We start from the raw sequence: 278,626 nt of genomic DNA on the forward strand, positions 1-278,626 counted from the left end.
AGCAGTGAGGCTTAGTGAATAGGGCACAGGCCTGAGAATCATAAGGACCTGGTTTCTAATCCCAGCTCTGCCACTGGCCTGCTGTGTGACCTTGGGCAAGTCACTTCACTTCTCTGTGCCTCAGTTACTTCATCTGTAAAATGGGGATTAAGAATGCAAGCCCCACGTGTCCAACCTGTTTAGCTTCTATCTACCCCAGTGCTTAATACAGTTCCTGGCACATAGTACCATAAAAAAATCTGCACAGATTTTTCCATTACATGTGGAACACCAAGCAGATATAAAAAGATTTTAGACACCATCATTATCCACCTTTAAAAAACCCATTACCCACCATCATTACCCACCTTTATTAGACTGTGAGTCCCACGTGGGGCAGGGACTGTGTCCAACCTGATTAACTTGTTTCTACCCCAGTGCTTAAAACAGCCAGTCAGGAGCCAGTCAGTCAATCATATTTATTGAGTTTTTACTGTGAGCAAAGCACTGTACTAAGCTCTGGAGAAAGTACAGTATAACAACAATATAACAGACACATTCCCTCCCCAAAGTGAACTTACAGTCTAGGGCAGTGCTTTAACACATAGTAAGTGCTTAACAAATACCATAATAATAAAATAAAGAAAGGCCAACAATCTGACTGCAGAAACTCCTCTTCCTTGCTGTTAAGATCTCAAACAAACCCTTCCTGACTGGTTCCTTTAGAATATTGTTAACCATACATTCCCAGAATTGTAGAATGACTTCAGACCACAACACGGCACAGCTGCCTCTAATATCAACCTACTTACTGTGCCCTCCCTTGTCTCTCTCACCATCAGCATCTTGCTCATGCTTCCCTGCCTGAAACTTCCTCACATCTGATAGGCCTCTCTTCGGCCCATCTTCAAAGCCTTACTAAAATTTCATCTCCTCCAGGAAGCCTTCCCTGACTAACACATCATCTCCTCATCCCATTTTCCCTCCCTGCTGCATCACCTATGCACTTGAATATGTATCCCCTATGCACTTAGGAAGTCACTCCTTTCAACTCCCCAGCATTTGTGGCATATTAGCTTTATGCTTAATTATGCCTCCATCCTGTAATTTTTCCTAATGTCTGTCTCCCCTGCTAGACTGTAAATTCCTTGAGGGCAGGGATCATGTCTGCTAATTCTATTGTACTTTTCCAAGCCATAATAATAATCATAATAATAACTGTGGTATTCATTAAGCATTTACTATGTGCCATGCGCTGTACTAAGCGCTGGGGTGGATACAAGCAAATCGGGTTGGACACAGTCCCTGTCCCACATAAAGCTCACAGTCTCACTCCCCATTTTACAGATGAGGTAACCGGGGCACAGAGAAGTGAAGAGACTTACCCAAGGTCACACAGCAGATAAGTGAGAAGCAGCATGGCTCAGTGGAAAGAGCCCGGGCTTTGGAGTCAGAGGTCATGGGTTCAAATGCCGGCTCCGCCAATTGCCAGCTGTGTGACTTTGGGCAAGTCACTTCACTTCTCTGTGCCTGAGCTACCTCATCTGGAAAATGAGGATTAAGACTGTGAGCCCCCCCGTGGGACAACCTGATCACCTTGTAACCTCCCCAGCGCTTAGAACAGTGCTCTGCACATAATAAGTGCTTAAGAAATGCCATCATAAAAAGTGGTAGAACTGGGATTAGAACCCATGACCTACTGATTCCCAGGCCCGTGGTCTATGGTGCCCTGTGCAGAATAAGTGCTCAGTAAATACCATTGATTGACTGAGCGCAAGGAATGATATAAAGCCCTCTTTCGTTCTATACAATATTCCTAGATCAGGCAAAAATGTTTAGTACACTATTTTAGGTCTGGCAACTTTAAAACGAGTTTGACTGCTTTGAGAGGTTTATCAAGATCCCGAGACCGGTTAAGGCTAGATGATAAACTAGTTGTTTCAGAATTGTAGTTGTTGTAGCTGACCTTTTCTCCATCACCACTGGCGCAAAGCCGAGTTAAAACCAATAATTTCCAACCTATTCTGTCCATTTGTGCTTGAGGATTCATCAAGGGAAATACAGTACTTAGCAATTCTCTTCTCGTTGGTTGATGTGTATAGACGTCTACTACAGGTGGCCACCCAGTTTAGTTCACCGACCACCAACCACAGCAAATCTAATTTTGCACCCAATAAATTGCATTTAATCCCTCCCTTCAAATCCCTATTGAAGGCCCATCTTCTCCATGGGTTCTTCCTTAACTAAGCTCCACCTTTCCTCTTCTCCCACTCCCTTCTGCATCTCCTTCACTTGCTCCCTTGGTTCTTCCCCCTTCCCAGCCCCACAGCACCTATGTACCTATCTGTAATTTATTTATTTGTATTGGTGTCTGGTTCCCCCCATCTAAACTGCAAGCTCCTTATGGGCAGGAAATGTGTCTGTTTATTGCTGCATTGTACTCTCCCAAGCACTTAGTACAGTGCTCTGCATAATAAGCACTCAATAAATCTGATTGAATGAATACCACAGTGCTCTGCATACAGTAAGCGCTCAATAAATACGAATGAATGAATGAAAGAATGAATGAGCACATACTGTGTGCAAAGCTCTGTACTGAGAGCATGGGAGAATACAATATAACAGAGATGGTAGACATGTTCTCTGCCCACAAGGAGCTTATACTCACCCTTGCAAAATGTATGAGCTCCCCAACTCCCAGAATCCAAATTCTTCCTGGTAGGATGCTAAACACTTGGGAAAGAGTGTTAACTCTTAGGATCAGAAGGGGCCTGAAAAAAAATCACTTGATAATTAGAGGCACCAAAGGAAATCACAGCTGGTTGTTGATTAAGTTTTTGATCCAGTGGTATGAACTGTTGGTAAATAGATTCTTGCACTTAATTTAGTGATGGGGGTATTGAAAGTTATTTGGAAATATTTGGTTTCCTGTGACTTATATGGGCAAGCAGAAAAAATTCAGTCCAGGATATTAAGTAGTGTGATGGATCTTACATTCACCTTTCACCTGTTATGCTAATGAGAGCTGAGGGTAAAAATGGGCTCAATGCCCTCTGGACTGTAAGCTCCTTGTGGGGCAGGGAACATGTCTGCCAACTGTGTTATTTTGTGCTCTCCTGAGTGCTTAATATAGTGCTCTCCACACAGGAAGCTCTTGATAAGTATGATTGATTGATTGATTGAATGGGGAGTGGGGTGCAGGCTCAAGCGCTTAGTACAGTGCTCTGCACATAGTAAGTGCTCAATAAATACGATTGATGATCTCAAGGTGGCAGGCCTTGAAAAATGAGGTATTAAACAACCCAGGGAGTGCAGCAAAGCAAGGGATTGAGACTGCAGCGAGCCCCCAAGCTAGAGAGGAACCTCAAAGGCTGGCCCAGGAGGGCCTAACCAGCCGAAAGAGTGGCAGGAGCATGAATTTCCCTCCAGAACCCACGTGTGGAGCAGAAAATGGCCTTAGTGACCACCTGGCTACTACAACTCAGGCCCCAGGCCACGTGGGGCTAAACCCTCTTTTCGGGGCACATGACAGTGAGTGCAGCTCAGCCGTCGTGGAGCCGAAAGAGGAAAAAAAAAGGTTTTGTTTTTTGAAATTATTCAAGCCAGAACGTCTATCCAGCACTTATTCTGTTCTACGCTGTTTCACCTTAGTCCATGCCTGATAACTGTTTAAATCTGGGAGGAACAACAAAGAGAAAGAGAAAATAAATTAGGTTGAGATACAAATATGGATATAACATTTGGGTAATTCAATTACCAAACATTTATTCCTCTCTCTAGCTCCATATCTGTACAGGTTTTATGGGCAGCCATAGTTATAACTTGTAAGGAATGTAAAAAATAACCTAATAAAAGTGAGTCTATATTATTTGATCCAGTTAATACTCTACCAAAAATGTACCTGAATTCCTCTTCCCTGGGCCACGTGAGGGTCACTAGCTTTCATACTGTGTGTTCGGATGACTTTTTTCAAAGTTCTAGAACACGTTTTTCTCCTACTGATTTAATTATTTATTTTTATTTATTATGGTATTTGTTAAGTGCTTACTACGTGTCAGGCACTATTCTAAGTACTGGGGTAGATACAAGTTAATCTGGTTGGACACAGTCCCTGTTCCATGTGGGCTACACAGTCCAAGAAGTGAAAGCAGGTATTTAATCTTCATTTTACAGTTGAGGAAACTGAGGCACAGAGAAGTTAAGTGACTTACCCAAGGTCACACAGAAAATAATGGTCAGAGCTGGGATAAGAACCCAGGTCTTGTGATTACCGGGCCTATATCTTTCCATTAGGCTATGCTGTTTCTCTTCAGGAACCAGCAAATTAGGTCCATTAAACAAGATTGTGCATTCTGCTTCTCATTCATGTGATAAGAAAATGAGGCCAATCAATCACCAACATTTACCAAATGCCTATTATTTGTATAGGACTTGACCGAGTGCTTGGGAGAATGTAATAAAATATGAAGCAGTGTGAACTAGTGGATAGAGACTCAGAAGGACCTAGGTTCTAGTCCAGGCTCTGCCATTTGTTTGCTATGTGTCCTTGGGCAAGTCACTTAACTTATTCTGTACCTCAGTTACCTCATTTGTAAAATGGGACTTAAGACTGTAAGCCCTATATAGGATGGGGACTGTGTCCAACCCAATTACCTTGTATTTACCCCAGAGTTTAGTACAGTGCCTGCTACATAGTAAGCACTTAACAAATACCACAACTGTTATTATCATTATTATAAATGAACCCAGGCCCTGCCTTCAAGGATTTAACGATCTATCTCGGGAGGCAGACACAAAAACAAATTACAGATAAGAAAAAATAATAGACATTAGGATTATGGAGAATCAAATATGGATTTGTTACTCTATTTATTTATTTATTTATTTTACTTGTACATATCTATTCTATTTATTTTATTTTGTTAGTATGTTTGGTTTTGTTCTCTGTCTCCCCCTTTTAGACTGTGAGACCACTGTTGGGTAGGGACTGTCTCTACATGCTGCCAACTTGTACTTCCCAAGCGCTTAGTACAGTGCTCTGCACACAATAAGTGCTTAATAAATACGATTGATGATGATGATAAGTAGATATGAATCAGGGAAGGCCTACTGGAGGAGGTGTTATTTCAGAAAATCCTTGAAGATGGAGAGGGCAATCCAGCCAGAAGGGAGGGTATAATAAGATTGAAACGTTCTGGGCGTATTACCTCCCTACTCAAAAATCTCCAGTGGTTGCCTGTCAACCTCCGTACCAAGCAAAAACTCCTCACTATTGGCTTCAAAGCTCTCCATCACCTTGTCCCCTCCTACCTCACCTCCTTTCTCTCCTTCTACATTAATTCATTCAATCGTATTTATTGAGCACTTACTGTGTGCAGAGCACTGTACTAAGCACTTGGGAAGTACAAGTTGGCAACATATACATGCCAGTCCACACACTCTGCTCCTCTGGTGCTAACCTTCTCACTGTCCTGCCATCAACCCCTGGCCCACATCCTACCTCTGGCCTGGAATGCCCTCCCTCCTCAAATCCACCAAACAATCACACTTCCCCCCTTCAAAGCCCTACTGAAGGCTAGCTTCCTCCAGGAGGCCTTCCCAAACTTTTCCCTTTCCCTCTGCTTCCCCTCCTCTCCACATCTCCCCGACTCACTCCCTTTGCTCTCCCCACCCAGCACTTGTGTATATATGTAAATATTTATAATTCTATTTATTTATATTAATGATGTGTATATAGCTATAATTCTATTTACTTATATTGATGCTGTTGATGCCTGCTTACTTCTTTTGACGCCCGTGATCCTCCTTCTAGACTGTGAGCCCACTGTGGGCAAGGATTGTCTCTTTTTGTTGCTGAACTGTACAGTGCTCTGCACACAGTAAGTGCTCAATAAATATGATTGAATGAGTCAATGAGGTGACAACAAAGCACGGTGAGTAGAAGGGTTTGAGAGGGATGAAGCACAAGTGCTGGGGAATAGTGGGAGAAGAGAGTAGATAAGAAAGAGGAGGAGAGCTAGTTGAGAACTGAGTCTTGATGGACTCCCACAGTTAGGGAGTCAGAGGAGGAGCCTGAGAAAGGGATTGAGAATGAGTGGCCAGAGAGATAGGAGGAGAACCAGGAGAGGACAATGTCAGTGAAGCCAAGGTTGAATGAAATTTCTAGAAGAAAGTGGTGGTCCACTGTGTATGGAAGGCAGTTGAGAGGTCAGTGAAGATTAGGTTGGAATAGAGGCCGTTGGATTAGGCAAGAAGGGGATGATTGGCGACCTTTGAAAGGGCAGTTTTGGTGGTGGGAAGTGGGTAGAAGTCAGATTGGAGGGAATCAAGAGGACTGAAAGCTTGTTATGGGCAGGGAAAGTGTCTGCTAGTTCTGTTGTGCTCTATTCTCCCAAGCACTTAGAACAGTGTTCTGCACAAAGTAAGCACTCAGTAAATACAATTCCTTGCTTGATTGATTACAAAATGAGGGGGAGGAAGTAGAGGCAGCAGGGGAGGAGGAAATCAATCAATCAATCAATCAATTGTATTTATTGAGCGCTTACTGTGTGCAGAGCACTGTACTAAGCGCTTGGGAAGTACAAGTTGGCAACACATAGAGACAGTCCCTACTCAACAGTGGGCTCACAGTCTAAAAGGGGGAGACAAAGAACAAAACCAAACATACTAACAAAATAAAATAAATAGAACAGATATGTACAAGTAAAATAAATAAAGAGTAATAAATATGTACAAACATATATACATCAATCAATCAATCAATCAATCAATCGTATTTACAAGCTGGCAACACAGAGACAGTCCCTACCCAACAGTGGGCTCACAGTCTAGAAGGGGGAGACAGAGAACAAACCCAAACATACTAACAAAATAAAATAAATAGAACAGATATGTACAAGTAAAATAAATAAAGAGTAATAAATATGTACAAACATATATACATCAATCAATCGTGATTATTGAGCGCTTACTGTGTTACGTCAAACAATCAATCAATTGTATTTACAAGTTGTCAACACAGAGACAGTCCCTACCCAACAGTGGGCTCATAGTCTAGAAGGGGGAGACAGAGAACAAACCCAAACATACTAACAAAATAAAATAAATAGAATAGATATGTACAAGTAAAATAAATAAATAAGGAGTAATAAATATGTACAAACATATATACATCAATCAATCAATCAATCAATCAATCGTATTTACAAGTTGGCAACACAGAGACAGTCCCTACCCAACAGTGGGCTCACAGTCTAGAAGGGGGAGACAGAGAACAAAACCAAACATACTAACAAAATAAAATAAATAGAACAGATATGTACAAGTAAAATAAATAAAGAGTAATAAATATGTACAAACATATATACATCAATCAATCAATCAATCGTATCTTAGGGAATGCATCTGGCTCAAGATATGACTTTAATAAGATTTTAAAGTTGGGGCGAGTGGCGAGGAATGGTAGAAGGAAGATGAAGTGATAACTAGTGGGAGGAGTTCTTTTAGGCTAGGGGAGACATGAGCATGTTTGAAAGCAGAGGGGAAGAAGCCATCTCTGCTTCCTCCATTGCTGTGGCCCTGTTCAGAGGGTGGTGGTAGGGCTGAGGTTGCTGCTCCAGGGTTTGGATTGCACTTCGTACAGTGCTTTGCACACAGCTAGCGCTCAATAAACGCAACTGAATTGAATTGGTTACGCGAGACGGCTCAGCCCTCTGGAGAGCAATGGATAGTCCAGCGAGGGGCTGGACTCAGTGCGATGTTCATCATCTTTTGGACGTCCTCGAGGTGCAATCTGGAATGATGTTGAAACTTTCCCTCTCAGTGTCTGCAGAAATGACAGGAAAGAGTACTCTCCCAGGTGCTTAGTAATAATAATAATAATGATGGCATTTGTTAAGCGCTCACTATGCGCAAAACACTGTTCTAAGTGCTGGGGGGGATCAGGTGATCAGGTTGTCCCACGTGGGGCTCACAGTCTTCATCCCCATTTTACAGATGAGGTAGCTCAGAGAAGTTAAGTGAGTTGCCCGAAGTCACACAGCAGACATGTGGCGGAGCTGGGACAGTACTCTGCACATTAGTAACCACTAATAAATACCGTTAATGATGCATCCATTCATTCATTCATTCAATTGCATTTATTAAGTGCTTACTGTGTACAGAGCACTGTACTAAGCGCTTGGGAAGTACAACTTGGCAACATATAGAGATGGTCCCTACCCAACAACGGGCTCCCACTCTAGAAGGGGGAGACAGACAACAAAACAAAACATGTGGACAGGTGTCAAGTCATCAGAATAAATAGAAATAAAGCTGGATGCACATCATTAACAAAATAAATAGAATAGTAAATATGTACAACTAATATAGAGTAATAAATCTGTACAAACATATATACAGGTGCTGTGGGGAGGAGAAGGAGGTAGGGTGGGGGGATGGGGAGGAGGAGAGGGAAAAGGGGGCTCAGTCTGGGAAGGCCTCCTGGAGGAGTTGAGCTCTCAGTAGGGCTTTGAAGGGAGGAAGAGAGCTAGCTTGGCGGATGTGAGGAGAGAGGGCATTCCAGGCCAGGGGGAGGACGTGGGCCAGGGGTCGACGGAGGGACAGGAGAGAACGAGGTACAGTGAGGAGATTAGTGGCAGAGGAGCGGAGGGTGCGGGTTGGGCTGTAGAAGGAGAGAAGGGAGGTGAGGTAGGAGGGGGAGAGAGGATGGACAGCCTTGAAGCCCAGGGTGAGGAGTTTTTGCTTGATGCGTAGGTTGACTAATAGTCACTGGAGATTTTTGAGGAGGGGAGTAACATGCCCAGAGCGTTTCGGCACAAAGATGATCCGGGCGGCAGCGTGAAGTATAGACTGAAGTGGGGAGAGACAGGAGGATGGGAAATCTGAAAGGAGGCTGATGCAGTAATCCAGTCGGGATAGGATGAGAGATTGAACCAGCAAGGTAGCGGTTTGGATGGACTGGGGAAGAGTCTCTCTCCGTCACCTTTCCTTGATATCTGAACTTTGCGGCTGTGATGTAAATGGAAAATAGGTTCACTTTGACACCCTTACCTTTAACTGTGTGCATGATATTCCTTCCCCTAAACCAAAGAAAACTTTTCCAAGAAAAATGAACTCATATCCCTTTCCATGGTTCCCTCTCCCTCCCTTCCTGTCATCCCTGCTCCCCTTTACCATTTTTAATTGTAGGATTTATCCTTGTGATTTAGTCATTTTCTGGGACTTTGGATAATCTGGGTTTGTTCTAAGAATCTTGCAGTGTTGCCAGATTATTTTCTGAAATGAATTTAATCCAGAACCGCTGATTTGTCTTGAACAGCTTTTAGTAGACAGGATTAAAGTGACTTCAGTATCATTCCTGGCTTTGCTTTGTGACCTTCCCCTTCTCATTCTCGACTATTACATTTCTTCTTATGGTATTTGTTAAGCGTTTACTATAGTCAAACACTGTTCTAAGCTCCGAGGTAGATACAAGTTAGTTAATTGGACCCAGTTCCTGTCCTGCATGGGGCTCACAGTCTAAGTAAGAGGGAGAACAGGAGAAGTGAGGCACAGAGAAGTTAAGTGATTTGTTCAAGGTCACACAGCAAGCATTTGGCAGAGCCAGGATTAGAACCCAGGTCCCTGGACTCCTATGCTCTTTCCACTAGGCCATGATGCTTCTCATTACATTGAGTAGTCCTTATTTTGGGGAGCAGTGTGGTGTAGTGAATAGAGCACAGACCTGGGAATCAGAAAATCATGTCCAATCCCGGCTCCGCCACATGTCTGCTGTGTGATCTTGGGCAAGTTGCTTCACTTTCTGTGCCTCAGTTACCTCACCTGTAAAATGGGCATTGAGACTGTGAGCCCCACATGGGACAGGGACGGTGTCAAACCTGATTTGCTTGTATCCACCCCAAAGCTGAGTACAGTGCTTGGCACATAGTAAGTGCTTAATAAATACCACAGTTATTATTATTATTATCGTGCTTTAGTGTAAGTCAGCATTCCAGTCTTTTCCAGTCTTTTGCAGTTTACTCTGTCTTTCTCTTATTAAGGAACTCCTGTATGTTTTCTTTTTCCAATTGTGTGGCACTTGTTCATTTTTTCTTCTCAATTTTGCCTTAGCACTGTGTATATACTTTCACTGTTGTGCTTCTTCCTCTCCTGATATTTAGGAATTCCCATCTGTCTCCCAGTGGAAGTATAGTTAACTATTATAAGCCTTCTACTTTTTTAACATCTGCTTTATACTGTTTCTTCAATCTTATCCCATGATTTAACTCTGACCACAAACTTTGAGAGTCAGCTCTGTTGTTCTTGCATGCCACATGTACTTACAAAGAGATCAGTAACTCTTTGACCCTGTGGTAACTTAGGCCAGGTCTGTAAAGCATGAACCATCTGGCTTGGCAGTTTTACGTGATCTCAAACCAATTGATAGCTTCCAATCCACCATTTCACTTTGTACTGTGTAAGTAAAGCCTAACAGCATTCTATATTTAGGATCTTATACATTAACCCTCAAAGTTTTCATAAAGGCATTTGATTTAATAACCCCATGCACTAAAATTCAGAGTTGGTCCAAGGCCAGATGGACCTTGGTCAAGAGGCATGGAGTGTATCAATCAATCATTCAATCAATCAATCCATAGTATTGAGTGCTTACTATGTGCAGAGCACTGTACTTAGAAGAGTACAATACAACAGAATTTCAGACGTGTTCCCTGCCCAGAAGGAGTTTACAGTCTAGAGGGGGAGACAGACATTAATAGGAATAAATAATTTATAATATATAATTTAAAGATATGTACATAAATGCTATGGGGTGGGGGTGTGGGGGGGAGGATGGACGAATATCAAATATCCAAAGGTCACAGATCCAAGTACATAGACGTCACGGAAGAGAGAGCATTCTGGGGGAAGGCCGGCTTAATCACGGAAGGCCTCTTGGAGAAGTTGTGACCTTACTAATGATTAGAAGGTGGAGAGAATAGTGGCCTGGTTTACATGGAAGAGGAGGGAGTTCCAGGCTAGGGGGAGGATGTGGGAAAGCGTTGGAGGTGAGATAGATGAGATTGGGGCACAGTGAATAAACTGGAGGTAGAGGAGGGGGTGAGTGGGCTGGGCTGTAATAGGAGATCAGTGGGGTAAGGTAGGAGGGGGCAAGCTGATTGACTGATTTAATGCCAATGGTCAGGAGTTTTTGTTTGATGCAGAGGTGGATGGGCAGCCTGAGCCTTTGGTGGTGCAGTATGTTGTCATTTACAATAGGGTATGTAAAAAATCTTTTTCAGGAGCTTGGATGAAGTGTGGAAACCAAATAGGTAATTTAAGCGGGCAGTAGCTAAAATTTTCAGGCTGTCAGTCTTCATGGGGAACCTTACTAAAAACAATCAGAAACAGTCAAGCTGATACGGTATTCAAAACTAGTTCAGGAAAAAAAAAACCCAACCCAAAGCACTCCAGGAATAGCCTCTATTGTACCAAATTTGAGAAGTGTCTTGGGTTAGTTCTCAATTTCTCATGAGTATTTGTGAATAGTCACCACCACTATATGTAAGTCAATCATCCAGCCGGGCAGATGGTAGGAGTTATAACTAAGGAAATAGTCCAAAGCACAGCACAAAAGACAGATGAAGAATGCAACAAATGAATAATATATTTGCAGTTCATATGATTCATGCATAAAATAAGGTATGTTTGTGTAAGGCGGGGGGTGTAGAATACGAGAGTCCCATGACAAACTGTCACCCATGGAATGACAACTTTCCAAATGTCATCCCTGGACTTGACAGAGTGGAAAGGTGAGGTGGGCAACCCAATCTCCTTAGATCTGAACAAAGGGGAGAAGCGGTAGAAAGCCCCTTCCTCTATGGTACGAACCTTGTTCCCTGTAGACACTTAATAAATGCTGTTGATGATGAAGTGGGTAAGAAGGTGTTTTTTTTTCCCAAGGTCCACTGCTCTTCTTCCCACCTTCAGCCACTCCCTGCTTCCTTCCTGAGAAAATCCAATTTTGGGCAGTTGGGTTGTCATCTGGCATCACCACGCACTCCCCCTGCAGTTATGGAAGACATATAATAATAATAATAATATAATGAAAGCATTTGTTAAGGGCTTACTATGTGCCAGGCACTGTTGTAAGCACTGGGGTAGATACAAGATAATTGGGCTGGACACAGTCCCTGTCCCACTCGGGGCTCACAGTCTTTATTCTCATTTTACAGATGAGGGAACTGAGGCACAGAGAAGTTAAGCAACTTGCCCAAGGTCACACAGCATTCATTCATTCATTCACTCAATCGTATTTATAGAGCACTTACTATGTGCAGAGCACTGTACTAAGCACTTGGGAAGTACAAGTTGGAAACATATAGAGACTGTCCCTACCCAACAACGGGCTTACAGTCAAGAAGGGGGAGACAGACAACAAAACAAAACATGTGGACAGGTGTCAAGTCATCAGAATAAATAGAAGTAAAGCTAGATGCACATCATTAACAAAATAAATAGAATAGTAAATATGTACAAGTAAAATAAATAGAGTAATAAATCTGTACAAACATATATACAGGTGCTGTGGGGAGGGGAAGGAAGTAGGGCGGGGGGATGGGGAGGGGGAGAGGAAAGAGGGGGCTCAGTCTGGGAAGGCCTTCTGGAGGAGGTGAGCTCTCAGTAGGGCTTTGAAGGGAGGAAGAGAGCTAGCTTGGCGGATGTGCGGAGGGAGGGCATTCCAGGCCAGGGGGAGGACGTGGGCTGGGGGTCGATGGTGGGACAGGTGAGAATGAGGTACAGTGAGGAGGTTAGGGGCAGAGGAGCAGAGGGTGTGGGCTGGGCTGGAGAAGGAGAGAAGGGAGGTGAGGTAGGAGGGGGTGAGGTGATGGACAGCCTTGAAGCCCAGGGTGAGGAGTTTTTGCTTGATGCGTAGGTTGACTGGTAGCCACTGGAGATTTTTGAGGAGGGGAGTAACATGCCCAGAGCGTTTCTGCACAAAGATGTTCCGGGCAGCAGCGCGAAGTATAGACTGAAGTGGGGAGAGACAGGAGGATGGGAGGTCGGAGAGGAGGCTGATGCAGTAATCCAGTCGGGATAGGATGAGAGATTGAACCCGCAGGGTAGCGGTTTGGAGAGGAAAGGACGGATCTTGGCGATGTTGCAGAGGTGAGACTGGCAGGTTTTGGTGATGGATTGCATGCGAGGGGTGAATTAGAGAGCAGAGTCGAGGATGACACCAAAGTTGCGGGCTTGTGAGACGGGAAGGATGGTAGTGCTGTCTACAGTGATGGAAAAGTCAGGGAGAAGGCAGGGTTTGGGAGGGAAGATAAGGAGTTCAGTCTTGGACATATTGAGTTTTAGATTGCGGGCAGACATCCAGATGGAGATGTCCTGAAGGCAGGAGGAGACCCGAGCCTCAAGGGAGGCAGAGAGAGCAGGGGCGGAGATGTAGATTTGGGTGTCATCAGCGTAGAGATGATAGTTGAAGCCGTGGAAGTGAACGAATTCACCAAGGGAGTGAGTGTAGATAGAGAACAGAAGGGGACCAAGAACTGACCCTTGAGGAACCCCTGCAGTAAGGGGATGGGCGGGGGACGAGGAGTCCACAAAGGAGACTGAGAATGAACGGCCGGAGAGATAAGAGGAGAACCAGGAGAGGATGGAGTCCGTGAAGCCAAGGTTGAATAGTGTATTGAGGAGAAGGGGGAAGCAGACAAGCAGTGGAGCCAACATTAGAACCCATGACCTTTCGACTCCGAGGCCTGTGCTCTATTTAGAGTGTCAACAGTCTGCGGGGAACCAAGCTTTTCTATATCAGAAAGCGAGCATAAACCTTTTTCCTGACTCCAACCACATCAAAGACTGTGAACTTGTCGTGGGCAGGGACTGTATCTACGAACTCTTTTATAGGTACTCTCCCAAGCGCTTAGTGCAGTGCTTTGCACCCAGTAAGCACTCCATAAATGCAATCAATTGATCAAAGTACCACAAATGATGCCTTTTTCCCAATGTAGTGTCGGATTAGATGCTCTAGGAGTGACCATATTTTCCAGGATGATTGATGTGAAGGAATATTTTTGGTGACAGCAACCCAACTGGGTGGAGACATTTAGGAGCCAGCCACCTCACAAGACAACGTAGGAGCATGGCCTACTACGTAAAACATGGGGCCTGGGAATCAGAAGGACCAGTAAAAAGATGCCCTTTCATCGAAACAGATGGGAATAAGTCTTTAATTTCTAGACTGTAAACTCATTATGGGCAGGGAATGAAATCTGCTAATTATGTCATACTCTCCCAAGTGCTTAGTACAGTGTACATGGTAAGTGCTCAATAAATACAATTGATTGATTGGGTTCTAATCCTGGCTCTGCCACTTCATAATAATAATAATGATGGCATTTATTAAGAGCTTACTACATGCAAAGCACTGTTCTAAGCACTGGGGAGGTTACAAGGTGATCAGGTTGTCCCACGGGGGGCCCACAGTCTTCATCCCCATTTTACAGATGAGGTCTCTGAGGCCCAGAGAAGTGAAGTGACTTGCCCAAAGTCACACAGCTGACAAGTGGCGGAGCCGGGATTTGAACCCATGACCTCTGACTCCAAAGCCCGGGCTCTTTTCCACTGAGCCACGCTGCTTCTCTTGGCAGCTGTGTGACCTTGGACAAGTCATTTAACTTCTCTGTCCCTCAGTCACCTCATCGGTAAAATGGGGATTAAGACTCTGAGCCCCGTGTAGGACACAGACGGTGTCCAACCTGATCAACTTGTATCTACCCCAGCGTAAGGGGTAGATACTAAGGTACACGCCTGGCACATAGTAAAGCACTTATCAAAAACCATGAGAACACACACACACCAACACACACACCAACTTTCCTCCCCCCCAAAAAAACAAACAAATATTGAAATAAAAAACTTTTCTGCCTGGAACGTATTCTGAATAGAACTGGGCCAATGTGGCACGTAGTTGCTATCAAAGTCCAAAACAAGATAAGGCAGAGACAGAGAAGAGGCTGTACTTCTGTCCAGACTCAGGTTCAAGGGGTACGGAAGAATTGATGATACCTAACTCTCAGCCCTACAGCATCTATACACCTTATACTCGGCCATGTCTCCTGTCTTGTAATTTCATGTAACAGCTGTCTCTTCCACTAAATTTCTTGTGGGCAGGGATCATGTCTACCATCTTTATTGTACAATGCAGTCCCAAGCACTTAATACAGTGGCCTGCTCATGGTAAGCGCTGAATATAATAGCATTGATTGATTGATGCAACTGGCTCGGCCACACAATCACGAGGGAGACCGTGGCAGGAAATTTGAAAGTGTTCTGTCCCCCTCTACCTTGGCTCCACTCTGAAGTGGCAACTTTGTTAACAACGACTTGGGAGAGAAACACAATGACCCTGGAGCACACTGGCGGGGTCCAAAGTCTTCCCAGAAAAATGCCCCAAATCAATCACTCGGAGAGGCAGCATTAGCGAACAGAGCATTAGCGTGGGCGTCAGAAGGACCTGGGTTCCGAATCCGGCTTCCCCGCTTAGCTGCTGTGTGACTTTGGGCAAGTCACTTAACTTCTCTGTGCCTCAGGTCCTTCGTCTGTAAAATGGAGATTAAGACCGGGAGCCCCATATGGATCAGGGACTGTGTCCAACCTTGTTTCTACCCTAGCGCTTAGTTCACTGCTTAACAAATGCCATAAAAAAATCAATCATATTGATCCAGTGCTTACTGTGGGCGGAGCACTTTACTAAGCGCTTGGGAGAGTACCATGCAACATAGCTGGTGGACGCATTTCCTGCCCACAATGACTGTACAGTCTAGAGATGAACTTGCAAGTCTAAATTTGAGCGAACTTTTGCATGACATTATTGGTTACCCTGTGTGCCTGGCATAATGCATGTAAGCACCATGTGGGGATGGATTTTAGTTATTTGCAACCTAGAAAGATGCCACCTTAGAGAGAGGGCGGCAATTTTTTCCGACCTTCAGGCCGCCAAATGTCTGAAGCCAGCTCTGCTCTCGGGTTGCCCTCACCGGTCTCCAAAAGATGGGACCGTAGACGAGTCATTAACTTTACTCTCAAAAGCCCATTTCTGGGAGCCGTTAACTAAGGTAAGCAGGGGCCTGGTCATCATAGTTACAGTGGGAGCAGAGCCAGAAAAGAGGGCAAGACCAGAGAGGTGGAAGAACGGAAAAGGAGGAGGAAAGGGAGAGAGAAAAAAATGGGAAAGAAAAAGAAGTACGGGGAAAAGAAAAAGAGGAAGAACAACAAGGGGAAGATGAGAAACATACCGTAAAAGTCAAGGACAAAGTTCCTGGGCTCGAGGATCTTACAGTTCAATCCAAATGCTCAATAGAGTGCTCTGTACAAAGTAAGCGCTCCTTAAGAATTCATTCAATCATATTTATTGAGCGCTTATTGTGTGCAGAGCACTGTACTAAGTGCTTGGAAAGTACAATTCAGCAACAGAGACGATCCCTGTCTACAACGGGCTTACAGTCTAGAAGGAGGGAGACAGACATTCAAACAACTAAACAGGCATCAATACTTCCTCCAAGAGGCCTTCCGAGACTGAGCCGCCTTTTCCCTCTCCTCCTCCCCATCCCCCCGACCCTACCTCCTTCCCCTCCCCACAGCACTTGTATATATATTTGTACAGAAGAAGAAGCAGCGTGTACGGAGAAGCAGCGTGGCTCAGTGGAAAGAGCTTGGGCTTTGGAGTCAGAGGTCATGGGTTCAAATCCCGGCTCCGCCAACTGTCAGCTGTGTGACTTGGGGCAAGTCACTTCACTTCTCTGTGCCTCAGTTACCTCATCTGTAAAATGGGGATTAAGACCGTGAGCGCCCCCATGGGACAACCTGATCACCTTGTAACCTCCCCAGTGCTTAGAACAATGCTTTGTTCCCCCCTTTCTCCATCCCCCCGGCTCTCAACACTCTCTGCTACTCTCCCATCCTTCCCAGCTGTCTCCTCAGAGGAGCTCTCCTCCCTCCTCTCAAGTGCTACTCCGGCCACCTGTGCTTCTGACCCCATTCCCTCTCAGCTTATGAAATCTCTCGCTCCATCCCTTCTCCCCTCCTTAACTTCCATCTTCAACCGCTCACTCTCCACTGGTTCCTTCCCCTCTGCCTTCAAACATGCCCATGTCTCTCCCATCCTAAAAAAACCCTCTCTTGACCCCACCTCACCTTCTAGTTATCGTCCCATATCCCTCCTACCATTCCTTTCCAAACTCCTTGAACGAGTTGTCTACACGCGCTGCCTAGAATTCCTCAACAACAACTCTCTCCTCGACCCCCTCCAGTCTGGCTTCCGTCCCCTTCATTCCACGGAAACTGCGCTCTCAAAGGTCACCAATGACCTCCTGCTTGCCAAATCCAACGGCTCATACTCTGTCCTAATCCTCCTCGACCTCTCAGCTGCCTTTGACACTGTGGACCACCCCCTTCTCCTCAACACGTTATCTGACCTTGGCTTCACAGACTCCGTCCTCTCCTGGTTCTCCTCTTATCTCTCCGGTCGTTCTTTCTCAGTCTCTTTTGCAGGCTCCTCCTCCCCCTCCCATCCTCTTACTGTGGGAGTTCCCCAAGGTTCAGTGCTTGGTCCCCTTCTGTTCTCAATCTACACTCACTCCCTTGGTGACCTCATTCGCTCCCACGGCTTCAACTATCACCTCTACGCTGATGACACCCAGATCTACATCTCTGCCCCTGCTCTCTCCCCCCTCCCTCCAGGCTCGCATCTCCTCCTGCCTTCAGGACATCTCCATCTGGATGTCCGCCCGCCACCTGAAGCTCAATATGTCGAAAACTGAGCTCCTTGTCTTCCCTCCCAAACCTTGTCCTCTCCCTGACTTTCCCATCTCTGTTGACGGCACTACCATCCTTCCCGTCTCACAAGCCCGCAACCTTGGTGTCATCCTCGACTCCGCTCTCTCATTCACCCCTCACATCCAAGCCGTCACCAAAACCTGCCGGTCTCAGCTCCGCAACATTGCCAAGATCCGCCCTTTCCTCTCCATCCAAACCGCTACCCTGCTAATTCAAGCTCTCATCCTATCCCGTCTGGACTACTGCACTAGCCTTCTCTCTGATCTCCCATCCTCGTGTCTCTCTCCACTTCAATCCATACTTCATGCTGCTGCCCGGATTATCTTTGTCCAGAAACGCTCTGGACATATCACTCCCCTCCTCAAAAACCTCCAATGGCTACCGATCAATCTGCGCATCAGGCAGAAACTCCTCACCCTGGGCTTCAAGGCTGTCCATCACCTTGCCCCCTCCTACCTCACCTCCCTTCTCTCCTTCTACTGCCCAGCCCGCACCCTCCGCTCCTCCACCACTAATCTCCTCACTGTACCTCGCTCTCGCCTGTCCCGCCATCGACCCCCGGCCCACGTCATCCCCCGGGCCTGGAATGCCCTCCCTCTGCCCATCCGCCAAGCTAGCTCTCTTCCTCCCTTCAAGGCCCTGCTGAGAGCTCACCTCCTCCAGGAGGCTTTCCCAGACTGAGCCCCTCCTTCCTCTCCCTCTCCCCCCTCCATCCCCCCGCCTTACCGCCTTCCCCTCCCCACAGCACCTGTATATATGTATATATGGTTGTACATATTTATTACTCTGTTTATTTATTTATTTATTTATTTTACTTGTACATTTCTATCCTACTTATTTTATTTTGTTGGTATGTTTGGTTCTGTTCTCTGTCTCCCCCTTTTAGACTGTGAGCCCACTATCGGGTAGGGACTGTCTCTATGTGATGCCAATTTGTACTTCCCAAGCGCTTAGTACAGTGCTCTGCACATAGTAAGCGCTCAATAAATACGATTGATTGATAGTAAGAGCTTAATAAATGCCATCATTATTACAGATTTATTACTCTATTTTACTGGCACATATTTACTACTCTATTTTGTTAATGATGTGCATGTAGGGGATGAAGACTGTGAGCCCCATGTGGGACAACCTGATCACCTTGTATCTCCCCCAGCGCTTAGAACAGTGCGTGGCACATAGTAAGCGCTTAACAAATACCAAAATTATTATTAATAAATACCACTGATGATGACGATGATTGGTGATGACGAAGAGAGAGAGTCCCACGCATGGGTGGGTCGGCGTGGGGAGGGGAGGAGGAGGAGGAGGGCCACATGCGCAAAGGTAGAGGGGCAAGTCGCCGGCCAAGTTGTGTTGGGGGACGAGCGGGGAAAAAAGAAATGCCGGCAAGCCCACAGTCAAGGGAGCCTTCAAATCCAAGGGTCGGGAGTTCATTCATTCATTCAATTGTATTTATTGAGCGCTTACTTCGGCAGAGCACTGTACTAAGCGCTTGGGAGTCCAAGTTGGCAACATACAGAGACGGTCCCTACCCAACAGCAGGCTCACGGTCTAGAAGGGGGAGACGGACAACAAAACAAAACATGGGGACAGGTGTCAAGTCATCACAATAAATAGAAATAAAGCTAGATATACATCATGAACAAAATAAATAGAATAGTAAATATGTACAAGTAAAATAAGTACAGTAATAAATCTGCACAAACATATATACAGGTGCTGTGGGGAGGGGAAGGAGGTAGGGTGAGGGGGATGGGGAGGAGGAGGGGAAAAAGGGGGCTCAGTCTGGGAAGGCCTCCTGGAGGAAGGGAGCTTTCAGTTTTCATTCATTCATTCAATTGTATTTATTGAGCGCTTACTGTGTGCAGAGCACTGTACTAAGCGCTTGGGAAGTACAAGTTGGCAACATAGAGAGACGGTCCCTACCCAACAGTGGCCTCACAGTCGAGAAGGGGGAGACAGAGAACAAAACAAAACATATTAACAGAATAAAATAAATAGAATAAATGTGCACAAATAAAATAAATGGAGTAAATAGAATAAATGTGCACAAATAAAATAAATGGAGTAATAAATAGGTACACAGCCCGCTGTTGGGTAGGGACCGTCTCTATATGTTACCAACTTGTACATCCCAAGTGCTTAGTACAGTGCTCTGCACATAGCCCTTTGTTGGGTAGGGACTGTCTCTATATGTTGCCAACTTGTACTTCCCAAGCGCTTAGTACAGTGCTCTGCACGCAGTAAGCGCTCAATAAATACGACTGAATGATTGATTGACTGACTGTTGGGTAGGGACCGTCTCTAAATGTTACCAACTTGTACATCCCAAGCGCTTAGTACAGTGCTCTGCACACAGTAAGCGCTCAATAAATACGACTGAATGATTGATTGATCGTTGGGTAGGGACCGTCTCTAAATGTTACCAACTTGTACATCCCAAGCGCTTAGTACAGTGCTCTGCACACGGTAAGCGCTCAATATATATGATTGAATGATTGATTGATTGTTGGGTAGGGACTGTCTCTAAATGTTACCAACTTGTACTTCCCAAGCGCTTAGTACAGTACTCTGCAAGCAGTAAGCGCTCAATAAATACGATTGATTGATTGATTGATTGTTGGCTAGGCACCGTCTCTAAATGTTACCAACTTGTACTTACCAAGCGCTTAGTGCAGTGCTCTGCACACAGCCCTTTGTTGGATAGGGACCATCTCTAAATGTTACCAACTTGTACATCCCAAGCGCTTAGTACCGTGCTCTGCACACAGTAAGCGCTCAATAAATACGATTGATTGATTGATTGATTGTTGGGTAGGGACCGTCTCTGAATGTTACCAACTTGGACTTCCCAAGTGCTTAGTACAGTGCTCTGCACACAGTAAGCGCTCAATAAATACAATTGATTGATTGATTGATTGTTGGGTAGGGACCGTCTCTGAATGTTACCAACTTGGACTTCCCAAGTGCTTAGTACAGTGCTCTGCACACAGTAAGCGCTCAATAAATACAATTGATTGATTGATTGATTGTTGGGTAGGGACCGTCTCTGAATGTTACCAACTTGGACTTCCCAAGCGCTTAGTACAGTGCTCTGCACACAGTAAGCGCTCAATAAATACGATTGAATGATTGATTGATTGTTGGGTAGGGACCATCTCTAAATGTTACCAACTTGTACTTCCAGGTGCTTAGTACAGTGCTCTGCACACAGTAAGTGCTCAATAAATACGATTGATTGATTGATTGATTGATTGTTGGGTAGGGACCGTCTCTGAATGTTACCAACTTGTACATCCCAAGTGCTTAGTACAGTGCTCTTCACGCAGTAAGCGCTCAATAAATACGATTGATTGATTGATTGTTGGGTAGGGACCGGCTCTGAATGTTACCAACTTGGACTTCCCAAGCGCTTAGTACAGTGCTCTGCACACAGTAAGCGCTCAATAAATACGATTGATTGATTGATTGATTGTTGGGTAGGGACCGTCTCTAAATGTTACCAACTTGGACTTCCCAAGCGCTTAGTACAGTGCTCTGCACACAGTAAGCGCTCAATAAATACGATTGATTGATTGATTGATTGTTGGGTAGGGACCATCTCTAAATGTTACCAACTTGGACTTCCCAAGCGCTTAGTACAGTGCTCTGCACACAGTAAGCGCTCAATAAATACGATTGATTGATCGATTGATTGGGTAGGGACCGTCTCTAAATGTCACCAACTTGGACTTCCCAAGCGCTTAGTACAGTGCTCTGCACGCAGTAAGCGCTCAATAAATACAATTGATCGATTGATTGTTGGGTAGGGACCGTCTCTAAATGTTACCAACTTGTACTTCCAGGCGCTTAGTACAGTGCTCTGCACACAGTAAGCGCTCAATAAATACGATTGATTGATTGTTGGGTAGGGACCGTCTCTAAATGTCACCAACTTGTCCTTCCCAAGCGCTTAGTACAGTGCTCTGCACGCAGTGAGCGCTCAATAAACACGAATGAATGAATAAACAGTGAGCGCTCAATAAAGCAGCGTGGCTCCGTGGAAAAAGCCCGGGCTTTGGAGTCAGAGGTCCTGGGTTCAAATCCCGGCTCCACCACTTGTCAGCTGTGTGACTCTGGGCAAGTCACTTCACGTCTCCGGGCCTCAGTTCCCTCATCTGTAAAATGGGGATGAGGACTGTGAGCCCCACGTGGGACAACCTGATCGCCTTGTATCTCCCCCAGCGCTTAGAATAGTGCTTGGCACATAGTAAGCGCTTAATAAATGCCATTATTACTATTATTATTATTAATAAAGACGATTGAATGAATGAATGAATAACTCCTGAGGTAGGCCTCGTGGGGGGGGGGAGCGCGCGCCTTTGCGCCTGCGCGTTGCGTCCTTTCCCCCCGCGCTGAGGGAGACGAAGGCAGACGATCGCGCGAGCGAGGCGGAGCCGGCGCATGCGCGCGGAGCCGCGCGGGCCTGGGGGCGTGGCCGGCCGGGAGGCTGCGCGCGCACCCCCCCCAAGCTTCTTTTGTGGTCCGGCCCATTGCGAGGGTGACAGGAAACCCTGTGCAGGCGGTGGCGCCGCCATCTTGGACGATCCTGAGGAGAACCGTGAGGGAGCCGCCTCGCCGCGGGGCCGAGCCCGCCGACCGTCCCCGGCCCGTCCCGGTGCCCGCCATCTTCCCCTTGCCGCCTCACGCCCCCTTCGGAAAGCTGCCCAGCCCCCAGCAACCCCTCAGGTAACCCCGGCCTCGGCCTTCTTCTTCCCCTCCCACCCCTCGTGGCTTCCTTCCCTTCCCGGGCAGCGAGGCCATGGCGCAGTCCCCCGGGGCCCGGGCCTGCAGCGAGCATCGGGGCCATTCATTCATCCATTCGGTCCTATGTAGTGAGCGCTTACTGTGTGCAGACCACTGTACTAAGCGCTTGGCAACATGCCCTCCCTCTGCCCATCCTCCAAGCTGGCTCTCTTCCTCCCTTCAAGGCCCTACTGAGACACCACCTCCAGCAGGCCTTCCTCTCCCCCTCATCTTACCTCCTTCCCTTCCCCACAGCACCTGTATATGTGTTTGCACGTATTTATTACTCTATTTTACTCGTACATATCTATTCTATTTATTTTATTTTGTTAGTATGTTTGGTTTTGTTCTCTGTCTCCCCCTTTTAGACTGTGAGCCCACTGTTGGGTAGGGACTGTCCCTATGTGTTGCCAACTTGGACTTCCCAAGCGCTTAGTCCGGTGCTCTGCACACAGTAAGCGCTCAATAAATACAATTGATTGATTGATGTATATATGTTTGTACATATTTATTACTCTATTTATTTTACTTGTACATATCTATTCTATTTTATTTTGTTAGCATGTTTGGTTTTGTTCTCTGTTTCCCCCTTCTAGACTGTGAGCCCACTGTTAGGTAGGGACTGTCTCTGTGTTGCCAATTTGTAAATACCATTGATTGATTGATTGATGTATATATGTTTGTACATGTTTATTACTCTTTATTCATTTATTTTGCTTGTACATATCTATTCTATTTTTTATTTTGTTAGTATGTTTGGTTCTGTTCTCTGTCTCCCCCTTTTAGATTGTGAGCCCACTGTTAGGTAGGGACTGTGTCTGTGTTGCCAATTTGTAAATACCATTGATTGATTGATGTATATATGTTTGTACATGTTTATTACTCTTTATTCATTTATTTTGCTTGTACATATCTGTTCTATTTTTTATTTTGTTAGTATGTTTGGTTCTGTTCTCTGTCTCCCCCTTTTAGATTGTGAGTCCACTGTTAGGTAGGGACTGTCTCTGTGTTGCCAATTTGTAAATACCATTGATTGATTGATTGATGTATATATGTTTGTACATATTTATTACTCTTTATTTATTTATTTTGCTTGTACATATCTATTCTATTTTATTTTGTTAGTATGTTTAGTTTTGTTCTCTGTCTCCCCCTTTTAGACTGTGAGCCCACTGTTGGGTACGGACTGTCTCTATGTGTGGCCAACTTGTACTTCCCAAGCGCTTAGTCCAGTGCTCTGCACACAGTAAGCGCTCAATAAATACGATTGATTGATGTATATATGTTTGTACATATTTATTACTCTTTATTCATTTATTTTACTTGTACATATCTATTCTATTTATTTTATTTTGTTAGTATGTTTGGTTTTGTTCTCTGTCTCCCCCATCTAGACTGTGAGCCCACTGTTGGGTAGGGACCGTCTCTGTGTGTTGCCAACTTGTAAATACGATTGATTGATTGATGTGTATATGTTTGTACATATTTATTACTCTTTATTTATTTATTTTACTTGTACATATCTGTTCTATTTATTTTATTTTGTTAGTATGTTTGGTTCTGTTTTCTGTCTCCCCCTTTTAGACTGTGAGCCCACTGTTGGGTAGGGACCGTCTCTACATGTTGCCAACTTGTACTTCCCAAGCGCTTAGTACAATGCTCTGCACACAGTAAGCGCTCAATAAATACGATTGATTGATTGATTGATGTATATATGTTCGTACATATTTATTGCTCTATTTATTTATTTTACTTGTACATATCTATTCTATTTATTTTATTTTGTTGGTATGTTTGGTTTTGTTCTCTGTCTCCCCCTTCTAGACTGCGAGCCCACTGTTGGGTAGGGACTGTCCCTGTGTTGCCAACTTGTAAGTACGATTGATTGATTGATTGATGTATATATGTTTGTACATATTTATTACTCTTTATTTATTTATTTTACTTGTACCTATCTATTCTATTTATTTTATTTTGTTAGTATGTTTGGTTCTGTTCTCTGTCTCCCCCTTTTAGACTGTGAGCCCACTGTTGGGTAGGGACCGTCTCTATGTGTTGCCAACTTGGACTTCCCAAGCGCTTAGTACAGTGCTCTGCACACAGTAAGCGCTCAATGAATACGATTGATTGATTGATGTATATATGTTTGTACATATTTATTACTCTTTATTTATTTATTTTACTTGTACATGTCTATTCTATTTATTTTATTTTGTTAGTATGTTTGGTTTTGTTCTCTGTCTCCCCCTTCTAGACTGTGAGGCCACTGTTATGTAGGGACTGTCTCTGTGTTGCCAATTTGTAAATACCATTGATTGATTGATTGATGTATATATGTTTGTACATATTTATTACTCTTTATTTATTTTACTTGTACATATCTATTCTATTTATTTTATTTTGTTAGGATGTTTGGTTCTGTTCTCTGTCTCCCCCTTCTAGACTGTGAGCCCACTGTTGGGTAGGGACTGTCCCTGTGTTGCCAACTTGTAAGTACGATTGATTGATTGATTGATGTATATATGTTTCTACATATTTATTACTCTTTATTTATTTATTTTACTTGTACCTATCTATTCTATTTATTTTATTTTGTTAGTATGTTTGGTTTTGTTCTCTGTCTCCCCCTTCTAGACTGTGAGCCCACTGTTGGGTAGGGACTGTCTCTGTGTTGCCAACTTGTAAATACGATTGATTGATTGATTGATGTATATATGTTTGTACATATTTATTACTCTTTATTTATTTATTTTACTTGTACCTATCTATTCTATTTATTTTATTTTGTTAGTATGTTTGGTTTTGTTCTCTGTCTCCCCCTTCTAGACTGTGAGCCCACTGTTGGGTAGGGACTGTCTCTGTGTTGCCAACTTGTAAATACGATTGATTGATTGATTGATGTATATATGTTTGTACATAGTTATTACTCTTTATTTATTTATTTATTTTACTTGTACATATCTGTTCTATTTATTTTATTTTGTTAGTATGTTTGGTTCTGTTCTCTGTCTCCCCCTTTTAGACTGTGAGCCCACTGTTGGGTAGGGACTGTCTCTGTGTTGCCAACTTGTAAATACGATTGATTGATTGATTGATGTATATATGTTTGTACATAGTTATTACTCTTTATTTATTTATTTATTTTACTTGTACATATCTGTTCTATTTATTTTATTTTGTTAGTATGTTTGGTTCTGTTCTCTGTCTCCCCCTTTTAGACTGTGAGCCCACTGTTGGGTAGTGACTGTCTCTATGTGTTGCCAACTTTTACTTCCCAAGCGCTTAGTACAGTGCTCTGCACACAGTAAGCGCTCAATAAATACGATTGATTGATGTATATGTTTGTACGTATTTATTACTCTTTATTTATTTATTTTACTTGTACATGTCTGTTCTATTTATTTTATTTTGTTCGTATGTTTGGTTTTGTTCTCTGTCTCCCCCTTCTAGACTGTGAGCCCACTGTTGGGTAGGGACTGTCTCTATGTGTTGCCAACTTGTACTTCCCAAGCGGTTAGTCCAGTGCTCTGCACACAGTAAGCACTCAATAAATACGATTGATTGATTGATGTATATATGTTTGTACATATTTATTACTCTTTATTTTACTTGTACATATCTGTTCTATTTATTTTATTTTGTTACTATGTTTGGTTTTGTTCTCTGTCTCCCCCTTCTAGACTGTGAGCCCACTGTTGGGTAGGGACTGTCTCTATAGGTTGCCAATTTGTACTTCCCAAGTGCTTAGTCCAGTGCTCTGCACACTGTAAGCGCTCAATAAATACGATTGATTGATTGATTGATGTATATATGTTTGTACATATTTATTACTCTTTATTCATTTTACTTGTACATATCTATTCTATTTATTTTATTTTGTTAGTATGTTTGGTTTTGTTCTCTGTCTCCCCCTTCTAGACTGTGAGCCCACTGTTGGGTAGGGACTGTCCCTGTGTTGCCAACTTGTAAATACGATTGATTGATTGATGTATATATGTTTGTACATATTTATTACTCTTATTTATTTTACTTGTACATATCTATTCTATTTATTTTATTTTGTTAGTATGTTTGGTTTTGTTCTCTGTCTCCCCCTTCTAGACTGTGAGCCCACTGTTGGGTAGGGACTGTCTCTGTGTTGCCAACTTGTAAATATGATTGATTGACGTAACAGTAAGCGCTCAATAAATACGATTGATTGTTTATGTTTGTACATATTTATTACTCTGTATTTATTTATTTTACTTCTACATATCTGTTCTATTTTATTTTGTTAGTATGTTTGGTTTTGTTCTCTGTCTCCCCCTTCTAGACTGTGAGCCCACTGTTGGGTAGTGTTGCCAACTTGTACTTCCCAAGCGTTTAGTCCAGTGCTTTGCACACAGTAAGCGCTCAATAAATACGATTGATTGATTGATTGATTGATGTATATATGTTTGTACATACTTATTACTCTTTATTTATTTATTTATTTTACTTGTACATATCTGTTCTATTTATTTTATTTTGTTAGTATGTTTGGTTTTGTTCTCTGTCTCTGCCTTCTAGACTGTGAGCCCACTGTTGGGTAGGGACTGTCTCTGTGTTGCCAACTTGTACTTCCCAAGCGTTTAGTCCAGTGCTCTGCACACAGTAAGCGCTCAATAAATACGATTGATTGATTGATGTATATATGTTTGTACATATTTGTTACTCTTTATTTTACTTGTACATATCTATTCTATTTATTTTATTTTGTTAGTATGTTTTGTTTTGTTCTCTGTCTCCCCCTTTTAGACTGTGAGCCCACTGTTGGGTAGACACTGTCTCTATGTGTTGCCAGCTTGTACTTTCCAAGTGCTTAGTACAGTACTCTGCACACAGTAAGCGCTCAATAAATACGATTGATTGCAGAGCACTGTACTAAGCGCTTGGCAAGTCCAAGTTGGCTACATCTAGAGACGGTCCCTGCCCCACAGTGTAAGAAGGGGGAGACAGAGAACAGAACAAAACGCATTAACAAACTAAAATAAATACGTTTTTACCCACCCAACCACTTAGTACAGTGCTCGGCACACATCAATCAATCAATCAATCGTATTTATTGAGCGCTTACTGTGTGCAGAGCACTGTACTAAGCGCTTGGCAAGTCCAAGTTGGCAACATCTAGAGACGGTCCCTGCCCCACAGCGGGCTCATAGTCTAAAAGACTGGGATCAGTACAGGTGATTGCTTAATCCCTAATTGAGATATTTTTAAATACCTTTCCTCAGTTTCCAGCTGAGAGCCTGGGAAAAGGCGAAACCTGAATCCAGGGGTGACTCTTCCATCAGGGTGATAAACGGTAAAAATCTCTGCCCAAATTCGGACCAAATGCCCTGAATCTACTGCCCTAGTCCCCGTTCACTTCTTTGTGCCTCAGTTCCCTCATCTGTAAAATGGGGATTAAAACTGTGAGCCCCCCCCGTGGGACAACCTGATCACCTTGTAACCTCCCCGGCGCTTAGAACAGTGCTTTGCACATACTAAGCGCTTAACAAATCCCATCATTATTATTTACCGCCACTTGTCAGCTTCTAGACTGTGAGCCCACTGTTGGGTAGGGACTGTCTCTATATGTTGCCACCTTGGACTTCCCCAGCGCTTAGTCCAGTGCTCTGCACACGGTAAGCGCTCAGTAAATATGATTGAATGAATGAATGAATGACCGCCCTGCCTCCAGTCGGGAGGGATGTTTTTTCGGCCTCTCCTTCCCTTGCCATTGCCCATGGAGATGGGGGAGTGCCAGGCTCTACCCACCCCACTACCTTGTATTCAGTCGTATTTATTGAGCACCTTCTGTGTGCAGAGCACTGGACTGAGCTCTTGGGAAGTCCAAGTTAGTATTTATTTTATTTTGTTAGTATGTTTGGTTTTGTTCTCTGTCTCCCCCTTTTAGACTGTGAGCCCAATGTTGGGTAGGGACTGTCTCTATATGTTGCCAATTTGTACTTCCCAAGCGCTTAGTACAGTGCTCTGCACATAGTAAGCGCTCAATAAATACGATTGATGATGAAGTCGGCAACATGTCTCTCCCTTCTAGTCCGTGAGCCCGTTGTTGGGTAGGGACCGTCTCTATATGTTGCCGACTTGTACTTCCCAAGCGCTTAGTCCATTCATTCATTCAGTCGTATTTATTGAGCGCTGACTGTGTGCAGAGCACTGTACTAAGCGCTTGGGAAGTACAAGTTGGCAACGTATGGAGACGGTCCCTACCCAACAGCGGTGTCACAGTCCAGTGCTCAGCACACAGTAAGCCTCCTTCCTCTCCCCCTCCTCCCCATCCCCCCCTGCCTTACCTCCTTCCCCTCCCCACAGCACCTGTATATATGTTTGTACATATTTATTACTCTATTTTACTTGTACATATTTACTATTCTGTTCATTTTATTTTGTTAATATGTTTTGTTGTCCGTCTCCCCCTTCTAGACTGTGAGCCTGCTTTTGGGTAGGGACCGTCTCTATATGTTGCCAACTTGTCCTTCCCAAGCGCTTAGTACAGTGCTCTGCACACAGTAAGCGCTCAATAAATACGATTGAATGAATGAATGTAGAGACGGTCCCTACCCAACAACGGGCTCATGGTCTAGAAGGGAGAGACAGACAACAAAACAAAATCCATCCCAGTGCTTAGAACAGTGCTTGGCACAAAGCAAGCGCTCGCACCTGTCCACATGTTTTGTTGTCTGTCGTCCCCCCCCCCCCTTTTAGACTGTGAGCCCGTTGTTGGGTAGGGACCGTCTCTACATGTTGTCAACTTGTCCTTCCCAAGCGCTTAGTACAGTGCTCTGCACACAGTAAGCGCTCAAATATGATTGAATGAATGACCATCGTTTCTGTTGTTATTATAGTCCCGCCATCGACCCCTGGCCCACGTCCTAATAATCATGATGGCGATGGCATTTGTTAAGCGCTTACTATGTGCCAAGCACCACTCTAAGCTTAAGGGTGATCAGGTTGTCCCACGTAGAGCTCACAGTTTTAGTCCTCATTTTACAGATGAGGTAACTGAGGCCTAGAGAAGTCGAGTCACTTGCCCGAAGTCACACAGCTGACCAGTGGCAGCGCTGGGATTAGAACCCATGACCTCTGACTCTCAAGCCCAGGCTCTTTCCAGTGAGCCACGGTGAATGCCCTCCCTCCACACATCCACCAAACCAGCTCTCTTCCTCCCTTCAAAGCCCTACTGAGAGCTCACCTCCTCCAGGAGGCCTTCCCAGGCTGAGCCCCCCCGCCCTTTTCCTCAGCTCCTCCTCCCCTCCCCATCGCCGCCCTCCCCCCTCCCCACAGCACTTGGGTATATCTATATATACATATTTCTAATTCTATTAATGATGTGTCTATATCTATAATTCCATTTATTTTGATGGTACTGACGCCTGTCTGCTTGTTCTGTTCCGTTGCCTGTCTCCCTCTTCTAGATTGTGAGCCCGTTGTTGGGTAAGGATTGTCTCTGTTGCCGAATTGTACTTTCCAAGAGCTTAGTACAGTGCTCTGCACATAGTAAACGCTCAGTAACTACGACTGAATGAATGAATATCATTATTATTATTAAGGGTGGCTTCCTCTCTTGCTTCCCTCTCCCCCCACCCACCCACACCAGCACCCACTGGAGAGTTTCAGAGTCAGAGATGGCTCATCTCCCCGGAGCCATCCCTTCCTCCCTCCCTCCCTCCACGCCCTGCTCCAAGCCTTCATTCCAGACGCGAAACCGGGAACACGGGCTTTTTCTTTCCAAACAGAAAAGGCAACATCCTTACCCCATTACAGACAGCATCCCTTAGAGCGCCCGGCCTGTTGGATTGTACGCCCTCGTGGATTCGGGTAGTGCACCCTTTTTTTCTTATGCCAGGGAGGGCTGTGATGTTGGATTTCTTTGTTGTTGTTCGGTGACTTCTCCCACGAGGCTCCGTTTGGCACCGTAGAATCGTATGGAGCGCTTACTGTGTGCTGAGCACTGTACTAAGTGCTTGGGAGAGTACGGTACAATGGCATACTCAAGATGGCACGTGGTGATTTTAAAAAAGGAAAATTCTCTGGTTTCTGTCAGCCGGAAGGGTTAAGTTGGTTTCTTGTGGCTATTTTGACAGTTTCACCTCATGTTTAGATGCTCCGCTTTGATAAGATTTTGGCAAGCAAGAGGAAATCAAGAATCATAATTTAGTGTGTAAATCACCACGGGTAATTTGAACCGCATGGGGTTCTAATTTAATTTCAACATTTCCAAGAAACTTTGTAAATGAGGAAAAATGCGTAAAATATTGTTGGATGAGTAGCAGCTTTAAGACAGATTCTGACATTCATCAAACATTTCACACTATATCCAGTGCATAGTACAGCACTCAGCACAATCAAACCCTCAATAAATAAAAAATTCCATTGCCATTACTATATCTAGAAGGCTCTGATTAGTACAGTTAAGAGCAAAGCCCCTAATATTTTTTCTTCCTATTTGTCGCCTTTCCAACCTGACAGATAAGGGAAAAAGACCTTAGAAAAAGTGTTACCTACTTTGTAAATACCATTGTCAGACATTGCCAGTAACTGCCTTGAAGTAGGGGGAGTGAAATATATTGCTAAACCTTTAATACCAAGGAGGATCAACACTTTGTAATCACTTTGATTTAATTTAGCAGGAAAGACTCATTTTAAACGTCATTTATACTATACATTAGGACTAGTTCCTTGTGTTGAATGAACTTTGGATTAGAACATTTATCACATTTCACAATGTTTCATACCCAACAGGTATTGCAATTTGTTGATCAGAAATTACTGTATGTGAAGGAAAACTGTTGTTTTAGGTGGTTAGAGTATTTTAAACTCCATCTGAGGAGGTATTTATTTTATGTTGACTTTTAGTCTCTTGTATTCTTAGTTTCCTCTACTAGTAAACATAAGTAATGCACTTTTTCTCTCCTACCCTTTTCAGTTCATTTATTGAATGATAATAGTTAACTGCAAACATTTGGCATCTTTAATGACCCAATCCAAGAGCAAAGGAGTTGGTAAAATATGTTTTTTATCCGTGAGACTCACCTCAGACAAACTCTAAACATACATACATCTTAGTAATGAGACCTATTTACAAATGTGGTTTTCCTGAATGCAAAGTTGACTGTTACATACTGGAGCTTTATCATGTATCTTCCTGACAGATTTCATTCATTTAAGTCATTTAAAATTTCACCTGTGACTAATATGATGCTGTTTTACGCGGTGGTACCCAGAAGAGCATCTGATCTTGCCTCAGATTTATTTTTGGTTCAGTGTCCTTTGGGAAGAAACATTTAGTGTTCAGTTGCAAAAATATGAAGAACAATTATTTGAAGAGGAAGCTTGGTAGATTTAATCGTTTAATATTAGACTAGCTCTGGTGATGTATTTCAGAAGAGTTGCAGAAAATTAAAACTCCCATTACTTATTTAGTGGTTTCTCTATTTTTGTTGTTCCTGCAATCCAATCTTTAAAAGTTCTACAGTAACACTCCTATGTTCCAGGACAAAGCCATAAATACTGTAGCAGTTCTTGGTAGGCCCAAGATCCTAAACAGAATCCTACTGAAAGCAAGTGATAATATCATTAAAAATAGAAATAAAATCAGATGGTCTCATGATAGCAGCATGGCATAGTGAACAGAGCACAGGCCTGGGAGACAGAAGGTCTTGGGTTCTAATCTCAGCTCCGCCCATTGGGGAAGTCACTTCTCTGTGCCTCAGTTACCTCATCTGTAAAGTGGGAGTTGAAACTGTGAGCCTCACGTGGAACAGGGTGGATACAACCCGACTGCTTGTAACCACCCCAGCGCTTAGGACAGTGCCTGGCACGTAGTAAGTGCTTAACAGATACCTCGATAATAATCATGATGATGAGCAGGTTTAGCATCATAGAGGTGAAATTTTTGTAAGCTGACCGCAGTAAATTCATTCTGCAGGTTGTTTTAAAGGGGTGCAACCAAGCTCTGCATCTTCACACCCTGATTTTGCCACTGAAGCAAGCATATGCTTACTTCAAAGGGAGGATTTGGTGGGCCAGCAGGACCACTCAACTCCACGTCTGCTTTAATAGAGACAATTGGAAGCTGAGTGTTCCTACCAGCCCAGCTGGAGCTCCCAGGTCCCCTGTTTGTTATCACAGGATGCCTTGGGACTTGTCTTGAAGGATGGCTTACTTGGATCAAGCTGGGCACTTGGGATTGCTGGAAAGACTCCCTGGAGTCCCTTATCCCCTCCTTTAACACCCTCCAAACCAGCCACCCACTGGAATCCTTTAAGGAAGGGGAGTGGGGAGGAAATGCTTCCCTCTCGATTCTGTCTCCAGAGCCCGGACTCCCTTGTTGCTCAGATTCATCAGGTCCTGTTTGCTCCTGCCCTCAACGGTCAGTTTATCAGTCAATCAGTGGCATTTGAGTGCTTCCTGTGCACAGAACACTGTTCTAAGCACTCGGGAAAGTACAGTATAACAGAATTGGTAGACATGTCCGCTAGATGCTTACAGTCTAGAGTGGGAGACAGACAATAAGAAAAACTGTTATAGATATGTACATAAATGTTGTGGGGTGAATATCAAGGTGTTAAAGGGTACAGTCCATAGGTGTAGGTGATAGACGGAAGAGGGAGAAGGGGAAATCAACAGAGTGGGTGACCAAAGAGCAATCTAGGGTCCCGCTGGGCTGGGGGCAAAGCTGTTAAAACTCAGCTCTCCTGACCCTGTCCCCAGATCAGTCCATCAGTGATATTTATTGGGCCTTTACTTTGTGCAGGGCTTGGGAGAGTAAGTATTGGTAGACACAGTCCCTGCCCATGAGGATCTTACAACCTAGTGGGGGAGACAGACAGTAAAATACATTACAAGGAGGGGAAGCCTCAGAGAAGAAGGATATGCATTTCCTTCTGTGGGGGGTGGGGTGAGTATCTGTGCTAGGGGTTATGAATGCAAGTTCCTAGGTAAAGCAGAAGGGAGAAGTGATACTGTGTTGATGGTCAACAGATGCAGAGAGGGTATAATTCCCTGTTCAGAATGCAAGGGGGGCAGGCAGCAAGCCACTCTATCCAGCCTTTTCTCCCAGCATAAGCATATGAAGACTACTCTGAAGATTTATGCTGCTCTGATTTTGTCCTTTTGCAGAAGCACAAAAGGGCCCATTATTTTCAATAGTAACAATTATTAGTGGAGACCCATAGAGAACATTATAATAATGGAAATTTTTTGTTAGCCTGTTTTCTTTCTTGCTCCTTTTTCCATTTCCCTTCCCATATACCCATTTGTCTCTTCCCTTACTCCTTCATCATCTGGTCTCTCTTCCTCTTATCTGTATCTCCAGCGCCTGACCCCGGTACTGCCCTTTCTCCCTTCCATTTCCCCATTCTTTTTCCTCTCCCTTGGCTCTTTACCTCTTCCTAACAGGTCCCCTATACCTTTCCTTCCTGCTGGGATTCATCCAACTTCTCTCCCCTGATGCTCCCCAGACATATTTTGCTTTCTCACTTCATGTCTCACTTCATGTCTCCTAATCAGTCCTCCAGCTCTTAAGTACTCCCCAGATCCCCCCCCCCCTTTACATCCCTTCCCCCTTTCTCTCCTTGGATTTTCACACAGCTGTCATTTCTGCTGCCACCATCATCACCATTTTTGATGCCAGGAAGCCTGGGGGACGCTGATGTAAAATAAAACTGTGGGAAGGTAAATTCTATCTACCAGGCTGCTTGCAATCAAAAGTGGTGGCGGCTACAGCGGATGAGATAAATATCTGTGCTGTTACCTTGGCTGCTGTCTTAGTAGGGGCGAGACCTGGAAGCTGGTATTGGTTGCCTCTCCTTTTGCCATCATCACTGTCACATTTCCTAGCTGCTCTCAGCAAATGCGGTAAGCTTGGCAAGCCTCAGAAGTACACTCCCAGATCTGCAGACATAGGTTGCTGCTAGTACAAGTAATTAGTCAGTGGTATTTATTGAGGGCTTACTCTGTGTAGAGCATGGTCCTAAGCACTTGGTAGAATGCACTAGAGCATAGGTGTGATTCCTGCCCTCAAGGAGCCGGAGAGACAGACACAAAAATAGATTACTGGTGGGGGCAGCAATAGAGTGTAATCAATCATTGGCATTTATTGAGTAATAGTAATGATGGCATTTGTTAAGTGCTTACTATGTGTGAAGCAGTATTCTAAGCACTGGGTGCTGTTACTGTGTGTAGAGTAAGCGCTTGGGAGAGTACTGCAGAGTTGGTAGACATTTTCCCTGCCCACACTAGCTTATGGTCTAGAAATATATGAATTGGCATGAAGATATAGAGAGAAAGGATGTAGTATAAAAGCATACCAAGTCATTAACTACCTAAGTGCTTAGGTGAGAAAGTGCTGAAATCACAGTAGGAGAGGAAATAGGATCCGGAAATGAGAGATTAATCCTGCAGATGTGATTTCAGAAGGGCTTTGGAGATGGGGAAAACTGTGGTCTGTCAGATGTGAAGGGGGGGGGGGGGAATTCTAGGTAAAAGGAAGGTGTGGCAAGAGGTCAAAGGTAAGATATGAGAACAAGGCACAGTGAAGAGTTTGCCTGGAGAGGAATGAAACTTGCAAGCTGGAGTGTGGGAGAGAGAGGATAAGTAGATGTGAGAGAACTGATTGAGTGTCTGAAAGTCAAGGGTCAGGAGTTCCTCCTTGTTATAGAGAGGAATGGGGAACCATTCGAGGTTTCTGAGGAGTGGGGAGACATGTGCAAGACAGTGTTTGGAAAAGCAATCTGGGCAACAGTGAAGTGACTGGAGTGGGGAGGCAGAGGTGTCAGCAAAGAGGCTGATGAGAGTCCAGCCAGAATATGACAAGTGTTTGGACGAGCATAATGTTCGTTTGGATGGAGAGGAAGGAATGGATCCTGGAAATGTTGTGGAACGTGCATGGATAGGATTTGGCAGCAGACCGAATGTGGTGACTGAAAGAGGAGAAGGAAGAGTCAGTGAAAGGGCCAAAGTTGTGGTGTTGTAAACAGTGTTGGGAAAGTTTGCTGGAGGAGGGGATTTGTGAGGAAAGATGAGGAATTCATTTTAGGACACGTTGAGTTTGAGGTGCTGATAAGTAGACTATGATGTAGACTATGATGGCCGAGTTAGGGAACATTCTTTTGACGGTGCAAGCATGTCAGGTTAGAGTATAATGTGTAAACAGTTGTGCACATGTACAGTAGCAGACATGGTGAGCACCACATTGTGAGTTTTCCTGTTTTCTTTAATTTGGGGTGCTATGTTCCAGTGTTGTAGAACTGGATGTGTTAATTTTTTCCAAGGCAAATAGAATCGTAAGGGAATTAAAAGGGAAAGACAGAAGTACCATTGTTTTTTTTTTTAAAATGGCATTTGCAAAGCATTTACTATACGCCAAGCACAGTTTTAAGTGCTGTGGTAGATACAGAGTGGGCCCATTCCCACTTTGGGGTGCCCAATTTAAGTAGGATGGAGAACAGGTATTGAACCCCTCGTCTAACAGTTGAGGAAACTGAGGCACAGAGAAGTTAAGTGACTTTACCAAGGTATCACAGCAGGCAAATGGCAGAACCAGGATTAGAACCCAGGTCCTCTGAGTTCCAGGCCCATTTTCTTTCCACTAGGCCACGCAGCTTTCCTAAAGTTAATGCCCTTTACCTGAGCAAAGTACTGTTATCCTAAAGTGGAACTTAAATTTCCCCTTTGAAAAGACATCTCATCTAAGGAAATAAAACAGTGACCTTTCCTGTGTGAGAGCAGATATTCTAAGTGTTCAACTGAACTCTTAAATGTATTTCTGCTAACTTTGCAAATAGAGAGGATTTTTCATGAGGCCATCTAATATTGCTAAATTTTGTAGTGTCTAACACTGGTAGTGTTGCAGAGTGTATGCATTGTATGTTTGAACCAGCATGAGGTATTTTTAGAGCACCTGTATGGTCTGGGGCTGGCATTACTGAGAGCAATGTGAAAAGCATAAATTATATGGGAAGAATCTATGGAATTCTTACTCAAGCCAATTGACAGTCCGGGTTTACTGCTAGAAGGCCTTAAAAGCCAACTATACACTTCTACAGTGGGGTGTTATTGGGTTCGGGTGATAAGGATTGCCGATCCAGTGCTTTAAGACCATTCTAAACAAGGATAATGTTTCAAATAGGATTTCTTGACTACTGATGAACAATAAATATAATTTTTGTGGCTATTTCAGGAAAGACTCAGTACTTTTGAACTTAATTTCCTGTAAGATATTGCTGATTATATTGCTTAAACCTGCATTTCAGTTTAACATATTCAGTTACTCCACGTTACTGATTTCAACCTGCGTTTAGTCATTTTAAATTTGAAGCTTTAAACCATTTTTCCAAAACTTTTTCAAATATTAGGCATATTAAAAAAAATTAGAAAATCATAAAATATAGAGAACTGAGAAAGGTAAGGGGAAATAAGGCAGTAGTTATTCCATGTGAAATTATTTTAATGATCACGTGTTCATTCCTGTATAATAATAATAATAACAATAATGATTATGGCATTTATTAAGCACTTACTATGTGCAAAACAGTGTTCTAAGTGCTGGGGGGATACAAGGTGATCAGGTTGTCCCACGGGGGGCTCACAGTCAATCCCCATTTTACAGATGAGGAAACTGAGGCACAGAAAAGTAAAGTGAGTTACCCAAAGTCACTCAGCTGACAGTTGGCAGAGCCAGGATTTGAACCCATGACCTCTGACTCCAAAGCCTGGGCTCTTTTCCACTGAGCCACGCTATATCTGGAAGTAGCGCTGCGTAATGGAAAGAGTGTTGTTCAAGAAGTCAGAGGTCCGTGTTTTTAATCCTGGCTCTGCCACCTGCCTACTGTGTGACTTTGGGCAAGGCACTTGGCTTTTCTGTGCCTCAGTTTCCTCATCTATTGGAGATTCAAAACCTATTCTCTTTCCTGCTTAGACTGAGAGCTTCATGTGGACAGACTGTTGTTGTTATTATTATTATTACTACTACTGAATCATTCTTCCCACCAGTCTTAAAGCTTCTCCTCCTTTCAGGCTGTATTCCATGCTATTGCCCAGATCACGTCTCAAGAATCTCCATGGCTGCTGTTCTCCATTCATATCAAACAAAAACTCCTTACTGTTGACTTCAAGGCTCTCCACCAGTTTTCTCCATCCTACTTATCAGCTACCTTTACAATACCCAGTTCACACTCTTGCTCATTCCATACTTGTTTCGAACTTTACCCTTCTTTCCCATCTCCAGCCTCTTGCTCACACTAGTCCCCTGTCCTAGGATTCCTTCCCTTCCAACATCCAACACACCGCAGCTCTCTCCACCTTCAAAACTCGTCTGAACTCTCATCTTTCATTGGGAACCACTTCTCAATTCCCAACATACCAAAACTATCAAATAATAATAATAATAGTATTTGTTAAGCGTTTACAGTGCCAAGCACTGTCCTAAGCACTGGGGTAGATACATGGTAATCAGGTTGTCCCACGTTGGGGCCCACAGTTTTAATCCCTATTTTACAGATGAGGTAACTGAGGCCCAGAGAAGTTGTCACATAGCTGGAGTGGCGGAGTAGGCATTAGAACCCACAACCTCTGACTCCCTAAGCCCATGCTCTTTCCACTAAACCATTAATTGATATGCAGGTCCATACTCCTGGGAGTCAGAGGGTGTGGATTCCAATTCCGGCTCTTCCACTTGTTTGCTGTGTCACTTTGGCCAGTTCAGTTCTCTGTTTCTCAGTTACCTCATCTGTAAAATGGGGACTAAGACACTGAGACCTGTGTGGGGACTGGGACTGTGTCTAACCCAGTTAACTATTATTTACCCCAGCCCATAGTAGAGTGCCTGGCACATAGTAAACGCTTTACAAATATTTTAAAAAAACCCCACAAGCCAAGCAGCCGCCTTTAGCTGTTATGCATTTATACCTATTCTTAGCATTTATGTATGTATATTCAATCAATCAAATTTATTGAGTGCTTACTGTGCTTAGGAGAGTACAATACAAGAGTTGGTAGACATGTTCCCTGCTCACAAGGAGTTTACAGCCTCAAAGGGGTGACAGATTGAAATAAATTATGGATATGTACACAAATGCTTTGGGCCTTAGGGTGCTTAAAGGGTACAAATCCAAGTACATAGGCAACCCAGAAGGGAGAGGAAGTAAGGGAAATGAAAGACAGCTTAGTTGGAGACGGCACGATTTTTTTTTTTTTAAATAGGGCTTTGAAGTTGAGTTGGTGGTGTTCCTATGAAGGGGGATGGAGATACAGACCAGAGGGAGGACATGGGCAAGGGAGTTGGTGGTGAGATAGACAAGATTGAGATACAATGAAGATTGGTATTGGAGGAGTAAATTGGGTTGTAGTAGGAAATTAACGAGGTGAAGGGAGTGAACTGTTTGCTTTAAAACTGATGGTAAGGAGTTTCTGTTAGGTACAGAGATGGATGAGCAACCACTGGAGGTTCTTAAGTGGGGAGATGTGGACTGAATGGTTTCTTAGAAAAGTGATCAGTGCAGCAGGGTGAAGTAAAGACTGGAGTGGGAAGAGACAGCAGGCAGGGAGGCCAGAAAGGAGGCTAATGCAGTAGTCAGGGCGGGATGTTTTAAGTGCTTGGATCATGTGGTGGTAGTTTGGATCGAGAGAAAATGGCAGATTTTAGCAGTGTTGTGAAGGTGGAAAACTGACAGGATTTGGTGACAGACTGGCTTGAAAGAGAGAGATGAGTTGAGGATAATGCAAGGTTATGGGCTTGTGAGGCAGGGAGGATAGTGGTATCTACAGTGATGAAAAAGATGGGGGTGCAAGTTTTGGGTGGGAAGATGACTTCTGTTTTAGACATGCTGAATTTGAGGTGCTAGTGGGACATCCAAGTTGTATATTCATTTACTCTGATAGTTCATTACGATATATTTCCTCAACTACCAGTTTTGCACTTGTTCTTTCTCCTACTGCCACTCCCTGTAAATTGTGTATCTCCCCCATTAGACATCCTAGTTGTACATTCATTTATTCTGACAGTTCATTACAATATGTTTGCTCAACTACCTGTTTTACACTTGTTCTTCCCTTCTACTGCCACTCTGGGTAAATTATGTATCTCCCCCATTAGACTTTATGCTCTTGTAGGCAGGGATCATTTGTTTCGTTCCTGTTATAGTTTCTGAGGTGCTCAGTATAGTGCTTTGCATTCAGTAGGTGCTCAATGAATACCCTTGATTGCGTCTAAGAATCTATTCAGCATCTTGAATGTTTTGCAAAAGTACCCTAAGCTCAGTAATCTCAGTTTTCATGAATAACGTTTTGAAGAGGAATGCAGTTTTTCTCCGCAAAGTACAAATTTATGAATTAGCAAAATGAATATTAGTGGGAATGTTCTGTAATATGATTGTTGTTTGCAAGCTATTTCAACTTCAGGCTGATTAAGTTAGTAACCACAATCTTTCTTGAGTATAGAAAAATTATCTTTTAAAATGAATTAGTGTATTTAACTGCAGCAGAAGAGTAAAAAAGCAGGAAAGGGAGGGGAGAATACAAGGGGATGAAATTAAGAGGGTGAGCACTACGGGCTGAAGAAAGACCTACAGAATAACCTTTCCTTATGCATAAGAAGGAAAAGAAAAATGAAGAAAGAGGAGTGAATAAATACAATTAAATCAAGGCGTCGTGGGGGACGAGTAATAGTTATTTGGGAAAGAGAATGAGTGTATGAATTAAATTTATATAAAACTTTTATTTCAGAAATGACTTGATGGATGTGCCTCTGATGGGGAGAAATTTCTCAGCTGCACAGGAAATTGAGCCAGAAGGATGAATGATTAGTCCAGGCTCCCAAGTTGTTATTGGGAAGAATAAAACTTCCCCAAAATTCCCATTATTGTAAAAAGGAAATTCAGTAATGTGATCTGCATGGTCAGAGTGAAAGCAAATGCTTCTTGGTTATCTAATTAGGAAAGCTTCCTTCAGAGCACTGTTGAAAGGAATTTTCAGCGATGCAGAGGAAAATTCATCCATGAATGCGACATGTTACACTAACAAGAAAGGCACAGAAGAACTTTATTTTCAGTTTAATATGTGGAAGGAGAATGACATTTTTTAAAGTATACCATGAAATGGATGTAAGGATAGTTATTTTTAATGGATAATTTACAGTAATACCCTTAACTGTAAAAGAATTTAATCATTTTAATCAAATACCCATTTTTAAAACTGAATTTTGTAGCCATACACCAATACTTGTTGAAATTTTTGAGCCGGAATTCTCAATATTTTAGAAATTGGAAAATAAGATCTTTTTTTAAATCAGGTTCAGAAATGCTCAAATTATTAAGGGTTGTATAACTTGATTGAGATAATAATAATATAATTGTGGAATTTAAGCACTTATTCTGCCAAGCACTACAGTAAGCACTGGGATATAGATAAAAGATAATCAGTTTCCATATGGGGCTCATGGTCTAAGTAGGAGGGAGAGCAGGTATTAAACCCCCATTTTGCAGATGAGGGAACTGAGGCACAGAGAAGTTGTGACTTGCCCAAGGTCACACAGCAGGCAAGTGACAGTCAAAAAATGTGAGGTCAACTTTTTAAACCTTATTTTAATTTTCTGGTATTTTTCAATAAATTTAATTATTTCTCAAGCAGCTATAGCTTGACCCAGTTGTAGCTATTGAATAAGTGAATTGTTGGTTTTGGAGGTACTATTTAAATTCCATTGTGTACAGAAAGCACTTTGGTTATTTAGCTTAATATGAGACCCCTATATAAACATTACCAACTACTTATGAACCAATTGAATTTTTTTTACCAGACTTCCTTTCTCTGAAAGGACTTTAGTAATTCTTTTTTTAGAAATCTGCATTATTACTATTTGGCACAAATTCTTACTTTTCCTGGGTGAATGATACTTAAGGCTCCTTGTTGTTAATTGTTGATGTACACTAACTGCTTACATTTTCTTCAAAAATTTCAGGATTTAAAAATTGAGACAAGTACAGTATTTAGATTTTCAAGACTGTAGAGGCACATCTGTTTTCCATTAACATAGAAGCATCAAGGCCTAGTGGAAAGAGCTTTGGCCACTTGCCTGCTGTGTGACCCTGGATTTGTCACTTTTCTGTGCCTCAATTTCCACAACTGTAAAATGGGAATTCAATACCTGCTCTCCCTCCTACTTAGACTGTGAGCCAACCTAATTATCTTCTGTCTCCCCCAGGGCTTAATGCAGTGCCTGGCAAATAGTAAGCATTTAATAAATATTATTATTGTTAGTATTATCATCATTGCTGGAACAAGTAGAAGTTTTTAGGAAGAGAAAGAGGACTGCTGGACACTGGAGTAGATTACTAACATTGTGGAATCAACTTCTCTGGAGGTTGTAAGAAAAAATGGTTTTGCAAGACAGCAGGACTAGATGGCCTCCCTATCTATGTGTTTCAGCCCTATGACTAAGATTTCACAACCACACAAAGTTATTCTTATGCCACCAGTTTTCACTCACTCTAACTCATATTTAAATAATGCCCATTTCATTCTTATAGCTGACTGTTGATGCATGTCAATACAAGAGGAAAAGAACTATTATTTACCAAACTTCATAAACTGAGGTTCTAGTTCTGTGCCTGAAAATAAAAGCTATTTGGAAAACTTCCAGTAAATATAGACTAACTGAAATAGGACCTATGGAGATGGTTCAGCCTCCTGCCTCCAGGCAAGTGAATGATTAAACTGTTTAGTGCAGTTGATTGTCTGTTATTTCCTTAAAGATCCCCAGAGATAGAAACTCCCTTATCTCTTTGTAAGCCATTACAATATCATCTTGAGGCAAGGGTTTTGCCTGGTTTGAAATCTCTTCTCCATGTCCAGGGAGGCCTGATGAGGAAGAAACTTAAATGAAAGCAAAAGAAAGAATTGATTAGAATTCACACCATAAAAGCCTTGTAGAGTTGATAATCCTACTCCCTTTAACAGGTGGCCTTCTCCAAGCCATATAGTCCCAATTCCTATTCCACTGCATTTTAAAATCATTTTGTTGCTCCAAAATGAATTATATGCACAATCCCAGGAATAGTTTCCTGGTTTGAAATTTGCTTGGTTACAAAGCACTGTGAGAGATTGTTTTCTCCTGCTTCCTTCCCCCACAATGATGTAGATATTGTAACTGCCTTTTGGGGGTGACCTTTGATTCATCTAGTAGTTCGGTCAAGACCATACTTTCACATTTTTGTAGGAGGGTAACATGTAGTAAGGAATCAAGCCTTGTTTGAAGCCTAGAGAGATTACAGCTGTTGCTTTCTTTGGACTATGAGGGTTGATACCACTGTCACAAAAGGAAATTACCTTTGGCACAATTTGTAGTTCAAAATTTTGAATGAGTGCTGAGGAAGATATAATGTGTTTTTGACAAAAGAAGGTATTTTAACATTTTCTTGGTCTTAGTACTCAATGTGAAATGGGAAGCTTGAATCAGTGCCTAATAAGTAGAATTTAAATTTACCTTACCATAAAATTGTATGACTTTCTTGATGTGAAGCATTTTGCCCTGCTACGTGAAAATGATATGAATTTAAACGTGGTGTTCCTAAGAACGGAAGAACTTTCAGGTGTACAAGACTTCACAAGTATCTTTGTCTCACAATAGCCTTATAAATTAGGGTTGAATAAGGTATTGTTTGTCTCATTTTACTTAAGGGAAAATTAAGGAATCAATTGTATTGAGTGCTTGCTTACTATGTAGAGTTCTGTACTAAGCACTTGGGAGAGTGCAGTATAACAGAGTTGGTAGACATGTTCCCTGCCCACAACAAGCATACCATCTAGTTAATTGATTTATGCAAGTGGCAGAAATTGTTTCCAGTTCTTCATATTCCCAACCCAGGGTTATTATGCTGTCATAAACATAAATATAGATTCTCCAGTGCCCAAATCTTATTAATTGCAATTGTTGAAACCATTATTTTACACATATTTACCCATAGAAGGTTATAAATGCATTGACCTCCATTGGTTATACCTTTTTATTTATTCAAGAAATGCTAGAATTGGGGCTGTTCTTGTTTAAAACATTGACAGTAAGCAACTATTGGTTTAAATATCAACACATGCCATGTATACCAAACCAATTATCCATCTCAAACTTAAACATTAGCAATTTCCCAATTTCACCAAAATCTTTAATAGGTGATTAGCAGAGTGTGGAGTGTAACACTAGTAAGGGCAGAGAATGTGTCTATTATATTGAACTCTCCCAATCGTTTAGTACAGTGCTGTGCATACAGTAAGTGCTCAGTAAATACAATTGACTGAATGAATGAGGCATGGGACCTAGAAATTTATTTAGGGTTGTTTTTTTTTTAAATTTCTCTCTTTGGGGGGTTCAGAATCCTGTCCTGGCAGGAGGAAAAAAGTCCCTATTGAGTAGGTGTGAAGCCTAGTAGATTCATAGCTGTGCAATGTTACAGTCCTAAGGTTTAACCCATCATGATATTTTGTGAATTCTGTTGAAGATTCAGCCTTGACATCTGACATCGCTGATGAATTGTTTATGCATGTTAAATTTTGATTTTTCAGTAATTTCTCATCTCACAATTGGGGTTACTATTCTTCTGTAGAAACCTGAGTAACAATTTTTTAAGAAGAGATTGGAATTAATCTAAATCCATCAAATCGGATAAATTGGATCCATTTTGCTCCTTAAATAACAAAATTTTCTTTACTTTTAGTGCCACAATGGCAACTGCACCGTACAACTACTCTTACATCTTCAAGTACATTATTATTGGTAAGTTAATTGTCATCTTTGAAGCCAAAAGTATAAATGAAGCCTTGTTTCTTAATATTTGCTTTTAGGACATATCAAAATAAGGTGTTTAGCATTCATTTGTTATTGCAAGATTCTCTTCTACAAGGTTAAGTTTTGTAATAAGGTAATGCATCTTTTAAATTCTGTAAGCTTATATAAAACTAGATACTATGTTTCATAGGCTTTATTTTAAATGGTAATGGAAACCCTGTAATGACATTTCTTAATCTAAACATTGAATAATATTGGAATGACAGAATAATTTCTTAGCTGCTCTTGGCTATTTGAACCCTAAAATTGAAACTGTAGATTGTGTGCTCTCCTGCACTTGAAAAATTAATATAGACTACTTGATTCAGATTTATTAGTGCAGTTTCATATAGCGTAGTGTCATTTTGGTTACGGACTTAAAACTGAAATGTTACTGCATTTTCCCAAGTTCTTAGTACACTGTTGTGCATACAGTACCTAGAAGCAGTGTTTCCCAGTGGATAGAGCATGGACCTAGATGTCCGTAGGACCAGACACTGCCACTTGTTTTCTGTGTGACCTTGGGCAAGTCACTTCATTGTGCCTCAATTCCCTCATCTGTAAAATGGGATTAAGACTGTGAGCCCCCTGTGGGACAGGGGATTTGTCTAGCCCGATTATATTGTATCTACCCCAGTGTTGAGAACAGTGCTTGGCACATACTGAGTGCCTAACAAATGCCACTTTTATTATTATTGTCATAAGTAAAAATGAAAGTGCTAATGGATCAGTTAATTTTTTTACGGCATTTAAGTGCTTGCTATATGCCAGGAACTCTACTAAGCACTGGGGTAGATATAAGATAATCGGGCTGGACACAGTCCATGTCCCACATAGATTTACAATCTTAATCCCCATTTTACAGATGAGGTAATTGAGGCACAGAGAAGTGAAGTGGCTTGCCCTAGGTCACATAGCAGACAAGTGGTGGAGCTTTATCCAGTAGGCCATGCTGATTCTCAAATTCTCATCTTGGAGACTAATTCAAAGACTAACTGTTAATGTTTATATTAATTTTATCCCTTACCAAGAAAAGGTGCATGTGAAATCAGAGATGCCGTTTTCCGTGAATAAAGTTGTGCTTTTGTTAAATGAAGGCTTTTTGTTCTTTGTAATGTGTGCTAAATTGGGTAGCACCAATTTGGGGCGAGGGAATAATTGAAAGCAAGATACCTAAAGTACCAACCAATATTTTCCCTTGCATTGTCTATATGACACATCTGCTGAATCTGTCTCCCTCATACCAACCACAGAAGGATAAAGTAAGCACTTTCTTACACATTCTGTCATTTCATTTGATAGTGTGGTACATAAAATGAAATTAGGTCTGAATAATGAAAGCGTGGTTTTGCTATCAGACTCCTAACTTTTTCTTTTCTTTTCTTTTTTTTTGGACAGGGGACATGGGAGTTGGGAAGTCCTGCTTACTTCATCAATTTACAGAAAAAAAATGTAAGTCTTATACTTGGAATATGGCATTAATAAATACCTCAAGCGAACTGTGTGTTTATACTCTGGAAACCAAGCCTGTAGTTAAGCCTTTGTGTTGAATTTGAGATATTTAGTTAGCCATGCTATTTAGTTGTGTTCATGTTATTCAAATGATTGGGCTGAGAATTCAGATTTTGTCAGTCAAGAAAGCACATCATTTTAATTCTGTAACTGAAAATATATTTTCTTGTTTATCTTATTTCAAAAGGAGAGTTGTAACAAACTAACTACTCCGTTGTACTCTTTTGCTGTGATGATTAGAGTTTAGAATCATATACCATTGAAAACAAAAAATCAGTCAGAAGGGATGGTCAGAAATCAGGTGTCTTGAGCCATGTGAATGATTTTTAAATCATTCAGGTCAGATGGTTGTCTATTCAAGGTCTCCAGGAATGGAGACACCTCAGTCTCCCTTGGGAGTCTTTATCACTCATGTATCATTCTGACAATTGAGAAGTTCTTCCTTATGTCTAGCTGGAATCTTTCATGTTTAACTTAATTTCCTGTTGTATCCTCTCTGCACATGGACAACAACTAATTAGCACTCTCTCCATTTACACCTTATTAGGCTCGAAGAGTTGATCCTTTAGACTTCTCAGCTCCAGGTTAAAGAGTCCCGTTTTCCTCAAACTATTTTACTTATTCCTCTAATTTTTTTTGGTTTTTTGTTTTGCTCTGCTCAGAGCCTCCCCAGTTTCTTTATATCACTCTTAAAATGTTCTGGACAAAATGATATACATCGCCATAAGGGTCTGACCAGTGTAGAATGTAGCAGGGTGACTGTTTCCTGATTATAGCATAGCCTACTTCTGTTAATGCCCAGTATTATTTTGTCAGTCAATCTATTTGTCAGCAGTGATTATAGTGATATGTCATGGATATGTAAATAAGTGTTATGTACTTATAAATAAGTGTCAAATCAGTATAGTCAACTCTGACTCCCCTTTTCTCTTTGCCCTCCCAGTTTTGTTAATATAGAACTTCAGTGTTTTGAATATGAGCCATCTTCGAAAATTAAATACTCTAGGTGCAGTTCTCCGTTAATGCAGGGGTTGCATTAGGGAAGCATGCACACAAATCTCCTCCAAATAGGCTTGTGTTGACAGAGGACTATAGCTTAACATTTCCTAACATTGTTCTAACCAAAACACTAATTATGACAGCTTCCAGCTGGGGTAATTGTTTATCCAGGAATTGTAGAGATTGTTTTACAAGGGAGAGGAGAATTTACATCATACTCTGTGTATATTAGCTTTCTAGGTAGTTAAGCAGTTATTTGGGCCCAGTATTCTTTGAGCCATTTCTCACTTAATGATCTTACATTGATGATGTATCTGATGAATTAATAACTTAGAAGTAATACAGTATTGGGGCTGTGGACATTTTCATTTTCTTTACTCAGAATTTTTATTGGCCAGGCTGATTTTTCAGACCCTAAATATTTAGGTCTCTGTCAGCCATGCAAATTACTAGTGATTTGAATTCATTGGCCCCAGTGTTCAGGTACTCTGTTAGATAAGAGCCACCTTACTAAAATGCCTAGTCACATGAATAATCACCCTTCTTCAGATCAGGCAATTCAGAAAGAGTAAATGAGAGGTGGATTGTGGCTGGAATATGAAAGGGGAACTGTATTTGAGCACTTTGAAGAACTGTATAAAACTCTGGTTACCTAGGTCTGCTAAATTATATTTTAATCTTTGGTACATTTGGAAAGAATGCTCAGTACAAAGTAAACTCAATAGACATTTCAAACCACAAACCAAGATTTACAGTAGAAAAAACTCTTAACATAGACCAAACCCCTCCACTTCCCTGACCTGCCTTCCAGTCAGCTTTATTAGGAGGTAAGGGTTTACCCATGTGGAGCCAGCCAGAGGTAAAGACTCCTTCCTCCCAGCAATTGATCAATCTGGGAAGAAAAAGAGACCAGAGCTCTTTCTCCCACTTTATCAAGAGAAGTGACTCTGCCCAGGACTGTCACTTACTGTGGGACAAGAAGGTCATAAGTCCATTCCTTTGCTCCCTGGGATATGTTTTTTCTCATTTCCTTCCTTGCAATTCCCTCACTATCTTTCTACACCCTCCTACCCACTTCCAATCCTTCAGTTCTCCCCTTGACACCCTCCACAATCTGCTCTGTGACCTGCACTCCATGGGAACTGCCCTCTCCAAGTTTACCTATTCCTTCTTTTTTGTCCTCCTATCCCTGCTTCCCCTCCCTTCTGCATCACTTGTGCACTTGGATCTGTACCCTTTAAGCACTTGATGTTCACCACATCCTTAGCCCCATAACACTTATTTACATATCCATGACTTATTTTACTATCTAAACTGCAGGCTCATTGTGGGTAGGAAATGTCTACCATCTCTTTTGTATTGTACTCTTCAGTGCACCCAGTACAGTGTTGTGCATGCAATAAGCACACAGTATCATTCATTGATTGACTTTTTGGAGCCTTTATTTCCCCCCATCTGTAATCTGTTTTATTGCTGGCCCCGGCTCCCACCCTATAAACAGTAACCTCCCTTTGGGCAGGGATTGCCTCTACCAACTCTGCTGTATTGTACTTTCCCATGAGCTGAGTACAGTGCACAGTGAATAAATACCAGTGAGTGATTGATTTCAAATACACACAGCTCTTACCAAAGACTATCCAAACTACTGCACTGCCAACATGCTCTGCCTTGATAATTTGGGCATTATGCGAGTCTCCCGTTTAGTTTTAGAAGGTATATTTTTCTCAGTTCAGTTCCAGTTTTCTAAACTTGGGGGATCCTGCATTTGTTCTTACAGACAGAAAGATAAACGTGTTGACAGAAAGATAAATGACTTTTAATTCAAGTACTGTGTTTAGTCATCTTTTCCTTTTTTATGACAGTTATGGCTGATTGCCCTCACACAATTGGTGTCGAATTTGGTACAAGAATAATTGAAGTTAGTGGACAGAAAATCAAGCTGCAGATTTGGGATACAGCAGGACAGGAGCGATTTAGGGCTGTTACGCGAAGCTACTACAGAGGAGCAGCAGGAGCACTCATGGTCTACGATATTACTAGGTAAGATGTCACTGCCTCTGTCCCACTTGAAGTTGTTACATTTGGGTTTTGTGATTTTTATGATTTTTCTCCTTGGTTTCCATTATAAATTAATAAAAAAATTTGTACCATCATCTTTAACTATATAGTATGTAGTCCTTCTCCAAAGAAGAAAAAAGAGACCTAAAGCTAGGTTTGGTACAAAGAGAAGCTGTATTAAGGTAGCATTTGAGTAAGATTTCGAAGGGGTTTTTTGGGTTTTTTTTTTTGGTTTTTTTTTTTAATTCAAACTGCCACCTGAAGATCTGCACTAGAGCTTTCAGGTTGAATGGAAAGAATACACACCTTGCCTTCAGGGTTTTAGAGTAGAACATGTATGGTGCAAAGGATCAGTAAATTCTAGAATCGAGAGTTCTCTTAAGGATAGACAGTGAAACACCTAGAGTGATTGAGGTTAAGCAGGTGCAGTAAATGGAGGAGGCAGTTATTGCTTTATTTGGTAAAAAAAAATACTGAGCCCTAAAAAAGCACTTGTTTTTTTTTTTTAATATGATGTAACTTGAATCTTCTGGTAAATGATTTTCTTTTGCTGTTTGAAGTGTGCCCTATAGTGAATTAACTCTGAAAGTGTCTTGTATTTGCATAAAAATCTAAGAATAATACAGAAGGTTCTAAATTGATTGGTAGTATTCCCTAAGAGCAGGAGGAAGTGAGTAATAAGGGTTGGGTTGTTTTTTTAAATAAGACCTAGCTTGAGTTTAACTATGACTGATTTTAAAAATTCGTTTTAATCCCAGCCATTATCAGCTTAGATTGGCTTCCATCAGAAATTATGATTAGAATTGTTAATTTTTACAACTTGGGTTCAATAAAATTCAATGAACCAGAATTCCTGTTGAAGGAAGAAAAGTGTTTCGGAACAATTTTGGCTGAGTCCTTGCTCTGTTTTATTTTGAAGTACTTTTTGTAGGTGTGACTGAACCAAGAATACACTCAAACCTGAAACTGGATTTTTAAAGCATTTCAGAATAAACACTGAGATGTATTGATAATTGTAGTAAAGTCATTGTTGTTTTGAACCTTTTCAAACCATTTTCATTTGTTTTGCGCTTGGAGGTCTTTTTTAAATAACACTCAGGGTAGAGAAGAGTTGATACTTAGGAGATTTATTACATGCTAAGTGCTGTCTTAGATATCAGTTTTGCCGTTGGACAAAGCCCCCATCCTACATGAAGCACACAGTTTTATCCCCAGTTTATTTATAAGGAAACTCAGGCCCAGTGAGGTTGTGACTTGCTCAAGGTCACACAGGAGGACAGTACTGGAGCTAGTTTTCAAACCCAAGTTTCCCAACTCCCAGTCCCAGAATCTTTCCACTCAGTCAGACTTTATCTCTTTTAAAAAAAAAAGGAAAAATGTGAAAGGCAGTGTTTTGTCTTCATACCAGACTTATTCAGTCACTTCATAAGCAAGTTAGAAGTCGAAGAGAATGCCTCAACTTCTTCATGTGGGTAAATTAATCCATTAAAAATTAAGAATCTAGGAATGGTTTGCAAGGCCTAGGTCAGCCAGTCCTATATTATTGTGAATGGGTTTTAAGGGGCCTAAAATATTTTCCTGAACAACGATTGTTCATATACTTCAAAATAAGGTATGTAGGTATTTCGTCTTTTTGCTTTAACAACTGTGTACGAAGACAATGACTGCTTTTTTGTCCTTCCTCTTTAATGTAGGGTAGGTGTGTGTGTATATGTATATAGATATATCTAGATATAACTATAGGTTTATATATTCACTTGAAGGTCTCAGTTCATTCCATAATTCAGCATCCCCCAGAGTGAGGGTCAGCATGCTCCAGTTAGACTTAATGAAAGCAGAGAGTTAATGATACTCAGACTTCTTTTTATTCAAACTTTTATATCCAGTGGCTCACTTGCCATTCTGGCCTATATAAGGATATGCTTTGAATTGTCTCCAAGTCACCCTAAAAACATAAGTAATTACCAATAGTTGCAGGGTAGTCTCAAATCACCTTAATGTATCAGATTGGGATCTTGGGATTCAACAAGTAAATATTTGAAAACGGTTTTGATAGCCATCCTTGAAAATGCTAATTATTAATGTCCAAAGAATAATACCTATGGTCTTGAAGAAGTGGAGTAAAACGTGTAATGCAAATATTTTTGCAATATCCTATTTCTCTCCATTCTTAATTACCAAAAAAGCACGTGTGATATGGCAAACCGTATGTAAAAATTACAGCTTTTTACTCTCTTGTTTTCAGAAGAAGCACATATAACCATTTAAGCAGTTGGCTGACAGATGCAAGGAACCTCACCAATCCAAATACTGTAAGTTCCGTGGTATTTTGTTTAAATTAACTTTAAGTCTATTTAGTGCAGGAAAGGGACTGAAATTAATGGTCTTTTGGTCCCAAGAAAAATAAAAATAAAATGTTCAGATGATTCTTAATGTATTTAGGATAATTTATATTTCTGTTAGCTGTACTAGTTTTTATTTAGCTTTGGAATTTTGTTGAAAGCTAATATGAAAATGGAAGACATTATATAAATGAAATGATCATTTGTTGTTCCCTTCCCCCATCAGATAGTAAACTCCATGAGATCAGTGTCTGTCTTGTTCCTTTTTTTAACACTTTTCAGCCATGTACAGTTCTCTGTACAGTGGTCCCTAAATTATTTCTTTACTGATGTTCATTCATTCATTCAATCGTATTTATTGAGCACTTACTGTGTGCAGAGCACTACTAAGCGCTTGGGATGAACAAGTTGGCAACATATAGAGGCGGTCCCTACCCAACAACAGGCTCACAGTCTGGGGGGGGAGACAGACAAAACAAAATATGTGGACAGGTGTCAAGTCATCAGAATAAATAGAAGTAAAGCTAGATGCACATCATTAACAAAATAAACAGAATAGTAAATATGTACAAGTAAAATAAATAAAGTAATAAATCTGTACAACCATATATAGAGGTGCTGTGGGGAGGGGAAGGAGGTAGGGTCGGGGGGATGGGGAGGGGGAGAGGAAAGAGGGGGCTCAGTCTGGGAAGGCCTCCTGGAGGAGGTGAGCTCTCAGTAGGGCTTTGAAGGGAGGAAGAGAGCTAGCTTGGCGGATGTGCGGAGGGAGGACATTCCAGGCCAGGGGCAGGACATGGTTCGGGGGTCGACGGCAGGACAGGTGAGAACGAGGCACAGTGAGGAGATTAGTGGCAGAGGAGCAGAGGGTGTGGGCTGGGCTGTAGAAGGAAAGAAGGGAGGTGAGGTAGGAGGGGGCGAGGTGATGGACAGCCTTGAAGCCGAGAGTGAGGAGTTTTTGCCTGATGCATAGGTTGACTGGTAGCCACTGGAGACTTTTGAGGAGGGGAGTAACATGCCCAGAGCGTTTCTGCACAAAGATGATCTGGGAAGCAGCGTGAAGTATAGACTGAAGTGGGGAGAGATCAGAGAGGAGGCTGATGCAGTAATCCAGTCGGGATAGGATGAGAGATTGAACCCACAAGGTAGTGGTTTGGATGGAGAAGAAAGGACGGATCTTGGCGATGTTGCGCAGGTGAGACCGGCAGGTTTTGGTGACGGATTGGATGTGAGGGGTGAACGAGAGAGCAAAGTCAAGGATGACACCAAGATTGTGGGCTTGTGAGATGGGAAGGATGGAAGTGCTGTCTACAGTGATGGGAAAGTCAGGGAGAGGGCAGGGTTTGGGAGGGAAGATAAGGAGTTCAGTCTTGGACATATTGAGTTTTAGATGGCGGGCAGACATCCAGATGGAGATGTCCTGTAGGCAGGAGGAGACCCAAGCCTGAAGGGAGGGAGAGAGAGCAGGGGCAGAGTGTCATCAGCGTAGAGATGACAGTTGAAGCCGTGGGAGCGAATGAGTTCACCAAGGGAGTGAGTGTAGATAGAGAACGGAAGGGGACCAAGAACTGACCCTTGAGGAACCCCTACAGTAAGGGGATGGGAGGGGGGGAGGAGGAGCCCGCAAAGGAGACTGAGAATGAACGGCCGGAGAGATGAGGAGAACCAGGAGAGGACGGAGTCTGTGAAGCCAAGGTCGGATAGCGTGTTGAGGAGAAGGGGGTGGTCCACAGTGTCGAAGGCAGCTGAGAGGTCGAAGAGGATTAGGATAGAGTAGGAGCCATTGGATTTGGCAAGCAGGAGGTCATTGGTGACCTTTGAGAGGCCAGTTTCGGTGGAATGTAGGGGACGGAAGCCAGATTGGAGGGGGTGGAGGAGAGAGTTGGCATTGAGGAATTTGAAGCAGCGGGTATAGACGACTCGTTCAAGGAGTTTGGAAAGGAATGGTAGGAGGGAGATAGGGTGATAACTAGAAGGGGAGGTGGGGTCAAGAGGGTTTTTTTAGGATGGGGGAGACGTGGGCATGTTGGAAGTCAGGGGAATGAACCAGTGGAGAGTGAGCGGTTGAAGATGGAAGTTAAGGAGGGAAAGAGGGATGGGGCGAGAGATTTCATAAGATGAGAGGGGGGGACGGGGCGAGAGGTTTCATATGGTGAGAGGGAATGGGGTCAGAAGTACAGGGGGGCAGAGTAGCACTTGAAGGAGGTGATCTCATCTGAGGATACTGCTGGGAAGGATGGGAGAATACCGGAGAGGGTTGAGAGCAGGGGGGTTGGAGAAGGGGGAGGAGTGATTTTGGGGAGCTCAGACTTGATGGAGTTAATTTTACTAATGAAGTAGGAGGCCAGATCATTGGGGTTGAGGGATGGAGGAGGGGGATGAAAAGGGGGCCTAAGAAGGGAGTTAAATGTATGGAAGAGCTGATGGGGATGATGGGCATGGGTGTGAATAAGGGAGGAGAAATAGTTTTGTCTGGCAGAGGAGAGGGCAGAGTCAAGGCAGGAAAGGATAAACTTGAAGTGAACGAGGTTGGCTTGATGTTTAGACTTTCGCCAGCAGTGTTCCGCAGGTCTAGCATAAGAGCGAAGGAGGCGGACAGTGGCAGTGATCCAGGGCTGTGGGTTAGTGGTATGAGAGCGGCGAAGGGAAAGGGGAGCGAGTGAGTCGAGCTGAGTAGAGAGGGTAGAGTTGAGGGCAGTAATCTGATCATCAAGACTGGGTGGAGAGGAAAGAGAGGCGAGGTGGGGTGTGAGGCGCTCAGACAGATGGATGGGGTCAAGAGAGCGGAGGTCTCTGTGAGGTAGTAATATAGATTTACGGGGGAGAGGAGTGTGAGTGAGGAGGCAGGTGAGAAGGTTATGATCAGAGAGAGGGATATGAGAGAGAGGCTAATGATGATAAAGCCACAGTGCATTGGAGATTGTTCAAACTTTTCAAATAGCAGAATTTAACTTGTTTCCTTTCCCCTTTCTAAAAATAAAATTTAACCCATATTTAGTGGGAAGTAGCATCTTGTATAGGCTGACAGTCTTCTTCCCAGCTTGAATCATATATCGGTTATAACGCTGTTTGGTTCTGAGCAGGAATTCAAGTGGATCCCCAAGTGTTTAGGTATGGGGGAGGGCTCATGGGTGGTGCACTTGATGTGCAATTGTTGACACTTTGTCGCATTGCTGCCTAATTAGCTGGAGATGGGGTTCTTGGGGAATCAATCAATCGTATTTATTGAGCGCTTACTGTGTGCAGAGCACTGTACTAAGCATGCAGACTCCATGGAGGACATAGTCTTTGTTCGACCAGTTTGGCGTGGCCCATCGCTTAGAAATCTGCAGGTGGCCGTGATCTTGGGCAGCCCTCTAGAAGGAGGACCTCTGGTTGAGGAGGCTTTTTGCAAAAAGTATTAATTTCAAGTATTAAGTATAAAAGTATTAACTTGGTCCATGTAATATTGCCAAATGGAACATGGAGCCAAGCCGTCCCTGTCTCAAAAGTGGAAGTGTCGTGGGTAGAGAGAAAACCTTTCAAGGCAGTCATTTGACTTTTAGTTTAACTATGAAGATAGTTATAAAAATCAACCTATAAAAATTATTATACTGCTCAAAACTTGACGCAGTCTTCCCCACACTACGTATCCTTTCCACCCTGCATATGAGGGAGTTGAGGGTTAGTAATGAGAACAAAATTACCAGTTGTGGACTGTAAGGTGGCTTTTTTGTTTGTTTTTTTTAGATTTCATACTTGCCTGCAGGTATTTTCAGGGGGGCATTTCATCTTCTTATGCTAAGCCTGGCCCATTTTTCAAATCCTGGGCTTTTGCGTGTAACAGTTTATTTGGTTGTAGTTTTTGACTACTTCAGTGTTGTTTTTTGGTCTTGCAACAGGTGATAATTCTCATAGGAAATAAAGCAGATTTGGAAGCACAGAGGGACGTAACATATGAAGAAGCCAAACAGTTTGCTGAAGAAAATGGTGGGTTTCTTTTGGAAGTGTTGTCTAAAATGGCTTTCACATCACAACTACAATGAAAAAGATAAAACTTGCTGACTGAAAATTACTGGGCACTTTAATTGTAAATCTTCAGTCAATCTTCAAATAATCTCGAGGATGAGGTAAAAGTTTTTCTTTAAGGTTCCTCTTTAAGGTTAAAGCTACAAATGTGTCCACCATTAATATAGGACAACTTGTCTTGGTGGCCCTGTCCAATGAAAGGGTGTAGGATGAAAACCTTTTCTGTTCCCTCCCACCTCTGAATGTTGTTTTTTCCAGTGATAGGAATCAAAATTCCTTGGGGAGGTACATTCAAACTGTAGCTAGAATTCCTGCCAAGTTGTTTTTTTTTTCTTAAGGTATTTTACAAAAGTATCTTAATGGCTTACATTTTCTCTTTAGGTTTATTGTTCCTTGAAGCAAGTGCAAAAACGTAAGTATAACCATAGCCTGATCATAAAGTCAAATAGATTTTAATTACACATCAAGAAAAATGTTTCAGTGAATAAAGATTTCACTAAATAATGTTTGGAATGAAATATTTTATCACACTAGTTTTTTTACACAGTTTAGGCTTGACTTTGGAAGTTGATTGTAGAAAAGGTGTACGGAAGGGATTTAATAACTTGCGGTAATCTTTAAACTAGGTCCTTTTCCAAGACCTTTGGTCTTCAGTCAGGAGATGTGGAAATAGATGCTATCAAGTCTATACTCAGAGGTTGGCAACCTTTTTGTGCCTGAGTCAAACAAAATGAAACCTTTGAGCAGGTGGTATACGCAGAGCCAATCGTATAATTTAAATACACATTAACATATCTTGGTTCTCTGTAAATCTAAAGGTTTATAATGACAACGCCTGCACCCCAGTACAATGCTTGCTTGACGGTGCCTGGGTTGGATTAACCGTCCTTAGGGACCCAGGAATACTTGGTTTTTATGGGGGCCCTTTCTGGCAACATCGTACGGTGGGAAAATGTCCCTGAGCTGCATGGCTGGTTTGTGGCAACAGCTGTTGCTGCAGCAGGGAAAGGGGCAGAAAAAAGCATGGCCTAGTGGAGAGAGCACAGGCCTGGGGGGTCAGAGGGCCCTGCGTTCCAATTTCGGCCCTGCCACTTGTCTGCTGTGTGACCTTGGGCAAGTCACTTAACTTCTCTTTGCCCCAGTTACCTCATCTGTAGAACGGGCATTAAAACTATGAGTCCTGTGTGGGACAGGGACTGTGTCCAACCTGATTACCTTGTATCTGCCCCAGCTCTTAGTACAGTGCCTGGCACATAGTAAGCACTAAATAAATAGCACGGTTATTATTACTGTTAGAGGGAAGGAAGGAGGGACTGGTTTGATTGGCCTTGTTGAGGTTCCACTCTTCTCCACTTCCCTTTCGTTTCCCCAGGGATGTGAGGGAGCAGTGCCCACGTGGCTAAGCAAGGGCAGCAGTGGTGTGGCCCCCTCCCTCCCCATCTGGACCCACCAGTGGAGGACAAGGGCGCAATGAGGCCTCTGGGGCAGCTGGATCCTCCTCTCCCCGCTCAGAACAGAAAACGGTTCCTTTTTGTCCCAATCCCAGCCACAGGCTCCGGCCGGGCCGCTCAGGCATCGGGGAGAGCTTTCCTAGGCTTCATGGTGCAGCTGTTAAGACCACCTCTTGCTGATATCCCTCCACCTCCTTTCTCCCGTAGCTCCGAGGAGCTGCAGAGCCTGAGGGGTATCCCCGGGATGGGAGGGGATTCAGCAGAGGAACTCCCTCTCCGGGTGGAATGGAGCGAGGAATCCCCAGTCCGAAGGGTGCAGACTGGGCCTGGTCCCAATATGGTCCTGGATGACCTCAAAGCAGGGGACAGGGGCCATGGCCTTCAGAGGGTTGGCGCTCACCTGGGTCCCAGGCTGGTTGAATGTTGCTGATTCAATCAATCAATCGTATTATTGAGCGCAGAGCACTGTACTAAGCGCTCGGGAAGTACAAGTTGGTTGATTCCCCCGGCTTCCTACTCCAGCCCATGGCAGCAATGGGCTGGGGAGAGCCTAGGGGGACACGTGTTGTCTGCCAGAGCTTTTTGGTGGTTGCGTGGGGCTGTCAAGCTCGTTATGGGGAGGGAACGTATCGGCTAATTCTGTTGTACCTCTCCCAAGCACTTAGTACAGTGCTCTGCACATAGGGCTCAGTAAATAGGATTGATTTTAGGGTGGTCGGGTGGAGCCCCTTTCTTTGAAGCTCAGAATGTTGGAGCCGTTTTGAATCAGCTTTTCAAGCTTGGAAAGAATATATAGCGTGGCCTTCAAGTTCATATCTGCAATCAATCAATCAATCGTATGTATTGAGCGCTTACTGTGCGCAGAGCACTGTACTAAGCGCTTGGGAAGTACAAGCTGGCAACATAGACTGTGAGCCCACTGTTGGGTAGGGACTGTCTCTATATGTTGCCAATTTGTACTTCCCAAGCGCTTAGTACAGTGCTCTGCACATAGTAAGCACTCAATAAATACGATTGATGATGATGATATAGAGATAGTCCCTACCCAACAGTGGGCTCACAGTCTAAAAGCCTACATGCATTGTCTTCATGACTTCAATTTTAAGATAAAACCCTAAAATTTTTTTTTAGATTTAAGGAAATTTTCTGCCAGCCTGGTTAAAACCAGAAGCTTTTCACCGTGTTTGCTACCTATCCTATGCTACCTATATTCAGTCGTATTTATTGAGCGCTCACTGTGTGCAGAGCACTGTACTAAGCGCTGAAATATATAGAAGCAGCACGGCTCGGTGGACAGAGCCCGGGCTTGGGAGTCAGAAGTCATGGGTTCTAATCCCGGCCCCGCCGCTTGTCAACTTTGTGACTTTGGGCAAGTCACTTAGCTTCTCTGTGCCTAAGTTACCTCATCTGGAGAATGGGGATTAGGACTCGTGAGCCCCATGTGGGACCACCTGATTACCTTTTATCTCCCCCAGTGCTTAGAACAGTGCTTGGCACAGAGTCAGCGCTTAACAACTACCAAAATTATTATTATTCTACATTGGGGTGAGGCACACTTTTGTAGAGGCAGGAATGCACTAACACAGGCCCTGTCTCCCCTCGTTCCAGTGTATCCTCCTCCAGGAGGCCTTCCCAGACTGAGCCCCTTCCTTCCTCTCCCCCTCGTCCCCCTCTCCATCCCCCCCTCTTACCTCCTTCCCTTCCCCACAGCACCTGTATATATGTATATATGGTTGTACATATTTATTACTCTATTTTACTTGTACATATATCTATCCTATTTATTTTATTTTGTTGTTATGTTTGGTTTTGTTCTCTGTCTCCCCCTTTTAGACCGTGAGCCCACTGTTGGGTAGGGACTGTCTCTATGTGTTGCCAGTTTGTACTTCCCAAGCGCCTAGTACAGTGCTCTGCCCATAGTAAGCGCTCAATAAATGCGATTGATGATGATGATGATGATGATGATGATGATCCTCCTACATTGGTGTGAGGTTTATAATGCACACTTTTGTAGAGGCAGGAACGCACTAACACAGGCCCCGTCTCCCCTCGTTCAGTGCACGGTGTTTTCCAGTTACAGATTGTTGAGTTTAAAGATCACGGTGGGTGACTATCCAGTCCCTGGAAAGAGGTTTTTAAAGAAAGGGTGAATAGGCTCGTGAATTTTAAAAAAAAATGTATTTGTGGAGTATAGCCCTGTCCCCTCAACATGTTGATTGTTCCTTAGGGGAGAGAATGTGGAGGATGCGAATAGGCTCGTGAATTTAAAAAAAAAAAAAATGTATTTGGGGAGTATAGCCCTGTCCCCTCAACATGTTAATTGTTCCTTAGGGGAGAGAATGTGGAGGATGCCTTCCTGGAGGCCGCCAAGAAGATCTACCAGAATATCCAAGACGGGAGTCTGGATCTGAATGCCGCAGAGTCTGGGGTGCAACACAAACCTTCAGCTCCGCAGGGAGGACGCCTGACGAGCGAACCCCAACCGCAGAGAGAAGGCTGCGGCTGCTAGTGACCCCTCTGCCGTAGCCCCGATTCTGACCTTTCACCTGTCGGAAGCAGTATTTTTTTGCTGCCCCATTGTCTTCTGTACACCTTACTGGGTTTCATTAAAAAAAAAAAAAAAAAAAAAACTCCGCTGAGAAAACAGTTTAACACAAATACTAAACTGCTAAACAACTTTAGACGGAATCAGGTTATCAGAGGCAAGTAGAGTAATCTCTCCTGCATGGTAAATCTCTAGAAGTTTTTTTTTTTTCCTTCCTTGATTGTCCTTGTGATAGATGTCACCAATACATGATTTAAACTGAGCACTGATGCCGGACTCATGATTTTTACACTTTTTTTTGGCAGGGCTTCGTCTCCCTTGTACGGTTTAATTTGATGGGCTCTTTAAGCCTTTGTCCCCATCTATAACCTCTAAGTATGTTCATTGTAACGGATCAATTTATTTGCTGTGAAATAACTTCTGACGGTAGAAAGGGGGTTCTGTAACTGTATTTTTTATTTTTTTGTTGAAGTTCCCTGGCGTGTGGGGTTTTCTTGCTGCAGGGGTATTCATCTACTTCTGTCTTAGCCTGTCACAGGGAGAAAAAAAAAATCTGTTTCCCTTTTTTTTTTTTTCCTTGTGCTCAAGAACTTTACCTTTTTGGGCCATTTTATCTTTTACATTTGTTAATGGAACGTAAATATGTATAAAATTGAAGGAATCGAACTAACATACTTTCTGTGTATATGATTTTAATGAAGAAAATAAATCGATTACTGGCATTAGAGCAGTATATAAGGAAATATCAGTTTGTACAGGATGACGTATCTGTGACCATGTTAGGCCCATTTAACACAAGGAAATGGAAAATAACTGCAGTTCACTCAGTTATATTGGCTTTACTCCTTAGAGCTTCTGTCTTGGGAGCATCCATTTGCTGGCAGGGGACATTATTCTGGGGAAGAACATCCCGATGTAAAAAGATTAACACTAGCAGCATTTAATGATAATATCCTTGTTCCATCTTTGCACTGTGGTATATCTGCTGTCCTATTAACCCTGTACTTGTGCAATCAACTGTGCTAACCTGCTTTTCTCTTTCGTAGACACTTTTGCATTACCGGGCTGCATTTCCTGCCTTACTGTATAGAAGAAAAAAGGCTGGGTTTATTGCACATTTTAAGCTTTTATACCTTTATCTTTTGGAACGGTGGTCAGCTTCTGAATTGGACAGCCGGATTAGACGGTCTGTCGTGAAAGGATTTTTAACTAGTGTTTGTGCATTTTTAACGCTACAGTGAAATTAAAAGCCATTCTCCTCCTTCAGTTAGCACTTTCTGGGGCTAATATGTCATGTTGGCATAAGTCGTTTTGTAAAAGGGGAAAGCATTTCAATAGTGTTCAAATGCACATGCAGACGTGATAAAGTGAACTTGTTTACTGTATACTAGCTGGTTTGACCGTTCAGAGCAGACTGTGCATTTCAGAAGATAAGGGGATTATTACCATGCCAGTCTTGACTTGGAATACTCTCACCTATTTCATTTCTGTGGATGAATAGCATTTATTCATGGCCAGAAGGGTGAGGAGCAAGGTGTTGCTTTCAGGATGATCAAATAACCCGAAGCATAGAAGAATAACGCACGTAGTCCGGCTGCAGTGTTGAAAATTCAGAACGGTTTTTTAAACTTCTGTTTACGGGCGCTAAATGAAATCCTCTATCTTTCAGAGTTGTAAGCAGAGAGCGGTACCAGAGTATAGTCGATGTTAAATTAAAAGCCAAAACTGGAATGTGCAGACACCAGGATCTGGGTAACTCGTGCACTGTCCCTCGTTTTTTGCCTGGTTAATTTTTATTTTAAACAAGATTCCTGAAGGAGATTGGTATATACTGTTAAAGGATTATAGTTGATCCTGCATTTTGCTGAAACTTGCACCCCAAGGAGCTTTGCCCAGGGACCATGTTCTGCTGGTATATATATATGTATAAAAAAAAAACCCCATTGAGATACACGGTAGAAATCACGATGCAGAGATTACAGCTGGTTGAAGGTGCAATACCCTAATTCCCCAAGTTACAGTGGGCCTTCCGGTTTCTGTGACAGAAGGATTTGTTTGGACTGCTGTACTCTCCATTTGATGTAACTAAATGCTATTACTCTAAATATTTGTAAATAAAGTACCTGTATCTAGATTAAATTATAATCAGTCGCATTATTTTCTGAGCTGACAGGATTTAGATCCCAGAGTCAACGTGTTTGCTTGCCGTAGACGTTTTCAGTAGCATAAAAAAAGGATAGGACACTTATTTATTGTGTAAAGCAACTGTAATGTGGCGTCTACCGGGATCACTCCAAGCGGTCCCCTGGTTTTACCCTTTGAATAGATCATACAGTCCTTTTTCAGTGGCAGTTTTGACTTTCTCATCTCACTTCGGTGTAACATGAGCACACCGGGCCGGTGGAATTCTTGGGCTGTTTTTTAACAGAAGGGGCCAAATTCTGCTTTTGCCTGCATGTTTGGTTTCCCTAGGATGAGTTGGAATATTCAGAGGCGGATGGAGTGGATTTAGTAATTTCCCTTGCTAGTTTGATTTCCTGGCACCAACCAGTAAAAACTCAGTTGCAGAGGGAGGTAAATATTGCGATCGCAACTTGCGGGTTCACACTTCATTAACCTGCCTTTTACTAGGTTGCAGGCTGTTTACTACAGAGGAGGCCCCCGGTCTGTAACTGGTGCTCAGAATTTATTTATGCTGTTAGATTACATTCCGGTACAATGTTCAAGTAATTTTCATTGTACAATAAAGTAAGTACGTGTTCAATGCTGTAACTGATTTTTTGTTGTTGTTGTTAACCTGCAATACTAAGATTATTCCTCTTAGTTGAAGTTGGGGAATAGCAAATTTCTGTCATTAGCGGTCCTGTAGAAAATTCTAAGTCTTGTTAATACAAAAGCATATTCTGGAGAGGCAGATGAGAGTTTGGTTTTTTAGGAGAGGGGTTCACTAAGATTAAGTAGTGAAATTTCAATTAAAATGAGTTAGAAAATTCCAAGGAAAAGCTGGTTTGGAGTTCCTGTAGCCAAAGGTAGCCATGTGGTCCTGTATTACAGTTGTGCCTTAGTTCTTCTGTTTAAGTGGTCTTATTATAGGTCACACTCTTCTAAATCTGGCTTTAATGATGGCATTTATTAAGCGCTTACTATGTGCAAAGCACTGTTCTAAGCGCTGAATTCAGAGGTGGAGGCCAACCATCTCCATCTCAGCCTTAGTATGGATCACTCCCAGCCATTTCCTAGCTGGAGCAAAGGAGACAGGATTTTTTTTTTCCTGTCTCTAAGTGGCCTCCTCCCTCCGGCTCTAGTGAGGTGACCCCACTTCTGTTGTGTGATCTCGGGCGAGTCACTTCTCTGAGCCTCAGTTCCCTCATCTGTAAAATGGGGGTGAAGACTGTGAGCCCCACGTGGGGCAACCTGATCACCCTGTATCCTCCCCAGCGCTTTGCACATAGTAAGTGCTTAACAAATGCCAATTATTATTATTATTATTATTATCTGCAAATCTCTCCTGCTGACCCTCCTGAAGCAAGGCAGGGATTATAGCTCCGTGGAACCTTTCCACTTGAAATTCCTGCCAGAGAGAGGAGGAGGCCGCAGTGCACCTGTCCTCTCTCCCCCCTCCTTTCTTGACACACAGGATTTAGCGCTGAGCACTTAATAACAGTGCTCTGCACATAGTAAGCGCTCAATAAATACGATTGATGATGATTTAGTGCTTGTTGTATGTACTGCACTGTACTAAGTACCAGGAGAGAATATGGGTGGGAATTGTCCCTTGGGGGCCTAACTCTGTGGGTATTCTGCATTTTACAGATGAGGACACAAGTCCAGAGAAGTCAAGTGATTGCCCAACATAACACAGCAAGCAAGTGGCAGATCTGGTACGGCGTCTGGCACATAGTAAGTGCTTAACAAATACCATATTATTAGAACCCAGGGCACCCGACTTCTAGGGCCCTTTCCACACTAGGCCACACCGAGGTTCTCCCTCGGGCGAATTTCTTCCTTACCGAGCACTCAGGTTAGAGCGGACCCTCCCCGTCCCCTGGAGGTCTGGGACACTGTTTTGACCCCAAAGCAGCGGCGATAAAGGGAACTCTGGAAAAGGACTTGGGATTGCAGACGTCAGGAACGGCGAGATTCCCTTTGGGGCTTGGATGGGTTTTCCTCCTCTAGCAGCAGGGGTAAAGTGCATCAATCTTCCCTTGACTCAGGAGAGCTAAAAATCAATCTTACCTTGACTCAGGAGAACTAAAAAAACCAGCAGAAACAGATCTGGCAGGGCTGAAATCATCTGGGACGCGGGACTGGGGAGTTGCTCATCCTTGCAGGGAATTTTCAGAGGAAAAACTACTACAGGCGAGTAACCAGTGTTTCTACTACTAGTTTCACGCTTTAACAGGGACCAGAGCACTACCTTGATGTCCAGTGTGTGAAATTCACCGGGAGCCACAGACAATAATGGTATTTGTATACTAAATGGTATTTATTGAACACTTACTGAGTGCAGAGCGATGTGCTAAGCATGTGGGAGAGTGCTTCGATAAGAGGTAAAGTGAATCTGACCACCCCTACTGCATAAAGTCAAGTTTAGCTTTCATGGGACCGGTTTGGGGGCAACCTAGCTGTTAAATAGAAAGAGAAAATGTTGAGTGGGAATGTTCCGCCTTGGTTTAAATGGGACAGTTCCGTACCAGCACCGTACCATTTCAGAATGGTGCAGGGAAAATGATGAAGTGCGTGTTTAGGAATTATAATAATGTTATTTGTTAAGCGCTTAACTGTGTCAAGCACTGTTCTAAGCACTGAGGGAGATGCATGGTAATCAGGTTGTCCCATGTGGGGCTCACAGTCTTTCATCCCCATTTTACAGATGAGGCAGCTGAGGCTTAGAGAAGAGAAGTGACTTGTCCAAAGTCACACAGCTGACAAGTGGCAGGGCTGGGTTTAAAACCCACGACCTCCGACTCCCAAGCCCGGGCTCTTTCCACTGAGCCACACTGCTTTTCTAATTATGCCTGTGCTTTATTGCATCTGAGGAGAATCTAGAGCATAACCTTCCCAAATGACTATGTTGTCTTCTGCTTGATCCATTAGTATGGGTAAATAATAATAATAATAATGGCATTTGTTAAGCGCTTACTATGTGCAAAGCACTGTTCTAAGTGCTGGGGGGATACAAGGTGATCAGGCTGTCCCGTGTGGGGCTCACAGTCGCCATCCCCATTTTACAGATGTAACTGAGGCTCCGAGAAGTTAAGTGACTTACCCAAGGTCACACAGCAGACACGTGACAGAGCAGGGATTCGAACCCATGACCTCTGACTCCAAAGCCCGGGCTCTTTCCACTGAGCCACGCTGCTTCTCATCCATTTGTATGGGTAGAATTCCAGGGTAAATGCTACATTATGTACAATTTCTATCTCCATAGCTAGAGTGATATGTCCGAAAATCAGACACACGAGGAATACCAACCATTTAAAATAAAGGAACAATGAAAAATTCGCTCGAGGCAAAAGAGTACTGTGTCATGCAAGGGGATAGTCTACATTCTAAAGCGGTTTTTGAAAAATGGATCTTCACTCCAGCATTTGTTCATCATCGTCATCAATCGTATTTATTGAGCGCTTACTATGTGCAGAGCGCTGTGCTAAGCGCTTGGGAAGGACAAATTGGCAACATATAGAGGCGGTCCCTACCCAACAGTGGGCTCACAGTCTAAAAGGTTGAGCACTTACGGTGTGCAGAGCACTGTATTAAAGCGCTTGGGAGAGTACAATGCAACAATAAACACCCATTCCCTGCCCACAGTGAGCCTAAATCTAGATGGGGGGAGACAGACAGCAATGCAAATAAATATAATTACAGATATGTACGTAAGTGGGAGGTGGGAAGAGCAAAGGGAACGAGTCAGTGACACAGAAGGGAGTGGGAGATGAAAGGTGGGGCTTAATCTGGAAAGATGTGCCTTTAATAAGATTTTGAAGTTGGAGGGGGTGGTAATTGTCAAATTTGAGGAAGGAGGGGGTTCCAGGAGTGGGTTAGGGGTGAGATAAGCGAGATCAAAGCACAGCAAGAAGGTTAGTACTAGAGGAGGGAAGTTGTGTGGGCTGGGTTGTAGGAGAGAAGTGAGGTGGTAGAGGGGAAGGTGGTGGAGTGCTTTAAAGCCAAGGGTGAGTTTTTGTTTGATACAGAGGTGGATGTGCAACTACTGGAGTCTTTTGAGGAGCGGGGGCGATGCGTCCTGAATGTTCTTGTAGAAAAATGATCCGGGCAGCAGAGTGAAGTATGGGCTGGAGCGGGAAGAGGCAGGAGGCTGGGAGGTCAGCAAGGAGGCTGATGCAGTAATACAGGTGGGATAGGATGAGTGATTGGATTAATGTGGTTGTTCGGATGGAGACGAAAGGGATTTTAGCTCGATTGTGAAGGTGGGACTGACAGGATTTAGTGATGGGTTGAATATGTGGGTTTTTTTTTTTTTTGGCATTTATTAAGCGCTTACTACGTGCAAAGCACTGTTCTAAGTACTGGGGAGTTTACAAGGTGATCAGGTGGTCCCACGGGGGGCTCACAGTCTTAATCCCCATTTGACAGATGAGGGAACATGAGGCCCAGAGAAGTGGCTTGCCCAAAGTCGCCCAGCTGACAATCAATCAATCAATCATATTTATCGAGCGCTTACTATGTGCAGAGCACTGTACTAAGCGCTTGGGAAGTACAAATTGGCAACACGTAGAGACAGTCCCTACCCAACAGTGGGCTCACAGTCTAAAAAGGGGGAGACAGAGAACAGAACCAAACATACCGACAAAATAAAAGTTGGTGGGGCCGGGATTTGAACCCATGAACTCTGACTCCAAAGCCCCGGCTCTTCCCAGTGAGCCACGCTGCTGCTGCTTCTCTGTGGGTTGAATGGCAGAAAGGAATTAAGGATAATGCCGTGGTTATGGGCTTGTGAGACGGGAAGGATGGTGGTGCCATGGACAGTGATGCTCTGTTGTGGACGTGTTGTGTTTATGGTGATGGGAGGACACCCAAGTAGATATGTTATGAAGGCAGGAGGCGATGCAAGACTGGAGAGAGGGAGAGAGAGATCGGGCTTGGAGATGCCGATTTGGATATCATCCGCATAGAGGGGGTGGTTGTAGCCATGGGGGCGAATGAGGTCTCCAATCAATCATCAATCAATCGTATTTATTGAGCGCTTACTGTGTGCACAGCACTGGACTAAGCGCTTGGGAAGTACAAGTTGGCAACACATGGAGACAGTCCCTACCCAACAGCGGGCTCACAGTCTAGAAGGGGGAGACAGAGAACAAAACCAAACATACTAACAAAATAAAATAGATATGTACAAGTAAAGTAAATAAATAAAGAGTAATAAATATGTACAAACATATATACATCAATCAATCATATTTATTGAGCGCTTACTGTGTGCAGAGCACTGTACTAAGCGCTTGGGAAGTACAAGTTGGCAACACATAGAGACAGTCCCTACCCAACAGTGGGCTCACAGTCTAGAAGGGGGAGACAGAGAACAAAACCAAACATACTAAGAAAATAAATAGAACAGATATGTACAAGTAAAATAGAGTAATAAATATGTACAAAAATATATACATCAATCATATTTATTGAGCACTTACTGTGTGCAGAGCACTGTACTAAGTGCTTGGGAAGTACAAGTTGGCAACACATGGAGACAGTCCCTACCCAACAGTGGGCTCACAGTCTAGAAGGGGGAGACAGAGAACAAAACCAAACATACTAAGAAAATAAATAGAACAGATATGTACAAGTAAAATAAAGAGTAATAAATATGTACAAACATATATACATCAATCAATCAATCATTGAGCACTTACTGTGTGCAGAGCACTGTACTAAGCACTTGGGAAGTACAAGTTGGCAACACATAGAGACGGTCCCTACCCAACAGTGGGCTCACAGTCTAAAAGGGGGAGACAGAGAACAAAACCAAACATACTAACAAAATAAAATAAATAGAACAGACATGTACAAGTAAAATAAAGAGTAATAAATATGTACAAACATATATACATCAATCAATCGTATTTATTGAGCGCTCCACGAGAGTGAGTGTAGATAGGGAATAGAAGGGGACCCCCACAGTTGAGGGAAGGGAGACTGAGAATGAACAGCCAGAGAGATAACAGGAGAAACATGAAAAGATAATCGCTGAAGCCAAGGTTGGGTAAGGGGGTGGTCCCCAGTGTCAAAGGCAGCCGAGAGGTCAAGGAGGATGTTGAGAATCATCATCATCATCAATCGTATTTATTGAGCGCTTACTGTGTGCAGAGCACTGGACTAAGCGCTTGGGAAGTACAAATTGGCAACATCTAGAGACAGTCCCTACTCAACAGTGGGCTCACAGTCTAAAAGGGGGAGACAGGGAACATAACCAAACATACTAACAAAATAAAATAAATAGAATAGATATGTACAAGTAAAATAAATAGAGTAATAAATATGTACAAACATATATACATATATATATATATATATGTGTGTATATATATACAGTGTAGAGCACTGTACTAAGTGCTTGGGAATTCCAAGTTGGCAACATATCATCATCATCAATCGTATTTATTGAGCGCTTACTGTGCGCAGAGCACTGTACTAAGCGCTTGGGAAGTACAAGTAGGCAACATATAGAGACAGTCCCTACTCAACAGTGGGCTCACAGTCTAAAAGGGGGAGACAGAGAACAAAACCAAACGTCCTAACAAAATAAAATAAATAGAATAGATAGGTACAAGTAAAATAGAGTAATAAATATGTACAAACATATGTATATATATGTGTGTATATATATGTATATATGTATATATATGTATATATATATGTATATATATATATGTGTGTATATATATGTATATATATACGTATATATATACGTGTGTGTATATGTGTGTGTGTATATATATATATATATATATCAGTGCAGAGCACTGTACTAAGCACTTGGGAAGTCCAAGTTGGCAACATATCATCATCATCAATCGTATTTATTGAGCGCTTACTGTGCGCAGAGCACTGTACTAAGCGCTTGGGAAGTCCAAGTTGGCAACATATAGAGACGGTCCCTACCCAACAGCGGGCTCAACGGGGGTCATCTGTCCCCAAATAAAGCAGCATGGCGTATTGGACAGAGCACCGGCCTGGGAATCAGGTCATGAGTTATAATCCCGACTGTCACTTTGGCTTACTGTGTAACCCCGGGCAAGTCACTTCCCTTCTCTGTGCCTCATCTGTAAAATGGGGATCGGGACTGTGAACTCCACATGGGACAGGTTTTTGCGGGGGGGCTGAAGAGATATCATCATCATCAATCGTATTTATTGAGCGCTTACTGTGTGCAGAGCACTGTACCTAGCGCTTGGGAAGTACAAGATATATAACTTGTACTTCCCAAGCACTTAGTACAGTGCTCTGCACACAGTAAGCGCTCAATAAATACGATTAATTGATTGATTGATTGATTGACAGGGACGGTGTCCAAACTGATTTGCTTGTATCCAACCCGGCACTTAGTACAGTGCCTGGCATATACCCAACCCGATTATCTTGTATCTACCCCTGTGTTTAGAACAGTGCTTGGCACATAGTAAGTGCTTAATAAATACCATAATTATTATTATATTAAGGACCTGCGCTCTAAACCTGGCTCTGCCACCTGTGAGACATGTGACCTTGGACAAGGCTCTCGGCTTCTCTGTGCCTGTCACCTCATCTGTAAAATGGGGATTCAGATTGTGAGCCCCATGTGGGATCAATCAATCAATTGTATTTATTGAGCGCTTACTATGTGCAGAGCACTGTACTAAGCGCTTGGGAAGTACAAACTGGCAACATATACAGACAGTCCCTACCCAACAGTGGGCTCACAGTCTAAAAGGGGGAGACAGAGAACAAAACCAAACATACTAACAAAGTAAAATAAATAGAATTGATATGTACAAGTAAAATAAATAGAGTAATAAATATGTACAAACATATATACATGTGGATGTGGACAGTGTCCAACCTGATTAGCTTGTATCTACCCCCGTGCTTAATGTAGTGCCTAGCATTTAACAGATACCATTTTAAAAAATTACACTTTGTGAAAGAACTGCGGAAAATAGTGGATCCCCCCAAAAAATGAGAGATAGCCTGGTCCAGCCAGCCGGGTGTGAAGTTAAATTACACTTTTGAATGTACAGCAGTGGCATAAGTACACTAACCCTTCATGGAATAAGACAAACCAGGTAAGGACTAAGCATTAGACCACTTTTAGAAATCTAGCAGAAGTTAAACTTTGCTAACTACACCTGGAATGCTGACTAGCCACTTGCTATGTAACTGTATTGGAGCGCTTACGGTGTGCAAAGCACTGTACTAAGCACTTGGGAGAACACATATGCGCACACACGCACGTATACATATAGATAATATATATGCACATATATTATCTATAATAAAGATCATTTCCTATTTTCTCCCCAAAAACAGAACAACCTGTCAAGGGAAAGCGGCATGGCATAGTGGATAGACTGTGACCCACTGTTGGGTAGGGACTGTCTCTATATGTTGCCAACTTGTACTTCCCAAGCGCTTAGTACAGTGCTCTGCACACAGTAAGCACTCAATAAATACGATTGATTAATAGAGCACAGGCCTGGGAGCTAGAAGTATCTAGTATTGTCTGCTGTTGGGCATGTCACTTCACTTCTCTGTGCCTGTTACCTCGTCTGTAAAATGGGGATTAATACTGTGAGTCCCACGTGGGACAGGGACTGTGTCCAACCTGATTAGCTTGTTATCTATCCCAGTGCTTAGAACAGTGCCTGGCACATAGTAAGCGCTTAATACCATAAAAAAAAAACGCCTGCATGTGTTCCAGGTGTAGAAAGGAGCTGTCTTGGCTGAAGCCACGGGTTCCAGGAATCAGTGGATCCACTACACAATGAAACTCATTCTAAGTAGTTCGCTTCGTGTTACATCGCAGGATCTCAACAACACACTTTTTAATTGCCTAGCTGGCAAATAGATTCCTGTCTACAGGAAGGCGGTGTCATATACTTGGAATTCAGGTGAATGTGAAACAATCTTTCCCTGCTGAGAGTTTTACATAACAACTCTGCATAACAAGTCCGTGCGTAAGTCATCCGTTTACTGCAAGCCAGAAAAAAAAAAAGGAGTAAGAGAGATGTTTGTTAAATCTTTTATTTTTTTATGAAAATATTTTGTTTCAAACTCAACATGTAAAAACTTTAGTAACTTGGAGGAATTTAAGCCCCATTCTTTGCCTCTAAAATAGAGACGTCACCGTGTGCTTAACTATAGAAAAACTTATTTCAAATGTGCAAAACAGTAGCCACTCAAACCTGTACTGCAAACTGTGGCGCTCCATTGAACTTTTTAGAACGAGTCTCATAATACAATCATGTTTTCTGCACAATACAAATTAGTTACCCTGTTGGTGTAAACGTTAAACCGTGTTAGAGCCCAGTACCGGGCCGGACGACCCAAAGTAGGTACCTGGACTAGGTTGAGAACAGAATCTGGTAAATCCACTCGGATTTGTGAGCTGTTGAGGTAGTAGAAACTTCAGGTACCTTCTTGGGCGTATTTCCCCCCGTAGACTGGGGTATTAAACACCAAGAAGTCTGTGGTGCCCCATAGTACGTTGCTTTTCTCCTACAATAAAACAGAAAGCTAATTGTGAATTGATCAAGAAGATCAAGTGCTTGATGAACTTGAAATGGTCCTAAATGATCCTGACGACTACACTATAAAAGTCTTGTTGCCAAAAAGCCCTGCTGGCCCTTTTTAAGAAGAGAAAAGATCTGATCCAGCTTCAGTTTCCCAATATTTTCTACGAGACTGAGTCACTGCAACAGGAATTTGAATTCAAAACACAATTAAAGGTGTGAAAGTCGAACTGAATGCTTACCTGGCTGAACTATTACAATTTGTTGATGGATTCGGTTACACTGACCCTCCTCCTGGTCTCTTGAGAACTTTCTGGAAGACGGTCTAAAACACAGGAGACGGTGAATTCGCAAGTAACTCCGTAGGCTTCCCCTGTGGACTGCAAGCTCCTCGTGGGCACGGATCTCATTTACCAGTGCTGTTGTACTTTCTCAGGCATTTAGTATGGCGCTCTGCACACAGTAAGCACTCAAATTCCACTGATGGATTGACACAAAATCGGGGCATTTTGCGGGGGGTGAAAATCCGATGCCATTCCAGTGCTTAGAACAGTGCTTTGCACATAGTAAGCGCTCAACAAATACCATTATTATTATTATTATTATTAGGTGATATTTAAACATCTAGCAGCCATGAAAACCCCTTTCCAACTCGTATGAGTCTAATGCTGGAGCATCTAAAATCTTAATTGACGGTTAATATGTCTGTCTCTTGTACTGTGCTCTTCTGAGCGCTTAGAACAGTGCTTTGCACATAGTAAGCGCTCAACAAATACCATTATTATTATTATTATTATTATTATTATCTGGTGATATTTAAACATCTAGCAGCCATGGGTAGAAATGCCCTGAAAACCCCTTCCCAACTCGTATGAGTCTAATGCTGGAGCATCGAAAATCTTAATTGACGGTTAATATGTCTGTCTCTTGTACTGTGCTCTTCCGAGCGCTTAGTATGGTGCTCTGCGCACAGTAAGCCCTCGATAAATCCCACTGATTGCTTGACTGATAATATAGACACAGAATGGCCTACTGGAAGAGCACGGCACCTGGGTTCTAATCCCTTTTCTGCTGTGTGACCTCGGGCAACCCTTTTAGCTTCTCTGTGCCTCAGTCCCCTCCTCTGCACAATGGAGATTGAATACCTGTTCTCCCTCCTACTTACTGTGCGCCTCAGGCGGGACCTTATCATACTAATTATGATGGTGTTTATGTGCTATGTGCCACGCGCTGCACTAAGCGCTGTGGTGATACAAGCAAATCAAGCTGGACACGGCCCCTGTCCCGCATAGGGTTCACGGTCTCAATCCCCATTTGACAGATGAGGTAACTGAGGCACAGACAAGTGAAGGTGCCTTGCCCAAGGTCGCACAGCAGAGCGGGGGATTAGAATCCACGACCTGACTCCCAGGGCCATGCTCTATCCCTTCTACCACGCTGCTCTCTCCGGTCTTGTATCTACCCCGGCGCTGCTGCTTTTGTTATATCAAGCGCTTAGTACAGTGCTCTGCACACAGTAAGCGCTCAATAAATACGATTGATGATGATGATTAATGCAAAAAAAAAAACTGCTCCTAAGAAGCTTTTACCTGGCGGTCCGTACGACGGGGCTCTTCACTGAGCAAAGACTCCAGTTGGGTCGAATTTGGGGACGGAAATGAACCTGTGGCGGTACTGCAGACCAGTTCGTCTAACGCATCCACTTGTCTCCTCAGGCTGTGCAGCGTGCCCTCCGTCCGCTGCTTGCCTCTGAGCAACACTTCCGCTTGCTTGGACATGCAGCATCGGAGTTGAGCCTTAAATGAGGTAGTTTTGTTAAAAAGGTGTGAAAGCTGGCGTAGGAACAGCTGATTTCCAGCGGAGCTACCACTTTCGACTCCTAAATACTACAGATCCGGGTCGGTTAAGAGTGGACGAATTTCTTTTCGCCTTCTCTGACTCTGCACTGAGCTTTCAAGTAATTTAAGGGCTTGGCATTTTTCCGGTATTGTGATGGGTTTCCTGATGGGAGGTTTCTGTTTAGCCCGGCTGCGATGAGGATATCATCATCATCATCATCAATCGCATTTATTGAGCGCTTACTATGGGCAGAGCACTGTACTAAGCGCTTGGGAAGTACAAATTGGCAACATATAGAGACGGTCCCTACCCAACAGTGGGCTCACAGTCTAAAAGGGGGAGACAGAGAACAAAACCAAACATACTAACAAAATAAAATAGAATAAAATAGAATAGATACCTACATCAGGCATCCACGGAAAAGGGTGGCGAAAAGTGGGATACCGGGCTAGCTCACCTACGACCCTAGACTCTGCCCTATTTTTCTTTTTCTCCCGGCTCTTCTAGGAGCAAAGAAGGGACCCACGGAAGCCGAGCTTTGCCACATTTTCCTGCACAATCATAATCCAGACCGATAGTCTAATCTATATATGAGCCCCAGCTAAAAAAGGGGCTGTTTACTTGACGCATCAACTTCCTCTCAAGTGATGTTCCTCACCGGGTACACGATGGCAAGCCAGAGACCAGGAGAAGCCTCATGAAATTTTGGGGCTGCCCTCTTTAATTTCACCGCGCTGGTTTGAAACCGCTCCTTCGTGAACATCGCTACACATATGCAGAGAAGGCGAACGTGGCAGATGTCAGGCCCAGTGTGCTCCCCACCACAACGGGAACTTTCACGTTTCCAGAAAAATTCTGTTTGAGAACCTTGCCTAATGTCCGACTGATCTAACACGGTATTCAGACAAGTACAACCTTGAGTCGATCTTCACGGTGACGCCATTTCTCTCTCAGTGCTTCTCCACGCCAGTGTTCATCCTTGGTCAGGGAAGAAAAAAGTATCCAAAAATGAAGATGCGAAACCCTACCGCAGGTACGGCTCCTGGCGACACAGAAGGGATCTTCTCCCATCTTGTGTCCAATTCTGTTGTATCATACTCCCCCAAGCACTTGGTACAGTGCTCCGCACACAGTAAGCGCTCGATAAATACCACTGATTATCCAAATTCTGCTCACTCAGGAAGTCTAATATATTTTACCTACTGGTATATTCACTATTGCTAAAAATTGTACGGAAGTCAAAACAGGATTGGGGGAAAAACTGGAGTCTGATTACGAAAATGAAGTTGACCGTTGGGGCCATGGCTGGTAGGAGTGACCCATGCTTACCATTATGTGGACTTGGGATAGGTTTAGCTTTTCTTCAAAAGGCAGTTCTTCATTTGCTGAAACTGGGAAGTTCTCTTTCCAACTTTCCAATTCAGATGGGGAGCTTTTATTTCCCTGAAAAACAGCCTCCCCATCTTCTAACGGTTTGGGGAGAGATTGGTTGAAGTCCTTAAGGCTAGTTCTGATTTCATCGTTCACTTCCCATTTTAGCATTTTCATTGTATCTTTAATTTCCTTTTGTCTTCTCTCCAAATCCTCTTGATTTTTTATCTAGGGAGGAAAAAGTCTGATCATTCTAAGAAAGAAGGTCCCACGCTGGCAGGTTTGGCTTCGATCATGCGGTTTCACTGGTGAACGTTGCTTCTCGGTCTCCAAGGGTCTGTGCACAGTTCCCTCAAGACTGTATGCTCTTTGCGGACGATCAATCAATCGATCAGTCGTATTGATTGAGCGCTTACTGTGTGCAGAGCACTGGACTAAGCGCTTGGGAAGGACAAGTTGGCAACGTATAGAGACAGTCCCTCCCCAACAGTGGGCTCACAGTCTAGAAGGGGGAGACAGAGAACAAAACCAAACGTACTAACAAAATAAAATAGAATAGATAGGAGTGTGTCTCCTAACTCTGTTATCCTGTAGTCTCCCAAGTGCTTAGCACGGTGTTCTGCACACAGTAAGCGCTCATTAAAATCGACTGATTGATTGATCAGTGGTCCAGAAGATGTGGGGTGATGGAAATGGCGAGTCAGGATGCATCCAGCTGCTCTCCTGAGGTGGGATTCAAGCAACCTCAACGGTGTCCCCGACGCGGTCAGACTTGCTCTGGCCTCCAGATGCTTCCCTCGGGGGGAATCCAGCTTGGCTGGGGTGGGACTGACTCATTTGGAAGCCTCCACTAAGGAGTAAGGTAGTTCTGCCACTTCTCGAGGTTTTGACTCACCTCAGAGGAATCGGTGGCTTTCTGACGATCCAGCTCTGGGTGTGGTGGGAGATAGGTGTGTGGGATGTCTGGGTGTGGGGCTAGGTTTCCCCTAACCCTCAAGCGCTCAGTACAGTGCTCTGCACATAGTAAGCGCTCAATAAATACGATTGATGATGATATGGGTGAGGGCCCACCAATCTGGAAGCTACTGCAGCCTGTGGAGCCCGAGGTCTCCTGAAAATCAAATCCCCTGAGGTCCTGGGAAACTACCATGCCACCTCGGGGTCTGGGGATTCCCGAGGGTCAGCAAACTTGGCAGAGTTTGCCAGCCATGCCAGGCTCATGACTACGAGTCCCTCGAAACTGTACGTTCATTGTGAGCAGGGATTGTGTCTGTTTGTTGTTGAACTCTCCCAAGCGCTTAGTACAGTGCTCTGCAATCAATCGTATTTATTGAGCGCTTGCTGTGTGCAGAGCACTGGACTAAGCCCTTGGGAAGTACAAGTTGGCAACATATAGAGACAGTCCCTACCCAACAGTGGGCTCACAGTCTAAAAGGGGGAGACAGAGAACAAAACCAAAACATGCTAATAAAATAAATATAGATATGTACAAGTAAAATAAATTAATGGAGTAATAAATATGTACAAACATATATACAGGTGCTGTGGAGAAGGGAAGGAGGTAAGATGAGGGGGATGGAGAGGGGGACGAGGGGGAGAGGAAGGAAGGGGCTCAGTCTGGGAAGGCCTCCTGGAGGAGGTGAGCTCTCAGTAGGGCCTTGAAGGGAGGAAGAGAGCTAGCTTGGCGGATGGGCAGAGGGAGGGCATTCCAGGCCCGCGGGACGACGTGAGCCGGGGGTCGATGGCGGGACAGGCGAGAACGAGGCACGGTGAGGAGATTAGCGGCACAGGAGCAGAGGGTGCGGGGTAAGCACTCAATAAATACGATCGTATGAATTGAATGCATCTGAAAAGTTGGAAGGATTCCATCCTGATCACTAGTATTTGCTTGAAATCCCTAATAATAATAACGGTAGTTAAGTACGTACTATGTGACAAGCACAACAAGAGGCACAAGATAATCAGGTCAGACAGAGTTCCGCAGGAGGGAGAACAGGTACTGAAACCCCATTTTGCAGAGGAGGAAACTGAGGCACAAGGAAGTGACTTGCCCAAGGTCACACAGAAGGTAAGGAGATGGAATCATGATCAGAACCCAGGCCCCTGAGTCCCTTGCCCCTGTTCTTTCCCCTAACCCTGTTGCTTTTCATGAATGCACATGACATACCTACTCCCATATTAAAGAATAAACCACCACTGATGCTCTCGCACTCCCTAAAAAGGCAATGTTTACTACTTCATGCTAATAGCTTTATCAATCAATCAATTGTATCTATTGAGTGATTACTGTGTGCAGGCCACTCTATGAAGTGCTTGGGAGAATACATCTCCGCAAGGACACTACTTTTCATTTCCCCGCATCGTCACAAGCATACCTTCTGCCTTATCGGGCTCATAGACTGTACTTGACATTAAGCCTCAAAAGAACAAATCACTTCCCACGAAATTCCTTTTACATTTCCACAGTCAGGCTGAAAAGCTGAAGCTGATGAAGATTTAGTTCCCTGTGGCCCCTGGCAGCGGTGGGTCTCTAGGCGTCCCTCTGCTCCAACTGAATTAAATTTATTTAAAGAAAAATCCTGACCCTGGCAGTCTTGGTTATGATCACACTAGAAAAAAGCCCCAACTCCAGTGGAGGTAGAACCCACCTGCTTTCTGAAATCTAGGTAATCTTGCTGTATCTGGCTGAGCTCCATTATCCGGCGTCTGGTTTGCTCGTGGTTATCCGGGGAAGTTCGCTCTATTGTGGCCACTTCCTTCTGCAGGCAGCTGTTTGCCCGCTTTTGTTCCTACAATGGAAGGGGGAGGATGAACTGGATCTCTTTAGACGATTCATCATCATCATCAATCGTATTTATTGAGCGCCTACTGTGTGCAGAGCACTGTACTAAGCGCTTGGGAAGTACAAGTTGGCAACCTATAGAGACGGTCCCTACCCAACAGTGGGCTCACAGTCTAAAAGCGGGGAGGGATTCAGTGCGGGACAGACAAATTCTCGGTGGCATCTGGTGGGTAAAGCTCTAGGTCTGGCTCAGTCTCTCAACACCCGGCAGTTTGGAGGAATCTGGGCCAGCCCTGCCCCTCTCTGGGCCTCAGCTTCCCCATTTGTAAAAGGGTGATCGTTATATTTTCACCCTTCCCTCGTAAAAAGGGCTCGGATGAAATAGTCCGACCCCTGGCCTAACTAGTCCAGCACGTTGCTTTGCACTCCTCGGTGAGAAGAGGGGAGCGGAGGGGACAAGACTAGCCCCCTGCTTCTGGCTCTTTCCCCGAGGTAGGGTGGGGGGCAAACAGCACAGAAGCCCGACTCTGTAGGGGGCATTTGCTCCAAGAAGGCAGAGACTCCCCATCCCAGAGGCAAAAGTTTCAGAAGCAGGGGCCCAGGAGTGGTCTGGGGAACACCCTTGGCTTGATCAAAGGCGGCAGCAGTCTTATTTAAGGACAGCAAAATGAACCAAACGGACTGACTTTTAAATATCACTTCCCAGGCATTAAAGTCTCTGGCACACTGGGAGAGGAGGAGTGTGGTCTGGTGGATAGAGACGGGCCTGGACGTCAGAAGGATTTAGGTTCTGCCACTTGTCTGCTCTGACATTGGGCAAGTCACTTAACTTCCCTCTGCCTCAGTTACCAGGGGATTGACTGTAAACTCCATGTGGGACACGGACTGCATCAAACCTGATGAACTTGTATCTAACCCAGTGCTTGCCACAGTGCCTGGCACAGACTAAGCACTTACCGTATGCCATTAAAACAAATCACATAACGTTCTACTCAAAGGACAGCTGTGGGGTGGTTTGTGGTTAATTTACCGCCGCCTCACTCACCTTCTTCCCCAGGCTTAGAGGCTAGCCTGGAAGGAAGGGGCAAAAAAGAAAAAAAAAGCATTGGTGTGGTTCACTCTGATCAATCATCAATTGTACTTGAGCGTTTACTCAATGAAGAGCACTATACGGAGCACGTGGGAGAGCACAATATAACAAAAGTTGGTAGATACATTTCCTGACCACGGTGAGCTTACAGTCTACATTCTACAACTAAGAAGAAATTTAGAGACACGGTACCCTGGGGCTGTGAGGCCAAAAAGGACAGACAAGAGGCTATCTGATGAAAAGCTCTGAGCTCAGGGTAAGAGGCTTCAACCAAGTCCTATTCTCCTTGGGAAGCCCAAAGGTGAAAAATGCAGCAAAGGATGCCAGGGCTGGGATCTACGGCATATCCTGCTGTCCGGGCGCCTGCCTCACCAAACCCAACCATTGTTTTGTTGCTTCCAGGACTCTGATCAGCCAGCTTCCCAGAATTTGAAGGAGGAAAAGTGGCCACGTTAACCACACAGCCAGGAATGAGGAATTCAGCTTGCGCTCCACTGGAGTGCCAAGGTCTGCTCTTGGCGGGACTGGTGACCAACACAATAGGAGACAAGCCTTCCCAAGCGGAATCTACCATCCCAAAAGTGAGAACTTCAGGAAGACTGGGGCCCTTTCTTACTCCAGGCTATTCACAAAGACTAACCCTTCCAAGGAATTACTTAACTTGTGCATTTTCCTGTTATTTTTGAATTGGTCAATTTTACCCAGTTTAGCTGATTTGTGAAATTCGCTTGGCACTTTGCACACTGTAGACACTAAACAAGTGATAGTGATAATTATAATGTACTTACAAGAAGTGTTTTCTCTAGTTGGTTTCTCTGCCTTTGAATTGCTTCTTTCAGGCCTGCAATTTGTTTTTCTGCTTTCCTTCTTTCTGATAGGATCTGGTCTTGAAGTCGATTTATATCTACCTTTGAGCAGTCCATTTCTTTCTGAAGAGCTATCAGCTCACTTGTTTTTTCTTGTAATTGTTGTTCGCTTTCTGAAAGTTGACGTCCTGGAATATTTTTTTTTTTTTGCAGATGCATGAGCTATTAGTATAGATATTTGCTCCATAAATATCCATATATAAATATATATATATATATATCCATATATAAATAAATATCCACATATAACCAAACAGGCACGATACTGATTTCAGCTACTTCATAGAGAGCCCAATAGCTGAAGAACATCATCTATGTGCACCAGAGAAAATGAGAAAGGTGGTAGTAGGGATGGCAAGTGTGGCTTGGGAAAATTGGCTCTTCACTCTCTTTTTGAGATTCTTTTGCTTATTTAGAGTAGCAAGAGCAAATTAGATTCCTTGCATCTTTCTTCTGCCACCACCTGATGGATTAATTTCAATCAATTAACTGTATTTGAGTGCTTACTGTGAGCAGAGCATTGTACTAAGCACTTAGGAGAGTACAATACAATAGAGTTCCTTGACATCCCTGCCCAGACAGAACTTACAGTCTCTAATTATTTCTGTCACTTTGTCCCCAGTTATGGGTGACTCAGTCTGTTGAGAAATCACTTTTGGTCCTGGGTTGTTCAGAGGAAAGGTCATGGTCCTAAGTTTAAAGGAAAGAAGGGAGGAACTGGTTTCCTCTGGAAACAGGAGGATCCCTAAGAGCACTCAGAGTTCTTAAGAAGAAAGAGTTCTTATTGAATGTGAGTGACACTGGAAGCAGGAGGCAGCAGTTAGGTTTTTCCTCTCCAGTGAGCTAAGATGCAGAATTATTCATTCATTCATTCTACCGTATTTATTGAGCGCTTACTGTGTGCAGAGCACAGTACTAAGCGCTTGGGAAGTACAAGTTGGCAACATATAGAGATGATCCCTACCCAACAACGGGCTCACAGTCTAGAAGGGGGAGACAGACAACAGAACAAAACATGTGGTCAGGTGTCAAGTCATCAGAATAAATAGAAGTAAAGCTAGATGCACATCATTGACGAAATAGAACAGTAAATATGTACAAGTAAAATAAATAGAGCAATAAATCTGTACAAACATATATACAGGTGCTGTGGGGAGGGGGAGGTAGGGTGGGGGGGATGGGGAGGGGAGAGGAAAAAGGGGGCTCAGTCTGGGAAGGCCTCCTGGAGAACGCGAGCTCTCAGTAGGGCTTCAGAATTGCTATTCAGTAGGGTTTCAGAATCATTATTGTGAAACGTGGCTATATCATCGTGCATCCGCTGCCCCGCGTTCCCATTATTTAAGTGATATCATTGGGTTCTAATCAGCACTGCCCCCATTAAACTTGGGAAAACTGATTTCCAACCACAACCCGGCCCACACACTTCGCTCCTCTAATGCCAACCTACTTACTGAACCAACCAACCTCTTACCCACGTTCTGCTACTGGCCCAAAATACCCTCCCTCACCCTATCCCCACCTTCAAAGTCTTATTGAAGCGCATCACCTCCAAGAGGCCTTCCTCGGCAAAGCCCTCATTTCCTCTTCTCCCACTCACTTCTCTGTCTACCTTGCACTTGGATTTGCACCCTTTATTCACCCTTACCTCGGCTCCCCAGAGCACTTCTGCACAAACCTGTAATTTACTCATTTATATTAAATGTCTGTAACCCCTCTAAACAGTAAGCTCGTTGTGGGCAAGGATCACTGAAGCAAGCGTGGCCTGATGGATAGAGCATGGGCCTGGGAATCAGACGGGCCTGGGTTCTCATCCCAGCTCCGCCACTTGTCTGCCGTGTGCTTTGGGCAAGTCACTTCTTTGCATTTCAGTGACCTCAACGTAAAATGGGGATTAAGACTGTGAGCCCTGCCGTGGGTAGGGACTGTGCCTGACCTGATCATCTCAGCACTTTAGAACAGTGCTTGGCATCCAGTAAGTGCTTAAAAACATAAAAAAAAGGGAAACTCTTATTATACTTTCCCAAGCACTTAGTACAGTGCTCTGCCCACAGTAAGCCCCCAATAAATACCAATTATTGATTGAAAAGCCTTGGGCAGTTCAGAACCCAGCCAAAAGAGCCTAATCTGGGGCTTCTGCTCCCTGACTCAACAGTAACAACCCCCATGACCACTCACTGGTTCTGGTCAGGTTTTCCTCCAGGGCTGCACACCATTTTTCTTCCTCCTGTAAGGTCTTGACCCTCTCTTCTGCCAGTGCTACCTTGGCAACCACCTGCTCCAGTTTATTTTTCTGGTCCATCAGCTCCCAATCCAGTAAGTGTTTCTGCTCCTTCAGCTTTGTTTTACAAGCTTCTAATTTTCCTTCTTCATCTTCTCTGGCTTTCTGGATTTGCTGAAGCATCTTAACAAAGAACACAAGTTTCAGCAGCCTGCCCTCAAAATATAAGAAATGATAACATCTTACCAATTCCCCTAGACAAATGATCTCCCTCGGGTATTTGTTCGACACGAGGGATTTAGAGTCAACGTAGTTGGGCAAAATCTATCCCTCGAGATAATTTTTTAATAGTATTTGTTAAGCCAGGCACTGTTCTAAACACTGGGGTAGGTACAAGCTACTCAGGTTGGACACAGTCCATATCCCCACATGGGGCTCACAGTATTAATCCCCATTTTACAGATGAGGTAACGACGCACAGAAACGTTAAGTGACTTGTCCAAGGTCAAACAGCAGACAAGTGGAGAGCCGGGTTTAGAGCCTAGGTCCATCTGACTCCTAGGGCTGTATCCACTAGGCCATGTTGCTTCTCTAATAGTGGCCAAACACCTCACTATCCATAGTGGTTACAAAATAGTGAATAGAAAGATGACAGTGTTTAAACACAGGATAAGACGCTCTAAGACACAGCAAACCACCAAGATTGTTAATATTTTCATGTTGAATTAGCTCCCTAGCGATCCAGCCCCAGAACTAATTGGGAGGGGGGGAAGATTGGCTCTCTCAGATTTGTTACCGTCTTCTGGTGAGCCAATTCTACTTTCCGCTCTTCAATCTCCGTCTGAAGGACTTGCAGTTGATGCATCTTCTTTTCCCCTTTCTCCTGGCAATCTTGAAACTTCTTCAAATGTTGGCTGATCCCATCTTTCAGGCTTTCTTGTTCATCAAGCAATTCGTTGTGCCGGTGCGAGGAGTGTTTCAGATCCTGTAAGAGAGGAAGGAAACTGAAGCCGCTTACAGAAACGTACACAGCTCTTTTTATTACGATGGTTTATTTTTAATAAAGTTTTGTTAGAACGGAAATGAAAACTATACTGTCTGCAACCCTATTGTAATGGTGCATTTAACTTTAATGGTTTGTAATCCTTTCAATACCTAAATATTAAGCTTTGTTTACATATCTAGTGTAAGACTTTTTAGACTGTGAGCCCACTGTTGGGTAGGGACTGCCTCTATATGTTGCCAACTTGTACTTCCCAAGCGCTTAGTACAGTGCTCTGCACACAGTAAGCGCTCAATAAATACGATTGATTGATTGATTGATATATAGCTGAAGTTAAAATGGAGGATGAAATACTCCAAAAATGGAAAAAAAAGTCAAGACTTTGCATATTGGGTTTTAAAGTCTTTATTCATTTCATTCAATCGCATGTATTGAGCTCTTACTGTGTGCAAAGCACTATAATAAGCACTTGGGAGAGTACAATAGAGCAACAACAGACACACTCGCTACGCACAAAAAGCTCACAGTCTAGAGGGAGAGACAGATATTAATATACATAAACAAATAAAAGATATGTGCATATGTGCTGTAGGAATGGGAGGGAGGATGAATGAAGGGAGTAAATCAGGGCGATGCGGAAGGGAGTGGGAGAAGAGGAGGGGAGGACTTAGTCTGGGAAGGCCTTGAGGAGGAGATGTGCCTTCAATAATAATAATAATGATGGTATTTGTTAAGCGCAAAGCACTGTTATAAAGTGCTGGGGGTATACAAGGTGATCAGGTTGTCCCACAGGGGGCTCACAGTCTTAATCCCCATTTTACAGATGAGGTCACTGAGGCCTAGAGAAGTTAAGTGATGACTTGCCTAAGGTCACACAGCAGACATGTGGCGGGGCTGGGATTAGAACCCATGACCTCTGACTCCCAAGCCCAAGCTTTTTCCACTGAACCTTGAAGTGGGGGACAGAAGTTATCTGTCTGATGACAGGAGAGAAGGCATTCCAGATCAGATAGGTCTGAGGATATGGGTGACAGGTTGGCGGTGAGATGGCCGAGATCGAGGTACAGTGAGAAGGTTAGCATTAGAGCCCAGCGCTTAGAACAGTGCTTTGCACATAGTAAGTGCTTAATAAATGCCATTATTATTACTATTATTATTAGAGGAATGAAATGTGCAGGCTGCGTTGTAGTAGGAGAGTAGCGAGGTGAGGTAGGAGGGGGCAAGGTGATTGTTTGAGTGCTTTAAAGCCAATGGTGAGGAGTTTTTGTTTGACGTGGAGGTGGATGGGAAACCACTGGAGTTTCTTGAGGAGTGAGGAAATATGGTCTGAATGTTTCCGAAGGAAAATGATCCAGGCAGCAGAGTGGATTATGTACTGGAGTGGAGAGAGACAGGAAGCAGGAAGGTCAGAAAGGAGGCTGCTACAATAATCAAGGTGGAATAGGATAAGAGCTTGCATTTGTATGGTAGCAGTTTGGATGGAGATGAAGGAATGGATTTTACCCATGTTTGAAGGTAAAACTGACGGGATTTAACGATGGCTTGAATATGTGGATTGAATGAGAGAGGAGTCAAGGATAACTCCAAGGTTGTGGGCTTGTGACACAGGAAGGATGGTGGTGCTGTCTACAGTGATAGGAAAGTGAGTGGGAGGATAGGGTTTTGGTGGGAAGCTAAGGAGTTCAGTTTTAGCCACGTAAAGTTTGAGGTAATGGAAGGACATCCAAGTAACGATGTCTTCAAGGCAGGAGGAAATGCGAGATTGCAGAGGGAGAGAGATCAGGGCTGGAGATGTAGATCTGGGCGTCATCAGTACAGAGGTGGTAGCTGAAGCTGTGTGACAATGAGTTTTCCAAGGGAATGGGTGTAGATGGAGAATAGAAGGGAACCCAGAACTGAACCTTGAGGGACACCCACAGTTAGGGAGTGGGAGGCGGAGGAAGGGTCCACGAAACAGACTGAAAATGAGTGGCCAGAGAGATAAGAGTACAGTGCTCTGCACATAGAAAGTGCTCAATAAATACGATTGATGAAGAGGAGAACCAAGAGAGGATAATGTCGGTGAAGCCCAAGGTTGGACAATGTTTCCTGGAGAAGGGGGTGGTTGACACTGGCAAAGACAGTTGAGAGGTTGAGGAGCATTAGGATGGAATAGAGGCTGTTGGATTTGAAATGTCTGAACACCACATTTAAAAAACAAAAAAAACTTCAGTGCCCAGGGGCACGATGGACATACTTGTGAGGAGAATGTGTTTGGGGAATCTCTGTCTTACCCATGATCGAGTCACATGGACAAAATCACAAGGGGAAGCAGCATGCCCTAGTGGATAGAGCACAGACCTAGGGGTCAGAAGACCTGGGTCCTAATCTCAACCCCGCTATTTGCCTGCTGTGTGGCCTTGGGCAAGTCACTTAACTTCTCTGGGCCCCAGTTTCCTCATCTGTAGAATGGGGATTACTTCCTATTCCTTCCTACTTCAACTGCGAGCGCCAGTGTGGGACAGGGAATGTGCCCTACTTGCCTATCTTGTGTCTACCCCAGTTACTAGTACCGTGCTCGGCACATGGCGAGCGCTTACATAAATACCATAATTATTATTAGCAGGGTCACGTCCACCAAATCCTGCCTGGGGCCCACTCCAGGAACTCTGACAACTGCCTGGTTGTGAGAGCACTTTTAAGATTTTTAAAGATTTTTAAAGAGCACTTTTAAGATTTGTCATTCTAGCTGGCCTCAAGGCAGCCCACAGGGTCCAGCCAGGCTGGCAGCGGTTTGGGGAAAGGAATTGGCTCTGGGTCCCGTTATCCCGGGGCAGCGGCTCGTAGGCGCACAGCAAGATGCAACTTCACCGCAAAAATACCCTGCCTGCTGTAGTCTGGACTTTATTTATCTGCCTTGAGAGACCATAAGCAATCTGTGGGCAGGGTATGTGTGCCTACCAACTCTGTTGTACTGTACTCTCCCCAGCACTGACTACAGTGCTCTGCACACAGTAAGCTCTCAATAAATACCGTTGATGATGATGTGCTGAACTGTGACAGATACCAGCAGAAAAATCCCCAGATCATAAGCTAACAAATCAGATATTGTTAGCACTTTTAGGACCCAGATAGAATCTACAAGTTTTAAATTAAACTGTCTCACCCAGCCTGGCTACTGAACAGTTACCTATTCCCCACGTGGCTTTGACAGAAGTGAGAGGGGTGCCTGCCTAATTGTTTGTTCTCTGGGTTATCTATTCTACCATGATCATTAATCAATCAATGGTATTTATTTTGTGCAGGCACTTGGGAGAGTACAATACAATAAACTACTTTATTCAGAATTTATACCATTATTGGAATTTACTGAGTGCTTACTGTGTGCAGAGCACTGAACTAAGTGCTTAGGAGAGTACAACAGTGTCAACTTCTGTATTTAGAATTTATACCATTAATGGAATTTATTGAGCGCTTACAGTGTGCAGAGCACTGTACTATGCGCTTGGGAGAGAACAAAACAGCAGAGTTGGAAGACACGTTCCCTGCCCACAACAAGCTTACAGTCTAGCGGGGGAGATAGGTATTAATCTAAAATGAATAATTTATAATATATAACAGTGCATTTCTTCTTAGGAATGCTTGTCACCTGATGGGGAAGAAGGGGCCCAGATGGCAAGGTTTTTGGGTCAACTTCAACAAAGCTTTCAGAGTTTAGAAACAAACCTACACTCATTCATATCATGGTGCTTACCTCTTCTACCAGCTTCAGCTGATCTTGGACACTGGTGAGTTCATCTTTTAGGGTGAAGAGTTCTTCCTTTTTTTCTAGAGAAAGATATCCAAAGTTCAAAACGAATATTTTGTGGTGGGAAATAGATGTGTATTTTTTGTTCCTTATTACATAACTTTATTTTCAAACCATATTGCCACTGATTATTTGCAATGTGCTAAGCCCATACCATTCAGTCTGTTCTGAGAGTTTACTGAAGGACTAAGTTTTAAAGAGGGCAAGCCACAGACACGATGAAGACACACATACCTTGCAGATGTTGCTGCATTGCTTTAATGTCCTTATGCAAAGATAGTTTGTCTTGGTTCAGCTGGTCTACTTCTCGCTGCAGTTTGCTAATAGCCATTTCCATCTTTTCTACATTGGACTGGGCTGTTTTGCTACTACCTTCAGTATCTGTTAAAATCCTACAAAACATCACAGAAAGCTCAGAAACTCAACCTAAAAGTTTCAAAATTTGCTAAGGCGGCGGCTTCACTACAGTGATATCTGAACAACAGAAAATGAGGACTGGTTTCAAACTAGACCCTAAGCTTCTCAAATTGACACTTTTAATACTTAGCATCTTATCTTCACTACAGTGTAAAATCCTTGTGGACAGGGTTCATGTCTACCAACTGCGCTTAACAGATACCACTGATTATTTTCAAACAGCAGTGTGGGCTAGTGGACAGAGCATGGGCCTCAGAGTCAGAAGGACCTAGGTTCTAATCCTGGCTCCACCATTTGTCTGCTATGTGACCTTCGGCATGTCACTTAACTTCTCTGTGCCTCAGTTCCCTCATCTATGAACTATGACATGAACTATGTCCAGCTGAATTAGCTTGTATCTACCCCAGTGTTTATACAGTGCCTGGAACATAGTAAACACTTCCAAGTTGTTGTCTTATGTTGTCGAGTTGTGTCTCAACCTTAGTGACGCCATGGACATTTAAATACCACATTAAAAAACAGTCAGTTATGTAGAAACTACATAAAAGTGGCTCATTCAACTGATGCTCCAGCCCATCCTACTGCCAAAACATCCTTCAAGGCCCAGGATTTAAAAACTACAGAGGTCAGAGCTGCACTTATTAAAGTTTTAGGTAACAGGGAAGAGCATAGGCCTGGGAATAACAAAATCAAGATTCTAACTCCATCTCTGCCACTCGCCTGCTGTGTGACTTTGGGCAAGTCTCAACTTTGTGCTTTAGTTTCCTCAGCTGTAAAACGGGGATTCAATAGTTGTTCTCTCTCCAACTTAAACTGTGAACCCATGTGGGACAGGGACTGTGACTAACCTAATTAACTTATATCTACCCCACAGCTCTGACCAGCACTTTCCAAAAAATAAGCATTTAAATACCATTAAAAACAAAAATCACATTTTAAAATAGTTATTGTGATATTTTTTCCCAAGTTTTCCTAATGATAGACAAAAAGCTTATCTGTGCCCTTTCTAACCTTTTAGTCTCTACCAATTTATTCTCCAGACTGTCACAATTTTCCTGAAGATGTTGATTTTCCTTGTTCAAACTTTCAATACTGTCTTGTAGGGTATGAATCTGTGTTGACAGACGTTCTATTTCTTGTTGATCCTTTTCCAGAAGTCTTTTCTGCCACTCCATTTCTCCCCGCTGTTGTTGTGTTGCCCGCTGAAGATTTTCTAACTGGAGTTTCTCCTAAATAACAAAGCATGGGGAATTCTTGCATATTAATATACAACAAGAACCCACTTTTCACAGTTTACTAGACTGGGTTTTGTTTTTTTTGGGGGGGAGCGGGGGGAGATTGGGTTTGTGGGTTTGCTTGTTTTTTTTACCTCCAGCGCTTCAACTTGAATCTTCTCGAGTTCATTAACCTTCTGGTCATGCTGGAGCTTCAGACTTTGCAGCTCATTGCTTTCAAGTTGCAACATTTCCAGAACATGCTTCAGTTCTAACAGACAGACACGAAACTGAGTTAAATATTAAAACACACTTCAAATACTACATTAGGCAAGGATTTACGAGATACTCAGATAAAGGGGAAAAAGATCAAATACTAAAGCAGGGAGCTCTTTATGGCTCAGGAACATTAGGCCCAGTAAAGTCTAACCTTCTCTTATTTAAAGGGAAAAGAGTCATCATTCCAATGCGGAGGGAATCTTGGGGGCGGGAGAGAATATGTCTGCTGCCGTTCAGGGTGTCATTGTTGAAGCATAAAATGAGATATAGCACCAGTTAAGGGGAGAGAGGAGGCCAGGTGGGTCAAAAGACAAAAGAAGCCATTTGGCCTCATGGAACGAGCCTGGCCCTGGAATTCAGGGGACCTGGGTTCTAATCCTGGCTCTGCCACTTGTCTACTGTGTGACCTTGGGCAAGTCGCTTCACTTCTCTGTGCCTCAATTACCTCACCTGTAAAATGGGGAATAAGACTGTGAGCCCTATGTGAACAGGGACTGAGTCCAATCTGATTATCCTGTATCTACCCCAGTGCTAGTACAGTGCTTGGCACATGGTAAGTGGTTATCAAATACCATTTAAAAGAAAAAAAAAGTCTGTCTTCCCATCTATTCTGTAAGCTCCTTGAGGGCAGTGACTGTCTATACCTATTTGTTAGTGTACTCTCCCGAATACTCGGCTCGATACTCTGCACGCAGAAAGCAGTCAATAAATACCACTGACTGACTGAGTTGGGACATCCACATCCTAGTCCTGGCTCTGTCACCTGCTGTGTTACCTCAAGCAATCCACTTAATTTTTCTGTGCCTCTATTTCCTCATCTGTAAAATGGGGGATAAAATACCTGCTCTCCCGCCTTTTCACACTGTGAGCCCGATATGGGACAAAGACTCTGTCTGATCTGATTAGCACCAGGCTTGGCTGCTAGTAAATGCTTAATAAATACCATCATTATTAGTTGGTGCCTGAAGAATGATTCGCCACTGGAAGCAGGCACACATTGTGCCAGTGGAAAATACGGGAGGGGATGGATGCTTTGGAAACATAAGTGATGCAAAGTACTTCCCTGAAGAACTCCGATATATCCAATGTCATTCACAGATTCAATTAAAATCCATTCCCAACCAAAGGAAAAAAAAAGTGAACTGTGCTGTTCAGAAAAAAATTATACAATGGCTACCCTCTAATAAAATATACATGTTCCTTTTTTAAAAGACGTAATTTCTTAAATGTATATTTGAAAAAGCTAAGACACTTGGCCAACAATAAGGCTAAATGTTAAACAGTGCAAAAATCAACTAGACTTATAATGGAGCAGCAGAATTTTCAAGTCTGTTGGAATGTGGGTGTTGTGAAACTTAAAATAAGTGATCAGTCTGGTCAACTTACCTGTTTTATGCTTAGTTATTTGCTGTATTACAACCTGAAGATTTACCTCCTCTTTTCCAACTTCCTGTTTTAAGAGCGAAAACTGTCTTTTCTTTTCACTCATCTGCACATTCAGTTCTCCTTTCTGAGCACACAGTTCTTCCAGCAGTGATTTCACTTCCTAAACGAAACAGCCAATTTAAAAAAAAAAAAAAAGTGGTCATAAAGGAAAACACAAAGTACAGGCTTTGAATTTCACTGATCCAAAAAAACATTTGGAAATCTCATCTGCTTTTCTCATTTACCTCAGAGGCCCACACCAAAACACTTCACTATGAGGGAAATGAGCAGAGAGAAGAAAGGCTTTTGACCCAACTGCATTAGGGATTCACAAATCTAGCTGGAACCAAGTCGAAGCAATTCAGATTAGTCAAATCATCAGGTCTCCATATCATGCTGGTTTTGGACCTCTTTAAAATGTTTTAGAGTATATAGAGGTAAATAAGCATAAGAATGTAAGCCCTGGCCTTACTGGCCAACCCAAAGGCCTCGGCTGCTTCCCAAGTTGGGGTAGGCAGCAGCTCCTGTTTCAAAGGAAAACTTCGGGATTTGAAGAATACCCCAAATATTCTCTAGAACACATATCTGTAATTTATTTATATTATGTCAATGTCTGTCTCCCCCTCTAGACTGTAAGCTTGTTGTGGGCAGGGAATGTGTTTTATTTTTATAGAGTACTTTCTCAAGTGCTTAGTACAGTGCTTTGCACACCGCAACCGCTCAATAAATACGACTGAATGAACGAATCAACGCATACTCTGATATGTTTTCTCTTTTCAGCCACTTCAGTTTCTCCCAGTTGGAGGGCTTCCTGGAGGTTTGTTTTTGTCTGCATCAGGCTCTCCTGGAGCAGACGCAGTTCCTCCTTTTTCTCTCCCAGTTGCCTGCCCAAGGTCCTGTCCTGCTGCTGCAGAGCTGCTTTCTACATTGAAGAAAAGGGAAAAAAACTGGAGTTTAAAGGTTTGACATCTAAGCCAAGAGAACACAAACTTCAAGATGAGTGTCTTTAAGTCAGTCCCCGTCTGAACTGAGAAGTGAACATATTTTCCACAACTAAAAACGTCAGCAATCACTTGTGGGAAATACTTTTTCTACTTCCACTTTATCTGTTTTATTCCTATTTTCTGGAAACTGCGTGATCCTGCCCCTATAATTAGGTATGGTTGGGTTTTTTTTAACTTTGTGCCATGACGGTAGTCCTTTCTGGATTCCTTTACAACAACATTGTTCAACACAACTTTGCTTCTTTAAAGCTATGCTCATTTCTTTTTTACCTGGCTATGATACATAGACATGAATGGAAGAACCCCCAACATCTCAAATTAAATCTTGCCAGTTTTGGTAATCATCATCATTATCATCTTCATCATCAGTGGTATTTATGGAGTGCTTACTGTGGGCAGAGCACTGTACCAAGCACTGGGGAGAGTCCTTCGGAGACGGCAGACATGTTCCCTGCCCACAATGAGCTCACAGTCTTGAAGGGGAGAGAGACACTAATACAAATAATTTGTAAGCAGTTTCATTAAAAATGCTTTACAGTAAAATTTTTTTTTATAATAGAAGCTATTTCTTCTGTGCCCAACTGAATGGTAGGTAAAGTTGAAATAATTTCCATTTTGGGATTCAGATTGCTGAATGGGGTGAGGAATCATTTTGCTTCTTTCCAGGTGACTACGCAACTCACCTGATGAGCCAGGATTTCATTTTGATTGGTTTTCCACAAGCCTCCCTGAATTTCACCCAATCAATCAGTGGTATTTATGGAGTCCTTATTATGTGCAGAGCACTGTACAAAGCACTTGGGCACAATATAACAGAGTTGGTAGACATGTTCTGTATTAACAATCAGCTTACAGTCTAGAGGGGAAAAAGACCCTTCACCCTTTTATTTCATCTGCCTTTTTGGGAACCCAAACCCTGTGGTTGCCAAGGGAAATCAGTCCATTTTATCTTGGGGAGACTATACAACTCCAAAAGAATGCGAAGTCTACTTTCTAATTTCTTTTTAATGAACAGACCTTATTTTTCAACCTTTCCAGCTCCACTTTTTTGTCTTGGAGGAGATGGTCAGATTCTTTAAGGATCTGGAGATGATGCTCCTCACTCCCTTCAGCAATTTCTATGTCACTGTGCAATTTCTGAAGCCTGTAAGAGTACAATTAGGATTAAAATCTGTGCCCCAAAAGATCATCCTTCTCTATATAACAACAGGGATACCTTTCCATTCACAATCAGAATACTAACCCGTCTGTTAGTTTTCCTATCTTCTGGCCCAAAGATTGGAATTCTGAATCTCTTGCAGACACTAGTTTGTTGATTTCCTTCAAGATTCCTTCTTGTTCAAGCTTGTGCTGTTCTAAATCGCTCGCATCTGCCTGGAGCAATCTGAAACACATTCCATTACTCATCATATAGCAGTACGCTTCTGTCATGCACAGAAGCTTCTCTTCATTTCCCTCTTTAAGTCTGGGGCTGACATATTCCAGGTACCTTAACTGCTGATCTGCTTTCACCAGCTGAACAGCAGTCTCCTGAGCTCTTCTCTCTAATTCCTCAGCATCTGTTTCAGTTCGTGACAAACGCCTCTTGGCTTCACTGTACTTCTGAATCGTTTCTTTGGTCTAAAAATAAAGAACCGTTGACAACAATTCCCATCAACCTGAAGTGGAAAGGAGGAGCCTTTGGCTGGCTGTCAGCTCCGCTCTTCCAAACAGTCCTTCATTGTTCTGGTTCCCTCCCTGCCCCTAGCATTACTGACTGGGAGAAGTGGGAAGGGGGAAGAAAGGAATGGGGATACGGAGGAGACAGAAAGGAGGGCTTTGCCCTGCCACTGCCAACATCTATGGTCGTCTGCCCTGCACCTGCTGGCCCTTGCAGCAGCTCCTGATACCTCTGAGCTCGCTTCTGGCCACTCTGATGCAACCTTATCCAAGTTAAAAAGTGTCCCAGTCAGGACATCCCACCGCCCAAAAGGGTCCCTCAGGGCCTGTAGCCCTGGGGCGGCAACTCTGCCTACTCCAGTTCTGCCATGACATTAAAACACGTGAGAAACACTGAATTCCTCTGCAAGCTTCCTTTATACGCTTTCCTGGACTCTGGACGTGATCCTGTCCACCTTCAGTTGAAATCCACTATTTCTAAAGAATAGTTTCATTACAATATTTTTCTTTTGTAGCAATTAGTTTAAAACTAAATGTTAGACTAGGTTGACTGAAAAACTGTAATTCTTGCTCTGACCCTGAAGGTCAATGCATTTATATTCAGTTTGGCCAAGGGCTTCCTTCCAAAGATGTCCCACAGAAAGAAAATGTGATGAAATCCCCCAACTTCATGACTATTAGTAAAATGAACTGGTAAAGTTCACTAACCTCAGAGATGCAAAGGAGGCCTTTTCTTAGATAAGCAGAATGAAAGCAAGGCAGGGATTTCCTTCCCAACAAAGTTAACAGCTTGGTTTATGACAGGGAAGAAATTTTTGTTCAGTCTAGACCAGCCAAATGGCTTCATATAGCTCAAAATTTTTTCTGTTTGTACTTGTATAAACTGTCTGGGTAACTCTCTCGGATCACAGCCTAGTAGTTCAAATTTCTTAACAGTTTAATACTTTTTCCAGAAACTTTCCTCTCCCATATGCACGGCAATATTGGGTGAAATTGTCTAATTTCACTGCTAGACATATGAACATTCAATGAAAGCTGCGAAACAGAAATGGCTGCAACTGACAAACTTCTTTTGTATCTTCATAATCAGAACTATGGGAAAAGAGCAACTCCCTTAACGAACTGGTCCCCGGAACAAACAGATTTACTTTCTCTCGTGAGCGGGCAAGTTCATTTTCAGCCTCAGCCAGAAGTCGATCTGCTTCCCTGAGTTCAGCTCGGCGCTTCAGGAGAGTCTTTTCAATGCATTCAATTTCATCTACAATGTCTTCGTGATGTTGCAGGGAATTTTCTATTTTTAGTTCTTTAACAAGACCGTCCATGTGTCCTTCAATAAAATCCCTGAAAAATTTCACAAAAATCGAACATTGAACTCCTGCCCATTTGTTTTACATAAATGTTACTTAGTTTAATACAGTGGGACCGTGGATGAATTCTTAATGAATTCACCTTTTTATTCTTCAAAACGTTTAGTGAACGGCTACACCCCTGTTGATCAGTATCAGTTGTAATAAAATAACAATACCACCATTTTTCTTGAACCAACTGCACATTCTGGGCTAACAGTCTTACTTGCGCTTGTTCTGTTTTTGGATTCTCTTATGCAAGTTTGCTACTTCGTACTCTAACTCTTCTCTTTCATGCAAGAGATCTTCAATGTGTTGATGGAGCTCTTCCATTCCTTTAATCGACTGCTCCTCCTTCTTAGACACTCTTGCCCATTTATCTGTCTTTCTCTGAGACTTTAAATGATGCACAAGGTCTTCCAGTCTAGAAATCTCATTCTCCTAAACATAAATGAAAGCACAAGTTATTGCAAAGAAACAGAAGAGAACACCAGAACTGCAGCAAGAGATTTCTCAGGGATACTATAAATATTCTATTAAATAATAATAATGATGGCATTTGTTAAGCGCTTACTATGTGCGAAGCACTGTTCTAAGTGTTGGGGGTGGATACAAAGGTGATCAGGTTGTCAAACGTGGGGCTCACAGTCTTAATCCCCATTTTACAGATGAGGTACAGACGAGAAGAGACTTGCCCAAAGTTACACAGCTGACAAGTGGCGGAGTCGGGATTAGAACCCATAACCCCTGGCTCCCAAGCCCGTGCTCTTTCCACTGAGTCACGCCGCTTCTCTAAATGAGTAAATGTAGAATTCAATATACATAAATTCTTATTCATACTCATCCTCAGTAGAGAGGATGACTCAGGATCAGTAGTGAGGATGAGTAGGAATTCGCATTTATATGCTAGAGATAGATGATTTATGGGTTTATATGACTTGAGATGCTGGAAATTAATCAGGGAAGGTGACCTTTCAGAAGTACTACGGTCTGATGGATTTGGAGGGGGGATGGATTTCCACGTCAGGGTAACAGCACAAGAAAGGAGATGGAGGCGGGAAAGTCGAGAGCGAAGAACAGTTACAAGATTAGCTTGGGAGGAATGAAGAGAGTGGACTAGGAGTACCAGGTGAGGAAAGAATACATCTACATAAATAATGTAATCTTAGAAAACTTGATAAAATACTTGTCAGGTCTGACAACATTAAATTTTAAACTGATAGAGTTTCAAATGGGGTCATGAAACTATGAATATGATTTAACTGATTGTACTGTATCCCTAAATTGGCACTTTTTAAAAGCTCCTTCAAATTACCTAAACTGAACCTCTCAAAAGCCAGCTGCCTGTCTTGATTGGTCACTGGCTGACCCTCCAAGCTCTCCAACGATCTGAGGGGAAATATGGTATACAGATCGTAATGAGGAAGATTTGTAATTGGGTTGTCAGCAAGGAATAAGGAAGTCAAATCTTTCAGTGCTTTCAATCTGGCAACATTCTGGAGTGATGATGGTGGTAAAACCTATCAAATTCATATTTTGTAGCAGTTTTGCTTCAACTAAAATTACCCAATAAAATGTCTTCTATCTTTAAAATCAATTGATCAGTAGTATTTATTGAGCACTAACCGTGTGCAGAGCACTTTACTAAGTGCTTGGGAGAGTACACCAAAGTTGGTAGACACATTCCCCTGCCCACAATAGTTGGAAAGCTCGTTTCTTACCTGTCTCTTACAAGTACAGATCTAGAGCAAGAAATGCACATATTCTATTGGATCCTAGCCCTCAGAAATGTCTCAGCATTTTATTTTTACAGCTTGGCTTAGAGGAAAGAGCATGGGCTTGGAAGTCAGAGGACATAGGTTCTAATTTCAGCTCCGCCACTTGTCTGCTGTTTGACTTTGGGCAAGTCACTTAACTTCTCTGTGCCTCAGTTATCTCATCTGTAAAATTGGGATTAAAAGTGTGAGCCCCACATGCGACAACCAGATTACCTGGTACCTGGTATTACCTGGGGGATGTAGCTCAGTGGTAGAGCGCATGCTTTGCAGGTATGAGGCCCCGGGTTCGATCCCCGGCATCTCCATTGATTTTTAACATTAGCCAAAGTTTTAGAATTAAAGAGTTACCTTCCTTCAAAGTAACTGTGTTCTCACAAAATATTACTGTAGTAATTCTTCGGGCAATCGGAATTAATGAAATAATCATGACTTTTCTTTTAGACTGTGAGCCCGCTGCTGGGTAGGGACTGTCTCTATATGTTGCCAACTTGTACTTCCCAAGCGCTTAGTACAGTGCTCCGCACACAGTAAGCACTCAATAAATAGGATTGATTGATTGGTAGCTACCCAGCGTTTAGAACATTGCTTGGCACATAGTAAGTGCTAGCCCCACTAGATAAATTTAGTCTTGGTACTACGGAACACCTTGAAGAACTAAGAAAGGCATTAAAATATGATGCAGACCCCCATGACCGTCCTTCTGAAGGGAGAGAATGGACTGTTGCTTTGATCAGGATTATTGAGAGGCCCCAGGACTCCCCCTTCCAAATATGCTGCTTAGCTACTTACTTTTGCCTAGTTGTTTTGGATTGTTGACCCTGTTACCTACTTTTTAAATTTACTGTCCTTTTCTGTATCTGTTTATCCCCACTCAGGCGGTAAGCTCCTGTTTGAGGTTTCTGACTTAATTATCCTGTATCCACCCTGGAACTTAGCACATAGTAAGTGCTTAATACACTTGGTATTAATACACTTAATACTTAAGCTTAATACACTTAGTACAGTGCTCTGCACACAGTAAGCGCTCAATAAATACGATTGATTGATTGATTAATACATGACTGAAAATCTTTTGTGTTCCAGGGATACAAGCACGATCAGGATTGAAAGGAGAGAGAAGAACATGTCTCCAGAGTTCGAGGATGATTCCCTATAATTTTATGCTGGGACCCAACAGAAAGCCCTCTAGACTCTACACTTGTTGTTATTCTGTACTCTCCCAAGTGCTTAGCCCAGTGCTCTGCACACAGTAAACACTCAGTACATTACTGACTGACAATTGGCATTTTGAAATGAGTTCTCGGAAGAAGTTGGGCGCTTGCTGCTGCTCTACCCCACACCTGATCTCTCCATGCACCCAAAAGGATCAATCAATCGGTGGTATTTACTGAGCGTTTACTACATGCAGTACTCTGCACTAAGCACTAATAAAACAGAGTTGGTAGACTCGATCCCTGACCTCAAAGAGCTTACAATCTAATGGAGGGTACAGATGTTAAAATGTGTTACAGGAAGGGGAAGCAGCAGATTAGAGGGATATCATCAATCATATTTATTGAGCGCTTAATGTGTGCAGAGCACTGTACTAAGCGCTTGGGAAGTACAAGTTGGCAACATATACAGACAGTCCCTACCCAACAGTGGGCTCACAGTCTAAAAGGGATATGTACATAAGTACTGAGAGAAGCAGCGTGGCTCAGTAGAAAGAGCACGGGTTTTGGAGTCAGAGGTCATGGGTTCAAATCCCAGCTCCGCCAACTGTCAGCTGTGTGACTTTGGGCAAGGCACTTAACTTCTCTGTGCCTCAGTTACCTCATCTGTAAAATGGGGATTAAGACTGTGAGCCCCCCATGGGACACCCTGATCACCTTGTAACCTCCCCAGCACTCAGAACAGTGCTTTGCACATAGTAAGCGCTTAATAATGCCATCATTATTTACTGTTATTACTGTGGGGGTGGGATCATCATCATCAATCGTATTTATTGAGCGCTTACTATGTGCAGAGCACTGTACTAAGCGCTTGGGAAGTACAAATTGGCAACATCTAGAGACAGTCCCTACCCAACAGTGGGCTCACAGTCTAAAAGGGGGAGACAGAGAACAAAACCAAACATACTAACAAAATAAAATAAATAGAATAGATATGTACAAATAAATTAAATAAATAAATAATAAATTAAATAAATTTAATTTATTTAAATTATTTATCTTTAATAAATAAATTATTTATTAAAATTTATTTACCTAAAAGGGGGAGACAGAGAACAAAACCAAACATACTAACAAAATAAAATAAATAGAATAGATATGTACAAATACATTAAATAAATAAATAATAAATTTAATAAATTTAAATTATTTAAATTATTTATCTTTAATAAATAAATTATTTATTAAAATTTATTTACCTAAAAGGGGGAGACAGAGAACAAAACCAAACATACTAACAAAATAAAATAAATAGAATAGATATGTACAAATACATTAAATAAATAAATAATAAATTTAATAAATTTAAATTATTTAAATTATTTATCTTTAATAAATAAATTATTTATTAAAATTTATTTATCTAAAAGGGGGAGACAGAGAACAAAACCAAACATACTAACAAAATAAAATAAATAGAATAGATATGTACAAATAAATTAAATAAATAATTAATTAATTAATTAATTAATTAATTAATTAAATATTTAATTAATTAATTAATTAATTAATTAAATATTTATTAGATGTGTATCAAAGTGCTTAAGTTCAGACTCAACACACGGGGATGCCAAATAGGGTGGGGAAATGAGGGATGGCAAGGGAGCAGGTAGCCGTCCCCATGGGTCTATGATGATGCTCAGGCATAGCCCTTGAAATCTCACACGAGGAAAACAGAAGGTTACTTTGATAAGACCCGAAAACAAATCAAACTGCAGGAACCAGAAGACAAAGGAGTTCAAGCACCCTGCCATTTTCCAATTATAAGTCAATAAGACTTTGACGCAACGCCTCTTTCTTACCAAGTTATGATGTTCAGGAACATTGCAGTGAAGCACTCCCACCGGGATGAGAGGGACGGAAAAGTTGGGTGGGGGAGGGCCGTAAACGAGGTGGGCCCCAGCGGGAGGAGGTCCATAAATAACAGTTCCTGGGGCATGTGGTCTGCCGCTGGCTGGCACAGGAGGAGGAGGAGGACCGTAGATTACAGTTCCCTGGGGGACAGGGGCCCCATCTGGAAGGACGGTATAAATAACGGAACCAGGAGGAGGCATAAAGAGAGGCTCGGCCGGAACGTCCAATTCGCTCTCTGCCCCGCTATCTTCTCCGCTGCCTCCATCTTGAAAAAATGAAATGGAGAAAAGGGTATAATAATAATAATGACGGCATTTATTAAGCGCAAAGCACTGTTCTAAGCACTGGGGAGGTTACAAGGTGATCAGATTGTCCCACGGGGGGGGGGGGCTCACAGTTTTAATCCCCATTTTACAGATGAGGTAACTGAGGCCCAGAGAAGTTAAGTGACTTGCCCAAAGTCACACAGCCGACAGTTGGCAGAGCCGGGATTTGAACCCACGACCCCTGACTCCAAAGCCCGGGCTCTTTCCACTGAGCCACGCTGCTTCTCTAGTCAAAACCATTTCTGCTGAACAGGTGAGCTGTGCTGTTTCAGCACACAGGCCGCGTGGAAAGTACTTATTGAGTAAAGATTTTTCAAAGCCAAATGCAGTTTTTTTAAAAATTCTTCATTTCGGTGCAGAGTTTTTCAATCGTAAGTGCTTATGTGACAATGCACTTACCTCTATTAAAATGAGATCTCTGTAGTCCTTTTCTGACTGGCGAATAAATCCAACATCCTTCTGCAGGAAGGGGCCTTGTGGTTTTCTTTTGCCTGCCCCGAGCAGGCTCTTCTCTAGCAGGGTTGGAGGCTGTGCACTTCAACCCAACTCCAGAATCTTTGGTACTGTGTGAACTGGGACTGGAAACCTAAATAAGATGAAATATCAACACCGCGGCATTCACTGAAAATGCAAACTAAGATTTAGCTCTTCACTTGTGAACCTGGTGAAATAATTATAGTTTCTGGGGTTGGGACACCTGCAAAGCTGTTGCTTTCCTATGACTACAATTCAGACTGTTGAGCTGCTGGTGTTGTCACCAATGAGAAGAAATTATCATTAGGACACAGAATATAGTAGGTTCCTCATGATGTTTCCAATCCCATTAACTCAAAACCCATCATATTTGCTAAATCAACATCACTGTCGCCCTTCTGGTCTTCAGTGACTTTGAAATGCATGTAAGGAATAATGTTTCATGAAAATGAAGCATTAGGGAAATTCCACATTAACCGACCAAAAAAAAAAGTGAGGGAACACATCTCATTTGGCACAAATAATAATAATAATGGTATTGGTTAAGTGCTTACTATGTGCCAAGCACTGTTCTAAGCACTGGGGGAGATACAAGGTAGTCAGGTTGTCCCACATGGGGCTTACAGTTTCAATCCCCATTTTACAGATGAGATAACAGGCACAGAGAAGTTAAGTGGCTTGCCCAAAGTTACACAGCAGACAAGTGGTGGAGCCAGGATTAGAACCCACTTCCTCTGACTCCCAAGCCTGTGCTCTTGTCACTAAGCCACGCTTTTTCAAACAAAAAGCAGATGAGCAATTTATCAGACGAAACTGGGTTCAACGCACTTGAACAATAAAAATCTACATTAATAATAAAAGCTCAACGGTACAAAAAAAAAAATTGACCCTGTGACTCTCGGAACAAAAAAAGTCACCCTATACTTTGTGAGAGAATGGGACCCTGCCTTAGTAAAGCCACTCTGGAAACTAAAGAGAAACCTGGAGACTGCCCAGAAAAGGGCCCGTACTGGAATGAGCATCTTATCATCATCAATCATATTTATTGAGCGCTTACTGTGTGCAGAGCACTGTACTAAGCGCTTATCACTAAGCATCTTATCACTGAGTCTGCTCAGAATAATCTAGAATAAGGATTTAAAGGTGCAGATAGCCTTGTGCATCCCACACAAAGTCCTCATTTTCCCCTTTAATTACAGAAAGCTGCCCATTTGTGAGAAAGTTAATTTATCTAGAGCATTAAAAATAAACTTGGTTACAATGGTTCCCACTGGTTAGAAGCCCTATAAGAATTTAAGAGGGGCCGTAATTACTTTTCTCAAATACAAAAAAATTCAGGATTACCACTCTACCCTCCCCAAGTCAATGCTAAATTTTCCCTACTTTAGATGATGACGATGGTGGCATAAAGTACCAATATCCTCTTCTTCTGAAAGGATCTGCTATGCTGGTGATATAATCACTCTGGTGAGAAAGGACACTTCGGAGGGTTGCAATTTCATCCAATAAATTCTCTATTCCTCCTTTGGTATCTACGAAGAAACGACATCTTCCAAACTTAGTGTGCAAATCATATCGGCTTGCTCTCTATGAAAACTTTTATGAGCTCAGTATACTGCTTGCTTTTAGTCTTACGTTTTTGAAGGTGCTATACGTGTTACTGAAATTCAGGGATATATTTACAAGAAAATCATCTCTTTCTGGTTTCATTGAAATATTTTAAACAATTACCTGGAATGTCAGGAAGAAAAGCGGTAGGATAGGTCTGATCTAAGAACTTAGGAACCAGTGACAAATCTTTACAATGATCTCAAAATAGTTTTTCAATATTTCCCTATTTTCACAGACAAATTTGGATAACTATATGCTAAAATGGGAGTTGCTGGCTCCCTGGAGTTCAGGCTCAGTAACGTTAGTTTACTGAAGAAATGTAGTACACTCCCAGGAGGCACAAGGGCAGGTCAAAATCTTATTGAAGCTACATCTACTCTAAAAAGCCTTCCTAGACTAAGCCCCATTTTTCCTCCTCTCCCACTCACTTCTGCGTCACTCTGACTTGCTCCCTTTGCTCTTCCCCAGTCCCAGCCCCACAGCACTTATGAACATATCGGTAATTTTATTTATTTGTATTGATGTCTGTCTCCCCCCACTATCAATCGTATTTATTGAGCGCTTACTGTGTGCAGAGCACTGTACTAAGCACTTGGGAAGTACAAGTTGGCAACATATAGAGACAGTCCCTACCCAACAGTGGGCTCACAGTCTAAAAACTAGACTGTAAGCTCGTTGTGAGCAGGGAATGTCACTGTTTATTGTTATACTGTACTTTCCCAAGCACTCAGTGCTCTGCAAACAGTAAGCGCTCAATAAATAGGACTGAATGACTAAATGAATGATAGGGAGCTGTTGTTCCTTTTTCCCTATATTTTTCCTCTAGACTGTAAACCTGTGCGCAGGAATCATGTATACTGTATTCAATAAAGTGCTCAAAAAAATACAATTGAGACCCCAAAGCTCTGGGGTAATGTGTTCTGACAGTTCACAGGTAGTGCTAATGTGGAGGGCACTGACACAGATTTGGGGTAGGAAAGATTAGGGTATGGAGGAGGGGAACAGGGAAAAAGAGAAGAAGTTTACAAAGAGGAAAGAAGTGAGCAAGGAGGGGTTGTGGAAAGGAGAGAGACGGAGAGACAGAGAGAGATGGAGAGAGAGAGAGAGAGAGAGAGAGAGAGAGAGAGAGCGAAAAGGAGAGGAATTAGGAAATAGGGAGATTGAGAGGTATTGAGAGAAGTGGAGAGACCAGAAGGAGGAAGAGCAGGAGAGCCAGGATAAAGGGGAAATGAAGATCAGGAAACAGAGGGCAATGTAGTAAGGCACCTGAAGGAAGACAAGAATGACCAAGGGTTATAGAGAAAGAAAACCACAAAAAAGGGAGATGGATGACAGAAAATGGGCAGTGAGGACTGGGAATGAAGAGAGGCACCTTAAGGGGATGAGAAGGACACAGAAGACACCCCACTCTCAGCCCCACAGCACTTATGTATACACCTGTAACAGACATTATTTAATGTCTGTCCCCCTCTCTAGATTCTAAGCTCCTTGTGGGCAGGAAACAACATGCTTACGAAAGCTATTATTTTGTACTCTCCCTAGAGCTTAATACAATACTATACACAGAGTAAGTGCTCAATAAATTTAACTGATGTCATAGTGCATATTGCTCAGTTGGAAAGACCAGTTTTTATCAAAAACCCCAGTAACAGTAAGGCCTAAAATTATAGTTTAAACTTACCTGTTTCCTTTTTCTGAGAATTTGTCGATATGGAAAGAACAGTAGCATAGTTTATTCCTACTCCTAATGTAAGGACCTTTTTTGATACATCTACTGTATTTTTCTAAACAAGCAATAATATCCTTTCTTTGCCCAGGTTAGATGATGGACTTTCTCCTTTGTCCTTTTGCCATCTAATCTCTGTCCTCCTGTACTAATACCTTGGGAGAGTACAACTGTTGGTAGACATGTTCCCTGCCCAGGCTAATGTTCTTTCCACATACAAAAATTCTCAGAAAAAAACGAAAACAGAGGTAGATATAATCTATACATAATTTTAGTCCTTACTGTCACTGGGGAATTGATAAAAATAAGTCTTCCCAATTGAACAATACGCACTGCTAAGACATTCCCTTGCTCCCTTTTTTCCTCTTTGTAATCCTCTTCTCTTTTCCCTTCCTATTCCCTTAACATTTTCCCTATCCCTGTTCCCCTCCTCACTCTCCTCCATAGCACCATTCTTTCCTACCCCAAATCTGTGCCAGTGCCTTCCACATTTGCACTGCCTCTAAGCTGTAACCAGAACACACTACCCCAGTGCCTTTGGGTCCAATATCAATCAGTTGTATTTATTGAACTTAACAGTCTAGAGGGGGAGAGAGACTTTAAAATAAATTATGGGTACTGGACTTAAGTGCTGTGGGGCTGAGAGCGGTTTGTTGTCTTCTGTGTCCTTCTCATCCCCTTAAGGGGAGTGGAGGGGAGATGGAGAATAGAAGGGAACCCACCTTAAGTGAACACTTACTACGTGCAGAGCACTGTACTAAGCACTTGGGAGAGTATTATACAACAGAAATAGTAGACATGTACCCTGGCCATAAGCAGCTTAAAGTCTAGAGACATGTGGAAAATTCAGAACAGTGACTACAGAGGTGATGATACGATTCTATACAGAATTTATTTATAAGCAAAGTTCCCTTTGTGACACTAGCCCAGAACGGGATGAGCAAACTGAAGACTTTTGCAAAGAGATCATCTCATTGACAGGAGGTGGCAAGAAAGAGAAGGCAGTGGTCAAAGGGAACCCTGGAATGGTCAATAAAAAAATTAAAATGGATACTTTACCTGACCTTGTGTGGTCCAGTACATCCCTTAGTCTTTCAATCTCTGCCCTTTGTCTTTTCATGGTCTGATTTAACTGATCAATATCCAGCATGTGGGAGTTGGACACAATTGTACAAGCATCTTTCTCCAGCTCAACTTGAAACTATTGAAACAATGAAAAAGGCCCAATTAAATCCCCACAAATAGCACCTGACCTTGCAAATAAGTAATATTCAGAACTAGCTGAACCTCAGGAAACATTCTGGGAACTTCAACAATGGTCTGGCTCCTCCCATGTTTCCGCTTTCTGTTAGCTGAACATGCTTATCTGCTCTGTTCATTCTAATCTTATCAACTCTCTTCTTAGATCCTCTGTGCCCCCCTTCTCTTCCTGTACCACTTGTCTCTTCTGATTGTGATACTTCTGTCCCTCTCCTGGTTCCTCATCTCCACTCTCCACCCTTGTAATATTCTCCCTTTTACTATTCCTTCCCCCCATCCCCTTCCCCCATCCCCTCTTTTTAGGCCCTTTTCCCCTCTTCTCTCCTAAAGACTTTTTTTTTAGTCTTTTCCTCTACATTTTGTCTCTCCTTTAAGATCTCTTACCTCCCACCCTTCCAATCCCACTCTTCTTTTATCCATTCATTTCCCATTAACCACCATCTCCTGGTCTCCTCCTCCCCCACGTCTTCTTGGGTTTCTTCCAGGATTGAAATAGGACTATGCTTCCCCTCCCCAGAGCTTTTAAAGCAGGATGGACATCCAGGGCCAATTTGTTCTGCCTCCTGGAGAGGGAAAGGGGCCAGAGGTAGAGCCAAGATGGGGGTTACACCTTTCGCCCTTGCTGGGAGGATGAGGAAGATGACATCACGGCCATGTTTCCTGTCCTCACAGGGCAGCAGAAGCTGAGGATGAGTGAAGGCTGTTGGATCAAGATCTGCAACCATGGCCCCAGTTTGGGGTAATGGCGGCAGAGAGAGCAGCTATGGCTGAGATCGGTAGATCCTTGCTGAGAGTAGTGTGGAGATGTCCTTTGGGGACGCGCCCTGCTATGGGGACATGGAAGCTGAATGCAGTCTGCTTCTAGGGGATTCTCTGATTGTCTGGGCAGAATGGACCAGGATGAGCAAGCAGGTGGACAGTTCCTCTTCCCGAGGGTTAGGGGAAGGGACGAGAGGACCCTGGTTTTTGGAGGGCACCAGCGGTGGACAAGGAGAAGGCGTTCCTCCTTTTGTACCTTTTGCTTCCTTATCTTCCCTTTGTATTCCCTCTTCTCTTCCCCCAAGCCTCTTCCACTCCTGCCCATAAGCTCAAATGAAAAATTGGCAGCACTGGGCGTCAAACCTTAAGGAAGACGTTAGAATTTTAAGTGAAAGGCTTCCTTCCAGTTCTTCAACATCATCATCGTCATTGTCACAATGGCATTTATTAAGTTCATGCATGAGACAGCTGTTCTGCTCTCTTACCTATCCTTCATACCATTCAAATCAGACTAAATTAAAAGCCCTGAGAAATTTGGAAATGAATTCCTCAAAAGCTAAATGTTTGTTTTTTTCCTGCAGAGAAAGAATGAACACCTCATCGATTTACCTGCTCTTCTTTTTCCTTTAGCAGACTTTGCAGCAGGTCTATCTCTGCTTCTGCTCTGGTAAGATCTTGGGCTGCCCGGGCTGCCTGCCTACTGAACTTTTCAGTCTCCTGCAATTGCTACAGGGAAAAGGCAAAGCTTTAGAAACAGTTTGTGCTATTATGCATCACAAAGTTCAAATTTACTACTGATATTTAGAAACTAGGCAAAAAGTTTAGTTTGTTATGAGGCTCTACTGGCTCACAGCTTTCACATATCTTTCCAGGTGGACACAACATAAAAATGTGTCAATACACTTGTTCATATACAAAATACCTGCCCAGAAGATTAGGGTTATGGTGCTAATGCATATTTTAAATACAACATTTCAATGAGAAGCAGCATGGCCTAGTGGATACAGCACAGGCCTGTGAGTCAGAAAGACCTGGGTTCTAATCCCATCTCTCCCACTTCTCTGCTGAGTGACCTTAGGCAAGTCACTTAACTTCCTGTGCCTCAGTTACCTCATTTGGAAAATGGGGAATAAGACTGTGAGCCCCATGTGGGACAGGGACTGTGCCCAACCTGATAAGTTAGTATATGCGCCAGCACTTAGTAAAGCGCCTGGCACGTAAGTGCTTAACAAATACCACTAAAAAAAATTAATGGTATTTATTGAGTGCTTACTGTGTTCAGAGCACTTTGTTAAGTGCTTGGGAGAATATAATATGATAGAGATGGCAGGCACAATCACTGCCCACAGTGAACTTACACACTAGAGGGGGAGACAGACATTAAAATAAATTAGAGAACGGAAATGACAGAGTATAAAGATATGAACATTAGGGCTGTGGGGCTGGGGTGAGTAACAAAGTGCTCAGGTTATACAAACCCAAGGGCATAAGAGATGCTGAAAAGAGGGTGAATAGGGAAAGTGACAGGAGGAAATGTGGAGGAGAGAAGGGAAGGGGCTGGAGAGGTAGATCTGGGAATCATCCACTTAAGAGATGGTAGTTGAAGCCATGGGAGTGATTGAGTTCTCCAAGGGAGTGGATGAAAATGGAGAACAGTAGGGGACCCAGAACTGGGCTTTGGAGGACTCCCATAGTTATGAGGTGTGAGGCAGAGGAGGAGCTGGCAAAAGAGACTGAGAAGGAGCAGCCAGAGAGGTGAGGAAAACATGGAAAGGACATGGTCAGTGAAGCCAAGCTAGAGAGGTTTTCCTGGAGAAAGGGGTTGTCCAGTGTCAAAGGCAGCTGAAAGGTCAAGGGGGATTCAGATGGAGTAGAGGTCACTGGATTTGGCAAGGAGATCACTGGTGACCTTAGAGGGGGCAGTTTCCGTGGAGAGGAGGAGCAGAAGCCAGTGTGATACAGATACAAGTACAAATATGGAGGAGAGGGATTGGAGGCCACAGGGGTAAACAACTCATTCAGGGAATTTGGTTCTATAGATAATAAATTTCAGCCCAAAATTGACACCTGTGTTCCACAGGTTTATACACATGAGCATATTCTCCTTATAAATGTGTGTACTGCAAGTGCTAACAAATCTTTACTGTGAACATCAGCCAAGCCAGGACTCACCTCGGCTCGCTCCTGGTTCATCTTGAGAACTGTTCCGTGAAGTGACTTGAGCTGATCTTTGGCAACAGTGAGCTCAGCAGTTGCTAGTTTATCAGAAGCAGCCATTGCTTTCTTTAAGTCCTTCAGCTCTTTATCCAGACCAAGAAACTGCTTTTGGGCCTTGGCATCTTCTAGCTTTTTCTAAAGTAAAAGGAAGACTGATTTAAAAAGGTGAGTCACCCGTTAGAAACTGATGGAAGGTCAAACCCATCGGTGGTGATAATGTCAACGCAGCCGCAAACCCCACCCCTCCCCAGAACAGTGAGGGGATTCAGAAGCTGCTTGACCTGTGCCATTCATCCATCAATCCCCTGGGCTCCTGAGACCCACTCTTAAATGCCAATGACCACATGCCCATCCCCAGGAAAGACTAAGGCTGCAAGACCCATGGAAAGCAGTGTGGCCTAGTGGCAAGAGCCCATGTCTGGGAGTGAGAGGACCTGGGTCCTAATCCCAGCTCTACCACTTACCTTCTGCATGACCTTGGGCAAGTCACCTAACTTCTCTGTGCCTCAGTTACCTCGTATGTAAAATGGGGATTAAATCCTCCTCCCTCCAATTAAGACTGCGAGCCCCACGTGGGACCAGGGCTGTTTCCAACCTGATAAACCTGTACCAACTCCAGTGCTTAGAACAGTGTGCGGTGCACAGGAAGCATTTAAGAAATACCATTAAAAAACAAATAAAAATACTCTCTCCACTCCACCAGAAACGAACAGGGGATTTAAGAGAGGCAGATACTATGCCAGAAGACTACCATTCGGCTGTCTTCCAAGTAACCCACCCTGGGCAACTGAGTCCCCTCTAAGTTGCACAGAGACCACAGCCACATACCATTCTCCAAAATGGAATAAAGCAGGGGTTCAGAAGCTGCCTTCTCAATTTATCACTTAATTTGGGCCTGCCTCCACACTGTTCCTTCCGATTCTTCACACCCCGTCTCTATCCCTGTTACTCTCTCCCCTACCCCACCAAGGCCCCACCGCTTCTCTCACAATGCCCTCTGGCACCTCACTTCTGTCTCGAATTCCCACCTACCATACTCTGCCCTCCCTTTCCCAATCTCCAATCTCCATTCAGCGTGACGGCATAGTGGATAGAACATGGGCCTGGGAGTAAGAAGGTCATGAGTTCTAATCCCAGCTCTGCCGCCTGTCTGCTGAGTGACCTTGGGCAAGTCACTTCACTTCTCTGGGCCTCAGTTACCTCATCTGTAAAATGGGGATTAAGACTGTGAGTTCCATGTGGGACAGGGACTGTGTCCAACTTGATTACCTTGTATCTGCTCCAGTGTTTAGAACAGTGCCTGGCACATAGTAAGTGCTTAACAAACACCATAATGTGGTATACGGGACCACAACTCCATCATGGGCAAACATCTCCTCATACCTGACCTGTTCCTGGCCTACTCACTGTTTCACCTAGCCTTCACCGAGACTTGGCTCTCACCTGATATCTCTCTCTCTCTCTCTCTTCCTTCCCTCACCACCACCCCCACAACATTTTCTCTCACTGTCCCCATCTCACAGGGAAAGGGAAATTCAAGTCTGTCACTTTTGATCTATTTTGCCCCCTTCTTCTCTTCCTTCGAATCCCACATTCCTCTCCTCTCTCACCCTTTACAGCTACTATTTGCAGTTATTTACCACCCTCTTAGTTCCACCTCTGCATTTCTTGCTGCTTTGGATGCCTTTCTCACTTCCTACTCTCACTCCCTTCTCCTACTCTGATCCTTGGGGACTTTAACTCCCATGTTGACGATACATCTGTATCCTTTTCAACTCTGCTGACCACTAGTTTCAGCCCACCTCAGCCACTCACCAACACGGACAAACACCTCTAAGCAATGCCTAATTTCTAGCCTCACAAACTCTGATTTGCCAATCCCCAACAACGACTTTCTACTTTCTATCTGCCACTTCACCCACATTTTCTGACCCTCAGAATTTGGTCTCTTACCATGACCTCCACAGGATAGACCCATTCCACCTGGCCCAAGCTATTTCATCCCTCCCGAACTCCATACCATCCTTAGAGATGAAAATAGCATCCTCAATTCTAGCTTCTCTATCAATCTCAAATCCCTTACCCTAACATCCCTTTGTCACTCTTGCACTTCCAACCCTCTTGCCCTCAATCACTGCTGCAGTCCAATTCCTCTGCTCACACCTGTGCGGGGGCAATCCAGGCTCTGAGACAACTTCTGCCACTACAAATTCACTGCTGTGCTAAAACGCAATCATTTCCTGTTCAACTATTCTACTATTCCTCCTTAACTGAGCCCCATACATGCAAACCCCACCAACTTCTTCAAACCTTCAATCTCCCTCCTGAAATCTCCACTCTCCCACCACTGCCCTGTCTAATCCTGATGACTTCACCAACTATTTGTTTGCAAAAATCAAAGCCATCAGGTGTTAACTTTCCTAAAATCCATTACCCCCCCCCACTCCCCGAACACTCCAGTGCAGCTTGTCTTCCTCCTGCTTCCCAGCTGCTTAATGGGAGTTCTCCTGCCTTCTCCTTAAATCCATCCCCTCTCCTTGAGCCTCAAACCCAATCCTGCCTCATCTCCAAAAAATCACTTGCTCCTGCTCTCTTTTCTGTCCTGACAGATGTTTTCAACTTCTCATTCTGCAGGAGCTCCTTCTATTCTGCTTTTAAATGTGTTCATTCTAAAAAAGTCTTCCTTCAACCTCACGGCCCCCTCCAACTCTCTCTCCATCTCTCTGCTCCCATTCCTACCCAAATTCCTAGAAAGCATAGGATATCTTCATTTCTTCTCCATGACCAACTAAATAGGCTTGCACTCTCAAAGTTTGTCACCAATGACCTCCTTCTAGCCAAGTCAAAAGGGCTTGACTCTATCCTGATTCTCCTTGACCACTCAGCCGCCTTTAAACTGTGGACCATTCCTTCCTCCTTGAAACACCATCTGGCCTCAGTTTTGCAGAACACAGTACTAACATGGTTTCTCCTCCTATTTCTCTGGGCTCTTTTTCTCATTTTCTTTCATGGGGTCCCCCTCCGTCTCAAGAACTCATTGAGGGCATCCCACAAAGCCGTGTTCAGAGACCCCTCCCCCTAATAACTGTGCTATTTGTTAAGCACTTACTATGTACAAATCACTGTTCTAAGCGCTGGGGTAAATACAAGACAATCGGGTCCTACGAGAGGCTTACAATCTAAGTAGGAAGGAGAACAGATACTGAACCCCCATTCTGCAGATGAGGGGACTGAGGCACAGAGAAGTGAAAGTGATCTGCCCAAGGTCACAGAGCAGGTGAGTGGTGGAGCCGGGAGTAGAACCCAGGTTCTCTGATTCCCAGGCCGGTCCATTAGGCCATGCTGCTTCTCATTCTTTCTTTATTCTAAATAAAGAAATTCTAGATATTTTAAATAAAGAAATTCTAGATATTCTCAAATATTAAAATTATATTAAAGGTAGAACAAGGAAATTTAAAGTCTAAAAAAATTCTTCCTTTGTCTTTTTCCACCTTATTTTCTAAATCTTCCAGCTGCATAAGAATCCGCTCTTTCTCCTCATCAGCTTCCTGAAGCTGCTGATCTGTGAGACCCTGGATTTCTTCCATACTCTTTAGGTTTTCCTGCAAGTGTTGGATTTCATTCTCTAGTTGCCGAACTCTAGCATCATGCTGCCTTTTATCTGATTGAATCTGCAAAAAAAAAAAAAAAATTTGGTTTCAATACAGATTTTCAATGTTTTAGTGAGCTACATGTATGCAACCTCCTTTTATTATTCAAGGGGTGTACTGAAATTATATACGAAGAATAGAGTACATGCCCACTTGAAGAAAAAAGGTGGTTTAATTTAATGTTTGACTGTCTGCATCAACATTACATCACTTTAAGAAAAAAAGAAAAGAAAAGAAAGAAAATCTTGGCACCCAGTCCTCCGGAGAATCCCCATCACGTTTTAGAACACCTCTGGTTCCCAGAGCTGCAAGAACACAGCTTGCATTTAAGCCTGTTTTATTGGCTTTTTGTTTCTTTTTTTCCTCCCCAGTGGAGGAGGCACATCCTGTATCAAATTTCAGCCATCCAAGCTTGGGTTCATCTCATGGAAACAACAAATACATTGTAGTTCATAAGAAAGGAAGACTAGAAACATTGTATACCATGGGGAAACAGAACTGGTTTCTAGTGCAGTTGGACCATTTTAAAGCCTCAGTTTTGCTCGCTCACCCTGGCTTCCGCAGCTCTGTTGCAGGCCTTCCTATATGCCTCTTGCCCATCCGCCAGTTGCTCTTGCTGCAACGCCATCTCCTCTTGGAGTTTTCTCTGTCTATCTTGGGCTTCTTCTTTTTCCCACTGAGATCGAGTCAGGATTTCATTGAACTGCTTCTGTAAATCTGCAAGGCTCTTTCCCAAAATGTCAGAAGGATTTCGGGTTCTGAAAGGAAAATACAAAATTCAAGATTAAAGAGAGAGATTTTTTTCCGTGGCACTGAATACCGGAAGAGCCAATGAAAGACTGCTTAAAGACTTGCACGTAGTACGGAAATGTGTCCGTTCCACAAAATATCTAACTTCCGTTGTACTTCCCAAGCGCTTAGTACAGTGCTCTGCACACAGTAAGCGCTCAATAAATACGATTGAATGAATGACTGAATGAATGAATCAACAAGATTTGTTTCATAAAACACAGAAAATCTGCTTTTTCCTTAATAATATTTGCATTCCATTTAAATTTGACTATTGGGTCTGCTGGAGCAAATGTAGGATTGGAATGAAATATTTAATAGCATTCATATGTCTCTTAACTGGCCTTTGGACAACAGTATTTCATTAGCCAGCTAGCTAATAAGGAGATTTGCTACTAGCACTTCTGCCACAATTCAGCACAAAATGAGAGAATCAACCAATAACACTTACTGAGCAACTGCGGTGTGCAAAGCACAGTATTAAGTGTTTGAGGTAGTACAATAGAATTAGTATACACGATCCCTGACCTCAAGAACCTTACAATCTAGCAAGAGAGGCAAACACTTGATAAAGTACAGATAGGAAAGTATTAGTCTTCTTTGCCCTGTGATTATGAAAATCAGCATGGCCTAGTGGGTAGATCACAGGCTTAGGAGTCAGAAGACCCGAGTCCTAATCCCAGCTCTGCTGTCTGCTGTGTGACCTTGGGTAAGTCTCTTAACTTCACTGTGCCCGAGTTTCCCCAACTGTAAAATGGGGGTGAAATATCTGTTCTTCTATTTAGAATGTGAGCTCTGTGTTGGATAGGGACTGTGTCCGACCCGATTAACTTGTATCTACCCCAGAGTTTAGAACAATGCATGGCACAGAGTAAGCGTTTAACCACAGTGATCCTCTAGACTGTAAGCTTGTTGTGTCTACCAACTCTATTGTACTGTACTCTCTAAATCACTCTGTACAGTGCTCTGCACATAGTAAGCACTAAATAAATACCACTGATTAAGAGCATGGGCGTCAAAGGACCTGGGTTCTAATTCCAACTTCACCATCTGCCTGCTGAGTAATTTTGGGCAAGTCACTTAGCTTCTCTGTGTCTTAGTTTCCTCACCTATAAAATGGGGACTTAATGTCAGTTTTTCCCCTTACAGCTTGTGAGCCCATGTGGAACACCGAATGTGCCTGAACTGACTATCTTGTATATACTCCCGTGCTAAGTATAGCTCTTGGCGCATAACGAGGACTTCACAAATACCACTAGTACCAATATTATTATTATTATTATTATTATTATTATTATTATTACCCATTTGCTAGCTTGTTGCCCAGGGTTCCTGAAAAATCCATGCTGCCTACTCCCCTTGTTGCCTGACAGCTAGGACTTTGGGGAATGTTCGAGCCTCCTCTATAGGAATGGGAATGCAGAGGAGAGGAACAAGGGCTAATGGATGGAAAACCCTGAAGTTTGAGTATCGATAAATTAGGTGTCAATCGCATTGAAAAAAAAAAAAAAACAACTACTAGTCATTGTCTTTAAAGCTCTCCCTCCCCGGTCCCCTACTTAAACATAAGCTTTGTTCTTCCCTCTACAGCTCAGTTCTCACTCTTCATTCCTCCCAGGCTAACCTTCCACTAATTTCTTACTCTGGACCACGGCAGCATTAATTGACATTTATAATCAGGGCTGGACGCTCTAGTAAGGTCATGCCCACCCCCCATCACATGATCCTCAAAAACATCACTCCACCACCATCCGTTCCAGGGTCAGTCCAGATGTAAGGGGAGCCATGAGTAGCTTCTACAGTTGGGGCCAGGAGGCAGCAGGAGTTGCCGTAACCAAAATGTCTCTCCTTCCTCAATTCTTCTCCCTGTGTTTTGGTCTTCTGAAACATAAAACGGCTGCAGAAAACATGGGTGGAAGTCCACCTCTTCCTTCCAGTCGTGGTGACATCCTATGGGGGGGCAGCACTCCATAAATGTGTAAAACACACACACACCTGAGTCAATAAGAATTAAGCTCCTCCTGGAAGCACTGAGATGAAGAGCTATGGGGCATAAACTCTGGTGCATGCATGCTCCTCTCTCCTGTTGCCCAATCCCTGTGATTTCAAGAGCCAGACAAGTTGGCACAGGCAGCCTTTCAGCAGCTAATTTGAGAATACCAACTTCATAATGGTCCAAACAGCAGCTATCTTCGTAATAGCTATAGGGGTGACACATTTTTGAGGATCAACCAAGAACCAGTGCAGACTAGTGGATGAAGCACGGGCTCGGGAGTCAGGAGATTCTTGCTTCTGATCCCGGCTCTGCCACTCATCTGCTGTGGGACCTTGGGCACAAGTCATTTAACTTCTCTATGCCTCATTTACCTTAAAATGGGGATTAAATCATCCACACATGAGCACTAGAGTTGCAGAAGCAATCTTAGAGGGGAGATTAGACCCCCGCAAAATGTCAACTTGGTCCACATGGCTCAATTCCTGCTAAAATTTGTTTTTTTAAAACTGGTATTTATTAAATGCGTACTATAAGCCAGGCACTGTACTAAACACTGAGGTAGACACAAGCTAACCAGGTTGGACACAGTCCGTGTCCCATGTGGGATTCATAGCCTTAATATCCATTTTACAGATGGGGAAGCTGAGACACAGAGAAGTTGCGTGACTTACCCAAGGTCACATGGCTGACAAGTGGCAGAGCTGGGATTACAACTCAGGTCCTTTGACTCCCGGGTCTGTGCTCTTTGACACCCAATACTAGTTTGGCCATGAGAGCAACAAAATTAGAAAACAGGTAGTGTGGTCTTCTTGTAAGAATATGGGTCTGAAAATCCTGGATTCTAAACCCAGCCTTGCCACTAGCCTGTGGGGCCTTGGATGAGTAACGTAATCTCTCTGGGCCTCAGTTTCCTCTTTGGAAGGATGGAGATAAAATTCCTGGTCTCCCTTCTTCTTAGATTGTGGGACAGAGACTGTGTCTCATCTGATTTTATTCTACCTACCCAAAGTGCCAGGCACCTAGTAAGCATTTACTAAATGCCAAAATGTATATTGGCATTTTAATAATATCCTTGTATTTTAGCGGATTAACTGCTGCACCAGAAAAATCCTATAGAGAGGAGCCTCTGAATAACAATATTCACAGAGATAGATCTAGCTTTCTAATCTCAAATACTTAACCATACCTGTGCACTCTCCAGTTATAAACATTTTATTGATTTTACTCACCTAATCTCACCAACTCCAGCCTTCAATTTTCTCCTCAATTCACCCACTCGAGCTGCAGCTTCTTCTGGGTGAATCAAGCCATCGGCTACATGACTGAGCTGATTTTGGAAGTCTTTAAGCTGTTGTTTCAAGAAGTTATTGTCACCCTACAGAAAGAAAAAGAAACAGTTCTGACTACTGAAAGATAGAGCTCGCAAAGAAGCATTTCCATATTTTCATAGATGATTACTGTTAAACAGGACAGTCTCCACAACCTCCAGTCCTGGACACGTGGGACAGGGATTCCCAATGTGGGACATAGACTGTGTGTAAACTGATTAACTTGTATCTATCCAGCGCTTAGAGCAGTGCTTGACACATAGTAAGTGCTTAAATACCATCATCACCACCAGTTACTTGCACCAAATAGGGGTAATATTGGTGTAAAGCAGTGATGCTAGTTAATTCCTCCAAAGGAATTGCACCACTGACTGGATGAGAAGCATTGTGTGCCAACATATTCTATCACTAGAGCACCAACTGATACTTGTTCTCCATGAATTACCAGAGAACTTCCAACTTTTGTGTGGACAACTTCCCATAACTTTGTTTCATGGTACTTATGACAATGGGGAAACTGCCAAGTTAAGGCAATCAATATTGGAGTTTATATAAGAAACAAGATCCTTTCCCCTTCGCAGATGCCTGTAACTATTTCTAAAAGCTAATCAGTATTTGGAAAAAGGGAGACCTCAATTTAACTAATCAATCGTATTTATTGAGCGCTTACTATGTGCAGAGCACTGTACTAAGCGCTTGGGAAGCACAAATTGGCAACATATAGAGACAGTCCCTACCCAACAGTGGGCTCACAGTCTAAAAGGGGGAGACAGAGAACAAAACCAAACATACTAACAAAATAAAATAAATAGAATAGATATGTACAAATAAAATAAATAAATAAATAAATAGAGTAATAAATATGTACAAACATATATACAGGTGCTGTGGGGAAGGGAAGGAGGTAAGAAGGAGGGGATGGAGAGGGGGACGAGGGGGAGAGGAAGGAAGGGGCTAGGTCTGGGAAGGCCTCTTGGAGGAGGTGAGCTCTCAGCAGGGCTAAGTATATGTATATACTTATATACATATATATGTATATACATATATATACTTAGTATATATACTAAGTATATGGAGCAGTAGGGCTAACAAACTACAAATGAAAACCATCTTTTATTTTTTAAATCACTGATATTAATAATGGTGATATTCATTAGTACCCGCTACGTGCCAAGAACTCTACTAAGTGCTGGAGTAGATACAAGACAATTAGGTTGGACACAGTCATGGGTTCATAGTCTAAAATAGAAGGGAGAGAGGGTATTTAATCCTCATGTTACAGATGAAGAAAATGAGGCACAGAGAAGCTAAGAGACTTGTCCACGGTCACAGAGCAGACAAGTGGTGGAACCAGGATTAGAATCCAGGTCCTCTGATTCCCAGGTCTGTGCTCTTTCCACTGGCCATGCTGCTTTCCTCTAGTTTCCTAAATACAACAATCAATAATTAGGCTCGAAATTATTGATATTTTTATGGCTTTCAAAACCTGAAATTGCTTTAATAGGAATTTGATGAGGAAAATTTCTCTCTTGTGGAGAATAAAAAGTAATAGGGTGATGATTTTGTTTAAGACAATGTATCGGCGTCTCAAACATCATACCTAAACATTTGGTAGATTTCCTTCATTCTATCTACATTCTTTGGCCTGATAATCAGTATCATTGTCTCTGGCCAGATTACCAGAATCAACACGACAAGTCTTAGGCTTGGGAATCGGGAAGACATGGATTTTAATGTCGACTCTGCCATTTGTCTGCTTTTGACCTTGGGCAAGTCTCTTCACTTCTCAGTGCCTCAGTTACCTCATCAGTAAAATGGGAATTAAGACTGTGAGCCCAACATGGGACATGGACCGTGTCCAACCCGACTAGCTTGTATCTACCCCAGTGCTTAGAACGGTGGTTGGCACTTAGCAAGTACTTAACAGATACCATAAAAAAAGTATTTTAGAGCTGGCATTTTGGGGGATAGTGTGGCCTAGTAAAAAGAGCAGGGGATTGGGAGTCATAAAACCCAATTCTAGTCCTGGCTTCTCCACTGGCTTGTGATGTGACCTTGGTTGTCATTTAACTTTTTTATGCCTCAGTTTTATCATCAGTAAAATGAAAATAAAATACAAGCTGTCCCTTCCTATAGACTGTTATGGGTAGGGATTATATTCAATCTGATTTCTATACCAGTGCTTTTCTGAATTTAGCACGTGTTCCCTCTATAGCTGGGTGGGACTAGAGAAGCAGCATGGCTTAGGGGAAAGAGGATGTGGGTCCTAACCCCATCTCCGCCACTTGTCTGCTATGTGACCTTGGGCAAGCCACTTAACTTCCCTGTGCCTGTTACCACATCTGTAAAATGGGGATTAAGACTGAGCCCCACGAGGGACAAACGGCTTACCGTGTATCTACTCCAGAGTTTAGAACAGTGCTTGGCACATAGTAGGTACAAATACCATAAATATTATTACAGTCTCCCACTTGGACACAAAGTCTGCTTTTGGGCAACTGAAGTGGGGAATGCCAAGTGCCAGCCTAGTGGGTCTTGGAGCCATTCCCTCTTCCTCCGCATGTTTGTCACCAAGTCACAGGAAGTGAAGAGAGAATGGGAAGGAGGGACAGAGGAAGCTGCAATCATCTCCTTTGCCCTGGAAATAGCACATTCACTGGGCTGGGATGGGATGAGGTTTGGGAGCAGCAAAAGGCTCAGTACCTGAGCAGCTGCGGGGAGGGATGAGGGGACGGGCTGGAGAGATGCCACCACACAGTGCCACCTTGGGCTCCTTAAACAGTAAACTCTCTACAAGTCTCTCAGCAGTGCAGAACCATCTTCGGAGAGACGCCGGGAGCCATGTCAGGCTTGCTGTGGGCATACTAGACGGCCTGTTGCCACCCACCATTTCCCTCTCCACCCATGAGATGTTTGACACACGAACAGCCAAGCGAGGCTTGACACTTCCAAATAATTGGTACCAGGATTGCTGTTCTGGCTCTTTTTTCTTTCACTTAAACCATATCCCACTGAGTTTTGCTTTCACCATTGGTTATATCCTTGTTCTTCCTCCTGTTCTATTTACATGTAATTTTTGTCAACCAGCCCCTCCCATTAGATTGAAAACTCCTTGGAGGTAGGGACCCTGTGTCTTGCTTCTGTTATGCTCTCCCAGTTGTCCAATGATTTGCATTTTGTGCTGGTGGCTCGAACCCTTGCAATCCTATTACCATATAATTCATTTGTTTAGGGGTGTTGGAAGATTATAACCAGTTGGGGAGGGAAATAGGAATTCCAGGAAGGGGCCCCTATCCCTTTCCACATTCCCCTATCCACCAACATCTGAGAAGGCTCTCTCTCCATAGCCCAGTGAGAGTACATAATTCTAATTAGTTTACCAGTTGATTTCCCAAAGTACATCGCAGATGAGTTCTTTAGGATGACTGAGTAGGAATGAGTTTCTAGGGTATTGCTTTTGGAGGGACAACAATCCAGTTAACTTCACTCATTTCCCCTCTGCCTTTTTACCATCCTAGCAACAGAGATTAGTCAATGCACTCATGGTAGTAACCTCATGATTGGTCTTTCCGGGCAACGGAGGCAGCTGTTTTCAATCGAAGACCTGGGGCTTCAGAATTTCCCTTCCTCGAGGGGGCTGAAAACAGCTCTTCGTATCAGGAAACCTGAGTTCCGTCACTGGCTGCTTTGTGGACCTTAGTAAATCGGTCTCTTCACTTCACTTTTCTGTGCTTCAGCTTCCTCTCCTAAAATAGGGGTAATACCAACTGCCTTTTCCTTCTCACACTGATGCTGGGAGGACAAAATGAGATGACTGTTGTGAAATTGCTACAGGAAAAAAAAAATGCTGAAAAATCTTTAAGAATCATTTTTATGAGTCAATACTGTACCTGCAATTGTTGTAGTTGCGAGGACAACTTATTATTTTCCTCTTCCTTCTCTTCTGATAACTGAGCTCGGGCCAGAGCAATCTCCAGGGCTTGCCTTTCTTTTTCTAGTTCAGCTTGAAGAGCTGAGCTCTCCAGCTATCTCCAAAGAACACATTCCACATAATTATACTTTGTAAAAACATTATCACACTACAAATTCAATCACAACTACTGAAACAGGCTACGGATATGTTCTGTTGCTTGTTATGATTGTGTACGTTGCTTTCCAATGACATAACTGGGGATCAAAATGTCTACTTTATTTTACTACAGACCATGTATTCTCTGTTGATACTCTAGAAAATATTGTTCAATTTAATTTTTATAAGTTACATATCGGTTACCATCACTCTTATCTCATTTCTGGTACTGGAAACAAATGTATTTTCAAACAAGGTTTGGATACATCATTTCTGGTACTGGAAACAAATGTATTTTCAAACAAGGTTTGGACACATCATTTCTGGTACTGGAAACAAATGTATTTTCAAAAAAGGTTTGGACACATTCTTCAGAAAGGCAGAGGGGTTTTTTTGTTTGTTCTTTGCTAAACGTTTTCTATGTGTCAAGTACTGTTCTCTAAGCGCTGGTGTAGATATAAGTTAATCAGGCCAGACATAGCCCCTGTCCCACATGGGACTAACCGTCTAAGTAGGAGGGAGAACAGGTAATGAGGAAACTTGCACTTGAGGAAACTGAGGCGCAAGAAGTTAAATGACTTGCCCAAGGTCTCGCAGCAGGAAAGTGGCAGAGCAGGGATTAGAACCCAGGTCCTCTGGCTTCCAGGCTTCGCTCTACCCACTAGGCTATGCTGCTTACCATTCTAAAGACTGCACCCAAACCTACTGAAAGCAAAAGTATGCTCTAGAATTGATTTGCACAGCCTCTTCAGGTAGGCAACGAAAACATATGGACAAATCTGGAAATGTAGGCTTCTGACTTTATTCAGTTACACGATCATTTCATAAAGAACTAGTGTAAATAACTGGCCTTGGGGAATCCATGCCCTTACCTGACTCTGTCTTTTGAGCTTGTCCAACTCTTCTTTGTGCTGGTTGGCTTCGGAGTTCATTGTTTTGAGATGAGCCTCCAACTCAGCCTCATAAGCCCTACGATCTCCTTGGGCCTGCCTCAGGGATAGATTTACTTCTTGCTGCTCTTGAAGTGCACATTCCAGCTCAGTGAGTTCCTGCAATTACACAATGCGTTGTGTCTTAGTACACAGTTTCCCAGTGTTGCTGATTTACATTAGTAATTATCTTTTCGTGGTGCAAGAAACTATAGCACATTGTACACCTTATACTGTACCACTTGAAAAGCCCAAGTCCAGGAATCCATAGTGAACATTTCATGGCAGCTCAGTCTACCAAAATGGTATTGGGACCTCAGATATTAAGTGGCACAAAATTTATGCAAAAAGGACTGTATTAACACTTGTATGACTATTAATAATTAATGTTTCCCCTCTTCAACTTTCTCCAGTTGTTGCTCATCCATCTCTTTCTCAAGCATAAACTCTTTGCCGTTGGCTTTAAATCAATCACCTTGCCCCCTCCTTCCTTTCCTTGCTTCCTTCCTTTCCTTCCTTCCTTCCTTTCCTTTCCTTCCTTCCTTTCCTTGCTTCTTTTAGACTGTGAGCCCACTGTTGGGTAGGGACTGTCTCTATGTGTTGCCAATTTGTACTTCCCAAGCGCTTAGTACAGTGCTCTGCACATAGTAAGCGCTCAATAAATACGATTGATTGATTGATTGATTGCTGCTTTCCTACTACAACTCAGCCCGCAAACTTCGCTCCTCTAATGCCAATGTACTCATGTACCTCGATCTCATCTATCTCGCTGCTGACCTATTGCCCACAACCTGCTTGGGTCACACAGCAGGCAACTAACAGTGTCAGGGATTGAAACCCAGGCTCACAGGCCCTAGTTCTTGACACCAGGCCATGCTGCTTCTCAATATTAGTCAAAATAATAACTCCACATGGAAAGTTTTAATGTATTTTAATCTATTCTTTAATTTTTGCTGTTTAGTATTTTTGCAAGGCTGGTTTCCCGACTGCCTGACCAATTGTTAGTTATAATTTAGGCAAAATATCACTGGTAGAAGACCTATGTCGACTGATGATCTGGAACCAGTTACTGTCTGGGCTGCTGGAGCTCAGTCACACTTGATATTTTGTATTTTAGCAAAATCAGAAAACATTTATATCTGTAATTTATTTTATTTATATTAATGTCTGTCCTCTCTAGACTGTAAGCTCATTGTGGGCATGAAATGTGTCCGTTTGTTATATTGTACTCTCAAGCGCTTAGTACAGTTCTCTCCACACAGTAAGAGCTCAATAAATATGACTGAATGAATTAATGAATTGGAAGAAAGACATCCTTACTGACTTAACTGTTCAACAGTGCCTTGCCCATGGTAAGCATGTAATAATTACCACTGACTGAACAGGTATGACTCTGCCTTAGAAGTTACCAGGGGCTCATCTCAAATAACCTTGAAACTTTCTGATTTTGTAAAATTATTTTCCTTCATCAGAGAAGGAAAAACACGTCTGAGTGCCATAATGGCCACATAAAAATGCATTTTTTTATTCCTCAGAAAGTTTCAAAAATTTTCTAAGGCTTTTCAATTCAATCCATGGGCAGTTAATTCTGTATTTGTTGAGGGAAAAATAAACCGGCAAATTTGTTTGTCTCACTTTTCTCACGTTTTCTGCATCCATTGCAACTATTTCCAGTTGGTTTTTCTCATCCTCAAGTTCAGTCAACCTTTGAAGCAAAGTCTCTTTATCAGTCCGTAGTTTTTCACATTCATCCTGAGCGTGTTTGGCCTGATTTTTCATGCTCTCCAGGTATTCCTGCAAACCAGTGATAATACCTTCCAAATCCTTCTTCAATGCTTCATTTGCTGCTATCTGACCTAGATAGCCGGAATAAAGACAAAATGCACAAGAAAATCTTTTAGAATTTTTTAAAATGCCCTCGTCTCCCCATTCTTAGTAACATTTTTTGTGATGCAGTCCAGTAGTAAGCTTTCAAACCAAACTCTAAAACTGACATCATTTCTTTTAAGAATGATAGTTGCCTTTTAATTCTACTAAAGGCCATGAGTAATAAACAGATATTCAATAAAAAATCTTCACACTGCTTAATGGAATACAGGAACACACATTAAATGGTAGCATTACAATAGGGAAATAGTTAAAGAAACAGATTGAGCTCAACTTGCTCCTCTTTTGAAGGATATTAAAATTGATGTACACAGGTTGTGTGGAACAAAGTGCTTGTAAAACTAGAGCACAGCTGTCATTTGTTCATGCTCAGAATACTTTTGCGTCATGCAGTTCTGGAGAGTTTTCTTCTCCAAACGGGATGATTAAGATCAGTGATCATTTCTAAAACAGACAATAGAATCTGATCACCCGAGAAATAGAAAAGGTGCGTATTATGTCGAAAAATCTAGCAGCTCCAGCAACTCTTGAAACTATATCCAAATGAACACAATTTTTTAATGGTATTTGTCAAGCACTTTATTTGTGCCAGGCACTCTATGTACAGACAAGCGTGAGAAGAAGCATGGCCTAGTTGATAGAGCACAAGCTTGGGAGTCAGAAGGACCTGGCGTCTAATCCTGACTTCACCATTCATCTGTGTGACCTCGGTCTAGTCACTTTACTTTTCTGTGCCTCAGTTCCCTCACCTGCAAAATCAGGATTAAGACTGTGGGTGCCAAGTGGGATGTGGACTATGTCCAACTTGAATAGCTTGAGGGTTTAGTCAGGGAAGGGCTCTTGGAGGAGATGTGGCTTCAATATGGCTTTCGAGGTGGGGAGAGTAATTGTCGGATATGAAAAGGGAGGTTGTTCCAGGCCAGAGGCATGATATTCACAAGAGGTCGGTGGCAAGATAGATAGATGCTCTATCCACCAGGCAACATTATTCAATCTACCTCACACGCTTATTTAAAGGGAAATCATTTCATACTGATCCTACTGAAATCAGTATCAGTAGGAAAAATAACAGCAACTTATTTTACATTTCCATTCTCTTTCGCTCCAATCTGGTTCACCTTTGACAGGGATCAATTACTGATATTGTTACTACCTTAGACCAAGTTTGTGTTTGCTCTATAATAAAAGGATTTCCAACCTGCCCCATCTTTTCAACCTCCAGACCTCTAAGGGTGTCAAAAGGCACAGCTCTTATGAAAACAGGCAAATTAAGGAACAGGTCTAGTGAATAGAGCACAGGCTTGGGAGTCAGAAGGACCTGGATTATAATCCCAGCTCTGCCACTTGTCTACTGTGTGACCTTGGGCAAGTCACTTAACTTTTTTGTGCCTCAGTCACCGCATCTGTAAAATGGGGATTAAGACTGTAAACCTAAGTGGAATAGACACTGTGTCCAACCTGGCACATATCAAATATGACCGAATGAATGAATAAAATACCATTAAAAAAAGAATCATCTAATGCAATTTCAAAGTATTTGTTCTTGATCGCCAATCATCATTTGTAATGATTTGCAAGAAACAGTGCCATTACTGAAAAAGTCATTTAATGGTTTTTCCTTTATTAAGCAGATTCATCATAAGAGGTTATATTACCTTTCCAATATAAAATATCAGTGTTTCCAGCTTTCCCATTTAGCCGATGAGTGGATTGATATCAGTCTCAGAGTTAGTCAGTAAATACTACATTTTCCTCACCATTACTAAAGCTAATTTTTAAATAATTTTCATAATATATAAAATACAGTCTGCACCTTCAGTAAGCTGTTGCTCCAGGTCCTTAATTTCCTCAGTTTCTTTAGCAATCCTTGAAAGAATTTCATCCAGGCGACTTTCAAGCTGTTTGTAGTGCTTGTCCATCAAGTTAAGATGCTGTTCTTTGCTTGTTTTCTGAGCTTTCATGTGAATCTATGAATTGAGATTATAGGCAGCTCTTTAAATGTTCTATGACAATATTAGCCATCAATTTTAAAAGGCGGTAAGGTAGGTTTTTTTGAGAGAAAACATTTAGAATTCGGACCAATTCAATTTTATTCTTTTGCTACCACAATTTATTCATGTCCTTTTTATTGAAGGGAATGCACCTTTTTAATGGTATCTCTCTCTTGTGTCTTTGCTTGTTTCCTGAGCTTTCAAGTGAGTCTATGAATTGAGATTACAGGCAGCTTTTTAAATGTTCTGTGACAATATTAGCCAACAATTTTAAAAGATGTTGAGGAAGTTTTCTAAGAGAAAATATTTAGACGAATTCAATTTTATTCTTTTTCTACCACAATTTATACATGTCCTTTTTACTGATATATCTCTCTCTCTTTCTATATATAAACATGGGTATATGTGTATGTTTATATATTTATAGATATATACATATCTATATACATACACACCATTATAGTTGCCTGTTTATTTAAAGATGACCCTGCTAACGCATCTAACAATGCGAACTGGTAACCTCGAAAAGCCTTTTGCACAACGAACCATCTGTTCTCCACTGTTCATGATAAACACTTTTCCCTTGTCACCCTGATGTTTTGGCCCCTTACAGCACCTGCCGTTTTCAGAGGCAGAGTAACCTCTCTCCTGACATATGCTATATACTCACCAGCGAAGTGGTACATTTCACAATGCCTCTATGGGCACAAGTTCACTGTTATGCAAAGAAAAAAAATGATAATAGGAGTAGGCTGCTCTTGGTCAAGATGGGATTTCTCATTCTTCTTTCTGGGGGAAACATATCATTCAGAAAGATCCCATTTCTACTCCATTATCTCTCCAGGTTTTCACACCACAAGCCTTCTAACTCTAGAGGGAATAAACCAGATTCCCTCTGGTGACTGTTCATATGGTGACTAAATCCCCTTAGAAGGTTTGCTGTTGAGCTCATCCCAGCCTCATGTATAAATATATATGCATTATATTGAGAGAGCTGTCTGAGTTAAAAGACATAGCTGCTGATGGTGAACGTGTACAATGTGTGTGAAAGAGACTACTTTTACGACAATAATAATATATTTGTTAAGTGCTTACTAAGTACTAGTTTCGAGCAGATACAAGATAATCAGGTCTGACACAGTCCTTGTCCTACATAGGGCTCGGTCTAAAAAAGAGGGAAAGCAGATATTTAATTCCCATTTTACAGATGGGGAAATTGAGGCCCAGAGAAGTTAAGTGACTTGCTTAAGGTCACAGAACAGAGAAGGGGCAGAGCCTGTAGTGGAACCCCAGCCTTCTGGTTCCCAGGCACGTGCTCTTTCCACTTGGCCACGCTGCTTCTCCCCTACTAGAAAATGCACAGCTCAGAATCAGGAGATCTGGACTTTAGTTTTGACTCCATTGCCTGTCTGCTCGTGGCCTTGGGGAAGCCACTTAACGTCTCTACTTACCTTTAAAAACAGGATAAAATACCTGTTTCCCCTCTCAGACTGTGAGCCCTCTGATCTGATTATCTACTATCTACCCTTGCTCTTAACCTATTTTGTAGCCTACAGTAATCACTTAGGTAAAACACATCATCACATTATTGGGAATGATGCTAAATTACATAGAGCAGTAACAAATTCCCCAAATTTAAGTGCTTTCTTCTTACAAATGTTAAAAAATATAGCCAATTCATCATTGCTTCCTCAAGCTCATTAGAACGTTTTCGTTTATTAGTAATGCTGAAAATATGTGCATTTTAAAGTTGTGGTCACCCATTACTCCCTGTGAACTTTAAGTATTAGCTAGCTGATGGTAACCCGTCTTTAAAACATCACCCAAATACTTGTTAAATATTTCAAAAAAGATATTTGCAGATGCAAGTCCTATTCCTACCTAAACTGATAAATGCACAGTTCAATTAGATTTAACAATACTGACAAAAGAAAATGAGTATATTAATTTATACCAATATTAAGGCATTCCTTTAAATATCCCTTAATATGTAGTTCAAATGACACAAACTGACCATTTAATTTTCAAATAGTAGACTACAGCACAAAGGGGTTCAAACCAAAATGAGCCAGGGCTGTAGTTTAAAAAACAAAGTCACAAAAGGACCACACTTCCATTTCTGCCTTCTCCTTCGAAATCCCGTGCAAACAATAACCTCACCTTCAGTTCTGAACTCGATCCCTTAAAACGGTGATGCTGAAAATGGATAAGAGCGCTGGAAAGAGACGGTCCCTTTGGTCGCCTTTCTCATCTAAACTTCCCTCCCTGACCAGCACATTTCTGGGAGAAACTTTTGTTAGCCTGCCACTTCCTATGGCCTCAAACCCCATTCTTTGTTGGACTGCAGATGCAGGGGGCTATCCAATCCTGAACCGCTTTCTCGGAGCTTGGCTCCACCCTGTCTTCTTTAAATCACAACACAGGAAGCTCTGCACTAGCCAATCAAGCCCGGCAGTTTCCAACAGCCCCACGCTTGCCAAGGGGAAGGGCTTCTTCTCTAGAGAATACAGTTTCGTTTCGCTTGCTCGGAAAATCTTCCTGACACAGAATGCGCCCAACCACCTTTTTATTAGTTGTTTCCCTGAAATCTGTAAATAGAGCCAGAAGTCTTTGGGCACTTGTGTTACAACGACAGATCCTATTTTGTGCAAGTGTTAACCTCTGCAGAAAGCCTGATTTGAAAAATAATTAGTCTCTTTGGACTTCACCTATTCACAGAAGCATAACTGTAGGAAATTCACAGGATGTGCACATTTCAAAAGCTCTTATTTATAAAAGCTACTGTTTCAGCCTTCATTACGATGTAATTTCACATTTCCCAGTGCCCAAAACTCAGTGTGGTCAGATAACAGGAAGTGTGTAAAAGGTCACCTATAAATACTACTGGAGAGTTGAGATAGAGAGAAGTAGCCTGACCTCCTCCAACCTCCAAGGTAAAGAACAACATTCCGGGGAAGCTTACTCAAATACTGTGAATCCAGGGATATCCCGTCAAAAACTAGAGGTTGAAGTTCTGCTGCTCCTTAACCTTCAACCCACCTTCTCCCCATTCACCCTGCTCACAACTGTCAGCACTGTAAAAATTCATATTAATTCAGATACAACACTAGATCAATCAATCGTATTTATTGAGCGCTTACTGTGTGTAGAGCACTGATCTTCTAGACTGTGAGCCCGCTGTTGGGTAGGGACCCTCTCTATATGTTGCCAACTTGTACTTCCCAAGCATTTAGTACAGTGCTCTGCACACAGTAAGCACTCAATAAATACGATTGAATGAATGAATTTATTCCCTAAATGGCCATAAAATGGTATTTTCCCTCAATATTCCTTTTTTTAAATTAATGACAATCATTTTAAAATGTCTGTTGAAACTAATGAACAAAAAGGGCATGGATGTGTGAAAAAGAGTCTGGCCTGGAATGAAGTGCTGGACTGAGGTAGGAGGAACTGGGGGTAGGGGAGGGCCAGAGGCTCTAACTAGCCCAGAGAGCTGGGAGAGACAAAAATAGCATAGAGATGGAAAGGAAACTTAGACCTTAAATTCTTGTTATTATTATATGTGCATAGATATTATATGCAAATATATAAAATAAGTTATATAAAATATATATTTATATATTTTAGATATATCTGTATTCCCTACAATGAGCTTACAGTCTCTCTCTCTCTCTCTACACACACACACACACACTATAAACTCACACAAGATTATTTTGGGTATAATATTTGTCCACATTAGAAAAAGTCCACTGACAATGAAATTCACCTATGAGTGCTTGTGTGGCTGAAAAGCATACTATGGGAGCCATAGTCCCATCTCCACTGGGCACACAAAAGCCCTGTTGGGCTGAAGAATTCTGCTACCAATAGTATACCAAAAAACACTGTAATATGTTGAATTTATACAACTGTTCTGATTGCTCATTATAATCCAAGACAGTTCCACAGCTACATTACAACAGCACCTTTGTTTCTTCAGGCCATCTGAATCCTCGGTTTTGGCATGTGTGCTTTCAGTACACTTTCTGGTTACAATACTGTGATAGTATTAGGAAACATTTTTCTAAAGATAGCACATTTGCATACTGCATGGCCCAGTTTCAGAAGAAATGGTCTATTCGCAGGCACGTTGCATCAGAAGCGGGGAGTACTACAACATGAGTTTTGCTCCACATGGGGTTTTGCAAGAATGCAACTCTCACATTAGAGGAGAACTGGGTGGATGATAACATTTTCAAACATCAGTCTTCATCCAAAGATGTCAGGGCATTTTACTATCCTGTGATTCTAAGGAATACTCATCTGAGGAAGCTGGTAAATATTTCCACTACTGCAGATGGGAAAATTTAGGTATAAGAAATTGAGGGATCCTCTCCAGATGAAGAACCAAGCCGGAGGTGGAACCAGGTCTAAAAACATCTCTGGCTCAATTCCACCATCTAAATACTTGACCACACTCACTGCACCAAATAAGTCTTCCCCAGACGAAGATTCAGAGATGCACCTAAGGTGAGTGAGATAATGCTGACAAACAAAACTAAGTGAACAATATACTTGCTTTTCTCGCATACAGTCCCCAAACGCAGAGGAAGATAGTTCAATGCAATACATTTTGAGACAAGAAAACTGGTAAATAACTGGAAAGCTCACTGTGGGCAGGGAATGTGTGTTATATTGTTGTATTGTAGTCTCCCAAGTGCTTAGTACAGTTATCTACACACAGTAAGTGCTCAATAAATATGACTGACTGACTGGAAAGAGCCCTTAGCTCTAACTCTTACATAGTAAATTTACTTACATGTCTTGGATCTTTGGGATCTATAGCATCAATGACTCTTTGTAGGTCTGCAACTTCCTTCTGCTTTTTTGCCATCTCTCTTCTTTGCTTTTCCATCTGGTTTTCAAGATCCTGAGCTTCCTGACGTAACTGATTCAGGAGTGATATCCTGCCATTTAAATGCTGGCAAAGCCTTTCTTTCTCTGCTTCTGTAATCTTAAAGAAAAAAATACTTTCAACTCTATTAGTCAGGAATGATATCCATAATATCTAAGAAATGAAATTCACAAGCTAAGGAAAATACTGAGAAAACATACTTCTGACCGTCCAATTTGAGCAATTAGAGAGCAGGAGGGGTACTCCTTCTTGAGAGACAGTTGGGAAAAAGGAGAAAGAAGAGGAGGGAGTAGTAGAGTAGTAGTAATAATGCAATTAGCTCTTCAGTTCCAGCAGCCTTGATGCTTCTACATACTAATCTATTATTTTAATAGAGATTATTGTAATATTTTAATAATTTATGTATATTATTTTAATTTAGGTAGTGAAATATCTGTCTCGATGTAGGCACGTTAGGAAATGCCAACAGGGAAAAGAGTGAATCTATTACAGTCATATTTATACAAAGCACAGGGCCAAATAAAAAGTAGACACAAACACACACACAACTGAAGTGACAGGAACATGGACACTGAGAGATCAAAACAGAGACAAATGCAAGAAAAAGACAAAGTTATGTAGTCAAACAGAGTGGGGTACATTTTCAGGAAACACCTATACTGATAAAATATATAGAGCTGTTCTTCATATGAGAAGAATAGGCTGTCAGTGAACTTCACCTATGAACATGACCGGCAATCTAAACCATATCCTTCTGATTCTAAGAAGATACTGCAGACAATGATATTCAACTAGGAAAGTGTAGGATTTGTGAATGTGTGACTGGAAAAACTCAATGCAGGGCCCACACACCTGATAAATTATGCACACAAAAAGGCTATGCATTGCTATGTTATGTTGGATACCTACAACATCTGATACCACTTTAGTTTTTATCTTCTTGTCTCTGGACTCTTATAAAGCTTCTTCCTGCTCAATATGTTACTCTAATGTTTGCATATGCCACACTGGCCCAACTGTGGCAACTGGCTACCAGTTTTCAGATGGTTTGAAGCACTTCCTGAGATTTTGTTTCACTACGTCTTTAAAACATTTCCTCTGTCCTCCTTACTTTTGTTTTTCTAATTTCAACTCCCATATAGCAGTTCCAATACCCTTTGATGCCAAGGTAATGGATTTTCATCTCTTTTTTTGCTAAGATCTTATGAAGAAAGCCAATATTTTCTCATCCTTTAAATTTCTCAAAGTTTACTAATTTTTGAATAGCTATTCAAAATACTGAAGTAGAACTATACATGCTACTCTAAATTTAAAAAAATACATGAACACTAACTGTAAGCATTGCTCTTAATCAATTAGCAATTAGTCTAAATCGTCTCACTGTGCAATTTAAAAAGTAATCAAATATATGGAGTCGGTTTTAACATACTCTTCTTTGGGTTACAGCATCTTCCAGTTGCTTAAACTCTTCTGTTGCTTTTAGGATGCGTTGCTCTGCCTTTTCCATGTCATTATGCAACTCTGTTAATTCGCCTTGGGCTACAATTGAAGTGAAAAAAACACTTGAATCTTAGGAATGTCTCCTTAGCACTGAAATACACCCCCCCCACACACACACACACAGTTTCTTTGCAACTACAATCTTTTTTATTTCAACAATATTTAAGACAATAGGCATTACCAAAACACTCACATATTCAAATGTTGGCTATCCAAGATGTTTTCCCTATGGTTCAAGGGCTAGGTTACTTGAATTCCAGGTTGCACTGGAGCCCAGAGTTGCAAGGGAATGTGGAGTCCCATTTCTGAACCTGGCTCTTAACCTGGGTCATAAGTGGGCTCACACCTCTCAGTTACCCCCAAAATGTTGGTAATCTCAGTAGGAGCAATTCTTAACATTTCAGATCAAGAGAGTTGTCTGTAAACAAAGTGACTTCTTTTGTTCTCATACTGAAGTTCATCACTGGGGTGATTACTTTTATCCTATGTAACTAGTGAATCTATTGGAGGATGCATTTGTCACATAAAACCTCCTGAGACGGACACATTTATTGGTGATAATTGTGCTCATAGAGTTTGTTCTTTTGGCTTTGAAAACATCTTATGTTACTCATTTTTTCATATGTGCCGAGAGCCTTCTTTACGCACACAGCTCAATTAGGTGCTAGGGAATATGCATTACATGTATAAACTGAATACAGTCTCTGCTTACAAGGGAAGTTAGCAATTCAGAATGGGGGAAGACAAATTTGGAGGGGAAAAGAAAAACAAACAACAAAACTCGAAAAAATTTAAAAATTCAAACCCACCCTTAATAAAGTACGCACAAAAACAATCGTTCTGCTGACCACCTCATGTGGCAGGATGGGACGAGGGGCAGAACTCCTGGGAGAGCAGCATGACCCTGATGGCTGGGGGGGATCAAGCTGTGCTACCTGCTTCAGAGAGGCAGGGTTTGAACACTGCAGAAGCAGACGGCTTTTCTGGGGGGGCTTGGGCTCATGAGCCATTTGAGAAAAAGTCCTCTGATGCTCTGGGGTTACTTATTTACCATTTAGAAATCCACTGAAGGACAACGTTAGGCTTTATGAAATACATTACAAGCATAATCTGTAATTTATTTATATTAATATCTGTCTCCTCTTCTAAATTGTCAGCTCATTGTGGGCAGGGAATATGTCTATTGTTATTTTGTACTCTACCAAGCACTTAGTACAGTGCCTGCACAAGTTAAGCAGTCAACAGATACAACTGAATGAATGAATGAAAGGTCATTACGCAATGATGTTGTCAAGTACGCTGAATCTGTTTTCTGAATTGTAAAGAACATACACGGTTATTTTTAATAACAATTTTACCTGCTTGAATGCCTTTTTCTTTGTCCTCCAGTTGGATATCGAGAGCTTCCTTAACTTCCCTTGTAATCTGCTGTTTCCTCTGGTGCTCATTTCCCCCCATGTTCTTAATTTGAACTGCTTGGGCATGATGGGCAATATAACTTTCTTTTGTAAACATATTCCTCTTGTACCTGGATTTACCAATGTAGGGGCTCTCACCTGGGACGTCGTCAAGTTCAATACTCTGCAACAATATTATTTAGGTTTATGGAAAACTAAACGTAGCTTAAATCAATAAAGATTAATATTTTATCTTTGGTTTCATAGTGCAATATTCCTGGAATCATACAGCTCCTGTAATCTGAGAGAACCCACTAGTCCTTCCAGTATTCCTGGAAGGAGAGAAGCTATTTTTTTCCTCCTTCTGCAGAAAGGGAGAGGCACTAAGGATAAAAATGTGTCCCAGGTTTTAAGGAATTTTCCCCTTCCCAGGTTTACCACTTATTCTACTATGACTAAAATGCCTATTAGGAAAGGCACCAAATTTTGAAAACTTAGAAGTCATGTTTCACAGACTATAAATATGCTATGAACTATACAGCGGCATGGTCTACTGGACAGAGCACAGGACTAGGACTCAAAGGACACGGGTTCTAATCTCAGCTCTGCCAGTTGCCTGCTGTGTGAACATGGGCAACTCCCTTAACTTCTCTGGCCCATAATTTCCTCATCTGTAAAATGGGGATTCAATACCTATTATCCTCGTACATATACTGTGAGCCCCAAATGGGACTGAGTCAAACCTGATTAACTTTTACCTACCCCAGTGCTTAGAACAGTGCTCAACACATAGTAAACACACAGCAGATATCATAATTATTATTATCTGATTAATGACTGAAATGCTCAAAATAAATTCTATCTTTCTGGAGCTAATCAGGTAGGAAATCACAAAATGGGTGAACCACCCACAAGGTTTAGGATTTGGGAAGTCAGAGTTTGGTTTGATTAATGTACTGTATTAAGCAAGCCCTTTCACAAGATGGTCACTAAGATTCAAACTTTTAATGGTTTCAGTTTATTACTAATTCTCACATGAGGAACTTTCTACTCCTCTCCTGAAGCTTTGAACATGGAAGAGGAATAATTGATAATAAAAATAAATGTTCCCTCATTCTTTACTGCTCATCAAAAAAGATGATTTAAACCTCTCACCTCTGATGGACAATAGTTCAGTGGTTCAAATTTGGCATCGATTTTATAAAAAGCCAATTCTTGCTCCAGTTCGTATTGCTTCTGACAGGCTCGTGTTAGTTCCATTGTCTTCTGTTTTAGCTAAGGCACCAGTTTGAAATTAAATAAAATGAGTTTTCAGGAAATTTGCAATAATTAATTTACAATAACTCTATAATATGATGCATATGCATATTTTAGATTACATATTTTATTATATAAAATAAACATATTTCAAAATATTTAATCTTGATTTTAAGTGACCCCAAAATGACAAAATGACAGTAAAAGAGATCACATAAAAGTTCTTTGAAGGTACATTTTTCTTCTTTAAATAAGTATATGGGGCTGATTTCAACCTAGACTAATATCTATTTACATTTGGCTTAGCCAAACCACAAGAGATCTTTTCAGAAATCTCATAATTCAGCATTTTGGTAGCAGTTACCTCCTAAGTAATATACATTCATTTCTTCCTACTGACATAAGCAACTTTTTATTTGTTTTTCTTTATATTTCTAAAGGACATTTGATCTCAGCAAGTTAGTCATTATTAAAAAAAATTAGTCAATTAGAGCGAAAAAATTTATTCTCATATTTTTGTTGCGCTGTTTCTGTGGCTAATGACATCTCATACTGTGAACATTTTGACTTAAGCAAGTAGCAAGAACACTGATCCAAATGATAAAATGCTAATTTACTCCTTTAGGAAGCCCAATTAATTGCAACCAATTGTTTCCACTAATTTCAAAGGTCTAATATGTGATATTTTCCCCCAGCTTTTGAAGCTGGATACCTGAAAGAGAGCATGCAGGCAGATTCCAACAGATGCCAAAATGCAGCACTAATGAAGAAAAACTAAACACAAAAGTATTGTCGGTAGGAACATAAAAACTAAAGGTGGATCCAGAGCCAAATATAAAATGGAAAATGTTATGGTTTTATAAGTTTGCAATACAGCCAACTCTGGATTACTCATAATCATCATTAATATTTTTATTGAGTATCTACTTCGAATTGTGTAATTAACTAGGTGATATGGGCATCAAATCCCCACTCCGGAAGAATGTCTAATCAAATGGAGGGGTTTACTATCAAATGTCAACAGGGCCAGGGATAACAGGGATAACCAATACTAGAACCCCTCAAATGATGCCCAAACCTCATTTTACAACCCACCAAACTTTTTACCATAGCTTTTAATCAGTAATAAAATAGTTTGAACTCTTCCTTTCATTTTGTCGTATTCATTCCTTGTGGGAGTGAAATGGTCAAAAGTTTGGCAGGCCGTCTGAAAAGAAGAACCAAATCCACTGACTGGATAATCAAGAGATGGCTATATTTAGTGTGCACCTATGTGTGCGTGCATATACACAACACTCACACCCTGCCCACCCCTCGAAACCAGACAGAAATATACACACTCACAAAGAATGCAAACAAGCCTTCAAAAAATGTGGTGTGTGTTTTGACATCAGTCACCATGCAGGCAAACTCTATGACATACTGAAGGATGTATTTTAGCCACACGGGGACTACCTTTAATGAGGAATAAAGCCTCAGCAGAAAAGGACCTGTGACAAACAGAATACCAGCTAAAGGGAGAAAGAAGCAAGGAAAGTTTGTCACCTGAACAATATCACTGGGTTGTTAAAAATGATATATGCTGCTACAAGTTCTTTATGCTGTTTAACAACAGTATGTACCTTAGCATTAGGTCTGAAATGCATTATTCTTACATAAGCAGCTTTAATCTAATCATCTACTCTGAAACAGAAGTTGTCCACCAATGCACAATATGCAGTTCAATATGCTTGTTGATAGATTTCAAGTAAATAAGTTCTGCAATGAAATGATGGCTTAGAAAGTCTTCCTGTTGTATGAATCATACACTGAAAGATATTTCATAACTATGTATTCTCATCCGGTAAAGAAAAACAGAAATTCCCTTGAACAATTACTGTTCTCTTGCCTCATTTCTTATTTGACATTTTTAAGGACTTCCCTCAAAAACCAGGGCCTTTAAATAACTAAAATTCAAGAGACAGATCCAGAGAGAAAAAGAGATGGGGGGAGGGAGGCTAGAGAGAAGGAGGGAATAAGAGAAGAGAGGGGAAGTACATCACCCGCCAGAACAAACATGGACAGTAACATTCCTCTGCTACTGAACAAGGGGAAGTGAAGAGTGCCCTTGAGGGGACAGGACTGAAAATGAGACAGAGGTAGGACAATCTTCCAAAAATCCTGCTGCTACTCTGCCTCAGGATGATGTCCCCTATATATGGTATTTTTTCTGTGCCTATGTGCACTTGGGAGAACACAAAAGAGTCGGTAGATACGACTCCTGCCCACATCCAAAATGCATCAGAAAGGTGAGATGTGGGAGGTCAGCTGTGAACAGGGATAATGACAATAATAATATAAAGAAGAACTGTTGTATTTGTTAAGCACTTACTTTGTGCCAAGCACTGCACTAAGCGCTGGGGTGGATACAATATGCTGCTACAAGTTCTTCATGCTGTTTAACAACAGTATGTACCTTAGCATTAGGTCTGAAATGCATTATTCTAATATAAGCAGCTTTAATCTAATCATCTACTCTGAAACAGAAGTTGTCCATCAATGCACAATATGGCATTTTCAGGATGGGGAATACGTTGGTGGTGGAGATTTTAGGGGAGAGACACGGGAGAAAGGGAGGAAGGAATCAAGAAACAGAAGGAAATGGAGGAAGAAGAGAAAAGGAGGAAGGAAAGGGAAATAAATGGTACTCAATTGGGCTGCTCCTTTTCCAGCACTAGCTGTCATCTCCATAGGGCTCCAGGGCTGAGTGTGAGTAGGGGCTGTGCAATGCTGGTCACTGCCGAGGGTCCACTCTTTCATCTTGCCCCTGTCCAATACCACCCAGGCAGCCTCGGGGAACCCACTGGGGATGGAAAGGGGGTCAGAGTTCCAGAGCTTCAATGGCAGTGGTGTCTACTCCACAGGGCCACACAGAAGCCGGGATTTGCTACCTCAGCACCAAACCAGAGGGTGTAGACTGCCTCAGTAGCTCCAAAGTTCTGCCCCTCATCCCAGTGGCTGCTGCCACCGAAAAACCTGGCTCCACTACTGATAGCTAGTGACCCAAAAGTAGAGAAGCAGCGTGGCTCAGTGTTAAGAGCCCGGGCTTGAGAGTCAGAGGTCATGGGTTCTAATTCCGGCTGCGCCACTTGTCAGCTGTGTGACCTTGGGCAGGTCACTTCACTTCTCTGTGCCTCAGTGACCTCATCTGTGAAATGGGGATTAAGACTGTGGGCCCCACATGGGACAACCTGATTATCTTGTATCTCCCCAGCACCTAGAACAGTGCTTGGCACATAGTACGTGCTTAACAAATACCATCATTATTATTTAAGTGGCAGGCCCAAGGAGTCTGCGATCCCATTGAAGTGACTCCGGAACTCCAAGCCTTGGCCTGTCCCCAGTGGATTCTCCCGGTTGCCTGGACGCATAAGGCAAAGGTGGAGTTGGGGGGAAAATAGCTCCTCCTCAGTGGGCTTCAGGCAGTGGAATTGAGAGGCTTGTGACCAGCCCCGAAGTACAGTGAGGGCACCAAATGTGGTGGCCTTCTCGTCACCATCCTCCTCCTGCTTCCTATGACTGCCCACCCTGTGCAAAAAGCTGTGGGAGAGCTCACAGCTTTGCCTCAATGCAAACCCTATGAGGGATATCACCCCCTTTGACCTCATGAACTTGGCACTATAGTTGTGGGTAGTGGCACCCACATCCAGGGGCATAATTTGGTTGGGATAGAGAATACAGAAAGAGGATGGAGAGTCACTCTTCCCCCTGTGGGAGTTCCAGGAGGCACGTACATGCACTTTCTGGAACTTCAAAGAGAGTTCTTTTTTCAAAAAAACAATAGTATTTGTTAAGTGCTTACAATGTGCCAGGCACTGTACTAAGCACTGGGATAATCAGATTTGACACAATCCCTGTCCAATAAAGGGCTCCCAATCATAATTCCCATTTTACAGCTGAGGCGATTGAGGCACAGAGAAGTTAAATGACTTGCCCTAGTCACACAGCCAACAGTGGAAAGGCAGGGATTAGAACCCAGGTTCTCTAACTCTTAGGTCCACGATCTTTCCACTAGGCCATGCTGCTTCTCTGGTATTTATTTAATGAGGAAGCTGTCGAATAGTTAACCAGCATGACATTTCCTAATCAGGAGATGACATCAGTGAAGCTTACTTTTCCCCTTGGTTACAGGAAGTAGAATTCTAGGCTTTCATCTGACTTAAACTGAAGGGTGAAATTCAGCAGGTAAAGTTTTTGATCTTGTACTTTAGATACTGAAATTCTAAATTCTAGTCCATCTACACAGATTACCAAACGGTCACACTCAAAACTCATCGAAAAGTGTTAAAAACTGGACTACATGCAATGCTCCAACTAGAGTTATTGGGGGAAGCATAAAATGTCCCTTGGATCTATTGCCTTGGGTTAGCCTCTGCTGAAAATGCCATCTGAATTTCTCAGTGAAAAGAATAAGCAAAAATCGGGATGTTAGGGAATAAGACTGAACAAAAATGGGGCAAAGAAAATATTGGTTTCCTCAGGAACATTACGCTAGTTCGTGAAAGTGTGAGGCAAAGCTGACTTCACAAGAAGAAAAAACCTTGCCAAGGACTGACTTACCAATTCATTTTTGGTGCTTAAGTCACTCTGAAGCTCACTGAAGTTCTGTTTATGTTGCGCAGCCTCCTCTTGTAATGACTTATTCACCTCATCTTGGTGGTGAATTTCTTCAAGGTATTTGGATTGCTTCTTCTTAAGCTCTTCTGTCTCCTTCACTTTCTTTTCCAAATCTTGCTCGAGTTTTTCTATCTCTTCTGCAAAAGAGTAATCCAAATATTCACTCATTCTCTATTATCTTTTACTACTGAAGGACTCAGTCAATCAATCAATCAATGGTATTTATGGAGCACTTGGGAGAGTGCAATACAATAGCATAGATAGACATGAACCCTGTCCATAAAAGACAGACATTAAAATAAATTACAGATCATCATCACCATCAGTGGTATTTATTGAGCATTTATGGTGTGCAGAGCACTGCACTAAGGGCTTGTGAGAGTACAATAACAACAGCATCAACATCATCTTCCCTGCGCCCAACGTGTTTATGTTCTAGAGAAGCAAAACAACTCTGTAAGATATTTATTCTCTATGTTTTTTTAAAAAAGGACTCAGGTCACTATTTTATATGTACTCTATCACATTTATAGAGTTCTTTAATGCTTTAATTTTTTAAAAAAATCATTTTAATTTTGTTATGGCTTTTCCCCCCACTACTGAGTATGTGTATATCCATTATATGCTCTGTTCTCATTCATACTATTTAACAAAGTAGTAGCAGCGGTATTCATTGGGTACCCAAGGTGAAATACTCTCTAATCACTCGGAATGAATAAAACTCCTGCCCACCAGGAGCTTACAAACTAATGGGGAAACAGAAAGAGAAGTATTTACAAACAAATAATAATAATAATAATGGCATTTGATAAGTGCTTACTATGTGCAAAGCACTGTTCTAAGCATTGGGGGGGATACAAGGTGATCAGGTTGTCCCATGTGGGGCTCACAGTCTTAATTTCCATTTTGCAAATGAGGTAACTGAGGCCCAGAGAAGTTAAGTGACTTGCCCAGTCAAACAGCTGACAAGTGGCGGAGTCAGGATTAGAACCCATAACCTCTGGCTCCCAAGCCGATGCTCTTTCCACTGAGTCATGCTGCTTCTCTAAATGAGTAAATGTAGAATTCAATATACATAAATTCTTATTCATCCTCATCCTCAGCAGAGAGGATGACTCATGATCAGTAGTGAGGATGAGAATGAATTTGAATGTATATGCTAAAGATAAATGATTTATGGGTTTATATGACTGGAGATGCTAGAAATTAATCAGGGAAGGTGATCTTTCAGAAGTGCTACGGTCTGATGGATTTGGAGAGGGAATGGATTTCCACGTCAGGGCAACAGCACGAGAAAGGAGATGGAGGCGGGAAAGTCGAGAGCGAGGAACAGGTACAAGATTAGTTTGGGAGGAATGAAGAGAGTGGACTAGGAGTACCAGGTGAGGAGAGGATACATCTACATAAATAATATGATCTTAGAAAACTTGATAAAATACTTGTCAGCTCTGACAACATTAAATTTTAAACTGATAGAATTTCAAATGGGGTCATGAAACTATGAATATGATTTAACTGATTGTATTGTATCCCTAAATTGGCACTTTTTAAAAAAGCTCCTTCAATATCAAATTACCTAAATTGAACCTCTCAAAAGCCTGCTGCCTGTCCTGATTGGTCACTGGCTGACCCTCCAAGCTCTCCAACGATCTGAGGTGAAATATGGTATACAGACGGTACTGAGGAAGATTTGCAATTGGGTTGTCAGCAAGGAATAAGGAAGTCAAATCTTTCAGTGCTTTCAATCTGGCAACATCTTGCAGCTGAAATGTAAAAACAAGTAAAATAATTAGTGCCAATGTGACAGTTCCATTAAAAAAATCTTAATATAACAACAGAGATAGTAGTAAGGTAAATAAGGTAGGCAACATCTCCACATCATCAATCGTATTTATTGAGCGCCTACTGTGTGCAGAGCACTGTACTAAGCGCTTGGGAAGCACAAATTGGCAACATATACAGTCCCTACCCAACAGTGGGCTCACATCATTTTTAATCAAGTGAACCATAAAACACTTTATTACTTAATGTCTAGTCCTCTTTACTAATGCATTAGGACATATGCCTAAACCCTGTAAAGTGAAAATTGATTCTACATTGTAAAATTCTGAAGTCTTCCAATGTTTTAAAAATATTTACTGAGGACTTACTGTGGGCAGAGCACTGTACTCAGCACATGGGAGAGTACAACGGAGTTGTAATAGCAAAGCAGTGTGGCCTAGTGGAGAGAGCCTGGGCCTGAGTCAGCTCCACCAGCTCTAACATTGTCTAACATTGGGCAGTCACTTACCTTCTCTGGGCCTCAGTTACCTCATCTGTCAAATGGGGATTAAGACTGTGAGCCCAATGTGGGACACGGACTGTGTCCAACCTGATTAACTTATATCTACCCCAGTGTCTGGTACAGTGACTGGCACATAATACGCATTTAACAAATACCATTAAACCATCCCCCCTTCGCACCCCCTACGCTCCCCCCAAAAAACAAGAAACCCACCACCACAGAGCTGATACACGGTCCCTGCTCTCAAGGACCTAAAAGTCTAGTGGGTGGAGACAGAAATTAAACTAAATTACAGAGTGGGGAGACAACAGTGCTTGGCACATAGTAAGCGCTTAACAAATGCCATTATTATTATTAATAGAGTATAAGGATGTGCCCATAAGTGCTATAGGGCTAGGGGTATGGTGAGTTCAAAGTGCTTAAGCAATAGAGACCAAAATGCATAAGCAACACAAAAGGGAGGGAGAATAAGGAGGTGAAGTGAAGGACCAGTTACGGAAGGTTTATTAAAGGAGATATGCTTTTTGTAGGGCTTTGTAGATGGGGAGAGTCCTCCTTCTTCATGATTAAACGCCCCCAAAATTCTAAAATTCTGTGGAGTTTAACTTTCTATAGCATGCAGCCCTCTGAAAGTTAATTATTATTAATACTGAACATGTTAAGTGTTTACTATGTGCCAAGCACTGTACTAAATTCTGGGGTACATACAAGATAACCATATTGGACTGGACAATCCCTGTCCCACATGGACCTCCCAGTTTAAGTAGGAGGACGGAGGGAGGATTTAACCCCCATTTAGGGATGAGGTAAATAAGGCACTGAAAAGTTAGTTGGGCAACTCAAGGCCACACAGCAGGCAAGTGGCCGAGCCAGGATTAGAACGCAGGTTGACATTTCTAGGGCAGCAATGAGTTTATTTCCTGAACAGTTCGCTATTGTCGAAGCAGGATTTACTGTGACTAAATAATGAGTGCTTCAAGACCTTAGCTAAAATGCAACAGAGTCATAATTTGTGGAGAAACTCTAGAGATTTGTTTGTACCTCTCTAAACAGAATACGCTCCCAAAATATCTAACTTTCACTATTTCTTCACCAATATTCATTTTGGGAAGTAAAAACTATTCTTCATTCAAAATAAACTTACCGACGATATTTTGTTGCTTTTCAGATTGAGAACCTGTAAGGATCGTAACTTCTTCCCTAGCCACAGTGGAATATGTTCAATATAATTTCCCGCAAGGTTCAGTTTTTCTAAGTTCTGCATGTTTTCTATGCCTTCAATTTTACTGGAAACAAATGAGAAAATAAGACTTGGTTAGAAAGAAATAACATTATTATGGTCCTCTAGACTCTAAGCTCGTTACGGGCAGGGAATGTGTCTACCAATTCTGTTATACTGTACACTCCCAAGCACTAAGTACAGAGCTCTGCACACAGTAAGTGCTCAATAAATACAATTGATTATTATTTTATACTAATAAAGTACTTTAATATTGTCAGTTTTTTCCAACTCTGGAGTTCTTGATCACTTTATTTATAAGACCATAGGAAGTTAGGTGAGAAGCTCAGGGTAACACAGCACATGCGTGACAGAGAGGTTGAACAGCAGAGTTAATATGAACCCTGGTTAGCAGCCCTAACACCTCTCCTGAACACCAAGTTACTATTTCACTTTCCCTGAGGAAAGTATTCTTCAATGAGGAGGCCTAATTGTTAATTCTGGGGGAGGGGAGTGAGTGAAATATTTTTGTATTACAAAACTACTGCTCCAATACACAAATTGGGAACGCCTTCTTTCTACCCCAAACTGCCATTTTCTTTTATTTGCTTACCTGATTTTGTTATATGATAGATTGAGGTCACGTAATTTTAACAGTTTGTCAAGCTTCTCAATCTTCCCTATTAGGTTATCGCTGAGATTCAGTACCTCAAGTTTTGAACAATTTTCCAAGTTTTCTATATACTAAAGACAAAATGAATACAGAATCATTTTAAAAGTTCCATTATCACGTAAAACTATTATGGTCAATGTTCTTCAGTGAAATTACCATTTTAATCACTCATTGGGGAAGGTAACCCAAACACAACTCAAAGTTTTGTGGTAACACAGTAAAACTCAATCCATGTAATTGGAGCCAGCATACTGCTTTTATGACTAAGACAGAGCGGTACTGAAGGGCAAAATTCAAATTGATCATCTGTACAGAAGCAGTCTCTGCAGCACCTGTTTGTCTGGAGTCATAAATAATAATAAAAATGCCTTGAACTATATACAGTGCTTAATTCTTTTCAGGGCCCTTTCACATTACTTATCTTTTTTTACCTTTGAATCATCCATGTGTGGTAGGGATCTTATCTAAAGGTAAAGCTCCCTGCTATTTCAGTGCAGCTATTATGGAGACAATATCTTGTTCATATTTCCCCCTCTAGACTGTAACCTTGTCGTGGGCAGGGAACATATCTGTTAACTCAGTTATATTATACTCTCCCAAGCTCTTAGTACAGTGCTCTGCAAACAGTAAGCACTCAATAAAGACCACTGATTGATTGATATGTATATATACTTACACATACATATTATATAATTATATAATATTATATATTATGCAATATAATATCATATATATTCACATACACACACATATACATACACTTCACTATCAGCAGTTGCTGGTAACCAACCTTAAATTTCTTGCCACCATCTTTATACAATGAAAGATTCAAAGAGTTTACGAAGGCCAAATTTTCCTGTTTGGTAAGTTTCTTGATAAGGGATTCTGTAATGTATCTAATTCCTGGATTAGAATCATCTTCTGAAAAGAACAGAAACAATTTCATTAACTGAATCACAAGATTTAAGGGAACCAAAAAGTGAAATATCATTTTTCTTGAAATAATAAAAATCAAGTAAAAAAGCCATGAAGACCATATCCACATTACCCAAATACATGTCAGAACCACTCCAATATTTTCCAACTGGTTTACAACATTCTAACAACAGAAACGTTTTTGTAATTATTTCCCCAGGCAATCTGTTGACATATCTAGGTAAAGTGATACAACATTTGCAAAACGTTCAGCTGTTCCTGCTTTCCAAAGCAAATATTTGCTTCACTCACAATTATTAGAATAAATATTTACCGATACTAACATCCTATACAGTAAATACCTGTCAGAATGTGAGGCCATAGCCCCCAAACCCCCAATATATTCCTTAGAGGGCAAGGCAACAAACCAATGCTTTCAGACGTTAATAAACACATATGTCAAGCATCTAGCTCTGTTTACTGTGTGGTTTATAGCCTGCAATAATCATCTGTGCAATTCCCAAATTAGAAGTGTACACACTACGTAAAAACATGACTGAACTTGTGATCGAACACTGTAAGATGAATATATACTTAGCAGAAAATTCTAAATCTGACAGTTTGGTTTGAGGCATATTTTATCCAAAATTAATCAAAGTTCTTTGTTATTATTTATATGTAATCAGTCTTTTCTCTTTAGTACCTTTACTCTCTTGGATGTCAAAGGAAACATCACTTTCTCCTGTCACATCCAGTTGCTGACTCCATTGCTCTCTGGTATAAGTTGCAGGAGTTCCAGGCCTGCTAAAAGGGGACAGCGATCTAGTCCTGGAGCTAGAAAAATTAGACCCTGGACTAGGAGTGCTCGGGGGTGTCATCCTTGTTTTCGGTGGTGGTTTCTGCTGGGGCTTCTTCTTCATTGCTTGTTTCAGGTGGTTATCTGTCCAGTACCTGTAAGGATGTTTGCAGAACGGTATTGCTTAGTTGAAATCATGAAACCTATGAGGCCATGAATTCATTAAATAAGCAGCTTACGATATAAAAAAAAAATTAAAACAAGAAACGAGCTACAGAGTAGCATCTTTGTTCTCTGACACACTGCCTTCTAGAAATTTTAATCTAGAAAATACAGACTTCACAGTAACGTTTTGCAACTCCAGGAAGTTTCAAATCTCACACTGTACACTGACGAGTAAAAACATTACATCCCTATTTTGGAGAGATTTAAGTCTGGTCACAGAGGGAACAGAATATTCACTGATAATAATGATGGTATTTTTTAAGCACTCGCTAAGCGCTGGGGTAGATACAAGGTAATCAGGTTGTCCCACATGAGTCTCACAGTCTTAATTCCCATTTTACAGATCAGGTAACAGGCACAGAGAAGTCTGTGCCTGACCATTTTGACACCCGTCTTCATATTTTGTTTTGTTGTCTGTCTTCCCCTTCTAGACCGTGAGCCCATTTTTGGGTAGGGACAGTCTCTATATGTTGCCGACTTGTATTTCCCAAGTGCTTAGTACAGTGCTGTGCACACTGTAAGTGCTCAATAAATACTATTGAATGAATTAATTAATAAAGTGACTTGCCCAAAGTCACACAGAGGAGAAGTGGCAGAGCCAGGATGAGAACTCACAACCTCTGACTCCCAAGCCCGAGATCTTTCCACTAAGCCATGCTGCTTCTCTAACACAAGCTGATTTAGTCTCCTTCCATATGTTATGAATCCTCAAACTTAACCTGTCATTGCTTCAGACACTGCTCTAAAAAAAAAAACAAACACAACAATTCTGAAACAACCCAATAGTCCACAAAAGGCTAATTTGAGGCAATCCTAATCTTCATTACCTCCAACTGGGGGGGGGCTCTCTTACTGAACACAGCAAACTGCAGAAGAAATTTTCACAAAGACCTGAACAGCTCTTTAGAAAACACTGATTTAGCTGAAGACTATTTTGAACTGTTCTTTCCCCTCTCCAACCAAATTTAAGAAATGATTTTGTCAGCTCCTGTGCCAAAATAGCACATGATATTCAAACCTTATATATGGTTACAGTGCTGTGCGCACTGCCCTTACTTATAAAAGAGTTCCCATGTTGGGCAATGGGTGATTGTCACCATTTTAGGTAAAAAGGAAGATAGAATAACTCTTGGGTATGCATTTTGAGGAGGTGCCACACCCCTATGTCAAATAACTAAAAGGTTAGTAAGCGCTTAACAAATACCAAAATTATTATTATTAGCCTCAGTTCCCTCATCTGGAAAATGGGGATTAAGATTGTGAGCCCCACATTGGACAACCTGATCACCTGGTATCCTCCCCAGCCCTTAGAATGGTGCATTGCACATAGTAAGCACTTAACAAATACCAAAATTATTATTATTAGCCTCAGTTCCCTCATCTGGAAAATGGGGATTAAGATTGTGAGCCCCACAAGGGACAACCTGATCACCTGGTGTCCTCCCCAGTGCTTAGAATGGTGCATTGCACATAGTAAGCGCTTAACAAATACCGAAATTATTATTATTAGCCTCAGTTCCCTCATCTGGAAAATGGGGATTACGATTGTGAGCCCTACAAGGGACAACCTGATCACCTGGTATCCTCCCCAGCCCTTAGAATGGTGCATTGCACATAGTAAGCACTTAACAAATACCGAAATTATTATTACTAGCCTCAGTTCCCTCATCTGGAAAATGGGGATTAAGATTGTGAGCCCAAGGGACAACCTGATCACCTGGTATCCTCCCCAGCGCTGAGAATAGTGCACTGCATATAGTAAGTGTTTACCAAATACCGATATTATTATTATTGGAAGAGAGATATCAAAACACGTAAACAGGCATCAAGGCCACTGAGGCCCAGAGAAGTGAAGTGACTTGTCCAAGGTCCCACAGCAGATAAGTGTCTGCTGTCAGCTGTGTAATTTTGGGCAAGTCACTTCACTTCTCTGGGCCTCAGTTCCCTCATCTGGAAAATGGGGATTAAGACTGTGAGCCCCACAAGGGACAACCTGATCACCTGGTATCCTCCCCAGCGCTTAGAATAGTGCAATTCACATAGTAAGCGCTTAACAAATACCGAAATTATTATTACTAGCCTCAGTTCCCTCATCTGGAAAATGGGGATTAAGATTGTGAGCCCCACAAGGGACAACCTGATCACCTGGTATCCTCCCCAGTGCTTAGAGTAGTGCATTGCACAGTAAGCGCTTAACAAATACCAAAATTATTATTACCAGCCTCAGTTCCCTCATCTGGAAAATGGGGATTAAGATTGTGAGCCCCACAAGGGACAACCTGATCACCTGGCATCCTCCCCAGCGCTTAGAATGGTGCACTGCACATAGTAAGCACTTAACAAATACCAAAATTATTATTAATTCAATCGTATTTATTGTGCACTTACTGTGTGCAGAGCAAGAAGAGAGATATCAAAACACATAAAAAGGCATCAAGGCCACTGAGGCCCTGAGAAGAAGTGACTTGTCCAACACATAAACAGGCATCAGAGAAGTGAAGTGACTTGTCCAAGGTCCCACAGCAGACGAGTGTCTGCTGTCAGCTTGTCAGCTGTGGGACTTTGGGCAAGTCACAACTTCTCTGTGCCTCAGTTCCCTCATCTGGAAAATGGGGATTAAGATTGTGAGCCCCACAAGGGCCAACCTGATCACCTGGTATCCTCCCCAGCGCTTAGAATGGTGCATTGCACATAGTAAGCGCTTAACAAATACCAAAACTATCATTACTAGCCTCAGTTCCCTCATCTGGAAAATGGAGATTAAGACTGTGAGCCCCACAAGGGACAACGTGATCACCTGGTATCCTCCCCAGCGCTTAGAATAGTGCAATGCACATAGTAAGCGCTTAACAAATACCGAAATTATTATTACTAGCCTCAGTTCCCTCATCTGTAAAATGGGGATTAAGATTGTGAGCCCCACAAGGGCCAACCTGATCACCTGGTATCCTCCCCAGCGCTTAGAATAGTGCATTGCACATAGTAAGCGCTTAACAAATTCCAAAATTATCATTACTAGCCTCAGTTCCCTCATCTGTAAAATGGAGATTACGACTTTGAGCCCCACAAGGGACAACCTGATCGCCTTATATCCTCCCCAGCGCTTAGAATAGTGCATTGCACATAGTAAGCGCTTAACAAATACCAAAATTATTATTACTAGCTTCAGTTCCCTCATCTGGAAAATGGGGATTAAGATTGTGAGCCCCACATGGGACAACCTGATCACCTGTTATCCTCCCCAGCACTTAGAATAGTGCATTGCATATAGTAAGCGCTTACCAAATACCAATATTATTATTATTGGAAGAGAGATATCAAAACACATAAACAGGCATCAAGGCCACTGAGACCCAGAGAAGTGAAGTGACTTGTCCAAGGTCCCACAGCAGACAAGTGTCTGCTGTCAGCTGTGTAATTTTGGGCAAGTCACTTAACTTCTCTGGGCCTCAGTGTCTGCTGTCAGCTGTGTAATTTTGGGCAAGTCACTTCACTTCTCTGGGCCTCAGTTCCCTCATCTGGAAAATGGGGATTAAGATTGTTGGCCCCACATGGGACAACCTGATCACCTGGTATCCTCCCCAGCGTTTAGAGTAGTGCATTGCACATAGTAAGCGCTTAACAAATACCAAAATTATTATTACTACCCTCAGTTCCCTCATCTGGAAAATGGCGATTAAGACTGTGAGCCCCACAGGGGCCAACCTGATCACCTTGTGTCCTCCCCAGCGCTTAGAGTAGTGCATTGCACATAGTAAGCGCTTAACAAATACCGAAATTATTATTACTAGCCTCAGTTCCCTCATCTGGAAAATAGGGATTAAGATTGTGAGCCCTACAAGGGACAACCTGATCACCTGGTATCCTCCCCAGCGCTTAGAATGGTGCATTGCACATAGTAAGCGCTAAACAAATACCGAAATTATTATTATTAGCCTCAGTTCCCTCATCTGGAAAATGGGCATTAAGATTGTGAGCCCCACAAGGGACAACCTGATCACCTGGTATCCTCCCCAGCGCTTAGAATAGTGCATTGCACATAGTAAGCGCTTTAATACCAAAATCATCATTACTAGCCTCAGTTCCCTCATCTGTAAAATGGGGATTAAGACTGTGAGCCCCACAAGGGCCAACCTGATCACCTGGTATCCTCCCCAGCGCTTAGAATGGTGCTTTGCATGTAGTAAGCGCTGAACAAATACCAAAATTATTATTTTTAGGAGATATCAAAACACGTCAGCAGGCCAGAGAGGTGAAGTGACTTGTCCAAGGCCCCACAGCAGACGAGTGGCCCCGTGACTTTGGGGCTCCAGGCTCTAACCACTACACTAACCCCACGATGATGGCCATCCCAGGGGCCGGGTGGGGAGGGGGTGGCCCCCCTCCTGCCCGCCATAGTCACCCCTTCTCCCCGCCCCGAGGTGCGGGGCAGGGGCCACAGGACGGGCACTCACCGCCGCCGGGCCGGGCTGCTGAACAAGATGGGGCAGGGCGCTCTCGGGGTCCCTTTAAGGACCTGTGAGGGCGGCCGCCGCCGCCATTTTGTTCTGTTGTAGCCGTTGCTGAGGGGCGTGTTCGAGGAGGGGCCCCGCGGCCCGGCGGGTCACGTGCCTCTTCCCCCAACGGCCGCGGCGCGAGCCGTTCCCGCCATTTCCAACGGCCTCGCCTCTGAGGCGTCGCCGCCATTAGTGGCGCCTGAGGCGCGTTCAGCATCGTCATCAATCCTATTTATTGAGCGCTTACTGGGTGCAGAGCACTGTACTAAGCGCATGGGAAGTCCAAGTTGGCAACATAGACAGACAGTCATCATCATCAATCGTATTTATTGAGAGCTTACTGTGTGCAGAGCACTGGACTAAGCGCTTGGGAAGTCCAAGTTGGCACCATCCAGAGACAGGCCCTACCCAACAGTGGGCTCACAGTCTAGAAGGGGGAGACAGACAACAAAACAAAACATATGAACAAAGCAAATCAATCAATCGTATTTATTGAGCGGTTACTGTGTGCACAGCACCGTACTAAGCGCTTGGGAAGCCCATGTTGGCAACATCTAGAGACAGTCCCTACCCAACAGTGGGCTCACAGTCTAAAAGGGGGAGATGGAGAACAAAACCAAACATTCTAACAAAATGAAATAAATAGAATAGATATGTACAAGTAAATAAAGAGTAATAAATATGTACAAACATATACATCAATCAATCGTATTTATTGAGCGCTTACTGTGTGCAGAGCACTGGACTAAGCGCTTGGGAAGCCCATGTTGGCGACATCTAGAGACAGGCCCTACCCAACAGTGGGCTCACAGTCTAAAAGGGGGAGACGGAGAACAAAACCAAACATTCTAACAAAATAAAATTAATGGCATAGATAGGTACGAGTAAAATAAATAAAGAGTAATAAATATGTACAAACATATATGCATCAATCAGTCAATCGTATTTATTGAGCGCTTACTGTGTGCAGAGCACCGTACTAAGCACTTGGGAAGCCCATGTTGGTAACATCTAGAGACAGGCCCTACCCAACGGTGGGCTCACAGTCTAAAACGGGGAGACAGAGAACAAAACCATTCTAACAAAATAAAATAAATAGAATAGATAGGTACAAGTAAAATAAAGAGTAATAAATATGTACAAACATATATACATCAATCAATCAATCGCATTTATTGAGCGCTTACTGTGTGCAGAGCACCGGACTAAGCGCTTGGGAAGCCCATGTTGGCAACATCTAGAGACAGGCCCTACCCAACAGTGGGCTCACAGTCTAAAAGGGGGAGACGGAGAACAAAACCAAACATTCTAACAAAATAAAATTAATGGAATAGATATGTACGAGTAAAATAAATAAAGAGTAATAAATATGTACAAACATATATGCATCAATCAGTCAATCATATTTATTGAGCGTTTACTGTGTGCAGAGCACTGGACTAAGCGCTGGGGAAGTCCAAGGTGGCAACATATAGAGACAGTCATCATCATCAATCGTATTTATTGAGCGCTTACTGTGTGCAGAGCACTGGACTAAGTGCTTGGGAAGTCCAAGTTGGCAACATCTAGAGGCAGGCCCTACCCAACAGTGGGCTCACAATCTAAAAGGGGGAGACGGAGAACAAAACCAAACATTCTAACAAAATAAAATAGAATAGATACGTACAAGTAAAATAAAGAGTAATAAATATGTACAAACATATATACATCAATCAATCAATCGTGTTTACTGAGCGCTTACTGTGTGCAGAGCACTGGACAAAGCGCTTGGGAAGTCCAAGATGGCAACATCTAGAGACAGTCATCATCATCAGTCGTATTTATTGAGCGCTTACTGTGTGCAGAGCACTGGCCTAAGCGCTTGGGAAGTCCAAGTTGGCAACATCTAGAGACAGTTCCTACCCAACAGTGGGCTCACAGTCTAGAAGGGGGAGACAGACAACAAAACAAAACATATTAAAGCAAATCAATCAATCATATTTATTGAGCGCTTACTGTGTGCAGAGCACTGGACTAAGCGCTTGGGAAGTCCAAGTTGGCGACATCTAGTAGTGTGAGCCCACTGTTGGGAAGGGACTGCCTCTATATGTTGCCAATTTGTACTTCCCAAGTGCTTAGTACAGTGCTCTGCACATAGTAAGCGCTCAATAAATACGATTGATGATGATGATGAAGTAGGACACAATCCCTGTCTCACATAATAATAATAATAATAATGGTATTTGTTAAGCGTTTACTATGTGCCAAGCCCTGGGGTAGATACAAGGTAATCAGGTTGCCCCATGTGGGGCTCACGGTCCCCATCCCCATTTCACAGATGAGGGAACTGAGGCACAGAGAAGTTAAGTGGCTTGCCCAAGGTCACACAGCAGACAAGTGGCAGAGCTGGGATTATTCATTCATTCATTCAATCATATTTATTGAGCGCTTACTGTGTGCAGAACACTGTACTAAGCGCTTGGGAAGTACAAGTTGGCAACATATAGAGACGGTCCCTACTCAACAGCCGGCTCACAGTCTAGAAGGGGGAAGACAGACAACAAAACCAAACATATTAACAAAATAAAATAAATAGAATAATAAATATGTACAAGTAAAATAGAGTAATAAATAGGTACAAACATATATACAGGTGCTGTGGGGAGGGGAAGGAGGTAAGGCGGGGGGGAGGGGGATGAGGGGGAGAGGAAGGAGGGGGCTCAATCTGGGAAGGCCTCCCGGAGGAGGTAGAATCCATGTCCTCTGACTCCCAAGACCGTGCTCTTTCCACTAAGCCAAACTGGGGCTCATAGGCTTCAATCATTCAATCCTATTTATTGAGTGCTTTCTTGTGTGTCGGGCACTGTACTAAGCATTGGATAGTCAGTTACCCCAAGCTAATCAGGTTAGGACACAGTCCATGTCCCACATAGGGCTCACAATCTTCAGTCAGTGGATTGTATTTATTGAGCATTTACAGTGTGCAGAGCACTGTACTAAGCACTTCGGAGAGTACAGTCCAATAATAGACATATTCCCAGCTTACAGTCTGGAGGGGGAGACATTCGTATAAATAAATAAATAAATTACAGATCTGTTCATAAGTGCTGTGGGGCTAGAGGGGAGGATTCATTCAATCGTATTTATTGAGCGCTTACTGTGTGCAGAGCACTGTACTAGGCGCTTGGGAAGTACAAGTTTTGGCAACATATAGAAACAGTCCCTACCAAACAGCGGGCTCACAGTCTAGAAGGGGGAGACAGGCAACAAAATAAACATATAAACCAAATAAAATAAATAGAATAAATATGTACACGTAAAATAGAGTAATAAATAGGTACAAATTGAAAGGGAACTGGTCAATGACTGTTTCATAAAAACTTTTTGGAAAGGTTTCTGGCAGGAAGAGCCTAGGCTGTGAGCTTTTTCAGCTTTGCAAGGAAGCCGTCGAACGTTGCTCTGAAGCTAGATCGTTTTAACCCTGAAATTTCTGCAAAGGATAAAAGTCTTTGAAATTAGTACCCCTATATCACTATGGGAGGATGAATAAAGGGAGCAGGTCAGGGCAATGCAGAAGGGAGTGGGAGAGGGGGAAAAAGGAGGATTTAGTTAGGGAAGTTCTCTTGAAGGAGATGTGCCTTCAGTAAGGCTTCAAAGGTGGGGACAGTCATTGTCTGTCGGATATGAGGACCTTCATAGAGGGAACATAACATTCACTACCTTCACTAATTTGAGGGACACAATCTCCATTTTACAGTTGAAGTAACAAGCACAGGAAGAGTGAGCTCCCTCTATACTGGAAGCTAGTTGTGGGCAGGGAATGCGTCTGCCGGCTCTGTTATAGTGTACACTCTCAAGCACTTAGTACAGTGCTCTGTTCACAGTAAGGGCTCAGTAAGTGACTGATTGATTGATAGAAGTTGTCACACAGCAGGCAAGTGGCAGAGTCGGCACGAGAACCCAGGTACTTCGGACTCCCTAGATGTAATCAGGTCATGCTGCTTCTCAAGGTAACTTTTTTATGGTATTTTTTAATCAATCAATCAATCAATCAATCAATTGTATTTATTGAGCGCTTACTGGGTGCAGAGCACTCTACTGAGCGCTTGGGAAGTACAAGTTGGCAACATATAGAGACAGTCCCTACCCAACAGTGGGCTCACAGTCTAAAAGTACTTTTTAAGTACTTACCATATGCCAGAGCACTGTATTAAGCACCGGGTTAGATACAAGATAATCAGGTTGGACACAATCCATGTTCCACACGGGGCTCACAGTATTAATCTCCATTTTACAGATGAGGTAACTGAGGCATAGAGAATTTAATCGACTTACCAAAAGTCATAGAGTAGGAAAGGGGTGGAGCCCTTTCTTCTGCAAGTTCTTCTGCATAATTCAAAATACCTTGGACACATCAACCCAATAGCCACCCTTAACCTTTACATATTTTATTTCATATCAGTCCTTACCCATGTATATTTTTATTTGGATTTTAATGTGTATACTCAGTTTCTTATTCTATTACTTCAGCCTGATATACTTAAAGCATTTCATGTAGTTTCCTCCTTCAAACTGTATTTAAAAATTGCTTTTGTCTGTTTGCCTCCCATTTAGATTGGGAATTTACGGAGAGTAGGAAAAACGTGTCTTTCTTCCCTTGTATTCCCTTAGTGTTGTGCTACCCAGTCAGATATTCAGTAAATACTGACTGATTATTTGCAGACTCAAAGCCGAGTGGGAGCATATAGATGTTACCATTTGTCCACAAAGGCTTCCTGGAGGAAATGGACTCAGGACTAATCAAATGTGGAAGAGAATGAACTTGATGAAGGGAGGGCATTACAGAGAAAGGTGAGCTGGTGGTAGTGGTGGCAGTAGTAATAGTAGTAGCAGTAGTACTAGTAATTTTATTTAGTAAGTGCCTAATATATGTGCAAAGCACAGGGAAAGCAGCGTAGTGTAGTGGATAGAGCATGAACTGGGAGGCAAAAGGTCTTGGGTTCCAATCCCAGCTCTGCCACTTGTCTGCTGTGTAGCCTTGGGCTAGTCACTTTACTTCTCTGTGCCTCAGTTCCCTTGTCTGTAAAATAGGAATTAAGACTGTGAACCCCATGCAGGACAGGGACTGTGTCCAACCTGATTTGCTTGTTTCCACCCCAGTGCTTGGTATGGTGCCTGGTACACAGTTAAGTGTTTAACAAATACGACAATTATTCATTCATTCATTCATTCATTCATTCATTCAGTCGTATTTATTGAGCACTTACTCTGTGCAGAGCACTGTACCAAGTGCTTGGAAAGTACAATTCAGCAACAGAGACAATCCCCGCCCAACAACGGGCTCACGGTCTAGAAGTGGGGAGACAGACATCAAAACAAGTAAACAGGCATCAACAACATCAATATAAATAGAATTATAGATAAAACATTTCAAGACTTTGTCCTTTGATTTGTTTTCCGTTCACTTTTCCAGTCACTGTAATTTCAAGCTTTTACTTGCTTCTTTATATAAAATCATGGCGGACTCACTCAAACTGTAAAAGTATTGGGGAAATTTTGCCACTACATTAGAACAGGCTGAATTTCAAAAAAAGTATTTTTTTCAAATAATAATAATGACAATTATTATTATCACTTATTAAGGGCCGAGAAAGAACAGCACAAATGAGATATAGACATGGTTCTTGGAACCTTAAGAATAAAGGGGGTGGGGGCTGGTGACAAATACATTAAAAAAGATGAAACAAAAATATACAAAACGAGGACAATAATAAGTATCACAAGAGCAGCAAGATTTCAGGCTTTTCCCGCAGATCAGAAGGGCAAAGGCCACATGTTATGACTGTTTTAGTCCTTTCTGAACTGGAGAAGGACCGATGGGAACCTCTAGGCATGAGAGTGGGGCAGATCCTTTCCTGTGCAGTAGACACTGCAGTAGAACTCGGAATAATTTCACACTGCTGAGTGAATGCGGGGTGTTGGGGAAGAGGATACGGTGACTTTATATTTTTTGAACAGAAGTCTTGAAAAGCCAATGAGTTGAAGAAAGTTTTTCAAACAGCAGCTCTCATGGTAAGCCAAAGAATCTTCAATAGAATTGAAAAATAGCAATGCATAAACTTCTGAAAAATTCATTTTGACTTTATATGTGTAGTTGTCCTTTTTTGAAGATGATGCTCTCTTCCATGTTGTTTGCATGTACAGATAATTTCTTTCTGTGCTAATGCCCTTCTCTTTTACATGCTCTGTCTGTTTTTGATGCTGCCTCCTGGCTCCCTTACTTTGTGAAGCCTTTGTTTAAGAATAGCAACCCGTTTTCCAGTTAGAGCATACCAGGCTGGTCTGTCTGCATTCATTCATTCACTCATTCATTCATATTTATTCATTCAATCGTATTTATTGAGCGCTTACTGTGTGCAGAGCACTGTACTAAGCACTTGGGAAGTACAAGTTGGCAACATATAGAGACGGTCCCTACCCAACAGCGGGCTTACAGTCTAGAAGGAGGGCTGAGTGCTTACTGTGTGCAGAGCACTGTGCTAAGTGCTTGGAAAGTACAATTCAGCAACAAAGAGACAATCCCTGCTCATAATGGGCTCACAGTCTAGAAGGGGGGTGAGACAGACATCAAAACAAGTAAACAGGTATCTATAGCATCAATATAAATAAATAGAATTAGAGAGCTATATACACATCAGATCAAGTAAATTAAAGATATATGCACACATCAGAACAAGGAAAACAGGGATTAATATAAATTAATAGAATTATAGATATGTACATATATACACAAGGGCTGTGGGGCAGGGAGGGGAGTAGAGCAAAGGGAGTGAGTTGGGGTGGTCGGGGGGAGGGGGGGCTGAAGAAAAGGGGGGCTTAGTCTGGGAAGGCCTCCTGGAGGAGGTGAGCCTTCAATAGGGCTTTAAAGAGGGAGGGAGTATGATTGTTTGGCGGATTTGAGGAGGGAGGGCATTCCAGGCCAGAGGTAGGACGTGGGCCAGGGGTCGAAGGCAGGACAGGCGAGAACGGGCCACAGTGAGAAGGTTAGCACCAAGGAGCGGAATATGAGGTCTGGGATATAGACGGAGAGAAAGAAGGTGAGGTAAGAGTGGGCAAGGTGACGGAGAGCTTTGAAACCAAAAGTGAGGAGTTCTTGCTTGATACGGAGGTTGATAGGCAACCACTGGAGATTTTTGAGGAGAGGGGTGACATGCCCAGAACGTTTTTTTAAGAAAGGTAATCCAGGCAGCAGAGTGAAGTATAGACTGAAGTGGAGAGAGACAGTAGGTTGGGAGATCAGAAAGGATGCTGATGCAGTAATCCAGTCGGATAAAATGAGTGATTGCACTAATGTACTAGCAGTTTGGTTGCAGCAGGAGTAATCTGCTGCAGATTATTGGTTAATTACAGCATTTTGGTGTGAAGTCACATTGCAATTCTTAGAGTACCCAGTTGACTCCTTTAGTATGCTATCAAGAAGGACACTAGTTTGAATCTAGTCAGCAACATAAGGCAGGGAGGTTCCCCTGTAGTTTTCTCTCTCAGCTCTCTCATTAGAAGATGGTGATTTTGGTGGCATCTATGAAGTCCTGACCTTTCCTCAATGTTCCATACATTGACTACATTAATTTAACATAACCCAAACAAACCCTGGTTTGCTGCTAAATTTGATGAAGGAGTGTTTATTCAATCCATTCTCTAATTTTGAAAACATCATTTACAGAAATATTTGTACGTGCAGCAACAGTAGTAGTAGCAGTAGTTGTCCTGTCTTCTCTCTGTTCTTTCCATCATTTTAGACGATACCACTATCCTCCCTAACTCACAAGCAGGCTACCTTGGTGTCGTCCTCAATTCATCTCTCTCAAACAACCCATATATTCAGTCTGTCACCAAATCCGGTCAGTTCTTCACGATCAATCAATCAATCTGTTTTACTGTGTGCAGAACACACTCAGCGCTTGAGTGAATACAATGTAAACACTAAAATCTGCCCATCTGAATTGCTGCTACACTGATCCAAGCACTTAATCTTATCTCACCTTGATTAATGCATCTGTCTCCTCCAGTCCACACTTCACTGGGCTGCCTGGATCATTTATTTTCAAAGCCATTAAGTCCACGCCTCCAAAACCACCAGTGGTTGCCCATCCAGCTCAACATCGAACAGAAACACCTTACCATTGCCTTTAAAGCACCAAATCAGCTCGTCCCATCCTACCTTAAGTCACAGATCTTCTACTACAGCCCAGCCCGCACACTTCTTTCCTTTAGCACCAGCTTGCTCATTGTAGCCTGATCTTGTCTATCTCATTGCTGACCCCTTTCCCACTTTCTCCCTCTGGCCTGGAAATCCCTTCCTCTCCTTATATGCCAGACCACCACTCTCCCCACCTTCAAACCCTTGGTTGATTGATTGATTGATTGATAGTATTTATTGAGACCCTACTGAGGACAAAGCCATGTACTAAGTGGTCGGCAAACTGCAACAGAAGCCCAAGACCCAGCCTCTGCCCAGAAGGAACTCTGCATTCTGAAATGTTCCTTGGTTTGAATCCTTAGAATTATTTTTTAGCATGTAGAATTTTTTTTGCTGTTTCAAGTACCATATTTACTCATAATTTTCATTCATTCATTCATTCAATCGTATTTATTGAGCGCTTACTGTGTGCAGAGCACTATACTAAGCCCTTGGGAGGTACAAATTGGCAAGATATAGAGACAGTCCCTGCCCAACAGCGGGCTCACAGTCTAGAAGGGGGAGACAGACAATAAAACAAAACATATTAACAAAATAAAATAAATAGAAAAATATGTACAAGTAAAATAAAGTAATAAATATGTACAAACATATATACATATATACAGGTGCTGTGGGGAGGGGAAGGAGGTTAGGCGGAGGGGATGGGGAGGGGGAGGACGGGGAGAGGAAGGAGGGGGCTCAGTCTGGGAAGGCCTCCTGGAGGAGGTGAGGGGGCGAGATGCTGGAGAGCCTTGAAGCCTTGAAGCCGAGGGTTAGTAGTTTTTGCCTGATGCCTCCACCATATAATTCCCCCCCCTCCCCCAAGCCTCAATATTTGAAGAGGAAATAACGTATAATTACATACTGGTAATTATAAGCAGTGATAGTGCACGATCAGAAATAGGAAGAGGGTAAGGGTCAGAACATTGTCACATGGAAGAAATGGGAGAGCCAGAGAAGGCGGGGGAGGTAATCATTTAATGCCTATTTTATGCAGAGTGCAAAAGAAGTAAGAAATGTAGTCATTCCATTTCTTTCTTCTCCCCTCTTTTCCTCTGCCTTTCTTCTTTTTTTTATGTTTCCCTTACTGCTAAACATAATTTGCTGCTTAATCCTTCCCATGTTTTGGGCTTGTAAACTTATGCAAAAAAGCTGGGCAATCATACAAGTAAATATTAAATTTAACAATCAGAATGCTTCAGTGGAATTTGAGTCTGCAGTGCAATCAATCCTAATATAGATTTCCATCCACTCCCCCGACACATACATTTTTTTAAATATTTACATAATGTCTCCTGCACAGAGTCTGAGGCTGTAGGGGACCCTGCTTCAATCCAGATATGTTACCTGAGAAGGTGGGTGGGGGAAAGACTTTGGGGGACACTGTCTTATTCCCTGAGGGTAACATAGTTCAGCTGCAACTAGGATATCCCAAAGCTTTTGTTTAGAATGAAATGATGTTCTATTTCCCTTTTTGTAGGAGAACCAGGTTAACTGTGAATAGCATAACTTACTCTTGAATACTTTCAAGGGGGAACGATTAATAGGGAATTCATGAGGGTGACACAAAAACTAGATTTAATCCTGGATTTTATGCCCGGCTCATATTGGATGACAGTGGGCTAGAATGAGGACAACTCCCACACAATATTGACCTAGCTGGGGAATAAGTGGCAAGCTCCACTTTGGCAGAATACCTTGGTACTTTCCAGGTAGGGGGAGTATTCCTGAAACTTTTAATAAATGTGTATCTTTTTTAAAGTTGCGTTGAGGTTCACTTGTATAATTAGCCTGACTTTCATTACCATTCGAGGAGATTTACATTTTGAAAAAAAGGAGCTCAAATTTCTTTTGTGTTCCGTTTAATATTCAAATATTAGCTATACTGATGTAATCTAATTCCTCTTCCCGCAAATGATGGCAAGCAAGTCTGTTTATTTAAACTTGCTACATCTTGCACAACGGCCCGTTTAATCATTCCACAGATTTGTTCGCCAAAGTAATGGGTCTGGATTGGCAGAGGCAGCAGGAAATTCCAACTTTTGTTTTTTATGCTATTTTCCCCCCAGACATGGTGCTTACAACATGTAACTATGATTTTAATGAATTAAATCTAATTTTGAATGCCCCCTACTCAACTTTTCCTGCATTAAAAAATGGACAGAACTATTGGAAAATTCTGAATTTATACTATCCCTAGAATGGTATATATCATGAGAAGGGCAATTAATCCTCCTCTATTTTCCTCTAGGAGGCTAAAGCCACCTTGAAGATTTTAAAGGACTTCGGTACTAAGTAAATGGATTGATTGGTAATGGATTTGACTGTGCAAATCAGGATCATTCTAGTCCCAGAGGTGTTGGCCAGATGGTACAGGATCTTTCTGGTACCAGTGGTCATGGCTATGGAGATTGAGTCCTAAAACCCAAACCTTAGGAGGAAAATTCTCATCCAATAGAGCGGCCATGCCAGTGCAAGGTTGAAAGGCTTCAAATATATGGTCCCCCCCCCAAGTTTTTTTCTAGAACAAAAATAGGTATTTAAGTGCTTACTATGTGACAGGCACTGTATTAAGTGCCGGGGTAAATACAAGCTAATCAGTTTGGACACAGTCTATGTCTCTCATAGAGCTCAAGGTCTTAATCCCCATTTTACAGATGAGGTGACTGAGGAATAGAGAAGTTAAGTAACTTGCACAAGGTCACACAGCAGATACCTGTTTGGGGGTCTTTTTTGGGGGGCAACTGGACAGCCCACAATACCAAAGCAGGAGAGATGAGCCTCATTAGACCACTTACTTCCCATTCTCTCAGACTTGTCCACTTCACCTATTTGTTAAATAATGAGAGCCCATCCCAGTTGATATCAGTGCAATAAAGGATCCCTGCCACTGTAATCCACTATAGCTCAAGTTAGTCTTTAACGGGTCCTGGCTCGGGTCACAATTAGGATTCTTTGGTCATTTCTTGCAGCCTACATCCCCAGACCTACATACCGGCACTGAACAGCCTCCTCCCCCGCAACTATTTTTTTGGAAAATACAAACATGTTTTGGAATGTTTATGCTCAGAGATGGCAATTTTTCATTTTGAAAGCATGAGGCAAAAAGAGGGCAGGGATTTTAGGAGGATTGAGAACTGGAAGATGGCAGATTTCATTATCATCATCCTTATCAATGGTATTTATTGAGCGCTTACTATGTACTAAGCATTTGGGAGAATACAGTACAACAGAAGATGGCAGACACAAACTCTGCCCACAAAGAGCTAATAGCTCAGAAAGCTACTATTTGGGAGTCCTTTACAGCCCTGGCGGAAATCTCCTAGGTCCTGTCAAAGACATGGCAAGAGCTTGTTTTTAAGCATTTGCAGCCCCATTGTACATCTCAATCAGTTGTGTCTCCCAACAATCATTGGAGGCCCGTTTGATTCTGGCCAAGTCCCAGGTGTCTCAAGGAGGAATCTGTTGGCATCCATTCTGATCCAGTGTTGTTAGGGACACTTTAGGGGTCTAATTAGGTTGAAGCCCCTCTAGGGTCTTAGCTGGCCTTAGGTAACCCAGAAGTAAGTAGGCTGTAGGACCACCCAGGACTTCCCTAGTTCCCCTAACATTCTTCAGGCTGATTATGACTGTATATTTGATTAGTAATTCAGCTGTCTCATGAAGTACTTGTGTAATACCTGTTGTTTCCATTTTCTTCCTTGGGCTCCCACTATTTGTATATAATTTTTGTCTTGCCCCTCACCACCAAAACAGGGCAGAAAATGTGCGTTTTGCTTCTGCTGTATTCTCCCAAATCTTTAAATCAGTGCTTTGTACTCCCGAGTGTTTAATACAGGGTTTTGCACTCAACAGGAACTCAATAAATAACACTGATTAGTTGATTAGGGTCACCGGACTGTAGCCTAATTTAGGCCTATCAAGGTCGGGACCTCCACTTCTCAGGGTTAGCCTAACCTGGAGCAGATTAGGGTAGAAAGATTGGAGCATAGGGAAAACAGCTGTTTGTCTCACACGTCTTTCGATAACTTTCCTTTTCCTGGTCCCCTTTCCTGTGCTAACACCACCAAAAGAGGATTAGTCTGAGATCCTGTAGGACCCTGCCAAATTTAATCTCAGAGAGTTAATTAAGCTTTCAGGTCACTTTTCGACTCCCTACAGGAAATTTCTGAAAGAGCAGTTTCCAATATTTGACATTAATGATTAACTCAAAAGCACTTCTGTAATCAAATTCCACAGTCTGAGTTTATTTAACCTAAAACCAGGGGCAGTTTCACCAAAGTTTCAGTAGGCACTACTAGGTTCAATGGTTTATTGCCTCTTCCAGCCATGAATATTTTACATGTTACCTGTATTTTAATATTCTGTGGAAGAAGTTGGAGTCAAGAACAAACGTAAGTAAAGCAATACATCTTTGCTGCTAAAGTAACCTGATTGTGATAAGTGAAGAATATGAAATACAATTCAGTATGAATATGAAAATAACTACATATTTACAATGGAAATGCAAATGATGCTCTTTAATAGAACTAAAATGCCAAATTTTTAATGATAGAAAAAATGATCTTCACTTGATTAATTTTCGGGGGTAAAAACTCTGAGGTAGAAGTTTTTCCTGACATATACTATTTACATTCACTTGGAAGTAAATATTTGTTTTTACATTTTCATATGATATACAAACTGTTAGATTTTGAACTGAAGTGAAGCACGGACTCTTTATAGGACTGATTCCGCTTTGGAAATTTGAAAAATGTGATTTTAATCACTTTAAGGACTTCTGAAACTGGTTAATACATATTCATAATTATGAGTACAATAGCTATTTAAATAATGAAAATTATGTCATCAAATCTTTAATTTTCCTACTTGTGACAGACTTTCACCTTATTACCACATGTTTTATCTGATTATGTTTGGGATTGTTTAGTTACTGCCAAAATGGACCTACCATTCTGCAAGCACTTCATTCATTCATTCATTCAATCGTATTTATTGAGCACTTACTGTGTGCAGAGCACTGTACTAAGCGCTTGGGAAGTCCAAGTTGGCAGCATCTAGAGACGGTCCCTACCCAACAATGGGCTCACAGGTTAGAAGGGGGAGACGGACAACAAAACAAAACATATTAACATATAACATATTATATTAACATATTATGTACTAAGGAGAAGCAGCGTGGCTAAGTGGAAAGAGCACGGGCTTTGGAGTCAGAGGTCATGGGTTCAAATCCTGGCTCTGCCAATTTGTCAGCTGTGTGACTTTGGGCAAGTCACTTAACTTCTCTGGGCCTCAGTTACCTCATCTGTAAAATGGGGATTAAGACTGTGAGCCCCCTGTGGGAGAACTTGATCATCTTGTAACCTCCCCAGTGCTTAGAACAGTGCTTCACACATAGTAAGCGCTTAATAAATGCCATTATTATTATTATTAACAAAATAAAATAAATACAATAAATATGTACAAGTAAAATAAATCAATAGATTAATAATGGTACTTTCCAAGCGCTTAGTCCAGCACTCTGCACCCAGTTGGCGCTCAATAAATAAAGCATATTAATCTTTTTTTAAAAAAACCTTTCTTCTTTCCCTCTCCTCTGCCTGGCAACATTATTAATTGACTCCCATCTTGATCGGCTCCTATGGTCATTGCCCTCGCCAGTTGTTTTAAACACTTAACTCCTTTCTCAAGCCCCCATCCCTCTCCCTCCCTTCTCTTGATTTAAAGACCTGGACCTTTACTACATTGAGAAAATTGAAACCATCAGACATGATCTCCCTGTAAATCTCCTGTGCCTCTCCAGTTCTTTCCTCCTCCTTCCCCTTCTTCAACTCTTCCATCTTTCACAGCAGTATTTCAAGAGATCTCTTCCCCTCCACCTTCGCCTCCAAACCTATCCCTTCCCACCTTATCAAGATACTTGCCCTCTCTCTTCTTCCCTCCCTGACCACCATCTTCAACTATTTGCTCTCCAATGACTTTCTCCATTGCTTTCAAACATACTCGTGTCTCTGCTATCCTAAAAAAAAAAAAAAAACCTCTCCCTTGACCCCACGGCTTCCTTCAGTTATCATCTCCTTTCAACCGTTCCTCTCCAAACTCTTGTAGTGAGTAGTCTACACTCAGTGTATCCAGTTCCTTTGCTCCAAATCTCTCCTTAACCCCTTCCAGTCCCCTTCACTCCACAGCAACTGCCCTCTTAAAGATCACCAGTGATCTCCTTGCCAAATTGAATGGCCTCTAGTCCATCCTAATTCTTCTCGACCTCTCCTCTGCCTTCAACAAGCTTATCATTCCCTTCTTCTGGAAACATTATCCAATCTTAGCTTCAGTGACACTGTCTTCTCATGGTTCCCATCCTATCTCTGTGGCTGCTCATTTTCAGTGTCTTTTACAGGCTCTGCCTCTGTCTTCCACCACCTATGAGAGTCCCTCAAGGCTCCGTTCTGGGTCCCCTAGTGTTCTGTATCCATACCCACTCTCTTGAAAAACTCATTTGCCCCCGTGACTTCAACTACAATCTCTATATGGATGATTACCAAATCTACATCATTAGCCTTGAACTCTCTTTTTCTCTGCAATCTCATATTTTCTCCTGCCTTCAGTCTCTCATTTCCTCCCACTTGGATGTCCCACTGATGCATCAAACTCCCACTGACACCTCAAACCTATCATGTCCAAAACAGAACTCCTTGTCTTCCTACCCAAACCCTGCCCTCCCCATGACTTTCCCATCACTGTAGACAGCACCACCATCCTTCCTATCTCACAAGTCCATAAACCTGGCATTATCTTTGACCAATCTTTCTCATTCAACCCACATATTCAGTCTGGCACCCAATCCTGTTGGTTCAATCTCCACGACATCACTCTAACTTGTCCTTTCATCTCCATCCAAACTGCTACCACGTTAATCCAAGCCCTTGTCCTATCCCATCTTGATTAGACTATCAGCCTTCTCACTGAACTCCCTGCCTCCTGTCCCTCCTCTCTCCGGTCCATACTTCACTCTGCTGCTCATTCCTTCCTCAGCCCCACAGCACTTATGTATATATCTGTAAATAATTTATATTTATAGCCATCTCCCCCTCTAGAATGTAAGCTCATATTGGACAGGGAACTTGTCTACCAACACAGTTATACTGTACTCTCCCAAACGCTTAGTACAATATTGATTGATTCTAGCAGCATGGTGTAGTGGATAGGGCATGAGACTGAGAGTCAGAAGATCATGGGTTCTAATTCCTACTCCACCACTTGTCTGCTATGTGGCCTTGGGCAAGTCACTTCACTTCCCTGTGCCTCAGTTACCTCATCTGTAAAATGGGGATTGAGACTGTGAGCCCCACTTGGGACAGAGACTGTGTCCAACCATATTTGCTTGTATCCACCCCAGCCCCTAGTTCAGTGCCTGGCATGTAGTAAGCATTATTATTATTTAAGCACATCCTGAAATTTGAGACTCCTCATCATGGAAGCTATTCCAAAACAGCCAAAGGATGGCAAAAATGTAAACAAAAAATTAAAAATATCCATTGTTCAGTGGCATCCAAAAATGTTACAGATAGTCAACCAAAAAGTATAGTTTTGCCACACTATAAAAAGTTGTGATGCACCCTTCCCAGTAATAATAATAATAGTATTTATTAAGCACTTACTATGGGCCATGCACCGTAGTATACAATATAACAGAGTTGATAAATGCATTCCCTGTCCTTAACAAGAAAATATTACAGTGCCCTGCACCAAGTGGGCGTTCAATAAATGTTACCACTACTAACTACTGATTTTTATAATCTTATCATTTTGGGGTACAATGTTTCAAGGCTTTGTGGGTACCAATTAATCACAACTCTTCATCTTTTCTAGATTGAAGAGCCTTAATCTTTTTAGGCTTTCCTCCTTAGGAAGTTGCTTCACAATTTGAATCATTTTGGTTGCTCTTTGAGTAGTGCACTGTGTTAGGTCCTTGGGGAGTATAGAAATAGCAAAATGGCATGTTCCCTGCCCACAAGGTGCCCATACTCTAATAGGAGAGTTAAATAGAGACGTTAAAAAGATATGTGAACAGTGGGTCCAACGTGAATCATTAGAAAGAAAAGGTAGGGATGGTGACTCATTTGCCTTGCATTTTTTTTTAGCCTCTGAGACTAATGGGGTTCATTTGACATCCTAAGAAAAATGCATACAGTTTTGAAGGTGGGCTTTTAAGGGTAAATTTTACAAAAACATGTCCTTTAAATAAATTGAATCGTTTACTGAATTGTTTCGACAGGTATGTCATTGCAGCCCCCAAATTATTCCGGGTTGGAGCTTCTGAGAAAGTAGTGATTCAAGCTTTTGGGTACACTGAAGCGTTTGATGCCACCATTTCTCTCAAAAGCTATCCTGATAAAAGAACTAGTTACTCTTCTGGCAATGTCCACTTATCTCCAGGAAATCAATTCCAAGATTCTGCAACCCTAACAGTATGTAACTTAATACATTGTGTTATTTTCTATTAATCATGTGCTTAATTGAAAGAACATCTATACTTTTGAGTTCATGAGAAAATTAAGAACATGGAAACATGTCCAAAACAGCTTTCTCCCTACATTGTAATTTACTGGGCTGTACATAGGATTTAAAAGGGGAAAAAAGCCCCCAATGAAAAAATCAGTAGGAGATATGGTTTGAGTTTTAATGCAATTTAAAATATGTAGAAATTAATGTAAATACAGTGTGATTTTTTTTTGCCTCATAAAGAATGGTGATTATTTCCCAAAAGAGTATAATTTTTATTTATTGTTGGTTTATGGACAGATGTGTGGACAAATCAAATTTTTGGAGGCCAATGTTTATAATTGGAAATTAAAAAAAAAAAATTGAACTCTCCAAGTGAAACGGACCCCAACAAAATCTTTCTTTTTAATGCTAGTGTTATATGACTACAGCCCAGCCTGCACCCTCCGCTTCTCTGCTGCTAACCCCCTCACCGTGCCTTGTTCTCACCTGTCCCACCGTCGACCCCCGGCCTACGTCCTCCCCCTGGCCTGGATTGCCCTCCCTCCACACATCCGCCAAGTTATCTCTCTTCCTCCCTTCAAGGCCCTACTGAGAGCTCACCTCCTCCAGGAGGCCTTCCCAGACTGAGCCCCTTCCTTCCTCTCCCCCTCCTCCCCATCCCCATCCCACCCGCCTTACCTCCTTCCCCTCCCCACAACACCTGTATATATGTATATATGTTTGTACGTATTTATTACTCTATTTTATTTGTACATATTTATTCTATTTCTTATATTTTGTTAATACGTTTTGTTTTGTTGTCTGTCTCCCCCTTCTAGACTGTGAGCCCACTGTTGGGTAGGGACCGTCTCTGTATGTTGCCAACTTGTACTTCCCAAGCGCTTAGTACAGTGCTCTGCCCACAGTAAGCGCTCAATAAATACGATTGAATGAATGAAATGAAAATTTATGAATTTCACAGAGCTTATTGTAAAATCAGCTTACTTTCTCAGTTTGGAATTATTCATCAACATTTTTTTACAGATACAACCAAAGGATCTATCTGAAGAAAGAGATCAAGTTTCACATATATATTTAGAAGTTGTATCTCACCATTTCACAAAAGAGAAAAGAATACCAATAAGTTATGAAAACGGATTTCTCTTCATTCAAACAGACAAATTTATCTACACTCCTAACCAGTCTGGTCAGTATCAGGTGTTCATTTATGTATGTAAAAGTGAAAGCATTTAATAAATTGAAGTTGCTTCAGGGTACAGATTTAAATCATTTGTACACATCTCCTCCCTGATACCCAGTAATCTCTGCTTTATTGGGAAGTGAGGGGAAATTTTTATTTAATCAAGATGCTTTTGTTTGTGCCTTGTGATAGGAGAATGCCTGGAGTTATTGTCAGTAGGTCTTTTTTTTAAACAAGTGTTAGCTTTTTGTTCTTATTTAAGATCCATTTGATTTTGCCAGAAATTTTTTTTTTAATCAAAGGAAACCCTGAGGCAATTACAATAGTTTATTCAGAACTAAATTGGTTCAACAGCATGAAGCAGAAGTTTATGAAGCCCAAACGTTGACGTTTAAAGTTGTAAGATCTGGCTCAAATAACTACTTCTAGCCCTAATAAGGAAGATTTGGAAATTTGTTTATTTCCAGAAGAGGATGAATCAACAATGTATGCCTCTGGGTTTGACTGCATTGATTCTCAATCAAAATATTTATATTCAAGCATGAAATTATGCAATATGTGTTATGATCTACTTACCTGCATTCATGTTAAGATGTTTCTGGCTAAAGGGTATTTTTTTCAAGTGTGATAATTTTAGAGATGGGAAGATTCCAAATGATAGGATTATTTAATCAGTTTTTTTACTTGAAGTGGAATTCACTGGCATCCGTAACATTGTATATTATTCTTTCAGTAAAGGTTAGACTTTATTCTTTGAATGAAGAACTGAAGCCAGCCCTGAGAGACACTACCTTAACTTTTGTGGTATGTTATTTTTAATTGAAACAATGCTACTTTAGAAAACAGAAAAGAGAAACATTTTCCATTTTCTCATAAAGTGAGCATGTTTTGGGGAGATATAGTTACTATCAAAAATATTGTTACGTTTCTTAATTTGTGCCAAAGTTTATTGAGTCATCTTTGCCAGTTGTCTAGTGAAACGAGCATGGGCCTAGGGGTCAGAGGACCTGGGTTCTAATGCTGAATTTGCTACTTGACTGCTGGGTGACCTTGGGCAAGTCACAACTTCTCTGTGCCTCAGTTTCCTCTTTGTTAAATAGAGATTAAATCCTACTCCCTCCTATTTAGAATGCGAGCCCCATATGGGGCAGGGATGTGTTCAAACTGCTTATATTGTACCTACCCCAGTGCTTAGTACAGTGCTTGGCACATAGTAAGCACTTAACAAATTATTATTCTTATTAGTATTATTAACATCATGACCACTGTTGGGTAGGGACCGTCTCTATATGTTGCCAACTTGTACTTCCCAAGCGCTTAGTACAGTGCTCTGCACACTGTAAGCGCTCAATAAATTCGATTGAATGAATGAATGAATGACCGTTATTATTACTGTTGATCATCTTTGGGGAGAGCTCTGGCACCTTATTGAGAAGAACTGAACTAATGGGGCCAGAGTGGGGCAATTGATTGGGTTTGGGGACAGGTGGAATTGTATCCATTAGTTGCATTGATATGAAAATGGTGGCATTAACTTAAACACCCTCTGCTCTGAAGTATTCCAGTAGGTAGCAACTCCACTAGAGTGTCTTTGGGGCCTTAGATTTAGAGTCTTGTGACTGAAACACTTAGCACTAGCCTAAAATTGGCAGCTCCAAAACCCATAGTCCAAACACACACTCAGGAGATCTGTGTCTTGGGTCCAATTCCCCAGAAATTCTGACTTCAAAACCTGCCTTGGTAAAATTGATTTCAGGTTTCTCGTCCCCATATTCCTATCTCTCAACTTTATTCCTGATTTGGGATACTCAGACAATTAGCTAACCAACTGGCCAATTAAGATCATTCTAACTAAATATATCTCTTTTTTTTCAACTATGGGTTTAGTCAGTCAATCGTATTTATTGAGCCCTTACTGTGTGTAGAGCACTGTACTAAGCAGTTGGGAAAGTAAAATATAACAATAAACAAGACACATTCCCCGACCACAGCGAGTCTAGAGGATTTGGTTTTCTTCAACTCTCCACATCATTTTTTATGTTCAGATTAGCACAGTAAGTTAGGATGTAGTATGCACTTAATATGATTATTTTAGGCTTCATGTTAATAGGTAAAAGACAAAGACCATAAAAACTGCTTCAGGAAGACCTCTTATTTATTCAGACTGTATGTTCATTTTGGGCAGGGAACATGTCTACCAACTCTCTTGTACTCTCCCAAGCGCTTAGTACATTGTCCTGCACACAGTAATCCCTCAATGAATGCTATTGATTGACTGATTCTTTAACTTTTCTTTTCATTCCAAGGATCCAGATGGAGCAGAAGTTGAAATTTTGGAAGAGAAGGATTTTACTGGAATTGTCTCCTTTCCTGACTTCAAGATTCCTCTCAATCCTAAGTACATTAAAACAATTGTTTGCCATTAAAACCTTTTTTAAAAAAAAAATAGTAGTTAAAACAAGCACACTACCCACTGTTCAGAGAATTAGAGTTATATATGGAGTCTCCTACAGGTGATCAGTTCCTCTAGGCCCATTTCTACGGGTCTGTGATAGGCTCTCAAGATAATTTTAAAACAAAAGAAGCAAACAAAATCCCAACACATATAAATACAAGCCATTCCATTTTCATATATGCATACATACCCTGCAACACTTGCACTGCGTTTAACTTAGAAATGTTTGCATGTTTTCTTTTTACTTTGCCATCTGCCCTGTAGGGGATGCTGGAGGTTCATTGAGTGAGATGCATGTGTTCTTTACTCTGTAAATTTTAGGAAAATGGGTCAAAGTCATTTGTAGTACATAAATTATTTGAAATTCTGTGTTATGGAAATGGTAAATAATGAATCTAAAATAATTTCACATGAGACCTGGTTTGGACGTCTCAGAATCCCAGAATTGCATCAAGTGGACAGAAGTAGCTTTTACCATACGTTTTCTGAGGCAATAATTATTGATATTATTTATATATGGAAGGAAATGTATGTAGCAGTAGTTTGTTGTAATTAGGTTTCAGGACTGTTCTGCTCCTCAAATATCATGCAACATGAGATCTTCAAAGCAAGTCAGTATTCCAGAAGCATCAATTCCACTTCCAACAGGAGCTAGAATCCAGCCAAAACCCATTTCTGCCTATGAATGCAAAACCATCAAAATGGTATACTATATTAATTAGTAATATGAAAATTAAAAAGAAATTAAGCAATTTCTTCATTGATTAGATTTAACCCAACAAAGAAAAATCAGTATTTAGAACATATGCACCTTTGCATTAATTTTTAAATGGAATTAAGTTTTTTTTAATGTAATAATTTTAGAAATATCATTTGGTGACAGTCTGTAAGCCATATTAAAATATATTTGTTCTGCAGATATGGTGTGTGGACAATCAAAGCCAAATACAAGACGGACTTCATAACAACAGCCACTAAAACATTTGAGATTAAAGAATATGGTAACTTTTTTTTCAGTCATTTAAAGGGATAAAAGTAGTTTATTTCAAAATTCATTTAATCATATTTACTGAGTGCTTACTGTGCGCAGAGCGCTGTACTAAGTGCTTGGAAAGTACAATTCAGCAACAGAGACAATCCCTCTACAACAATGGGCTCACAATCTAATGAAGGATACTTTTTTTTGAAACACTGCAACGTGCTAATTTGGGTTTTATTCACTGTGCTAATTTTAACTTAACCCTGACATTTCGCAGAGCAGTTGAATATTTTAGCCTAAGAATTTCTTTTTAAGAATTTGCTTATTCTTCATATAGTCATTCAGAGTTTCCTTTTCTACATTTATATCAAACGCAGAGAGTTGACGTTATTAGATTAGTAGCATTCTCAAGACTGGTCCTTCAGGATTCTACTATAGGGGGCCCCCAAATTAGATCGTCTCCCTCCTCCTTGAGAGGTAACTACACCCAACCCAGCCCCAGAAATAAAGGAAGTTAAGTGGCTACTTGACTCTTTGGATTTAGTTTGGTCCTGGATATGGAGAAAAGGGCAAAGGAAGCCAGCATAAAGACATATGAAAATGTCCCCTTTTGTACTGATACATTACTTTGCTTTCAAAATGGGGTTGGCTGCTCCCCTGTTTCAGCAGCCTGTGTTCTATTTCTGGACTCCCTGGAAACCACCCAGGCAACTCTCATTCCTCCCCACAGCCAGGCCTAACCTTTCCAACCACATCTAGCCTTGAAAAGAACACAGGCTGCTAAAAACAGGGGAGTAGATCCCCTGTTTGTCGATGGAAAAGGGGGCAACTTCATGTGGCTTTATGCCAGCCATTCTTCCCCTTGTTCTCCCTTCTCCCCTCCTCACACTGCAGATTAGATTCTTGAATGTACTTTAGCAAACTATTCTGTGACACACTAATGAGTAATATTTCCGTATATTTAATATCAAAGTGCAGTTTGAACAGCCAACGTGTTAAAGCAGTTGTTTTGCAAAATCAGAGATTTTGGGCAGTCCACCCAGAGCCCAGGCCTGGGATTCAGAGGACCCGGGTTCTAATCCCAGCTCTGCCACTTGTCTGCCGTATGACCTTGGGCAAGTCACTTAACTTCTCTGTGCCTCAGTTCCCTCAACTCCAAATTGAAGATTCAGTGCCTGTTCTTCCTTTTACTGAGACTGTGAACTCAGTGTGGGACTGGGTTATCTAGTATCTACCCCAGCTCTTAGTACACTGCTTGGCATATAGAAAGCACTTGAAAGTATTATTATTATCATTATTATTAAGTCATAGGTAGATGTAATTGCTGCTAGAACATTCTCTTTTTCATACTCTTTAATAATAACAAAAATAATAATAATAATTATGATACCTATTAAGCGCTTACTATATGCCAAGCACTGTTCTAAGCACTAAGGTAGATACAAGGTCATCAGGTTGGACAGTCTCTGTTCCACATAGGGCTCACACTCTTAATCCCCATTTTACAGATGAGGTAATTGAGGCACAGAAAAGTGAAGTGACTTTCCCAAAGTCACACAGCAGAGAAGTGGCAGAGCCAGGATTAGAATTCATGAACTTCTGACTCTCAGGCTCATGCTCTAGCCACTAAACCATGCTGCTTCTCCAACATATTTAGACTGTGAGTCCCATGCAGGACAGGGACTGTGTCCATCCTAATTAACTTGTTTGACACATAATAAGCCCTTATCAAGTGCTTTTTAGAAGAAAAAACTGAACCAGGATTCCAAGAAAAGTGTCAGACAGGAAATATAGTTAGCAGAACTGTTTACTACCTCAGCCCAGACAAAAGTCTTTCAAATATGTATATATACATATACATACATACATACACATGTGTGTATATAATTCACAATTATATACATGCATATACATTTCCCTTCATATTTAAAGATCACATTACTGATGTTGAAATTTTAATGTATGTTAATATGTCTGAAGAAAAAACAAACCGCATTACTGCTAATCCAGTCTTCACTGTATGCATTTAAAGATAGTCTCTTGCAGCACTTCTGAATTTTCCATTGACTATTCATTCATTCATGTTTTTTAAAAATATTCCTCTTGGTATTTCGAACTTCCTGAAACCTAGGCTTAAGGAGAGCAATCCGCATACTGATTGCTGCATGATATGGCAGTTATTTGAAACTATATTATTCTGTGCTTTAAAATGTTTGCTTGGCCCTCTTGGTTAAACCAGATTTGAACTAGTATATTTCTTTCCTTTGGTTTCATTTTCAGTGATGCCGCACTTCTCCATCTCCATAGAGCCAGAAAATACCTTCATTAGCTATAAGGAATTTGAGGAGTTCAAGATTACTATTAAAGCTAGGTAAGGAGCTTCTTTCTTCAGGTCTGTTTAGTTCTAATGAAGGTTAATCAAGAAAACACTAGCAAAATATACATATGTGTATGTTGAGAGTTTTAAAATCCTGGATATGAACCTTTCTCCTAGTTTCACCTTTTTACACTTGATTTGGGTCATTCATTTATCAATGAGTTTACTAAATTAAAGCAGTTGCAGTCAACCAGATTATTCCATAGAATGGAAACCTCTCAGTAAAAAAGAGCCAAAAACATTTGACATTTTTAGCAACTTCTGCAAGAAACAATAACTGAATCAGTTATGGAGACCATCACTTCAAAGACGTTTCCTTTCAGCTGGTAGGGCCATTTGCCTTCATGCTTTGCTGGTTCTAAGGCTAAATGGTAAAAGTTCACATTTATATTCACTTTATACACTTAAAGATATTTTCAACTGCAAAAATTAATCTTTGTAGTAGTAGCCCATCTGAAACTAAGAAGCCTTTTCAGCCCAGGAAGCAGCTGTATGCCAGTGACAGAACTATTAAGTATCACATCTTGTCTGCAACTTCATTGTAGCAGTCACTTTAACGGAGCACTCCTTTGGTGTTATTGTTTCACAGCTATTTTTATAACAAGAAGGTCGCTGAGGCAGAAGTTTTCATCCATTTTGGGATAATAGAAGATATTGAACAAAGTGAGAAAAAAATGATGCGTAGAGCATTCCAGGAGACACTGGTGAGAAGTGGCCAAGCTCTGTTCATTTTAGGTTGTATGTACATATACAAGACTGCATTTATGTAGACATATGTCTACAAATGTATTTAAATATTCAAGCAGGGTCACATACTTTTCTCTTCATACACGATTCTGTATTTTTATACCTTGTACAGTCAGTTTCCAGCATTAATTACACAGTAGTAGCCATTTCATTATTGTTTCTTACTCAAAGAAACAAAACACCTCATTTTGCTATGCGGTATGGCAGAAAGCAATTTCCTTCTTTAAGCAAATGTCAAATACTCTGGTTGAATTGGCCTCTTGGGCAAATAACATATGGAACTGACTTAGAAAGACTTTTCGCACTGAAGGTTTTAATATCATGAAACCGATTTAAGTAAATTATGCCGAACTGAGAAAAACCATGAAAATTTTAAAATCTAGGAATTTCTGAGCTAAGGGGATGTGTTTGGGTATGTTTTTGGTGTACCATTTTTATCCTTTTATCTTCTTCTTCTTCCTGTAGGAATAAGATGAACTTTCTCTGTTGGGTCAACTGATTGAATTTAATTTAGAAATGCTTTGGCCCTTAGGAATGGGAGCAGCTTGTTTCCATCTGCTGCTCTGTAATGCATCTAATGACCTAAGGGGATAGAAAGACTAACTCTTGAAACTCCAGGCCATATTTTTGGTCCCCAAACTCTCCAAGAGTAGCGGCATCATATAAACAGGCCTATTTACTACCACTAGTGAAGCTCGTCTTGCCCATAGTGATATATGACCTATGAACAATTTCATTTCCTTTTAGAATTCTGTTTAAGCCACCCCTGTAAATTTATATGGACTTGTTGTCCCCTACCTGAAAAGGATCAGGTCAAGCTGAGAAGAAATCAAGATGTGGGAGCATGAAAATTTTAAAACGAAAAGTATAACTCCAAGTAGTCATACTGTCCTCTTTAGATCCTTTAATTTACTGCCATCAGCTGTATTATTATATCACTTAAAGTGTGGTCAGTGGAGAGGAAAAATGTTGTGGATTGCTAAAAAATATTTGTGGCTGGAAAGGTTTTGCTAATTTGATTGCAATTTAATCTCTTCTCTGAGCAACGGCTGTAGTCTTTTCTTACAGATGACAAATGGAGTTGCACAGGTCACTTTAAATAGTAAAACGGCACTTCAAGAACTAGAGCTACGAAGTTTGGAAGAAGTAGACAAAGCATACCTTTATATCGCTGTAACAGTACTGGAGTCTTCAGGTAAGTCTTTTTCTTTGTTCTCATCAAATATTCCCTTGAACTAAGTAATGTGTAAATTACAGGTAATAAACCCAAATTATATGATAAAAGGTGCAATTTCCACATTATTGGTATTCCTTCAAACTAAGAAGTGCATAGGTATACTTTTTTCATGCTTCGGGAAATTAAACTCTGTAAACTTTCCCTGAATAAAATAATGACAAGCGTTCCTAAGAGAATATGGGAAATAAAGGAGATGAAATGAGCACTTGGAAGATCATCTTTTCAAAATATACTTTATACAAAATCCCCAAGATAAATATGTTTTCTTTTGTTAGGTGGATTTTCTGAAGAAGCAGAATTTGTTGGTGTCAGATATGTCCTGTCTCCCTACAGTTTGAATTTGGTTGCTACTCCTCTCTTTCTGAAGCCTGGGATGACATTTCCTATTAAGGTTAGAGGACAAGAGAAACACTATATCTAGTGGCATTGTATTTTTCTGCTCAGGTTATTAAGATTCTCCAATTGACAGCCTCCCCTTCTCACTTTCCCACTTTCTTAGTTTATTTTTACTAAGAGGTTATAGCTCTTTCTCACGGATACAAGCCCAATACTCCCATCTGGGGGGATCTTTCCCTGCTGGTCATCCTCTGGCTTTCTTTAAGAGGAATTTTTGCCTCTAGACTTGGAATAATATTTAATTTGGTCATATGAGCTTCATATTTTAAAATGGAATTCATTTAGAATGAATTTAGATGAGTTTTGTCTATATGTTCAGAAGCCCCATGGCAGAGGTCCCAGTTTAACTAAATCAAATGAATTTAAATTGTCTTTCGTTGAAAATCGAGGACACATTTTCATATGCCTGATTAAATGATGAAAAATTTGTTCCTTTTTTTTTTTGAAAAGGCATGCAAAATTTTACGAGTTTCTAAAGAACTGACATGATTAATGAAGATTTAACTGGATTCCAGTTATCTCCCTTCAGTTGTTGCCCCATCTCCCTCCTACCATTCCTCTCCAAACTCCTTGAGTGAATTGTCTGCACCTGCTGTCTCAAATTCCTCTCCTTCAATTCTCTCCTTGACCCTCTCCAATCTAGCTTCCATCCCCTTCCCTCTACTGAAACCAACCTCACAATGTCACCAATGGCCTTCTTGCCAAATCCAGTGGCCTCTGCTTGATCCTAATCCTCCTCAACCTCTCAGCTGCCTTCGACACTGTCGACCACCCCTTTCTCCTAGAAACGTTACCCAACATTGGCTCCACTGACACTGTCCTCTCCTGGTTCTCCTCTGATCTTTCTGGCCACTCATTCTCAGTCTCTTTCACGGGCTCCTCCTCTGCCTCCCAACCCCTAAGTGTGAGGGTCCCTCAAGGTTCAGTTCTGGGTCCCCTTCTATTCTCCATCTACACCCACTCCCTTGGAGAATTAATTCGCTCCCCTGGCTTCAACCACCACTTCAATGCAGATGATACCCAAATCTACATCTCCAACCCTGATCTCTCTTCCTCTCTGCAGTCTTGCATTTCCTCCTGCCTTCAAGACATCTCTACTTGGATGTCCTCCAAGCTTAGCATGTCCAAAACAGAACTCCTTATCTTCCCATTCAAACCTTGTCCTCCCCCTGACTTTCCCATCACTGTAGACAGCACCACCATCCTTCCTAGCTCACAAGGCCATAACTTTGGTGTTACCCTTGATTCCTGTCTCTCATTCAATCCACATATTCAGCTCGACCACCACAACATCGCTAAACTCTGCCCTTTCCTCTCCATCCAAACTACTACTGCATTAAAACAATCTCTCATCCTATCTCCCCCGGATTACTGCATCAGCCTCCTTATTGACCTCCCAGCCCCATTCTAGTCCAGACTTCACCCTGCTGCTCAGATCATTTTTTTACAAAAACTTTCAGGATATGTCACCTCACTCGTCAAATAACCCATCCACCTTCGCGTCAAACCAAAACTCCGACCACTGGCTTTAAAGCACTCCATCACCTTGCCCCCTGCTACCTCACCTTGCTTCTCTCCTTCTACAGCCCAGCCCACACATTTCGCTCCTCTAGTGCTAACCTTGTCACTATGCCTTGATCTCATCTGTCTTGCTGGCCCCTAGCCCACATCCTAACTCTGGCTGGAATGCCCTCCATCTTCAAATCAGCGCTTAGAACAGTGCTTTGCACATAGAAATGCCACCATTATTATTAAATCAACAGACAATTGTTCTCCCCTCTTTCAAAGCCTTATTGAAGGCACATCTCCTCCAAGAGACCTTCTTAGACTAAGTCCCACCTTTCCTCATCTCCCACTCCCTTCTGCATTGCTCTGACTTGTTTCCTTTGCTCTGCCCCCATCCCAGTCCCACAGCACTTAAGTAAATATCTGTAATTTATTTATTTATATTAATCCCTATTTTCCCCTCTAGACCATAAGCTTGCTGTGGGCAGGGAATGTGTGCTTATTGTCATTTTGTATTCTCCCAAATGCATAATACAGTGGTCTGCACACAATTCGTGTTCAATAAATATGACTAAATGAATGAATAGAATCATCAGTCAGTGGTATTAAGTACTTAATGTGTGTAGAGCACTGTACCAAGAGCATGGGGGAGTGAGTAATGATATGAGTTGATAGATGCTTTCACTGCCCACAAAAGGCTTACAGTCTAGAGGAGAAGAGAGATATTAATGTAAATAAGTATTAATAATCATGCTATAATTGAAATCAATACAAACCAATGTAGATTGATAACAGATTTTTTTACTTGATTATATTAATATTATTAATAACATTACTTTTAAAAAAATCTTTTACTGGGATTCCAGGGATAGCTGGGTTCTGCTCAATGTTTGGTGCAGCCTCCCTCCTCTGCCAGTCACCCCAGGAGCATAGCCCCATTCCCCAGTTTCCCTGAACAAATCTTGGAACTCTGGGAAAAGTTGTAGCAGTTCCTCACTCCCCAAGGATGTTGTGCCTGGACCAGAACATCAGTCCCTCCAAAAAGTATTCCATTGTTTGAATTACACATTTTACTGTTATTTCAATTGTTGAATTTTAACTTGTTTTTATTGTTGAGGAAGTCATGTCCTTATTGTTCTATTTGTCTGCCCACGCAACTGACACTTAGGTTGTTAGGCCCTTGAGCGTCAAGGGATCATGCCTTCGAAGAGTCTCGCATAGCCATTCCCTTGCTTAGTATGGTGATTGGCGCATTGTAAGCCCTTAATTGATGCTAATAATAATAATGATTGTAATTTTGTTCATTCTGATACATAGGTGCAGGTGAAAGATTCACAGGACCAACATGTAGGAGGTGTTTTGGTAAACCTGAAAGCAAGTATAATTCACGAGAATCAAGAGGAGTCGTCTCAGGAGCCAATGAAAAGTATATCAAATCAAAATGATGGAGTGGCTTCCTTTGTGGTTAATCTTCCATCTGATGCAGAGGCATTAGAGTTTTCTGTGAGCTGAATTCTTCCAACTTTTATGTTTGTAGTACAGTGTGTACTTTCTAACTGTGTATTTTGGCCACCCAGCCAAACACCCTAGAAGACTCTTTTGTAATTTTACATTCGGGATGTTGGTTCAAGAGGCACAGTGATAGAGGATTAGGATGTGAATCCCCTGACCTCATACTTGATAATTTGTGGATTTCCTTTCCATTATTTCCGGATGGCAACAACCCCTGTAGATGACAGAGGAAGTAGCAGCAGCGGTAACATGGCATTAATATTAGACTAGAGAATTCCCTTTCCCTAATGTGGCTATATGTTGCACATTAGGAGTGTCCACCAAGGATTTAGGGTCTTGTGCCACCATCCCCAAAAAAGGCAATCAGCACCTCCAGCCAAGGGGGCAGGATTTTCCTGGATGCCAGTGGCAGAGAAGCAGCAGCAGCAGTAGGTAGGAAAAGACAAAAAGCTGCTAGTTGAGGTCATCTACCACCTCAGCTGGCTTTTCCAAGGCTGGAACCTCTCCTCTTCCACCACCAACCTTCCTCTGCAGCCGTGGCGGTTCTGGCTGCTTCTACATGCCGGAATTGTTGATGGATGGCTGTGCTGAAAACTCCCAAAATAGCCCACGCAGTAACAGCCTTGGTAGAAGTTGCCAGGGTAGTCATTGTGAGGGGAGGAGGGCAGAGGTGATGGTGGAGGCAGTCGCCTTATGCTGAAGACTGCAAAGTGAGGTCATGTTTCTCCTTCTCTTCCTCATATCCTTCTTGCCCTTCCCCACTCCCTGTGCTGCCTTTTTTAGCTTCCACCCCACTGGAAGTCCCCTTCCCCAACTTTAAGCTTTCCCAAAGATGTTCATCTTTTCCCCCAATCTAATGCCTTACCCTGGATTTCTGGATGGGAAATGTTCACATAAATGAGGAAAATTCCTTATCAGAGACTAAACTTCTCAAAGACAAAAATGTGTTTGAATAATATTCAGTGTAAAATAGTTTCTTGGTAAGTGAGAGGGTTACTGTTAATCTATTGCAAGGTTTTTTAAAGGCATTTGTTAATTACTTACTTAGTACCTGGCACCGAAGTAAGTTCTGGGTTAGATACAAGCTACTCAGGTTGGATACAGTCCATGTCTCATTTGGGGCTCACAGTCTTAATCCCCATTTTACAGGTGAGGTAACTGAGGCCCAGAGAAGTTGTGTCTTGCCCAGGGTCACACAGCAGACAAGTGATAGAGCCAGGATTAGAACACAGATTCTCTCACTCCCAGCCACGTGCTATTTCCACTAGGCTAAGCTGGTTCCCTGCTGCAATTTGTTTTAAACTTTTCTCCTTTATTCTTCGCTGGGAGCAGGAAGTAGAAACCTCTGTGAGGCAGCTGTTGCCTGCTGAGGATTCTATTTCCTGCTTTCTCTGAAGAATAAGGAAGGAAGTAGAAACAGATTGTTGGTAAAAAAAAAAATAGTTGGTGGTGAAATAATTAAATGAAACTTTTAATCGCTTAAGCAGGTATTTAAAAAAGTTATTTTATATCTCTAGTAGGAACTTTATTCTTCCCTTGCAATTTCTGAACACCAATAGTCCAGTTTGTTTAAAGTAAATAAAAATAGGCAGGCAGGCATTCAGCTGTTACAGAAGTAGCAATCAATCTTTTTCTTAAAAAAAGAAAAACAACTAAGCATTATTCACTTTGCTTACATTTTCCTGTTCTCAGGTAGTATTTACTCAGCTACCGAGAATGGTACTCTACTAAGTAGTGTATGATTCAAATTAAACTCTAGGAGTTTATCTCTCCTTATTCTTACATGGTTCTAAGCAGAGCTGAAAGTTTAAAACCGAAAAATTAAGCCCAGGTGACCTCTGTCATACCCTTTACCACTCCCATTACCCCGAAGGCAGATGTACTTTCGCTGTATGGGTAGTGATAGATGGGGGAAGTGGTCATCCAACCATTCATTCATTCAATCATATTTATAGAGCACTGTACTAAGCGCTTGGGAAGTACAGGTCGACAACATATAGAGACAGTCCCTACCCAACAACGGGCTCACAGTCTAGAAGGGGGAGACAGACAACAAAACAAAACATGTAGACAAGTGTCAAAATTGTTAGAACAAACAGAATTAAAGCAATATGCACATCTTTAACAAAATAAATAGAATAGTAAATATGTACAAGTAAAATAAATAGAGGAATAAATCTGTACAAGTATACACAAGTGCTGTGGGGAGGGGAAGGAGGTAGGGCGAAGCCATGGATGCAAACTGTGAGCTCGTTGTGCACGGGGAATGTTTGTTTGTGTATTCTGCTCTCCCAAGTGCTTAATACAGTGCTTAGCACAAAGTAAGTCAATAAATATGATTGAATGAATGCAGTCTGGGGCCTCGGAGTGAGGCAAAATAGGAGAGGTGGGGCTGTAGCTGCTAGTGACCAAAACAGTGTAAAAGGAAGGGGCAGGAAGCTAGGTTCATTCATTCATTCAATTGTATTGATTGAGCACTTACTGTGTGCAGGGGACTGTACTAAGTGCTTGGGAGAGTTCAATACAACAATAAACAGATACATTCCCTGCCCACCTCGAGTTTACAGTCTAGAGTCCCCATGTGGGTGGAGAGCAACCCTGGCTGCCACCCACAACTGCCACCACCCCTGTTGTCCCATTTGTGGGAACGTCAGTTCCGTGACCTCTTTTTAACTTATACCAGAGCCGAGTTCATGCAGATTCTGGTTAACTTCCAGAACTGTGTCTAGCATGGTCCTAATTTCTTGGGATTGTCATCCATCATTGATTTCATCTATGGCCTTCAAGATGCTATTCAATATTTCAATTGATCTAGCTCTTAAAATGAAAAAAAAGCATGCTTTTCATTTGTATTTGCTCCTTGCAAAATGAAGTGACATTTCACTAGGGAAAAACTTACATCTTTAAATATTTCTTGCAATATCCTTTTTTTTTTTAGGTAAAAACTGAGGATCCACATATTCCAGAGGAAAATCAGGCTTTGAAAGAATACAGAGCAGTAGCTTACTCTTCTCTCAGTCAGAGTTACTGTTATATTGACTGGCCAGACAGCAACAAAGTTTTGCTTGTGAACGATCACATGAGCATTACGGTGCAGCCCAGAAGTCCTTATATTGACAAAATAACACATTACAGTTACTTGGTAAGTAATGTGTACTTCAAAGCATTTCATCAGCTTGTAAAAATGTTTCTTAAAAAGTAATGGATATAATGGTGTCTTACTCCACCTTTGATCTAGAGAGAGGGTACTTTTCAAGCTGAGACAGGCAATCTCATGTTGACTGAATTAGAGATTTCCTGGCCAGAAATATCAGCAAAGGAATCTACCCATCCCCATTATTCCGGGTAGCAGAATTTGTGTTGAGATTTTGCATGCAAGGCACAGAATTCCCTTGTTGGAAGTGGGGAGAGAGTGTCGGTGGCCCAGCAGCAATGATGATCTGGTTCTCTTTAACCAAGCTTGCCCTTCCTCTTTTCCAAGCCAGAAGCCAGGCAGAGGCAGCAGCAGCAAATGGATAGGAGGAGTATTGGCAGCAGTGACCCTCCCTGATCATCTAAGGACTAATTATCCCCTTCCATGCTCTCTTTCTATCTCCTGGTCTCCCACATGATTTCTCTGTAGATGGCCAGACACCACAGTAGTGGGAGTAAAGGCTCCATGACTGTACCTTATTCTTTGGAATAGAGATTTGGAATGAATGCCAAGATCACCATACTCTCCACGTTGCCCTGCCTATAATAATAATAATGGTATTTGTTAAACACTTACTATGTGCCAAACACTGTTCTAAGTGCTGGGGTAGATACAAGGTAATCAGCTTGTCCCACATGGGGCTCACATTCTTAATCCCCATTTTACAGATGAGGTAACTGAGCCACAGAGAAGTTAAGTGACTTGCCCAAAGTCACACAGCTGACAAGTGGCGGAGCCAGGATTAGAACCCATGACCTCTGACTCCCAAGCCTGTGCTTTTCCCACTGAGCCATGCTGCTTCTCTCAGTTACAATGGCAAGTTTGGAGAATGGTCATCTACCATTTCAAACAAACTCCAGATGGGAATGACCCTTACACTAATTTAGCATAAGCCAAATTTCAACCGATGCCCTGAAGAGAAGCAGCATGGCCTAGTGGATAGAGCATAGGCCTGGGAGTTAGGAGGACCTGGGTTCTAATCCCAGCTCTGTCACTTGTCTGCTGTGTGACCTTGGGCAAGTCATTTCACTTTTCTGTGCCTCAGTTACTTCATTTGTGAAATGGGGATTAAGGCTGGGGACTGTGTACAACCTGATTAGCTTGTATCTATCCCAGCACTTAGAATAGTGCCTGGCACATAGTAAGCACTTACCAAATACCATTAAAAAAATTAAAAAGGCCCAACAGACCAGAAAAAGCATTTTTTTTTCTGATCCTTTAAAGCTCGGCGAACTATTTCAGTTCATATCAATTGGCAATCTTGGCAGGGTGGTCTGCATCAGTGAGAGTGGTAGCATTGGGAACTCCTCCATCCTGAAGTTTGGGAAGCAACATGGCCTAGTAGAAAGAGCACAAGTCTGGCAATCAGATGACCTGGGTTCTAATCTCAGCTCTGCCACTCACCTGATGGGTGACCTTACAGAAATCACTAAAATTTTCTTTGCCTTCTGTAAACTCATCTTTACAATAGGGATTCAATATGTGTTCTCCCTCCCTCTCTAGACTGTAAAATCACTGTAGGCAGGAAAAGTGATTACCAGCTCTGTTCTACTTACTCTCCCAAGTATTTAGCACAGTTCTTTGCCCACAGGAAGTACTCAATAGATACGATTGATTAATTGCTTACACTGTGAGCCCAATATGGGACAGAGACAGTGTCTGACCTAATTATCTTGTGCCTATCTACACCAGTGCTTAGTACAATGCTTGGCAGAGGGAAAATGCTTAACGAATATCAGTATTATTATTACTGTATGGCTTGAGTTTGGTGGGAAGAAGGTGATGTGGTAAAAGGGGACGAAAGGAGGCTGACAGTTGTTTTTGTTTTGTTTTTCCGGCCAAAACTCTAGGGCAGATTCAAGCTAATCAGGTTGGACATGATCCCTGTCCCACATGGGGCTCACAGTCTTAATTTCCATTTTACCAATGAGGGAACTGAGGCCCAGAGAAGTTAAATGATTTGCCCAAGGTCACACAACAGACATGCAGAAGAGCTGGGATTAGAACTCAGACTGTTTTCCTTTTTTAATACTTAAAACCCCCCACAAAACTAAGCAGCTTTCCCTCTACCATCCTCTTACCTGGTTTTCAGCTCTCTCCTCCTGGGACTGCCAAAAGTGGGTCAATGAGGGTGGACTGGGGTGAGATGGGGATGGGCAGGCAGTGGTGACCATCCCCTCCCAGGCCGCCTTTACTTCTGCCTCTGTTGCCTGTCTTCTCCCAGCACACCCACGAATCAACACCGTCGTCCCTTTTTTGGCAGTCTCAGGAGGCAGAGGCTGGAAGTTGGAAAAGAGAGGGTGGCATGGACACTGAATAAAAACAAAATAGATACAAAAAACAGTGGTGATTACGAGTATTAGACCATCCAGGCAGGGGTAGGGGGGACATGGGGAGGATTGTGGGCATTTGAGAGTAGAGTTGAGATAGCTTTCAGTACCTGGTCCCAGGGGTGTCTGGTTGGGCAAGTCACTTAACTTCTCTGTGCCTCAGCCCATCTGTAAAATGTGGATTAAGACTGAGAGCCCCACCTGGGACAACCTGATAACCTTGTATCTCCCCCAGTGCTTAGAACAGTGCTTGGCATGTAGTAAGCACTTAACAAATAACGTCATTGTTACTATCATAAAATGTTGAGCCAATGTCACTTCATCAAAAATGAATTTCACCAAGTTTCATGGAACCCTCTCCAGTCTGCTACTGGAAGAGGAATGAATGGACAAGTGTAGAAGGTGGGTGGGTGACGATTATATCTACTCAAAATGACAGTGAGCAGGTGCCCTCCACTGCCAGGAGATCCAGCATTTCTGATCTCTTACTTCAGTACCTGGGATTAGCCCTTCATCACATTTACCTGCACGCTAGAGGAGCAAACCATTGGAAAATTTCAGCCTCCATATCCATACTGGGCAGACCCCTCTCTTCCCACCACAGCTCAGTGAGCCTCAGTTTTCCAGCTCCTGGCTCTCAGCAGTGCTTCAAAAATGCCACACCAGCAGCACAATGAAGTAGGCAGATAGAAATTTCATCCTTATTGATGATGATAATAATAATAATAATAATGGTATTTGTTAAACGCTTACTGTATGCCAGGCACTATACCTGACACAGTACCTACCTGAGAGCTGGAGACTGTCTTGCATACTGCTGCTGGCATTTTAAAAATGAGACCAGGAATCTGAATGCAAAGGGGTAAAGATATCAAATCCTGCTAGGATTGTCAGAGGATGAGAATGATTCATTTGCCTCCAGCAAAAACCCAGTGAACCCCAGGTGACCTGCAAGCCCAGGGCTAATGGTAACCTGCACAGGTCACTGGAAATATTCTCTTCCTCATTAAGTAACAATTAGATTCTATTTTCCCTTCTTGACTTCACAAGTGGAAAACCTAGCTCCTACATACAGCAATGGAGTCAGTGATTCTAGGTGTCTTTTTCTCATATACTGATTTTTTTTGTATCGGGGAGGCGAATTAAAAGAACAAAGCAGCAATTTAGGGCATGGCCATCTTTTGCACCAGCCCCAAATACCATCATCTGTTTTTATTTTTCCTTTAGGTTTTATCCAAGGGTAAAATAGTGCATTTTGGGATTGTAAGGAAGCATGAGGATTCTTCTTTTCAAAGTCTCAGTATTCCAGTAACCCAGAACATGGTTCCTTCAGCCCGTCTTCTTGTGTACTATATTATCACAGGCGAAGAAAAGGCAGAATTAGTAGCCGATTCGGTCTGGCTAAATGTGGAAGAAAAGTGTGGCAACAAGCTTGAGGTGAGTATCAGGCTTACAATTCCAGTTATTGTGCCTCAAACACGCTATCCCTCTTACACCTGATCCATGTTTTAGTCTCTGCTGGGAAGCCTTTCACTAGTCAGCTTGGCCACTCTAGCTACCTTAGTACTTATGCATGTAAGTTATGAACATCTTAGTAAATTACTACTGCTTAGTAAAATGCTACCCCTGGCATTTGTACTTCCCAAGCGCTTAGTACAGTGCTCTGCACAAAGTAAGCGCTCAATAAATATGATTGATGATGATGATGATGATGATTTGCATTTTTTATCTAGTGGTGTGTCCTTCTTTTTTGCGGTTTGTCCTATCTTCCTGCTATATTGTACATGGCTCAAAGACTGGAACCATGTCCTCTGTAATCAGATTCAGCTCCTTTAGAGTGCTCTACTTAATAAACACAATAGATGAGGGTGATGATAGGCACTAGTAACTGATGTGTTTAGTTACATTTAAAGAAGCTTTTCTTTCTCAAATGACCATGACACATTTTTGTTTGTGTGATTTTTTTTTTAAAACTTCTAGGTTTATCTCTCAAACCCTGAAAGTTCATATAAACCAGGCAAAGTCCTCTACCTTAATATGAAAACTCAGTTCAGTTCTTATGCTGCTTTATCTATAATGGACAAGGCTATATATGGGGTCCAGAGAAAAATCAAGAAGCCTATGGAAAAAGTTAAGTGTGGTAATACTTTATTTATGGCGTTGTAGTGTGGGCTAAAGCAATGTCCTCTGATCCAATGGAGTTTCCATAGTGGTTCTCAGGGTCAGAATTTACTGTGGTCGGGATGGATTGAAGATATTCTCTAATAAACAGGAGATATTCCTTTGCAAAAAGATTAGGAATAGCAGTTGCTTGTAGAAGGGAGAGGGGATTTGGAAGTTTTGTGAAGGTGTGCAGTTTGTTCTACACAGCCATGCTGGAAGATTCAGTGGGAGACTGGGATGCACCTTTTGGAAACTTCCAAGTCAACAGATTTTGAGCATCATTTGAAGTCTCATTCCAGAACTGCTGGATTCCCTAAAGGCACAGTCCCTCTCCGAATTAGCCATGTACTACGTGCTGAAGATCAGACTAAGGAAAACTGAGAGGCTGCATCAGCCTGCACAAGGGAAATCATTTGCACAATCAAAATGTATATGGGAAAGACAGAGTTATTTGCTCTCAAAGAATTCTGTAACCTAGGCAGCTCACTGACCAATCACACCAATAAAGAAGAGCAGCGGCATAACCTTTGGGTGACTGTCAGATGTGTGGTAACAAAGAAGTACAGAGCTGTAGCTCCAGCCAACATTCGCTAAAAGCTATGAGACTTAGACTCTGCAAGAGTGCCACAGTCGACTCTTTAGGAAGTTTCACCAGGGTCATTTATGGGCTAATTGCAGGATCAAATGACTATACAGGATCACAAATAACGGACATTCTGGATTAAAATCAGTTTCGGCTCATTGAAGCTACGCTCACACCAACACAGCTTCTCTGGCTGAAGCACAGGAGGAGAACAAATGTTGGCAGGGTAACCAAACAACTGCTGTACAGTGAGTTAAAACTGGGAAACCAAAAGCAAGATAGAGGGAATGTTTCAAGAATACAGTAAAACAACGCCTCAGAAAATATTGCATCTCAGCTGAAACGTGAAGTCATTTGCAATGGATAAACCAGCATGAAGTTCTACAATCAAGAAAGAGTAATTCTTTTTGAGCAGAAACTTTGTAAGGATTGAGGAAAAAATGAGGCAAAAGCGAAAAGTGTACAAAACTATAGGTCCTACGGTGGTCTTTTTGGTCTTGTGCACTCAGATTTGAATTTCACCATTATGGGTGTCTCTTTCAAGTGTGAAGGACAATGATAGAAATATGTAATATGTGCATACGTATATGCACATATGAAAAAGCGTGTGTGTGTGTGTGTGTGTGTGTGTGTGTGTGTGTGTATCAGATCTATGAGGACGTCAAATGAAGGGATCCAAATTTAAAAAGATTTATGTGGGCAAGAAGAGTAGAAGCCCGGAATTCCCTCAGACCAAAATTTTCCTCCTTCCCCAAGTCATATAGATAACTAATGGTCCATATTACTATGTCCTTCTGGGCTATTTGTAGAACCAAGCAGCGATGCTTAGAGATAAACGCAGATTAACAGGGACAAGGTGTGCTATTAAATCCACCGCAGTAGCCACCCTAGCAGCCACGGGGAACCTACAGATAACCATGGACTCTGAGCAAATACTCAATTTGCCAAATGGTTAAAATGAGATGTTAATTAGAAATGCCAGGAAGGTGTCCAAAATTCATCCAGATATAGAAAAAATTCCTTTTGGAGAAAGTTAGTGGAGCCCTTATACTAGTGACCTGAGGGCAGAATCGGTAGGCAAGATATCTGTATTACCATTTATTAGAGTATCATCCATTTAAAATAACTTTGCAAACTTCAGATTCTTTTATACTTCAGGGAGAAGTTCAGTCATAGATCTCAAAACACTTAGTAAATAAGAGGGAAGAAGTTACTAATTATAGGAAAGAGATGTCACCTAATAGAAAGAGCACAAGGCCTGGAAGTTAAAGGACCTGGGTTTTAATCCCAGCTCCACCACTTGGCTGCTGTGTTACCTTGGGCAAGTCATTTCTCTGTGCCTCAGTTTCCTCATCTGTAAAATGGGGATTCAGTACATGTTCTCCCTCTCACTTAAACTGTGAGTCCCATGTTAGACAGGGTCTGTGTCTAACCTGATTATGTTATATTTACCCCAGTGCTTAGTACAGGGTCTTGGCACAGAGCAAGTGCTTAGCAATAATAATAATAATAATGATGGCATTTATTAAGCGCTTATGTACAAAGCACTGTTCTAAGCACTGGGGAGGTTACAAGGTGATCAGGTTGTCCCACAGGGGGCTCACAGTCTTAATCCCCATTTTCCAGATGAGGTAACTGAGGCCCAGAGAAGTGAAGTGACTTGACCAAAGTCACACAGCGGATAATTGGCGGTGCGGGGATTTGAACCCATAACATCTGACTCCAAAGCCCGGGCTCTTTCCACTGAGCCACGCTGCTTCTCTAGATGATAACAAATGCTATCATCATCCACTGGGCCATGAGAAGCAGCATTGATTAGTGGATAGAGCACGGGTCTGGAGTGAGCAGGACCTAGGTTCTTATGATCTTGGTGAGCTTGGATGAATGAATGAATTTAGAAATTCAAAGAGAGTAAATTCAAGAGGAGACATATTCAGGAAATATTACTATGATAATATTGAGACTCTAGGAGGCCTGAACTGCTTTTCATAATGCTGAAAGCAAATTCATCAATATGCAGTACTTTTTAGGGACCTGGCTTCTGCAATTTAAGGAAATAAATTGATTCTTGCCACTCAGATAAATGCAGGCCAAAACTTTTTTATAAACTGCAATTTCTTGTTAAAACATTCTTTTGTTTTTTGAATAGTTACTGCGAAATTTAGAAAAAAGTGACCTGGGATGTGGAGCAGGAGGAGGCCAGAACAATGCTAATGTGTTCCATTTAGCAGGACTAACATTTCTCACCAATGCTAATGCTGATGACTCTAGAGAAGAAGGTAATTCATCTAGCTAATCAAGAAAGTACACTTAAAATGCTTTTCTCTTTTTCTCAAGCTTGTTGCAACTCTGAGCTATTGTGATATACTGAATTTTTATGGGCTGTTAATATCAACCATTGGTATTTTGGAGCTTAATTAGTAAAGAAAAACAAGGTGGAAATTGTTTCATCGTAAAAATGATGCATCCAGCAAGAAGGATGATTATGGCAAAACAGTGCTCCCCGTGGAATCTTGGATGTTTCTCTGAAATATAAAAAAGTGGATCAAATTTATGATAGAGAATATGACAGTGGAAGAAACATGAGGGTTGACAGAACCCTACATTAAGGTTCTCAAGCAGTCATAATTTCCTCAGTTCAAATCATGAACTTACTACCCCATTTTCCCTGGATTGGGGATTTCACTAGCCCTCTGTTACCAGCCCAAGATTAGCTCTCCACCATTCCTTGTTTTCCTTTCTTAATGAGGGAAGGGAGGAAAAACAAAGTATATTTAATGTCTCAATCATTATTAACAACCTGCATGGTTAATGAGGTTTATGAGAATTAGGATTCATTAAAAAAGGAAGAAGGGAACATCTTTTGGGTTAAGAAACTAGAAGGAGGAAAAAAATGAACCCAAGAAAGATTGAACTGGACGGTGGTAGTAGTAATAGTTTTTATTAAGAATCTTTTGTGTGCTAAGTGCTATTCTAAATACTGAAAAAAGAGTACATGGATGAGCTATAGACATAGTTTCTGGCCTCCAAGAGACTCACAGTAGAAGAGTAAGGAGGGCCCATTGTTGGGTAGGGACTGTCTCAGATCTACTTCCCAAGCACTTAGTACAATGCTCTGCACACAGGAAGCGCTCAATAAATACAATTGAATGAATGAATGAGGGTGATGGGGTTAGTGACATTCTTTATCTCTATTTGTTGCCAAACTGTACTTTCCAAGCATTTAGTACAGTGCTCTGTACACAGTAAGTGCTCAATAAATATGATTGAGTGAATGAATGAATGCACCTAAGGAAAGATGAACCAAAAATATAAAAGACAATGATGACGATATATATGACAGGAACAGCAAGATTTCAGGTTTCTCAGACCAACAGACACAGAAGTCTGTTGCAGCCACTGTGGTAGTTTTCCCCATGTTTACATAGTTGAGAAGGTACACTGCCATGGCTGGAATCCTTCCCATGCTGAAGTAGGGGCCAAAGGGCTTCACAGTGACATGAACATGGGGCATGTCATGGCAGTCCAATGGGGAAGAAAAATACAACTGCCCATTGTGGGCAGGGACATGTGTCTACCAATTCTGTTATATTGTACTCTCTCAAGTGCTTAGCACAGTGCTCTGCAGACAATAAGGCCAAATTGCTTGATTGATTGAATTGGGATGTTCAAGGACGTTGGTATTTAAAAAGTCCAGTACAAAAGTGAGGAGGAGGTGTGGTTAGAAAGATGTCTAATTAGAGACATAGGACAGTAAGTGTTCAGTAAATACGATTGAATGAATGAAAGATGGGGAAGGAGATATGTCAGATAAGTCTGCATAAATTACTCTCAAGCTGGGTAAAATTAAATATTTAGAGAACCTGGGGCCCCATATTTTGCCACCAAGCATTTTAGAATACACAAAAAAGTGAAAGAAGAAGAGGGTGGTACTGAAGGGTAGGGTATATAAGAGGAATAGAAATAGGTTTGTGGGAATCTAATTGCTTAATATAAGGAACTATTTAGGAAAGAGAGTAATGCTAATGCTGAATGGATAGACATGCATTTAGAGGAATTAGAATGAAGTGTTATAGATTGGAGGTAAGCAGAATTATTAAATCTGGAGGTAACGAGGTCTGCATTGATTGAAAGATAATGATGAAAAAGGATTTAGAACAGAAAGAAAGGAAGCGTTTTTATAGGGAAGCTAGTAACATACATCCAAGTAGACTAAAATAAGAGTGATATATAGAAAGAGTTACAGGAAATTTGGGCAAATTCGGTCAAGATAGGACTGGGGGGAATGCAAAAATATTGTAGAATATGCATGGAACAGGAAATTGAGATCTAAATGGAATGTAAGGCTCAGGAATAAAGCTCAGCAATAAAGTGATTCAAGAAAAGGGTGAGAGTGTGCTGACTAGTTCCACTGACCCCCACACTTAGGAGAGGGAGGAGGAAGCCAAGAGTGTCATTCCATAGTGCCTCTCTGTGAGGCAAGTGTAAGGATTTAGCCAAGCTAATTCGAGAGAAGACTTGGAGAGGAAGTAGAGGGGCCAGGATGTGGGAGAGGAAGGTGAGAGGAAGTGAGCTGTGTGCCTAGAAGGGCAGGACATAGGAAAAGCTTGTGATGTGGGCCCTGTGAACACAGAGCACAAGGAGGGATTGAGAGGAACCCAGATTAAGGTTTGAATATCCTGGAGGTCTGGAGCCAATGGCTAGGACCCTGAGGGGTGAGACATCTGTCCCTGATGGGGAGAAAAGGACACATTGAAACTGAAAGATTCAAAGGGGGTGAGATTGGAATCTGAAACAACCTGCGGGAAGAGGGCAAAGGACCAGAGGAAGGTGTGCTCTGGGATGTCTACAGGAAAGTTCAGAAGGTCCTTGTTGGGGAGAGTATTAGCTCTAGGGAAAGGCTGTTTGAACCAGATTCATTTTTGCTGTTGCCTTGTTAGGAAACTGTTGAACATTGTTGAGATCTCAGATCTTGGTGTCTGCCTGGGATAATCATAATAAAGATGATGGTATTTGTTAAGCACTATGTGTCAAGCGCTGTTCTAAGCACTGGGGTAGACACAAGATAATCAGGTTGGTAGGAGGTAAGGGAGAAGTTTCAGGAGCTGGGGAGACACATGGACATTTGGAATTGTGGGCACAGAAGGGCTTTATCCTTGAGCTTCCTGTAGCCAGCTCTGGGGTAGGAAATGGTAGGCTGCCCCGCAATGACATCTACACCTTTGATCAGGCCTCTAAAACCTGCATTAGAAGGGGACTTCTGAAGGTCTTTAATCAATCAATCAATCAATCAATCGTATTTATTGAGCGCTTACTGTGTGCAGAGCACTGTACTAAGCACTTGGGAAGTACAAGTTGGCAACATTTAGAGACAGTCCCTACCCAACAGTGGGCTCACAGTCTAAAAGGGGGAGACGGAGAACAAAACCAAACTTACTAACAAAATAAAATAAATAGAATAGATATAGGACCCAATGGAGGCTGACTGGGATCCAGGACCTCCTAATGCGACTCTAGGTGCTCTTTTGGCCAGGATTTACTGCTGAGAACCTCGGTTAACGTCACAGTGAGGGCAAACGAATTTAAGAGCATTTCATTTCTGATGACAAAATATCAAAGATTTGGACTACATAATGCAAGGAAACAGTAAACAAAGATATGAGAATGACACTGTACAAAGAAAGGTTCGGTGTAGCCTGAAGGGAAAAAATGGGGAAGGCAAAGGAAAACAGCAGGAATTACTAAATGATGGAATGGAAGAAATACTGAGTAATTTAGACACCAGTATATTGGGAACTGTTCAGATGGAAATGAAAGGATCAGAAGAAAAAAGAGGAACCAAATTTTAGACTGGAAAAATATAACTTTGTAAGTAATGTCAATGAGAAATTTTAATAATATAACTAAATAACAACAACAGTAATACTTGTAGTGTTTATTAGGTGCTTACTATGTGTCAGGCAGTTTATTAAGTGCTGGGGTGAATATAAGCAAATTGGGTTGGATACAATTTTAATGAAGAAAATTAAGAAAACGATCCACTCTGACACAGGCTTAGTTAGCAAATACGTAACTCTGGAACATTTTCTGTCACGGGATCAGAGCCTCTGAATTTATATTGCATTGACAATTATAAATATTTAATATTCATTTTCTTTTTTTTTCTAAACAGAAAAACCTTGTCAGGAAGTTCTCAGACCAAAACGATGTCTTCAACTTAAAGAAAAAATAGAGAAAAAAGGTGCTTTAAAAGATTTATTTACCAACAAAAGCATTCATAGTAGTATAATTCAGGAATCTGGGGGTAGTTAATAAAATGATGGTGTTTGTTAAGCATGATGGTGCATACAAGCAGATCAAGTTGGACACTGTCCCTGTCCCAGGAGGGGCTCACAGTCTCAATCCCCATTTTACAGATGAGGTAACTGAGGCCCAGAGAAGTGAAGTGACTTGCCCAGGGTCACATAGCAGACGAGTGGCAGAGTCGGGATTAGAACTCATGACCTTCTGGCTCCCAAGCCTTTGCTCTGTCCATTATGCCATGCTGCTTCGAAAGTGCATTTTTCTTTTCTATTATAGGTAAACTAGGAGAAGAGCGGCACCTCTCTAGACCTTTACCATCCTGCTACTTGTTGCCCTTATCGGAGGCACTATATTGAGCTCAAAGAATAATTATTTTTTCAGCGGTGTTAAATGCTTACTACGTGCCAGGCACTGTATTAAGAGCTGGGGTAGATATAAGCTAATAAAGTTGGACACATTCCACATCCCATATGCGGCTCCCAGTCTTAATCCCCGCTTCACAGATGAGGTAACTGAGGCACAGAAAAGGTAAGTGACTTACCCAAGGTCACCCAGCAAACAAGTGGCAGAGCCAGGATTAGAAACCAGGTCCTCTGATTTCCAAGCCCATGCTCTTTCCACTAAGCCATGATGCTTCCTTAACGATTGACATTAAATCAGGATAACAACTCAAGGGGGAAGGTGGGAGACATCACCCTGGTTGAATTGAGACTGTAGTTCCTTTTTGGTCAAAATGGGCAGCCACAGCTTTCTTGCCTCATCCTTAGAGGGTGACGTGGGCTATCTGGAAGGTAGAGGGATTACAGAGATTATAAAGATTATAGTTTGCGAAGTTAGTTCTTTTTGGCATGGTATCCCTGTTTCTTGATATTAAAATCTTAAAAGTTTAAATTTCTTTCAATTACCTGAGCAATTCCTTATCATTTCAGCTTCCACTTATCAAAAACGTTTTACCGGTGTTGTGAATGAGGAGCATATTAAAGTGATTAACTGAGCAATTCTTTATCATTTCAGCTTCCACTTATCAAAAAGTGTTTTACCAGTGTTGTGAACGAGGAGCATATAAAATTAATGAAAGCTGCAGTATTAGAGCATCTAGAGTTACTTCTAAGCGTGGGGTGAAGTGTGGACAAATCTTCAAAGAATGCTGCGAGCTCGCAACCAAAATGCGAGCAAATTGTACTCACAAACGTACAGTGTTGGGGAGAGTAGGTGAGTTTCCAAACTTTATACTACTTTAAATTTAGGGCGGGGGTGCATATATGCGTGATGAGACTTTGGAAATGTTCCTGAGGGAAACATCTTAAAATTTTTTATGTCATTTAAAATAAAGAGAAAATTAGCACCTACCTCCTTCAGGAAATAACTCTAGTATTAGCGCTTGTTTCACTTGTAATGTTTGCAGATTTTTATCACGCAAACATTAGCCCAGCCTATTGGACAATTTACAATTGGTGCCCAATAAGTTGTGTTATTACCATTGCCTTTCCACAAGAGTTGAAGCCAGATATCTGTGGCTCAGCGGAAAGAGCCCGGGTTTGGGAGTCAGAGGTTGTGGGTTCATCCTAACTCTGCCACTTTTCAACTGTGTGACTTTGGGCAAGTCACTTAACTTCTCTGGGCCTCAGTTCCTTCATCTGGAAAATGGGGATTAAAACTGTGAGCCCCATGTGGAACGACCTGATTACCTTGTATCCCCCCAGCGCTTAGAACAGTGCTTCGCACACAGTAAGCGCTTAACAAGAGCCATCATTATTATTACTATCATGTCCATGTCTATTAGACTCTGAAGTTTTTGCTTCATAAGATTGAAATGGGGGTGGTTAGCTTTATAACACTAAACTATAACTACTGACCATCTTGTGTTCAGAGAGATCCAGAGAATATATGTGATTAGGAACTCCAGGGTGGCTCCACTTGATAACTCTGAATGCCCCTGAAGTCATAATCAATCAATCAATTGTATTTATTGAGCACTTACTGTGTGCAGAGCATTGTACTAAGCTCTTGGGAAGTACAAGTTGGCAACATATAAAGACAGTCCCTACCCAACAGTGGGGTCACAGTCTAAAAGGGGGAGACAGAGAACAAAACCAAACATACTAACAAAATAAAATAAATAGAATAGGTATGTGCAAGTAAAATAAATAAATAGAGTAATAAATATGGACAAACATATATACACATATACAGGTGCTGTGGGGAAGGGAAGGAGGTAAGATGAGGGGGATGGAGAGGGGGACGAGGGGGAGAGGAAGGAATTGAATCAGATTCTCCAAACAGGATAATGATTAAAGTTGAAACTTAATTACTATCATTATAATAACTGTAGTACTTATTAAGTGTTTCCTATGTGTCAAGTACTATGTTAAGCACTGAGATGCTGAGTGGCAGATCTAGAACTAAAATCCAGGCCCTCTCTCTACCAATTCTATACCAATATAATTCTAATATATTCTACACTCCGAAACACTTAGTATAGTGTTCCTAACACAGTAAGTCTTCAATAAATATGAGCTTCCAGTCTAGAGATTCTACCTTTCCCACACGTCATGGCAATAAGGCTAATAAAAATAGGGGATCTTTATTATTGAGATTTTTGGATGATTTATGTGCTCTTGCTGTTGAACTTTTCAAATGATTTGTTTGCATTTTTTACATAATACTGAGTTAAGGTAGCATTGTTTACATAAATGCTTTTTTATAAGGGATTTTTAATGAAAGAAAATGAAACTGAATGGATTGCTGAGATGAGGCAGGTAACCACCAAAGAAAATGCCTTGATTGCAAACTTAAACTCAAATATTGAACCTTAATGACAGTGCATAATTAGAAAAAATTAATTGGCAATATTAATAAATCAGTCTATTTTCACCACCCAATTTCAGGCAACTGTAAAAATGTGTATATATATATACATATATGCAAAGTATATTCAACTTTTTTATTACTTTTTTAATATGTAGGGATCATTGGAAAAAAACAAATATTTTAATAGCAGTTTGACAACAAATTTCTTTAATTATTTTCATTAATGTATTATAACAAAATTTTAAAAAGTTAAATATTTGCCTGGAATTCTAGAAAATCTTCAGGGTGAAGGTTAGAAGAAGGTATGGCTTTTAAAATACCTAATGAAGCATTTATGAGTTTTTGTAAGAATGTATGCCTTTGAATCTGTTCTTCCATTTTGAATCTATTTTTAGGTTTTGAGACTCTGTTGGAGGTAGACAAACCTGAAATTCGAAGCTATTTTCCTGAGAGTTGGTTATGGGAAGTTCACCATGTTAATACAAGGTACTCTGACTTTTCTACTAAGAAGGAAGTATGAATATAAAGTATACATTATTTACCAATGCCTGATATTTTATTACAAATGTTCCAAATTTATAAATAAGAATATCCATTTCTTACTAAAGGTCTGCCTATCAAAATAAAGAATAATTTTAAATTATCTTTTGAAGAAATACTGGGTACCCTTGCCAACCATAATTCTCCCAACTGCAGTTTTGGGGAATCACTCAATTTTCTATACACCATTTTGGCTATCATCGAATGTAATTTTGAGTAATCATGGTTTTCCTTGGCCATGGCCACACTACATATCATTTCAAGCTGGCAGAGTCTAGGATCACTTTGTGGTTCTTTGATACTGCGATAGTTAATTGTAACTATTTAAATTTAATTGTAAATTTAGGTAACAGAGCTAATAAAATATTAAGTCAGTGGCAGAGAAGCAAAATGCCATCCCCATTTGGATCTAGTAAGTTGTGGGGCTGAACTGACCCAAGCTCAGCATGCTGTCGGTTGGCTTGTTTTCCAACTTCTCTGCCTTAAAGGGCACACCTACCCTTTAAGAGCCCGACATGCCAGTATGGACTACCATTCTATAGCTATTTTGCATAGAACATAGTCTTCAAAATCAATCAGTCATATGTATTGAGCACTACTAAGCGCTTAGGAGAGTATATAACAGAATTAGTAGGCATATTCCCTGCCCACAAGGAACTTACAGTCTAGAGGGGGAGACATGGCCTAAGCGTCAGCTGTGCTGTGAAGGTTGAAAGGGGGTGCAATTTTGGGGATCAACTGAAATCCCTGTAAACTAAAGCCCTGGGGCTTAGGCCTTTTGAGCTCCTGCATTAATCATCATCACCATCATCAATCATATTTATTGAGCGCCTACTGTGTGCAGAGCACTGTACTAAGCGCTTGGGAAGTACAAGTTGGCAACATATAGAGACAGTCCCTACCCACCAGTGGGCTCACAGTCTAAAAGGGGGAGACAGAGAACAAAACCAAACATACTAACAAAATAAAATAAATAGAATAGATATGTACAAGTAAAATAAATAAATAAATAAATAGAGTAACAAATATGTACAAACATATATACGTATATATTAATCTGACTCTGCTTCTGATTAGTTTCTAGCAAGACTTTGTGCCCAGATATATCTTCTGGGGAGAAATCCTTTGTACAGGAAGATGGATCCTCTGCAGGATTGGGGACAGTGCCACAGAATTCACCAGTTTATTAAATAATAATAGGAAGCTTATAAGGGTGAATGCTACTACTGATATTCTCCAGTAGTGACCCCAATCCACTTTTTTTTTTTTGACGGCATTTATTAAGCTCTTACTATGTGCAAAGCACTGAGTCACCCATCAATCCTGCTTACTCATTTTTTCTAAACGAGAGAAATGATGGTCTCAAAGAATATATGAATACTAATACCCTTATTAATTCAACTTACAGATCCAAGGTTCCATTGACTCTACCTGATTCTCTAACTACCTGGGAAGTACAAGGCATTGGTATTTCCAACAAAGGTAAGCATCCTGATCTCATTTACCCACGCTAGAAGGATTAGTATTGTTTCTGCACTTTCAAGCTGTGCTATCTCCTCTCAAGACTGGAAGCTCTTTGTGGGCAGGGAATGTGACTACCAACTCTGTTCTGCTATACTCTCCCAAGCACCCAATACAGTGTGCTACACACAGTAGGCACTCAATAAGAATCATTGATATGTGTCTGATTACTCCAGAATTGAGAATTGCTTGGCTTTACCTAGAATCTGAGTTGTAATTGCTGAATCCTTCTTCTCATCCTAACATAAATAGAAAATCCTCTAAAACCTAGAATATATTTATATGTTATGTTACATCTTATGTCTTTCTTTTCCTTTTCTTATTGGGTGGGAATATTTTTAAGTCAAGGAAGTTTAACCTTATCTATGGATTCTCTTAAGGGATTTGTCTCCAATTCTACTCTTACTTCACACATCTCTTCCATTTACATTTCAAATATCCAGCTCTACAAAATGGTCATAATAACAGTAATAACAATTACTTTTTTCAATCAATTAATCAATTGTATTTATTGGGCACTTACCGTTGGCAGACGACTGTACTAAGCACTTGGGAGAGTACTTTGTACTTTCCCAAGTGCATAGTACAGTGCTCTGCACACAGGAAATGCTCGATAACTACCATTCATTGATTGATTGAATTCTTAGTGGAAGGAGCATGGGCTTAGTAATCAGAGGTCGTGGTTCTAATTCCACTCCCCCACTTGTCAGCTGTGTGACTTTAGGAAAGTCACTTCACTTCTCTGTGCCTCAGCTACCTCATCTGTAAAATGGAGCTTAAGACTGTGAGCCCCATGTGAGATAACTTGGGAACCTTATATCTACCCCAGTGCTTAGAACAGTGCATCGTACATAGTAAGTGCTTAACAAATACCATTATTATTATTATTTACTATACCTGAAGTCACCAAAAAGTCCTGCTTCTCACTCTCTGGAATACCATAAAAGAGAAATTTCAGTGATTGGGTGCAGGAAAAGAGAAACATATGGCCTGGGGAATTCCTCTTTTCCTCTAGGAGCAATATGAATAAGATTTATTTTTTTTTTAATATAAGATATGCTAACAGTTTTCTAATGTTTTCCTACTATATCCTAATTCTTATCTTCTAGGTGTATGTGTTCCTGATCCACTTCAAATACAGGTGGTGAAAGATATTTTCCTGGAAATGCACATACCCTACTCTGTAGTGCGAGGGGAACAAATTGAAATGAAAGGGACTGTTTATAATTACAGAAGTTCCGGAATAAGGGTAAATTGGAAATACATATTAAATTATTATGAAAAATTCATCACTTGATTACTGAGGGTTTAGAGAGTACTCTTATTTTTTTTCTAGTTCAGATTGGGTCAAATGATAGAAATCATAAAAGGAAGTACTTCTCTTTAGTAGATTTGCTTTGTTTTTAGAGAGTCGAAAGAACTTGGTCTTCTGTGCTTTCTATTATACCTTAGAAAATTGTGCTCCTAATTAAAAGAGCAGAGTCTGAATCAGATTCAAACTCCTTTTCCTTGCCTTCAGGATTATTCACCCACTGCTTATTGAGTACACTTTGAACACTTTCATAGTCCTCATTTTGTTCCCTTCAGCCTAGTCAAGCATATGCTCTCACTGATCCTTTTGTTCCATTTTTATTCTTCTGCCACAGTGCATTTTTCTATGTGATTCCAGAGGCCTGTATTCAGTCAATCTTATTTATTGAGTGCTTACTGTGTGCAGAGCACTGTACTAAGCGCTTGGAAAGTACAAATCTGCTAAAAAATCACTTTCTCTCGAACTGAATTTTCTCTTTGATAATGACCAGAGTAAACTCAAAAATGCTATGTAGTTCTGATCCTATTAGAGTCACACCCTCACTGTTCTAAGAATCTCCCTATCATTTTCTATTTTTTCTGTATCATCCCTGAAATGTATACTGGGATCTCAATTTAGAGAAACTACACCTAAGTCCTTGTTTATTTGTCTTTCAGTTCTCAGTTCAAATGTCCGCTGGTGAGGGAATCTGTCTGTCTGGAAGTTCTTCACAAGGCCCCGAAGGGATAAAGCGTACAAGAAGTCAATGGCAAAACATAGAGGGTTCCTCGATCAAATCAGTTACATTCAGCATATTACCACTGGAATTAGGTCTACATGGTATCAACTTTACTTTACAATCACCTTTTGGATCAGAAATTTTAGTAAAAACTTTACGAGTTGTGGTAAGGAAAAAACTCCTGTTTTTTGTCTCTTTTACCTTCAAATAGATTCATCCAAAAGAAACAGATGCTGACTATGGTGCACTGGCTGAAACATGCCTCTCCAATTCATGGAGAGCAGAAATAATGCTTGAACTCCCTAATTTAGAGGTTAACTAAATAATGTGGAACATTATTTTTTATTCAATGTGATTTTGTCATTTGGTTACCCAGTTGCACTTCTTGAAATTTTCTATTATTAGTATTATATAAGACTATATTTAGACCATTGTATATTATGTATTATATTGTATTAATATAACATTTTAAGAAATGTATCTGTGTAATTGAATTATTATTATTTCTTTAGTGTGGGGACTGTGTCTTTTTATCATTATTTTACTACTACTACTACTTCTACTACTAATAATAATGTTAATAATAGAAAGACACGGGGCCCCATAATAAACATGTAATCCAAAAGGAATCAATACATTTAAATAAATTATATATAAAGAATCAATGATAAATAATAGCCAAGGACATCTAGCTAGGCCTCCGGTGGCTGAATTGGAATTCCCTCTGGTTCAGAGGGTCAGATACCAATTTTTCCTCAACTTTCTAAATAGTGTATAGTGTATTTCAGTTTTTTATCCATAGCTATGAGAAAAAGTCTTTGTCCTTCTTGGTGATCTGTGGAAGAAGGAAAAGGAGGTTCCAGAAACTCGACACAGGCAAATACTGGGAATATGATTCTGGGCCTCTCTGCCTGATGCCCACAACTATTGAGGCAGAGGTTCAACTCCAGGTGTCGTTGGCTCGAAGAGGGAGATAATAGAGATCATGTACTGGTTGAATATCTGCTGGAGTCTGGATAGACCTCTGCTGAACCCAGGATGGGAATCAGATTTGGCTTGAAACCTTACCTTCAAATAGTAGCAGGAACCCATTCATTCAGTCCACTACAGTGTACCTGCAGGTTGATGGGGACTTTGGCACAAATACTATCCTTTAACTTATATATAGTTTTGTCAGTCTTGCCAGTAGCCACTGATTTACTAACTGGAGAAGTCCTGGGCCAGTCCTGAAGTCCATGGGTCCATCTTAGTCCATGCAAGGTTCTAGGATTTAGAGTCCCTATACTAACTGGAAATGGAAATAAAATCCAATTGTCCCAGTAAATTTGAAAACCTGTAAATGGACAGACATATAACTGAGTAGGTTTGGTGGCATGCAGTTAGTAGGAACAGATAATTTATTTAATTATATTATTTGTAAGAAGCACTCTTTCCTTTTATTTTAGCCAGAAGGTGTCAAAAGAGAAACGCATGTTGGTTTTACTCTGGATCCACAAGGTGTTTATGGTAGGGAAAATTATTTTGTGTTTTATATAAGGCTGTTTATAAATGCAGGTGGCATAAAGTTAAACTTTAAAATTTTCTAAAGATGTATTGATAGTATACAATCATCATTTTTCATGTTCTAGAATCAGTTAAATCCAGAATTTGATTGCATATTATTACTGATTTTCTAGTAACACCTGAGTGCCTCTGCTGAACCACAATTCAGTTTTTGCTAATAGAATAATAATGAGTATTAATTTGTTCATTGGTCTCAAAAGCAGGGAAATGACAACAAGCAACTCATGGTTTTCAGTAATTATTACTCTAAATTAAGGTAACCATACACTACTAGTAATGTACATTTTGATCTTTTTCAGAAAGAAATCTGATGAGTTCTTTGATATACCTTCAATTTAGAAACTTAAATAACGATTGCATATTTTCATTCATTTAAATTATAGATTAACCCTCTAAACTATAAACTCCTTGTAAGCAAGAAACACGTCTGCCAACTCTGCCAAGTCTCCCAAATGCTTAGTATAGTGCACACAATAAGCACTCAATAAATGTGATTGATTGAGATGAGAAGATAGAAAAAAGATACATTTAAATTCACCATCAGAACTTCATGTGCCCCTGCTCCTATTAGAAAAAAATGAAGGAGAGACTTTCTACCACTATAACCAAATATATACTAATTGAGCACTATCAAACACTGTGATAAGCGCTTAAGGTTGGTACAAAATAAACTGTTCAGATACATTCCTAGTCTCTCCAAGGAACTCATAATAATAATAATAATGTTGGTATTTGTTAAGCGCTTACTATGTGCAAAGCACTGTTCTAAGCGCTGGGGGGAACACAAGGAGATGAGGTTGTCCCATGTTGAGCTCACAGTCTTAATCCCCATTTTACAGATGAGGGAATTGAGGCACAGAGAAGTGAAGTGACTTGCCCAAGGTCACACAGCAGACATATGGGGGAGGCGGAATTCGAACCCATGACCTCTGGCTCCCAAGCCCGCGCTCTTTCCACTGAGCCACGCTGCTTCCTGCTCATATTCTAAGAGGGGAGGACATGCTCATAGCAATACGAATAATCTGTGCACAATGAGAGTGATTAGAAACAGATAACTGATTAATTAAGAACATTGCATGGGAAAGTCTTTGTTAAAGAGGGGCTCCTTTAATCCTGGAATCTCATTATTCCAGGCTGCAGTTCTTGATTATATTCCTCTGTGAATTGTTTTCCCTGTTCAAACAAGTGAAATAACTGCTTACTGAACAAAATATACACAGCCGTTCCTCATCATAGAGCAACCCACTATATAGAATCTCCCATAATGTGAATTCTAGGCTGGCAAATGAATTCAGTAATACCAACTTCAAATTTCCATTTACATACTTTTCATGCTGGACTTCCAGGAGAAAGTTGCAAGATCCTGTTCTGAGGATTTTTCTCAGGGGCAGGACTACCCCTAGATTATAACACTTTAAAGGTTTCATACTTTTGGGGACCACGGTGTGCTTAGATGCAGTTAGAATGTGTAAACTATCTGCAGTGGGTAACTGAGCCAAAGGAAAATGTTAGACAGAACCAAAAGGCAGGATGGATATTTTGGGATGCTGTCTCTTAGGATCTGGACACAATACAGACAGATTAAAAATCTAGGGGTAGAGTTAGAATCCTAGTTTTCAAATTGTTTCTTGCCTCTGTGCTACAGGGGAGTTCAATGATGTGAGAAGATATAGATCAGGGCTAAGGGAACAGCTGGAAAATCTCTATTTAGGCAGCTCAGACACACAATTCAAGGGCACAAATCTTTTGTTTTTGTTTTTCTTTGGCTTCAATTATCTTGGTGGGCCACCTACCTGGACCAGGTAAACTGGGTAAATGTGCAGCCTTAACTATGCAGACCTTGGTTAGCCTACAGTGTGTCTCTTTTTCCTTTTTTAACACTGCCTTAAGTACAACATGATTGTTAATACCTTATTGTTGCTAAAGGTAAAAACTCCCTCTTCAGCAATTCTAAACTCTAAACTAGAAATCAATTATGGGAATTTGCACAAATCTCTCTGGTGAGGAACTTGTTATCTGAAAAATCCAAGCCTCTTCACCTTGTTCCAACCTTTCCTTACAATTGTTTCTTTTTTCCTTATCCTTGTGAGTTAATTGGTATTTTGTTTACTCATGTCAGAGTTTGCAGTTCCCTCTTCTTGACCTGTATTGTGTTTTCAGAAATTTAAATAAGATTAAATCAAATGACAAACTAAGAACATGGTGTTTTACAATATAAATTTTATTTCAATTTTTAGTTTTTCCTTATTAATTTAATATTTAAGTACAACCAACATTCCATGATGATGATGATGGTGATGATGATAGCATTTGTTAAGCGCTAACTATGTGCCAAGCACTGTTCTAAGCACTGGGGGAGATAGAAGGTAATCAGATTGTCCCACATGGGGCTCACAGTCTTAAACCCGTTTTACAGATGATGTAACTGAGGCACAGAGAAGTTAAGTGACTTGTCCAAAGTGACACAGTGCCTAATAGAGGCATGACTATAATACATATTTAAAATCTGTAGGTTGTTAGTCACTGGTTTCAAACTTCTGACCAGACCTGCCGTCAAAGGGGAAAACTGACTAGTCTGAATTTTGGTTCCTGTATATTTTTCCCTGCACCTGTCTGTGAGCCCATTGGGTAGGGATTGACTGCATTTGTTGCTTTCCAAGGGCTTAGTACAGTGATCTGCACACAGTAAGCGCTCAATAAATATAATTGATTGAATGAATGAATGAACTCCAAAGCAGTGGAGTGGCCAAAAGGCAGAAAGCAAAGGGGAAAAATGGTTGGCAGGGTAGAGTAAAAATGGTTTACTCTAATGTAAACTTAGAGTTTACAGACTCATTAATAGACTCTGAGTTTCCAGAGAACCTAATGAGACTTTCCATTGCAGGTTCTATTGCCTCACGAAAGGAATTCCAATACAAGATCCCACTAGATGTAGTTCCCAAAACCAAAGTCAAAAGGGCAGTGAGTGTAAAAGGTAAACAATTTAGTTTCCATTGCCTTTCTTTTCCCACTTCCTTTCCTGTAGTGTCGATTAATTTCATCCTTTTATGTTTTATGCTCCAAAGTGGAGATTCCCAATCAACCAAATCATCGCCTGGCAATCCACTCCCCTGACATCTAAAAGGGAAGATTTGACAGTGCTTTCCTCACTTCAAATTTCTCACGTGTTTAGGCTTTGACAGACTGTAGTTATTCACAAATGTGTTCTTTTGGTTGACAGGAACTCTTATAGGTGAGGTGATTTCTGCAGTTCTGAGTCCTGAAGGCATCGACGTCCTAAGTAATCTTCCTAAGGGTAGTGCTGAAGCAGAGCTTATGAGTATTGTTCCAGTATTCTATGTCTTTCATTACCTGGAAACGGAAAACAATTGGTATATTCTTGGCTCCAAAGCAGTTTCTGAAAGAGATAACATGAAGAGGAAGATGAAAGAAGGTAGAAAATGTGTTTTTGGTTTCATATTTAAAGGTCCTAGTGTCCTATGAACCAATTTATTTGAATTAATTAAGATAGAATGAATAGTCTTTTAGAAGCTAGAACAATAAGGCAAATTCTATGATTTAAATATGTAGTGTTTACAGCAAATAGGTAAAAGGTTTAGCTGACACCTGCATTCTAAACTCTATGAAATACTTCTATTTTGTCTGAAAGCAATATGTTCTATTGAATTGCTTCATGATGGTAGGTGCACATTATCTCTGTAAGAAATTGATTGATCAACTGACTGATTTAAAAAGTTAAATATAGACCACTAACTCATCTTTTAGAGTAATTAATGATAAACATTGCAAAAAGTTTGTGGTTCTCAAGGGGAGATAAAACATCATTTTGAATAGAAATTTAGGCTTGTGAAACAGTCCTTTTTATGGTACCCCTTAGGCATTATAAGCATCCTATCATACAGAAACAACGACTACTCCTACAAAATGTGGAAGAATGAGGAAACCAACACCTGGTAAGTGAAAGATACTTGGATTATAATAGTTTTTATTTATTTTACTTAAATAATATCCAGTGTTCTAATTCTGCCTTGATTCACCAGTACCATTTCTACCAGGGCCAGTGGGAGTTTCCAATGACTAGTTACTAATTTTAATGAAAAGGAAATGAAATGGTTATAGTATATCACCAAAAAAAATTAAGAAAAAGTTTCACAAGTCTCTGAATGCAGGATTTGGCTCTAGGCTCTTTAGAAAAAGGCTAGAACTATAGTTTGGCTATCTCAAAGCCTCCTTTATTACATCAGGGAAAGACAAAAAAGACAACTGCAAATCTGTAATTAAGGGGTCTTTTGAGACATCTCATGACCTCTCCTATTCTTGGCTTTGTTAATTTACATAAAGAATTATTGGTGGGCTACTCGAAATGTTTTATTTTTCCATTCAAAATTTTAAATATGAAAATAATTATAAAAACAAAATGTGAAAATTCCTTCATTTTCAGGTTAACAGCTTTTGCCTTAAGAATACTTGGACAAATAAATAAATATATACCTCAGAATCAAAATCAGATTTGTAATTCACTATTATGGTTGATTGAAAACCGACAGTCGGCAGATGGATCTTTCAAGGAACATTCCACATACATACCATTCAAACTTCAGGTGGGCAACCAAATATACCACTAATATTATTGGTACTCTGCCAATTACTTCCTTTTCCACAAATTTCCATATTTTAAATTCACCCATAGGCCTTATTTAGATTAACATATCTCTCTACTCTGTTTTCTTTATTTGTTTTTAGGGTACTCTGCCTCAAGAAGCCAAAGAAAAAGCCTTATATCTCACAGCCTTTTCTGTTATTGGAATTAGAAAGTCATTCCACATATGCCCCACTCAGGTAAGTGATAGTTCTCCTTAGAGCTAAAGTCATCACCTTACCTTGATTGCTATTCTTTGCCTTAAAATAGACCAACACATTAAGTACATGTCTGAACTAATCTACAAAACTCTTTCATTTTTCATATTCATTGGAAACTATTTACTATGCACTTGAAATCTGAGTTGGCAAAATTACAGTATGATTTGCACTACTGACTTAGCCTTCGGCAGAGTAGATTCCACCACGGTATTTTCAAGGAGCATGGACATGGCTATTGGCAATTATAAAAATACATAAAAACCACTATGACTACCAAGGTTGTCATTTTGAATGTTCATTAAGCTTTTTACTTTACTAAGAATTTTCGCATTCATTATCTCACTAGCCCTCACAACAGCCTGCAATTTAAAACGAAGTTGGAAGTGGTAGATATCATCATCATCATGAGGAAACTGAGGCCAAGCTAGATCAAATAACTTACCCAAGGTAACAGTGGAGATTAGTTCCAAAGTCAGTCAGAATAAGTGACTCATGCCTCTCTGACTGGGGAATCCTCATCCCATCTCTCTGACTGCTCATTCTCAATCTCTTTCTCAGGCTCCTCCTCTGCCTCCCACCATCTAACTGTGGAAATCCCTCAGGGTAAAGTTCCGGGTCCCCTTCTATTCTCCATCTACAACCTCTCCCTCAAAGAACTCATAAGCCCTAAGGTTTCAACTACCATTTCTCCTAGAATGCATCCCAAATCTACATCTCCAGACCTGACCTCTCTCCTTCTCTGGAGTCTCACATTTCCTCCTGCCTTCAGGACATCTCTACTTGGATTTTCCGCTGACACCTCAAATGTAATATTCCCAAAACAGAACTCCTTATTGTCCCACCCAAACTCTGTCTTTCCCCTGATTTTCCCATCACTGTAGACAGCAACCCCATCCTCCCTGTTTCAAAAGCCCATAACCATGGCATTATCCTTGACTCATATTTCTCATTCAATCCAAATATTTAATCGATCATCAAATCCTGAATGTTCAGCCTTCATAATATTGCTAAATGCACCCTTTCCTCTCCATCCAAACTGATACTACACTGATCCAAGCACTTTTCCTATCCCACCTTGAATACTGCATCAGTCTCCTTGTGGACCTGCCTGCCTCCTGTCTCTCCCCACTCCAGTCCATACTTCACTCTGCTGCCTGGATTATTTTTCAAAAAAAACGTTCAGTCCATATTTCCCCAATTCTCAAGACATTCCAGTGGTTGCCCATCTACCTCTGCATAAAACAGAAATGCCTTTCTATTGGCTTTAAAGCATGCAATCACCTTGCCTCCTCCTATCTTACCTTACCTTATCAGCCCATTCACTTTGCTTCACTAATGCCAACCCACTCACTGAAACTCGATCTTGTCTATCTTACTGCTGACCCCTTTCCTACATCCTCCCACTGTCCTGGAACACCCTCTCCCTTTATATCTGAAAGACCACCACTCTCTCCACCTTCACAGCTTTATTAAAATCACATCTCCTTTCCTAATTAAGTCCTCATTTCCTCCACTCCCTCTCCCTTCTCTGCCCTTGCACTGGGATTTTTACCCTTGAAGTTCTTGATATCCACCCCACCCTCAGTCCGACGGCACTTATGTATTTATGCATAATTTATTTTAATGTGTATATCTCCCATTCAAGACTATAAGCTCCTGGTAGTCAGGGAACATTATCTACCAATGCTGTAGCACTCCCAAGTGCTTAGTGTTCTGCACACAGTAAGCCCTCAATAAATATCATTGATTGAGAGGGTTTACACCCCTTATGCTAACCAGAGGGAGGGGATTCCCTACCCACCCTGGATGCTCCCATCTTTTCAAAAGCTTTTCACTAGTTCTTTACTCTGCTGCTGGTCTCCCTCCTGCCTGCAGCCCCCTGATTCCACTTCCAACCCCCACCTCTGGCTCTGAAAAGCTGCCAGGCTGGGAAGGAAGGAAGCAGTCAGATTCCACGTTCTGATTCCAGCCCACATCCCACTTTCCACTCCTGCCTAGTCCAAGGGCTACATTTGGGGCAACTCCATTCACTAGCAGGAGAAGCTGGACAATGAAGGGACAGTGCCGGGATGAGGGGGACAGGGAGGGGAAGGTTGGGGATTGGTGTGATGGGGTTTATACTGCCCTGCTAATGAGTGGGAGAATAGGAAGAAAGGGAGAGAATAAAAGAAGGGAGATAAAGAGAGAAAAGCAGGAGGTACAGAGACTTGGTCTTACATCTGGTTTTCTCCTGCTCTGCTGCAGCCGCCACTGAAACCATTCAACTGGGCTATTCCCAGACCTGGCAGACATGGGCCCCACAGAAATTATATCTGCTGCCTGGCACTGCAGCTGACCTCATTCCCAGCCAAGGCACTTTCCTTCCCAGTACTTAACCCATCCCTGGTCACTATCCATTCACATAGCGTCCAACACCTGGTGCCCAGCATGGGGTCGGCTTTTGACTGTTGCATGTGTGAGGGTGAACAGTCACTTTCCTGTCTCAGTTCTGCTGCTGCTCGCTGAGGGCGAGTGGGTGGTGTGTATGGTAGGGGGTGAGGGGTGAAGGTGTGAGAACGGTTTGAGCTCAACCTTCCACCCAGTGTGGCACGGAGCTGCCTTCTTGGGCCCCTCTATAGCCCAAAGAGGTGTAGCAGCTACTTCCTGCCTACCTTCATGCTTAACTCTTTGCTATAGAGGCAGAGCTAATGGTGTCACCCTCATGATGCCAAATCTGTGGTTGAGCACCTCTTTAAAGCCACATTTGATTCCAAGAACAGCCATATGCGGTTCATGACCCAGAGGTTTCTGGTGACAGTTCTAGAATATTCTATTCTCTCAGAGAACTCTGAGATGAGTCCTTCTGGACTCTGGGAAAGCTGTCTGAATAAGTTTCTTGCTATTTCTTCAGGCCCATTTTACTTTAGATTGACCTCTAAAAGGGGACTAAATATTTCCACATACAAGTTCTGCCTGGTTGAGTCCATCCTTCTTTCTCTAAGTAATATTCCTTATGCACTGCACTGACGGTAATGCACATGTGGATTTCTTTTTAACTTTTTAGCCAATTCCTTCATGATCTTCAACTGTCATTTCCATATCCTATCCCACTGTGTTGAGGGTGTTCCATGATGAGAATAATAATCAAAGGGATGGAAGGAGGCACTTGTAGTAGATAGGTAAACCCAGTGTGGAATTATATCAACAACAGATCAGACTGGATGATAGATGAAGGGGGAGGACAAATCCTGGAGGTCCCATCTTTTGGAGAGGCTTTTCCTCATCCGAATCAGAGCTGTCAGACAATTGCTGGAGTTTAAACTTTCCAAGTCTGTTCAAAGATAGAAGTAACCATTTGGAGGTGCTGCCCTGCCCTCTAAAACAATGAACCTTGACCACATGTGCTGTGCCTCAGGGCTCCTGTCATCACAGTATGAAAAGCAACCATAGACTATATATTTTTGTTCTTTTCTTGGTTTCTGCTTTTTTCCTGGATTTTGCAAGTAAATAGAGATCTCCCATCTCCCCAGAAGCAAAGCTTACTAAGCCACTCTGAGGGGGCAAAATGGTGTCTGCTCTCCTGAGGTTTCAGAGCTATTCTGCTCCATGACCACAGAAAGCAGTTCCTGCCCCAAACTGTCATCTTGCACTTGTGCTACTGAGCACAAGAGGAAATGGGTAACAGAGGGCTCAGCTCAAACCATCAATATTACTGCTTAAACAGCTCAAATGCATGACACACTGGTGGTGGAATAGGCTTTTCCCGTCTTCTGCTTCCAGTCTTAAACTAAAATTCCTGGAAATATAAGCAGCCACAGGCTGACGTCTTGACTTCTACACCCACTCCCTTGGAGGACTCATTTGCTCCCATGATTTCAACAACCATCTCTTTGTGGATGATTCCCAAATCTACATATCCAGCCCTGAGCTTTCTCCTCTATAGTCTCATATTTCCTCCTGCTTTCAGGACATCTCTACTTGGATGTCCCACTGACACCTCAAACTTAACACGTCCAAAACGAACTCCTCATTTTCCCACCCTGAATTCTTCCTCCCCCTAACTTTCCCATCACTGTAGACAGCTACACGATCCTCCCTTTTTCACAAGCCTGTAACCCTGGCATTATCCTCGACTCATCTTTCTCATTCAATCCAAATATTCAATTGGTCACCAAATCCTATATGTCCAACGTTCACAACATTGCTAAAATCTTCCCTTTCCTCTCTATCCAAACTGATTTTACACTGATTCAAGCACTTATCCTATCCTGCCTTGATTACTGTATCAGCCTCCTTGCTGACCTCCCTGCCACCTGTCTCTCCCACTCCAATCTATGCTTCACTCTACTGCCTGGTTCATTTTTTCTAAAAAAAGTTCCATCCATATATCTTCAATTCTCAACACCCCCCAGTAGCTCATCCACCTCTTCATCCAAGAGAAACTCCTTACCATTGACTTTAAAGCACTCAATCATCTTGCCCCCTCCAAAGACCACCATTCTCCCCACCTTCAAGCCTTACTAAAATCACATCTCCTCCAAGAGGCCTTCCCCGATTAAGGCCTCATTTCCTCCACTCCCTTTCCCTTCTGCATAACCCTAGGACTGGGATTTGTGTCCTGAAACACTTGCTGTTCACCTCACCTTCCACCTCACAGCATTTATGTACATATCTGTAATTTAATTATTTTAATGTCTGCCTCCCCCTCTATACTGTATTCATTCAGTCAGTCAGTCATATTTACTGAGCACTGACTGTGTACAAAGCACGGTACTAAGAGCTTGGGAGAGTACATTACAACAACAAACAGACAAATTTCCTGCCCACAATGAGCTTGCAATCTAGAGGGAGTCTACTGTAATCTCCTTGTGGGCAGGGAACATCTACTAATTTTGTTATATTGTACTCTCACAATTGTTTAGTGTAGTGCTCTGCACAGAGCAAGTGCTCAATAAATATGATTGGTTGATTGCCAAGGTCAGCAGTGCCTTTCGTTAGTATTCTTGGAGTTTGAGCAGTGCTCCCCCTTAATGCCAAAGGACTAAAAAAGATGACCTACTATATTTTCGTGGACATGATGTGTGTTACAGTGCAAAAGAGTCTCTAAACCACCCTCACACTTATGAATGCAGTCACACTACATGCAACAATGGCCTTGAACGAAGCACAGTTCCACTCTTGCTTCTATAAGTAATACCCCTTTAGGCTCATATTAACACCTTCACAGATTTTCAATCGATGGTATTTATTGAGTGTTTACTGTGTGCAGAGCCCTTTGTGAAGAGCTTGGGAAAGTACAGTATAACAGGGTTGGTAGTTTCATTCTCTGCCCATAAAGAGCTTACTAGTCTAGAGGATTTTGAAGCCTCTTGATTTGAGAATACCTAAAGAAGTGACTTAGAGATTCTCAGGATCATTTTGTCCAGGTATATAGGAATCTAATGCTTTGTTTGGAAGCACCAGAAACACGTTGTCTAGAGTCCAAATGTTTTACATGCTTTCTGCTATTATTTTCAGAAAATTGATGAGGCTCTAAGTAGAGCTGAGGAGTATCTCTTTAACAGCATCAAAAATGCCCAGAGCACATTTACATTGGCAATTTCTGCATATGCTCTTGCCCTTGGTGATTTAAACAATCCAGGTGTACGCTCAGTCTTTTCTCAGCTAAAGAAAGAAGCTTATGTCAAAGGTACAATTCCATTTTTATTTCTATTTATGATTGTTGATAGGTGGCTTACAGGGCTCTGAATTTTGAGCATTTTGGTGAATTGAACTATTGTTTCAATCATTGGTGCCCCCATAATTCTTTTTCATTATTATAGTAGTTTAAAAAATTATCTTCGCATGGAAATTAGGTAATAAATTACTTATGGTATTTGTTAAGCACTCAGTATGTGGGTAGATATCAATTGTAAGCAATGGGGTAGATAATAGTTAATTAAGCAGAATAATAAATAGCAGACAATGTCAATGATGGAGGTAATATTACAAAACAAATTGATAATCAATAAGAACATTTATTGAGCATACAAAGTGTTAATAATGCATGAATATTATTTCAGACTCAGTTTCTGGCCAAGCAGAGGTCATACAAACAGGGGGAAATTAACAGGGTAAATTAAGCAATTTGAAAGCAAAATTAAAAAGAACAGTTTATCCCTCATCTCTTCTGTCTTTTCTAGTCTGAACTGCCTTGCCCAAACTGTCCCAATTTTCTCAGTTCTTTCCCTACACCAGCCATCACGTGGTTTAAAAACAAAATTTCCCTTTAAAATAAGGGAATCTACTTGGAAACAACTTGTGAAATTTGCCTAATTTATAATGCTAATTTGAAAAATTGGCTTTGTTTTAACTGTTATTTCAAGCTAAGCAGCCGGTTGCTTGATTCTTTCTCTCCTGCATTCAGCAATATGTGCAGAGTGTTCATTTTGTGTAGCATACTGCCTTGATGAATTGATTTTACCACTGTGTGAACACTGTGAGCTGAGCACTGTGTCAAGTTCTGGGGAAAATACAGATAATCAGTTCACATGCAAAAGTTCACAATTTAAGTGGGGAAGAATAGGAACTTAAGAAGAGCAGCATGGCCTAGTGGGTAGAGCATAGGCCTGGGAATCAGAAGGACCTGAGTTCTAATCCCGGCTCCGCCACTGGTCTGCTGTGTGTCCTGGGGCAAGTCACTTAACTTTCCTGTGCCTGTTACCTCATCTGACAAATGGGGATTAAGAGTGTGACCCCTATTTGGGACAGGGACTGTGTCCAGTCTGATTAGTTTGTATCTACCCTAGTGCCTTGAACAGTGCTTGACACATAGTAAGCACTTAACAAATACCATCGTCATCATCATCATGAAAAGGAAAGGTTGTGATCACTGAGGGCCATTTAGAAACAACCAAATTCCATGGTAAAAAAGTCCGTGGAGGTGGGGAGGGTCATGAGCTGCTTGTGCCAGGCTAGTCCTTGGCTCAGTCTTGCCAGTATTCCAGAAGACAGGCTTTTAAAGTGCTACTTCTTCTGACAGAACATGTGCTTCCCCGTGCATTGATCTTCCTTTACGGAACGTAATTTAAAAAAAAATCAAAATGTTTTGAAGTGTGATATAAGTAACTCTACTCAGTCAATTGTATTTGAGGACTTACTGAGGGCAGAGCACTGTACTAAGCGCTTAAGAGAATACAATATAACAGAATTGGTAGACATGTTCCCTGCCCAAAGTGAACTTCCAATCTACAGGTTATACTTTTCTGTGCCTACAAAGATCTAACGACAAGGAATCTGGGGAGATGAAATGGAACCTCAACTGCCTGCTATTGCTTTTCCAGTCTGTTTCAATCTAGTGAAAGTGGGGGCTGGAAATTGATATATCTTTTAATTTTAAATAAGCATGGATCATTTTGATGCAACTAGGTTGGGTTTATAGAGACAAGAGAGTAATTCTATGAGACAGTTTCCCTAGGTATATCTGAGGGTACCCAATTGACTGGTGATACTGGTGGGCCTACTGTCTTCCTCATTCCTTCATTCCAATCAATCAATCAATCATATTTATTGAGCGCTTACTGTGTGCAGAGCACTGTACTAAGCACTTGAGAAGTACAAGTTGGCAACATATAGAGACAGTCCCTACCCAACAGCGGGCTCTCAGTCTAAAAGGGGGAGACAGAAAACAAAACCAAACATACTAACAAAATAAAATAAATGGAATAGATATGTACAAGTAAAATAAATAAATAAATAAATAGAGTAATAAATATGTACAAACATATATACATATATACAGGTGCTGTGGGGAAGGGAAGGAGGTAAGATGGGGGGGATGGAGAGGGGGACTCTCTGGCTTGGTCTGGCCAGGCCTTAAGTTACCTAGTGGGGTAGTAGGTTAAGGGAAAGGATGAAGGGTGGAGGTGACACAGATTTTGGTGCTTTCTATGCTTGGGGTGTGGGTTTTCCTGTGGTTAACACTGAGCATTCTATTGAAAAATTCAATGAGCAAAATGAGGTTGGTCTGGACTAAGCCCTTCCCAGTGAGAAAATGCATTTCCCAAGTTATCCCTGGGTCTTAAATATCACCTACACTTTAAATTATCATCTACACTGGTAGAATTTTTGAACAGATTTTAAAAAATCAAACATATCTCCTAGAGTACCTTGTTCAGTAAGCCCACCCAGGTTTCATGATTGGGCCCAAAATTTGACTTTCATCACATTTCAAGAATATGGTGAAATAAAGTGGTCTTTGAAACTATTTGAACAACACGAAAACAACATTGTAAAAGATAACCACAGAAATAGAACTAAGGGTTTTATTTAGAAACACCTGCAGAATCTGAAATCTCTGAAGTATGATACTTGGTTCCCAAACATGCTTTTAAATGGGCTATTAAGAGTCCACAAAGACAAAATTTGTACACACTTTCAGGACTAGTGGTGGGTATTTATGTTTTCCTTCAGGATTTTTGAGTTGGATGAAATGGATTCCCAAAGTGGTGGCATTTTTAGCAAGGAAAGGAGGATGGGTCTTCTGTAGTTCGATACCTGAGCTGGAAAGTAGAAGGTATATTCATCAAAGACTTCTATTTCATCCACAGTCACACACACTTCACCATGTCACTATCAATAGTGTCATCTTTGAACCCCACGAATATATGCACATAATGGCATGCCTATTTGAATGGGTCTCCCCAAGATAGTTTACATTTTATAAAACAGAGAAAGGAGAAAGCCTTAGAACTGAGAAGGGCAATAGACTTGGGTTCTTATTTTACATCATTTCAACAAATGCATTTTTCTTTTTTCTGAGGTGATCCACCCCTTCATCGATTTTGGAAAGACACTCTCCAGAAGAAAGATTCTTCTATGCCTACCAGTGCAACAGCACAGATTGTGGAAACTACTGCATATGCCTTGCTTGCCAGTTTGCTTTTAGGAGAGGTGAATTACGTCAAACCAATTATCAAATGGTTATCTGAAGAACAAAGATATGGTGGTGGATTTTTTTCCACCCAGGTAAATTTATTGTCTTGGTTTTCCCATCCTTCAAACCTTGTAATCACAGAAGTGCTAGGAAGCTAATGGAATAAAGTAGTTGGCAAATGTTGTCATATCACTGTTGGTGATAATTAGACTCCTTTCATCATCATCATCATCGATAGTATTTATTGAATGTCTGTAATACGTTATAGTCCCCTCCCTCAAGGAGTTTATAATCCAAAATTACCCTGTTTCTGATGAGAGAAATCTCACTTGGAAGACTTTAAGCAGTGGCTAAAAATGATGGTGCATATTACAGAGAGTTACTTTTTTGGCTGTGTTGTAGATGAAATAAAATATTCAATTATGGAAGGTTTGAAAAAAAATCCCAATTTGAATATTTTCGTTAGTGGGAAACTATCTTTCATTTGGATTTTTCTATCTAAAAAAAGAAAGATTATGTTTGCAAGGAGAATGCAGCTTTTTTGGGGGAAGAACTAAATGCTGCCTTGAGTGAGTTGTCAAATTCCTCTAATTTGTTGCAGGATCTAATTCTGGTGTTTCTCCCTTGTTCTTGCCATCAAGTTGTGGTTCCTGGTCAATTTACTTATTCATGAATTTGAAAAATCTTTTGAAATATGTGAAAATTCATTAAATTAAATCAAGATTTAGTTTTTTTCTGTTCAAAAAATATTGGGTTTTCATTTAAATATTCAAGATGCATTTTCTTAGTGAGGCATTCCATTAAACTAGCTAGCAGTGGAACAAACTGGCACTGGGACCAGAATTTAAAATTGGGGTCCCATTCTCCCTGGACCAAGAAATCATTTGAGAGTGGAGAGGGAAGAGACCCTTAAAGTCACAGTTATAATGGGACATGATGTTCTAGGGCCTAGGGCTGGTTATACCCTAAGGCACAAGCCCAGAAGTCTTAGAGATTTCCAAGTGGCTCCATATTAGAACAATTTGGAAAGTCTGTGGGTGTGGAAATGAAATGAATTGCCCCAATTACCCCGAAGGCTATTTTGCCCCTTTAAAATAGCTATTTGCAGTTTTATTTGGTCACCATACTGATTTGTTTCTCACTGATTTTTGACAGGACACAGTTAATGCCTTAGAAGCCCTGACGGAATATTCACTCCTTACCAAGAGGCTTCAATTGAACATGGATATTAAAGTGGCATACAAGAACAAAGGTGTCTTCCACAACTATAAAGTGACAAATGAACATAGCCTAGGGAGATCTGTGGAGGTACAGTATACATATTTTAAACCTTTGAAGGCCAATACAATAGTGATTGAACAAATAAATAATAGCAATGGTTTGTTAAGCACCATACTAATTGCTGGATAGATATAAGATCTTCAGCCTGGGCACAGTTTCTGTCACACATGGGGCTCACAGTCTATGTAGGATGGAGAATGGGTATTGAATCCCCATTTTACAGATGAGGAAACTGAGGCCCAAGGAAGTTAAGTGGCTTGCCCAAGGTCACACTGCAGACAAGCAGTGGAGTTGGGATCAGAACCCAGGTCCCCTGAAATCCAGGTCCATGCTCTTTCCACGAGGTCACACTGCTTCTCAGTACTTCAATAAGGGAACACCCCGGGAGGCATGTCTCGGATCTTGGCCCCTCCTACCCCCCAACCCCACGTGACTTTCAAGCATAAAACTGTAATATACAAATGACTGGAGGAACTATTAATCCTTGTCTTTTACTTAGAAAATTCAAGTTAGCCATTTAGCTTGGCTATGCAACTAAGCATGAAATTTCAATAGATTTGAACTAAAACAACAAATGTGATTTGTCTCTGCAGATCCATCATGTTTTATTACATTTTTGACCCTTAGTTGTAAGGTAGATGCCATGGTTAGAGCTAGCTTAATGCAGGGGACCAATGGGGCCAGGTTCAGGGGTCCTAGACACCCCACAATGTGTTCTCCGGCCATGCAAGCTCCCACCACTACCGCAACTCCCTCCAAAAGCAACTCTGCCATGAGGCTGGATGTTTTTCCCTTAAACACTCCCCATCTTTTAGAGGACCCCTCCCCTCCAACCTCCCTGGGGCTCTGACTCCAGGCCAGGGATGGGAGCCTCAGCCACTGCTGATGTCCTGGCTCAGGACCCTAGACTCAGCTTCTTAAATCAGGAAGCAGGGGAGAAACCCATCAGACCCACAAGGAGAGAGGAAGATCACTGATTTCAGAAGGGCTCTGAAGATGCGGAAAGCCGTGGATTGATGAAGGAGGAAATTCAAGACAGAAGGAAGAATTGGCTTAAGGAGAATGAAACATACAGACTGGGGTGGAGTGTGAGAAGCGAGTGGAGAAGAACAGCTGACAGCCCACTATTGGGTAGGGACTGTCTCTATATGTTGCCAACTTGTACTTCCCAAGCGCTAAGTACAGTGCTCTGCACACAGTAAGCGCTCAATAAATATGATTGATTGATTGATTAAAGCCAGTACATCTAGGTTGGAAGAGATTTCCCCCCCATTGGTATTTGTTAAGCACTTACTGTGTTCCAGACACTGTACTAAGTGCTGGGGTAGATACAAACTAATCAGATTGGACACAGTCCATGTCACACTTGACTCTCATAGTCTTAATCCTCATTTTACAGCTGAGGTAACTGAGACTCAAAGAAATTAAGTGACTCGACCAAGATCACACAGCAGACAAGTGGTGAAGCTGGGATTAGAACTCAGGTCCTCTGACTCTCAGGCCTGTGTTCTTTCCCACTAGGCCATTAGTGCTCTATCCTGGAGAAAAGGGCATCTTGAAAGGGCATCTAAAGATGTTGGGGAGTGGGAGTTCTCCAATATCAAAGGGGAAAGATGCTCTTCTTTTTCACTCTCATAACAGGGTGCAACCACCATGCAATATACACAAACATACCCATATATGTATCACGGAACAGTAACTTGGAAAAGTTGTGATAAGGGTGTGATCTGGAGCAAGCTGAGGGCAAGAAGAGGCAGAAGAAACTGAGCATAACTCAGCATAACTCATAACTATGCAAACTCAGCATAACCATGGCAATTCTGCTCTCAAGTATGTTGCTGAGTAGTTTTTCATATGGGTACTGTTGTAAGGTAAAAATACATGCTGCTTCTACTTTTTAGGATGTTTTCCCTTTCTGTTTGATGGGGAGGATAGTTCAGAAAACTAGAACTGCTATCTAACATTATTACATTTTAGGCCCTAATGTTTCCTTTACTAGAAAAGGAAAAACATATACTTGTGGAACATCACAACTAACCCAGTAAAATTAAAGTCAGTAATAAATATATTCATTCAATTGTACTGATTGAGTGCTTACTGCATGCAGAGCACTGTACTAAGTGCTTGGGAAGTACAAGTCGGCAGCATATAAAGACGGTCCCTACAGTGGGCTCACAGTCTAGAAGGGGGAGATGGTTAACAAAACAAAACATGTAGACAGGTGTCAAAACTGTCAGAATAAATAGAATTATAGCTATGTGCACATCATTAACAAAATATAGTAAATATGTACAAGTAAAATAGAGTAATAAATCTGTTCAAATATATACAAGTGCTGTGGGGAGGGGAAGGAGGTAGAGTGGGGGGGATGGGGAGGAGGAGAGGAAAAAGGGGGCTCAGTCTGGGAAGGCCTCCTGAAGGAGGTGAGCTCTCAGTAGGGCTTTGAAGGGAGGAAGAGAGCTAGCTTGGCGGACGTGTGGAGGAAGGGCATTCCAGGCTAGGGGGAGGACGTGGGTCGGGAGTCATTGGCGGGACAAGTGAGAACGAGGCCCAGTGAGGAGGTTATTGGCAGAGGAGCGGAGGGTGCACGCTGGGCTGTAGAAGGAGAGAGGGGAGGTTAGGTAGGAGGGGACGAGGTGATGGAGAGCCTTGAAGCTAATAAATGACAATCTGGATATTAGTAGTATGTTAGCTTTGCTGATACACTGTTATTAAGTGGCTCTAAAATGTTTATTTTGATTGTCAAATCATAACAGGTTTTGTTTGTGTTCACCTTTGCAGGTGCTTCTGGATGATGACCTAGTTGTGAGCACTGGATTCAGCAATGGTTTAGCTACAGTACTTGTGAGTGTCTATACAGGAAACTTGATGGTGACAAAATTTGATTTGTTTCTCTTAGCATGAACAGGACTAAAAGTTTCCTCTAGAGATTCATGTTGTTCTGTTACTATAATCTTCTGGGTCTCAGGTGGTTGGCTTTGAGCAACTTTAGACAAAATTAAAATATTTCTTTTTTAAATCATACTTGTTAAGTACTTACCATGTTCCAGGCACAGTTTATACTAAATGCTGGAATAGATACAAGATAATCAGGAGCTGTGTCCTTCATGGGACCCACAGTTTTAAATCGGAGGGAGGAGGGTTTTATCTCCATTTAACAGATGAGGTTACTTAGGCACAGGGAAGTTACTTACCGAAGATCACGTAGCAGGCAAATGGTAGAGCCGGGATTTCATCCTGGTAAATCATGATAATGCTGACTCTTGAATTTGTAGAGTACTAGCTATCATATATCCATAGAGGACTGTCCTCAGTGGATTTTTGGTGAGAGGAGAAAAGGTCACTCTTCGGAAATTGGCTCTCAGGGGGAAATTATGGCACATGCCGCTAATGTGACAGAATGGAGGCAAAGTTCATTCATTCATTCATTTGTATTGAGCGCTTACTGTGTGCAGAGCACTGTACTAAGTGCTTGGGAAGTACAAGTTGGCAACATATGGAGATGGTCCCTACCCAACAATGGGCTCACAGTCTAGAAGGGGGAGACAGACAACAAAACAAAACATGTGGACAGGTGTCAAGTCATCAGAATAAATAGAAATAAAGCCAGATGCACATCATTAAGAAAATAAATAGAATAGTAAATATGTACAAGTAAAATAGAGTAATCTGTACAAACATATACCCAGGTGCTGTGGGAAGGGGAAGGAGGTAGGGCACGGGGGATGGGGAGGAGAAGAGGAAAAAGGGGGCTCAGTCTGGGAAGGCCTCCTGGAGGAGGTGAGCTCTCAGTAGAGCTTTGAAGGGAGGAAGAGAGCTAGCTTGGTGGATGTGTGGAGGGAAGGCATTCCAGGCCAGGGGGAGGGCATGGGCTGGGGGTCGACGGCAGGATTCTCCCCAATCAGATCAAGGGAGTACTCTGCCTCTCCAACCCAAGCTTTAAGTCATATAATAAGGGTTTCCAGACAGTGTTAAAGGTGAGATAGGGCATTATTAACTTCTACTACTGCTCTATGATCATTTCTCTATTCTAGATCATGTTAAACTTTTCATTCATTCATTCAATTGTATTTATTGCATACTGACTGTGTATAAAGCACTGTACTAAGCTCTTCGGAGAGTACCATTCAGCAATAAACAGTCAAATTCCCTGCCCACAATGGGCTTACAGTCTAGAGTGGGGAAGGCAGACATCAATACAAATAAAATAACAGATATGTACCTGATGATGATGATGATGGTATTTGTTAAGCACATACTATGTGCCTAGCGCTGGGGTAGATACAAGCTATGGGGCTGTGAGGGGGGATGAGAAAAGAGAGCAAGTGAGGGTGACGCAGAAGGGAGTGGGAGACGAGGAAAAGTGGAGCTTAGTCTGGGAAGGCCTCTTGGAGGAGATGGGCCTTCAATATAAGGATATAAAGGCGGGGGGAGAGTAATGTTCTGTCAGATTTGAAGAGGGAGGGCATTGCATGCCAGAGACAGGACATGGGCTAAGGGTCTGCGGCGAGACAGGTGAGATCAAGAGGCACAGTGAGAAGGTTAGCACTAAAGGAACGAAAGTGTGCGGATTGGGTTGTAGAAGGAGAGAAGTAAGGTGAGGTAATGGGGCAAGGTGGTGGAGTACTTTAAAGCTGATGATGGGGAGTGTTTGGTGCCAAGGTGGTTGGGCAATCACTGGAGTTTTCTGAGGAGGGGAGTGATGTGTCCTGAACATTTTTGTAGAAAAATGATCCAGACAGCAGAGGGAAGGATGGACTAGAGTGGGGAGAGACAGGAGGCTGGGAGGTCAGCAAGGAAGCTGACGCAGTAATCCAGGCAGGATAGGATGAGTGTTTGCAGTTTGGATGGAGAGGAAAGGGCTAATTTTAGCTATGTTGTGAAGGTGGGACCGACAGGATTTAGTGATGGGTTGAATATGTAGATTGAACGAAAGAAAGGAGTCAAGGATGATGCCAAGATTACAGGCTTGTGAGATAAGAAGGATGGTGGTGCCATTTACAGTGATGGGAAAGTCAGGGGGACAACAGGGTTTGGGCTGGAAGATAAGGAGCTCTGTCTTAGACATGTTATGTTTGAGGTGATGGGAAGATATCCAAGAAGAGATGTCTTGAAAGCAGGAGGAGACGCGAGACTGGAGAGAGGGAGAGAGATCAGGGCTGGAGATGTAGATTTGGGTATGATGTGCATAGAGGTGACAGTTGAAGCCATGGGAGCGAATGAGTTCTCCAAGGGAGAACTTTTCTCACTCAATTACGTTGTATGTTATGTAGGTGAAAATGCAGAGAAGAAAAACAGTCTGGAGCAAATCATTATAATATGTTTGGAAACACATGGCTTCATAATCTAGATCCTCTATTTCAGGTTGGCCCTGTTTCTGGAGTCTGGAACCGACCGGTGCATCTTAATCATTTCCTGGGTTAGAGATGGGAGAGAAATCCTCTTGGGGACTTTCAGTCCCGGTCCCAACCCACTGGCAGAATTGACTCCGACAAAATTCCTGAGATACCTATAGGTTTTCTAACCAGAGGGAGAGAAAGAGATGGGTGAGTGCATCAGGGAGGCAGTTGGAGAAGCAGGACAGGAAATACATTTGAGGAGATGAAACTCCTTTTCTTTCAGCTGCTGCTCTTCAGCCACCTTCTTTCAATCTCCAGTCAGCTTTGTGCCTGCTTATAATCCAGGCCAGCATGTCCACTGACGTAGCCCAGTCAAGCAATCAATGGTATTTATGGAGCGTTTGCCGTGTGCAGAGCACTGTACTAAGCTGTTGGGAGAGTATAATTTAATGGAGTTGGTAGACACATTCCCTGCCCACAACGAGCTCACAGTCTAGAGGGGGAGACAGACATTAATAATAAGTACATAAGTACTGTGGGGCTGAGGAAAGGGTGAATGAAGGAAGCAAATCAGAGTGACACAGAAGGGGGTTGGAAAAGAGGAAATAAAGACTTAGGGAAGTCTCTTGGAGAAAGTTTGCCTTCAATAAGGCTTTGAAAGCTGAGAGAGTAATTGTCAGTCCGATATGAAGAGGGAGGGCGTTACAGGCCAGAAGCAGGACGTGGGTGATAGGTCAGTGGTGAGAAAGATGAAATTGAGGTACAGTGAGTAGGTTGGTGTTAATAACAATAATAACAGTAATAATAATGGTGGTATTTAAATGCTTATTATGATGATGAAGCTGATGGTGGTATTTGTTAGGCACCTACTGTGTGCCAGGCACTGCACTAAGCCCTGGGGTGGATCCAAGCAAATCAGATTCAACACCGTCCCTGTCCCACACGAGGCTCATAGTCTTAATCCCCATTTTACAGGTGAGGTAACTGAGGAAGAGAGAAGTGAAGTGACTTGCCCAAGGTCACAGAACAGGCAAGTAGCAGAGCCAAGATTAGAACCCAGGTCCTTTTGCCTCCCAGGCTTGTGCTCTATCTATTAGGTTATACTGCTTCTCATTAGATTGACCTTCACAAACAACCATCCCTAGCACATTGTAAGTGTTCAATAAATACCATTGCTTGACTCCCCAGTATCCCAGGGAAGTAAGCCAACCTTGCTCCAAGTTCCTATTCACCCCTCCCCGTCCCTAGTCTTTCCAATTATTTTATTTTGTGTGGGACTGAGGATCTTTCTGAAGATCTTTATCTTCTTTGGCTCGTGCTTTGACCAGTTGAAAAAATAGAATGCCGAGGACCCCACGTGGGCCCTACTCATTGCCTCTCTGTCAAAGAAGGGAGGATAACAATAATAATAATAATAATGTTGGTATTTGTTAAGCACTTACTGTGTGCCAAGCACTGTTCTAAGGTACTGGGTACAAGGTAGTCAGGTTGTCCCACGTAGGGCTCATAGTCTTAATTCCCATTTTACAGACGAGGGAACTGAGGCACAGAGAAGTTAAGTGACTTGCCCAAAGTCACACAGCTGACATGGGAGGGAGCAGGAATTAGAATCCATGAGAAGGGTGTGCTTGTATCCATGCACCATTTTTAAGACCATCCTGAGTGCTATAATTGAGTAAGCCAGGATCATCAGAAGCAGTTAGAATGGCCCCTGGAAGAAGCTGCTGGAAACATACCGTAAGCGTTCAAAAAGTGCCATTGATTGATTTATCAATATGGCCTGTATCAATCAACCATCTATAACCTGTGGTTAGGTCAGGCTATTGCCTCAAGCTGAGCTTTATTTGCTTTAATTTGAAAAAGGAATGGCTCCTCTTTGCTCATTTATCAGTTTCTCCTCCCTGATATTGTTTTTCCTTCTAAAGATGACTTCTTTTGTTATTTAATATCTAAGGTTAAAAATAAATTATTGCATTCATTATTCAAATTCTACTCAGCAATAACAGTTGCTAGACACACACTTATCTTTGATCTGCTCCAGTTTTAATCATAATTCTATTCATTTTATCCATTCATTGTGTTCACTGCTGCAATTAAGAATCACCAGTATCTGTATTTTTTGTTTTAAATGAGCATGTTTCTCTCCTATTTTCAAGCTGAAAATTCAAGTATGTGCAATTACATGTCAGAGGGACATGCATTTCACATATGTATCTTCTGTGGTCTAGTTTATCTTCTGTAACCTTCTACAGCCATATGTTCCTGCCTTTACAACCCTTCAGAATTACGGGAGACTTCATATCAGTTCACCATTTAAATGGAAATGAGCCTGTGATTCTAAACCTCCTAACTTTCTAATTACCACATGATTACTGCCACGACTCTTTTTCATTTTCCCCTCCCTGTTTATTTGCAGGTGAAAACTGTGTTTCACAAAATTGGTACCTCTGAAGAGGTGTGTAGCTTTGAGCTGAAAATTGAAGTCAAGGACTCTCACGGTAAAAAAGAGTGTTGAACTTACGAAGAGCTTTTATTAGACAGTAACACAACTAGTGACTTTCTCATTTAAAAAAATGCTCATAAAAAGATATGTTCAAAAGATATCTGTCAGAAATTCTAAAGAATTCTTAAAGTTGGACTTTGGGGAAGTAGTGATGCAATACTGAGTTCAGTGAAAGGAAATGGATTAATTTGTCACAAGGACCTTGATGATCCCATTTAATTTTAAATTTAAGGAGTATTTAGTCCTATTGCAATCAAACAGTTTGCTCATTTATTACTAGTTTTAAATAGTTGTAAATGGCCAGATGTGCCTGGTAAAAATTATTCTTTTAATTAGTGAGAAGGCTATTAAATAACTATGAAAGTGCATTTTTAGGTAAAAATGGAAATTTAGTTTGAACCATAAATGAAAATTTACTTTATTTTCCTGTTTATTTTCAATTAAAATCAATGCTTTATAATTATTGCCAAATAGCATTTATCTCCCCATAGGAGAATGTTTATTTTCAGACATACATATATCCTAGACATAGTTGAGCATATCCTGATTCCATAATAGCTAACTAAAGCATTATTCTACTGTTTTTCATGTCAGGTGATAGCCAACCCTTCCACAAATATAGTGAATCCGAGACCAAACGTGTTTTAGCATGTGCCAGGTGAGTTCATTTCACTTCTTGCAAATAAATTTATGTAATCCAAATAGCTTTTGTGCACTGTTTTAAGATGGATATGCACTGTTTTAAGATGGAGAAGCTCTGTAGATTAAAATATTGCATTTATTTCTGCTATCCTCTAAACCAAAGATAGCAAGAGATGCTTTTTAAGGGGGAGCTTCCTTTTAAAAAAAAATCAATCAGTAATATTTATTGAGCACTTACTACATGCAAAGCCCCTTTTATTGGTGTTTGACCTAATTCATTGCATACTCTCCCTGCTAGACTATGGCATTAAATTCAGATTTTTTTTGAAAAAAAACCCACCTTTTTTTGTTTGTTTTAATGGCATTTGTTAAGTGCTTAATATGTCCTTTGTTGTGTCTTACGTTTCTTGTCCTTTGCTTGCCTCATCCCATATCTTGAGCCACATTTCTGGAATGTGGAAATAGCATTTTATTCTAGGTAGATTGTAAATTTCTTCTGGGCAGAGATTGTGCCTTCTATCTCTTCCAAACCCTTAGTACTGTGCTCTGCATACAATAGTTGCTCAATAAAAATGACTGATTGACAGATCTCTCTCTCTCCCTCTGCTCTGCACATAATAGAGAGTCAGTGTGGCTCAGTGGCAAGAGCCCGGGCTTGGGAGTCAGAGGTCGTGGGTTCTAATCCCAGCTCCGCCACTTTTCAGCTGTGTGACTTTGGGCAAGTAACTTCACTTCTCTGTGCCTTATCAGTTCCCTCATCTGTAAAATGGGGATTGAAACTGTGAGTCCCACCTGGGACAGGGACTGTGTCCAACCCCATCTGCTTGTATCCACCCCAGCACTTAGTACAGTGCCTGACACATAGTTAAGCACCGAACAAATACCATTATTATTTTATTCTAGACTGTGAGCCCATTGTTGGGGAGAGACCATCTCTATATGTTGCCGACTTGTACTTCCCAAGCGCTTAGTACAGTGTTCTGCACACAGTAAGTGCTCAATAAATATGATTGAATGAATGAATGTCCCAGGCAATGTACTAAGCGCTGAGGTAGATACTAGCTTATCAGGTTGGACACATTCCATGTCCAAGAGGGGGCTCACAGTCTTAATCTCCATTTTACTGATGAGGGAACTGATTTACAGAGAAGCTAAGTGACTTAACCAAGGTCAAACAGACAAGTGGCAGAACCAGGATTACAACTCAGGTCCTTCTGACTCCTAGGCCCATCCTTTATCCACTAAGCCATGCTGCTTCAAAGGTCTATTCCACGGAGCTAGATGTCTAGCAGTTTTCAAACCCGCTGGAACTTCGGCAAACCCAACAGACAGTTCCAAGAGCTCAAAGAGAGTGATCTGAATCAGGCACCTGACTGTCTTCATGTTGGAAAACTTCTTAGAATGGGAGTTCCATCTTATTGAGGTCTTCCAAAAGCTAGGACTTTATAGATAGCAATGCCATAAGCATTCTCCTTTGGTATAGAAGACTATACTACTCATTTTAGGATGCACTCTATGTAAGCACCTGCAATAATTTATCAAATATCCAACCTTCAAAAGCAGTAAGGATGCACTTTATTCAGGGTTTGGTAATCCATCAACTGCATGTACCTAATATTTTATATTAAAGGCAAACCTATAAATATTACCTTTAAAGTGTTCTGTTAGGCTTTAAACTCATGCCCTACAATAGAGCTGGGTTGTGTTCCCTAAAAATGTGGTTTCAATATGAGTGGTTGTATCATGAGTTTCATCTACCCTAAGTTTTAAACGGTATAAATAGGATTATGGAAAAGTAATGCAAAATTACCAAATATGTTCTACAACACTAAACATTACTAAACTCTCATTTAATATTTGTTAAAGTAATTCGAAGCAAAACATCACCAATTTAAATAAATGAGATGTTGTAATGTAATTATGCATCTTTGTAGGAGGCTGCAGAAAGAAAAGCTTGTACAGCTGACTATGGCAGTGGTTTGCAGCTTTAGAGAAGAATTTGTCCAATTTAAGTTCAACAGAGCCTACTTTTCTTAGAGCACTGTGAATTAGGTTCACTTCTTTCAATTTCCTCTGCATACCTTTGAACTCTCCCCATTAGGGTCTGCACTCATATTTATAAGATCAGCCCTTTTCTTCAAAATTGATGCAAGACTTCTCAATCTCAAGATTTTATCTAGTGTGGAGAAATCATACTTCATCTGTTTTGGCATCTTGCAATGATGCATTGGCTTGCCGGCATTCTTTTTAAGTCTTTGTGGGGCAATCATCCTTTGGAATGAAATGCAATTAATTAATCAACATCTGCATTAATCAACATCTAAATTAAGTTGCCTCATTAGTTCAACAACTTCTTTGGTTATCTGCTCTGGGTATTCTTCTATGTCTTGAAAAATCTGTCTCAAACTGTGGGTAAAGCTTTCTCCAAGAACAATTCATTGTCAACTGCTTAATTTCAGTCCAGTGAGGAGGGGGAAGGAAGGGATTTATTAGTAGTGTTTGGCGGGAACATAGGGGCTGGTGAATATATGCATGGATTACAGCATCAAACAATGCAGATTGTATTCCTGGGGTGGTTGCATTCTGAAGTGGTTGTAACCTGTAGTAAAGTATTAAACAATTCTATTTGTATCCTCATGAGGTTGGTTGGCTCATGAGGTTATTGTAAATTGGCCAAATGAGCCCCAGGTCTTCCGATCATATGTTTAAAAAGAAAAGCCATAGAACTGAGGCACATATTTTCCCCTGGGAATTTACAAATAGATATGAACACTCAGCTTTCATTAGTCCTCCTTGGGTTTATCCAGAAGTCTTTCCAACTGAGAGACCCAAAACTATCATCATTGTTTATCTGAAAAATAAAACTTGCCCTGAATCCCATTTCTTAGTATACACAATAGTGCTCAATAAATTCCATTGATTGAAAATTAATTAGTTCTAATTGTAGCCTAATGAGATAAGAACAAGGCGACGTTAGGAAAATGCAAGTCTCTGCTGTTTCAGACTTGTTAGCATTTAGTTTTTATAGCTTTGGGACACTATGTTCAGCTGCTGAACTAGTGAATTTGGTTTGGCTCTGTGACACCCAAATTAGGCTGGGTAAATTCCAAGAGTAACTGTGTAAATATTCTTGAAAGGAATTCTATTTTTAAAAAAATCTACAACCAGTCTTAAGATACTGTCACACAATCTATCTGCCTAGCAGGATCACTTAAGCATTTTGCTTTCTTTGGTTTTTTCCTTGTCTTTTAAAATATGCAAGGTCTTTTAGTCTCTCTCTCTCTCTCTCTCTCTCTCTCTCTCTCTCTCACCCTCTCTCTTTCTCTTTCTCAGTCTCTCTCTTTCTCTTTCAAAACAAAAATTGCCTTGTGGAAGGGGTGCCTTTAAATGAGCTCCTTCTTTGCCAAAGACTTCTTGAAACTAAGATTCCTATTCCACAGCTTAAACATTCTCCATGGAAACCAGTCATTGGGGCTCCAGCAGCCTTTTCAGAGACATTCTCCCTGTAACTTCAGAGGCCCATTTGGGCATATTTAGCACTGCATTTTGCTCCCTTGTGAAAGTGATATCTAGCTGTTTTTCACAGCAACCTCAGCAATGCCGAGATATTTTACAAAGTGGTCAGAATAAAAGATGACTTTACTTGCTGATTTAGTGGGAAATTAGAAATCATCTTATGAGATACAAGTGTTGTCATTTAAGAAGTCAAAAAGGTTTTATTTTGTTAAAGTATTATCTGTTTCCAAGCCTGAATTATAAAGGACATTTTTCTATCTGAGCAAGACCCATGTGTATTCAAGTCTTCTTTTCTTCCATAACCATCTCTTCTTGCTTTCCTTCCGCTTGTATTGGTTAACTAAGTTTACCAGGTGCAAACTTGGTCCTCTGTTACAAATAGAATTATTACTAATTTTTTTAAAACTTGAAAACTTTTATAAACTTTTAAACTTTATTTATTTATTTATTTTAAAAAAGTGAATGACTCAAATTTTACCCTGCCTATCAAAATTCTGGGATTTAAAAAACCTATCACATTATTTCTTCTTCAGCTTCATAACTTCTTGGGCAATGATTTCAAATATTGATTGTACAACAAAGAGTTATTTTCTATTTGAAGTAGGATATTTTATTGAGCTGCACCATTACCTTTAAAACAGAAAGCACTGATTATCCAGGGATCACTCTTATAGTTTGACTAGTACTGCATTTAATACTTGCTTAGTGGTCGTCCTCATGGAGAACAACTTTTATGAGAGGCCTATAAAAGGACGATGAATGGAAACATGTTCCAATGACCCAGTAGTAGAATAGTTTCCATGTGGGTCCTGGGATATTGTTCTTGATTGGGGCACCTCTGATCTTGGCCTCATGGCAATCTTGACCTCATGGTAATAATCGAGCCAGGTTTGGAGAGACAATGGGAGAGCATAACACCCTCTGGAAATTATAGTCCTAGGCAGAAATTAGTGCCTCAGTTACCTCATCTGTAAAATAGGGATTGAGACCGTGAGCCTCAAGTGGGACAACCTGAATACCGTGTATCCTCCCCAGTGCTTAGAACACTGCTTTGCACATAGTAAGTGCTTAACAAATGCCATCATTATTATTATTATAAATTTGCCTAAATGCATTTGATAGCAGCCCCACAGCGCTTATGCGTATCAATCAGTTGTTGGTATTTATTGAGTACTTACTTTGTGCACAGCACTATACTAAGCTCTTGGAAAGTGCAGTACAAGAGAGTTGGTAGATATGATCTCTGCCCACACAAAGTGCTTATATTCTAGAGGGGGAGAATATGCACATTCTTATACCCGGCCATTTCACCTATATGTCATTTATTTGAACTGTCTCCAATTCTAGACTGTAAGCACCTTGTGGTCAGGAACAGTGTCTGCCAACTCTGTTGTATCATACTCTCCCAAGAGCTTAGTACAGTGCTCTGTACACAGTAAGGACTCAGTAAATACCACTGATTAATTGAGTGGTTCCAAGCCCCTAAATCAGTAATCAGGGCATGTTCTAAATGAATCTGGGGGAAAGCTTCCATTTTTTCTCTTCCTCTTTCTCCCAATTCAAATTTTTGATAATCCATTTTCTTCTAATTTTCTCTATATTTCTACCTTATTTTGGTTGTGTCTTGGACTTAAACAAAAAGTCTTATGTGTGAACTAGATAAATAATGATGGACAAATCCTTAAGTGTTGGAGTATTCAAGGACTGAGGAGACAGAAGACCTAGAATATTTTTGTGGATTTTGTCCCCCAAAATATTTCCTTTCTAATCCATTTAGGTACAAACCCAATCCCAGAGAACCATATTCAGAGTCTTCTCATGCAGTGATGGACATAGCTTTGCCCACTGGAATAGGTGCATATACAGAAGATCTAGCACTAGTAAGTGTCAAAGAAGCTCTCCTTTAAATATTTACATATTTTGTTGATCTCTAAAATATCCATGGACTTTCATTCTAGCTTCTTCCATCTAAGAGTTTAAAAAGATGAATGATGTTTCATACTATTCTCAGTTTTGTTATTTCACATGCTTCCGCTTAATGATTTAGCTCTACTATGATGGAAGAATTAAGGAATATTTTTCTCACAATGTGAGTCTGTACTGGATATAATATGACTCTTGGATTGGTGCAAGAAAATTATCTGTAGGAAGAGATGATTTTACTCATGCGTGTGGCATTTGTCTAGGAAGGGATGCTACTATGTTTCCTAACCTCTGCCTCAGCCTTACTGGACTGAGCCAATCAGTACTTTGTGTTTCTTTTTGTTTTTGTGACTTTTACAATTATTTACTACCTTGTGATAGCAGTAAGTGCCAAGGATTTAAAGCATTCTGCTAGTGGTGGTCAAAGCAATGTAGGACTTTGTATAGAAGAATGTCAGTCAAGGTGATAGCTTCGAACCATCTAACCCTTTTTAACATATTTCCATTTTATCAATGGTTATTAAACAGCAATTTTTCCATAACATAAGGTTCTTCAAGAAATTCACCCCTGCATTGTAGAAGAATGGTCTGTCCTTAAATCGAAAGTCCCTTGGTATTTGCTCTCTAGGGTGTCATATCTTGCAAATGAATTTTTAGTGGTCTCCCTGACTAAATAGGGTGCAAAGAGTGCAAATGCAGGTGTGGATTTACTGAGGAATGCAAGGAAAAGTTAGCTGTTCTTTAACTCCTATTCAATTTAAACTTTGACCCATTGTCCTTCTTCCATTTCCAGAATAAACAACTAATAGTTAAATAAACGTGAAATGCATACATTATGTTTGACTAAATAAATAAACCAGAAATACATGCATTATGTTTGACTCTGCCTACTTTTCTCTTCAGCTTACTGATGGGATAGATAATCTGTTGACTGATTATCAAATAAAAGATGGACATGTCATTCTGCAGCTGGATTCAGTAGGTCCCTTATTTCTTCTAATTCATTTATGAATTAGCAAAATAAAAATCTTTGCTGGATTCTGTTTCCCGTCCGGCTCACTTAAATTATCACATTTGCCAAACAGATTCCATCCAATGAGTTACTTTGTGTTCGATTCCAAATATTCGAGATTTTTCATGTTGGACACCTGAGCCCTGCTACGTTCACTGTGTATGAATACCACACACCAGGTGATTACAGAACTCTATTTATTACAAAGTTGTATAGTTTTTTACTGGGGAATCTTTTATACTTGATGAAATCCTTTGGAATCTCCTCCAATTTTCCCTCTCTCCATCCTTTCATTCATATTATTCTGGACAAGTCAGATCATTATACTATCCAAAGACATTCAATAATGAGCTTCTCTAAAAGAGAGAACTTGGGAAATTGGGAGGTCTTCCAAGTCAGCCCTGTACTAATGACTTCTTCTGTTTTCCCATATCCTAACAGCTTGATCACAGGGCTAGGAAGATAGAATGGAAGGGACCAGATTTCTTTTCTCCCTCCAGGATAGACAAGAGTTAATTTCCCAGTCTCTTTCCAGAAGCAGCTGGCCTAGTGGATAGAGTATGGCACTTGTCTGCTGTGTGACCTGGGGCAAGTCACTTAACAATAATAACAAATAATAATTACCATTCTTGTTAAGTGCTTACTACACATCAAGCAATGTTCTAAGCACTGGAGTAGATACAAATTAATCAGGTTGGACACAGTCCCTGTCCCATGAGGGGCTCGCACTCAAAATTCCTATTTTGCAGCTGAGGTAACTGAGGCCCAGAGAAGTTAAGTGACTTGCCCAAGGTCACACAGCAGACATCTGGCGGAGCCAGGATTAGAATCAAGGTCCTTCTGACTTTCAGGCCCATGCCCTATCCACTAAACCATGCTCAGTTACCTCATCTGTAAAATGGGGATTAAGACTGTGAGCTCCATGTGGGACAGGGACTGAGTCGAACCCAACTTTCTTGTAATAATAATAATTATGGCATTTATTAAGCGCTTGCTATGTGCAAAGCACTGTTCTAAGTGCTGGGAAGGTTATCCCCATCTTAATCCCCATTTTACAGATGAGGTAACTGAGGCACAGAGAAGTTAAGTGACCTGCCCAAAGTCGCACAGCTGACAAACGTCAGAGCCGGGATTTGAACCCCTGACCTCTGACTCCAAAGCCCGGACTCTTTCCACTGAGCCACACTACTTCTCCGTATTCACCCCAGAGCTTAATACAGTGCCTGGCACATAGTAAATGCTAAACAAATGCTATTATTATTATTATTATTATTATTATTATTTTCCAAAGGGAACTGAATTAGAGCTCCTGAGAGATTTCAGGCCTGATAATGATCAAAAGATTCACAAAACATTTGGATGTATTAGATAACAATTTACCCCACCTCTTATCTCTTTCATTGCTGCAGATAAGCAGTGCACTGTATTTTATGACCCTTTCGGAAATAGCCAACTTGACAAAGTGTGTGAAGGAACAGCCTGTAAATGTGTTGAAGGTAAACTTTATCTCAAGTACTGGTCGTAGTGATTTGGAGTCATCTCAAAGAGGCATGATAAAGCACAGGTCTGTGATTGGGGGGTTTCCATGGAATAGGTTTTGTTTTCTTAACCAGATTGATCACCTATTGTACTTATTACACATTTTAAATTTTCAGAGGTGGGGGTTTTAGAATTAAGCGTAAATTCTCTTTACACCGAACTTTATCCTGGTCAGCTTCTTGAAAATATAAAGGGTTTGTCTTTTTGTACAAGGTTCTGCTTCTGCTGACTCAGAAATGTTCCCCCACACACGTGCAGAAGCTGCTGTCCCGAATCCACAGATGATGTTTTGTGCCTAAGCCCTGGAGAAATCATGTTCATTTCCAAAGAGACTTTGTGCTGATCTTGCTTCCTTACATTAACTCCTATACATTTTTCATAAACCCCAGCGGAATGTGGCCAAATGCAGAAAGAATTTGATCTCACCATCTCTGCTAATGCCAGAAAAGCAACTGCATGCCAAAAAGACATTGCTTATGGTAAGTTTTGAATGGCAAAAATGCACCCCTTTAAACATAAAATACACGATATAAGATCAATTAGACCTCTGTAGAGTTATGATCTAGTTTAGAACAGTTTGTTCCTTGGAAGGGAAATGCTGTCTGTCTTTTTTCCACAGTAAAATACCAAGCCATTTGCTTCTCAGACCAGAAATGTGATTTTCATTAACAATAATAGCAGCTATATGCATGTGCAGAAAAGAGAATTTGTTGCAAAGAATAAAGCACAGTCAAAGGGGTATCTACGGAAACCACAGAGATAATATTTTTGTAATATTTGCTGCCAGCAGAGGAAAATTCAGCTGTTGGGTTTTGATTTTTTCAGAATGTCTTCAAAAGCAGTCAGGAGAAAAAATAAAATTTGCTAAATTTACAAAGTAGAGCAAAACATTCCATTACGTGACTCTCTGTTGAAAGTTTAGCTCAGAAGGGCGTGGTCTTCTTTCCATGGGAGAGCAGTTTTCAGACTGCATTTTGTAAAAAAAAAAAAAAAATGTTCAACACATTTGGCCTTTGGCGTTTTTATTCTAAATATTCATTCATTCAATCGTATTTTTTGAGTGCTTACTTTGTGCAGAGCACTGTACTAAGCTCTTGGGAAGTACTAATCAACAACATATAGAGATGGTCCCTACCCAACAATGGGCTCACAGTCTAGAAGGAGGGGATGGACAACAAAACAAAGCACTTAGACAGGGGTCAATACCATCAGCATAAATAGAATTATAGCTATATACACATTATTAATAAAATGAATAGAATAATAAATATGTACAAATATACACAATATACACAATTTATTTATTTGATTTGTACATATTTATTCTATTTATTTTATTTTGTTAATATGTTTTGTTTTGTTGTCTGTCTCCCCCTTCTAGACTGTGAGCCCACTGTTGGGTAGGGACTGTCTCTGTATGTTGCCAACTTGTAATTCCCAAGCGCTTAGTACAGTGATCTGCACACAGTAAGTGCTCAATAAATACGATTGAATGAATGAATGAAAGTGCTGTGGGGAGGAGAAGGGATTAGGGCAGAGGAAGGGAGGGGGATCAATGGGGAGGGGAGGAGGAGCAGAGGAAAAGGGGGGCTCAGTCTAGGAAGACCTCCTGGAGGAGGTGTTAAGTAAGAATTATTAAGTTAGGTTGTTTAGTTAGACTTAAGGAGTTTTTTAGTATGAGTTTACCAAAATTTGTTACAGACTTTTAGGCAGTTTCAGACTTTGGTAAGGCTCTAGACTGTAAGCTCACTGTGGGCAGGGAATGTGTCTGTTCATTGTATTTTCCCAAACGTGCTTAATACAATGCTCTGCACACATTAAGTGCTCAGTAAATAATTGACTGAATGAAATGATTCATTAGAGGGGAAGCTCCTTGAGGGCAAAGAGGATGATGTCTATTGTATTCACTCAAGCTCTGAGTGGCTGCTCAGTAAATACTATTGACTGATGATCGTGTGTTTCTTATTATTAATAATAATAACGGCATTTGTTCAGTGCTTGCTATGTGCCAAGCACTGTACTAAGTGTTGGAGTAAGGACAAGCAAATCTAGTTGGACACAGTCCCTGTTCCCTATGGGGCTCATAGTCTCAATCCCCATTTTACAGTTGAGGTAACTGAGGCACAGAGAAGTTAAGTGACTTGCCCAAGGTCACACAGTAGACAAATAGTGGAGCTGGGATTAGAACCCATGACCTTCCGACTCCCAAGCCCAAGCTCTATCCACTACACCAAACTGCTTCACTAGTCTTAATGAATATAAAGGATTTTTATCACCTAGCTATCTATACTTATGGCAACAAAGGAATTGCAACGTGAATTTATTTGATTTTGCTTAGTGGGGATTTATGTGGGGATTTAGCAGGAAAAACAAAAATACATCTTCCCTCATAAAAAGCAAGAGGGTGACTTCTTTGCCCTTTCTTCCAGAGTCTACCCAACACTCAACAAATCACTCAACAAATAACAGATTGTTTAGTTAATAATGTATGGATCTGATATTCTGTTTCCTGCCCTTTTGAGCTAACAGTCTGCATACCCTTAAGACATACCCACATTAAGTTATTGGGATTTATTATTTTATAAGCACACTCCTGGAAAGTAAAAGATAGAAGAAAATTGCCATAGCAGACAATTTTTCTATTCTGCTTAATCCAGGGCCAATCAATGGACAAAGGCAGATGCTTCAAAGGAAGATAAGTAAAATCCCTATGTATCAATATTGAGAGAGGGTAAATAATTCCCCCATAGTCCTTAAAGGTAATAAGTTTCCATGCCCAGGAATGACAATTTCATCTGTCTTTTTACATTTTAGTTTGCACAGTTTCAGAGATCACTCATGGTCATAGAGTATAAATAGGTTACTAAACTAATATGAATTTAGATTGTTTTGGAGAGATGCCAAAGAAATAAAGCCTGCATTGTTTTCCTTTCTAGTCTACAAAGTCAAAATTTTGTCCTTGACTAAAGAGAACAGTTTTGTCAAGTACACGGCAACCCTTCTAGATATCTACAAGACTGGTGAGCGCGCTGATGTTCTTTGTTTCCTTTACATATGATATTTATTGATTGTTTTACTGACACATAAATTTAGTTAAGACTTTTCAGGGGATTTTTTTCCTTTCATGGGGTGGGTTGGAAATAAACAGTATAGCTTCAGACAAGACTCTGAAGAATCACAAACCCCCCTCCCCTTCTTGAGAGTTTTGGTGTGATAATTGCAGAGTTTGCTATACATTTGTGTCCCAAGCACTGTACTAAACTCTGGAATAGATACAAGATAATCAGGTCAGAGAAAGTCCTTAACCCACCTGGGACTCACAGGCCAAGGAGGAGGGAGAACAGGCATTGAATCACCATTTTACAGATAAGAAAACTGAACACTGAGAAGTTAAGTGACTTGCTCAAGGACACAGCAGAGAAGCATCAGAGCTGAGATTGAAACACAAGTCTTCTGCTCCCGGACCTATATTCTTTTTTTCACTAGGCCATGATGAAGTCTTGTATATCCAGGACTTTTATTTGGAATCTACATTTATAATAAAACAGAGCTAGCTTTTTATAGGAAACTCATGGTTTAACTTTTGTTTTTACAAGAATTGTGATTGTATTTTTTACTTTTATGCTAAATTTTTGGGAAGTGTTACTATTTATCAAGGGTGGCTGCTAGGGTTATCATTCTGGAGTGAAAAAGGTTACCATGACGACTTCATTTGTTTCTACTGTAGGCAGATCTTTCGCCCAGAAAGACTCTCAAATCACATTCCTTAAAAAAGCAAGTTGCACTAATGTCGATATTAAAAAACAGAAACAATATTTGATTATGGGAAAAGAAGCCCTTCAGATAAAATCAGGTTTCAGTTTCAAGTAAGTGACCAATACTTTGAGATCCTGAACTTTATTTCAATGCTGAACATGGTTTATCCTTCTCTAAACTGGCTACCTTGTCCATTCTGAACTGTATTGTTTCTCTGCACTTCTTTGGTAATTGCTCTAATCCGTTTAATCACATTTTATGATTCTTCATTACTCTATTGGACATTCAGGAATATTCAGGAATATTCAGCAGTGTATTTTAGAAACTGCAGGGGAAATAAGAGAAAAGGCGATTGTTCTCTGTTCATGTTCATAACTTATAGGCACTTCTTTTTCGTATTTCTTGACAGGTTCATCTATCCTTTAGATTCCTTGACCTGGATTGAGTATTGGCCTTCAAGTGAAGATTGTTCACACTGTCAGAATGTCAGGGCCGCTTTGGAAGAATTTTCTGATGACCTCTTTTTCAGTGGCTGTGATGATATTTAAAATCCTGTTTGGAAAAAATTGCACTTCCTCATTCCTTAAACCTGTTTTCTTTGCTTTTTAGTAATTGTTTCTGATCTTTTTAACATTCATGGTTAGTTTAACTCAGAAAATTCCATTTGCTTATGTTTACTGGCACCTGTTTTCAGATGATAATGATTTTAAGGGTTTTAGCTACTGCCCTGAGGGGAAATGTGGAAGAATATGTACAAGTTATTGGAAACCAGATAAAATAAATTGGAATGCCACATAAAACAATCAGAGAAATGCCACAGTATGCCAAAGTAATGACCTACTGAAATGCAATCTCTTCTGAAAACATTCCCTTTCCTTTAATAGGAAAACATTAGGAAAAAGAGAACTGATAATTAAAACTGTACTTTGTATTAAAAATTACACTTCAGTCTTTTTTTTTATACAATTTAGGTAGCATTAGCTTAAAGCCAACCAAATACTAGCATTTCTGCAGTGACAGTGTCTATCAGAAAGCAGCTACTACTTTTAGGTTTTTCAATGTGAGGGCCACTGGATGTAATCAAGCCAATCAAAGAATCATAAGGAATTATAAAGATCACCTATCAGAGAGGTACATAATTTCTATCACTGTTAATTGAGTTTCTTAATCTTCATTTGGAAAAGACAAATAATTCTCTGTAACTCTAAATAAAATGGCACCATGGTCTTTTATTATGCCAGCTAGGAACTACCAGGGGTTTCTATTCATTGAGACCATGAATGCCGAAAAATATGGGGCCCTAACCTTTTCTTCTTAATGATTTGGAGTTCAGTTTCAAAATGGTTAAGCCCTTTATTTGAAAATTTTTTATATTGATAACAAGCATAGATTTCCATGTCTTCACCCTTTTCAAAATGATCTCCAAATTGATCTCTTATGCTACTCAAGGTTCATGCCACAACTGTTGGCAGGATATAGTTTGCCTTACCAGCACCTGAAGGCAGGGAAAATAGACTAACTCAGGGCTACTGAAATAATATGGAGGAAAATCCAGGAAAATATTATAATTATCTCCCACCTGGATTATTATGTGTCAGGTACCATACTAAGTGCTGGGATAGATACAAGCAAATCAGATTTGGACAAAGTCCCTGTCCTGCATGGGGCTCAAAGCCTTAATCCCCATTTTATAGATGAAATAACTGAGGGACAGAAATAAAGTGACTTGCTCAAGGTCACACAACAGACAAGTGGTGGAGCTGGGATTAGAACTCAGGTCCTAATTCATTCATTCATTCATTCAATCATATTTATTGAGCGCTTACTGTGTGCAGAGCACTGTATTAAGCACTTGGGAAGTACATGTTGGCAACATGTAGAGACGGTACCAGGTCCACGTTCTGTCCACTAAGGCATGCTGTTTCTCTAATTTAATAATATGAGGGAGAAGAAAGGATTGGTGACAGAACCATAAAGAGAGATAATAACAATGATGGTATTTGTTAAGTGCTTACTGTATGCCAAGCACTGTTCTAAGCACTAGGGTAGATCTGAGGTAATCAGGTTGTCCCATGTGGGGCTCGCAGTAAGTGAGGTAACTGAGGCTCAGAGAAGTGAAGTGAAGTGACTTGCCCAAGGTCACACAGCAGACAAGTGGTGGAGCTGGGATTAGAACCCGTGTCTTCTGACTCCCAAGCCCGTGCTCTTGCCACTAGGCCATGATGAAACAAAACATAACACAATATGAAAAGACGGACAAATACACAAAAGTAAAAACACAAAATAGTAGAGTACGGAGGGCAGAGGGGCAGAGTTTCAGACCTTCTCCAGAGACCAGAGTCTAGAATAGCAACCTCAGCCTGAGTGACCGCTACAGCAAAAGCAGCCTCAGCCTTCCCACGGCTTATGGAGCTGATGACTTCCCAAGTCATGTACTTCCCAAGTGCTTAGTACAGTGCTCTGCACACAGTAAGCGCTCAATAAATACGATTGATTGATTGATTGATGACAGTTTGCGTCTGCTTTTCTCTTTCCCTCTGGGGAGTTGGAGCAGTACAGTTGGAGGCTCCACTGTATCTAGGAGGAGAGCTTGGTTGTCTGGTAGAGGAGGAAGCCAAGGGCTCTGGATGTCGCGGTGGGAAGGCCGCAGGGTTCCTGGTGGATCATCTCGGCCATCTGAGGGAGAGAGAGAGGTCCACAGGGCGTCTGCTGCTGCAACAGCCCGACAGACCCTGGGCATGTTAGGAGCTGGGGTCCTGGAAGTCGCTGTTGGGAGGCAGCAGGATTTCCGGTGGAATTGTTCAGCCATCTGATGGAGAGAGAGAGGTACATAAATGCTACAGGCCTGGGATGGAGAGGGCAGTAGGTTAGTGACTTGGAAGACTTGGAAGAGTCACTGGAGAAGCAACGTGGCCTAGTGGAAAGAGCATAGGCCTGGGTGTCAGAGGACCTGGGTTCTAATCCCAACTCCACCCACTGGTCTGCTGTGTGACCAGGGGCAAGCCACTTCACTTCTCTGTGCCTCAGTTACCTCATCTGTAAAATGGAGATGAAGACTGTGAGCCTATGTGGAACAGGGACTGATAGAGATTATCTTATCTCTACCCCTGCTCTTAGTAAAGTGCCTGGCACATAGCACTTAACAAATGCCATTAAAAAAAAAAAGTTGAAGTAGGTCCCAGGCCCGTGCTCTATCCACTATGCCATGCTGCTTCTCTAGGGACTTGGGTTTTAATTCCTACTCTGCCACTCACCTACTGTGTGATCTTGGGCAAGCCACTTAACTCCCCTGTGCCTTAGTTTCCTCAACTGTAAAATGGGGATTCAATACCTGCTCTCCCTCCTACTTACATTGTGAGTCCTAGGTGGGTCAGAGACTATACCTGACCTGATTATCTTATATCTACCACAGCGTTTGGCACAGAGTAAGTGTTTAATGAATATTATTATTGTATTTAGTAATAGAATGGCAATAATAATAACCCAGTGAATGGACAAGGAGAAATGGAACAAAGCAACTCTTCTTCTCCAGTAGGTCCACCTTCTCTAGCCTAAACCAGTATAAGGATGTGGAGGTCCAAAGAATGCGGGGGGGAGGCTTTCCTTGTTTGCTGCCCCCCCTGCAGCTTAGCCCTGGGTCCCAATATGTAGGTAAGGCATGTAGTAAGATCCATCATCATCATCGGGCTACTGTCAGAAAGATTTGGCACATATTACTCAAGATTACAATGATAAGTAATGGAGCCACCTATAGATTGTAACTCCTTGTGGGAAGGGAACATGTCAACCAACATTGTTATACTGTACTCTCCCAAATGCTTAGTACAAGACTCTGCACACAGTAAGTGCTCAATAAAAACTATTTATTGATGGAGCTGAGATTTGAACTCAGATCGGTTTTCTTATTCTGTGCCTTCTGTTTAGCACATGACACTAGCAGTTATGGTCTAAAACATATCTGATCAGTCAATCAACCAAGTGTATTTATTGAGTGCTTACTGTGTGCAGAGCACTATACTAAGTGCTTGGGAGAATATACTATAACACATTTTGTTGGCATGTTCCCTGCCCACAGTAAGTTTTCAGTATAGAAGGGTATGGCAGACATTAATATAAATAAATAAATAAATTACAGATATAGACATAAATGCTGTGGGGTGGAGGAAGGGGTGAATAAAGGGTGATGCAGAAGGGTGTGGGAGAAGAGAAAATGAGGGCTTAGTCCGGGAAGGCCTCTTGGAGGAGATGTGCTTTTGATAAGGCTTTGAAAGTGAGGCGAATGACTGTCAGATACGAATAGTGAGGGCATTCTAAGTCAAAGTCAGGACGTGGACGAGTGTCAGTGGTGAGATTGATGAGATAAGGGTACAGTGAGTAGGTTGGCATTAGAGGAGCAAAGTATGCAGATTGGGTTGTAGAAGAAAATCAAGGAGGTAAGGTAGGAGGGGACAAAGTGATTTAAAGTCTATGCTTGGGTGTTTTTGTTTGATGCAGGGGTGGATGGGAACCACTGTAGGTCCTTGAGGAGTGGGGAAACTTGGACTAAATGATTTTTTAGAGAAATGATCTGGGCAGCAGAATCAAATATGGACTGAAATGAGGAGAGGAAGGAGACATGGAGGTCATCAAGGAAGCTGATGCAGTAATCAAGGTGGGATAGGCTAAGTGCTTGGATTAATGTGGTAGCAGTTTGGATAGAGAGAAAAGGATGGATTTTACTCATGCTGCAAAGGTTGAACCTACATGATTTGGTGATACTGAATATGTGGGTTGAATGAGAGATGAATTGAGGATAGCACCAAGGTTATGGATTTGTGAGAAAGGGAGGATGGTGATACTGTATATAGTAATGGGAGAGCCAGTAGGAAGAAGGGGTTTGGGTGGGAAGATGAAAAATTATGTTTCGGACATATTAGTTTGAGGTGTCGGTGGGACTTCTAATAGGTATGTCCTAAAGGCAGAAGGAAATACTAGACTTCAGAGAAGCAGAGAAATGGTATTGACACCTGTCTACTTGTTTTGTTTTGTTGTCTGTCTCCCTCTTCTAGACTGTGAGCCTGTTGTTGGGTAGGGACCATCTCTATATGTTGCCAATTTGCACTTCCCAAGAGCTTAGTACAGTGCTCTGCACACAGTAAGCGCTCAATAAATATGAATGAATGAATGAATGAATGAATGAAATCAGGGCTGGAGATGGAGATTTGTGAATCATTTGCATAGAGACGATAGTTGAAGCCATAGGAGTGAAAGAGATCTCCAACGGAGTGGGTGTAGGTGGAGAATAGAAGGAAATCTAGAACTGAGCCTTGAGAGATGCCCACAGTTAAGAGGTAGGTGACAGAGGAGGGGCCACTTTCAAAGCCTTACTGAAGGGGCATCTTCTCCAAGAGGTCTTTCCTGACCAAGCCCTCATATCCTTTACTCCCACTCCCTTCTGTGTCACCCTGATTTGCTCACTTTATTCACCCACTCACTGTCAGCCCCACAAGCACTTACGTACAGACCCATAATTTATTTACTTATATTAATATCTGTCTCCCCTTCTAGATTGTAAGCTTGTTGTGGGCAGGGAATGTGTATGTTATACTGTTATATTGTACTCTCCCAAGCACTTAGTATAGTGCTCTGAACACAGTAAGTACTCAATAAATATGATCAATTGATGGTTTGATGGAGCCCGCAAAAGAGGCTGAGAATGGTCAGCCAGAGAGATAGGAGGGGAACCAGGAGAGGACAGTGTCTGTGATGTTGCCCATCCACCTTCACATCAAACAGAAACTCCTTATCATTGGATATATAGCGTATTATCACCTTGGCCCCTCCAATCTTACCTTGCGGATTTCCTTCTACAACCCTTCACTTCAATTCACTCCTTTAACACCAACTTACTCACTATTCCTCAATCTCAACTATCCCACTGCTAACCCTGCACCCACATCCTACCTCTGGCTTGGAACTCCCTCGCCTTTCATATCTGGCAGACAAGCACTCTCCCCACTTTCAAAGCCTTATTAAAATTGCATCTCCTCCAAGAGGCCTTCCCCAACTAAGCCTTCATTTCCCCTACTCCCTCTCCCTTCTGCATCACCCTTGAAATTGGATTTGTACTCTTTATTCACCCCATCTTCAACCCCATAGCACTTAAAAATCCATAATTTATTTTAATATCCATCTCCACCTCTAGACTTTAAGCTCTTTGTGGGCAGGGAACATATTCACCAACTTCGTTATGTTTTACTATCCTAAGTGCTTCAGACTGCGTTCTTCACACAGTAAGCACTCGGGTAGGGACTGTCTCTATATGTTGCCAACTTGTACTTCCCAAGCGCTTAGTACAGTGCTCTGCACACAGTAAGCGCTCAATAAATACGATTGATTGTTTGATTGATTAAATATGACTGATTGACTGATTGAATAACTGAAAAGCATTAATAAATGACATATATTCATTGACTTTGTAGAGAGGATTTTCTCTGACATTTGGCAACTTGAAGTAAAATACTAAGCAGAGATGTGTCACTGAGGATTCTGACATTAACTTCACAGAATGCTAGGGAAACAAAAAACCTTTGCTTCATAAGAACTGAAAATCAGAGAGAGTAGCAGAGTTTAGCACAAAATGCAAAGTGAAACTAGGCTGACGTATAACATCAGACATGTGATATAGGGGAATCCCATGCAGGGAGAAATTAACTTATTGTTTCCTCTTGCTAGTGATATTCTAAGAATTTTCAGTTCTTAACCAGTCTGGTAAGTCTTTCTCATTGTTTTCTTCTCAGAAAGATTATGCACAAAAACCTTTTATTCATCTTTAAAGTTCTCTATTGCATGCTGTAATCAGTGTTGATAATTCCTTAGTTTTGTGAATAAGGCTTAACTTAATTTCTAAGATACAGGTTTGTAAGAGCAAGGAAATATCACTTGGAATTAACAGTAGACTAATATATTTTTCTTTGGTGTGGCAGAAAAGTTTGTATTTTCTGTAGCAAGATAGGAGTAAATATTTAATAACAGAAACATTCAAAATCAAAACTGCACCCTAATATCTGATTTATCTAGAGTAAAATCCAAGTGTTTTAAAAATAGCTGAGGTGAATCATAAATGTTTTACTTATATGACTGTCTGTTTCCCCCTCTAGACTGTAAACTCACTGTGGGCATGGAATTTGTCTACCACGTCTTTTGTTGTATTCTCCCAAGCACTTAGTACAGTGCTCTGCACAAAGTGAGCACTCAATAAGTAACATTGATAATGATGATGATTATGGATCATGGACTATAAAGACACTAAAGTTCTATATTATGACTCCAATATTATCATAAAACTAATTAGCAATGATTCTAAGTATTAATCATTCACAATTAGATGAAAAGATCATCTTACCAGGTACAGCTATTACATGGAAAGTTCATTTGTATTGCTGCCAAATTTCATAGACTTAAGAATGGTCCTTGAATTTTTTTGAGTAAGAAAAAAACAGAAAATTAAGTGGAATGTTTAGCAACTTCAGCCAATTGTAACACTCTTAAAGTTCAGGCAATTTAAATTAAGGTCAGGTATAGCACCTGATCTTTCTAAGTGTAACCTGACATATATGAGGAGGTGTAATATCATTTCGACTATCAGAGAATGTTTACAGTGTCATTGTAGGTCAGATTAAATTAGGTAAAGCTTGGAGTACCAGAAAGAATTTGGTTGTATTTTTAATTTTATTGTGGAGATACAGTTCAATTTAACCACTTTTTTGCACTTAAATAGATTTTTTTTTTCCATTTCGTTTTCCTGGTTAAATTTTACACAAGGTCAAAGCTCTTCAAATGTCTACCAGTAGATAGCCTGCAGCTGTGCTGATTCTGGAAGTTCTAATACCTTGAACAACAATTTCAGGTTCAAAGCACCATCTTATGAATTGCATGGACATTCTTGGTTGAAGAAGAAAAAAATCTTTTGAAAAGTAGAAGTAGTTGTGAGCCAAAGTGGTAAGCTCATGCATGGGAGAGTGTGAATATACTCATGGAATGGTAGAAATTAGGGAATAAATCAATCCACAGATGGAGAAAAACCACTGGTGCCAAACCCTAAGAACTAGAGTCAGCTTTCATCAGTTGGGCCTGTACTCTGAAATCCTTTATTTGCTCTCTATAGTAGTTTTAAAGGAGAGACTTGAGGCTAAACCAAAGCTAACAAATATCTTCCATCCTTCAAGCTTAGATACCTTATAGCCTATTTTCGATTAATTTTTAAAAATACTTTAAAAGTGGCCTTGAGCAAGTCACTTAACTTCCTTGTGCCTCACTTACCTTATTTGTAAAATGGGGATTTAAACTGTGAGCACCACGTGGGACAAGGACTGTGTCCAACCCAATTTGCTTGTATCCACCCCAGTGTTTAGTACAGTGTTTGGCAAATGGTAAGTGCTTAACAAATACCATAATTATTATTAATTCTCATTATTAACAAATACCATAAAACAAAGTAGGTGCCCAGTAAATATCATCAGTTCATTTACTGATTGGAAGAGGTAAAAGCGAGAATTGAATTTAGTATTCCTGAATGCTCAGTCTCAGATTTGGTTCATTAAGCTAATTTATGAGAAATTCAAAAAACATTTGTAAAATAGTTATTAAGAGAAATACTAAACTTATTGGGACTTTTCAAAATTGAGTTTTACACTTTTTTCAAGTGAAAGAGTGAACCTACTGTCGTCATAATCATTCATTAGCATTCATGAATCCCAAATATTCTCTACTTGACTGAAGGTTTGTCATCCTAGGGAGAGGCTTTCTGGAGGGTTGACGTGGTTAGTCATTAGGACCCCCAATACAGGTACTTCGGGAAAGTCAGCTGAGTTTATAATTTTATTAGCATTTTGAGGTGAATGTTTGTGGGGAAACTTGCCTCACGCCTGTTATGTAGGTCTTGGGGTTTGGCTGCTTCCTTCTGTGGCTTGACAAAATATTTTAAAGGCAGTTCTGTTCTCTTTCAGGGTTGGTTAAGTTACTAGGCAGTTTCCACTGGATGGCCAATTGAGCCCTCTCGTCATGGCAGAGAGCTCTTCAGAATTTGTAGATCCTGAGGAATTGGTAGCTGAGTTGAGGACACTCTCTCTAAGTGACTGCCCAGTTCATGGAGAGACCACGGAGAGTTTGTTGAAAGAAATTCCCGTCAAATATATCTGTCCTCTATGTAAAATGATCCTGAGGAATCCAGCCCAGATGCCGTGTGGTCACAACTACTGCATGCCGTGCACTGAGTGGATACTGAGGTAAATTCTGCAATTTTGCTATATCATACAGATCATTTTGTAATAACAAACTGTTTTGTCTTCAGTGGCAGTGTAAGGTGTTTCACACTTTTGCTATCACTTCCTGTTTCATCCTAAGATTAACAAGATGATCAAGAGCAGTGCATTATCTGTAAACTTCAACATATTTCCATATATGGTCTGGCAACATGCAATTATCTGTAAAAGTGAATCTACTGAAACATTCCAAACTTAAAGAATTACATTTTAGGGTACACTTTTACATTCCATAGGCACTTACTTACTCGGTCAGCCAAAAGCCCCATCCTAGAAAATGGTTTAGTCAAAACTCCTAAAAGAACTCAAGGAACACAAGGATGGTTGGATTTTTGCTGGGAACTTCTCATCTGAACACTTTGTAAGATAAGAGCTCCCCACACCTCAAGAACCTCCAGTAGTTGCCTATCCACCTCTGAATCAAACAGAAACTCCTTATCATCAGCTTTAAAGTAATCACGTTGCCCCCACCTACCTCACCTCACTAGTCTCCTTCTACAACCCAGCCTGCACACTTCGCTCCTCTAACAAATTCTCACTGTATTTCAATCTCTTCTATCTCACCGCCAACCTCTTTCCCATGTCCTGCCTCTGGCCAGGAACACACTCCCTCTTCGTATCCAACACACAATTACTTTCCCTGCCTTCAAAGCCTAATTGAAGGCACTTCTCCTCTCCGAGGCCTTCCCTCCCTCCCTTTTCTCCTCTCCCACTCCCTTCTGTTCTACCTTGACTTGCTTCCTTTATTTATCCCCCACATGGCCCCCCAGGAGTTATGAACATATCTGTAATTTTATTCACTTATGAATGTCTGTCTCTCCCCTATACTGTAAGCTTATTGTGGGCTGGGCATGTGTCTGTTAAATTGTTGTATTGTACTCTCCCAAATGCTTAGTACCATGCTCTGAACACACAGTAAGTGCTCAGTAAATATGTTTGACTGACTGACTCCCAAGCACTTAGTACAGTGCTCTGCACATAAGTGCTCAATAAATACCATTGACTGATTGATTAATTATTTTAAAAATGGAACTGTGTTTTCTCAGGGATGAATCACAGGGTCCTCTGAGGTTTGTAGATAGGCCAAAAGTAACTGAGGTAGTTTTGAAAGAGAATAAAGGTGAAAAAAAATAAATTGATTTCAAATTTTTACAGTTCTCTCCGTTAAGCATCATATAATATCCATGATACAGGAGTCAATTTCATGGGGACAATAGACGTTACTACCAACTCGGCTATTAATTCAGGATGGGGAGATTATTTATTTCACCTATATGATGCCAGGCAGTCCCACAGAACATGTGTTACTTCCTTGGGAAATCCTCATGACAAGTGAACTGACACACTGGGCTAGCTACTTGCTCAACATCCAAGATCCGTGGTAAAGAGGCCCATGAAATACAGTAAGGGATGAGTAAATGAACAGGATGAGGGATTATAATTGTTTTTTCCTTGTTCAATAATTATTTGTTCCTACTCGTAACAAATTGCCCAAACTACTCTTCACAACTAATGATTCTCTTTTTCTTTTTTGATTACTGACTTGTCAGTCTGCTCTGAGCTGTTTGCTTAGGGTTCTAGTATACCGAAAATTGGCAAATCAATCAATCCTATTTGATGATGATGGCATTTGTTCAACACTTACTATGTGCCGAGCACTGTTAGAAGCACTGGGGGGGATACAAGGTGATCAGGTTGTCCCACAGGGGACTCACAGTCTTAATCCACATTTTACAGATGAGGTCACTGAGGCCCAGAGAAGTGATGTGGCTTTCCCTAAGGTCACGCAGAGAACAAGTGGCGGAGTCGGGATTAGAACCCATAACCTCTGACTCCCAAGCCCGTGCCCTTTCCACTATGCCACGCTTCTTCTCTTGCTGAGTGCTTACTGTGTGCATAGCCTTGTACTAAGCGCTTGGGAGAGTACAATACGAGAGTTGGTAGACACATTTCCTGTCCAAAATGAACATACAGGCTAGAGGGGGAGACAAATCTTGTTGCTGTCAACTTTACAGGTACATTGAGCTTATATTTATTCAGTAAATCCTCATGTGGTATCTTTCAAAATACAAAGAAAAAGCATCTCTGGAGTGAAGAGTGTTTAGGGGTTATGAAACCTGCCAGAATCCATCCCTGATAAAAGCCGCTTGAGAAGAATCTGTCTCTTCAAAAGGAAAGCTCATTTGGAATGCCCCTGGTATAAGACCTGCAGTTTGCAAGTTTTTAACACCCAGATGGGCCAACAGGCCTGAAGGCAGCTGGTATTATTCTGTCTAACCAGCTCAAGGTCTGGAAAGTGGCATCTTCCCCATATCAGTCAATCAGTCAATCATTCATATTTATTATTATAATAATTATTATTACTATAACAATAATAATAAGATGTGGTATTTGTTAAGTGCTTACTCTGGGCCAAGCACTGTTCTAAGCACTAGGGTAGATACAAGCTAATCAGGTTGGACACAGTCCCTGTCCCACATGAGGCTCATAGTCTCAATCCTCATTTTACAGATGATGATGTTGGCATTTGTTAAGCACTTACTATGTGCAAAGCACTGTTCTAAGCGCTGGGGAGGATACAAGGTGATCAGATTGTCCCACGTAGGGCTCACAGCCTTCATCCCCATTTTACAGATGAGGTAGCTGAGGCACAGAGAACTTAAGTGACTTGCCCAAAGTCACACAGCTGACAATTGGCAGAGCAGGAATTTGAACTCATGACCTCTGACTCTCAAGCCCATGCTCTTTCCATTGAGCCATGCTGCTTGGGTAACTGAGACATAGAGAACTGAAGTGACTTGCCCAAGATTACACAGCAGTCATGTGGCAGAGCTGGGATTAGAACCCATGACCCTCTGACTCCCAGTTCCATATTCTATCTGCTATGCCATTGTTCTTACTGTGTGCAGAGCACTGTACTAAGTGATTGGGAGAGTACAATATAAAATAGGAGCTTACGGTTTAGATGGGGAGACAGCTATTAATATAAATAAATAAACTATGGGTAGGTACATAAGTACTGTGGGGCTAAGGGAGGGGTGAATAAAGGGTGGAAATCCAAGAGCAAGGATGAATCCAATACAAGCGTATTTGGGAGCAGAGAATGGGAGAAGAGGAAGTGAATTTGCCAGCCACCTGGGACTACTAAGCCTCTCCCCAAGACTGGCCCTGGATTTCAGAAAGTTTCGATTCTTCATACTCTGAGAGCCAACATGCCGTATCTTGTTGGTTGAGAAGAACAAAAGATTTTTATTCTCCCACACACCAGTGAAACATTTGGGCTCAGGTCCAAAGCAGAGCTCAATTAACATCTGTAATGGTTGTGATTAGTGATGTCCTAGGCTGGGAGGGTTTTGGGCCCAGCTATCAGCGTGTAAAACAGATTTAGCCTGTTGGGAAAAATGCCCAATGTGCTCAACAGACACCAAGGGCCCCCTGCACCACCCCTGGCAAGGAATGGCTTGTTGGGATAATCAATTAATAGCATTTATTGAGTGCCTAACGTATGCAGAGTGCTAAACTCCTGGGACAGTACAATAGTGTTGCTCTCAAGGAATTGACAATCTAGTGGTGGGGGGGACGGTAGCACTTATAAAAATGACAGACAATGGGAAGCATCAGAGTTTTAAGGTATATACACAGAGAAGCAGCTTGGACTGCTGGATAGACCATGGGCCTGGGATTCAGAAGGACCTAAATTTTAATCCCATCTCCACCACTTGTCTGCTGTGTGACATTGGGCAAATTAATTCACTACTTTTTGCCTCAGTTACCTCAACTATAGAATAGGGATTAAGATTGTGAGCCCCATGTGGGACATGGACTGGGTCCAACCTCATTAACTTGTATCTATCCCAGTGTTTAGTACTTGGCCCAGAGTAAGCCTTTAACAAATACCATTTTAAAAAAAGTGCTTCAGGTGCAGTGTAATAATAATAATTATGGAATTTGTTAAGTGCTTGCTATGTGCCAGGCACTATTCTAAGTGCTGGGATGGATCAAATTGGGTAGGACACAGTCCCTGCCCCACATGAGGCTCACAGTGTCAATCCCCATTTTACAGATGAGGTAACTAAGGCACAGAGAAGTGAAGTGACTGCCCCAAGATCACACAGCAGAAAAGTGGCATAGCCGGGATTGGAACCCAGTGAAGTTTTGACTCCAAAGCCCATTCTCCATCCACTACCCCACATGCTACCCCTCAGAGGGGCTGCCCTGGAGGGAGAACGAATTCCCCAGCAGGTCCTGGGAGTGCCTTCCTTGGGATCTACTAATGGAACAGTGTCAGAACTCTGTTGTGAGGTTTCCCCAGCAGAGAGATGGGGAGAGTCTGCTGCCGGGGGAACGGGGAGAAAAACAGGTGCTACTGTCTCTGCTCCTTCCAAATGCAGGAACAGGCAGTTCCCCAAAGAGGAAGTCAGAAGGTTGCAGGCCGAGTGTGTGTGTGTGCATTCATTTGCCAAATGTAGTACCTTTGCCAAGGAAATGACAGTCAAGCACAACTGCATTACTTCACCTAGGGTTTTCACTCTTTCAGAAATACATTAGATCCTGAGTGCTTATTGTGCAGAGAGAAAATCATCACCAATGAGGCAATCTTTAACTGTGGCTCTGTGAGTAAACACTTCTTTGCATCCTCTGGGATCCATCATTAGATAGTCACCAGATCTACAGCAAGCAAGAAAACCAATGCTTTGGGCCCACTGACCGTAATCTGTCTTACTCTTTTGTAAACATCAAGGGTCTTTCCAGTTTCCTTTCTCAATTTCACCTGGATCTGCTACGTGGCCTGGATTGGTGACTTTGACCACACATTGATCTCACATTATGATTCTGATTCGATTTTAGTGCTGGTGGTGTATGTAGCTCATACATCAGTCATTGTACTTATTGAGTGCTTACTAGGTGTAGAACACTGTACTAAGCTCTTGGGAGATGACAGTACAATAAGAATAAGTTGTTAGACATGATCCCTGCCCTCAAGGGTCTCACAATCTAGTTGGGGAGACAGAAATTAAAATAAATCACAGATCGGAGAAGCAGTAGAGTATAAGGATATGTACATAATTGCTGTGAGGCTGGGGGTGGGTGGCATGAGTGTCAGTGTTTAAGGGATACAGACCCAAATTTATAAGTGATGCAGGGGGAGAGAAAGAAGGGTGAGGAATGAGAAGTAAGTCAGGGAATGCTTCATGGAGGAGATAAGGTTTTATTAGGGCTCTGAAGATGTGGAAAATCGTGGTCTGTTGGAAAATAAAGGTGGAAGAAGTTCCAGGAAGAAGGATGGGTAAGCAAGAAGTAGATGGTGAGAGAGATAGGATCAATGCACAGTAAGTGGGTTGGTGGTAGAGGATCAAAATATGTGGGCTGGGTTAGGGTGAGAGAGGAGCAAGGTTAGGCAGGAGGGATGGAGCTGATTGACTGGCTTAAAGTCACTGGTGAGGTGTTTCTGTTTGATGCAGAAGTGGATGGGCAACCAACGAAAGTTTTTGAGGAGAGAGGAGGTATGTACTGAACTTTTTTAGAAAAATCATCCAGGCAGTAGAATGATATGTGGACTGGAAAGGGGAAGAGGCTGGAGGCAGGGAGGTCAGCAAGGAGGCTGGTATAGTGGGTGAGGCGGGATATGACAAGTGCAAACCCCAGCATGGTGGACGTTTGGATGGAGAGGAAGGAGCAGATCCTGGAGATGTTGTGAAGGTAGAACCACCAGCATTTGGCAATAGAATGAATATACAAGTTGAATGAGAGAGACGACTTGAAATTAATGAAAGCTTTCCTTTCAGATAGTTGAAGGTTAAGGGGTCTTCTGAGGTGGCATCTGCCTCAGCAGCCTAGTGGCAGGGTTGACTCTAAAGGCCAGGAATAAGTGAAAACTATCCAGAGCCCCATCTAGGCCACAATACTCAAGACACCAGCCCCGAAAGGCAGTCCTTGCCCACTTATTACCATGGGGTTAGTTTCAGCTCCATCCCAAACAGGGAGGTGGCACATTACTCGGGCTCAATCAATCAATCAATCGTATTTATTAAGTGCTTACTATTCATTCATTCAATCATATTTATTGAGCGCTTACTGTGTGCAGAGCACTGTACTAAGCTCTTGGGAAGTACAAATCGGCAACATGTAGAGACAGTCCCTACCCAACAACCGGGGGTAGTAAGCACTTGGGAGAGTATGATACACCAGAATTAGCTGACACGTTCCCTGCCCACACTGGTTCCTGGCTTTACCCCACATTCAAACCCTCACTGCTCTTTCAGATAAGACCTGATGACACTAAGAGAAAAGAGATTGAACAGCTGGAGATAAGTTGTCTCTATGGAAGTCTTCCTCCACCTGGAGCTCCGACTCAGTATGCGGTAAGTGATAATTCAGACACAGCCCTGCAGCTCCATAACCAACAGCCTCTAATGGTGGTGGTAGGAACTGGATGCACAAACACAGCCAAGCTTCCCAGACCAGAGAAGCAGTGTTCCCTGGTGGATCGAGATGGGCCTAGGAGCCAGAATAACCGGTGTTTTAATCCTGGCTCCAACACTTGTCTGCTGTGTGCCTTTGGACAAGTCATTTCATATTTCTGGGCAAGTCATTTAACTTCTCTGGGGCTCAGTTACCTCATCTGTAAAATGGGGATGAAGACTGTGAGCCCTGTGTGGAACAGGGCTCTGTTTCATCTGTAAAATGGGGATTAAGACTGTGTGCCCCCTGTGGGACAACCTGATCACCTTGTAACCCCCCAGCACTTAGAACAGTGCTTTGCACACAGTAAGCACTTAATAAATACCATTATTATTATTATTATTATTATTATTAACAGGGACTGTATCCCACCCAATTTTCTTGTATGCACCACAGTGCTTAGTAAAGTGTCTGGCACATAGTAAGCACTTAAATACCATCATCATCACCAGGAAGACCTTGCCAGGAACACCAGTGTTTATGTTTTCTGTTCAGTTCATCCCTGCCCTTCTACAATCTGCATGAAATCTCAAAGAACAGCACACCAGGCCTGGAAACATCAGAAGCCTTTTTTATCCACTCAAAAAATGATCCCTGTGGCCCTTTCCACACTTACAGAGCCTGAGGTGGATTAAGTGTAAACCTAAATGACCCCTTGGAGGGAGTCTTTTGGTTTTTCTCAGAAATGTAGTGGGAAAGAAAAACAAATTCATAGATCACAGATGAGGGCTGAGGAGATTCTCATCTTGGACATTGAGATGTTGGGGGGGGGGGGAACTTTGAGACTTAGGGGGCAGCAAAATAGTCAAAATATTTAGAACAGTCAGTCATATGGTAGGATTCATGTATGGAGTCTCTGAAGAGATAAAAGCATAGAGGCCAAGAGCACCTAGAAAAACAACCCCTCAGTAAAATGCAGCCCTGTGTGAGGCTCTGGTCATTAGGACATGGAAATTGTTTTTAAAAACATCTCCCCATGAATTTACATTGACTGCAGTTTTCTGGCACCAGAAGGTTCCATCCTTATGCCAGGTTACAAAAAGTATTTTTCTCTTCCTGACTGGTTTAGACATGGAGGTTTTCAAATCATCAAATATTCCAGACTCCACCCCTGAGTAAAAAAGCCCTGAAGGTTGCAGAAACAGCCTTTTGAAAGGTGGCATTTTTTTTAACTTCCACCCCCTCCCTCCTTCCCTATGATTTCCTGTTCCTGCCCATGATGTGGGCCTCTGGTACTGAAGGACCCGTTTCACTGCTCTAGACTGTAAATGGGCCAATTCCACCTCACTCGGCATCTATCCTGGGGGAGCTACTGGAGAAGAAGGGCTTGAATGAGTTCTTTTTCCCTCTTCCATTAGGCAGATCAACACCCACGTTGCTACAGTAGAGAAAAGTGCTAATGGATCCACTTTCTCTCTGTGAAAATGACATGAGACCAAGATTTGCCCTAGGCTCTTCAGGGTCAATCTCCCAGTCATCAGCCCAGCCTGCAAAGTGAAGCTGTGACTTCTGGAGATTGACTTTGGAGAGCCTTGGAGTGCCCAATAGAAATGCAAGTCAGCCGTCACTTCGGGTTTTTTTCCCCCAAATCAGCTTCTTCTACAAAACCAAATCAATTAATCAGTCAATCAATGGTATTTATTGAGTGCTTACTATATGCAGAGCACTGTACTAAGCGCTTGGGAGAGTACAATGTAACAGAATTACAACAAACACATTTCCAGTCCATGGAGCTAACAGTAGCCAAAGAAAACTAGATTGCTTTAGCCAGTGATCTAGTTGAGTTTGGACTCCAACAATCGTTTCTCAAAGTTGAACCAGCCCTACCTAGCTTCACACAGGCAGTTAGGGGAGGGAAAAGGAGTTGAAGACTTTCTTTGCATTTGAAAGCTTGAACATAGAGAGAATAACATGCATGCTCTTTTTAAAATAATTTGTTGCTTCTGTCAACCACTCGGTTCAGCATTCCCAGCTTAATTGTTGTATTAGTTTCTGTTTCTACTCTTGAGTTGCCCTTTCTTCCTTCCCAGAGTGAAGAACTACATGGCTTTATTTCAAGCAAGAAACAGGGTTGCCTATTTGAAGCTGTGGGCTGCAAATTCCAGGTGATTTTTTTTCCTGTGTGAGTAACTAAAAATGATTCACTCTCCTTTCCAGAATGAATTTCTTTCCCAGTCTTGCCTGTCTGCACCTCCAATCTCTTTGGAATTCAGCCCTTACTGGTCAGGGCTGTAGCCTCTGGCCTCTGTTTTTTTTTTCTGAAATTTGCTAATTACAGAGCTTCTATAATTCAGGTGTCTATTCTAGGGGCTAAAATTGGAAATTCAGGGTCATCAGTCAATCTCTACTCTCCAACATATGGACCTTTTATTGGAAAAAATAATCCCAAGTAAGGAGGTGTCACCACTAAGATCCTGCTACGCCAGAAACCTTGTCTCCAGGGAAAAAGGCAAGTTTGAGAACCAACTACCTAGATCTCTTTCACATTTGGGAAAAATGGGAAGGACCATTCATCTACCAGAAGAACACTGCAAAGCCATGGAGGCCCTTGAATCTAAGATTTCTAAGGTGGAAGTGAAAGTAGCAGATGTTGAGGAGAAGATGGCACAGGTCTGTGAAAAAGTGGAGGATTGCTCAGTTAAGATGAAAGCCTTTGTCCAGGACTCTGAGCCACAAAACCACAGGAGCTGCAACCTGGTAGACAGCAAGGTCAGTTCTTTGAATCTTTGACTCTTGGCCACTTCCATGAGTGAGCGCTTCCTGAAGAGAACACTCAGTGTCATTTTTAGAAGGGAGCTGCTGTTACATACTCCTATTCTAAAAGTAGGGTTTTCAGAGAAATGTCCGGATCCTCAGTGTGACCCAATCCTTCTTCCAACCCCACCCATCTCTAGAAGTCTTTAGGGGGCAAACAAGACCCTGCCCTCTCTCCCATCCCCCATTGCTGTTAATAAAGGGTGAAATTCCACATTTCTGTTTTTAGCTCTCAAGATCTTTAAGACCATCACCCAAATTTTCCTAGAAGTGAAACATTAAAAGCAAACACACACACAAAAAAAAACTAATAATAAAAAAAGAAATATGGGTTTTGGCTTTTTGCCCTCTTTTGCTATTTCTATTTTGTATTATTTATGTCATTTATGCTGTTTGCACAGGGCACTGGACTAAACAGTGGGGAAAGGTGCAAAACTACTGATTTAGATACAATTACTGCACTCAGGGGGCTCAATCTAAAAGGAGGGGAGAGGACACAGATGCTGGGAGAAAAATGATGGGAGTAAATTCGTCATCAACAATAACAATTCTTTCTTTGCTTCTGGTCTTCCAGGTAAGAGCATGTCCCAGGTTTTGTTCGGGGGCATACCCAGATTTCTCAGGGCCAGTGGAAATTGCTCACAATGGAATATATATTTGGAAAATCCCAAATTTCAGCATCCGAAAACAGGAAGCTTTAAATGGAACAAGGGAATGCCTAGAGTCCAATGGTATGGAAGAGAAATGCTTGTTTTAAATTTTGGGTAATTGCTAAATGGCAACATTGCAATCATAGTAGTTGTAGTAGTAGTAGTAGTAATAGTAATAGTAGTAGTAGTGGTGATGGTGGTGGTAGCAGTAATAGTAGCTTGCTTTGGGCAGGGAATGTGTCTGCTAATTCTGTTGTACTGTCGCAAGTGCTTAGTACAGTGCTCTGCACGTAAGTGCTCAATAAGCACCATAGATTGATAGTAGTAATAGTAGCATTGTACTGTACTAAGGGCTTGAGAAGTACAGAATAACAAGGAGTTTACACTTTCACTGGAAGGAAAACAGTGATAGAGGCTACTCAGTCAAGCTCTAAATGAGAGAACTAATCTAGAAAAAAAAATTAAATAAAAATCCTGGGATCTAGATCCAAGTCCCAGCTCTGCTCCAGATTGTCTCAGACCAAGCGTCATACAGCACATCAGCTTTTCCTTCTCTAAATTGGGAATAAAGCATTTGCCATTTGATATTATCAAAGCACTTAAAGACCATGATTGAAGATACAGAAATGACTGTTCTTCAGGGGTTCTGAGTTTTGAAAATGAAGTAGCTCACTATAATTGGGTTTAAAAAATCAGCTTATCCTGAGCTCGAAAACAAATGTGAAAATACAATTCCCCTAGCTGTCCTTGCCCACATCAGCCTAATTTATCTAGCAGAGGATTTTCAGAGGAGCTAGCTACAGATTTTGTGAAGCAATGCAGTGTTCATGTGCCAGAATCACACAATCCCATTTACTGGCATCCTGTTTTCTAACTCTACATAAGAGTATTGGCTTTATGTGTTTCCACACGAATTTCAGTTTGAAAAATGGAATGAGGAGTGACAATTGTATGAGTCAATAGGGTATCAGGTTGCATCACTTAGCTTTTTCCTCTTCGTTCCCTCCCACAGCTTTCTACACCAGTCAGTATGGCTATAAGATGGTCATCCAGCTTTACCTCAATGGAGATCAGCTGGTGAGGGGCAACTACATCTCCATGCACATCCGGCTGTTAAAGGGGGACTTTGACGCTCTGGTCCAGTGGCCTCTCAAAGCCAAAGTAAGCAACCTATTTTCTGAAGGGAGTCCGAGTTTCAAAACAAAGCAGTAATTGTGCAAATGCTTTGGTTTCAAGATAGAATGGGGATGATGAGTACTGTATCTCACTGGAGAATAAATGACTGAATTCTCTCAGAAACCATCATTTCTCCCCTAGGGGCAATTTCATTAACGTTAGGATACATTCACAAAGTTTTTTTTCCATTTTATTTTCCAAGCTCCAAAAAAATTTTCCCAACCTTCTTTTCCTTCTTAAGATGAGCATTGCCATTTAGTTTAGGCCAGGAAGTAAGATGAAGCCATCTTGGTTTTTATCTTCCCTGCCATGTGAGCCTTTGCCCTAATAAGAATGTTGTCTGACATAATAAATCAGGGAAGGGTAGGAGAATATGGGCAGAACTGATTTGGGGCCTGAGGCATGAATAGGGCAATTGCAGGGGAGGATTTAAATCAGTTGGCAAAAATGAATAGGAAAACAGTGAGTTTTCGGTTTCTGAATAGCCAGATTCTGGTGCAGTGGAATGACTTCAGTTTCACAAACTAGTAGACATGTACTAATCCAAAAGATCATTCCTCTCTCCCAAATGACAGAAACCAAATGAGGAAAACAGAATTATCAGAGCAAAAGACATAAGGGAGATCTGAAACTGATGCACTTATGAGGATGTGAAGGCAGCTTTCATTTAAAAAGAAAATGGAACACAGTTTCCAGGAAATAAATATAGAGTAAGATGTTTTTTCTAGATGCTCCATCTTGGCTCCAAGGTTGAAATCTATCTAATTGCCTTCCCTCCATCTGATCTCTTTGGGCAGTAAAAGTGTCCAGTTAATTTGAAACGGGAAGAAGGGTGACAGAACACTCGGTCACAAGCAGGAAAGCATCAGGTTTGGAGATAATAGAAACTAGGTGGGGACTCTTCATAGCCTAAGACCTGTAAAACCCTCTTTCAGATAACAGAATCGCAGAAGGGGAAAGAACTGTCCAGTGACTAATAGATTCAGCACTTACTTTTTCTCCCTATAACCATTATTTTTTAAAGATAAAGAAACAGGAGGAATAAGGGGATAGGGAAAATCAGTAGGATTTATTGAGAGCTTGTTGTGGATAGATCACTCTACTACTTGCTTGAAAGTGTACAGTAGATATAAAAGACACAGCATTGAGGTGGACTCCCGAGAAGACTCTGGAAAATGGATGCTTCAACTTCAGGAAGCTCCTATCCCCTGCCCCACACTACTTTAAATGCAAGGGTTCGTGCTTCTCTGCCCAAATTTCCTTTAGATGGACAATAGCCAAATAAGCTTTTCTGGACAGTTGAGAGCACTGCTTGACTGGCAAGTGAAGGAGAGGGGCAGGAGGGTGGCCAACCATATTATTATTTTACTGCGATTCCCAGATCTGTAGTCTACACCCAAATCGGTGACCCGAGTCTCTGACTCAAACCCAGGCCAGCTTTGAAAATCAGTCTCCATGGGTAGAGGAGTTCTCCTCCAGAGTGGAAGTTCAGTTAAAAAAAAGCAGAATAGAGTGCCAAGCTGAGATCCCTTTTCAAAAGGGACCAAGGGGAGACCCTTCACCTTAAACAGAGGCTTCGAGGTAAAATGCAAAAGTGGTAGAGAAGAAGTAGGGAGCAATGGAGATCTTGGCACCCCAGATGAAGCCCATGCAGTGCAGTTGCTTCAGTCTCCAGCCCTGGGCTCAACTCCAATCAGTCATATTCATTGAGCACTTATTGGGTGCAGAGCATTGTGCTAAGTGTTTGGGAGAATACATTATAACAGACTTTGTAAACACGTTCCCAGGCCATAATGAGTTTACAGTCAGGATGCCAGGGGGACTTAAGCCAGTTGAGAAGAAAGAATTCTTATCCGTTATTCTGGAAAGTCCTCTTTGTGCTTCACTTTCCTGGAGAATCATGGGTCTCTTTCAATCATGGATTTTAGTGCTCCAGAAAGAAAGATTTGCTTGGGAAGTATCCAGAGTGAATGGAGTTAAGGATGTTAGTTTTGCTGTTGATGAGGTTTGGGGGGAAGAAAGGTATATATAGCCTCCGCAAACACCAAAGAACAAGAGGGGTTTTCTCAAAAGACTGAAATTGAATTTTCTTGAATAAGCTGGGAAAACATCTTCTTTCCTTAATGTAGGAGAATTCTTCAGATTCAGATCTTTTGTACTTTATTTACATAATGCACCAAGAACCAGTGATGATAATCTTTCATTTTCGTGTTCTTAAAGAGTCATACAGCTCCACAATCTGCTTTCCAGCCCTCAATTTTAAATCAAACAAAACCGCAGTGTGGACTTTCCCATTTGTCATCTTTTGGAAAGACTGGGGAAGAAGGGAGTTGGGGAATTTTACTGTTTTTTCACCAGCGACTTAACCTAAAAGTTTCATTTAGTTCTGAATCCACTGGCTGAGCATGTGCAGTGGATGCTTATTGGTGCAATGTGGTCTTAATCTCCTCTTTGAATCATACACGAGAGTTCCCTGAAATCTGGCAAGACCCAAGTTATTTTCCAGTTAAAAACCCCACCTTTTGGAGTTCCATGTGCTTTCAGTTTTCAAAGAAATTTAATAATGTTTTCACCTCTAATTAAAAGAAATATCTGGTTTGGAGCCCTGTCCCTTGGGATTGGAGTGTTTGGTTTTGCCCACTGCCAGTGCAATTCCAGCATCCAGTTCCCAGAACTACATAATAATAATAATAATAATGATGGCATTTGTTAAGCACTTACTATGTGCCAAGCACTGTTCTAAGCACTGGGGGTGGGTACAAGGTGATCAGGTTGTCCCACGGGGGGCTCACAGTCTTAATCCCCATTTTACAGATGAGGTAACTGAGGTCCAGAGAAGTTAAGTGACTTGCCCAAAGTCACACAGCTGACAATTGGTGGAGCCGGGATTTGAACCCCTGACCTCTGACTCCAGAGCCCATGCTCTTTCCACTGAGCCATGCTGCTTCTCATGAAAAGGTTTCAAGTTCTGAATTAATATAAATTAATAATTTATGAATGAATTAATGAATTCATAATATAGAAGTAGTAACCAGCACCATTTCCCTGGAATATACTGACATGAATGAATTCTCAGATTTGGGTTAGGAGAGCATCAGAAAATTGACGCAATAAAGGAAAGATATTTCGACTGCCCCTTCAAAGCCACTTATCCTAGCCCAAAGATAAATGCTTTCAGCTCAGCATTACCTCCTCCTGACAAAGTGGCATATATCTTCTTTTCTATCAATATTGACCTTACAACGGAGAACTCACACTTTACTCATAGAGATGAACAAATCTGTTCCATAATTCACCTCTTACAAGCCAGTCACCCAGGAAAGCACAAGACCATGACGATACATTTCAATCAGGGACCCTTTTTCTTTTCAACAACCAAAAAGCAAAGCTAGTTTTGGAAAACCTTCACACCCGCAGATTACCCAAGGTCTTTCAAGATGGGGCTCTTAGAATCCACTGATAAATTAAGTCACAGAGATTTCACCTCCGGAGACATATATCTTTACTTTGCACATTATAATGGGCATCAGGGTAAGTCAGTGAACACAGAAGGAGCGAAGTTAGGAATTGGTAAAGAGAAGTCTCTCTGTTGTGTTGCATTATCTTGACCAGTTTCCGGTAATAACAATAATAATAATGATGGTATTTGTTAATAATAATGATGGCATTTACTAAGCACTTACTATGTGCGAAGCTCTGTTCTAAGCACTGGGGAGGTTACAAGGTGATCAGGTTGTCCCATGGGTGGCTCACAGTCTTCATCCCCATTTTACAGATGAGGTAACTGAGACACAGAGAAGTGAAGTGAGTTGCCCAAAGTCACACAGCTGACAATTGGTGGAGCCGGGATTTGAACCCATGACCCCTGAGTCCAAAGCCCGGGCTCTTTCCACTGAGCCATGCTGTACTTACTATGTGCCAAGCACAGGCACAGCCCAGATAGTTATAGCCCTTGACAAAGGATAGGCTGTAGAGTCCTATCCTAATTCAGAGTTAACAAGATTTAGAAAAGCAGAGCTTTGAGAAAGGAAAAACTTCTGCTTTCATATTTATTTTTGCTATGTTCACCCTTGGTCACAGATGTGCCCTATTTGCCAATAATTGAGAGGTGAGAGAGGTTAAAACAGGACCTACTTAATGCAAACATTTGTTAAGCATTTGTTAATACATTCAGCACTTAGAACAGTGTTTGGCACATAGTAAGCGCTTAACTACCATCATTATTATTTATTAATACAGAGATTCAGCAAAGAAAATGCACAACTCTAGTTGCAAGCAACTTCCATTCTAAGGTGGATGCCATCCCCCTCCCAAAATAACTCAGCCACAGGGAGGGAATAATGGAAAAGACCCATGTAACCGTGCAGCGTTTTTGGTCACGTGGTGAAGTCAAACCACATTTACAAATCATGAAAAGAGTAGTACCTGCCCCCATGTGACAGAAATAAATGAGATTCTGCCAGCTCCCAGGCTATCCTACAACTAATGTGAGGCCTGTGGCTGTTCCCACAGAGAAAGCTTACAACTGGACTTGGTTCATCCTCCATGGTTACACATATCCTGGGGCCCAAAACCCAAACCAAAAAGCCAACCTAAGTGATTGTCTCACGTTCTGTTTGCTTTGGGCTAGTTTAGTCTATCCAGGTCCTTTTGGGCAGGGAATGTGTCTGTTTATTGTCACACTGTACTCCCCCAAGTGCTTGGGAGTAACAGTGTGGCTCAGTGGAAAGAGCATGGGCTTGGGCGTCAGAGTTCACGGGTTCTAATCCCGGCTCTGCCCCATGTCTGCTGTGTGACCTTGGGCGAGTCACTTAACTTCTCTGAGCCTCACTTACCTCATCTGTAAAATGGGGATTAAGACTGCGAGCCCCACGTGGGACAACCTGATCACCTTGTATCCCCCCCCCCCCATGCTTAAAGCAGTACTGTGCACATAGTAAGCGCTTAAAATTCTATTATCATTATTATTAATACAGTGTTTTTGCACACAGTGGGCACTCGATAAGTAAGGAGACTTCAGGCTCACGTTTTGGGCTCTGATCTTTCCTGAAAGGATGTTCTTGGCCATCCGCGCTCCTTCAAGTGCATCAGCTGCAGCTGCAGGAGAAGGGACACCTTCGTCTCCCTGGACTTTTCTACTCCCATTCCCATTAGTAGCCGTGACCCATGCAAATTGGGAGTAGAAAAGTCCAGGGAGACTGTGAGCCCACTGTTGGGTAGGGACTGCCTCTATATGTTGCCAATTTGTACTTCCCAAGCGCTCAGTACAGTGCTCTGCACATATTAAGCGCTCAATAAATACGATTGATGATGAGGGTGTCCCTCATCTCTTTGCCTCGACGGGCCTTAAATCCTGAACATCACAACTGATTCACGGGATTGCCCAGTAGAGGGCGCTCCTATGGTAACCGTCGTGGTAACGTCGTACTTGAGTTTAGGAAGCAAAAGATAATTGTAGTGGAAAATATTATGTCGAGATTCAGTTTTATGATTACCAGACTTTGAAATGTAAAAGTGCTGAGTTGTCTTCCTGAGCACAATAAAAAAAGGGAAAAAAAAAGGCAGCCACCCAATGATTTCCAGGAAAAAGCCTACTAAGTGTCAGTAAATGGTCAAGGAAAAGGAGTGAGAGAGAAGTCAGCTGGAACTCTGACTGGTGGGTCTGTGTTTGTGTGTTTTTTTGTGTGTGTGTGTGTTGTGTTTCTCATCCCCATAGGTGGATTTGCTCATCCTTAACCAGAAGCAGCAGGAGCATTCCATCCTCAGACGCTTTGTGCCGGACCTCACCGCGCCTTGGGGCCGGCGGCCCATGGGGAATGCCAACGTGCCTGCAGGCATTTCCAGGTTTGTCTCCCTGGAGGAGTTCCAGGGTCGCTGCCAGGAATTTGTGTGCGATGACGTGCTCTTTGTGAAAGTGGAAGCTGAGCTGGACCAAATGTGACACGGCCTGATCCTTCTGCCCTCATCAAATGAGTCCGGTTTCTAGTCCGGAACTGGAAAGGGGAGACGTTTCACTCATAACAGCAAAGCCCACGTATCTTTACTATTTGCCACTAGTTGAAGGAGATACTGTTATTCCTCATATAAAGAGGGATGCATCTGGATAAATGGTAGCCTTTTGGTCTAGATCAATAAATGTGTTCTCTTTTCCATGTGTGGTTTAGAGACGATCAGATCTTCTTCAGGGGAAACACTGTTGGTGCTTGAAATACAGTGATCAGATCATCAAGAAAAGATTGGTCAAACAGGATTCTTATAACCTGATCTCCATGGATCTTGCCATCAGTGATCTTTTTTTTTTTTTTTTTTTTGCTTTTTTTGCAAGTACTCTGCAAGGAAACTGGAGAAAGAGAAGACAGAGGCTATTCTCAATTTCTGTTTTCCATTCACTAATCACTGAACTGTAAGCTCCTTATATGCAGGGAACATGTCTACCAACTCTGTAATATTGTACTCTCTCAAGCACTCTGCACACAGTGACACTCATTCATTCATTCATATTTATTGAGTGCTTACTGTGTGCAGAGCACTGTACTAAGTGCTTCGGAAGTACAAGTCGGCAATATACAGAGACGGTCCCTACCCATCAACGGGCTCACAGTCAAGAAGGGGGAGACAGAAAACAAAACAAATCAGGTAGACAAGTGTCAAAACCATCAGAATAAATAGAATTATAGCTACATACACATCATTAATAAAATAAAATAGTAAATATGTACAAGTAAAATAAATAGAGTAATACATATGTACAAATATATACAAGTGCTGTAGGGTAGGGAGTGGTGATGGAGAGGGGAGGAGGAGAGGAAAAAGGAGGCTCAGTCTGGGAAGGTCTTCTGGAGCAGGTGAGCTCTCAGTAGGGCTTTGGAAGGAGGAAGAGAGCTAGTTTGGTGGATAATTATACAATAATATAATAATAAATATCACTATATATTTATTGAGTATATATAATAATAAATATCATATTTATTATATATATACATTGAGTGTATATATGTGTATATATACATTGAGTGTATATATGTGTATATATACATACATATATGTGTATATATACATATATACGTATATATGCATATGTATACATATACACTCAATAAATATGTTCAATTGATTGATTGAACTGGAGTACAGAACATCTGGGTATCTACCCACACTGGTGGTTCTCTCTAGTCCCAGACTTTCTGATATACTTTTTCTCATGGACACTGACTTGTAGCACAGAGAGAGGCACACCCCAAGCCTGCAAAAACACTACATTGACCTCCAAAGCCCAAACCTGTTTTCAGAAGGGACCACCTCAAAATGATAACCAGGAACCAATAAAGATTTCCAATGGGCAGCAGAGTGGTCTAGTCGATAGTGTACAGGCCTGTGAGTCAAAAAGACCTGGGATCTAATCCCAGTTCCTCCACTTATCTGCTGTGTGGCTTTGGGCACATCACCTCATCTTTAAAATGAGGATTAGGACTGTGAGCCCCATGTGGGACATGGGCCGTGTCCAACCTGATTATCTTGTATCTACCCAAGTGCTTAGTACAGTGCCTGGCATATAGTAAGTGCTTAACAAATACCATTGGTGTTGTCCTTTCATGGCTGTAAGCCTGTCCAGAGTTGTGGGGCCTGTGGCGGTATGTGTAGCCTCAGTGCCTGTGTGTGTTGGCAGAGCAGTGGACACATCTGTGTGGTTCACTTTCCACTTTGATTAAGGAAAGCCTTCCCCTGGGTTCCATCCTTATTAATACCTTTTACTTAGAACCTCAGTGTCTGTTCTCTCAGTATCTGTTTGACAGTTTGAACCCACAGCTTTCTTTCGAAAGGAACAACCGTAACCAGTCTCACAGTGGTTAATAGACTGCATATCAGTTGCTATAGTATTTGGGAGATGGAGGTTGAAATGGTCAGCACCATCTGGACAAACAAATCACTGAGTTTCAAAACAGAGGCAGGTGGCAGATGGGCCGCTTTTTTTTCCCCTTTAATTAGATTACCTTGTTTGGGAGTAGAGTTTTGCCCAGAATTTATCAGGGAGGGTAAAGATACACATAAAATGAAATCTATTAGTTCATAAGGATACTAAGCGCTTATGAAACTCAAGCCACTTAGAACAGGAAGGATAGGATTACTGGCAGATAGTGAGCAAAGAAGAAAACATCAGCCTAGGGGAAATTTGTCCTTTGAATTCTCCACTGTAGAATTTGTAGTAGTGTGACGATCTGATTAGGCACCTCCAGGGTGTTGTGCATCCCTATGGTTGAGTGCGGGGAGGGACCACTTTTCTCAAGAGGGTGCGCACTCTCCAGGTCCCCATGCCCATGGCCCCAACCCCCACTAGCATTTCACCAGCCCTGGGCAAATTGAAGTTTTGCAACCACAGTGGGTTAAAAGAGTGGAACGACCTGCCACTCCAGTTGTTCTGCTCTTTGATCTTTCCCTGCCCTGGATCCGGCCTGGGAGGCATTGGTTCTGGACTCCCATGCCGCCTCTTTGATCAATCAATCAATCGTGTTTATTGAGCGCTTACTATGTGCAGAGCACTGTACTAACTAAGCGCTTGGGAAGTACAAATTGGCATCACATAGAGACAGTCCCTACCCAACAGTGGGCTCACAGTCTAAAAGATGAGCAGGGGCAACTGCCCCTTCAAATTTAGAGCTCCAGGTGTATGCCTGCTTGGCTAAACTCTAAAACCTGCTCTACTTGGGCTTCATAGCTCCTAAAGTGGTGTGGGTTGGGCCAAAGCAGAACTCGACCAATCCATGTTCCAGGAGAGCAATCTTTCTGCATGGCCCACTAGCTCCCACTCCACTTTGCCCCTCTGTCCTTGGAGTGTACATAGAGGTACTCTTCTGCCATGGGGGGAAATAGAGAAGAGCTGGGAAGGGTCTTCTCCTGCTCCAACATCACTGGGGTGCCTGATTAGTACGTTTTCTGGGTCAAGATCACAATAATTATGGTATTCATTAAGTGCCTGTCATATGCACGACTCTAAGATACAAAATAATACAAAATCAGGCAGTCTCTATCCCTCCCGGGATTTGCAATCTCTAGGTAGACATAGCAGCTTACCCCCATTTTACAGGTGAAAAACCTGAGGCATCAAAAACTTAAGTGACCTGCCCAAGGACCCCCAGCAAGCCAATGGCAGAACTAGAATCCTGGGTCTCTTGGCTCCCAGATTACTCTTTCCCACCAGGCTGATCTTCCTTTCTAATGTGCTTCTGAGACTTAGAGGGCAGAATCTGCTTCCTGAAACTGACTCTATTTGGGGTAATGGAAGAGAGAGAGCATCAGTGAATACCAAGTCTTCTGTTGTCCAGCCACTGCCACTCTCCCTGAGGGTCAAGGCCAAAAGCAGGACAACATCCAGATACCAGGCTGGGACCATGAGACTGGGTACTCACCTTCTGAGATTTGGAATTTATTTACTATTGCGTCTTTGACAGGTTTATGAGAGACTTCCTGACTTGAAAATGTCAGGTTTCTCCGGCCATCATCGGTTCAGAGAAACTTTTCTGGAGTTCTCAGTTTGAAAAACATTCGTATTCAGTAGCAAAGGATACCTTCCCAACTCTGATCCAGGCAAAGAAACGTGAGCAGCCTCATTCGTTATAGTTCAAATGTTATTCTTTATTATTAGTGTTATCAACGTTTGCGTTAAGTGCTTGCTGAAAGCTAAGCACTGTTCTAAGCACTGGGTAGGCATACATTCCTGAGGTTGGATACAGTCCCTGTCCCACATGGGGAAAGTCTGAGTAGGAGGAAGAAGAGGAATTGAAACCCCATTTTACAGATGAGGAAACTGAGGTACAGAGATGTTAAGTGACTTGCCCAGGGTCACACAGCAGACAAGTGGCAGAGCTGGGGTTAGAGCCCAGATCCTCCGACTGCTAGGATCGTGCTCTTTCCTCTAGGTCATGCTACTTCTATGTGGAACTAGGGAGATGTTGGTGTCTGACCTGCCTGTAGACTGTGAGCCTGTTGTTGGGTAGGGACCGTCTCTCTGTGTTGCCAACTTGTACTTCCCAAGCACTTAGTACAGTGCTCTGCACACAGTAAGCACTCAAAAAATATGATTGAATGAATGAATGAATGACTGCATTGTATCTACCCCAGTGTTTAACACAGTGCTTGGCACTTAGGAAGCACTTAAAATGCAACAATTATTAACTTAATGGCTCAGTGTAAAGAACATGGGCCTGGGTGTCTTTTAGACTGTGAGCCCACTATGGGGTAGGGACTGTCTCTATATGTTGCCAACTTGTACTTCCCAAGCGCTTAGTACAGTGCTCTGCACACAGTAAGCGCTCAATAAATACGATTGATGATGGTTGATGATGATGGGAGTCAAAGGTTGTGGGTTCTAATTCTGGCTCTGCCACATGTCTGCTGTGTAACCTTGGACAAGTCATTTAACTTCTCTGTGCCTCAGTTACCTCATCTGTAAAATTGGGATTTGGATTGTGAACCCCATGAGGGAAACAGACTGTGTCCAACCTGATTGCCTTGTAGCTATCCCAGTGCCTAGAATAGTGCTTGGCACATAGTAAGCACTCAATAAATACCACAATTATTATAATTAATTATTATTAAGCTACTTGATTCAATTTTCAAAGCTCAGAGTGGTAAGTGGGGTACAAAAAAGGAGCTGATGCTCCCCAAAAGCCTTTATCCTAATAATTCTTTGATAGTGTCCTGCAAACTGCTCAAGGGAAGGAAACCAGATCCCCTACTTTAGCAGATAGCATATTATTATTCAGAAGACTTAAAAATGATGATCCAAAGGGTTCACTCAGTGAATTTGACCTTTGTCACTCATACATCTGGGAAGGTATTGCATTGCTGTCACTCTGAAATGCTTGTGATTGCTTCACTTATATGTTACGTGCAGATTGATTCCAAATGGCCAGCGGAGGACTCTGTGCCACTCTCAATAAGAAAATCAACCAATCAATCAACACTAAGAGCTTGGGAGGATGCAATATAACAGAGTTGATAGGCACATTCCCTGCCCGAAAAGAGTTTACTGCCTAGAGGTGAAGGAGATTAGAGAAGAAACCAGAGAAGGAGGGTGGCTCAGTGAGAAGAGTCCGGGCTTGGGAGTCAGAGGTCATGGGTTCTAATCCTGGCTCTGCCAATTGTCAACTGTGTGACTTTGGGCAAGTCAATTAACTTCTCTGTGCCTCAGTTACCTCATTTGTAAAAGGGGGATGAAGCCTGTGAGCCCCACGTGGGACAAATGGGCGAAGTTTTCTGCCATTGCCATGGGAACGTTTCAGCCAACCCCATTCTTGTGCCCTCTCCCGAGCACTTTAATCCAGTACTCCGCCCTCAGCAAGCGCTCAATAAATACCTTTGGCTGATGGATTTGTGATTTCCCACGATCCCTCATGGGGGCAGGGAAGCTTGGCAGGCCCCATCCGACCTGTATGTATGTATATATTTTTGTACATATTTATTACTCTATTTATTTATTTATCTTGTACATATCTATTCTATTTATTTTATTTTGTTAATATGTTTGGTTTTGTTCTCTGTCTCCCCCTTCTAGACTGTGAGCCCGCTGTTGGGTAGGGACTGTCTCTATGTGTTGCCGACTTGTACTTCCCAAGCGCTTAGTACAGTGCTATGCACACAGTAAGCGCTCAATAAATACGATTGATTGATTGATTGTTTGACAACCTGACTACCTTGTATCCTCCCCAGGGCTTAGAACAGTGCTTTGCACATAGTAAGCACTTAACAAATGCCATCATTATTATTAAGGAGGGGGAACATATCACCAAATACCCCTCTCTTCTACCAAAACTGTATTTATTAAATGCAGGTGGGTATGGTTCTGGGCTGGGACCTAAAATACTTCACAGATTCCCTCAGATGCCCCTGAGATCTACTGTGCCCCATGATTCTCTCTGTGCATCTGGGTTGGGAAGAGGCCTGGGCCTCTCAGAAGACTCCATTCTTTAGGAACCTGGCTCTGAGTTGCTTTGCTCTGTTTGAATCCAGTACTGTGTCTCAGCTCTGCTGACAGCCCCCTTCCTCATGGGCCAGCATTGCCAAGAAATGACTAACCCCAGGGGTCTGTGCCAAGACTTCTCTGGCACATGGGTTTAGGGTGGCAGGTGGGGACAAAGCAACGCAGACCAGAAAGAAATTCCAGACCCTCAACCTAAGAAGATCACTGCAAACTGGCTTTTGGTTCATTTAAATAGTGCATACCTTTGGTGTAATCTGAAGGCCCTAAAACTATGCCACCAAATTAATACAAGAGAAAATGACTCTAGAAAACCATTAAGCACACTGTCTTAATCTTTTTATGAGCCACATCCTGTTTTCGGTTTACTGATCTCATGTGGGGGAAATTTACCAGAGGAAATATCTCTGCTTTGGAAAGTACCAAAAAACTTATCTTTGGTTTCTCTATTGAATTCAGGGGCTCTTGAGATAAGGTGCAAAACATGAGAACTTCAGTAGCCCAGGGAAAGGAATCTGCTTGCTGAACATGAAAGAGAAAGGCAAAGCTCGCTTCTTAGGATCAAAATTGACTGGCGGGGCTAACGGATTTTTTTTAATGGTATTTGTTAAGAGCTTACTTTGTGCCAGGCTCTATACTAAGTGCTGGGGTAGATGCAACCTAATCAGCTTGGGATACAGTCTCTGTCCCACATAGGGCTCTCAGTCTCAATCCCTATTTTAGAGATGAGTTAACTGGAGCACAGATAATTTAAGTGACTAGCCCAGGGTCACACAACAGACATGTGGCAGAGCTGGGATTAGAACCCAGGTCCTTCTGAATCCCAGGCCTCTGCTCTATCCACTTGACAATGTTGCTTCTAGTGGACTAGTAGATAATGATAGTATTGTTAAGCACTTGTTATGTGCCAAGACCCTGTACTAAGCACTGGGGCAGCATAATCAGTGTAGACACAGTCCCTGTCCGACACGAGGCTCACTGTCTAAGTGGGAGGGAGAATAAGTATCAATCTCCATTTTACAGATGAGGAAACCGAGGCCTGGAGAAGTTAAGTGACTTGCCCAAGGCCACACAGCAGGTAAGTGTTAGAGCTGGGATTAGAACTCAGCTCCTTTGACTCCCAGGCCTGTTTTCTTTCCACTAAGCCATGCTGCTTCCCTATTATTACTAAGTTCTTCCCTATTATTTACTAAGTGGTTTAGTAATAATAATAATGATGATGGCATTTATTAAGCGCTTACTATGTGCAAAGCACTGTTCTAAGCGCTGGGGAGTTTACAAGGTGATCAGGCTGTCCCACGTGGGGCTCACTGTCTTAATCCCCATTTTACAGGTGAGGTAACTGAGGCATAGAGATGTTAAGTGACTTGCCCAAAGTCACACAGCTGACAAGTGGCAGAGCCGGGATTTGAACCGATGACCTCTGACTCCAAAGTCCATGTTCTGTCCACTGAGCCATGCTGCTTCACATGGTTCCCATGGTTTGAGATCCATGACTGAAATTGTCAATGAAGTATAAAATATCTGTTGTTTGCAAAGTTATTTTAAATTGAAGATACTCCAACAAAGAATAATACAGATATCCTGCCTCTCACTTCTGCCCTCAGGTCATTAATATAGGGATTCCACTGTCTTGATGATGATGATGATGATGGTATTTGTTAAGCGCTTACAACGTACCAAGCACTGTTCTAAGCACTGGGGTAGATTCAAGGTTATCAGGTTGTCCCACATAGGGCTCACAGTCTTAATCCCCATTTTCCAGAAGAGGTAACTGAATCACAGAGAAGTTAAGTGATTTGCCCAAAGTCACACAGCTGACAAGTGGCGGATTCAGGATTAGAACCCATGACCTCTAACTCCCAAGCCCATGCGCTTTCCACTAAGCCACGGTCTTCCTCCTAAAGGAACTTTTTCCATATATTTCTACATCTTCCTGGCATTTCTAATTAATACATTATCGCATAACTTGAAGGTCATTTTAGCCATTTGGCAAATCGAGTATTTGCTGAGGGTCCATAGGTTCCCTGTAGATGCTAGATTCTCCACTACAGTGGATTGAATTAGCACACTTTGTCCCCCATAGTCTGCTTTTACCCCTGAAGCATCAGTGCTTGGTTCTACAGAAAGCCCAGAAGAACATAGTAATATGGACCATTTATGATCTATGAGCTGTGGAAGGAGCAAATTTTGGTCTTTAGGGAATTCCTCGTTTCTACTTCCTAGGACCACAAATGTCTCTTTAAATTTTGATCTCTTGATTTGACATCCTCTTAGATCTCTCTCTCTGTCTCTCACACACACACACACACACACACACACACACACACACAGAGAGACATGGACACACGGACACACATGTACATATATATATATATATATATATACATATATATATATGATATCTATGATATATTTGTATCAGTGTCCTTCATACTTGAAAGAGACACTAGTTCTAAATTTGGTTTCCCTTTTATGCATCTCCTACATAATAGGAATGCTCCAATGAGACAGTTTTAAAAATGTATTTGATCAGCATTTCCTCTCCTCTGAGTGAATCTCAGAATTTAGAGTTATGTGTATAGGACTTCCTTTTCCTCTCTAGGATCCTCCCCTTCCTCTTTTATTTTTTAATGGCATTTGTTAAGTGCTTACTATGTGCCAGGCACTGTTCTAAACACTAGGGTAGATACAAGATAGTCAGGTTGGACGCAGTCCATGTACCACATTGGGTTCACAGTCTTAATCCCCATTTTACAGATGAGATAACTGAAACACAGAGATATTAAGTGACTTGCCTAAAGTCACACAGCAGACAAGTGGTGGAGCTGAGATTATAACCCAAGTCATTGGATTCCCTGGCACATGCTCTTTGCACTAGTCCATGCTCCTTTTCCAAGTGGCCATTATGCTGATCTAGGTACTTGTAATCATTTATCAGCCTCTCCCTACTAAACCTTCTTTTCCCTGACTCCCTCTCCCTTCTGTGTCATCTCTGTACTTGGATCTGTATCCTTTGGGCACATGGTACGCTTAGTACAGTGCTCTGCACACAGTAAGAGCTCAATAAATACGATTGAATTCACCCCATCCTCAGTTTCACACCACTTATATACATATCCATAGGTTATTGCTATTAATGTAAGCCTGTCTTCTGGACTGTAAGCCATTATGGGCAGGGAATGTGTCTGCTTATTGTGTTGTAATTTACTCTCCCAAGCAGTTAGTTTGCAGGGCTCTGCCCAATATAAGCTCTCACTAAATGCCACTGATTAATTTGCAATGTCTGTCCCCCACACTGTAAGCTTATTGTAAGCAGGGAATGTGTCTACCAACTCTACTGTATAGTACCAGCTCTTAGTACAGTGCTTTGCGCGTATTAAGCACTCAATAAATACTATTGCTTTATTGATTGAGGGTAGTATCCTGGCTTGACTAATGCATCAGTCTCTCCCATCTAAAGTTAATCTCTCACTTTTCTGCCCAGATCATTTTTCTAAAAGACTAGAAGCAGCATGGCCTAGTGGAAAGAGCATGGTCCTGAGAGTCAGAGGACCAGGTTTCTAATCTCGACTCTGCCACTTACCCGGTGTGTGACCTTGAGCAAGTCACTTAATTCCTCTGTGCCTTAGTTCCTTCATCTGCAAAATGGGAATTCAATTTCTGTTCTCCCTCCTACTTAGTCTGTGAGCCCCGTGTGGGACCTGTTTTTCTTGTACCTACCTCAGTACTTAGTACAGTGCTTGGCACATAGTACTAAGCAAATACCACAATTATTGTGTCATTCCGCATTCATCTTCCAATTCTGAAAAACCTCCAGTGGCAGTCCACTCCTCACTGTCAAGCAGATTCTTCTAAACATTGACTTTAAAACATTCAATTCAGAAGCACTGGGTCTAGTGAATAAAGCTCTGGCCTGTGAGTCAGAAGGACCCAGGTTCTAATCCTGGCTCTGCCACCTGTCTGCTGTGGGACCTTGAGCAAGGTACTTAAATTATCTGTGCCTCAGCTACCTGATCTGTAAAATGGGGATTAAGACTGGGAGCTCTATGAGGGACATGAACTGTGTCTAACCTGATTACCCTTTATCTACCCCAATGCTTAGTACAGTGCCTGGCAAATACATAAGTGCTTAACAAATACCAAAAAAGAAATTCAATCAGTTTTCTCCCTCTTTTTTATCCACTCTTTTCTCTCACTATATCACATCTTGCATTCTCCATTCTCACCAAGCTAAACTATTCTCACCTCTCAGTCTGTCAATCTCTGTTTCATACTCTCCCCGCTGTCTGGAACTCCCTCCCAGTTCATTTAGAACAGGCCACAGTTCTCCCCATCTTCAAAGTCCTTCTGAACTGACTCTCCTGAAGGAGGATTACTTTCTTAATGTCTCATCTCCCCATTTTATATCCCCAACTGCCTCATCAGTATTTCCCCTCCACCTAAGTACTTGAGGTCTTATAACCCACCCCCCAGCACTTATGTACCTCAATCAATCGTATTTATTGAGTGCTTACTGTTTTCAGAGCACTGTCCTAAGTGCTTGGGAGAGTGCAATGCTCTATTACTTACTCCTAATTGTAGTGTATCTCAGTGTCTGTCTCTCCATTAGATCGTAAACTCCTTGAGGACAGGGATTAAGTGTACTAATGCAATCGAGCTCTCCCAAGCTCTTAAGACAGTGCTCTGCATACAATAGGTGCTCAAAAAAGTGATTGATGGCTAGGGCTAGAAGCTGGGAACTCCTGATTTCTTAACAAATGAAACAACCAATCAATAGTATTCACCAAGTGCCTACTAAAGGCACTTGGGAGAATTCAAAAGATACTTCCTCGGCTTTAAACAAGTTTCCTTAGTCTCTGACTTTGCTGTAATATAGCTCATTATTTTCTTCACTCATTTTTTTCCCCTCTCATAACAACGTGAAATGAATCTGTCTGGAGACAGCCTTCTGATTCTACTTCCTGCCCAATTTACGACCAGTTAGTTATATGCCACCCAGGTGAAGCAGGACTAGTGTATTTAAGATATCTTGACAAATCTTGGCATAGAACCCAGATAAGAAGCAAATCTGCCCACATATGATTAGCCGTGGTAATGGAAATTATTTACTATGGGAATCCTGACGGAATGACTGATTAATGACTGTGCAGAGGAGTAGTGAGGCCTAATGGAAAGAGCATGAACCTGGAAGTCGGAAGCTCTGCCGCCACATGTGATCTTGGACAAGTCACTTCATTTCTTTGCGCTTGCTTTTCCTCATCTGTTAATGGGGATTTAATACCTGCTTTCTCTCCTAACTTAATAAGGAATGTGAGTCAGCAAGGAGACTGATGTCCTAGTCAAGGGGATATAAGTACTTGGATCATTCATTTATTTGTTTAATTGTATTTTTTGAGCGCTTCCTGTGTTCAGAGCAATGTACTAAGCAGCATGGCTCAGTGGAAAGAGCACGGGCTTTGGAGTCAGAGGTCATGGGTTCAAATCCCAGCTCCGCCGCTTGTCAGCTGTGTGACTTTGGCCAAGTCACTTCACTTCTCTGTGCCTCAGTCACCTCGTCTGTAAAATAGGGGTTAAGACTGTGAGCCCCCATGGGACAACCTGATCACCTTGTAACCTCCCCAGCACTTAGAACACTGCTTTGCACATGTGCTTTGCACATTACTTATATAATTATACTACTAATAATTAGTATATTATATAGTATTAGTATTAGTATTATTATAATACTAATAATAATTAGTATTATTAGTATTATAATTATTAGTATAATTAGTATTATTAGTATTATTATTACTAAGGATCTGCAGAGTAGCAGTTTGGATGGAAAGGAAAGGACAAATTTTAGTGATTTGGGGAAGGTAGAACTAATAGGATTTAGTTATATCAACCTCCTTGCTGACCTACCCACTCCAATCCATACTTCACTCTGCTTCCTGGATCATTTTCTGTAGAAACATTCAGTACGTGTTTTCCCACACCTCAAGAACCTCCAGTTGTTGCCTCTCAACCTTTGCAACAAATAGAAACTCCTTACCATCAGCTTTAAAGTACTCAATCACCTTGCCCCCTCCTACCTTACCTCACTGCTCTGCTACTACAACCCAGTCCACACAATTAGCTCCTCTAATGACAACTTACTCTACTTAATCTTGTCCATCTCACTGCCTACCTCTCACCCATATTTTGCTTCTGGCCTAGAATGCCATTCCTCTTTATATCCAACAGAAAATTATTCACTTCACCTTCAAAGTCTTATTGAAGGGACATCTTCTCCAAGAGGTCTTCAATGACTAAGCCCTCATTTCCTCATTCTCCCACTCCCTTCTGCATCACCCTGATTTGCTCCCTTTATTCACTCCTCCCTCAGCCCTAAGAGATTTACATACATAACTGTAATTTACTTATTTTTGTTAACATTTCTCTCCCCCTCCAGACTGTAAGCTTATTTTGGGAAGAGAACCTGTCTACCAGCTCTGTTATATTGTACTCTCTCAAGTGCTTCTCCCTCTGTACTCTCCCCTTCCCCCTCCTCCACCTCCCCATCCACCCACCTTACCTCCTTCCCCTCCCCACAACACCTGTATATATATATATATATATATATGTTTGTACATATTTATTACTCTATCTATTCTACTTGTACATATTTATTCTATTTATTTTATTTTGTTAATATGTTTTGTTGTCTGTCTCCCCCTTCTAGACTGTGAGCCCGCTGTTGGGTAGGGACCATCTCTATATGTTGCCAACTTGTACTTCCCAAGTGCTTAGTATAGTGCTCTGCACACAGTAAGTGCTCAATAAATACGATTGAATGAATGAATGAATGAAAGCGCTTAGTACACTACTCTGCACAAAGTAAGAACTCAATAAATATGATTGATTGAAATATGGTAGTTGAATGAGAGAGATGAGTTGAGACCAATCAATCATTCATATATTTTAAGTGCTTGGGAGAGTACAATATAACAGAGTTGGTAGACGTGTTCCCTGCTCACAAGACACTCAAAGTCCAGAGGAGATGGCGATTAAAATAAATTACATAATTGCTGAGGGAGGGGTGAATGAAGGGTATGAATTCAAGTGCAAGGGTGACATAGAAGGGAGAGGGAGTAGGGGAAATAAGGGCTAAATTAAGACAGGCCTCTTGGAGGAGATGTGATTTTACTCAAGCTTTGCAGGTGGGGAGAGTGATGGTCTACCAGATATGAAGGGAGGGGGAGTTTCAGGACAGAGCCAGAATCAGTAAGGTAAGATAGACGGCAAGGTGATTAAGTGTTTTAAATCCAATGGTAAAGAATTTCTGTTGATACAGAGGTGTTTGGGCAACCACTGGAGGTTCTTGAGGGGTGGGAAAATGTGAATTGAACATTTTATTGAAAAATGATCCAGGTGAACAGAGTGAAATAAGGACTGGAGTGGGGAGAGACAGAAAACAGGGGGATCCTTGAGGAGTTTAATAATAATAATAATGACATTTATTAAGCACTTACTATGTGCAAAGTACTGTTCTAAGTGCTGGGGAGGTTACAAGGGGATCAGGTTGTCCCACGGGGGGCTCACAGTCTTAATCCCCATTTTACAGATGAGGGAACTGGGGCACAGAGAAGTTAAAGTCACACAGCTGACAAGTGGCAGAGCCAGGATTTGAACCCATGACCTCTGACTCCAAAGCCCGTGCTCTTTCCACTGAGCCATGCTGCTTCTCATATTAAGGCAGGAGTAAGATAAATGTTTGGATCAAAGTGTAGCAGTTTGGATAGAAAGGAAAGAACATATTTTAGCCTTGTTGCGAAGGTTATGGGCTTGTGATATAGGGAGGTTAGTGGTGTTGTCTACAGTGATGGGAAAAATAGGCAGAGACAGGGTTTGGGTGCGAAGAAGAAGAGTTTGGTTTTGAGCATGTCAAGTTTGAGGTATCAGTGGGCCAGCTAGGTAGAGATATCCCAAAGACAGGAGGAAATATGAGACTACAGAGAATTAATGAGGTCAGGGCTGGAGAGTAGATTTGGGATTCATATTCACTGTCAATCAATCAATCATACCATAAAAATGGTATTTGAAACTGTAAAAGAAAGTGAGTTCTCCAAGAGACGGCATGTAGATGGAGAGTAGAAGGGAATCTAGAATGAACTCAGCCTTGAGGAACTCCCACAGTTAGAGGGTGGGAGGCAGAGGAGGAGCTGGTAAAAGAGATTGAGATGGAGCAGCCATAGAGAGAGGAGGAGCACCAGGAGAGGACAGTGTCAGTGAAGACAAAGTGAGTTAATGTTTCCAGGAGAAAGGGGAGGTCTGTAATATCGAAAACAGCTGAGAAGTTGAGGAGGATTAGGATGGAGTTGAGGCGGATGGAATTGGCAAGAAAGAGATCACTGGTGATCTTAGGGAAGGAGGCAGAAGCCAGATTGCAGGGGACAGGGAGAGAACTGGAAGAGAATTGGAGGCAGCAGTTGTAGACAACTCATTCAAAGAGGTAAGAGGGAAATCTGGTGATAACTGGAGGGGGCTGTAGGATCAAGGGAGGGATTTTCAGGCTAGGTGATAGCATGGGTAGATATGAAAGCAGAGGGGAAGGAGCCATTGGAGAGCGAGCAGGTGATGATAGTTGGGTAGGTAAAGAGGGAGAGGGCAAGTGTGTTGATAAAGTGCAGAGGAATGAAGTTGAAGTCACAGGTGGAGGGGGGAGATTTAAAGAGGAGACAGGAAATCCTCTCTTGAGAAACTTCTGGGAGAGTGGAAAAGGGGGCTGGTAGAAGGAGGGACCGGAAAGGAGCAGAGGAGATTTTAGGGAGATCATGCCTGATGATTTCAATTTTATCAATAAATTATATGACCCGGTCATTAAGGGTATTAGATGAGATCATTGGTTAACCTTTTGATTTGTTAAGATATCAGGGAAGCCCACTATTTCAATGAAGGACTACTTTATAGTTTTTTGTAAAAATGTCATTGCTAACATGTAATAATAATAATAATGGCATTTGTTAAGCACTTACTATGTGCAAAGCACTGTTCTAAGCGTTGGGGGAATACAAGCTGATCAGGTTGTCCCATGTGGGGATCACAGTCTTAATCCCTATTTTACAGATGAGGTAACTGAGGCTCAGAGAAGTTAAGTGAGTTGCCCAAGGTCACACAGCAGACATGTGGCAGAGTCGAGATTCGAACCCCTGACCTCTGACTCCCAAGTCAAGGTTCTTGTCATTGAGCCATGCTGCTTCTCTAAGTGGGTACTGTCTCACATGCTAACATGTGTGAGAAAATAGTTAATCAATGGAATTTATTGAGTGCTTACCATCCCCACTTCAGTCTATACTTCCCCGCTTCAGTCTATACTTCACGCTGCTGCCCGGAACATCTTTGTGCAGAAATGTTCTGGGCATGTTACTCCCCTCTTCAAAAATCTCCAGTGGCTACCAGTCAACCTACGCATCAGGCAAAAACTCCTCACTCTCGGCTTCAAGGTCCTCCATCACCTCGCCTCCTCCTACCTCACCTCCCTTTCTCTCCTTCTACAGCCCAGCCCACACCCTCCGCTCCTCTGCCGCTAGTCTCCTCACCGTGCCTTGTTCTCGCCTGTCCCACCGTCGACCCCCGGCCCACGTCCTCCCCTGGCCCGGAATGCCCTCCCTCCACACATCCGCCAAGTTAGCTTTCTTCCTCCCTTCAAAGCCCTACTGAGAGCTCACCTCCTCCAGGAGGCCTTCCCAAACTGAGCCCCCTCCTTCCTTTCCCCCTCCCCATCCCCCTGCCCTACCTCCTTCCCCTCCCCACAACACCTGTATATATGTTTGTACAGATTTATTACTCTATGTATTTTACTTGTACATATTTACTATTCTATTTATTTTATTTTGTTAATATGTTTTGTTTTGTTGTCTGTCTCCCCCTTCTAGAGGGACAGTTGGGTAGGGACAGTCTCTATATGTTGCCAACTTGTACTTCCCAAGCACTTAGTACAGTGCTCTGCACACAGTAAGCGCTCAATAAATACTATTGAATGAATGAATGGGCAGAGCACTGTATTAATTGCTTGGGAGAGTACAATACAGTAGAGTTGGTTGGCCTGCCCCCTGCCCTCAAGGAGCTCACAATTTAATGGGGGAGATGGACATTATACTAAATTACAGGCAGTGGAAGTAGCAGAGTATAACGATGTGTAGATGTTAGCACTCAATAAATACAGTTGAATGAATGAATAAGCTATGAGGCTGAGGATGGAGCATCAAAGTGGTTAAGAGGTATAGATCTAAGTTCATAGGCAACATAGATGGATCAGCAAAAAGGCAGAAAAATGAGGGGTTAGTCAGGGATGGTTTCTTGATGGAAACAAGATTTAATGGGCTTTAAAGTGGGGAAGAGTGGTGATCTGTCACTTGTCACTTACCTCCTCTGTGCCTCAGTTTCCTCACCTGAAAAATGGGGATTCAATACCTATCCTCCCTCACCATTAGAATATGAACCTCATGTGGAACAGAGACTGTTTCTGACCTGATTTTCTTGTATAATAATGATGGCATTTGTTAAGTGCTTACTATGTGCCAAGCACTATTGTAAGCACTGGGGTAGATACAATAATAATAATAATGACATTTTTTATTAAGTGCTTACTATGTGCAAAGCACTGTTCTAAGTGCTGGGGAGTTACAAGGTGATCAGGTTTCCCACAGGGGGCTCACAGTCAATCCCCATTTTACCGATGCAAGGTAATCAGGTTGTTCCACATGGGGCTCACAGTCTCAATCCCCATTTTACAGATGAGGTAACTGAGGCACAGAGAAGTCAAGTGACTTGCCCAAAGTCACACAGCTTATCAGTGGTGGAGCTAGGATTAGAACCCACGACCTCTGACTCCCAAGCCCGGGCTCTTTCCACTATGCCATGCGGCTTCTCTAATAATGGTGTTTGTTAAGTGCTGATGGCACACCAAGCCCTGTTCTAAGTGCTTGGGTAGATACAAGGGAGTCAGGTTGTCCCAATTTGGACTCACAGTTTTCATCCCCATTTTCCAGATGAGGTAATTGAGAGCACAGAGAAGTTAAGCTGCTTGCCTAAGGTCACACAGCAGACAAGTGGCAGAGCAGGGATTAAAACCCACATCCTCTGACTCCCAAGCCTGTGTTCTTGCCACTAAGCCATGCTGGCAGTTCCTAATCTACCCCAGCGTTTGGCACAGACTACATGTTATAAATATTATTATTATTATTTGCTAGAAATGAAGAGGGAGGGAGTTTTAGACAGAAGGGAGGAAGTGAGTAAGGGATTGATGGCAGAGAGATAAATTCAATCTACAGTGGTAGTAGAGGAGCTAAATGGATGGACTGGGTTGTTTACTAGGAGATCAGCAAGGTTAGGTAGG

General features: G+C 41.7%; 4 protein-coding genes and 1 non-coding gene across 8 annotated transcripts; 4 read left to right on the top strand and 1 right to left on the bottom strand.

Moving 5' to 3' along the window:
* Positions 1-22,344: 22,344 nt before the first annotated feature.
* RAB14 (RAB14, member RAS oncogene family) lies at positions 22,345-62,103 on the top strand. Of its 3 annotated transcripts, none has more exons than XM_038744651.1 (8): positions 22,345-22,530; positions 44,316-44,374; positions 45,824-45,877; positions 48,799-48,976; positions 51,240-51,306; positions 55,215-55,302; positions 55,723-55,753; positions 59,124-62,103. In XM_038744651.1, exons 2-8 carry the CDS (start codon positions 44,323-44,325, stop codon positions 59,299-59,301), a joined length of 648 nt encoding a protein of 215 aa, XP_038600579.1. In that variant the 5' UTR covers positions 22,345-22,530; positions 44,316-44,322; the 3' UTR covers positions 59,302-62,103. The 3 variants fall into 3 exon arrangements, with proteins under 3 accessions (XP_038600579.1, XP_038600580.1, XP_038600578.1); XM_038744652.1 differs by lacking the exon at positions 22,345-22,530 and adding an exon at positions 27,891-27,910; XM_038744650.1 differs by lacking the exon at positions 22,345-22,530 and adding an exon at positions 42,201-42,304.
* An 8,455-nt stretch (positions 62,104-70,558) lies between these two features.
* CNTRL (centriolin) lies at positions 70,559-147,564 on the bottom strand. 2 transcript variants are annotated; one of them, XM_038744725.1, is made up of 44 exons: positions 147,489-147,564; positions 142,717-142,964; positions 141,889-142,016; positions 141,039-141,169; positions 140,351-140,492; positions 138,499-138,685; positions 136,866-137,059; positions 132,165-132,284; positions 130,971-131,193; positions 129,542-129,651; positions 128,017-128,211; positions 123,038-123,191; positions 120,973-121,193; positions 119,281-119,457; positions 118,230-118,364; positions 114,241-114,386; positions 110,777-110,984; positions 110,068-110,247; positions 106,532-106,711; positions 104,969-105,085; positions 103,400-103,541; positions 100,387-100,535; positions 98,929-99,115; positions 98,152-98,468; positions 93,587-93,801; positions 93,163-93,355; positions 91,845-91,975; positions 91,599-91,739; positions 91,373-91,499; positions 90,109-90,273; positions 89,313-89,472; positions 87,803-87,918; positions 87,445-87,662; positions 86,251-86,408; positions 85,963-86,036; positions 82,023-82,211; positions 81,184-81,409; positions 78,931-79,136; positions 76,919-77,059; positions 74,229-74,498; positions 73,815-73,877; positions 72,650-72,856; positions 71,303-71,385; positions 70,559-71,046 (listed from the first exon to the last, which is right to left on the bottom strand). In XM_038744725.1, exons 2-43 carry the CDS (start codon positions 142,931-142,933, stop codon positions 71,338-71,340), a joined length of 7,008 nt encoding a protein of 2,335 aa, XP_038600653.1. In that variant the 5' UTR covers positions 142,934-142,964; positions 147,489-147,564; the 3' UTR covers positions 70,559-71,046; positions 71,303-71,337. The 2 variants fall into 2 exon arrangements, with proteins under 2 accessions (XP_038600653.1, XP_038600652.1); XM_038744724.1 differs by having other exon boundaries at positions 141,889-142,019.
* On the top strand, positions 95,372-95,443 carry TRNAA-UGC. Its single transcript has one exon. It is a non-coding gene; the product is annotated as a tRNA-Ala (tRNA).
* A 12,474-nt stretch (positions 147,565-160,038) lies between the features above and the next one.
* Positions 160,039-235,894, top strand: C5 (complement C5). The gene is made up of 41 exons (XM_038744589.1): positions 160,039-160,145; positions 164,027-164,219; positions 165,280-165,442; positions 166,170-166,240; positions 167,743-167,834; positions 168,810-168,892; positions 171,151-171,241; positions 171,837-171,951; positions 173,063-173,189; positions 173,507-173,622; positions 176,451-176,636; positions 179,584-179,787; positions 183,396-183,605; positions 184,149-184,298; positions 187,064-187,193; positions 191,087-191,155; positions 192,232-192,429; positions 194,424-194,514; positions 195,977-196,050; positions 197,199-197,338; positions 198,058-198,285; positions 199,565-199,625; positions 202,567-202,656; positions 202,903-203,115; positions 203,560-203,635; positions 204,124-204,283; positions 204,426-204,521; positions 210,039-210,210; positions 213,322-213,527; positions 214,591-214,743; positions 217,498-217,560; positions 222,472-222,553; positions 223,153-223,216; positions 228,494-228,596; positions 229,543-229,617; positions 229,725-229,830; positions 231,061-231,147; positions 231,580-231,669; positions 234,127-234,210; positions 234,918-235,056; positions 235,356-235,894. The coding sequence occupies exons 1-41, from the start codon at positions 160,081-160,083 to the stop codon at positions 235,492-235,494; spliced, it is 5,055 nt and encodes a 1,684-aa protein (XP_038600517.1). The 5' UTR covers positions 160,039-160,080; the 3' UTR covers positions 235,495-235,894.
* An 11,566-nt stretch (positions 235,895-247,460) lies between these two features.
* LOC119927118 (TNF receptor-associated factor 1-like) lies at positions 247,461-261,440 on the top strand. Its single transcript, XM_038745663.1, has 8 exons — positions 247,461-247,465; positions 248,786-248,861; positions 250,512-250,610; positions 252,741-252,815; positions 253,018-253,419; positions 254,039-254,195; positions 255,127-255,275; positions 261,007-261,440. Exons 1-8 carry the CDS (start codon positions 247,461-247,463, stop codon positions 261,229-261,231), a joined length of 1,188 nt encoding a protein of 395 aa, XP_038601591.1. The 3' UTR covers positions 261,232-261,440.
* The last annotated feature ends 17,186 nt before the right edge of the window (positions 261,441-278,626 follow it).

The sequence above is a fragment of the Tachyglossus aculeatus genome, chromosome 4 (genome assembly GCF_015852505.1).
Source record: "Tachyglossus aculeatus isolate mTacAcu1 chromosome 4, mTacAcu1.pri, whole genome shotgun sequence".
Taxonomy (NCBI): domain Eukaryota; kingdom Metazoa; phylum Chordata; class Mammalia; order Monotremata; family Tachyglossidae; genus Tachyglossus; species Tachyglossus aculeatus.

What these genes read in the sequence shown, in the direction of transcription:
- CNTRL (XM_038744724.1), bottom strand. Translation starts at nt 142,933, where the DNA reads ATGAAGAAGAAGCCCCAGCAGAAACCACCACCGAAAACAAGGATGACA. An exon ending in ATGCTGTAACCCAAAGAAGA is followed by an intron (nt 128,212 to 129,541) that starts GTATGTTAAAAC and finishes TTTTTCTTTAAG; the next exon opens with ATTACAGAAGCAGAGAAAGA. An exon ending in AATGCAGCAACATCTGCAAG is followed by an intron (nt 86,037 to 86,250) that starts GTATGTGTGTCT and finishes ATCTTTCTCTAG; the next exon opens with AAAAAAAGGAAGAACTCTTC.
- LOC119927118 (XM_038745663.1), top strand. An exon ending in CAATCTTTAACTGTGGCTCT is followed by an intron (nt 248,862 to 250,511) that starts GTGAGTAAACAC and finishes CTGCTCTTTCAG; the next exon opens with ATAAGACCTGATGACACTAA. An exon ending in GAGCTCCGACTCAGTATGCG is followed by an intron (nt 250,611 to 252,740) that starts GTAAGTGATAAT and finishes CTTCCTTCCCAG; the next exon opens with AGTGAAGAACTACATGGCTT.
- RAB14 (XM_038744650.1), top strand. Translation starts at nt 42,276, where the DNA reads ATGGAGATGGTTCAGCCTCCTGCCTCCAG. An exon ending in ATGGTCTACGATATTACTAG is followed by an intron (nt 48,977 to 51,239) that starts GTAAGATGTCAC and finishes TCTTGTTTTCAG; the next exon opens with AAGAAGCACATATAACCATT. An exon ending in ACCTCACCAATCCAAATACT is followed by an intron (nt 51,307 to 55,214) that starts GTAAGTTCCGTG and finishes GTCTTGCAACAG; the next exon opens with GTGATAATTCTCATAGGAAA.
- C5 (XM_038744589.1), top strand. Translation starts at nt 160,081, where the DNA reads ATGAATATTTTACATGTTACCTGTATTTTAATATTCTGTGGAAGAAGT. An exon ending in ACACTACCTTAACTTTTGTG is followed by an intron (nt 166,241 to 167,742) that starts GTATGTTATTTT and finishes TTTCATTCCAAG; the next exon opens with GATCCAGATGGAGCAGAAGT. An exon ending in CATTGGTATTTCCAACAAAG is followed by an intron (nt 196,051 to 197,198) that starts GTAAGCATCCTG and finishes CTTATCTTCTAG; the next exon opens with GTGTATGTGTTCCTGATCCA.